The 288358-nt window shown below is 43.5% G+C and overlaps 2 protein-coding genes, 2 long non-coding RNA genes and 1 other non-coding gene across 12 annotated transcripts; 3 read left to right on the top strand and 2 right to left on the bottom strand.

Annotated features, from left to right (window-relative positions):
* Window positions 1–55678: 55678 nt before the first annotated feature.
* LOC140685669 (uncharacterized) lies at window positions 55679–72734 on the bottom strand. Its single transcript, XR_012058934.1, has 4 exons — window positions 72268–72734; window positions 66632–66757; window positions 65709–65820; window positions 55679–56135 (listed from the first exon to the last, which is right to left on the bottom strand). It is a non-coding gene; the product is annotated as an uncharacterized lncRNA (long non-coding RNA).
* Window positions 72735–75094: 2360 nt separating this feature from the next.
* Window positions 75095–204543, top strand: SPRED2 (sprouty related EVH1 domain containing 2). 8 transcript variants are annotated; one of them, XM_072937628.1, is made up of 10 exons: window positions 78463–78705; window positions 83402–84129; window positions 84492–84720; window positions 92935–93015; window positions 93476–93599; window positions 173382–173559; window positions 180619–180787; window positions 182946–183010; window positions 198609–198758; window positions 201248–204543. In XM_072937628.1, the coding sequence occupies exons 5-10, from the start codon at window positions 93574–93576 to the stop codon at window positions 201911–201913; spliced, it is 1254 nt and encodes a 417-aa protein (XP_072793729.1). In that variant the 5' UTR covers window positions 78463–78705; window positions 83402–84129; window positions 84492–84720; window positions 92935–93015; window positions 93476–93573; the 3' UTR covers window positions 201914–204543. The 8 variants fall into 8 exon arrangements, with proteins under 8 accessions (XP_072793726.1, XP_072793729.1, XP_072793724.1 ...); XM_072937623.1 differs by having other exon boundaries at window positions 83402–83750; window positions 83970–84129; window positions 92935–93599; XM_072937624.1 differs by having other exon boundaries at window positions 83402–83750; window positions 84068–84129; window positions 92935–93599.
* LOC140685670 (uncharacterized) lies at window positions 94877–100837 on the top strand. The gene is made up of 3 exons (XR_012058935.1): window positions 94877–94913; window positions 98372–98466; window positions 100823–100837. It is a non-coding gene; the product is annotated as an uncharacterized lncRNA (long non-coding RNA).
* TRNAA-UGC (transfer RNA alanine (anticodon UGC)) lies at window positions 193445–193517 on the top strand. Its single transcript has one exon. It is a non-coding gene; the product is annotated as a tRNA-Ala (tRNA).
* A 35586-nt stretch (window positions 204544–240129) lies between the features above and the next one.
* ACTR2 (actin related protein 2) lies at window positions 240130–273450 on the bottom strand. The gene is made up of 9 exons (XM_006201517.4): window positions 273255–273450; window positions 266406–266516; window positions 260807–261022; window positions 257469–257541; window positions 253906–254042; window positions 252330–252479; window positions 249684–249829; window positions 246138–246270; window positions 240130–242819 (listed from the first exon to the last, which is right to left on the bottom strand). The coding sequence occupies exons 1-9, from the start codon at window positions 273300–273302 to the stop codon at window positions 242649–242651; spliced, it is 1185 nt and encodes a 394-aa protein (XP_006201579.1). The 5' UTR covers window positions 273303–273450; the 3' UTR covers window positions 240130–242648.
* Between the last annotated feature and the right edge of the window lie 14908 nt (window positions 273451–288358).

Consider the following 288358-nt stretch of genomic DNA (forward strand, 5'->3'; position numbering starts at 1 on the left):
GAGGGACTTAGAAATGAAAGGTACGGAATTTTGCTTTTCAGTTTATACATTTGCTATAGCATTTGATTTTTTTCCCACTTATGTGTAATATGTTCATTTAAAATAGCAAACAAATAAATAAAAAGGTAGTGATTTAACCCCTGCCTCTTCTCTAGATAAAGGCCTCCCCGGACCACCCCCACCCTTCCGTCCTGGCGTCCACAGCCGTCTTGGCTCTCTGCCTCCACTTCCCGGCCTCACACTTGTTCCACAAGCCTCCCCGACCATCCCACAGAAACTGCTGGCAAAGGTTCTCATTACGGTCATTGCTAAATCTGCACCGTGGTGCTGAGCCTCCATGATTGCCCTGCTTGGCCCATCCTCCCTCCGTGGTTTCTGTGGCTTGCTGGTTCTCTCCTGTTAGTCTAGATGACCCTGGTCCCTCCCAAGCACCAACCTTCATCTTCCCCCATAAATCCAGGAGATTTCATCCTCTTCTGTGGCTTGAGCTACCAGACACTGAGGACCCTCCCAGGTCAGCCTCCAGGCTTGGCCTCTCCTTATCTACTGGTCACTTCCTCAGTCCCACCTCAACTCAACAAGGCATCTTTCTCTGCATTTGCCCAGCTGCTGGGGCCACCATGCCCCACATCAGGTCTCCCTGGACTCTTCTCCCTCCTTCCTATTCCTACGATTAATTACTATCTAAAGCCTACTGAGTTTATCAGCTAAATACTTATCTTACCTGGCCTCTCCCTCTGCCACATTTCTACTGTCGCTGCCCCAGTTCGTGCTGCACCCTCTCCCCTGGACTGGTATAACAGCTGACCACCCTCTCTGACTCCAGTCCTGCCGCCCTCACAGCTGTCCTCCCCCCAGCTGCCAGAGTGGGTTTATCTGAAAATGCAAAACCGAGTCTAAGAATCTCGATGCCCACCTGCAACCAACACCTCCCTCGTCAACGTCTGAGCCCCCTTGTGGTCTATAAGCCCTCCGCCACCTGGCCCTGCCTATGCTCCAGCCCCATTTCCCACACTCCCCACCACAGATGTTCAACTCCAGGTGCACTAGAAAACTTGACACTGACAAGCTGTTTCACACCTCCATGTCCAGGCTCCTGGGGAACATCTGCAGGGCCCTAGGGCAAGGGAACCAACAGAGGCTGGTGTACCATGTGTCTAAACATTGAAATTTCTAAATCAAGCTAACACACTGTCCAATAAACATTTTCTCCTCCTTAAATTAAGATATAATTCACATCTTATAAAATCCACCATTTTAAAATGTACCATTCAGTGGCTTTTTGTATGTTCTCAGCGTTGTACAACCATAACCACTATCTACTCCCAGAACATTGTCATCACCCCAAACAGAAACCCGTACCCACTAATGGTCACTACCCATTCCCTCCTCCCGCAGCCCCTGGCAACCACGAATCTCTCTGCCCCTGTGGAGCTACCCACTCTGAACTTCGTATGAATGGACTCATCTGCCTATGTGACCTTTTTGTGACCAGTTTCTTCCACTTAGCATAATGTTTCCAAGTTTCGTCAGTGTTGTAGCACATCTAGTGCTTCATTCTTTGCACAGCTGCATAATATTCCACTGTGTGGCTATAGCATGTAATCTACCCATTCATCAGTTGAGGGACATTTCCACTGTTTCTACCTCTTGGCTATTATGAACAACACTGCTGGGGACACTCATGTACAAGTTTTTGTGTGGACACAGGTTTTCGATTCTCTTGGGTATAGTCCTAGGAGTGGAACTGCTGGGTCATATATCAACTTTCCATAGCAGCCACAACCTTTCATATTCAAGCAGTATACAAAGGTCCAATTTCTCCACCTCCTGGTCAGCACTTGTTACTGTCCATCTTTTTCATCACAGCCATCCTAGTGAGTTAAAATATTTTTCCTCCTATCTTGACAAATGCCTTCACAATGACAAAGAAGACCGAGTTTGCATTTACAATCATCTCATCAGACTCCTTGGGGCTTAGCACTGGAACGTGGTATGAGGGGAAGTCAGCCCTGGGTCCTCAGCGTCCAGCCTGCTCCTTCACTATCCACCCCTGGATCTGTCCTTCACCCCACAGGCCGTGAAAGTGTGTGGACAGTCCAGCACCAGCTTCCAGGCTCCATCTGTATGCCCCCAAACAGCTGCCTCTTGGGCCTGGACGTCTGTGCTTCAGCAGCACAGTCTGCCCCTGCGAGGAGGAGCCCAGGCCCTGGAAGCAAGCTCAGGACCATGAGCAGAACCCACTGTCCGGGAGGAGTGGGCTTTGCATGAGCACATCCCCTTGTCCCGTGGTCTTCTCCCGGGAGGGGCTGAAGGACGGCCAGGGGGTCCTCGGAGGTGCACCGCACAGTTCAAGGACCCCTCTCTCCCTCACCTAATGGATGCACTCTCTGTGCCCATGGTGTCACTTCTTTCTAGAATGCTCTGTCTCCTCGGAGGATCCCTTCTCATTCTCGAAGACACAGCCCAGAAGTTATATCGTATGGGAAGCCTTCCCTGACACCCGTCACAGTGCACCAGGCAGGGAACTAGGCCCCGCGGGTGCAAAGGGGAGTAAGACACAGTTAGTTGGTGCCAGAGTCAGGGAGCCTGATGGTAGTGGCAACCAAGTCAACCTGCAAAGTACACAGCAATGCGTGTGACAATCAGTGTGTGCCGGGGGGCTTGGGGGACACATGGGAGAAACACCTCCCCCTGCCTTGGGGGACTTCAAAGAGGGTCTCCTGGAGTAAATGACCCCTAAAACAGACCAGGAAGGCAGGCCAGATTTAGCCAAGCAAAGACGTTTGCCACTAGCAGGGACCTCTCCAATGCTCTACCAGTCAATATGCTCAAATGCTGCTGTCTCCCAGCCACCTAGATCAAGGACCACATGGCGCAGCCGCAGAAGCAGAGCACGCCAAACTCCTGATGCATCTCATGCACGACAGGTTGCATTAGACACAATTACCATGTCCACTCTGTCCCCACCTCTTTCTCAGGGAGGAACCCTTGTCCTCCACACCCCCATTTCTAGAAGGAAGAAGGGGAAGGTATGAGGGCCAACATGCGGACCATCGAGTGACTGGCGGGGCTGAGCGGCCTCAAGGGCTGGTTGACGGCAGTCAGGAGAAACTGCTGGCAGGTAGGGCACCAGAGACGCAGTGTCCTGTGCCGGCCGACGCCCTGGCAGCCCCAGAACCCCGTGGGGCCTGGCCTGACGCACCTGGGTCCGACTCCCTGCCAGGAGCAGTAAGCTTCACCACGGTCCCCCGCTGGATCATTCTGCTCCTCGTCCCACCACAAAAAGAGAAAGAGGGGAGGAGACCTCAGACAGTCTGTTTCTTGTAAACTGCCCTAGTGGAAAGGCAAACACTGAAACCACCGGATAAAATTTGGTATTTCAATTATCCATACTTTCCAGTTGTTTATTCTCCACCCCCTCAGTGGTTTCCAATTTGCTTTGCAATACAGAGCAAAATGCAACTCCTTCTCAGAACATACATTGCAGACCACGTATCGTAGGGCCCTTTCAGTACCTCAGCATTTGCTAAAACACAGAGCAACTTTTCTTCCCGCATGTTTTCTCCCCACTCCCCACCAGAGGGAGCCAGCAGGTCCCGTTTGGACAAGTTCTCTGCCCACACTACGCGTCCAAGCAGAGCAAAGGTGAAATGTTACAGATCTGGAGCCAGTAAATAAAGGCGGCAGTTCCTGGACTTTTTGGTGCACAGCACTCTGTAGAACATTAGAGTTTGGGGCAACTTATTTCCAAGGAATAAGAGATGAACATCTGTTCTTGAAAAAAATTAGACCTAGGGAAAATGAAAAAAGCTTTCTGCTCATCCAGGTTGGTAATTCCATTGCATGCATGTATGCTTATTGAACACTTTTACTCTGAAGGGCATGATAAAATAATAAAACAATACTACACAGCAATTATAAATTGTGGTGTTTTAACGGGAAGCTTAGATCTTATTTTTTCAAATTTTTTAAAATATTAGGGCACGTAAATAATAAGGTGACTCTCGTTCTGTGTTCAAGAGGTGGTTCTTAATGCCACACTGTGAGCATTTTGAATGCCAGGTTGAGACTGGAAGTCCTAAGTATTTTTAGACCCAGGAATTGTATGGACCAGTAGGAAGATGTACTGGTGGCAGCGTGCTCAGTGATCTGGGATAGGGCCTCAGACGAGGTGGGCACCTCTGGTTCATCCTGCAGTGGTGGAGTGATGAAGGCTGGACCTGGGTGACAATGGCGAGGAAGGCAGGACACACAGGTGAGGTTTACAAGGAGTAGCTGACAAGACTTGATTCCTGACTGAAGCGGTAGAAATGGGGAGGGACTGGAGCGAGCTAGGAGACAGACTCAAAGCTGGCCATGTTTTGAGGTAGGTGTGGCAGGGGAGTAACAATTCACTCTGAACTCAGCACCTGGATGAATCCCCATAGTTTAATCACAGCAGCATTTACATACATCTGAAGGACAGCAGCATATCCATGTGTGAAACATTACATATGTGAGCTACAGGCCAAGGCTTGTCGCACCAGTCACGGACCCCCTGCAATAACTCTGCAGCATCCTCCACCCCACCCTGGGCTCTTTGGCACAGAGTATGAAGAATATAAATCTGTGGTGCGAAAGAGCCACATTATGTAAGTCCATCAGCAAAGGAACTGCCCGAGCAATCTTGTTCCCCTGGACCAGAAATGGGGACCCAGGTGGGCTGGGGTGGGGTTGGGCAGGCCCAGGCAGCCTCTGAATCCTGGTCGTGGGTAGAGTTCATATCTTCTGAATTCTCCATCTCCCTCAAGTCCGAATTCCTTCTGGGAAGCAAACCTTCACAGTTCCCTGAGCTCTGGTGGCTCAACGTGTACTCAAGGCAGGTTAGAATGACAGGACTGGGAGCCACCCAGGACCTTCCTCCTTCTCCAAAGCTTTCCTGCCAAGATACCCTGCCCCACCGAGCAGGGCTTTCTGAGGCCCAATGCGGGAGCTTCTCCGCAGAAATCTGCAGTCAGCCATGAACAATCATGGCCAAGCAAGAGGCTGAGCTCCAGGTTCAGTCACATCTGAGTCCATCTCAGTTACTCAGACTGGGAAACTGCACGTGTGAGAAACCAGGAAGCCTTCGGGACAGCACCACAGGGCGACTGAGCTCACCAGGACGAATCACAGCACAGGGCCCATTCCCAAATGGATGTGAGCATTTGTTGAGAACAAAGGCCATGAGGCACCACAGATGGTGCTGTGAGAGTCTGAGGATGCACCCCTCTCTGGGGGAGCTTTCCATCCAGCAGAGGAGAGACAGGATCCTGTCTCCTGAACCGTCTTAGTCATCCTTCAGCCTCCCGCTTGGCCGAGCACTGTGCCTGGCATACCGATGATGCTCCCAAAATGCTTGGTGATTGTTACACATAAAATGTAAGAGGCAGCCCCAGGAGGGAGGGAATGTGTGTGTGTGGTTGCCATGCTCTGGAGTCCATTTCCAACAGGGTCTCTCAACAGTGGTGCTATTGACCTGTTGGGCCAGATCATTCTTTACTGTGGCTGTCCTAGGCACTGGAGGATTCTGAGATCCCATTAGATACCAGAAGCACCTCCCTTCTAAAAGTGTCTCCAGCCAATGCCAAATGTCACCCTCATTGGGAATCACTGGGTTCTAGCCTTTACATCATCCCACTACCTCATTGTTCTTCTGGGACCCTGTGTTCTGCAATTTCTCAAATTTCATAGTTTCTATGAAAACTATGCTTCCTGAAGTCTGTCACCTCCAAACCTTATTCTCTGTTTTTCGAAATGCTGCTCAATTAATACGAGTGAATTCAAGATTCAGCTGTTAATGGAAATAGATGTCAGTGATTCCCTCACCCACATTCACCTCCACCACCCTCCATCTGTCACTGGAACATCTTACTGGGGACCACTTGGGATCAGTCACACGACACACTGAGCATCCTATGACAGAAAGACCCAAGATGGAATGAGGTGGCCCACGACAAGACTGTACAAAAGCTGCTCCAACAAGCCACTGAGCACTTGAGCTTCAGTTCACCCAACCAGCCTGCTCCCACCTGCCACAAACACAGAGCCCAGCAGAATGGCCCGTGCCACCTTGGAGCCATCACCTACTGCTCCCAAGACCTCAAAACCATGACTTCAGATGGTGAGAATTTCAGGCTGCATCCACATCTGGCCCTGAAACCACCTTCCAAATTTCTATGTATCCCCTGCCCCACCTCCTGCTGCAAGGGTCATCCTAGTGAGTGGATGTGGGATATGTGATCTCAAAGCCCAAAACTCTGATTTTTAAGCATTTCCACTGAGATCCACTGGATGACCCAGTGAGGATTACTTCAACATAACCTTATTCTTCCTCTAAAGGGACAGAAAGAATGAGTGGAAAAAAACCGAGTGACCCAGGTCTGCAGAAATGACCCTCAGAAAAAGCCAGCGGGGGGTTTCCCCACAAGCGTTCTCTGCTTTTCTCCTCTCACTGGAGTTAACTGTGACACAGAGACAACTCTCAGACCCTGTCCCAGTTACCAACAGTGAGTCAGCTCAGCCCAATGACTCCAATTCTGTGCTTATTCACAAATTATAATTTTAGTACAATAGGGCACAGCTTTAAATAAGTTATGAGAAACCCACCCACCTGTGACACGCCAGCGGGCTGCTCATCTCCCAACTTCGGGTGGACATTCTGTTAGTCACAGACGAGCATCTGGGCCCAGCTCACTTGCCTCCCCACTTCTTGTATCTCTAGACATTTCACCAAACAGACACTGAGTCAGAATAAGTGGGTTTAGCAATTAAAATCTGTATGGAGGCTGCCTTCCTTGAGAAGCATTTGGTGGATTTGGAAATAAATATTCCTCTACAGAAAATCAAACATTCATTGTAAAAACCTGAATGTAATATGCGTGAAGACAAGCTTGAGCTGTGATCTCACAGCATAATCCTCTTCTCCTTCAGCCAGGAGCATAAAGGACTTCCACTCAGTCGGAGGGAAAACTCAGTAACTTGGAGTAGAACTGTAAGGACAGAAGAAGCATCCATCTGCTTCTGAATAAATGCATTTCCACCGGGAATCCTGTCCAGCCACGGAGCACTCCCAGACAACGTCCCACCCCACTAAACCCAGTGTGTGAAAACGAACAGGGACTCAGGTGGTCTGAGCACGCCTGATTGCCAACGATGCTCACCTTCAGCCTCTGAGGAGAACTCAGGGCTGGGACATTTGTGCCTTCCTAATGCCCCTGCAAGGCCAGAGGCAGGTAGGGGAAACCCTCCGCAGAACCTTCTCCCAGCACAAGATCGGGGGGAAGCACCTCCACCTACAAGCCTGCCATCATGCCTGGACGATGTCCCTCCAGGACAGGTCATCTCTTTTGTGAGAGGCAGTGAGCCTCCAGTAGCTACCAGTTTGCTTTAACAGCAGGTGGTTAGAGCCCTGGCTTAGTAAGACGGGCTTGTCTTCCATCTGCGTGAGAATCACTGGGTATCCCTGATGGAATTCCTGGATTACAGTAGACTGCACCTCCCACCCCCAGCAGCCGGTGCAAACATCTGCCACCCAGGACCCAGGCAGATCCATCCCCACACCCGCCTTCAGGGCCGCCTTCAGGCAATACAGCTCCCATCGGAGTGTGAGAGCTGACGGTCCGCGGTGGAACGGGGCCTGGAAGGAGGGCACCTGCCCCCACAAAGCCACCTCACTCCACACGTCCATCTTGACCAAGGACTCTCCCGCTCTCCCATCCAGACCTGCAGGCTGACCATGAGGCAGGGCTGGGAATGTCCTGTTCTCAGCATGGTTTCCATCAGGCCCTGGGAGATTCAAAGTAATATACATTTGTCCCCAGTTGGTACAACTCCAAGCCAGTGGCTCTTAACGTTGTTTTAGGTCATAGACCCCCCTGAGAAGCTACTAAAAGCTCAGGTCTCTTTCCTCAGAAAAAATACACTTTTGCACAAAATTGACCAATACAATTTTGGTCATCCCCGAACCACTAAAAACTTCTTCCCTGGTCACTGAATTTTCAAGCAAGAAAGCCTTCTCTGCATACGGCTAAGCGCCTGGCGCCGGCCCAAGCCCAGGCAGTCTCAGCTAGGCCGCCTCCCGCACCGGTGCAGAGCCGGCACACAGCCAGCACCGGCCAGGGGCCCGGCCTGCGGGAGCAGGGGCCTCCAGGGCTGCCCGCGTCCAGGCGCACGCAGCAGCCCCGCCTGTGGGAGCTGCCTGCTGGGCAGTGACGATGAATTTCATCCTTCACCCCAGGTGACAACCCCCTCATGCAGGGTCGTCACCTCCATGCTACAGGTGAGGACACCAGGGCTCAGACGTGGGGAGGACCCCTCCCAGCAGCAGCCACTGGCTGCCAGCAGGACGGCCAGCGCCCGCAGCCCCTATCCCACTGCTCCAGGCACCGTCAGCCCAAGCAAATGCCTTCCTAGAAACTAGTGCAAATCGACTAAAATCTCAAAGCACTTGGCAAGGGAGTTGCTCAAATTGTTGGTTCCCTTTGTTTGCTTCGTTTTCATGGGCCTTTTAACTTCCTGTCTGGAAATGAAAATTAAGCCTGTAACTTTCAGGATGTGTGCGGCCTTTAGCATAACTGACACCATCATGGGCCCATTCGGTTTCCCCTGGCCTTCTACTGACCCTACCTAGGGCTGTGCTGTGGAGTAAATCTCTTCCCTGCCATCAAGGGCTTTGTAGTTAACAGATACTGTTTAAGGACCATTAGGTCCAGGTGGCCTCTGTGCTCCGTTAGTCTCCAAACAATGATGAAGACCTTCGCTGACCTAGTCCCGGCGCCCAGGAGGCTAGTAACCCATTCGTAAATCTTGACTTGGAAATACATGTCCTGTTTCCAAGCATGTACCCCTATACCCCAGGTTAACTCTAAAATCGGCCCCATGGTCCCTCAGCAGGGCAGAGTGCAGCTGCGAATGCTTCCAGATCGCCGTCCACTCCATCCCACACCCCATAAGTTAACCTGTGATAAATGGATCCACTGATTATACTGAACAACCTGCCTCGTTTCCCCGTCTCAAGATGCCTTCTCAGTTCAGTGGGCACTTTTTGTTCCCTCCGTCCTCCAACAGGAGACCTAATCTGAACTTGTGATAGAATTACAGAAAACACCAACTTCAGGGAGCACCCCCCACCACCTGATACAGATAAGATGTGGCTCTGATGGACAACAATGAAAATTTACATCCGTGTAGAAGCTGATCACTGATAGGATATTATCTCAGCTACAGTCCCATAAAATTAAGAAAATTAGGAGTATAACATCTGCATTTTAAGATATCTATTACCAAGCAAGCTTGGTGAGATCATTAGAGGAACCAAAATTCGAGGAGTGACTCTTCTGTGCCTGGGCTTGTGCAAAGCCCTGGAGAGACAGAGGTGAGTAAGACACAGTCCAGTCCATGCCGAACTCAGCTGGCAGGGGAGAAGGGGAAGGCACTGGATTAACTGGAGTAACACGTGACAACTGCTTTACCAGCAATAGGACGGGGGTGCCAAGGGCCAGAGATCAGGAAGTGAGTGGTGCTGGGGTTCGCTGGGGCAGGGTCTCCAGGGTTCGGAAGAGGCTAAGTCAGGGCATCCTGGACGGGGGCACAGTTAAACTGAGACCCAGAGGGTGACCCACTGGGAGCAAGGACTGGCTGCCAGGTCGGAAAATGTACGGGATGTGAGCCAGGAAAGGAAGGCAGGGACCAGACTGTGAAGGCTTTTGTCATCCAGGAGAAGTCACTAAGAGATTCTTTCCGTGGAGGAAGAACAAAATCACACTTGCCTTGTAGGAAGATGGCTGCGGCATCTGGCACAAAAGGTAGGATCTGCCTGGGAGAATTAGGAAGCAGGAAACGGGACAGAAAATCGCTGTGATCACTGAAGACAAGGATGAGGAGGCTGCATTTCAGTCCTAGACGCCCTCACAAATGAACATTCATACAGAAAGCCAGCAGGGCCTGGTGACATGTTGGATGTGGACAGGCAAGGCAGTGAGCAAACAAACAAATGCCTCTGAGGTTGTGAAGCTGAGCAATTGTAGATGGTGATTGCGTTCAGAGAGGAAGGAGACATGAGAGGCAGAGGGAAGACGAGCTACGTTTCAGACAGGTCGGTTTGGAAGTGACCAAGGCTTAGAGCAGGCAAATTGTCTGCAGATGATGGTGTTAGAGGGTCTTGAGCATGAAGCATGAACAAAAAGAGACAAGAACTAAGGAGAGATAGAACCTTCGGAATATCAATATTTAAAGGGAGTTCAAGGGAAGAAGGGCCAGCAAACAGTATGAACAGCTGACTGCAGGCTGTGGACAAGAGGCCTTCCAAGAAAGACAGTCAAGTATCAAGATCTGCAAAAAGGAGAAGGACAAGACCCAAAAGGAAGACCCAGGATCAGGGAGTTGGAAATTCCTGACCGACTCCTCCATTTCAGCAGAACCTCATAGGATTGGAAGTGGAGACAGAAAGTTTATACTATTCTCTACAGAATGTCGGCCAAGGACAGAAGGAGAGCAGTCACCCACCCTCACAATAAAGCTTTTGCTTTTCTGCGTTGTGTGATCTGGTCCATGCAAGGTCACATGACCTCACCAGACTCACCACTCAACACTGGCTCTAAGCGAGGTGGGAGAATGGGGCGTGTCTGCGGTGGGGCTAACATCCACGAACTGGCTGATGCTGAGAAGCACTGCCAAGTCTTAGTAGTCAGGGACTTAAGTGCACCTGACATGTAGGGTGAAGAGTGAAGAGGAGATCTGTCTGCTAAGAAAACAGGAAACCAAGAGTTAGAGTGGCAAAGGTACTCTTACTGTAAAATTTAATGACACCGAGTTGGAGGAAGCAGGCATTCCCAGACACTACTGATGAGGGTCTAAATTGGCACAATCCTATCAACCAGTAACAGAAAAAGGGAAAAAAAAAACTTAAAAGCTTGTGTGATATTGGGATTTATAACAAATATATATATATATATATATATATATATATATATATATAAAATTTGGTCTTCTGTCAGTTCCTGTCACAGAGCTGCTAAAATTCTTGGAATTTCCTAAGTGTTGAGACTGATCAAGATGTCTTTTGTTATGTTAATGAGGTGACTTTTGGAAAGCCCCCAGGTTATCTAAGGACAGGGGCTGGTTACCAGGGGAACAAACCTTGAGATTAGAGGATTGGAACTTTCAGTCCTACCTCTGACCTTCAGGAGGGGAGAGGCACTGGAGGCTGAGTTGAATCACCAATGGCCAATGATTTAAGCCATCTTGGCTATGTAATGAGTTCTCCATAAAAACCCAAAAGGACAGGGTTCAGATATTCTGTGCTGGCCCTGACGCGGAGGTGCTGGGAGAGCACGAAAGCTCCACGATCTTGCCCACTGCCTCTCTTCCACCTGACTGTTCCTCAGTTATATCCTTTTACAATAAACTGGTTATCTGGTAAGCAAAACGTTTCTCTGAGTACTGTGAGTCACGTTAGCAGGTTAATCGAACCCAAGGAGAGGTTCGTGGGAACCTTTGATTTACAGCCAGTAGCCAGAAGCACAGGTGACAACCTGGACTTGTGGTTGGCATCTGAAGTGGGCAGCGGATAGTGTCAGAACTGAGATGAATTGTAGGGCACCCAGAATGGCTTGATGTGGGGAAAAAACCCACACATCTGAACCAGACTGGAGTCAGAATCGTAGTGCTTGTACACACTTTGTACAGATGTGTCCCGTGAAAGTCATAACGGATACCCTCAAAGATTTATCTACAAGAAGTTCTTGTATTTTCATTCCTGTAGATAAATCTGATTCAGATAAAGCTAATGTTCACCACAGCTCTGTTTATAAGAGTAAAGAACTGGAAGTAATGTAAATTTCCAACAGTAGGGAATCGGTAGGACACATTTTCATATCCCTCCATAAGGTACAATAATATGCAACCATTTTTTTATGCAACCATTTTAAATGTTGGATAGATGACTATTTAAAACTCAATAAAATTTTTCACAATACAATTAAATTTTTAAAAATAATTTACAAAAGGAAATGAGTACATTAAATGTCTGTGTATATATGTGTGTGTGTGTCTGTATAGACACACACACACATACACACTCACATGCACTCATATAGACTCAGACAAAAGACTAGAAGATTGTAACACATTCAAACAAATGACTGGAGAATATGCACCAAAATCTGAACTGTAATAAAATTTCTGAGTGGTACAATTATGGGTAGTTTAAGTTTACTTTTTGCTTCATTGTATTTTTTAAAATATTTAAAATAAATATATATAGCTTTTGTAATGAAAAATAGTCATTAATGTTTAATATAATGAAAATAATTTAATATAACAAAAATAGTTTAATATAACAAAATAGTCTTTTTAAGAATAAAAGCAATTGAATCAGATTACTAAAATTTCAAAAAGTATTACAGTATATTGAGGAAAACTCCAATTCTCCAGTGCTCCATTTCTCTAATTCCTCCAAATCCTATTTCCCATAGGAAATCACAAATAACTTTGTTGTATCATTGTGGGCTTTTGCAATCTAAGTATATGTATACTTTTAGAAATAATTGAAAACTTTTTTTCTTAATTTTACCCGAAGTGGAAGACTAGGTCAGGGGGTCAGGGTCAGCAAACATTTTCTGTAAAGGGCCAGACAGTAAATATTTTCAGCTTTGTGAACCCTATCTGTTGCAACTATTCAGCTCTCCTGCTGGAGTGTGAAAGCAGCCATAAATAATATGTAAACCAATTAGGGTGGCTGTTTTCCAATAAAACTTTATTTACAAAACAAGCGGTGGGCCAGGCATGGTTCATGGGCCAGAGTCTTCAGATCCCTGGACTTCGGTGAACATATATAAACAAATGCCAACTTCCTGAGCCTGCTGGCCAAAGAATACAGCTCATTTGGTTCCTGTTTCACCAGCTTCATTTCCTATTTCCATGTTTCTGGGATACTACGTAGTACTTCTTCCTGTTCAATATCAGTAATAATCATGCCCTTTTACACACTGACTTACCCACCTTCAACCTGGGCTCCACACAACATCCCAGCCCACCCACCGCTCACACTCTGGCTACCAGGAAAAGGGATCCACACCAACCTACTGGGATCAGCCACCTTGGTAACATTCACTGAGCACCTACGGTGTGCAGGGGCACCGTGCTGCTATTGGAGCCTTGTAATAGCTGAGAAGCAGACTAACCATGTGTAGGAAGCTGACTCCAGTGAGGACAGGCACCCACAGTCCTTGAGACACTCCGTACAGACACAGAATACAAGTTCCAGGTCCACACGTTAGTGGGGAGCTAACACACTGCCATCCCAAGGGTTCCTGGGTTCCAGCCTGGCCTTGGTGAAGCCTGCCGTGGAGAACGAGGGCCGGCAGCCAGTGCAGCTCTGACTGCGGGGACTGACACAGAAGCCATCAGGTAACGCTACGTTGACTCCTCCTAGCCCATCTCAAGATGACCACAAAAAGTTCAAAAGCCCATTTTATCACGAGAAACATCACTGCCAGTTGTGACAGGCAAGCCTTCCACACTCCTCTGCCTGGTGGAAGAAGCTGAACTAGGAACCAGAGGTTGCTGGATGCACAGAGTCCTTGGGATCTGCACGGTCCTAGACGAGGTTGTCCCTAGACCTGTCAAGTCCCCAGAACTCACACCTCAGCCAGGCACGAGCCCCTGGCCCTTGGTTGGCCATCCAGGAAATCCTAACTGTCCCTTTCCTAGCCCAAAGCACACCACATCCCCTCCATTTTCACTGCGACTGACAACCTGGTTCTTCTTTAACTTCCCCATGTTGTCATAGCATGGTGTGCTTTTCCAGCATCTCAGATTAGCATCATTGGTTATGTCTTAAGATGGACAGCCTCTAATTAAGTGCTCTTTGATTCCACCAGTGAACTGCACTGAAAAGAGATTCACATCCAGGAAGGTTCGTGTAAGGATGCCCCCATCTCAGCTATAGTTTGCACGCCCATATCATCATTATTCAGTTAATAAATACTCATTAAACACACATTATTTCTTACATGGTCCTAGGTACAGTCGACACAAATACAGATAAGATATTCATTTTATAAATAGAGGTTCCTGGTCCAGGGAGAGAGACAATATGGAAACAAGCATAGCTAATGTAGATACAATGGGGGGGAATAATGGGGTTTGGTCCAAAGCCTGGAGTTCAGAACTGTGCAAAAGACGGCACTTGGAGAACTGAGTCAGGGAGCGAGTCACCGGGGCTGCGGCAGCGTTGGGGTTGAAGCTGGGAAGACAAATACCGCATTCACCAATCCTACAACCAATTTTTCTTCGCATTTAACATCTCTAAATCAGTATGTGTCATACTATCACGGGTGGCCAGGTAGGTATGGGATCATATCACAACCGTCATTTCCTGACACTGTAGAGCACAATGAGGAAAGGGTCGGCATCAAAACTTGCACAATAGGTGTCAGTAGCTTGATAGAAAATTCCAGAGACAATAGCAGAGCTCTCTTAAGAAATGCAGCATCACGAAGGCACCTGACAGCAGACACGACGATGCTATGTGGAAAACCAGAATGAAAAAGTGACCAGCCAGCCACATACAAATCAATGAAGTTAGAACACACCCTCACACCACACAGGAGAAGTACAGGAGAGAACCGCATTTTAAAAGGCAGTGGATCCCGTAACATGAAATGAGGATTTTATTCAGTAATGAAAAGGGAATTGGAAATTTCTGAGTAGGAGAGTAATGAGTGAAGATAGATGTTTTCAAAGGATGACCAGGTTTCTTTGTGGGCAATGCTCAAATTTGCATGCAGGTTATCACAATGGTCCCAGACTTGAGCCCCAGGTAAAATGAGACAGGAGTCCTGCAACGCGGAGAGAGCAACCCGTTAAATTGCCAGGAACAGGTGGCTGGTTCCAAGCAGGAAGTGAGAGCCAGGCAGTTCTAGATGACAGAGGATTCTCACTAAGGTTAGAAAGTGGGCGTGGCCTTTACCCCACAGGGCATCCTGACCGGAAGGCAGTGCTCCCTCTCTTGTGACTGGGCTTGGTCACCTCTTGTCCTAAGACTTGGGAGCCCACACTTACCTGGGGCCTGTTGGCATCTGTCCACTGATCACACGGGGTTGGGGCCACCATTAAAGACCTCAGTCAACTCTTTGAAGCTTCTTTTACACTCTAGAAATTGTCCAGGTGGAAGGAGGAGTGTGAGCTCCTCGTTTTTGCCCCTCAAACACATTACATTAGGCTTCTGGAAAATCTTTAGGGTAGACTCCCTCAGGCTGGAGTCTGAGTCAAGTATTTTCATGATCACTTGCTGCCTCTTTGCCATTCAGTCCTGAAGACCCTTTTCAGTCGAACTTCCACCACCTCAAGATGAGCACCATCTTTCTTCAGGGCCGCAGCAGGGCTCAGACTCACATGCGATGACTCCAGAAGAAGGACTGCAAGAGAGCAGAGGGTGTCGCTGCTTGCTGACACCCCCATCCCATCCTCCCGGAGAAGAAGGCTCCTCTCACTTCCCAAACAAGCAATGGTGAGTTTAGAAGGTTTGAGAGGGTTAGAGACAGAATGGTCTAACAACGGAGAGTTTGGATTTTGGAGTCGAAGGGACCTAAGTCTCTGTCCTGCCACTGAATACTTGTGTGCCCTTGGGCCATCAATTCCACCTCTGGGCCTCACAGTCTGTCTGTAAAATGAGGACAGGAATAATACCCACTTCACAAGGGTTCTTGTGAAGGTTAAGTAAGATCACACATGTAAACTGCCCAGCACAGCGCCTGACACATTGTAAACACAAGACAGTGTGTAATAAGGTGACGATATCACTGGAGACGAGTTCAAAGTGGGTAGTTTGACAAGCCTCTCCATCTTCCCAACAGCAAGTGCACCAGAAGGATATGGATTAAGCAGTGTTTATTAAACATCTGAGCACAAGCCTCACAAGAAATACTTTCCTACTGCAACCCAGGACACATGAACGGGTATATGACTGAAACGAAGCAAGTTTTACCAAACAATAATCACCCTTACTCCGTACAACACAGCATGCACTCTGAGGCTTTTGATTCTTTGTTAGTCTGTGTTGTTTCATTTATTTACCTTAGAAATTGTTCAAACCTACAGAAAAACTGAAGGAATGAAACAAAACATTCTTCACCTAAAGAAGGGTTTCTCAACCTCGGCAGAACTGACATCTGGGGTCAGATAATTCTTTATTGGAGGGGGGAGCGTTCTGTGCCTTGTGGGATGTTTCAGCAGCATCTCTGGCATCCACCCTCTAGACGCCAAGAGCGTCCCCCACACACACCCAGTTGTAACAACCAAGAATATCTGCAGCCACTGCCAAACGTCCCTGGTGGGCAAAATCACTCCCACTGAGAACCAGCGACACAGACCTACCGACAGTTAACACTCTGCCGTGTGACTTTATCTTTCTCCAAATACACACTCATGCACAGACAGGCATATTTTTTGGCGGAACTCTCTGAAAGTAAATCGCAGGCATCACACCTTAATAGTTCAGCATGCATCTCCTAGGAGTAAAGACATGCTCTCACATGACCACAAGTCCACACTGCCTGCGAAAAATTAACATTCATTCCATTATATCTTCTCTTTTCTCCTTCTTCTATGTTGGTTGTAATCCACCAGGTTGATTTCGGGCTCCACTTATGGATCATGACACCCAGTTTGAAGATTAGAGAAGGAGGATTAGAGAATTAAACATATCTTCTGTTGAAGATCTTTAAGTACAGAAGTTCATCCTTGCCAGCGGGAGAGGCACACACGGAGTCACAGAGCCAAGTACGTATTTACAAGGGTTTTTACAACACACCACTGCTTTTCCCTCTCTGGCTGCTGCCACCTCCCAGAGCACACCCGGTGGCAGCCCTGGGAGCAGAGACCCGGCCAGCACCCCCCGCAGGGGACCCAGGAGCTCTCCCGGCGCCAGCGGTGTGTGCCCTGGCCTGTCAGCGCAGGGCTGGCGGGGCCTGCCAAGCAGGACACACAGCAGCCTGACCACATCACAGGCCCGGGCTCCGGCTCAGGCTCCGGCAGGCCGCCCCCCACCCCTTCCCTGTTTGCTAAGCTCCTTTCCTTTACCTGCACTGGCTCCAGGAAAGTGGTTACAAGTTGGTCCAGAAACTGCCAACAGGCAAGGGCTGAGACACATGAAAGTGTGTGAGTCACTGGCTGTCTTTGATTCTCCTGACCTTATAAATCTGGTCTTTGAATTCAGCATTGGGATCCAAAGGGCAGCGAAACTAGAAAATGAACACTACCAAATGGGGAGGGAGAACTCGCCACGAGAGCCCCCTGCGTAATTCCCCTGGGGGTCTGGAAAGACCGGTGAGGGGCAAGAGGAAGGAGGGCTCCTGACACAGGCCCTGGGCAGCACCTGCCATTATCCCGGAAGGAGGCCCCTCTGTGTCTGCTCTTGCTTTTATTTTCTTGAAGACCTGCAATGTATGGGGACCAGACTTCCTTGAATGTCAACAGTTTCTCCCTCTTGAAGATTAGAAGTAGAAGTGTTAGATCAGCTCTGGTATTGGAGGAGAAAGAAGAACTGACCACAGCCTGAAAAGTCAGGGAGAAACTTTTACAGGAACAAACTGTTAAGTCTAGAAGGCAGTTACTACGGCAACAACTCATCACCCCTAAGAAGACCCCAGAATATGGGTTCTGCATCCCAAGCCAGGAGAGACATGCTACTTGATGGGGAGCAAAATGCAGATGGGAAAGTTCAGTGATGGGGCCACAAAGAAATGAATCAGCCCAGAAACAGAGAAATGCCATGTCTGTGGCACCACCTACGCTGCTCCAGTGAATCAGTACAAAAGTAAAGAAGACATTTCCAAAGCAGGCGACAGAGCAAAGACAATGATCAGGAGCAGCTATGGGTGGGAGTGCCTGTAAGACTCACAGATGGAAAACTGCTTTCACCTACTATTCTGCCTGTAGTGCCTGCAAGGAGGTTATCACAATCCAAAATTATCTCATTTATTTAGTTACTTCTCTGTCTGTCTTCTCCATTGGGTTATAGGGATGTGAGAGCCTTGCCTATTTTGCTCAGCACCATATCCTGGCTTCTGAGAACGATGCCCAGAACATAACAACCAGTGCTCAAAAGATACCGGAACGAGGAGGGAGTGAGCGAGCAAGCAGGTGAGTGAACACGGTCTCTCTCCAAAGACAGCAAGTCAAGTACAACTCACTCCACTTGACAGAGGGAGAAAGTAAAGCACAAAGAAGTCAAGTTCACCCAGCTCATCAGCCTGGGCCTTAAAATCAGAAATCCTGACTCCAGCTCTCACACAGCCTAAAACCCACGGAGACATAAAAATCATCTTCATCACTTACTCCACCTCTCCTCCCTTCGGGTCCTACCAGGCAGGACTCTCAGGACAGCCCCACAGAGGATCTTCTCATCAGCTTGAGACCAACATCAACAGGACACTTTCTCGAACTATGAGGACCTCTCTTTGCACCTCTGTCTTTGCTCGCCCACACTGAGCCCGGGGCCTCCCTAAAGACAAGTCCGTTTTGTCTTCAGCGTCCCACCCAGCCCTACCCCACCCACAGAGACGGCCGCTTAGCGCCCCGTGATACGGAAGAGGCCCACTCAGAAGCCAACATGCAGGTCAGTAACAGTCTTCTACATTCAGAATAGGGGGGCTGGTTGGTGACGGAGGAGATTCATTAGATAAGTACCAAATTTGAAGAGGCCCAGAGGGATAAAGTGACTCAAACAAGGTCACAAGCAAGTTGGCCAGGGTGAACTACCTGGATGTGCAGTTAAAGGAAAGGAAAAAAAAAAAAAAACCCAAAACCAACCAACCAAACCAAAAAACAGGAAAGAAGGAAGAAAGGGAGGGACTAAGGGAGGGAGGGATCCCAGAGAGAAGGAAAAAATATTCCGTGGTGTTTCAGTATTTCAGATTAGTATGTAAGAGAAGAAGAACTTAGGGACCTTTAGGGACATGAGGACCTTCCCAGAGCCTCTCTCACCACTGGCCCAAGTGATCATTCCCCTACCTTCCCCTGTCCAGCCATTACTTCTTGTCAATTAATCCCACTCCATCTCTCCTAAAAGCACTGAGGACTGTGCGGATTTAGCATCACAGAACCCAGCTCTCAGATGTCACAAGGATATTATACCAGAACAACCTAAAAAGAGGACTAAATTCTGCTCCTTCTTGGAAGTCCCTCCATTTTGGCAGACGCACACACAGGCACACCGCACACTTTGTTCCCCCAGCCCCACTCCTGCCGCCACCACCAGCAATTTCCACAGCCCAGCCAACGGGGCTCCCTGAGGATTTAGTACAACCTGAGCTGAGGAGCTGAACCCTGTGCTGCTCTGGGGCAGCCCCAGCAGACAGAGAGGAGAAGAGGGCATGTTCTGTTGCTGTCTTCTGTCCCAGGACCCAGCTAGTGCTTTACAGACAGCACGTAATCTTCCCAACCATCCTGCAGAACGCCCTTTTCACAGATGAGGAAGTTAAGTCTCAGAAAGACAAAGTACTTTACTGAGAAGGCAGCAAAAAGTCTGACTCTGAAACTACTGCTCTTTCCACTAAGCTAAACTCTCAACTCATCATTCTCATTTATTTCAAGCTGAAAATACATAGCTTTCTAGTCTCCAAAATAAAACTGACTATATTTACTGTAGACTAGAAAATTAAAACTTAAAAAAAATTACAAGTAATATTAAAATTGCACATTAGGGTAAAAAGCTAAGGGCAAATGATAAAATTTTTACCTCCATGTAAAGGAGACCCAGAGAGACAAAAGACTGAGTACTTCAGCATACTCTCAGAAAGAGCCGGAAAGCTGGTTATTCTTTACCAAATCTGGCAGCGCCCCTGGCCCTCGGCAGAGAAAGAGCAGGCCAGTGTAGAATTAGCTCCTCCAAAGTTTATAACCACAGCCTCCCCACATGGGTTGTGACTCTCTCAAGACAAAGCGAAAGAAATATGTGCTTTGCAAAGACCGACCTTACCCATTACAAATTAGAGAGGATTCAGGATTTTCCTCTGTGTGGAAAGCATCCTTACCTTCTAATATGCTGTTCTGAGTGGAAGGCCACTGGAAAGCGCCAGCGGGCTAGCGTTGGCTACAACTCAGGGAACACGCATGGAGTGGACTCAGCCATCAAATGCTTCACTCATGAGAAGTAAAAAGTTACTGGCCATCACTTGGCCATACACCTGATACTAGCACAATATTGTAAACCAACTACAGTTCAATTAGAAAAAAAGTTACTGTCCTTTGGTCCAACTGATTTCTAATAAGTAAGGGCTGGGCCACAAAGTGGATTCTTAATCTAATAAAGGGACTCATTGAGGGGTCAGCAGGGCTGAAAGATGGTCTCATTCTACTGAAATGCACCCAAGCCTGAGGCAGACACCAAATGCAAGCACATATAGTTACTCCACATGGGCCCAGGTCACCGTGTCAGCAAGATCTGCATTATCCACTCTCTGTGCCAGCTATGTGGGAAGCCAAATCCTAACCCGCAGCTACTTTTTTTTATTTGCCATGAGCTACCCACATCACAAAGACCAGAAACGCTCCAAATCTCTATGATCAGCAGTTTCATTTCCAGATGTGAAGCCAAACTGCAGGAGAAGATGACATGGTGAACAGGCATCAGAGCAAAGGTGATGTGATGAATCAAAAGTTTCATGGCTCAGCCCGAGAAAAGTCCGATGTGGTCTGCTCACTCAACACTGTCTTGCCATGGGGACTGGCAGTCCCTTTCCCTTCCATTCCTGCAGTGCTGTGAAGACGAGAAGTAATCAAAGAGAGCTTAGTGACATTCTTCTCCCCTGTACAAAGCAAGGATGACACCACTGGCCTTTCTCTTCCATGGCCGATCAATCCTGCTGTGAGGACCACTCTTCCTTCAGATGCATCAGTTCATCTGATCAGGCTACAGTCAAGTCCTGTTGGCCTGGGAGCCCTCTTGTCTCTTTCTAGTAGCATGTTTATCCTACTCTCATTCAACATCTGTAGCTCCCACAGGGACAGACTAACTTCCTAAGTTCAGGGTTCGGTTTAGCCCTCCAAGTACTGATTTTCACAAAGCATAAGAATCTGAAGCACCTTTTGAAATACATGTCTAGGGATTGATCTGTCCAAATAATCAAAGCAAAATTTCTGCAGTTTACCACCTTGGCTAGGAAGTGTCTTTAATGAAACTCTTCAGTGCTACATTAAGTTTGGCTGCTTCAAAAGAAGTCAAAAACAATCACAGTGTAAACAAGATAGAATGTCATTTCCCTTTTACATAGCAGTCTGAATATAAACAATCTAGGGCTAGCATCTGTGGCGGTCAGGTTTGGGACCCCGGCTCTTTCTGTTTGGTCACTCTGCCATCCAGGGGCGTAGTTTCTATCTTCAAGTCTAGGATGTTTCATGGCAATGTCCATACTTCTGTCACTCGTGGCAGGACAGAGGATGGGGGAAGTTCAAGGTAAGCTCCCTCCCCTGAAGAAACACATGACTTCTGCTCATCCCATGGCGAGAACTGAGTCTGCATCCCAGCCTCAGGGCAGACTGTCCTTGCAGTAGTCTTTAGCAGAGCAGCATTATGCTCAGCTGAGAATTCTATTTCTATGTAAAAATGGGAGGACAGACATTGTGTCTGCCCAGCTACCACCATTCCTCCTCTCCCCATTTCCACTGCATTCCTTTTGAAGTCAGGCAGTTCCACAGCTCTTTAATGAGAACAATTATAGCCTAGTGCTTAAAATTAAGTTAGAAATACGCCAACTTATTGAGTCTAGATGCCACATGAATTCAAACATCATATTAACAAATCAAAATGAAACATTTGCACGATACCATTTTAAAGTTCAAGACTAGCAGTATTCCTCAGTTAATAAATAGGTGTGGGAGCATGGTATTGGTACAAAAACAGACATATAGACCAATGGAACAGAATAGAGAGGCCAGAAATGAACACACAAACTTTTGGTCAACTAATCTTCGACAAAGGAGGCAAGAATATACAATGGGATAAAGACAGTGCCTTCAGCAAATGGTGTTGGGAAAACTGGACAGCAGCATGTAAAACAATGAAGCTAGAACACTCCCTTACACCATACACAAAAATCAACTCAAAATGGATCAAAGACTTAAACACAGATACAATAAACAAGATAAAATAAACCTTCTAGAAGAAAATATAGGCAAAACATTATCTGACATAAATCTCAAAAATTTTCTCCTAGAAGAAATGAAAGCAAGAATAAACAAATGGGACTTAATGAAACTTACAAGCCTCTGCACAGCAAAGGAAACCATAAGTAAAACAAAAAGACAACCTATGGAATGGGAAAAAATTTTTGCAAATGAAATCGACATAGGCTTGATCTCCAGAATATATAAGCAGCTTATACGACTCAATAAGAAAAAAATAAACAACCCAATCCAAAAACTGGCAGAAGACTTAAACAAGCAATTCTCCAAGGCAGACATACAAATAATCAATAGACACATGAAAAAATGCTCAATATCATTAATTATCAGAGAAATGCAAATCAAAACTACAATGAGGTATCACCTCACACCAGTCAGAATGGCCATCATTCAAAAATCCACAAATGACAAATGCTGGAGAGGCTGTGGAGAAAAGGGAAGCCTCCTTCACTGCTGGTGGGAATGCAGTTTGGTGCAGCCACTGTGGAAAACAGTATGGAGATTCCTCAAAAGACTAGGAATAGACTTATCAAAAGACGCAGGAATCCCGTTCCTGGGCATATATCCAGAAGGAACCCTACTTCAGGATGACACCTGCACCCCAATGTTCATAGCAGCATTATTTACAATAGCCAAGGCATGGAAACAACCTAAATGTCCATCCACAGATGACTGGATAAAGAAGATGTGGTATATTTATACAATGGAATACTATTCAGCCATAAAAACCAACAACATGACACCATTTGCAGCAACATGGATGCTCCTGAAGAATGTCATTCTAAGTGAAGTAAGCCAGAAAGAGAAAGAAAACTACCATATGAGATCGCTCATATGTGGAATCTAAAAAAACAAAGCATAAATACAAAACAGAGACAGACTCATAGACATAGAATACAAACTTGTGGTTGCCAAGGGGGCGGGGGGTGGGAAGAGATAGACTGGGATTTCAAAATTGTAGAATAGATAAACAAGATTATACTGTATAGCACAGGGAAATATATACAAGATCCTATGGTAGCTCACAGAGAAAAACATGTGACAATGAATATATGTATGTTCATGCATAACTGAAAAATTGTGCTCTACACTGGAATTTGACTCAACATTGTGAAATGATTATAAATCAATAAAAAATGTTAAAAAAAATAAAAAACAAATGGGTGTGGGGAGCAAATTTGCTTGAGAAATGATTTTTATGTGGGAGAAAAGTGGCAAATCGGATTGAAAAAGGAGTTTCAGGCTCCCCTGGGGATGGCCAACAGGGCACGCTAAGGAGAAGATGCTTTTTCTCTCTTTTTTGCCGGTTTTTAATTTTCCTTTACATGTTCAGGTTTATAGAACTTAATCCTGTTTATCTATAAATAACTAGGGATAGTTACTTCAGATAGTCGTAAGGGTCGGTTCTATGCTCAGTTGTTGTGGACCAAAGCCTATATCCTGATTGCCCACTAACAAGGCAACTCCATTCTTCCCCCTATTCTCCCCCTAGTACCAGTGAAATCTCCTGTCCTGTTTTTAGCTGAAAGAGAAATCTCTGAGCTCTTGAAAAATAAAAGAAATGAAAATGAGCTATAATTATGTACGGTTGCACCCATAACCATAGGGTTGGTTGGCATCAATGTTGCAATATTTTATTGGTCAGCTTCTGATCCACTCCATGAAACAATTTTTTTTTAATTTCAAACATTCCTCCCCACCTCCATTGACTACATAATCACTCTAACCATTGTTCCCAATGGACAAGACGATTTGGAACAGACAAGCGTCCAGACAGAAGAGAGGGGTTTAATTAACATATCATTGACTTTTGTTGAAGGCTGCTTTAATAGTAGCTCCAGCTCCTTGTTCTTGCCTAGAACACCTCACTTAATAATTAGCTCAACTCTTTCTGTGGCTTAATATGTGAACAGGCCACCTTTTGAAGTACACAAAATAGGGGTAGTGAAGTGTCTATGCAGTTTGATGAAATTCAATTCCCCAATTTTGTTCCCTGGACCCAACTGGATTCCAGTAGCCTGAGACATTCTTCAAACAAAAAAAAACACTTGTCCCTCTCTAATGTAAAACCCATCCAATAAAAATGTTTAACCAAAGTACAGAGAACACTAGCTCTAAAAGAAAGAGAGAGAAAGAAAGAAAGGGAGAAAGAGGGAAATAAAGAAGGAAAAAGGAAGGAAGAAGACAAATGAGGTTCCCCATAAAAACCCAGACTGAAGGCTCTCCATGCAAGTCCAGAGGTTACCCTGCCTCCCATAGTAGCTTCTGAAAATACGCTCCTCTCTTGGAAGTGGAAACTGCAGCCTTTCTTTCAAAAAATTCTGCTCCATGAAATAACACATGTGCCTGCAGTTGGTCAACAAAAAAGATCATTTCTGGGTTGGTCAGCCCATGTTTGAAGAAGCTGCAGACTGGAAAGACCCTGGAGGCCTGAGGGGGGACTTCTGCCTCCAAGGAAAGACAGAATTCGAGCCAGCGATTCTTGGCCCCGTTTTAATAGCACATAGAAGCCTCAGAGCATTGGGAGGAAAAGAAAACAAACAGCTGAAAAATCAACATTTTCTTTCTCCCTCCTTAGATTTTTTTAAGCTAAAAAAGAAAAAAAAATCTCCAATGTTTGACAAGATCTTTAGACCTCTAAACACACCAACTAATAAATTTATAAGTAAATCAACTTGCTTGTCACAGAGTAACACATCTCTTAAACTAGTAATGACATTTTGGAGCTGTCAAGATAAATTTTTTTATGTTGCACACATTCAGATTTTCCCAAATTTTACACATCTGGCAATGCCTCACATTATTTCTAGAGTTATGTAATATCCATTCAGTAAAAATGCATTATTGAGTTTCTCCCAAGTGCCAGGCACCATGCTACGGCCTGAGGCCGAAAAAGGGATCAAATAAAGACACAGCCTCTGCCCTCATACAGCTTACAAGTCAGAGGAGGGGGCTTTAAGCAATAATTATATTACATAAGCAATAAATATACATTGATCTTGACCCCCAATCACGTCACTGCCATGTGATGCTTTCATCGTGGAAGTGGCGCCTCACACAGGCGTGCGGACAGAGAACGGGGCAATTGGTGTCCTCCAGCAGAAGCTGCCAATGCCACACTGTGTCCCCTCTCCTTTCATTTCAAGGCAGCTACCCAAACTCCAGCCGCCAGCAAAGCTGCACCTCTTTGCTTAAGGGCTTCCCCCGCCTGCCCCTGCTCCACCAGCTCCTTCTCACCCACCACCAACCAGCTAGTGACAGGAGCTGGTGTAGAAATGCCCTAGCTCCCTCACCTCTTACATAGCATATTCAGGAGGTATGTTTTCTACACCGGCCTCCAAAGTTCCTGAATGCAATTTAGCTCCATTTACACAGTCTGCTGACTTGCTTGACAAAGTGCCCTCTCTTAGCCGCCTTCCCTTCCCATTTCACTTCGTCACTTTCCTAGAGTTGTTTCCTACATGATTTACTTGCATTCAAATCTTCCCTTCAGGATCTGCCTCGAACGCATTTTATAGAGGTCGCCCAATGTGTGCTCCTTCATGAAATCAATCATCATTTAGTAGCACCTTCTGTGCCCTGATTGTTTCCTTTTCCTTATCAAATTTATTAATTCTCTGTCTCTTTAAAGGAAGAAAGATGGGAGTGTCTCCTATGCAGCGTGAGTTAAGTTCTCAAGGACACTAAACTACATGGCCTGGTTTCTCTGAGCCACCATGTCATAAAATTTGCCGTCACGGCCAAATAAAATCTCTTCTCTTTCCATTTACACCTATTTTCTGTTATTCTGCCCCTGATGACAGAGGCAAAATGCTCCATATAAGGGGGAGAAGGATGGGAAAGGGGTGAAACAGGCCTTTGGCGTACCCTCTCCACAATAGAAAAGGACAAATAAGTTCAAAAATACCATTTTAGAATGATACAGGAACACACACGTTTTATCAAGACCATGTGGAAATGGTGTTCCTCGTTCCTCTTTGGAATCCACAGGGTCTAACCACACTTCTGTTTGCCTCTATCAAGGGGCATCTACCAAGAAGTCATCAAAACTCTTGGTTGTTTAATTTAGGATGTTTAATTTAGCAAGGGTCAGAAACAATTTAAGTCAAGGACGAGGACTCGGGAAAGGATGCAGGGTCACCTGACAGAACAGCCAACCTGCAGAACAGAGGTAGAGCTGGGCCCTGGGAAGAATGGAAACCAGCACCTTGGCCCCCCTGCAATGGATTCTGCCCCTTTACCTGGTCTCCGTAAACTGACTTTATGCTTCTCTCTCATGAAAGACTGGTTTTCTCCAAGTCAAGGTTCTCAGTTTTAGGCAATGAAATCTCTGTGGCTCAAGGAGAAAGGGACTTTTGAAAGGACACTGGTTGTCCTCGGGCTGGCACGCGGCCAGAACACACCTGCAGTCTTACCTGCTGCTCACAGCCACTTCCTTTCTGACTGGTCGCAGCATCCGCTCAGGTGAGTCAGTGCCCAGCTGTACCACTTGTTAGGTATTTTGAGAAAACCACTCCGGCTGATCTCACAAAATTATTGTGAGAGTGGAGACACAGGCTTTAGGCTGAGCCTCCTAGAGCATCTCCCAGAATCCAACTAAAGAAATGACCTGATACGGGGGAGGGTACAGCTCAGTGGTGGAGTGCATCCCTAGCATGCACAAGGTCCTGGGTTCAATCCCCAGTGCCTCCACTAAATAAATAAATAAACAAACCTAATTACCTCTTCCCAAAAAGAGAACCAAAAAAAAAAAAAAACACTAAAAGCTAAATAAAAAAAATTTTTAAAAAAAGAACTGACCTGATAAGAGTCACATTGCCTCTTCTATCCCCACCCCAACCCTGTGCCAGGAAGATGGTGGCCACCCAGCCAAGGTGATTCTTCACACACATTTGTCAAAAGTAATCAAATTGTGCACTTGAGATCGGTGAATTTTATGGTATGTAAACTATACCTCAAAAAAACTGACCAAAAAATTGAGAAAAAATAAGGAAATAACAAACAAAAAACCCCTTCTCACCCTTTCTGGCCCTTTCTGAAGTGAAGCCCTCCTGTCCTGCTTACACACTGTATGAAGTATGGGGCACCCTTTTTGAGTTGTGAGGCTTCTTTCCCAACTGTTACTCCAATTGCCAATTTTTCTACCTAAAACCACAAATTCTCTGAGAGGACGGAGTTACTGAAAATTGACCTACGCCAATTTGGTTACACGCAACATTGGTTCTTTTTGGTAGTAACCACTGGAGACGCTGGCGGTGGGCGAGGATTCACTGCTTCCCCACACCCTTCCCACCCCGTGGCACTGATGGGAAACCACAAACCAAATTCTGCCACATATATAAACATCTACTAAAAAATAACTTATTAATAAGCAAACACAAAGCCATGTATAAAGCCTGTTCTATAAGCTCCGTGAGGTGTAAGCTCTCTACTCTTTGAAGTGCTTTGACCATCACCTCACAGGAAAGACTTCTCTGAGACTGACAGATCAACAGTCCAGAAACCAGATTCTGTTACCCACACAGGTGACAAGAAGTAACCAGACATTTTCCTAAACGGATGCTGGATATGGGACCATTTGGGACCAAGTATCTGCTGCCTGCCCTAAGAGCGCAGGCTACCGGCCTTGCTAGATTCTTCTACCCTGTTTATGCAAGTGGCTTTGAAACACTTCAGCCCATCCACATGCCTCAAACATATTCACCTTCACCAAACTGGGAGCCCACTTCACGTCGCAGGCACTAGCTACTACTTTCACCAATAAAATCCCTTTCTGACACTCACGATGCTAATGAGCAAAGCATAAGAAACCAGTAGTGCTGGTGCTTGAATTAGCTGCCTGAACCTCCCCACTAGAAGGGAGCCGGCCGCACCCTGGGCTGTGTGTTCCTGGCTGCAGCGGCCACCCGTGGAGATGGAGCTTAAACCAAACAGCACAAACTTCAGTTTCTCTGCCTAGGCTGAACTTTTTGAAAGTAAATTATAGACATCTTTCCAAAAACACATCCTGTCTTCTTTTAAACGCTTCATAAAAATTTTGACTCCTAATAGATGTTTAGTAACTGTTAATAGTATAAACCAAGCAAATTAAGAATGAAAGGTTTTTTAAGAAGGAAAGAGGGTGGAGGGAGGAAGGAAGGAAAGAAGACTGGATGAAAGCTTCTGGTCTCCAGATCCTCCTTGTCTTTGAAGGTGTAGACACTCAGCCCTCGGCTGTGCTCAGCTTCCAGCGCTGCTTTCTGGAAGGCCTGAGGACTGGTGGCTTTTTTAAACAGATCCAAAAATAAGGAAATGATGTAGTCTGTGAAAAGGCTAAGTCACCCTGTGCAAATAAACCTGGGAAATTTCTGGAGTGAAAAATAATTCCAAAAGCTAATTGGCAGCCTAAAATTAGTCAGATTAGCCCACAGAAGCAAGGCTCCTCTAGGTCACTGAGTTTGCCACTTCAAGGATGCCTCAGCCCCCGACCCATCCCAGTTACCCTTCAAGTCCTTTCTTCAACAAGACCAGTTCTAGTGGTCAAGGAGTTGGAGGCTCCGGGCGCTGAGCTCAAAGGCAGGAAGACGTGACGGTGTGATGAGACAGGGGGCCGGGCAAACACCGCCCTGCCACCTGCCGCTCTGAGCAGGCCTAGTTTATCTTTCTATGGCAGCATGGCACAGGCTCCGGAATTCAAATTCTGGACTGCCACACTCTAGGTCTATGGTCTTGGGCAAATTACTTAGTCTCTATGAACCTCAGGTTCCTCATGTGTTAAAAACAAAAGCAACAATAAAAAATAAGCAAGTAGACAAAGCACAGTACCCTCCTATAGTGACCATCCAGCATTTGTCCTTGCCTGATACCCATCCCCCTGCTTGTAAGAGCACTCATTCATCTTTTGTGGGACAGCTCCTCACCACTCCTGGCCCGTGTGGTTCCAGTGAATCCACCAGCATTGAATAGGCAGGCACAAGACCAAGATCTGGCCAGTCAGCATGTACTATCCCAGCACCACTGCTCAGTTCTGAGTCTATTACCCACTGAGACTCAGTCCTGGAACTTGTGTTGCAACCATTGAAGCAGTTCTTTTTTCTTCTGAAATTCAAGTGATGATGTGGGTGGGCCTACTGGTGCTGGGTCACCGTGTAGGGAGCAGCTGCCTGAGAACGAAGCCGGGGCAAGAAGGAAGAACACCAGATCCCGATGGTCTGAGCACGTGGACAGACCTGAGCCAGAATGAAGGCCTCCCCAGGACGCGTCAGTTGCAGGAGGGAGTAGGTTCCACTTTTAGCCCAAACCAGTTTGAGGTGGGCTCTCTGTCACAGAAAAACCAAAATACTGTGGACTCTGAATCATAATGCCTGATCTAAAGTGTGGCTCCGTGACTCATGAGCTGTGGGAACTCGGGCAGTTTACTTAATAGCTCTGTGCCTCAGTTTTCTTACTAATACGTGGGACAATTACATCAACTTCATAAGGCGACTGCGAGGATTCAGTGAGTGAATATACATAAAGCACTTATAACAGTGCCTGGCACATTGGAAATATTATACTGGTGTTAGCTACCTTATATAGTAATAGTAGTAGTAGTAGTAAAAATAATGATAAGTGATTCTGATAATAGTAACGCCATTATTGCTGTTATTTAATAATGGCAACTATTACTACTATTACTGTTATTTTATCTCATAGAGTTACACAGTTTTGGGGAACACAGCCAGTGAATCTGAGTAAGACTAAGAATTGTTCTGATTAATCCTCACAAAGGAAGGAGTCTTAAATTTCATCCAGCCCAACCTGAGGCCCAACTAGTCTTACTGTCTTTTTCGCAAGACTGATTAGGCTGGTAGAGCAAGGTCATGCCAGAGAAGTATCCAGGCTATATCTGTCATAGACGTATTTAGGATATATCTTAATAAAAGACGAATTTTGTCAAGACCCTGACAATGTCTATACGGGTAAGATGAAGAACTCTGGGTCAAGTCAGACAACCATACTTGACTAAGCAAGCCTCCATGGGAAGGTGAGATTTGAGCATGATTTGGAGGAGTGGTGAGCACTCATCTTGAAAATACCTACAGGAAGGGTTTCCCAGGGACAGGGAACAGCCAGTGCAAAGGTCCTGCCAGGCATTTTGGAGGAAAAGGTGGACTGCAGTGAGCCAGGTGGATTATTGTGGGAGATGAGCAGCCTAACTTAGCAGCCTAAAATTAGTCAGCGAGGCAAACAGGGCCAGGTCACATGGGAGCCACGTATGCCATAGAGAAGACTTCAGTTTTCACTCTGTGTGAGACGGGGACCCAAAGCAGAGTTAAGGGCAAAGGAGTGACATCTGCCTTTCATTTTGAAAGATCACCCCAGTTCCTGTATTCCTAGTCGACTGTCGGTGAGCTGGCGTAAAAGCACAGAGGCCAGTCAGAAAGCCGGTCTATAGTGATTTGGGGAGAGATCTTGCTCCTCTTAGCACATTGACCTTATCTTCTCAGACCAGCCTCCTCCCGATGAGGAAACTGTGCCTGCTGACAGCGTCAAAGATCACAGCCTCACGGTTTACCGCCAGACAGCAAAGGCTTCCTTCCCTTTAATTCTCCTAATTTCCCTAAAAACACCCAAGCAAAGTCCAGAGAAAGGCATCCACCGACGCTACACTCCACTGGCCATCCTACCCTGGGCCTGGCACACAGCTGGCACTCACTGAATGCATTTTGGAAAATAAACGAGCGGTACAGAAATATGCGGATCTGCCCCTTGACTGATTTCGTGGGATGGACTGTAAGGCACCATTTACACCCTCTCGCCTTTTCTACCTTATGACCAGCAGTCGTATATGCAAAGCGACCAGATGAATTTCACAGGGGTGGCCAACGGCACCCAGAAAAACTGGAATCCTGGCTCCGTTAACATCTGCTTCTCATGGAGTTAGTTCTTCCTAGACAAGCTGGATCTTAGGCAGTGGTATGACACCAAAGGAAGCAGGAAGCCACTTTCAAATATTTTACCAACATTTTTATTCAAAATAGTAAGTGTAAAGCCATCAAGCAAAGAAAGCATAGAAGAGAGCAAGAAGGACATGGAGAAATGTGGAGCATTTAAATCAGACCCTGAAAACTAGCAGCCCAACAATCTGACCTGTCGATGTGTATTGCTTGACAGTAGTGACTCATTCATTGATTTTAATTTTTTTTTTGAGTTTTTTTTTGTTTTGGGGGGGGTTAGGGGGTGGGGAGTAATTAGGTTTATTTATTTATTTATTTGTTTGTTTTATTTTTAATGGTGGTACTGAGGATTAAATCCAGGACCTCATGCATGCTAGGCATACGCTCTACCACTGAGCTATACCCTCCCGCCCTTAATTTTTAAAATCGGTGGCTGATATGTAAAAACTGAAGTATTTCATATAAACTCAGATCTCCAATTTCTCATTAAAATGCTATACTATGTGGCAATGTTGAGCTGCATTCCCCCAGAGGCCCTGGATTTCCTTTAGCAGGAGTTCCATCACTCCCAACACATGTTGCGCTTCTGAAATTTACAGTATCTCTCTAGCCCCATTAAAAAAAATTGAACTTGCTGCTGGGAAAACTGGATAGCAGAATAAAGTTAGAACACTCTTAAACACCATATACAAAAATAAACTCAAAACGGATTAAAGACCTAAATGTAAAACCAGATTCTATAAAACTCCTAGAGGAAAACATAGGCAGAACACTCTTTGACATAAATCGCAGCAATATTTTTTGGATCTGTCTCCTAGAGCAATGGAAATAAAAGCAAAAATAAACAAACGGGACCTAATTAAACTTAAAAGCTTTTGCCCAGTAAAAGAATCCATAAACAAAACGAAAAGACAATCTATGGAATGGGAGAAAATATCTGCAAACAATGTGACCAACGAGGGATTAATTTCCAAAATATACAAACAGCTTACTCAGCTCAACATCAAATAAAAACAACTCAATCAAAAAATGAGCAGAAGATCTAAATAGACATTTCTCCAAAGAAGACATACAGATGGCGAACAGGCACATGAAAAGATGCTCAGTATCGCTAATTATCAGAGAAATGAAAATCAAAACTACAATGAAGTATCACCTCACACCAGCCCAAATGGCCACCATCAAAAAGTCTACAAATAATAAATGCTATAAAGGGTGTGGAGAAAGGGGAACCCTCCTACACTGTTGGTGGGACAGTAAATTGGTGCACCCACTATGGAAAAAGTTCCTTAAAACCTTAAGGAGTTTCCTTAAAAAACTAAAAATAGAGTTACCATGTGATCTAGCAATCCTACTCCTGGGCATAAATCCAGAAAAGAAAAAAAACTCTATTTCGAAAAGACACATGCACCCCAATGTTCACAGGAGAACTATTTACAATAGCCAAGGCATGGAAGCAACCTAAATGTCCATCAGCAGATGACTGGATAAAGAAGATGTGGTACACACACACACACACACACACACACATATATACACATACACAAACACCCCCCATATATTTAATGGGATCTTACTCAACCATAAAAAAGAATGAAATAATGCCATCTGCAGCAATGTGGAGGCACCTAGAGAGTATCATACTAAGTGAAATAAATCAGAGAAAGACAAATATCATATATCACTTATATGTGGAATCTAAAAAAAAATGGCAAAAGGAACTTATTTACAAAATACAAACAGACTCAAAGACACAGAAAACAAACTTACGGTTACCAAAGGGGAAAGAGGAAGGAGGGCTAAATTGGGAATTTAAGATTAACAGATACACTCAACTATATATAAGATAGATGAACAACAAGGACTTATTGCATAGTACAGGGAACTATATCTTGTAACAACCTATAGTGGAAAAGAATCTGAAAAAGAATATATACATATATATGTATAACTGAATCACTCTGTATATACCTGAAACATTATAAATCAACTGTATTTCAATTTTTTAAAAATTGAACTTCCAACTTCTAATTTTAAGGGTATTTTCTGAGATACCATACAAAGCGAAGTCCAGAATAGTGTCTAGAATTAACACGGTAAAAGAAATCTCAAACCATAGAAATGTAAACTTTATGAGTAAAAGCAGAGTCGTCTTAAATTATAGAGCAAGGATGAAACAGGTTAATGTGTTAATTTGGGCACATCTTTCACAAGTGGGACCTTCAGCCATGCCAAATCACAGAGATAAATTTAGAATCATTCAAAGCCATTAGAATTATTAGTTCCTACATAATAAAAGCAGGATTAATAAACTCCTGCGTTTGTAGAAATCAGTTCTCTGGCCTGTGTCTGCTATTTGAAACCACAACTGCAAAATTCCAAGTGTGGATACATCATAACCAGGAACTGGAGGTGGCCCAAGCTATGAACTAAAAATTAGAAGGGATCACACTAATTTGGTAAACCCAGTACTGAACTGAAACCAAACACTATTTTTTTCTAAACTGTGGACTCACCCAAAAAGATTTCTATGAAAACCAATAAAATCCTACTAAACGTATGTGAACTACAACTGAACCAATGTTGGTTCACTAAAACAACTGAACCAGAACTTTGGAATATCATCAAAACTAAACCAGTATTTTTTTCTGTTTGCATCTCTTCTAATAAGTATCTTTAAAGACTTTCATATTTTTGTTCTGGTTACTGTGCATATCAAAGTACAGGAAACATATTTCAATCAATTATTAACTCTTTTCAATTCTGACAGACACCACTAGCTGCCAACCAAGTACCCATTCCACCCTACTTCTTTAACAAAACCCAGATTTGGTCAAGAAGACAATATATCCAAGTTCCTTTTCCTAGCGTCCCTTGGAACCAAGTGTGGCCACGTGTCTAAGTTTCAAACTATGAGCTTTAAGTAGAAGCTGAGGGGAACTTCCAGGAAACTTTCTTGCCATGGACTCTTTGTATATTCTTCCATCATGGAATTCAAGTACATGGCTCAAGCCCCAGGCCTGTAAGACAAACTTTAAGATGGAAGCTATGCTAAGGATAACAAAAGAGAAATCGGGAGATGGAGTTATTGTTGACATCCTAAAGGTCCATCCCAGCTCCAGATTCCTTTCACACGAGAGCTCAACAAATCTTTTTTGTGTATGAGCCATTGTTTTGAGGATTTTGTTATATATAGCTAAACCTTATCCTAACTTATAACCAAAGTATGCTAACGTTACAGAAAACAAGTCAGTACATCACTTTACTTGACAAATATTCACCGAATACCTTCTCCGCATCAAGCACTGCATTCAGGACACTGATGTATTTCCTGCTCTCACGGAACACAGAAGAAAGAAAACTTGGCTGGCAACTACATCCCAGACCCAGCCCTACTATAAACTAAGTCTTTAAACCTGGAGAAGCCACTTCACTTCTCTGAGCTCCAGGTCCTGCTTATGTAATACGATGAGGTCTGACCAGATCTTTTCTAAGGTCATTTCCAGCTCTTCCATCATATGATTCAGTTGGTTTCCACAGAAAGCTCATCTTTTCCTCACTCTCCATAGAGCACTGCCCCACCTTAAGTCCCCAGAGGCTAGTAATATGACCCTAATTGGCCCTCTCCAATTATAGTTGATAAGGCCAAAGCCAGACAATCAGATTCTCCCTTCTGGGAATCTGAAATTGAAATATTGTGCTATTGAGTCAGTTACATGGTGCTGGGCACTTGAACTGAAAGGTCATGTGGAATGGGGGTAGAGTGAGCGCCATGGCAAACCACACTCATGTGTGAGCCAATGTCTGGAGAACAGAGACACGTGAGGAAGTGGGGAAAGCTGCCTGCATGATGCAGCAAGAACAGACAAAGGAGGAAAATCCAAAGGTACCAAACTGGCAGTCCAACAAGCCTGATACCGTCCTTAGTTAGGTTTTCATTTCAACCATTATATTTTTAAAAATTTGGATTGTTTGTCAAGAATTTTAAAAGAAGAAATCTTGCATAAAGTTTTGAATTTCTAGCCTCTGAATTCATGGAAGATTTGACAGCATTCGACCTTCTTTCCTGCGTGGCCGCAGAGTTGTCTAAACAAGATGAGTTATATCAGTGCCCACCTCTCCCCGTTATCCAGCACCAGTGCTCTGCGTTCAGTTCCCTTCCCTGCAGGGTCCTTGCAGGTATCTGAGTTTGAGGCCCTGCCCCAGGCAATACAGACACACGAGAAAGTGGCAGGCAGGGCCATGATCATCCAATTCCAGTGTCCCCTGTGTAGTCCCAGGTTTGCTTTAATAACGGTCCTGGAATGTTGATTAGATTCCAGGCCAGCAGTGAGGAAAGCCAAGAAGCCACACAACTGACATCTTAGAACCCCCCAAAGGCTCAGGTATTGACAGAACCAGGTACTTCTGCAACTGGAAGGTTAATGTAGGACTAACAGGAATACTGATTAAAAACCAGATTAAAAGCAGTTGGAGGAGACTTCCACTTTGGCCAAGATGGAGCAGCAGGGACCAGTTTTACTCCCCCAGCAGACACAATTTATATAACAGACAAAATACATGACACTATTGTTCTGAAGACATCGGATATTAGTCAACAAAGTACAGCCATCCCTGGGAGACAGGAAATAAAGATGAGCTCTATGATTGCCCCAGATTACTGTCCTGAGACAGTTTTTATTTCCATCCCAAATTGGCAGAACACACATTATTCTTTAATGCACACAGATCATTTACCAAAATAGTCCCTATTCTGGGCCATAAAACAAGTCTAAATAAATTTACAAGGACTCAAGTCAACAGATATCAATAAGGAAAAAATATCTCAAAAATTCCAAATGTTTGAAAACTAAGTAACACACTGAACTCATGGGTCAAGGAAGAAATCAAAAGAAAAATTATAAAGTACTTGAACTGAAGGAAAATAAAACTACAATATATCAAAATTTGTGGCTATAACTAAAGCAGAAAGAAAGAAATTTATGGCACTAAATGCTTAAATTAAAGAAAAATTAAAAAGAAGAAAGTCTCAAATCAATGACCTCAGCTTCCTTCCAATTTAATAAACTAGAAAAAGAAGAACAAATCAAATTCAAAGTAAGGATAAGAAAAGAAATATTAATACCAAAAACCTAAGGAAATAATAATAATTCTACACAAACTCTTTCAGAAAAATCAAAGAGGAAAGAAGGAATCCTATGAGGCCAGTATTCTGATACCAAACCAAAGGCATCGCATGAAAAAAACACTACACAGCAATATTCCTTATAAACATAGATGCAAATTCCTTTTTTTAATTCAGGTATAATTGACATACAATATTATATTAGTTTCAGGTGTGCAACAAAGCGACTGGACATTTGTAGATGCAAATTTCTTAAAACAAAGTTTTAGCAAATTAACATACAAAAAGAATCATATATTATAACCAAGTAAGTTTCATCCCAGGATTACAGGTTGATTTAACATTTGAAAATCCATCAATTTAATTCACTATGTCAACAAATTAAAAAAGAAAAACCAGTGACCATCTCAACGGATAACAAAATCTAACTTTCCTGATAGAAACTTTAAAAGGAGTAAGAATAGATGGGAACTTCTGCAACCTGATAAAGAACATCTAGGAAAAGCTACAGCCAGCATCATACTTAGTGGTGAAAGACTGATTGCCTTCCCCCTAACATCGGAACAAGGAAAGGATGTCTGCTCACATCACATATATTCAACACTGAACTGGAGGTTCTAGCCACTGCAATAGGCAACAAAAAGAAACAAAGCATCCAGGTTGGAAAAGAAGTCAAATTGTCTTTATTCACAGGTGACGTGATTATCTATGTAGAAAATCCTTTGCAATCTACAAAAAAAAGCTACTAGAATTAATAAATGCATTTACTAAAGCTTCAGTATATTATAGCAATATAAAAAATCAAATTATATGACTATATACTAGTAACAAATTATAGGAAATAGAATTTAAAATATAATACCATTTATAATGCTATTTTAAAATATGAAATACTCGGTGATAAATCTGAAAAATAAAGACATGTTAAGTCCTATATAATGAAAACTAAAAAACACTGGAAAGAACTGAAGAATGCTTTAAAAAATAGAGAGATGTACTGTTTTCTTAGGTTGGAATACTCAGTGATACTAAGATGTAAATTTTCCCCAGTTTGATCTACAGATGCAATACAATCCCAGTCAAAATCCCAGTGGGCTTTTTACATTATACATACATTATATTGTTAATTTTCACAATGACAAGGTGATTCTATAATTCTTTTGGAAATGAAAAAGAGCTAAATAGGCCAATTCAACTTTGAAAAAGAAGAATAAATGCAGAGGACTTACACTCCCCAACTTCAAGACTTAGTATAAAGCTACAGTAATCAAGACAGTGTGGTACTGGATTCAAGATAAAGTAGAACAATGGAATAGAATGGAGAATATAGAAATAAGGGGAAAGCATAATCTTTTTGACAAATGGTGCTCAAACAGTTGGATATCCATACATAAAACCCAGAACTTCTATCCATACCTCACATCATATTAAAAAAAAAATCAACTCAAAATGGATCACAGACCTAAATCTAAAATCTCAAAGTATAAAACTTCTAGCAGAAAACAAGAGAAAGTCTTTGTGACCTTAGATTAAGCAAAGATTTCTTAACTACAACACCAGAAGAACAATGAATAAAAGAAAAAAAAATCGATAAATTGGATTTCATCAAAATTAAGAGTATTAACTCTTTGAAAAATATTGTTAAGAGAACAAAAAGACAAGCTACAAACTGGGGGGGGAAGATATATATATATGCAAGTCACATATTTGATAAAGGATTCACAAGTAAACTATGCAAAGAAATCTTAAAACTCAGTAAGAAAACAAAACAAAAATTTTTAAATGGGCAAGATCTTGGAATAGACAATTCACCAAAGAGGATGTACAAATGGCAAAAAAGCATATGCAAAGATGCTCAGCACCGGTAGCCATTCAGAAATGCAAATGAAAACCACAGTGAGATACCACTACACGGTTACTAGAATGTCTAACATTTAAATGACCAAATGATCAAACCATGTGTTGACAGGGATGCTGAGCAACTGGAATTTTCTCATCCATTGCTGGTGGGAATGTAACTGATAGAACCACTTTAGGAAACAGTTGGGCAGTTTCACTAAAAGTTAAATATACACGTATCGTATGGCCCAGCCACTTCACTCCTAAATGTTAACCCAAGAATAATGAAAAACTAGGTCCACTCAACAACTTGCACATAAATGTTCCTAACAGCTTTATCTGTAATAACCAAAACCTGGAAACAATTCAACTGTCCATCAACAAGTAAATAAATTGTGACCTATTAACACAATGAGATACCACTTAGCAATCAAAAGAAATGAGCTACTGATACACTCAACATGGATGCATCTCAAAATAAACATAGAGTGGAAAAAGCCAGAACACCTCCTCTCAAAAGCACACACAATATATGACTACGTTTATTTAAAATTTTAGAAAAGGCAAACTGATCTCTAATGACAGAGAGCAAATCGGTGGTTGCTTAGGGGTCGAGAGGAAACTGGGGTGGCAGTTAATACGTTCATTGTCTTGACCGCGGTGATGACTTCATAGGTGTGTACATTCACATACGCTTATCAAATTGTACACTGTAAACAAGTGCTATTATTTTATGTCAATTATACCTAAATAAAGCTGTCTGAAATATATATAAAAGTTTGATCCTTAGGTTCCTTCCCCAATTCTGTACAACTGGGTAACGGCTCTCCCATAATCCTGCTATTCGCCAGGTCAGTCTTCAGAGGAAGTCAACAGAGAGTCGGTGGAATGGAGGACAGGGGCACAGCTGATGGCAAGGGAATCGTGTCTAAAGCATGAAAGTCCACAGACTGAAATACTGAGACTCACAGCCCTCTAGTCCCGCCTTAACTCCTGGAACCCTGGCACCCAGGTCTGTCTGTCTCTTCGAGGCGGAAGACTGGAAAGCTCTTCTCTGGGCAATTCTATTGGCCCAAGAAGAAAGACTTAAAACTTTCTGATACTGGGGATTCCCTAAAGAAATAGCACGTTAGATAACCCCACGGTGAAGCCCCAAATCAACAAGTCCCACTCATGAGATCAGAGCTTCTCACTGGCTTTATAATATCCCACTCTTTAACCGGAGCAGACAACTAAAATTAGGATTTAACTATTCTGAGAACATAAAGGGACAGAAAAGGTGCTTAAACAGGGGGCTGGGGAGCATTACTGGAAAGAGAGAGAAATGACCATGCCCTTTAGGGAGAAGTCATTCGAAAGTGCCATAAACTTAAATTGCCCAAGAAGTAGCAATTTAAGCCCATTATTAGGATATGCAAAGATAAATATTAAAAAGAACCAGTTGAAAAAATTGTAAGTGGCTGCCTCTTGGGAAGGGAAACGGGGAGGGATGAGGAAATTGCTGCAGCAACCAGTCTAAGAAAATCAGGTCAGTTTTGAAATTTTGTGCCCCTGTAACTTTTATAAAAACTGGAGGGGGAGGGGAGTGTGAAACAAATTCAGTAAGAGCTGAACAAAGCTCCTGAGACGTCAGTGGATAGGCTGGCCACACGGCCCTGTCTGCCAAAGCCATGCCGGTTTTCGGCTGTTAAGAATGCTCTCGAACAGGGCCCGACACAGACCCGCACTGACCTGGAGAAGCTTCCGGAGCGGAGCGGCGACAGGGGAGCAGGAGGAGGCGGCTCGGACCCCAGGCGCCTCGGACCCCGCGGGGCTGACTCGGCCCCGCTGCGCACCGAGCGCCGCGGACACACAGGGCGCTCTTTTCCGAAGACGCCGCGACTGCTCGGCGCCCAAAAGCCCCGCGCAAAAGTCCCCGCGCTGCGCGGAGGGACACGCCGTGCGAGCGCGCAGCCCTCCCGCGCCCGCCCTCGTCCGCCCCTCGCCGCCGCCTTTCCGCGCCTGCCCTCATCAGCAGATCCCTCACCCACCCACCCTCGTGTCACCCCGGCGGGAGGAAGGGCGCGGGAGGATGGGGGGGGGGGGGGTGGTTGTTGTTGTTGTTGTTGTTGTTGTTGTTGTTGTTGTTGTTGTTGTTGTTGTTGTTGTTGTTAAGAGTGCTCTCTTGTACTCTCCAAAAATCTCAGTGTCGCTAACTTGATAACGGGTGTGTCAGGCTGGCACCGCCCCCCCCAGGAGCCCACTGATGGCCATTAGCATCACATTAGCGTCACCTTAGCATGAGACATGGTGCCCTCTCTTGTGATGCCACAGGGAAGTCCACAGCACCACCTATGAAATATCCTTGCCTCCCCACCCCCTTACACCAAAAGGAAAAGAACTTGAACCTCATCAAGCCCCCTGGTCAGTTTCTCAAAATTCGCATTTTGGGACACATAACTCTTTCTTGTGCATATGGGATGTTTAGCAGGTTCTCTGGCCTCTACATACTAGAGGCTAATAACACCACCACTTGGTTGTGACAATCAAATGTATCTCTACACATGGCCAAATGGGGGTAGGGGGCGATCTCCCCCAGGTGAGAGCCGCCGCTCTGCATCTAAGTACCAACTTTCCAGGAAATGGGATGGAGAAATATGTTAAAAGACTCCAGAAGGGTGCAATCTGAATAAGGAATGTGGGAAATTCTAAAGGACAAATGACTCAATTTTTTCAAAAAAAAAAAAAAACATATGGCCTGGGGAAAGTATGGGAGGGGAACTATTACGGTTTAAAAGCCCTTTTAAAAAAAAATCAACAAATGCAATGTGTAGACCTTGTTTGGATCCTGATTTAAACCAGCTGCAAAAAGACCTTTTTGACACAATTGGAGAGAATTGAATATAAGCTAGACATTATGACACTAAGAAATGTTCGTTTTGTTGGTGTAATAACTGTACTGTGGTTATGTTATTTTTTAAAGCTCTCTGTTGCAGATGCATACTGGCTGTATTAACGGATCAAATGCTATGATGTCTGGTTGCAAAGGGAGATCTTGGGGAGCAGATGAAACAAGAATGTAGGAACACTAATGATTACTGCAGCTGAGAGATGGGTACCTGGGCATTCATTACACTTGCCCCTCTACTTTTGTGTATGTTTGAAATTTTCCACAATAAAAACTTAAACAAAATCCAAGAAATGAGTAGCCTGGCTTACTAGAAAGCACATGGACTGGGAGTCCAGAGCTTAGGGTTTTATTCCAGCTCCTCCAGGAACCAGTCTGGTTTTTTAATCAGGGAAGTCATTTCTCTATAGAATCAGGGTCTTGAGTTAACCGATTTCCATGGTCTCTTCCAAGTGAGGTTTTCAGTGATTCCACAGCATGACTTGAAAAGTGAATTGAACACCATCCCGGAGGAACAGCAGTTTCCAAACTCTGAATTTGTGGTGGACATGCTGGTGGTGTTCTGGCCGGCCCAGAGCTCCCAGATCCCGTCCTCGGTCCTTTGACTAGTTTAGAAGTAGCAAGATCAGCTGCGCCAGAACATTCTGAATTAGAAAGTGCCTGCTGAAAAAGGCTTGCGTCAGATCCCTCTTTGAGCGGCTGTGGCTGCAGTTTGAGTAACTTGTCAAGAAAGTGTGAATTACAAGTCAGTATTACAAAAGTGTTTATTTTCAGCCTTTCCAAAAAACAGTGAGAAAGAGGAAAGCACGCATAATAAAGCAGCCGGGCATCTGAGGCCGAAGTTTGCTTTTTCTTATCCTCTCTTTCCCACCCTCCCCACTAAGTCTTCAACTACAGGTATCCCTTTCCTGCGACCCTGAGTGCAGTGAACAGGAAGAGGGCAGGTGGAGAGGGAAGGAAGGAGGTACTGCCACTCACAATGGGGGTGCAGAGCTCAGCGTGACAAAGGAACAACGCAAGTCCTGTTCTCCCATCCCCCTGCCGAGCCCTCCTGCCACGAACGAAATTATTAACATGGGATGGCCTGCCAAAGGCCACAAAGGAAACCCTTAGAGAAAACTCCCTGAAACATCCCTGAAAACAACATCCAAAAGACCTCATCCTTGCTTTGAAGAAGGCGGAAAAGATGCCTTGTCACCATACGTACAGCATCGTCCACAGTGAAAGGAAGAGAGGAACTCACACAGGTTCCCTCCCCTGCACCCCAACCCTGGGCCCCCACTGAAACCCAGCTTCTCTCCCTCAACTTATCACAAGGCCCCGCAACAGAGTTCGGCCTCCAGAGTGACCTTCCACCAGTACAAACCTGCCCAAGCCACTCATCCTCCTCTTTAATATATTTTCACAAGGGCCCATCGCTGTGGGCATGAAATCCAATGAGTAGGACCTCCAGTAGAGGCCGTGAGCGCTAGTGATGTAAAAGCAACCTCAGAAGTTTCAGGAGCTGCAAGACTTCCTTGGATAAACCTAGAAGGAACTTCTTTATAATATTCATTGCCCAGGCCTGGATGCAGAATAAAGGAATGCTGCCCAGATCAGGGCTCTTGGCTTTAGCCCTGGACCTAATGGCCTCTCCCACACTTCACCGCTCCAGTCTCCCCAGACCTCTTTTGTTACCAAATGGCAGTCCCCCCTACCCTGCAGAGAGGGCTGTGGGAAGGGCAGCCCCAGAGAGTGGGTCCCCTAGCCTGAGGGGGTGCAGAGGAGAGGGGAGCTTCAGGAGGGATCAAGGGTTTATTCCAAAACTCTTGTCCACCTGTATCATCAATCAAAGCAGCCCAGAGGCAGAGGCAAACAAGGACTCTGAAGAGGGAGCCAGCAGAAGGTGAACCAGGTCCATTCTGGAGATGAAGCACAAGCGCGTGAGGTCACTTCCCAAACAAATGTTTAATTACACAAGTAGCACAGGAATAAATTCTCTCAAGAAAATACTTCAACTGCGTCAGATTAAGCTACTGCATTGGTGAGCAGGTGTTTAATTGTATCAGAATGCCTGCCTAACAGTGGTTTAAGCAACAGAGACATTTAAATATCTCAGGTAACAACAAGTTTGAAGAAGAATATCTATTTTGGGACAACAAGATGTCAGGGTGCTGGACTGAACTCTACAGTTCTCCTGGCCTTTTCCCTCATGGTCATAAAATGGTTGCCATAGCTCCAAGCATCACATTTTAAAACATCACCCTAAGATAGAAAGGAGATGTAGAGGCAGAACTATACTCTCTCTTTGTTATTAGAGCAAAAAAAAAAAAAATTCCCTAGAAGTCATCAGTGGACTAGGTCATATGTCTCCCCTGAGATAAACCACAGGCAAAGAAAACTGGTTTAGGTGTATGTGGCTTAGATCAGTCATGAATTGATGCCTGGACCCACCTGCCCTGAGCACAGTGTTCTCCTTTGATACTTGATACTCAAATTTTGAATTGTTAGCATGGAAGAATGGGGAAGTGTGGGAAATGGCGGCTATTAGGCAACCAGCGTGTCTCCCACATCTAAAATACCCTTTGACTGTCACCCCAATCTTGAGCCTTCTCCCACCTCCATCGTGCAAACCACTATTGTCATTCCAGAACTTACAGACATGTACATATATTTAAGCACAACGCACCGTAATAGACAATAGACTTGGAGCATTTAATAGACTTTCGGTTGTGTGTGTGTGTGTGTGTGTATGTGTGTGTTATAAACACATCATCCTATTCTAGGCATCTTTCTGCAATTTGCTTCACCATTCACTGATTCTAACTGAGAGAGGTAATTACATTCAATTAAAACAGCAAGAACCGTGAAGATCTGAATCTTCAATCTGAGGCCCCATTGGTCCACCAGTCTGTCTCACTGTTTCTCCCAGCGTCTCCGTTTCCCAGCTTTCATCTCCTCTCTATCACTCAGTCCTTGTGTAAGCTGCAGCCAGGTGACCCACCCCAGCCCTAGATCCACCTGGCCCCTGCACAACTACTCTGGATGCCACTCTTTGAGCACACTGAGTTCTTGTCCTGAGTGGCCTGTCCCTGTGACTGGAACCCATGGGGATCTTTAGTTGGCTGTTGCTAAATGAGAGAAGATATTCTCAGTTCTCACAGATCAGGACCAGGAAACTACATGCGATGCCCAACCATACAGGAACACCCCACCCACCCTCACCACCCCCCATCCCCCGAGCCATGACAAGAGCCCAATGGCTCCCACTCACAGCTCTGGGCTCCCCAATACTTCACTTCATGCCTCCTCTCAAACTCAATTAATAAATTTCCAGAGCTCCAGCACATTAGTTAAGATTAAAGTTGAAATTCTGACTACACTACTCAACAGCTGAGAGGCCTCATGAAAGTTATTCAACTGCTCTGTGCCTTCGTTTCCTCACTGTAAAACTGAAATAACCTGATTGAACTGAACTTACCTCATAGGGTTGTTTTAAAGATCACGTAAGATATATGTAAATATATATCTAGAAGAGCTCAACACAGAGCCTAGCCCAGAGAGAGCCCTCCATACCTGGCAGTAGATGTGACTCACTCAACACTGTATATATTGCTGTGGAAAGAAAAAGAGGCCATGGCCCTACCCTCAGGGAGCCTGCAATGTACTTTGGAAGAGGAGAAGAACATTCTTGCGATAATCGATGACACAGATGACACTGTGTTCTTAAATGGCGAGTTATCTGGTATAAATTTCAGTGCAACAGTCATAGGATGATCCTTTCACATAACTGACTTTATATTGCCTGATAGGTTCTTGAGGTTAAACACCAAGAATTATTGTTCCTTGTATGCCCAGTGTTTGCACACAGTATGCATTCAAACACAATTTGTCTAAATACCCAAGGAATGCTTGGCTAGCACGTGAGAACAAGCACTCCATTCTTTCCGAAGCACTTTGCAGATGAAGAATCATTTCATTTTCTTAAGAACTCCTTGAGACCATCACTATTATGAGCAGCTGCATTTTCCAAAATAAGCAAACTGGGGCTCACAAAAAGCTTAACATCTGCTTCAAGTCACACAGTCAGTTTATGGTGGGGCTGGTCTGAGACCCAACACTTTTGACTATAAATGTGGAACCTCCTCCCACAAGGACCACAGAAGTCTGACAGCCAAAGAAGTCTATCCTCCGTCAAGTGTCTTTTTCTGGCCTCTGGTGTGCTCTCTTTTTTAAAGTTTCTCTTTGTTCTCTCTAGCTGAGACAGCTGGCTCCAGTTTTTCCTTTTAGCCAAAGGGAATCCAATTCATTAGGATTTCTTTTCAAGGAGGCAGAGACTCTCCTGTTTATCCAAGCTTCTATCAGACGTATAAATGTATAATATAGTCATTAAACTCTGAAATACATGACACAGTCATAACCACACACAAGCTATTAAAAAGTTCGTTACCTCCAGTGGGAAATATTCACCATGCTTACTACTCTCTCCTCTTCCCTGGTCCAGGGAAAGTGAACTCTCTGGTTAGGGGAAATCTTTTATTTTATCTAGGAATCCTCCTAAAAGCAGTTGTACTACTGATAAATCCTAGTTTATTGGTAATGCATTGAAAGGTAATATTAAAAAAAAAAACAGAACTTTTTTATCACGAAAAGCACTGCCTGCCGTTTGAGGGAAAATTCAAACAATACTGAAATGTCTAAAGTAAAAAGTGAAAATTCTCAAGAGAATAAGATAAGCCACACACTGAGAGAAAATACTTGCAAAAGACACATCTAATAGAAGGCTGATATCCAAAATATAGGAAGAATATTTACAACTCAACAATAAGAAAATGAACAACCTGATTTAAAAATAGGCAGAAGACCTGAGCAGACACCTCACCAAAGATTTACAGATGGAAAACAAGCATAGGAAAAGATGCTCGGCATCAGATGTCACTAGGGAATTGCAGATTAAGACAACAATGAGATATCACTATCACTACATACTATTAGAACAGCCAAATCCAAAATGCTAACAGCACCAAATGCTGGCAGGGATCTGGAGCAATATGAACTCTCACTCATTGCTGGTGGAAAGCAAAATGGTACAGCCACTTCAGAAGACGGTTTGGCAGTTTCTTACAAAATTATTCTCTTACCGTAAGATCCTGCTATTGCATCCCTTGTTATCTACCTAAATGAGTTAAAAACTTATGTCCACACAAAATCCTATACATGGTATTCATAGCTGCTTTATTCACAATTGTCAAAACTTCCAAGTAATCAAGATGTCCTTCAGTAGGTGAGTGGCAAAATAGACTGTGGTCCATCCAGACAATGGAATATTACTCAGTACTAAAAAGAAATGAGCCATCAAGCCATGAAAAGACCTGGAGGAACCTTAAGCGCATATTACTGAGTGAAAGACGTCAAGCAGAAAAGACTATGTACTGCATGATTCCAACTGTATGACATTCTGGAAAAGGCAAAACTATGGAGACAGTAAAAAGATTAGTGGTTGCCAGAGTTTGTGGAGAGGGAAGAATGAACAGAGAGCACAGAGGAGTCTCAGGACTACTGTATGATATGCTAGTCGGGGAGACATGGCATTATACATTTGCCAAACCCATAGAATGGTCAACACCAAGAGTGAGCCTTAATGTCAACTATGGATGCTGGGTGACAATAATGTGTCAGTGATGGTTCACTGATTATAACAAATGTACCGCTCTGCTGGGGGATGTTGATAGTGAGAGTGGCTGGAGGTGTGGGGGAGGAGATTTATAGGCAGTATCTGCCTCTTCCCATCAGATTTGCTGCTAACTTAAAACTGCTCTAAAATACAAAGTCTGTTTTTTAAAGTAGAAGTTATTTTTCCTGTTCCTCCCATGACCAATCTCATTCCCCCCATGTAACTGTTATTTAACATTTTGTTTATTTTCTTCCAGTCTTTTCCCTTACACACCCATAATGTATGTGCAAGATTTTTTTAATGTATATATAAGATTTTACATAATGTACATGTAAGATTTTTTTAAAGGTCAGCAAAAGCTACGTGTAGGCACATGATTATAGCAATGTCTCTTTATAATAGTGGAAATACTTAAAAATATAGTTATTGAATCGCTTTGCTGTACACCTGAAACTAACATTGTAAATCGACTATACTTCAATAAAAAATAAGAGTTTAAAAAAAGTACACAGTTGCTCCAAATAAGGAATACAGTTGTCCCTCAGTATCCATGGGGGATTGGTTCCAGGATCCCCCACAGACACCAAAATCCAAGGATGCTCAAGTCCTCTATATAAAATGGCATAGTATTTTCATTTAACCTACATGTGTCCTCCCATATACTTTAAATCATCCCTAGATTGCGTATACTACCTAATGCAATGTAAATGCTATGTAAATAGTTGTGAACACAGTGTAAATCTATGTAAATAGTTGCCAATGGGCAGCAGATTCAAGTTTTGCCTTTTGGAACTTCCTGGGATTTTTTAGAAAATATTATTGAGGCATGGTTGGTTGAATCCATGGATGCAGAACCCACAGATACGAAGGGCATTGTATAATGGAGACTTCTTGGAACTCCAAGGTAGTTAGAGTAGAGGAGGAGGAGGCAGGAGGAGTAATAACAGTAGTAATAGTAGTAAACGTTACGGTAGGGTAGGGTAGTCCCGGCACTCGCAGAGCAGAGGAGGAGGAGGAGTCACGGACGAGAAGAAGCAGTACTAAAGTCAAGGGGAGGAGGAGGGGAGTGAGAGCACAGTGGCCATTGCAGTAGACTCAGACAGAACTGGATTTGAATTCCCATTTTGCTATTTAAACAAGTACTGAGCATTCGCCAAACCTTAATTTTTCATCTGTATCATAAAAATATCAGTGCTCACCCAAAGCGTTGTTGTGTCGATCAAATTAACAGTGAGAGTGTACATAAAATCCTCAGCAAAGCACCTGGCACCTGGCTGCTCCGTCAGCCACTGTCCCTCCTCGAGGGTAGACCCTTGTCTTGGGGATCATTGCTCCCCAGCAGTTTAACTCCACGCCTGGCACAAAATAAGTAGTGAAATAAATGCTGGCTGAGTTGAACTGAAGTAGAGTATTATAACTTTTAAAATTCAATGTTTACAGAAGATAAGGTGCAAGGCTTGGGATTTCAAGGAGGACAATATTTAATAGAGAGAGTGAGAGGCTGATGCAATATGAGTGGAGCTCAGGGGAGCCGCCACTGTCCAGCACGGTGTGGAAGGACCATCACAGGTGACCTCAGCTGTCCTGCAGCACCAAAGCGGTGGTTCCCAAGGGCTGCCAGAAGCGGCCAACCAGACTTCCCATCTGCCCTGGCAATGAGCTTTCCTCTGTGCTGCTGTGATGGCTGTCTGTTGACTCAAACCAACGCAAAGAAATTCAGAAAAGTAAGTTGATAGGAGAGGAGTGAGGAAGCTCATTCAACCTGTAGAATACTGCAGGAGCATATTTTTAAACTAAAAACCATTTTAGTTTTACATTACAAACAAATGTGTGCCATTGGAGAGGGGAAGTCATCCATAATTCCACCAGCCAGAGAAAACCCCTGTTATAACCTTGGTCTTATTTCCTCATGAATCTTTTCCTACACGTACGTACATATACCATACATACTTAATACATGTAAAATATTACATGTGTATGCATCTGTTTTCCATATATGACATCCTTTTATCATATCAATAAACAATTATCCATGACATTATTGTTAATGGCTGAATAGAATTCCAGTGTCTTGCTAAACCACGCTTTAATAACCAATTCTCTATTGCCAGACGTTTAGGTCATTTCCAAAATCTTGCTGTTCTAAACGGAGCCACCAGCAACTTCCTTAGGGCAGTGCAGTGAACTTCTGATCCTCTGTCACAGCGGATGGAAGACAACAATGGGCTATTCGCTAAATTGACTTCAACCCCAAACCCCCACTCCCTCTCCTCACCCCCAGTGATACCCGGTCCTCTGGAGTCCGTCCAGCTGGAGGAATCCACGGTCAGGACCTTGGATTCTTGAGGACTTGCCCTGCTCCCAGGAGTGTCTGAGCCTTTTTGAACCCACATAATTAGATGTGAGGGCCCTGAAACCAGGCCAGCTCCCACCAAAATTGGAAAGCAGATGAAGGAAGTCTTGACTCAATTTCTCTCTCTCTCTCTTTTTTTTTTTTTTTTGGTCTTTTGTAGGGGGTTTATTTATTTAGGTTTATTTATTTATTTTTTAACAGAGGTACTGGGGATTGAACCCAGAACCTCGTGCATGCTAAGCATGTGCTCTGCCACTGAGCTATGCCCTCCCCTACTTGGCTCACTCTCAGTTCCCTTCCCTAGGACTGCCCAGTCCTCCCAGGAGGCAACTGCCCAGTGCCCCCTACCCCTGGGCCCTGTCTCAGCATCTGACACCCTAACTTCTGCAGCTGTGACAGCAGCCAGGCTATAAAGAGCCAAGCCTTCCAGGAACATATACCTTTCAAATAGCTCCCTTTACCATCTTAAGTCAACCAACGTGCTTTGAACTAAAGCCTGCAGGGAGGCACAGGTGAGTAAGACTTGATCGTTGCCCTCAGGGGGCTTCTACCCTGTAACAGTTTCCTAAGGCTGCCTTATCGAAGTGCCACAAACTGGGTGCCTGAAAACAACAGAAATTTATTGTCTCACAGTTCTGGAGGTTACAAGTCAGAAATCAAGGTGTCAGGGGTCATGCTCCCTCTGATGGCTCCAGGGGAGGGTCCTTTCTTGCCTCCTCCCTCAGCGCTCCTTGGCTTGGAGTTTCACCACTCCAGTCTCTGCCTCTGCCTGCCCCTGGCCATCGTCCCTGTGTCTCTGCGTCCAAATGTCCTTCTTCTTATGGGACTAGTCATACTGGGTTAGCCCACTCTGATTTTGTATGATCCCATCTTGCCTAATTACATCTGCAAATTCCAAATAAGATGTGATTCTGAAGTTCTGAGTTTTGGGGGGACACAACTCAACCCAGTACACACTCTGAAAGAGGCAATGATAAATATAAAAAATCACAACCACAGGTACCAAACTGCTATTATCCCTTTAAGTGAACTGGAAGGGGTCAGATGTGGGGGTCTGGGGGGCAAGGAATTGTGAACCTGAGGGTGCTCTCCAAGCACCTTTAAGACACCCTGTCTCACAGCTCCCAGTCTGGCTATGCCTATAAATTAGACCTGCTGTGAGCTCCCAATGGGCCCACTAAAACCCCTGTGGAATAAGGAATACTTCTTGAATTCTCTCCATCTCTACTCACAACCGCATTTCCTTTGAACCAGAGGTTCTAGAGAAGATCATGGCAGGGTAAAGACAGACATTAATGAAGAGCATGTAAAAGCAAAACTGCTGTGCTTTCCCCTCATTTGCGTGCTTTCTGCAGATCTTTTCCCTTTTGTACTATCTCGGGGTTTACAAGCTGACAGAGGTGTCGGAAGCAGCAATCTCCTTGAACCAGTGAGCGTGCGCTTTCCTGCCCCGGCGCTGCCTGTGCCTGGCTACCGCGGTAGGGTCCAGGGTCGCAAGCTCTCGCTGAGACAGTGAGGGCTAAGCCCTTCTCTGGAGTTCGGGCAGCTCAGCAGACGCTGAGATGTGAGTGTCACCCCATCATGGCAAATTCTTTGCAGAGGCAGCAGGGTTATTTTCAGAGCTGTGGGCCCCATACCTAAACCTTCCCCTCCGACAACTTCAAGCAGGCTTTTTAACCTTTCCACTAACTCTTACGGATTAGAGGAGCAACTCATAAGAAGTGCTTTCACAGTCAGTGGCCTACACATAGTCCCCGGGCATGTGGTCCAGTGGGGGCTAGGACCCTGAGCCCAGGTACCTTTCACTCCTGGCCTGACAGCTTTCTTTGACCGCCCCCATGGAGCAGTCTGAAAGCATCAGGGAGGTAAGCCATTGGGAGCAACCCTCAAGCAATGAGTAACAGGAGATGGTGAAAAATACTCCAGCTTTCTTGCCCTTGGGAGGAGGTGGGGACAACTCTGGGCTGTGCTCCTTGCCATTTCCCAGAGGCCCCAAAAGGACTGAGTTCCAGTCGCCCACAGTGGTAACCTGCTTATTAAAGTATCCTGTGTCACCTCACTTCCCCAGTTCCTTCTCTGTGCTTCCTGGGGTCACTTCCCATATAAACCAGTTACACTTAAATCCACATCTCCAGGGCAGCCTCTGGGCACCGATACAATAGTGTGAGCGTGCATTTCCCTGTTAGCTAGTGAGCTCCCTAAAGACAGGCCCCTAATCATATTCCTGTGAGCGCTTACCATTTGGTCCCTGCTAAATGTTGTATATGCATTACCTTGTCACATTTGCAAAACAACCCTTAGGGGCCACCACTCCCATTTCACAAATGAGAAAAATGAAACTCAGAGGTCTTAAGTTACTCGTCCAAGGTCACACAGCCTATAAGAAGCAGAGCTGGGATATAAACCGAAGTGGTCTCTCTCTGAAGCCTACATTATTAATGGTTGCTATCAGGAATGGGTTTCAATAAATATTTATGAAAAGAAGGAAAATGCTAACAAGCAAACTCAACAAGCATTGGTACAAAGCGGTCATTATTTCGATGCTGGAGATAGGGCCCAATACCAGCCAATTCCTCTAACATGTTAAATCTTGATCAGTGGAGATAAAGCCATTAGAGTATCGTATCCCAAATTTTTACAAGTCTTCTTTTCTATTCATTTATTGATTCAAGAATCATTTATCGATCCTACTGTGTCTAAGACACTGGACGAGGCCCTGTGGAGGTTACAAATTCAAGGAGCTTGTGATCTACCAGGGTCGGGGAGAGGGCAGAGATTAAAAATAAGGCTGGAAGTAGCTGGAAAGATAAATTACAAGACTAGAGGTGTCTTTGGGCAGAAGTGATGCAACCTCAAGTGAGTTGATTAGAAAAAGGCCATGTTTGCAGAGGAGAAGGTAACCTCTGGGAACTGGAGTGGACAGACCACAGACAACCGGAAGAAGTGGGGTTTAGAGGGTGGGGGCAACTTGACCCCCAGAAGCAGGAACAGGAAGGGAGAATGAAAGGGGACAGACAGGCGAGCAAAGCCAAAGAGCAAAGGAATCCGGGCTATTCTCTTCATCATTCTGCCCTGCCCCTTCCTGGAGGCAAAGCTAATTGGGGAGGAAAAGGAGATATTTCCCAGGAGCAAAACCGAGATTGGAGAGACAATCCCTGAGGATAATAGACCCACGGTAATTCGCACCTGCTTTTCAAGCCAAGACATGCATAAAGGAATGCAGATCACAGCCTAAGGAGGTCACCTTTCCTTCAGGTCTAAGGGATGATTGAGTGTGATGACGCATGTGACTGCCAGAGCTCCCGCTCCAAAAACTTGGCACCAGAGGACACTGGGTAACCGCCAGCTCACACTGTTGTGCTTGGATCACACAGCATGGAACCCAGGAGTCACGAACTTTGGGGGTTGAAGAGATTTCCCTGAAGGCTTGGCAACCGAGACCTCATTTATAGCTCCTGTGCCAGGGGAGGATTTCTCCTTTGCTTGCCCTCACCTTCTCTCCAGTGCAGGAGTGGGCAGACCAGACTGGCATGCTGGATGAGATCGGGAAAGAGCCCAGCCAAACACTCTACACGGATCTGTAAAGAGGTTGGGCATGGGAAGCCTTGAAGACTCTAGAAACCATGGGCAGAACTCGCTCAAAAGGACCTCACCTCAGTGGCTGTGTCCAGAGCCAAGAGCCCCCCACTATCCTTCAGCCACCCCCTAGTAAACATAAAGTCTAGGTAAAAACCATGTCTGCTCTGCAAACACAGCTGTAGGACCTACGCCCAAGTCCCAGCCAGATGGCTGCCCCCAGGTCTCCCTCAGACAGAAATCTCACAGCCAGCTCACGTGGGGCAACCAGAGTCTTATAGCCAGGGCGATAGAAAGACAAAGGCTGGGTCCCAGTCCCAGAAAGTTCCGTATAGCTTTACCATTTACTCAGTAAGAGCCTGAAGCTCGTGGCTTTCGCCAAACTCTGCCACACTCTGCCACAGACCAGGTGAAGGCAACCCTTGCCCACTAGGGCGTGGGAGCAGAAGGCCACAGGCTTCCCACCCCCTCCTCACCCCGCACCCCCCCACCCTGTTCCTGCCTTGCATTTCACAAAGCTTCTCAGAAGGCAGCCAGTTCAATAACTCTTCGCTTTGTTGGCTCTCCCGCCTTCTCTGTTTCACTCTCAAATAGGTAACTCACGTATAAGCGTTCCTAACAGGCTCTGCTTTTGGAAGAATCTAGGCTAAGGCACGGGAACCTCAAAACGTATCACTTGGCTTCTGCAAATGACCCCACAGGGCACAGCAGTGAAGGTCTCCTCCACCCTTGCTTCTGTTTGCTTTGAACATGACCCTTTCTGTTGTAACCAGTAAGGCACTAACTCTGAGAGCGGTTCTCAATACATCCAGCCTAAAGGAGGAGGAGGAAATGATCCCTCTAGCTCCGTGGGGGAGGCATGGCAAGCGAGTTCTCTTCACCAAGTCTCTTTCATGTTGTCAGTTCACTAGAATCCATCTTGTGGGAGGGCCACTGACTCACCATGTGAAAATGGGAAGGACAGTTTCATTAGAAGTGGGATGTTTCACACGCTTCTGACATGCACCATCAGGACACTAAGTGCAGTGACATGGTTTGGCTGATGTTGAAGTGTCCTTGACTCCATATAGCAATTTTAACCAAATAGAGCAAGGAGCCTCCCATTTGAGAATCCAGCTCCCTCTTCCAAAGCAGTTGTTGGGTGAGAATAAGGGAGGGGGCTGGAGAAGTGGGGGAGAATGGGGGTAGAGTTAAAATAAATCTGAGCGGCTAGAGCAGAATTCTCAAGAGAGGAGGGAAGGAAAACCTCATCTACACCTGTTTGATGCCTGGGTCTGATCATAGTGGCTTTCAGAGTGACGTAGGAAATATCCAGAAATGTACATGTCATGGTGGGGGAGGCTGAATTTTGTCTGCGGTGTGAGAACTAAGATAACAAATGGTGGGGGAGAAAAAGTGTAGGGTTGAGTTTTCTCCGCATGTGTCACAGATCAAAAATCACATTTCAATCTTAAAACTTTAACTGTTGTGATCATAACATTATCATTTTTCCATATTAGAAAATGTGAAGACTAGAACAACAATAAAAATTATTTCTGAGTTTTTCGGAAGGGCATGAATCAAAAGAAAATCTTTTCTCCCTGCCTTCACCCCTGCAGTAGGGGCTGTGACACCTCCGGTGCGCTGAATATCCCGTAGCATCTTTTTTTTATGGGAATAGAAAGGAGTTTATTAGGTTATACTGTGAGAGACAGCAGCAGACCACACGGACAAGAGATGCATGTGTGAGCACTGATCCCTTAGCATCTTGGAGCCTGGTTAGAAGCGTGAGCTGTAAATATCTAGAAGCGAAAACTTCCAATCACACAAAAACCTGTACACAAATGTTTATGTATCTTTATTCATAATCTTCCCCCAAATCGGGCACTACCCAAGTATCCTTCAACCAGTGAATAGAAACCAGCTGTGGTACATCCACACAATGTGATGGTACTCATCCAAAAAAAAAAAAAAAGAACAAATAGCAGATGCATGCAGCAGCAGAAGAAGGAATCTCAAATGCATTTTGCTAAGTGAAAAGAGCCAGTCTCAAAGGGCTGTATGATTCCATTTATTCTGGAGAAGGCAAAACAGACAGAAAACAGATTCCTGGATGCAGGGCTATAGGTGAATGGAAGGAGGGGCTTAACAAAGGGGCACCAGGGAATTTTTGAGGGTGACAGAACTGATCTATGTGTTGATTGTGGCAGCGGTTTTATAACCATATGTGTTTGTCAATGTTCATAGAATTGTACACCACTAAAAAGGGTAAGTTTTACTGTATATAAATTACACCTCAACTTAAAAAAAAAAAAGACATAAACTGTGGAGTCCCCAGCCTGGGAAAGAAGCTCAGCTGCACCACTTCCTTTTGTGTGATCTTAGCCAAGTTACTGAAACTTTCTGAGTCTCGGTTTCCTCATCTGTACACGAGGGTCTGACAGCTTCTACTTCACAGGTTTGTTACAAGGATTCAGTAACAGTACCTGACACCCACTCAGCATTAGGTCTCATGGTGACTATCCAGCCAAGAGTCCCAGCATGAAGTCCCTCGCCAGTGGGTCTTCATATTTCATACTGCTCTGCACTCTACCACCATTCTTCCTGCCACCTGCTCTCTGCCCAACCTGGATTTCTGGGGAGAACTTGATATAATCCCTTGAGAACACTGGGAAGCAATCTAGCTGGGCTAGAACCTGGTGTTACTGAAACCTGGCTTTGAGTCCCAACGAATAAGCTGGCATCTCTAGGGGGGTTAAAATCTCTCTCCTACAGCCACTAGCGATGGCCCTCAGCCGAGTCAGTAAGTTCATAAAAGCCACACCAGGTGAAACATGCATGTGCTCTCTCCCCTGCCCCTGTAGGGCTGTGATGTATCCATTCTTTATTTCCTGGCACATCGTAGATGTTTGATAAAGGAATAGGATGTACCATCCCAGGGAAACTAGCTTCTGGGCATTTTTTTTGGACTATGCTAGACATTGTTTAATCGTAGGTTCCAAGACTTTTCTTTCTTTTGTTGTGCATGTGTGTGTGTGTGATTCTCCTAGCTAACACTTTCTGTTGCTTATTAAAGAAAATCCTACTGCCCAACTAAACTCTTTTAAAGATCATAAGCAGACTTTTTTATAGTGAAAAAGTGTAGTGGAACCCTCCATTCATTACATGAAGTAACAAGATGAATCCCCTCCAAAGAGGTGCTCATGGATTAAGATGAAGTTCAGGACCCGGACCATATGCACACTGCAGGCAAGATTTGAGTGCTCATTTCTTCATGAACAGAAATAATCATGCAACAAGTGTGCATGCAGCATCTCTCCTGTGCCAGGGTCTGTGCCAGGGGTGCTGGGGTGCTCGGGAGGGTCAACGCCTCTTTTCCAGCTTCTGACCCTGTGTGTGTGTGCACAGACAGCACACAGACACCTCAGCTCTGGGGGTCTTGGTTTTCTCAGCTTTCATTGTGAAGGCCCATTCCAGACCCGCTCCAGAACCAACAGTCTGTCACTTGAAGACTGTATTGCAATCTACAGCGGATGGGGATGGGTTTTATTGGAACAGATAATAATGGCGCTGGTGAAGAGGACAGTGTTGCTGACCTGAAAGAGAGGAGGAAGTTAAAGGACTGCTTTTAATGCTAGTGACTCATTTACAAGTTGCCATTTCTCTTACCACTTTGGAACTACTTGCGATGGACAAGAAAGACACACAGCCCTTCAGAGGGGGTCAGGAAGTGAGGGGAGAGCACAAGGGGGCTTCCATTGATATTTATAATATTTCATTCCTTAAAAAAAATGAGTAGTGCCAAATGTCACAGTGTTAAAAGTTCAGACTTACGAGTTACAATGTACTCGGCACTTTTTCACATGTTTGAAATATTTCTTGATAATTTTTTTTTTAAGATATACTTCCTTCTTTCTTAAGTAACTGAAACTGTGCTGCGGGGCTTTTTTTTTTTTTAATCATAGAAAGGGTATTTCTGTGTTTACCAAAGTAATCAATCTTTCCTTAGAAATAACACCCTGCTGCCAGTTCTTTGCCTCTCTGTCTTTCTCCTTCTCTCTGTCTCTGTCTCACCATCTGTCTCTCCATCTCTGTCCGCTCTGAATGTTCTTTGGGATACAGCTCAGATGAACCAATTGATTGATGACTTAAATCCTGACAGCCGGAAGCGTGGCTACTTCAGTTCCTTTAAACGTTTCCTCCAGGCAGGTCAGCTGCGCCCCCACCTCCCACTGGACCGTGGCCAACATCCTGCTTGATGGGGCAGCTTTGAGCAATCTTTGCTCAAGGACAGGCTCTGGAGAGAGCGAGAGTGGGGCACCCTGGCTGGGCTGGAATCGAGAAAAGGACTGCATTTCAAAGGAAGGGGTAAGGGGAGGGGTGGATTAGCCTCACCTCAAAGGCTAAAAATAGTCTGGCTTTGCAGACTTCTTCCTCCGGAAAAGAGGAGTGGGGAAGACAGGGTAGGATCTTTGCATCCTATTATGCTTCTGCTGGTCAGAAAAGAGTTAAACTGGGAGCCTCCATCACTGGCTTTCTCCTCAATCAACTTCTTATAACTGGAGCTAATCACTGATCTCTTGGATTATAAATGTGATTAGTAAGAACCAGGTGGTGTTTTATCCCTCTGTCCCGCTGTTAAGAGGGAAGCCCAGGTGGGCTGGGGATGCAAGGCAGCCTCCCCGAGCCTGTATTCTAGTGCACCTGAGCCTGGACACTTGGCACCTCTGGGCACAGAGACTCATCTCTGTAGGGACTGTGGGGGCTGAGGAAAAACCCCTTCTTTCCCTAGAGGTTTCATAACAAAGGAGATAATGGACAGGAAGTGCTTTCAGCCTCCTCAAGGAAATCCAAATGATGTTCCAGGCTTCTTGTGGTCAGACACAAGCTGTCCCTTCAGCCAAGTGTGGATTTTTCTCTTCACTGGGTTTCCTTTATTGTTGGACTGTAAACTCTCTCAGTGAGACAGGGACTCCTCACTGTACAGGATGCTTCTCCTCCCCAACCCAAATCTGGATGTTTGTAAGCCTGTCCGATCTGCTTTCCAGAGCAATGCCTTCCTTTACAAGCAAAGGCTAGGGGCATCCAGGAAGCCCAGTAGCTGCCAGCACCGGGGAACGTCGAAGCTATGGCCTTGACAAAGATTTTGTGTTTGACCAAACTTTAGTCAGGCTCTTGAACTGTGCACGTCCTGGTAAAATCCAGTTTTAACAGGAACCCTGATGAGTCACTTTGGCCTTCACCCTCAATATCTGATCGGGGTTCCTTATCTTCCTCCCCACCCCGCGCTCTCTGCCCCCTTCAGAGTGATGTCTGATCACCCTGGCCTGTCTTCAGCAAGAAACCTGTGAGATCGATTTAGCCAGAAACTCCCTTACCCCTGATGTTTCCTCTTAGTAATTTTTCATCCTCAGACTCCCACCCTGCTCCTTGGCTGTAAATCCCCATTAGCCCAGGCTACATTCCCAGTTGAGCCGTGTTTCTCCCCTACTATGAAATCCCATCACTGTGGTCCCTATAACTATCATGACGGTCCTGAATAAAGTCTGCCTTACTATCTTTAACAGGCATCACTGAGCATTTTTTCCTTTAACAACCTCCTCCCGGTGCCTGGGCTGGGTGTCCTACCCAGGAATGGTAGGTAGGCAAGGAGTGAGGTTCTGCTTCTTGGGACCCACCTAGTAAACGAGCTAGTTCCCTACAAACTAGTTCTTCAGTGAGGTGACCCGTGTGTGGAACCCCACATGGTGACTGTCTCCAGTAACTCATCCTTCAGCGTGGGACTCCCACTCTGTAGGGCTGAAAGCTATCATACAGACAGTGTCCCTTTTCCTGGTGAAAATGACACCTCCCTGGTTCTAAAGGTATATCAAGAACCCCAGCCCCGTATTTCCAGGGACCTCATATACTACAGAAATGTGTCAGCTTTCACACGGGGGTAGTTCTGAATAAGGACTAGTCCGTGCAACTTCTGAATGAGTAAGAAAGCCGTCATTGCCTGGATGTGAACTCAAAAAGCTGGTGGGTTCCTCCCACTTAAATCTCCAAATGCACTTCTTTGAATTGCTTGTAAGGAAGAATACGAACAGCCAACATCTTTTGAGGGCTTCCTCTCTGCCAGGCCCTGTGCTCAGCCTTTGAAGAGATCTCATTTAAGCCCTCCCTTTGCAGCGGTGGGGACCAAGCTTTAGCAGGGTCATGAGATGTCCCACAGCTCCTCATGCTTCACCAGTAAGAGTTGGGGCTGGGACTCCAAAGCCCGTCTGGCTCACTGTGGGTCCAGGTCTCCCGACCCTGATTTCCAGAAGGGCCCTTGTGGAGATGCAATTGGTCTAGCTGGGCAAGTGTGTCAGCATAGATTTTGGAAGATGTGCGCTTTAGCCTCCAGGTCACCTCTGGGTTTTCTGTAGATTGTGAGGAAGAGTACAACCTCTCTGGGCCTCAGAGTTGAAAAAAGGAAATAAAGCTATCAGGTCGGCCTCCTCCACAAGAGTGGTGCATGGGTGTTACTGCAAATCTCTAAAGGGAGACAGAAAGGAGACAGGCAAACTCACGAAAGGAAGCTACCGAGATTCCTCAGGCTTGCCATGCTTCGTACACAGCGCCCCTGGCCCCCCCCGGGGCTCCCTTTCTGGGTGGTACCTGGAAGACAGACCCTCCCCACAGCCTTCCCCGGGTTCAGTAGACACAACAGAGTTTGGGGAAACAACACACCAGAAATGGGCCACTTTAGGGGCCTGGGTCTCTGAGGCTTCGTTTACAGCTCAAGGGAAGTCACATGGCCCCAGCCCTGCCGGTTCTGGGTGCTGGAGGCACTAAACAGGAAAGGACTTTTTAGGGCCTGGCAACTTAGCCACTTTCACTGAAATAGTTCCAAAAGATAGACATCTGAGGCAGACCCTGAAGAGGCCCCATACCTGGCATCACATTCCTTTGACATTTGATTTGTGTATTTTAAAATATATGCAATGTTTTCATTCTACATGTATCCATGCCAATTTATTTTAATAAAAATACTTTTGATTACTTAGTCAAATTACTAATCTTTCCCCCTAAAATCCTGAGTAATCAATAAGAGTTAATTATTGAGCCCAGTGCTAGAAACTTTACAGACGTGATGTTATTCAAGCCTCACAATGGGCCGGTGCCACTGTCCCGCCCCCTGTACCCATGCGGAAACTCGGCTCCACTTCCCTGCGCGGCCAGCACCATGGAGAGATGGTTAGCCTGGTTAGGGATGACGGCCCTCCCTTAATTAAGGTCATGTGAAAGAGTCTAACTGTCATTCATCTTTTAACTATGAAAGAATCTATAGGAAATATTATGGTAAACATGCTGTCCTCAAACTATCCCCTTCTCTGACTCAGAAGCCCCGCCCACTTCTTCAAAAGGCCTGAAACAGAAAATTGCCTTGGGTCTTGCATTATTTCAGGCAAAGATTCAGTTTAAAGTGGTGACTAAGCTGCTTGGGCTCAAAGCACCGGTTTAGGAGTTACAAATCCCCACTAAGCCACTTCTGCCTTGTGTGATCTTGGGCTAATCATTGACTCTCAGCTTCAGTTACTCACCCACAAATGGCGGATAATAATACGGCCTACCGATGGCTTGTTGGGAGGATTCAGTGAGCTAATGGATACACGGCCTAAATCACAGAGTAAGTGACTGATAAATGTCAAATATTTTTCTTATTAAAGGAAGCAACTCCTTTTAGTCAATAATGCCTAAAGCCACACTTCCAAGGTTGGGAAAAATATTGCCATTGATTTCAAATTCATCTTCACAAACCAGACGAGATATAGTGACATTTGGCTATGAAAATGTGACCCCTGAAGCAATGTCTTGAATTATGAGCATGGAAGGGGGTGTGAGGGTAAAGTCTACTGACTCCTGTCACCCAGCTGAGTTTCTTTAGGTGCCTAAAAGCCATCTACAGGGAAGGAATCCATAAGAGGACCAGTCAGCTAACATGGGGTGAGCCCTCTGAGACCACGTCAACACTGAGACTTGACAGCTGCAGATATCATGAGATCATAGCTGCCTTGCCTCAGGGGGCCGCCCTGATCCCCCTCTACCCAGGCTGAGCTGACAGTGTCTGCCTCCATCTCCCCTCCAGGCCCCATATTCTTATCTCTCTGCCGGACTGAGAATTCACAGAGATCGGCTTCAGATCTGCACACCCACCCCTGGCACACAGTACCTGTCCTGTAAATCCTTCCAGGATGAATTCATGGATGGCTGTAAAATTCTCTCCACTTTTCTCTGGGTGTATCTGTGTAACTGGTGCCAGCCCTGTGGCCTGGACAAATGGGTCAGAACAAGGGCCTTCCAGGCCTTGCAACCTTCTTTCCCAGACCTGGTACATATGGCCACCCTTCTAAGTGTAACCTCTGAGAGAGTCAGGTCATTCAGGCACAGTCTTTTTTTATTTTTTAATTTTGTTTTTTATCGAAGTGTAGTTGATTTGCAATGTTAGTTTCAGGTGTACAGTAAATTGATATATATGTATAACTGTATGTGTGTATATGTGTAACTATATAAACAGTATGTAACTATATGAAAGTGTGTATATATATATATATATATATATATATATATATATATACTTCTTTAAGATTCTTTTCCATTATACATTATTACAAGAAATTAAATAGAGTTCCCTGTGCTATACAGTAGGTCCTTGTTGTTTATCTGTTTTATATACAATAATGTGTATCTGTCAGTCCCAATCATAATCCTGAGGACCAGTCTTTATAGTCTTTATTTTTTAATTGCATAAGTGCCTTGGTCTCCCTGGTATCATCTTTCCCAAACATTTCTTAAGCTGCACCATTTAGGCCAATGAAAGAACTAATCGATTCTGTGTTGATTCCATTAGCTTTGGTTTCTTGACCTAGTTTCTGAATAGGAGAAAGATGGGGAAGGAGGCGTGTTTCCATTGCCTTCTAGACCTGCCTAAGGAGAGGACACAGGAGCTGTGGCTTCTCTGCCACATTTTCATTTGGGTGTGTCCTTGTCACCCCATCCCACCCTACATATGAAAATGGCAGAGAAGTAACATACCTGGATAAACCTAATAAGAGCTTCCCCCCCGGGACTCCATGGAGCCTGAATCCCCTACCCATAAATAGATTAGCCTGGTGTCCTGGCAAGGACCCTAGAGTTATAATTATTGGCCCTTGTCTCCTGCTGGCTGTGACATTTTGGATATCCATTTAACCTCCCTAGGCCTTAATTCTTCACTTAGAAAACTGGGAGGAGTCTATGATATTTGTAACATTGTCTGTAACACTGAAGGCTAGAGCCCTCCGCAAATATGAGGAATGATTAGTCTCCCTGGAAAATCCTTCCTCCCCACAGCACGAGCAGGTGGGCGGTTCTGAGAACAGAAGTCCTTAAGGAAAGAGAAAATGTGCCGGCAGTTCCCAGCTCACACTCAGAATGGAAAGGAGGCTGCAGAACTCCCCAGACCTTATCTTATTTAAGCAGAATATCTCCCAAAACCTATACAGAGACACAAGAATCTCTGACAATTAGCTTCCCGGAAATAAATAGAAGTATCAATTGTCCAGTCGTCATATCAATGGAAATCTTTGGCTTGAACTCAAAGTTCCTAACATATTAACTGATGTAGGAACTGGCCCTTTTATAGGGCAGAATACGTCAAGAGTTGCCTAAAAAACTAACAGTGCAACCTGTGCTCTATTGGCCAAGGCTATTTTGAGTCTTAGAAACCATTAGTGCAATTTGAAAAAAAAAATTTTTTTTTAAATCAATGCTCTCAGCAACTGAAAGTCAATTGAGTTACTCAAAATTTCTGTCAACATACATAGCCATCGATTCTCCCAGAGTCTGGCTTCAGCACTGGGGCCTTGGGCAGACACCAAACTACTTAGCCAGCAGACGAAAGTATAGGGAGCTCCAATCATCCAATCAAGAGACTGAAAATTTGGGTCATAAATCTCTGATTCTGCCACGTTCACAGGGACAAATTCTGGCTACTTTCTGGCCTTGCTGACAGGCAGCTTCAGGGAGCTGGGATGGCCGAGGGTCCTGCTCCCCCTCTTCCTTCTCTTAGTTATGTCCTAAGGTTGTGGTGCACAAGTGTCAGGGACCGTTTGCTTTCTTACAAGAAAGGGAGTCTGTTTTCCCCAAAGTTGCCTGGGAAGCTATCACCAGATTAGCACCTGAGCCTCAACCTTAATCCTGAGAACTTTCTATGTCCAGACTCTCTCTGCCTTTGGCCCCAAGCAGGCTCCTGAGGTCACCCCTGTAAACTCTGCCCCAGCCCTCCAGTGCTCTGAGAGTCAGAGGACAGAGGAGCAGTGTCTGTGCCTGAATCTGAGCTCACTGGGGGTCTGTGTGTGGCCAGGGCACCCTGCAGTAGACAGGCAGGGCACGGGGACGGGGCTGTGTTCTCCTCAGGAGGTGACTGGCGGGGTGTTCCAGACACCTCGGGCTCCATCCTTGAGCACACATAACCCGCTCCTGCAAATCGATGGGGAAGCTCTGCTGTAGACCCTCTGCCCTCTAACCCATGGTTTCCTCATCTGCAAAATGGGAGAGTAACACCAACCCCACTGGGTGGTTGACCCCGTGAGATAATTATGGAGGCAAAGTGCCCAGTACAGTGCCTGGCACAGAACAGGCACTCACTCACCGATGGTGACGCTTTTTCCTTGCCTCCGCCTCCATTCTGACGTCTACTGCTGAGGCCCATAAGAACCCACTGATTTTCCAAGTCTAGCGTGGTATGATCTATCAATCTCCAAACCTTACAAGAGAACTCTGATGAAGAGTGCCTTCAGCATTTCTTTTATCGAGAAGAAGCCATCCAATGTCCTTCCAGTGTTGCACAAGAGCATTTCTAACAAGCCCACTTGTGGGTTATCTGATGCTCTACAATAGAGGTTCGCAACGTGTGGCACCTGGACCAGAATCTGCACCTGTTAGAAATGCAGGTTATTGGGCCCCAACCCAGACCTATCAAATCAGAAACTCTGGAGCTGGGGCTCTGCAATCTGTTTTACAAGCTGTCCAGGACTGATGTACTGGTCTAAGGAAACATAACTTTGTGCTTATGAAAGTGCCTGATGCAAAGTAAATTCTATACAAGTGCTGGCTGTCATAAATTAGCAGATGCAAATTAAGACTGTGGTGATGGACATCTGGAGCCAAAGGCACAGCTAGGGGACAGGAGATCTCTGAGTGGAAGCCTCAGGGCCATCACCAAACAGGCAGGCAGAAGCCAGGAAGGCAGAGGGCAGCACTGGCCATGTGTGGTTGAGGGGCAGAGGGGAAGTGGAGGCAGAGCCCGGATGGGACAAACCCAGTTCAGTGAGGCCTTAAGATCATACCTGGGGAGGCCCCAAGCTGCTTGAGACAACTTCAGCCTTTTAGCTCAGAACGCTCTTCGTCTTGGGTGGGAAGAGTGTGAAACAGGTGAAGGGGATTAAGAGGTACAAACCTCCACTTACATGATAAATAAGTCACAGTTACAGTGTAAGGAATATGGCTAATGATACTGTAATAACATTGCATGGGGACAGACGGTCACTAGACTTGTGGTGGTGGTTGTTTCATAATGTATGCAAATATCAGATGTCAAGACAACTCTATTTCACTAAAATACAAAACAAACAAACAAATAAATAAATAACTGAGCTCATAGGAAAAACAAACAAGCCAAAAACCCCAAAGAAAACAACAACAAAGGATGACTGGTCTCCACTGGCTGACACTTTAAAGAATTCAAGTTCCTGTCCTGCTCTGTCTCCCCCAGGTTACTGGTCAGGGCTCATTCCCCACAGCTCTCCAGGCCCCTCGTGCCAGTGGCCTTGTATCTCTGGGGGCAAGGAGCCCAGGGCAATTCCTTCCACCGTCTGGAGCCTAAGAACTGAGTTTTCTGTCAGGACACTGATATTTATGTGAGAGATGACTGATCAGATAATTAGCCCAGACAGTAGAAATACAAGCATGAGGCTAGTTCTATGTCTGATAGTTTTTCCTGTGCTCATATGCCAGACACCTGCCAAAAACAGAGCTGGTTCATGAATGAGCTGATCCATTGACACATTGTTCCGTAAACAGTAAGAGCTGGATTTGGGTCTTAACAACAAAATTAATTTTCTAAATACCTGAATTCCAGTTGAAACATATGTTTGAAGAGGAATCATGTTAACAAAGTCATCCCTTTCTTAATGCTATGAAAGTTTTGTGTTCATTATATTTCAAATCATTGCCAACTAAGGCCATCCTGACATGGGTGTCACTTTTAACTGATTTTGTTGTTTGGTCACCACCGAAAAGTATTTTAAAGTTTTTTATTTATTTATTTATTTTAAAGCACTGACTAGGCCAAGCTGGTAATGTAGAAATGTATTCTACTTGATGAAAGAGAAAGGGGAGGGAAAAAGGGCTGGAGGGAGTGAGCTCATGAGAAAGCTGGGAATTACCAGGCGCTATGGCTGGATATGTCCTGCTCGGGCTGCCGTAGGGAGTGACTGAGGAATAATTGGCAAAGCTCTGTGGGATGGAGGAGTGTCCGTACAAAGTGTGCATGATTTTTTATATATATAAAGAAAGGGAAAGAAGGAAACAGTAGAGATACTGATATAAGTCCTGATTAGCATAGAGCTATGAGTATTTATAAGAATTTGTATTTCCTTATTGATTTTCTGATCATCAGTCTGGATGATCTGTCCATTGATGTAAGTGGGGTGTTAAGGTCCGCCACTCTTATTGTGTTACTGTCAATTTCTCCTTCGTGTTAACAGTTGTCTTATATATTGAGGTGTTCCTAGTTTGGGCGCATATATATTTACAAGGGTTATACCTTCTTCTAACATCTATAGAAAGATCTTAGAGTACTTCATGATTTTCCAAACGCTTCTCCATAGCATTCCAGGAACACTTAGTGAGATTTTACTGTGTGTGAAGTGTTAGGTCTACAGGGGGGACTCAGAAAGGCCCTCAAGCAGCTCACATTCTAGTTATTAGTAGCTAACATCACCCATATCTGTCCTATGGAAGCCAAATGAAATATTTGCTGTATGAAATCATCTTGCAGATATATTTGTAGTGGAGAAGATTGGAAGTTTAGCTTAATTTACCCTTTATAAAGGGGGTAATTGGGGCAGCAATTGAGAGCACAAAGTCTGGAATCAAATTACCTGGGTGCAAATTCCAGTTACATTGTTTACTGGCTGTGTGATCCTGGGCAAGTAGTCTAACCTCTCTGTGCTTCTGTTGTCTCATCCGGAAAGTGGGATAGTATAGTACCACCTGAGAGGGCAATGGTAAGAATTATTTAAGACTATATGTAAGGCACCTTGAAGAGATCTTGGCACATAATAAACACTATACATGTTACCTATCACTCTTTTTAATTTATTTAAATTTGGAGATCAACTTGAGAGGATATTTTATTCACCCCTAGTTAATGGAGAGACAACAGAATGAGAAAATGGAGATGAGAAGGAGGTAGATTCGCAAGGTCATTTAGTCAGTATACTGCCCCAGAAAAATACAGTGGCATCTTAAGGGATCCTAGCACATCATTTCTTGGTGAGTCAGAACTTGGTTGTGGCTGGCACCATTCACAAATCTGTGTCCCGGCATGGTGCCCACACCTTTATCCCTACGTGGTCGAACACCCCAGAGAGAAGTAAATTAACACCATTATCCAGACCAACCAAACCAGTTCGGAGCCATGTTAGGAAAAAAGTTGAGGACGAGGGTGGAAACCTTCATGGGAGAGACCTGCAAATAGAGCTTCTACCCTTGACAGCCATCCAGAGCAAGTGAGTTCCATGGCTGGAAGCCATCACTCCATCTGTCTAATAAGTCATTCAAAAAGTTTTCCCATCTTCAGGTCATTAAAGATGAATGCCTATCAGCCCGAATGGCCCAGTTGTGTTCAGAAGCATAAGGTCACTGACTTCTTGGCTCAGATGTCCCTTCAGGAAAATCATCCAAAGAAGTCACTTAACCACTCAGTTTCCTTATCTAGAAAAAGGATAAACTATTTCAGGGCCTTTTGTTCCTACTTATCTCCTTAGGGAGTTTGTGGTATCTGTGTACCTAAGAATCTTACCTAAAGTGTCCAATGTTACAGAGACCAGCAAAACACTTGGTTAATTCACGTTGAGTTCATTGATGTTTCAGGAATTTGAATAACTGGAGGATGTGGGCGGGCCCTGTCTTTCATGCTTCTGAAAATCTGGTGGTTAAACAAGAGAAAACAGTGAACATGCTCTTTCTAAAAGACACCCTTCTGAAGTTTTGCTACTGTCTTCTGCTTCACGGATCTATATGTGGCATATTCTTGCTCACTTATCTATGGAAATCATTTCTTTCATCTGCTCTACCCACTGTGCCCAGTAAGATGCTGCCACCAAACCCAGTGTTGCTTGGAAACTACCTTATCGTCAACCAAGTCTTCCAAGACTTGAAGCCACAGAGTGTGTCAAGAGGCACCCACCCACGACTTTACCACTTCAATGGAAGGAGGGCTTAGCCAGAGCTGGAGGATTTAAAGCAAACAAAGAAAGTTAAAGTTAAAGAAAGACACAAATGGGAACCCTGAAGGGCTCTATTTACTTCCTGTTGGATCAAACAATGCTCAGTTTGACAGTGATTTGGACTTCATCTGGCATTGGAGTCACCTGGAGAGCTTGTTAAAATTCAGACTGCTGGGCCCACTTCAGTAATTTTGGATTCAATAGGACCAGGGAGGTCCTTAAAATTTGCCTATTTCCTACAGATTCAAAGGAGATGCTAATACAGATAGTCTGGGGATCACATTTGGAGAACCACTGGGTGGAAAGGTACATTCTTACAGGAGGAGTCTTAAGTTCTGCATCTAACTAAGTGACCAGCTGTCCTGGTCTTCTTGCGATTGAAATGTTTCCTAGAATGCTGGACTTTTCAGTGCTAAAGCTGGGATGGTATTGAGCAAACCAGGATGGTTGGTCACCTTAAAAATAAAAAAGATGGTGACATCCTAATCTTTTTAAAGTCTGGATTAATTCAGCAGGCTAACTAGTTAGTTAAGAATTTACTAAGTCCCAGAGGCCACATAAGGGGATATCAGATGAATTAAGACAAATTAAAGAGAACAACTGTAGTTCTTGTCCTCAGAGAAATTCCAAGCTGAGTAGCATATTTTTTGTTGCCTGCCTACATATATGCTAGGCATTAGCGAATAAGACAGACATGGGACCTGCCCTCATGGAGCTGACTGTCTAGCGGGGAAGACATTGAACCTGGATGTACAAAGGTGAAATGGAAGTAATTCTGTCCTTGAAGTGGAGTTATGAGGCCTAATAAACTTAATGGAGGCTACAAAAGAGAGCTGTAAGTTACAATTATTATAATCACATAACTCAGATCTTCTGAAAAGTCTTGATTTATGAGACCACATTTCCCAGTTCTTGCATGAGGTAAAAAAAAAAAACAAAAGGCCATGAAGCTAGAAGCCAGGAGAACTGAGGCTTAGTTCTGGTTTGGCTATTAACATCTGTTTGACCTTAAAAGAGTCATTAATGTCTTTGTTCCTCAATTTCCTCACGATATCACTGTAAGAATCAAACGAAATATTATTATGGAAACACTTTCAACACCAGCATAATTGGTTTATCTGGAAGGCAATTTATTTGGAAGGGTATCACACGAATCCTAATATCACAAATTCCCTGCTGCAACAAAATCAGAACAATTTCCATGACCTGTGGTTCTTTCATAGAAACATTTTGAAAAAACTACAGAGCCTAGGTGAGTATAAGGGTTTCACTTCAAAGGAAGGAGCTTCCATGACTTAGGATGATAGTTTTCTGAGGACAAATGAAAAATTCTTTGAAGACTTGGAACTTAAATTTGCACCACTCTATTTAAATTCAAATTTATAAAGCCAGAGAGTCTAACAAATACTCAGCAGCATTAGGGGGAAAAAATGCACGTCTATTGTTGCCTCTATTTTTTCATCTTTAAAAAAAAAGTCTTTTTTGTAAAGTTGAAAGCTATTTTAATAATTTTCTAAGGCTTCCTTTTTTTCTTTACTGAGTGTATGTATGTACATTCATCCTAGGGACCCAAGATGTATATCTGAATCATGTCCTCCCCTGCTATGAACAATTTAGTAGCTTCCCATGGTCCTTAGATTAAGGATCAAATAATCTTAGGCTAATGATTTTCAGCCCTGGCTGCTTACCTCCTGGAGGACTTAATAGCAACAAGTTATTCCTAGTCTCTTCTCCAACTGAATCAGAATCTTTATGGGTGGGGCCTGGGTACCACATTTTGTAAAAGCCATGTGGTCTGGCACTTGTTGTCTCTCTAGTGCCTTTGCCACTGCCCTCCCTCTCCCGGCTCTGCTCAGCCTTGCTGGCCAAGTCCTTGATCCTGAACACAGTCTGCTGCTCCCTCCCCTCTCTTGGCTTGACCTCCCAGAACTACACCAAATTGCTCCAATGCATACTCTCCTAGCACCAGCCCCTGGCATCCTTGGCCGGTCTCACGGCTGCATTATACATTTCCTTGTACGATCCCACCGGGCTGTGAGTTCCTTGAGATCAGAGGTTGGCGATTTTCTGCTCAGTCTGTCTTCCCCAGCTCCACTGAAGGGCCTGACAATAAAAGGCGCTCAGCAGTTATAGTAAATATAGAAAATGAATGTCAGGGTGGAAGATGAGCCAATATTTTGTGTCACAGGTTTTAAGATATCAAAATATAGAGAGAGAGATATTTTAAAGTCACGTGTAAATCTAAGGAAATATCGTCATAAAACATTGAACTCCATTTAATCTTAGCTACAACTCCCCCAGCCAAGCTTCAAAGACAAGCGTCATTTGGAAAATAAAATTACAGAACTAATATAACGGGCCATATCCTGTTGAGAGTTATTTTGGGAAGTGCCGACAAAAGAGGGTTGTCTGCTGCCTTTTCAGTGCTGGGATGGGGATCCACAGTCGAGGACTCCCTTTCAGAGAGAGATTTTCTGAAACAGGAGTTAGGCCATGTGGTAACTGCACACAACCCCAGGTTCTGCTCTCAACCTCCTTCTCCTGGGGCCTCCCTGTCAGTCAGTCAGTTCGTTCATAAATAATATCTGTTCCTAAATGCAGAAATGCAAATAGACCGTAACTTCGGTTCCTATATTTGTCGCTTGAAACATCAGGGAGCTTGACTCCACCATAGCCACTTCTGTAAGCCTTGGAAATAAGCCACAGCCGGTCGCCTCGAGCAACTCAACTCCATGCACAGTAGATAAAATTAACCCACAAAACAGAGAATCGGGTTCAGATTCTGCTTCCACCCCCAATTACCAGTGAGAGACCTTAGGCAAGTTACTTACCCTGTCTGTACCTAGTATTCCTTGTGCCTCCCCCCCCAAAATGGGTTTGGTATTGAAAGTCCCATATCTCAGAGGGTGGTTGGTAGGCTAAATGAATTAATACACATGACATTCTTCGAACGGTACCTGGCATGTCGTAAGCACTCAATAAATAGTTGTTATTATCAGTGTTGATGGCATTTCAAGAACAGCCCGAGACCAGGTGGGATTCCTGAGCAGTTGCCTTCTTTCCCAAGTCCAAGCCAAGTTCCCGTGGACCAGGTGGCCTCCTCACACTCACAGGGAGGGAAGACAATCTGCCTTGTTTGGAGCCACAGTAGCACAGGTCCAAATGGGATGAGAAGGCCCCCTACCTTTTTCGGGGGGAGGGGGAAATTAGCTTTTATTTATTTAAGTCTTTTTTTTTAATGGAGGCACTGGGAATTGAACCCAGGACCTCGTGCATGCTAGGCATGCATTCTATCCCTTAGTTATACCTTCCCCCTGTCCCCTGCCTTTTAACAAGGGGAAAGAATGTGCCAGAAGAAATTCATTTTTACTTGTATTACTGCCGCCAGATAAAGGGAGGGTGGGATAATATGACCTACAGACAGATGCCTTTATCTTTCAGTCACAATGAATCGGAAGAGGAAGTAAAAGCCGTTTCCTGCAGCACATCACAACGTTGGTATCTAGTGTTTGAACCCCACTTTGTACAGAGAAGTGTACTTTTATAGTCTTCACTTCTTTTTGTTTGGGTGGTGCAGAGGAGAAACAATACCACACAGAGGAAAGGTTGCTAAGGGGAAACGGGAGGCTGGGATTCTAGGCTTAGTGTTATACCTGCCTTCTCCGGGCCTCAGATTCCTCATCTGTTAAGTGTGGAAGATGGACAAAATCCTCCCCAATGTTCCTTCTAGGAGCAAAAACAAAAAACAAAAAACAAAACAAAACAAAACTCAAAAGGACTTGAAAACTTTATAGAAAGGGGAATTAAGCCATCAGAAAAAAAGCAAAGTTTGGTAGGGATGTGGAAAAGATGTTAGGTTGGGGTTGCAGAGAGGTTGCAGGATCTCCTCTTTGGTGGCTTTACCTGTAGAGGTGTCTGTTGACATGTGGGGTGTGGGCGGCATGAGAAAGTTGGGGTTTGGATGGGGGGCTGCAGGGGCATGGTAAAGGTTTGTTGTAATCCCATGGTTTTTTCTTCATCTTGCCCTGATTTGCTACACATGTGTAATTTAGGGAATAAACAGTTCCCTGCTGTTACCCCTGTGAAAACTGAGAACAAGAGCTCTTGGCTAAGAATTTAGTCAAATCCCTTCCAGAAAGTTCAGAAAGTAAGAAAGCATCCATTCATAGGTTCATGGTTCCTTTCTTAGTCCTAGAGGCTCCTAATCCTCTGAGAATTCATGCTTGTCTTTGAGAGGAGAATGTGACATGTGTGTATGTGTCTGTACTGAGTAGACCCCAAAATCACCCCCTGAAATTGTCAGGAGAGTGACTATTTACACTGCAGCTACAGTGATGGGAAAACCCAAAATCAGCTCAGCTTAGGGAGGCCACGTCCACATGAATACACATTCCCTACACCATGGGCCCCAGAAGGAGACACAGGTCACATGCCCCACATAGCCACTGGCCCAAGGAGGATGAGAGAAACATAAAACATAGTTGAATCCAACCTGGCACTTAGGTCCCTGATCCAAGGGCCACCCTAGCTCAGTCAAGCCTACCTGCAGACCTACGAGCATGAGAATAAAGGATTGTTGTTTTAAACAACAGCTTCAGGATAATTTGTTAGACAACATAACTGTGGCAGTGCTGACTGATACATCACTTTATATCAGAGGAAGCCAGCTCTAGAAAGAGGGGAGAAGGGTAGAGGCTGACCCTTTTGAGTTACATAAGCAGTGGGTGTCTATTTTATCTGGTAAGCTATATTGATTCACACATTCATTTATTTATTCATTTATTCAAAAGATATCCAATGAGCCACCTACTACATTTCAGACACTGGGGACAAAACAGTGAATAAAACAGGTTGGAAATCTTTGCTCCATGGAATGTATATTCCAGTCTGTGAGATGCATTTGCTCCAGGCTACCCTGAGCAGAGGAAATGGTTTTAGAGCATCTCCATCTCAGTGCAGCCAGCTCATTTACATTTGTTTAGCTACTACCACACAGGTTTTAGCCATTCTTGTAACCCAATTTAGTTCCCTTCTCTACTTCTCTTTTGAAAGGAATGACTTGCCCCAAGTTCCTACTATTTGACAAGCATTATTTTTAATCATTACAAAAAGAGCGGTTACCAGTACAGGTTTCCCCTACTATCAAAAGGAGACGGTGCCTGTGAAATCTTTCGTAAGCCCAAATGGCTTAAAGCAAACAAGCAATTACCTTAGGACACATCTTGCTAATGGAGGCACAGAATAAATCGAGATAAAGAACGGATGCTCACAGACACAGCCAAAAACCGTGGCGGCTGGAGGCTGAGATGCTGAGTGTGGTTCCCGGGAAGGAGCCGCGCGGTTCCACTGTTGCTGCTCGGGCTCGGGGCGTGCTGCCCCTGGAACGGCTCCTGCAGAACACACACTGAATGCCCTTTTCACTTTTCACTTCTTTCATAAAAGTGAAAATCCTCTTCAGAGTTCTTGCGGTTACAGAAAACAGGTACTAATGTGGGTCTTTCGTAAAAGCAAGGGGGAATAAAGCAAACTTCCGAAAAGTGGGGGATACCCGTATTCTCATTATTTACCATAGGAAATGGAGGTGAGAAAAGTGAAGTAATTTGTCCCTAGTCACAAATTTTTGATGTTTTGATGATCCGTATTACCTCTCATAAGCTTGGCATTGCCGTGGAAGGTTCTAGAGTAAAAGAAAATATTCTCTAGTGTCAGATACCTTCACGGTGTAATGAAAATGGTGGTTTCCGGGGCTACCTCTATGACTTCATCCTTTCTGCTGAGTAAATTAGTTTCTTTTGTTCCTGATTCGTATTTCATGAGCACATGTGTTTTAAGCCAACTAGAAACTTTTCAAATGGCTATACACCTCAGAACATACAATCTTAGTTAGACCTTCAAATAATTTCTGGTCTGAAAACAATGGAGACCCAAAAGACTCAGGAAGAACTTTTTACCTACCCCTTAACTACCTAAAAGAATTTAGATGGGGGACCTGGCTCAGAGAGAGGGGTATGACTAGAAGTAACCTTTTATCTGAATGACTTATCTGTACGGAAGGGCAAACGTCTAATTACCCAGTATCTGCTCTTCTCATTGTCCTGTGAATTACCCTCTTCCCCTTTGAAGCCCCAGGCTCCTATCTCATTCCTTAGCTCAGGACAGCATATAAGGCTTCCTGCCCCACTTGCCTGGGGTCTCATATTCTCTTGGGGACCCCCTGTACATACCTAATTAAATTTGTTTTCCTCCTTTAATCTCTTATGTTAATTTAATTTGTAGACCAGCAGAAGAACCAAGAAGAGTAGAGGAAAATTTTTTCCTCCCCAACAATAGATGATAGATAGATACATACATACATACATACATACATACATAGATATATAGATACATAGATACTTAGGTAGATAATAGATAATCTCCAAAATGAAAGAAAAAAGAAAAGGATGAGAAAAAGAAAGCAAATGTGAAAACCTGTTAATCTAGGTGAAGAATCCATGGATTTTGTTGCCTTTTCTTTCCACTTTATTATGTTCGAAAAAATTCAGAATAAAAATTGGGGGAAGAAAGATGAAGGTGTTGGAATAAATGGTGTCTCCGTTCCTTACCTTGCTGGCCATGTGAAAAACATCAAGACCTGAAATAGATCACCCTGAGAAGATGGGGTCCTGTCTGAAGCTCTGGATCAGGTCAACTGTCCTCACTGCAAACCCACATTGAAGGTCTAGCATTTTTGTTTGTCACACTCAGGCGCTAACCACGTGGGGGGCTGGCTCCCCTGCTCCTTCCCTTAGTCTGAGACATTGTGATGACTGTTTGGAGTTGGCTTTGATAGACAAGAGGATATTCATGCATTTCTGGGAGAGTCTGTGACGGGTGAGTCAGGAAAAGACTGGGAAGGAGATGAGGGGGCAGAGTGTTGGGATGTTTGCAACTGGGAAACAACTCAGGGAATGTGTGGGAAATGTGGAGGAGGGGAGTCTGGGAAAGGGTGAAGGAGCAGGGGCTTATCTAAAAACTCTTTAATACAAACACAGCAGCAGAAGGCTTATTTGTCTTGTTTATTTGCCTGCCACCGGGTCCCACTGTGAAGCAGGCAGGCACCACTTACCTGCACTCCCTCATCCTGCAAGTGAGCACTGATTCCTTCTATATTCTTTCATCCAAGCGCTCCTTTCCTTGCAAACAGCTAGTCTTCTACAAGTTAATGTGCCCAAAGTAAGGAACAAAAATTTTTAGAGCTGGAAAATGTGTGGAGGCAGATTGTAGGAGGGCAAGGGTAAAAACAGGAAGACCATTTTGGAAGCTTTTACAGTCATCCCAGTGCCGGATGATGGTGGCCTAGACCAGGGGTTTAGAGGAGGTGGTGTGAGGCAGTTGAATTTTGAATGTGTCTGCAGGCAGAAGTCAAAAGTGTTACATTGCTGCCTTGCCTACAAGCATCACTGGTCCCTCCAATGTCCCTTCAGCGTTCCCTCTCCTTGTGGTTTATATTCTTCTTTACCTGGAGAGCTTGGTTCTTAGAGCCACAAGGGAAGTCAGAGGCTGGAAGGATGAAGGCAAATCCATCCTTGATCCTGGAAACACTATTCAAAGGGCATGACCTCTTGATAAAGATTGGTCAGCAACAATCAGAGAAAGTCAGGTCCAGCTCAACCTTCCACCTTTTCCTGGAAGCCTTACTCCCCAATGTGATGCCCACCTCCTATGAACTCAAGGGCAGTCTCACCTATAGTAATAATATCCTGTCTGACGTGAGTACAGTACTTTACAATTGTTTTACACCATTCGGAGAGGTCTTTCCTAACCCCTAAACGAGATGATACCCCATGTTTTATATTCCCGTGGTATCTTGTTCTTCCCCTATTATAATTCTCACTATATTCTATTGCAGATATTTAATTATCTGTCTTTCTTGCTAGACTGAAACACTTTATAAGAAGAGAGCAATGTTATACCTCTGGTACCTAACACAGTGCCTGTTTCCTGAAAGGAATTCAGTACATCCCTACAGTCGAATGAATAAATGATCAAGAATTTTCAAAACAATTCTTTCGAGGTAGGTCTCCTTGTCTCCACTTTATTAATGAGGGGAAGGAGCTGTTGAGAGAATGTGGTCACCAAGCTAATTAGTGGAAGAACTAACTGGGAATGGCACCCAGGTCCCAGCTCTCTCTACTACGCTCCACATAGAACCCACAAGAAACATCCATTCATTTAATCAGTCGACACACACTTCTTGATTATTCCCCAGACGTCAGGCTTTGCTTAGGGAACATATGCTCATGGGGGAACATACTGAAAAGAGTAAGCTTTGCGTTCAGATGCTGGAAACCAAAAACAGAGAAATGGACCTGCAAAAACATAATGGATTTATAGTGTGGTTAACTACCATGGGAGCTCCTAGGAGGAACATCTCTGTCTGGGTGAAGGAAGGCTTAAATGGTTCCATTTGATCCCGGTTTTGAAAAATAAATTTTTTTCCCCAGGAACAGAGCGGGAAAGGTTATTAATGGACAGGTTTGATGGCCAGCATCTCCACTGAGGGTAACCTCGTTTCTAGCTTTGTAGCTGACTCTCCCATTCCACTCAAGTCCCAGGAGCTGGCTTCAGGAAATGGAAGAATCGGTCCCAGGACCTTAGGCTTGCTTAACTCAAAAACAGTCAGTGCAACAGGAGGCCCACCATGTGGAGCCAGGTTGGGTTATAAACATCCCTGGAGCTCACCTACCTGGGCCACCATATACAGGTTAAAATATCATCTATGTGAATGACGTTCGTTAGGCTCAGGCAGTGCTCACCTCTCACCATCACACACAGTGGCTGCAACATCTCATTTCAATCAATACATAGAATCTATTTTTGCTACAAATGAAAGAATGGTGTAGGTCCCCTGACATAGAATAAAGCGAGGTACATCTTGCCGTGAGTAATAGAGTATTAGAGCGGGGGAGACCACTGGTTTACTGGAATCTGGGACAAGTTGCCTCCTAAGAATATAACAAACCAGCCAGAGCAGTCAACAGGCCTTCTCTCATAGAGACATCGCACTGAAAGCCAGCCAAACGAGGAAGATTATTCTGTGAGCATTGTCGTAGTGTACTAGGAATTTGGTGAGGGGAGGGGGAGAGCTATCACCATAAGCAGTTAATTGACAGAATTTTTTTACGTAGGAAAGTATGGTGATCAGATTTATATTTTAGAAAGATGATGGGCTGCAGTATGTATTAGGGGAGCAAAGGACTGAGACAGGGAGATTGTTTAGACGGTTAATGAAAAAATGCCAGTGAAAGATGATGAGGCATCTATCCGGATAATGAGAATGAAGAGGAGGAAATGGATTCAGAGACTATTTAGGAAATAGAGTCATCAGGACCTGGATGACTAATTGCATGTAGGGGGTGAGAAAATAGGAAGAGGAGAGGATGACTCCTGAGTTTCTGACTTGGGAAAGTGTGCGGATGGTGGTTGGAAGAAGAGAGAGAAAGGGAATGTGTGTGTGTGTTTTCAAAAGAATTCCGCTTTGTAACTGCTGAAGTGACTGTGGACCATAGGCGTAGGTTCCCAGTAGGTAGCTGGATACGTGGTCTGCAATTTAGAAGACAATACATGGACATAGTAATTTGAGAGTCATCAGAGTTTAAATGCTAAGTAGGAGTGGATGAGGTAATTCAAGGAGGCCACATAGAAAGGGGAGAAGGCTGGAGACCCAAACTGAGGGAACATCAACATTTAAGGAGCAGTTGGAAGCAGTTGCCCATGAAAATGACTGATTTAAACTTTAAACACCACTGCGAGCCTTAGATGTTCTAGCTTCAGTTGGAACTGCATTTGGCTGCATATAACAGAAAACTGACTATTTCTCATCCAGAAGGCAGTCCAGGCAGGGCTTAATGAAGCCACCAAGACTCATGCTCTTTCCAGCTCCTTCTGTCCTTATGGTCCTAAAATGGTTGCTCCACCTCAGGCATCAAGCCTGCGTTCCAAGCAGAAAGAGGGGGAGAGACAAAGGACAAAAAGCATTTGCCAAGTTTCCCCCTTTTTATCAGAAAAACAATAGTTCTCTGAGAAGTCTCACCCATTAGAATAAAACCTTTAACTCGTTGGCCAGGGTTGGAGATACAAATATCTTACCACATGGGTGCCTGGAAGAGATTTCGTTTTTTTAACTCTTTGTTTGGAAATAAGTTCAGGCTGACAGAAAACTTGCAGAAGTAGTATTGAGGAATTCCTATGTATTCTTTATCCCAAATTTCCAAATATTAACATTCACCACATTGACTTTATCATTTTCTCTCTCTCATGCTGATTCACTCCTACATAATTCAGTATGTCCTTCCTTAGAATAAGGACCTTCTCTTACATAATCATAGTGCAATGATCAAAATCAGAATATTAACATTGACACAATGCTCAAATTTAATCTACAGCTTTTGCTAATTGTCTCACTCATATCCTTTATCCTCTTAAAAAAAGTATTTTCTAGTCCAGGAACCAATCCAGGATCATACATTGCATTTTGTTGTCATGATGCTTTAGTTTACTTTAAGGAAATTTCCTCAAACTGCCTTTATCTTTCATGTCATTGACATTTTTGAAGACCACAGGCCACTTACTTAGAGAACATCCCTTATGTGAGCTTGGTGTTTTCTTATGATTCTGGTTACATATTTTTGGCTAGAATACCTTCTCGGGGCATCATATCACAGGGTACATAATTTTGATACTTTGATCACTTGGTTAAAGTGGTGAGGTGGTCTTGATCAGATTTCCCTTACTACACAGTTATGATTTTACCCTTTGAAATTAAATTAATAAGAATCTGTGGGAGATGCTTGGGGACTATATAAATGTCATGTTTCTTGTCAAACTTTCACCTCTCATTTTAGCATTTATTGATGATCTTGCCTGAAACAACAGTATGGTGATTACAAAATGGTGATTTGCTAATTCTGTCATTCATTCTGCAATGTATTATTTTTCCTTTTACCATATAGAAGAACTTTTCTTCCTCCTCATTTATTTGTTTCTGTATGGACTCATGGATTCCTAGTCTAGTCAAATGGGTTATCATCAACTACTGTCATTACTTCTATGCTCAAATTGTTATAGATTGGCCTTTAGAGGCCCCTTTAAGCTGACCTCTGTGTCTTTTTGACGTGTCCCCATCATTCCTTGAACACCTTTCTTATCTGAGATGCACATTACTGCTCTGATCAATCAGGCTTCTGTTCATAGGAACAAGAGGAGAAGTGGACACTGTGTGGGCAACCAGCTGTGTCTACCACTCCTAGCTCCTCAACATTCCAAGAGCTGGTGACTTGAATCCAGGCCTTGCTTTGTTCTAACGAAACAACTTAGTGCCCACATTCCAAAAAGAGCTTTGAGGCCCTGCAATTCCATCCACGCTTTCCTCACTGAAATCCTTTATCACCATCCAAACTGAGTGCTCCTAGGGCCAGGGCCCCTGTGTTGCACAACTCCAGGGGATGCCATTCATACTGTAGACTCTGAATGACCTATTAGAGCAGGGACCGGCCAGCTTTTTCTAGAAAGGGCCAGATAGTAAATACTTTCAGCTGCATGGGCCATTCGGTCTTTATTGCAACTACTCAACTCTGCCACTGAAGTGAGAAAGAGCCACAGACAAAACGTAAGTGAATCGGCATGGCTGTGATCCAATAAGACGTTGTGTACACATATTGACATTGAATTTTATATCGTTTTCATGCATCGTGAAATATTATTCCTCATTTCAATTTAAAAAATGATTAAGAATGTAGAAACCATTCTTAGCTCATGGGCTTTACAAAAATAGGCAGCTGGTTAGATATGACCATAGTTGTCCAACTCCTTGCCCTGCTCAGTCCAGAGCTGTCACAGGCAGTGGCCCTACCTCCAGTCAGTTCTCTTCTCCCTCTCTAACTAACCTCTCCCTCACTAACCTCCATTCCGCCATCCTGCTCTGGGCTTTCTTTCCACCTCCTGACCTTTTCTTTCTCAGGCCTTTTCCTCTGTGCCCCAGAAACTCCATTCAATTGTAAATAAGCTTCTTTTCACCTTTAACCTTCTAGCTCCTTCCTTGACTTAGCAGAGTGAAGGTATTCCCTATGGAACTTTCTTCCTTTGCTGAATTCTGAAAAGGGGACTGCTCATTCTCCCACGTCCATGGGCATGGGAAGTGGCGATAGCACTCTCCATATTCCTCAGTCCCACTTCCAAACCTTTATCCTTCCACCCTCTTGCAGAACCTCCTCCCCCTTTGAAGTTCTTATCGTCTGACCCTTTGAACAATAGCTAACACACATGGAGTGAGAGTCTTGCAACCACTAGGCGACAGGTGCCATTATCACCCCCCACCTTGCAGCAGCAGAGACGTTAAGGTCACACATTCTAATCCCTGCAGCCTGTGCTTACCACCAAGACGTTACGTTGCCCTTTGTCTATGATCACGTACCACGTGGATAACTACCCTCCATCCTAGCCTCAGTATCTGTTCTCAGTGAGGCGCGTGGGCAGACACAGGTGCATTTGGCTTGAGTCATTTGAAGAGGATTTAATAAGGAACTATTTATAAAGGTGGAGGGCAGTCTTCCTCCACCTTTTTTCATTATCATCCACCCAAAGGAGAAACATTAAATTAATTTACTAGTAACTTGACTAAGTAAATTAAATCAATTAATAGACATCCAGTTCACCCCAACTCAATCCATTCTTCCCACTATAGTGAAAGTTGTTTTTATAACGGGACACAGTGGGTACCTCTGGGACAGGGAAATGAATGGCTGGAAGCAGGCAAGAGGAAGACAGTTTCAGTTTTTGAATGTTGTACAAGATGCATGTATCATCTAATTTAAAAAAAAATCTATATTCTTTCTTAAGCCCCTTTACATCCAATGACCCAGATTTTTACACTGGTCTAGTAAGCTGGCAGGTCTGGTCTATCCACAACCATCTCACAGATGAAGGCACTGGGCCTCAGAAACACAAACCTGATCACCCGACTCTGGGCTGGTACTCCCAGATCAGAGGACTGCAGCAAGTCAGTTGCCAGCTTTGGTTTAAAAAAAAAAAAGTGTATCATCTAATTTTAAAATAAAATGTGACTTTAAAAATTGACCTAAAATGCAAACATGGTCATTCTTTCCCATGCTCAAAACACTTCCGTAGCCCATCTGCCTCCAAGTCAGAATCCAAATTCATTCACATGTCACAGGAGTTCCCCCAGCATAGTTCTTTGGCCTCATCTGTACCACTTACCACCTTAAATCCTGTGTCCAGCCATGTGAATTACTGAAAAGTGAATGCATTCCCCAAACAACTTTCTTCCTCCACTGCCAGTCTGGTCATAATGCCATTTTGGATCAGGTGTCAGTTTTTGTACACCTGCAGTGTCTACATCCTAGCATGCAAATCCTCTCCCTTCTCACTTCTCTTTTTTCTGGTGAGTTCTTCATTCTTCAAGATCCAGCTAAAACAACTTCTCCAGACTCCCGTGAGAATCACCGCGGACTTCTCCTCTGTGCCACCGCTGTAGAGGCGGTGATAAGAGCACAGGCTCTGATGCCAGACTTGCGTGGGTTTAGATCCTGGATTTGTCACATACCAGTTGGTGACTTTGGGCAAGTTATTTAACCTCAGAGCTTCAGTTTCCTTATTTGTAAAATTGAGATTAAAACATGTAGTTCCTATCTTAGAAGGAGAGTATTCATTCACCAAATATTTACTATCTATTATATATCAAAACAAAAAAATTCCTACAGCGGCAGAACTTGTGTTAGATTTTAGAGCAGGAGTTAGCAAACTACAGCCCCTGTGCCAAATTGAGCATTTTAAATAAAGTTTCATTGGAACACAGCCACATTCATTCATTTATATATTTTCTGTGGTTACTTCCATGCTATTGTGGTTGAGATGAATGGCAGTCACATAGATTACAGGGTCTGCAGAGCCAAAAATATTTACCTTTAAGAAAATATTTATTTTAAAAAAATTTTAAATATTTATCATTAAGAAAACCCTTGCTCTGGTGAGATTGTCTATACATATAAAGTGCTTAAAATTTAAAAACATTGAGGGGAGGGGATAACTCAGTGGTAGACAGCTTGCTTAGCATGCACAAGGTCCTAGGTTCAATCCCCAGAACCTCCATTAAAACAAACAAACAAACAAATAAATAAACCTAATTACCTCCCCCCACAAAAAAAATTTTTTTTAAATTAGAACATCGCCTGACATTTGGGAGGCACTCAGTAGCCACCAGCTTTATTAGTTCCTGAGTACTTTGCATAATTGCTGCATGCTCGGACACTAACACTTAACAAAACTACTCAGTAAAATTTTTTGCTGAACAAATGAATAAACAGAGAAATAAAGAGGAACCAGAAGTTGGGGTCAAGGAAGCCACTGGAGGAAGAGTTTCAGGAAGGTGGAAGTGGTCAGCTATGTTAGGTGACAAATCAATACTGAAGAAAGACCGTCAGATTTAGCAATCAGATGAGGTGACCTAACCACGGAGCAGCTTGTGTGAAGTGGTGAGGACAGAAGCTAGATGAGGGTGGGTTTAGGAGGGAGTGGAAATGAGGAAGAAGAGATAGGAAACTAGAGATTATACAGCTATGGGACGGCAAGCATTAAAATAAAAATGAACACATTTAGTCTACTAACTGAATTTTTAAAAATCTGCTAACCAGAAATATCAGGTTTGATATATTGGGGTATCTGATGGCTTTTCTACTCAGTTCTAAGTTTGGTGTTGGGTAGAACGTCAATGGTTAAGTTTCAAGTCCAGAACTGGAAGACAGACTTCAGGCAGAACCTTCAAGTCCAGACCATTAAAAGATATAGAATGATGATGATGATAATAAAGTAATGCTTCTTTCTTTTGTGATGTTAATCATTGTGGGATCTTAACCGGTTTGAAATGAGAATTTCAATGCAAACAGCGATGTAAATTTGCCTACACAATATTTATTATCATCACAGAACAAAAACTATACAGGCATTTTGGGATGTTCATTCAATAAACATTTCCTGGGTACTTTGCATACACTACACATTCTAATGGATACAGATATGTGCGTAGAAAACGTAGTTAATTTGGTCATTGCTTTCCCCATCCCCTCCAGGAATTTATGATTTACTTGGTGAAAAAGGCTAATTCAAATAAGTTCAATATTTGTTATAAATGCTAACGTACTAGCTTAGATGGCTTACAGCAGGGGCTCATAAAAATAATTTATATGAAACTATTTTGCCAGCTGTCAACTATTTGCCAACAGCTTTTACATCTATACAAATGTGCATTAAGAATAAGTGAATGATATCAACTCATAGTTGCTTACTAGAAAACACGTATGAGACATTTAGGACCCTAAACACATGCGTATGATTACTGAGGTTTTCTTTAAGAGGCTACAAAAGAGTATATTTAGTATGAACCTATTTTTATTAAAACATACACTATATTTTATTAAAATATATTGTATATAGAAGAAAAGTATATAAAGATAGACATTCGGGGATGGTGGGTATAGCTCATAGGCAGAGTGTGTGCTTAGCATGCTCAAGGTCCCGGGTTCAATCCCTAGTACCTCCATTAAAAAATTAATTAATTTAATTAAATTTAGAAGAAAAGATACACATTCAGGATATTAACAGGGGTTATACCTGGCAGGTGGGATTACTGGGATATCATTTTCCTTGCTATACTTTTTTGCACTTTAACTGTTTGTATAATGAACAGGACTTACTTTTATAATCACTAATAACAATGGAACAAAACCATTGAGTATTAACTACTGCATGTTACAAGCATGAAATCTGTGTGCTTATAAGCTAGAGGTTTTTACATTCTTTAGATCGTCCAATGTTTGCTTGTTACATGAATAGCAACAAAAATTTCTCAGCCTAGAAATTTTAGCAGATGACATAACAAAGACATGTGTCTAGAAGTTAACTCTGTTGGTTAGTCTTCTGCAAGGTGGCAAACCAACAAGACACCTGCTGTGAAACACTGGGATTTACTTAAATCAAGGAGTGCTGTGCATACAACAAATGAATATAGTGTCAGTCACTTAGTTTGACTGCATGTAAGACACTGGTAAAAAGGGGTTAAACAATAAAGATTTACTATTTCACATAACTTAAAGGCCAGAGGTACACGGGTTCCAAGTCTGGTTAACTCAGTAGCTCAGCAATTTCAGGATTGTCGGTCAGCTCTCCTTTGACTGTCCTGGCTCTCCTCTTCCTGGTAGACCTGAACATCACTGTCTCACAAGAGAAATGACGGCAGGAGTGGAGGGAGTGGGGACCATTCCCTTTTACCCTGTATCTCTCTTTTTTTTTAGGAATTCAAATCTTTCCCAGAATTTTCCTAGCAGACATTCCTGCATTTTATTGGCCACTTTGTGACAGTTCAGTATAAAGGAAAACAGGGGAGAAAGTAGCACTCACTCAAAAGGAAAAACCACAGCCACTCCTGAACCAAGAACCCGAGGAAGGGATGACGGTCATTGCCGTAGACCAGCAGCATAAGGTAGAATTTAATGTGAGCCATAACGCAAGATATATGTATGGATATATCTACTCAGCTTCCTGAATAGTTTTTGGAAAGCTAAAAGCAGGTCTTCATATTCTCCTTCATGAATGAGTTTCCACGTTGATAAGCAGCACTGCCGCCCATCACTGCAATGAGAAGTAAGTGCCAAGCATGCATCCGATATTATTTCAACAAAGCCACCTTCGTTACAGAATTTGGACTCTGAGTTCCTCAGATATGGTTCTGGATGTGACCCTGACTGTCTGTGTGGTCTTGATTGAGTCACTTGGCCTATCTGATCCCCAGTTTCCTCATCTTAAAACATGTGGATCTTTAATGTCCTTTGAACTCCATTACTCCATGACTTTATATTACAGTTCAACTGGGGACCTTCTCAGGCTGTATCTGAAACCAGAAAGCTGAGTCAGCAATACACAAGAAGTCATTCAGAAGGGCACTTTCTCTGATTTCACAGGGCAATACGTACTTGTAGAGGGACAGAAAGAAGGCAAGCTATGGTGACTTGTCGTTCACTCAGTAAGTATTATAGTGACTTTCTATTGAATAATGGAGCAAAATATGTGATCCCTGCTCTCAGTGAGCTTACAGTCCAGTGGGAGGCAATCTAGATAAGCAGAGAGCAAATTATGAAACGTGTAAAGAGGGTTAGGACAGAGGGAGACAAGGATGTACATGGGAAGAGCACTAGCCTAGCTAAGGGGAGGTAAGAGACACCTTTCTGGAGCAAATGACACCTGGCTAGAAAGAAGAGTACTTGGTTGTCCCTCTTGGCATCATGGGAAATTGCCTAACCTACAGGGCATCTCATTCTACGCTTTATCTGCTTCTCTCCTTTGACTTACTGTTTTTCTATTTCTTTCTTCATTGCCTTTGCTCAGCCACTTGAATGTCTAGGATCTGGTGAGAGGACCACAGGGAAACTCTAGCAGCAAACTCAAGGTTTCTACTTTGGATCCTTCCACCACCATTATTTCCATAATTGCCATAACCTCCACCACAATCGCCACCACCATCACCACAATTACCTTCATCACCACCACTTAACCGTTCCGTCATCACCTCCCCCGTCAAGAGCACGATCTCTGCCACCATCAAAAAAGCATACAAGTAAGCCTTGCTTTAATCCCAAAATGATGTATAAAATCTGAGTTAATACAATGAACAAATGAAGGGCTGATTATTTGCTTTTCTGAATTGTTCAATCTATAGCAACTGTGAATAGTTATGTTTCCCTAGCATTTTTTATATGTGCTTTGGGTTTTGTTTTTTTTTAAACATTTTAATTGTCTAGATCTCTTTAGGAATATACCTATTTTAAGAAGTAAGGCATATCAGAGACAGCATTTTCATGCTGAGAAAGAAGGGAAAGCATAATAAGTTCATAAGGTCTCTTTCTTCATTCACTAAATTATTGAGAAGAGTTGTATAGCACAAATCTATTAAACATTAATAGCTTTATTTACATGGCCATAAATCAGTGACCATAATAACAGAATTTAATTCTATCAACAGTACTCCTATACATAATAGTATATTTATATATAAAATATAATACTTACATAATATATATGATATGTATTTATATATAGTATATTTGTATATTTGATATTTATCATGTATTTGTATAAATAAATATACAACACATCATAGATATGTGATCAATGTATATTGCTATCATAAATATCCTCTTATTGTGAAATTTGCATTGGAGACTGAAAAGTAGACTGTGAAAATGGTTACAAATTCCTCTCTTCCTGTATGCACATCCCTTGCCATGTGACCTTGCTATCCCTCTCGTTAAGAAGGAGAGTTTATTTCCCTGCTTCTTGACTTTTTTTTAATGTAAAATACATTTTTTTATTGTGGTCAACTTCAAAAAACATTGGAAAACTGCTATTTAATTTTATTTTAAATTTTCATTTTTTTTTTTTAAATTGAAGTATAGTCAGTTACAATGTGTCAATTTCTGGTGTACAGCATAATGTCCCAGCCATACATATACATACATATATTTGTTTCATTAAAAGTTATTACAAGGTACTGAATATAGTTCCCTGTGCTATACAGAAGAAATTTGGTTTTTTAATCTATTTTTATGTATAGTAACTAATGTTTGCAAATCTCAAACTCCCAAATTTATCCCTTCCCATCCCCTTCCCATCTGGGTAACCATGAGATTGTTTACTATGTCTGTGAGTCTGTTTCTGTTTCGTAGATAAGTTCATTCGTGTCTCCTTTTTGACTTTTGATTCTGGGTTGGCCATGTGACTTCTTTGGCTAACGAAATAGTATTAACAAATGGGATATAAGCAGAGACTTGAAAAATGCATGCACTTTGGGGTTTACCCTCTTGCTGATGTGGGAACCCTGCCACCACCACCATGTGATCTAACCTGAGCAGATCTGCTGGAGGATAACTGATCACGTGGAGCAGAGCTGAGCTAATCCAGCTCAGGCCCTACTAAACCAATCAGCCTGCCAGTCACCAGATATATGAGAGACCATCCTAGAGCAGCCATCCCCAGCTGAGTGGGCCGAGGCCAGAGAAGTCACCCAGTCAAAAGACCAGAGACTCGTGAGAAATAATAGTATGTTTTAAGCCACAAAAGTGTTTAGTGGTTTGTTATACAGCAAAAGCTAACTGATACAAGGATCACATCTTACTGAGTTTTGGTTTCCTTTTTTCCCTTTATCCATTCCAAAAAGTTTGGGTAAAACATTTGGTTAACTGGAGCCACAGTTGCCACAAACATATACGCTTTCATTTTCTTCCAATTCTACAAGCTTATATTCTCTTATATTATTAAGCTTCCTTTCTCACTTGTGATCATCATAGAAGAAAGGGGCTAGGGAATAAAGGTAGTATAAAGGAGGCAAGATGTTAAGAGTGAGAAGGGAGCTGGAGGTATGAAATAAGGTGGTGACGATGAGATGCTGAGGCCAGAAAGAGAGGTTGGTACAATTCATAAAATGGTGACTAACTTCTTGGAAGTTTGTTCTATTAAATGAGAATCTCTATGAAACTCCCTGGCACTGACTCCAGATGTCCCTATGTTAAATTGTAAACATACATTCTAAAATTCCCCTGTGTTCTATTCCTTAGTTCCTCTCAATCTTTTTCACTATCCTAAATATGGCTTTCTATTTTGGTAGTTAGATTTTTTTGGCTGTAAGTGACAGAAGCCCAACTTGATCTAAAAAGGCCAGATCAACCTCAAGCTTCAGGCAAGGTTGAATCTTGTTGCTCAAATGATGTCCTCAGGGAACTGACCCTCCATCTCTGTCTCTACGTTCTGCTTTCCTATGTTTTGGACCCCCTGTATCCCTCAATCCCTGACCTATTCTGTGGGTCTCAGAGTTGAGTGGTGGCAACTGTCTAGTCTCTCCACCTTGGGTGACCAAGCCCTCTTCCTGTTACCCTAATCATGTTAAAGGCACTAAGATCCATCCAATTTCCCAAGTCAAAGACTTGGAAGTTATCCCAGACCTTACCATTAGTCTCCATATCTAATAGATCATAAAGCCAAGTCATTTCCATCCCATCTGTGCCTTTGGAATTCCTTTTCCTTCTTTGTGGCCAACGCCACTGTGCTTTGTCATGCATTGTTATTCCTGTACTGGAAGAAGAAAATTTCTCCCTAACCAGTCTTTGTTTTGCCTCCTGCAAACCATCCTCCATGCCTGGAGTAATCGATTAAAAATGTAAATCTGAGTGATTATGTAACTTGTATAAGCTGCTCCATAAATTTGGGGGTACAAACATGATCCCAGTTGGTGATTTTTCCAGTGGATCTCTTGAAGCCCAGCTGCCCTGTTAGCAGAAATCCCACTTATCTTAGGTTGAGTTCCCTAGAAACAGAGCCTGAGCTGGGGATAAGTGTTGTTATTTGCTGTTATTTTAAGGGCCTCCTTGCTTCCTGGCATAGGGCTGTGGCTGAGCCCACTCTAATCCACTTTGTTTGGCCTAGCTATATATTTTTATTTTGTTTTGTTTTAATGGAGGTACTGAGGATTGAACCCAGGGCCTCTTGCATGCTAGGCATGCACTCTACCACTTGAGCTAACCCTACAAACTGCCGTAACTGTAAAACATTCTTGGGGCAGGAGATTGGTCTTTCCTCCCAAGAGGCCAAGGCGCTCCTCATGCAAAGTGCTGTGTACCTGGTGCTCTGCTTCCTTGGGGTCTCAGAGCGGGCCCTTTTTCCAGTCAAAAAGGATAATTTAAAAAAATTGAAATATAGTTGATTTACAATGTTGTAATAAAGGATTCTTGTATGTCAGAGGTGAAAAACTCAAATGCCTACCAGAGCCAGCAGCCTGATGGACAGGACAGCCATCACTTAGCAACAATTAATTGTTACCAAGTGGGAATTTGGCACTCACATTCCCCGCATCTTTGGAGTTTTTTCAGGAAGATTCAAAAATCTTGATTTTTATGTGAATTACTCTGATTTTACACTGTTAGCTTGATTTAAAAAAAAAAAAAAAGCAGGCAAAACAAATTTGTCTGGGGCCTTATCTGACCCAGGGGTGATCAGTTTGTAAATCCCCAAACAATGGAAGCCCACTTACCCCATATTTGCATAACTATGGGGCCACTGCAATGAGTGGGACCCGACAAAGCTCAGCTGTGAAACAGCTACAAAAGAATCCAAGACTTCAAGAGAGTCTAACCTCCTTTGGCATGTCCTGTGCAGCCTCCCTGACCTGGCCTCCTGCTCTGCCTTTCCGTTACCCTGGCTCCCCACGCTGTCACACCTTAGGGGCTGCGAGTTCTCAGGGCTGTCAGTTATCTAAGCCTCTCACCTTCCTTCAAGATCTGGCTCGAACTTCCCTTTCTCTGGTCAGCCTTCCTTTCCCTGATCTCTGCTTTCTCTCCTGCTTCCCCCGTGTTTTAGAGCAGTTATGCCATTGCCTCGATGTTTTCTTTACAGGTCTGTTTCCTCACCTGACCAAATCCCTAGAAGGCATTCATTGATCAATGTACCCCCATAGCCTCATAGGGTACGTGGCACTTTAAACGCAGGTGGAAGGAATGGGCCTCCAGCTTGAAAAATAATGAACAGAACATAGCTTTTCACATGCCAGAAAAACAGTAATTTTATTTTAAGAAAATAAGCTGAAACTTGGTGTTTAAGAGAAGGAGAGAGAAAAACCCCTCTGCATACTGTCATTTTTTAAATGACCACATATTTGTGAAAAACAGTTGAAAAGAATAAGTTTTTATACTTCCTCAGCCTTGGACATAGCAGAGGCTTCTAAGAAGAGTTCTTGAACAGGAGAATGTCTAAACTGATCCGTCGCACTGCTTTTCTCCCAGACCTCAGAGGTTCCCAGGGCTCTTATAGTCGGGGATGTTTGCTGTCTCCGGTGGGGGGAACAGGGAATCAGCTTCTCCGAATGAAACAGCACTTCTTCAGAGGCGGAGGCCTTACTAGGGAGAGCGAGCAGCCACAGCCGAAAAGACCCTTTGCATAACCTACTCTTAAATTGAGGCTGAAACTCTAGAGGCAAACCAAACCCTAAGCGGTTACGTTTTCTCGACAAGGTCGCCCAGCCCTGTCAATCATTTCCTGCTTTCTCTCCCTCCCCAAAGCGCGCGTGCACACACACACGAGTTTCGGTGGACCGCTACCTTGACTTTGAGCTTGTCTCCTACCCGAAGTGGAGCACCTCGGGAAGCAGAGAGGTTGGCGTTTCATTCATAATACATGAACTCAAGACACTAAGGAGGCATGGACAAGAGCCTTTCAGCTCTGCTATTTAAAATCCCAGCGTTGCAGCTGAAAGGGAAAATGACCCGCGAGTGAACGCATTGGGGATGAAGTATTCACGATAGCGGGACTAGAGAGCGCGTCAGCGGCCCGCCCGCCGGCTATTTATACCGCGCCGATTATGCAATCCAGCTCCAGCCATTCATGCCCGGACTGGGACTCCGAGCGCCGGGGGGTGGGGGGGGTGGAGAGGGGCGGAGGGGGAGATCGCTCTCGGGCGCCGGGTCAGTTTCTAAGTTTGCATCATTCCCTTGATTACGAGAGAGCTTGGGTTTCCATTTCGGCCCGCGGGTCTAGGGGAAGGCAGCCGGGCTGCAAACTCGTTTGGCACACCCTGGCACACACGACTGCTTATTTAAACAGAATAATAAAGCCACCCCAGCGCCCCGGGCGCGGCCAAGCGGCGTGCAGGGCTGGGCTCGCGGCAGACCGGAAGGAACTGATAAAGCGGGAGCTAATGATACCCGCTCCCTCCCGGTCGGAAGTGTCCTCCGAGCGCCGGTCATTGAGAAATACCGAAGGGGCAGAATGGGGGTGAGGTGAGGACAGGCGGGGCGCAGCTGCGCGCGCCTCGCGGCGGGGGGGGGGGGGAGCCGCGGCGCCGCTGCAGTGGGAAGCTATTGCCGGCCGCGGCCGGGCGGCACAAACCTTACGGCACAGTGGAGTCCTCCCCTGATCACCCCGCACCCCCGGGACCCCCGCAGGAGAGGGGAATGATTATCACCAGCCCACCCCCGGGAGATCTACACTCTCCACCCTACCAGACCCCTAGGGGCGAGAATTGGGAGGACGCAGAGATGGGGCGAAGGACACGAAAGACAGCGGCTTGCTGAGAAGGAGAAAATGTCCGCTTCTCCCGGCGCCCGTGCGGGGAGGGAAGGGGCGGGGGCCGCGGCCCGCTTCCGAGTGAAACAAGACCTGCGGGTCTACTGAGCATGCCCGTCCCGCCGCCGCCGCCGAGGGTCGCTCCGGTTCCGGGCTCCGGGCTTTCCTGGCGGCCAACGGGGAGAATTCAGGAGGGGGTGCTCCCCCGCCCCGGACTCTAGATTGAGAGGCGGGTAAGTGGGGGTCCTGCTGGGGGCTCCGCTGGGTTAGCGTGAAGTTGTAAGCAGATCGACATTACTTTTGAAGCTGTACTATCACCCTTGATTTGATCGTGTTCAGAGCTGCCTGCTCCCTATTTTGCTGGTTGTGGGGGACAGATGAGGATACGACAATGACATTAAATTTAAGCCCTAAATCCGTGATACTCCCTATTCTCATGACAATCCAGTAGACTTTGATAATACCTTGATACTCAGATCAATAAACATCTGAGTTATTCGCCCAATAACGGCATTTGTCCTTGGAACTGTAGGAGTCACAGTAATTGGCAGGGGAAGGGGGGTGACCTGCTAGGAACATTTTCATCAAAAGATTCTTTTTGGGTAATGAACAAGGCAGAAGAGAACTGGAAGGTTTTCTTTAGAGGAACATAAAGGACCGGGAGTGGTGGGGGAGCATCTGTAATCCACCGGCTAGAGGGAAGAAAGGGTTGCCATTAATCTATTTGCCCTGTGTTTAGCACAGTGCCTTCACTCTATGGCCACTTAATCCTCCCAACAACCCTATGTTGTGGGGATCATCCTGACACTACAGACACCGAACCCGAAGCTCAGAGAACCTAAAGACCTGCTGAAGCCTGGCACCAGGACATCCAAGTGGGGACTTGGTGACTCCTGAACCTTAGAAAGTTTCCCTTTACTCCTCTGGCTGCCCAGTCCCAGGGTTGGGCGAGTCATTCACTGCTATTAGCAGGGAGCTGGATGAATGGAGTTGTGATGACACAGATTCAGCTTGCCAATCTGCAGAAATTAATAATCACCTCACCTGCCACCTTGCCATTTGGGCACTTTGGAACTGGAGGGTGGAGCCAAAGAGATGACTATTGGGTGGATAATTTTGACATGGACAAAATAGCCATGTTCCTGGAAGTTCAGGAATAACTGAGTGGGAACTCTTTCAAACATGTTGAGAAGCAACAATGGCCAAAAGTGGGAACTGGGTAGTTGCCTTATCCTTATGGGGACTTAGACAACAACAAGATCTTGCTTCTTTGTTATCCTTGTTTATAAAGAAGCTAAAGAATTTATAAAAGCCTCACTCGGAGTCTCAGGACTGCTAGGGGAAAACCAGAACCCAGGTGTTCTCCCCTGTCTAATGCACTTTTCACCACCACACACCATCACTCAGCATCAAACGTGGGTGAACCCCAATCCATGTCCACAGAGACTATGGTTGTGATAAGCACGAAGCCTAGGGTAAACCACTAGTTTCTCCCTGACTCAAGGTGAAACTCTTACTATCTTTGGAGTACTTGTGGCTCTCCAAATGCATACGTATACCCTTTAGGTATACGACATTGGAGGCATATATTTAATCTTCTCTTAATTTGTTCAGTGGTTGCTATTAAAAGTCTCTGTCTAGTGTCTTGGCATATTCAGCATAGAAAAGTCTACTGCACTTGGACAGCAGGAAGGGGCAGGGACAGTATCTCTTGCTTCCTAGCAAGCCCCAGAAGAAGCTATCCAATGGCTATGGAATTTATGGGACACACTGCGAAGTAATAATATGGAGCCCCTTGTTCAAACACTGTAATGACTTTCAAGACGGCAACAACAGAGCATCATGCCAAGCAAAGATCCCAGTGCAACTGTGCATGTTGCCTGCCCATTGTCTAGACAGTGCTGCTTTGGAGAGCACCACCTAGGCCCACAGTCCCATGCCAAGGCAGGGGAAAAAAATTAAAGACAAAGGGGAGGAGGGAGTGGGCTTGAGGAGCTCTCCATCTCTGCATCTCACTGGCAGCGGGCAACCTCTCCCCCAGAAACTGTGGCCTTCAAGGGCCTGAGACGAGGGCCATCCTCCACTGAACTCGAGAGAAATTTACTGAATAATTTAAAAAACATTTGGGTTTACCTTTTAACCTGAGAAAGTCCATTATTTCTACTGAAATGCAGATGTTTCTGGGCTGTGTTGGATTTACCCTTTTTTAATGTACAAATAATGACTCCTTAAAAATGCCCGTTCCCTTAACAAGGCAAAAAAGAGCTCAAGATTCACGTGAAACTGAAAAGCCTCTGCCATTCAGAACCTTGGCAAAGGCACCTGTGCCGCCCCCACTCTCCCGCCCCACGGTGGGAGGGTAGTTGGTCTTCAGAGTGCGAGCACCCCTCCGGCCCTCCCCTGAATTCCCCGTATCTCCCCCTTCTTCTCCGCCCTCCGGTTTTTAATCCAGGGGTTTGAAAGGAGGGAGGGAACCAAACGGGAGCCAGATGTGTGCGAGTCCCGAGCTGCCGCCTCCTCCCTCCTCTCGGGCATCTTAAAACCCGGAGCGCTAACTAAGGAGGATCCGGAGTCAGATAGACACAGTGCAAACAACTCTGCTCCGGGGCTCCTCCGGGAGTGGGAGCCGGGAGGGAGGGGGAAAGGAAGCCGGGCATGCTCAGTAGGCGGGACAAAGTTTTTTTTTTTTCTCCTTTTTTTTTTTTTTTTCGGTCGCAAGTAGGAAGCTTTTTGCACTCCACCACCTCTGGCCGCTGGGAAGACGTCATCGCTTCCGCCCTACTTCCTCCTCCTGTTGGCGGCGGTGAGAATCCAATATGGAGTAAATCGGTGGAGTCGAGAGATGGGGCTCGGACGGGGCGCCCTGCACCGCCTCCCAGGCGCACCTCCCCCGGCCGCCGACCGCTCCCCGGAACCGTGATTGGCCCGGCCCCCCCCCGGGGGCGACCCCGGGCAGAGCCCCTACCCGCGGCCGGCCCTCTCCTCCTGCTCTCAGCAGTCCCCGCCGCTTCACGGCGCGCTTGTTTTTCTCCTCCTCTCCCCTACCGCCGTCCCCTGCCCAAATCTCTCCCCTTCGCCGACTCCCGAGCCCCCGGAGTCCCCGCCCGCCTCGCCCCTCGGCGCTGCGGCGCTCACTCCTCCCGAAGCTTGCCTGTGCACCCCTTCCTCAGACCTCACCCCGCACTCCGGTCACCCTGCTTCCCCTTCTGCCTTCTGCGGCGCCCCCTTCATCTCTAGCCGCCCCCCCTCTCCAACCAAATCAGGCGATCTCCGGAGATGTGAAGAAAGGGGGGTGAGCGGACAGGAAGATGAAGGGAGCAAAGCTGCCCGCCGCGGGACAGGCGTCTAGGTGAACAGGAAAATGACCGAAGAAACACACCCGGACGAGTAAGTTTGGCCGCGGGGTGGGACGAGTGTGCCCCGCGGGGGCAGCGTGGGGGCCGGGGCTGAGGACGCGGGCGGGGACATTGGTTGGGTGAATTTGGCGTGGGGTGCCGCGACTCATTGGCCTGTGGGGTTTGGGACTCGAGATTTCCCCCCTTGTTGTTGAATTGAGGAGGGGGCAAAAACTGCTGCGGGCCGGCGGGGGCGCGCCTTGGGTCCTTGGGCTGGTGGCGGCTTCGGGGGCCAAGGGCGCGAGGGTGACCTCGGGGTGGTCCCGGCTCCCTCTCCGGGGACTCACAAATACCCCTCCCCTCGAGATCCTCGGCGGCTGGAGCGGAAGACTTGACACCCCCGCTCTGGTTTCCTGGAGTCGGTGGGTTTTTACATGGTGACTTTGAGACTCTCCCGCCCCGCCGCTCGCCCCGCGGTCCTTTCGGGAGCCCACTGGGGCCCAGGCTCCGCCATTTCGTTTTCTTGAATCGCTCTCATTTGCATACCACATTTTCATTCATAAAAAACACAGCGGAGCGAAGGGAGGACTGGGCACCGGCTGCGCGGGGGTCTGTGTGCGCCGGGGTCCCCGCGCGGGCCGGTGTGCGGAGCCGCCCCAGGTTCCGCGGCGCATATGAGTTTGTGTGCACGCGCTGGCAGGCCCGGGACTGGGGCCCCGCGGGGTCCGGGGTGCTCGCGGGACAGATCGGAGGGTGTGCGGCGGGGGTGGGCGGCAGCGTGCGGGGCAGCGCGCTGCGGGCCTGTTTATGTGTGCATCTGTGTGTGTGTGTGTGTGTGTGTGTGTGTGTGTATCTGTGTGTGTGCGCGTGCACAGGCGTGCGTGCCCAGCCCGCGGGCCCGAGGGGAACAATGCTCCGGGCGCTTCGAGAGGGGCCCCTGGGCGGACCCACTGCCCTCCCGAGGGACCGGTGTCTTTTTCCAGCCCTGAGCCAAGGTGCAGCTCCCTCCGGCCCCGCGGTCGCCGAGTCGGGTTTGGCTTTCTCCCACCCCCGCCCGAGGCGCTTCCGATCGCGGGTGCTACAGAGGCAGGGCTACCGAGCCCGGCGCCTGAGGTTGTCCGCCTCGGGTCCGAGCGGTCACCGCACCGCAGTGGCCGCCGCTGCTCAGCGGCTGTGCCCGCCACCAGCCACTTTTTTTTTTTTTGTGAATAAGACGCTCTCCTTTATTGTCACATGATATCCCTCCCCTCCTCCCCTGCACATTCATAAATCCGGAGCCTGCCTCGGCTCCTTTCATTCAGTGCTGCCATTAGCTAAGGTAGCGGTGGCGCCGGCTGGTGCTCTTTGGCTTGGGCGCGGAGAGCCGGTGGGCAGCCGTGGGGACGTGCCTGGAGGGAGGCCCCGCGCGTGTCTGCAGGGATGTGGGGGCTGCGGGTAGCCAGCGCCAGACACCGTGGGTCTTTTGCCCCCGCGAGCATTGGGACTCAGTGCAGAGAGGGGAAGTGACTCAGGGCTGGCCGGCAGGGAGGGCTTCTCTTGCAGCAGGTGACAGAATGCTGTGCTGTAAGAATCTACTCACTTTTTTTAAAATGCCCCTTTATTCTTTGGTCTCTGCTTTTGCCAGGCTGGGCGGGAGGGGGTGTTGGGAGGACTGGTGTTTGGGAAAGGGAATTTCCTTTCTGTGGGTCCCCAGGGAGCTTTGGTTGCAGTAACCCCTGGTCTGCTGGACACCCATTCCGTACGTAGCTGGAGAGGATACTGCCTGGTGTGTGTGTTGTGGCTGTCCCACCACATCTGCTGGTCTGTGTATTTTAGACCTTTTGCTTTGCCTTCATAAACTGTATCTTTAAATGGTAAAATGAAAAATGTTGACGTTCTAGGGCAGAAATACAGGTTGGGGTGGGGGAGGGATATACTGCTGGGCCTTGCCCCCTTTTGGAGTTGACTAATAAACAGGTATTTTTACGGGTCCTTGTTTGTCCCTGCACACACAAAGAGCAGTAGTAGCAGGGAGGGACGGTTGCCATGCTCTGGGCTGGTTGGAGATTGGTTCACCACCCTCGATTGGGTTCCTTGGCTCCAGCTCTTGGGAATACTGGCCTGGCCTCTCCCTTTTCGGGGAGGCATGTCAGCTTTGCATCCTCCCCTGTCTGCTATCCAAAGCAAAAGGATTTCAGATGGGATCACCAGCAAAAAATAAATAAAAAACTCTCTTCCAGGCTTTCAGAGCAGTTCAGCATGGAACCAGCTGCCCCAACTGCTGTCAAGCCCAGTTGAGACAATGGATATTTGAGGACAGGTTCTGGTTTCAGTTAGAGAATCAGAAAGCTGTGGCACCACAGCCCGCTGCAGAATTCTGGCCTTCTTGGGTTTACTTTTAATGTAATGACCTTGTCATGAGACATGAAATGCCTGGTAAGAAGACAGGCTGTATGTAAACTGCCATTTGTGGACACTGTCCATTATATTGTTCAATGTTCTTAAGTAATGACCCATCTGAAAAATGCCTCTTAAATGCTGGTGCCAGGAAGAAGGTTTCTCTCTGAGTTACAGAGCTTGCTGTGATTGCTTTTGTGTTGTTTTCCTACCACTGTCAGGAAGCTCAGAGCTAAAATTTTTGCTTGATTATGGTGCCATATTAGCCTAGGTTTTTGCTAGGTTTATTTACCCCTCCTCTGTGTGCATTTTGATCGCCTGTTTTCTCATCTAGTGGTTTGAGGTTCCTTTTGGAAGTAGGCAAGGTATGTTACTTATAAGGCGGTAATCAAACTGGAGACTGGCGGATATATTTGTGCCTTAGATAAAACATTTTCCTGATAGTCCACATATATTTAAGGCTTTTATTAAACAATACAGGTACTTAACTATCTTGATCAGAATATAGTAACTCAGAATGGTAAAATCATGCTTAATTTAAAAAAACAAGTTTCATCTTCTATTGTTCTTTTCCATGTCAATTTAAAACTCCTCTAATATATATATATATGCTCATAAATTCAGGAAAGCTTGCCTGCCCTTTTCACCGATGGTCTTAAACAATAGTTTCCACATAGAAAATACCCTGATCCTTTTTTGATCCCACTCCAGGTAAAAATGCATGTTAAGATTTCCAACTCTACAGATTTTTTTTATAATTGAAAAATTGAAGAGCATCAACAAACTATTGAAAGTGGTCTTTTGTACACAGGGAGTGGAAAATTTTTTTTAAATCATGTGTATTTCGTCTGTATCTTTAAAGCATGCAATCATGGCTATGAATGGTTTGGAAATTTGCAGACAAAATGAAGAAACCCTTCTCAAATGAGCTGTAACTCGGGAGACACCGGGCTACCATTCAGCTTTCTGTCTGGTTCATGAACCCTTCTCTGCAACACACATCTTGCTGAGAATGGATTTGTAGCTCAGCCCTCAGTTGTATTTTCCCTAATGTTGAAAGGGTTCCCATTAAAAAAAAAAAAGGCTTAAATATTTTTGCTGAAACTTTTCAAAGAAATTAGCCATTATAACCCTTATATTCCAATTACTTGAGCTTACCTTCCAAAAGATGAGCCTACTCTGCCATGAAACCACAATACCATGATGACACTTAATAAAATGAAGAATAAATTCCCTGATGTCTGTAACTCTTAGTCTCAGTTGACTGAAAAATGTCTTTCTAACTGGTTATTTCAGACAAGGGCCAACAATCCTGCTTTAAATTCATTTGTAATGTGTACTTAAGACTCAATGCTTAGCCGATTGCTCACTTTCTGATGTAAGGCAAGTTACTTTTGTATCTCACCTTGGTTTTATCTGAGTGAATAAAATGGCAATAAATACGACTGATTTCATGGAGTTGCTGTGGGAATTCAATGAGCTAGCCCGTGTAAAGCTTACAGCCGGCACCACGAATAACACAGGTGTCTGGTGTCAGCTCTTTGTTGGGCGCTGGGATAGATTTCTTACAGGCTCACTTTCAAACGTGTGAAGGGGTTGTCACCCCATTTATCTGATATGGAAGCTTAAGTAAAGTCACTTGTCGAAGACAGCTAATATTTTTTATAGCAGTTTATTCATTTAGCCTTCTCAGCAATTCTATGCAGTAGATAGCATTATTACCTCCATTTGTAGATGGCAAAACCAAGGCCCAGAGCAGTTAAGTAACCCCAGCAGCCTTGCTCAGAAAGGATTGTTTTTAACCAGCATGAGGTACTGTCTCAGAAGGGGAGAGGGTGGCAGCCTTAGTCATACTGACTTCAGAGCTCACACCATTTCTGCCAGTCATGCTGTCCCTTATTCTTCTGAATTGGTGATAGTCTGTCACTGCCGTAACTTTTTTCACTTCCCTTATCTTCCCTGAAAATGCTATGACGCACATACTGAATCAAAGTGAATTTGAATAAACTTGGGCTTGAGAATTCTGCCATACACCTTAAGATAATGGGAGTGTGAATTCAGGGTTGGTTATTACTGGAAAGTTAGATCTACATTCATTGAAATAACAGTTGTGGGAATTAGACCCATTACAATAAGTATTGATCCATTCTCTTTGTATTAGCCTTAAAAAAAGGGAGTGTGTTTCCACTCTACTTAAAATCCTTAAATGTTAAAAACATGGAGTTGACTATTCAGAATTGGAATCTTGATTTGTTCATCAGAAAATCTTGAAAGCAAAGCAAAGCAAAACAGAAAACTTGGAAAGATCTTAACAAGCTTATAAGCCAGGACGTTGTCATTGTATAAAGACACTGTTACTGTGTAAAATTAAATTCTTGCTGCAAGGCTGTACGTCTTGTTAGGTGGTGGGCCTGGACTAACCTCCACCTGCTGGGTCTGTTTCCACAGGGATCTTAACAAATGCTGCCTCCTTTCTAGCTGTAGCTGATCCCCTCTGCTCTCCAGTTCCTTTAACCAGTAAAGTGTATTATAAGTGAATCAGTGTGAGTATCGAAACTATTCTGCCTCAACAGTCTGCTTGCTCGTGCTCTTTATTCTGAAATCCTCTTCTTTCTTCCTTTCCTTCAACAAGTGAGATTCTGCTCATTCCCCTCAACCAGCCCTGGGACATTCCTTTTATGAGGTCCTCCTAGACTTTCCCCACCGCGACTAAGTCAAGATCACAGACTCTATGGCATTTCCCCCTCCATCGTCTGGCATATAATCACCATTTAGATTTGGGCTTATACCCAGATTCTGTCCTGGAATAGGAGCTTTTGGGATTCAGGATTATTACCTCTTAACTGCCTAGTTTTCTAGTTGTTGGCCTAACACCACTGGGCACATTGTGGCTGCTTTTAATAAATATCTATTGAACTTAAAAAATGGATTTAATTATTTTAAAATGCAGTTTTGTCCCTGCTGACTAATGCAATCATGACAATTGTTGGATTTGGTTAACTTAGGATGTGTATAAGCCTCCTTTGGAGAAGCTCCGTGTTCACATGAAGCCCTTGACGTGTTTTGTGGAAATTGGGTGCAGAACTACCTGGTGGTGGTGATCCGTGATTGACGACTCAAAACCAGTTTGATTCCAGGCACTGTTGGGGGAACTGAGAAGTGGAAGATTCTCAATGCAATAAGCCAGGGCCTGTGTTTCTGCCTCTGCAGGAGAATCTCTGCAGAAATCACAGTATTAGCAATTTGCTGTAGCTACAGGGTTCTTATGGCGTCTTGACACTTGAAGTTGGAGACAGCTGTGCTGGTGAACTCAAGTATTGGCATAGTCCCTGTGTTACGGGGCTGAACACAAATACACAGTCTAACAGCAAAAATCCTCAGAAACTGAACATGATAATAGAGGCAGAGCAGGAAGTTTTTGTGTTCAGTTTGTTTTGGCTTGTATTCTCTTAAGTAAATGGGGCTGTTTTGGATTTGTTTTTTTTTTTAAAGACCCAGTCATATTGATAAACTTGATAACTGTTCTTGTAAATATTTTAAATCAGTGTGTAACTATTTCTAATCAATGTTTAAGGATAGAACATTGATGATTTTTAAAAGCATTTCCTAGGGCTTTTAGTCCCTGGAGTAGAGGGAATATCTTTTGCACTGGTGCACACCATGCTCTGGGAAGCAAGATGCGTTTTCTGTATGCTTGCCCTGGGTAGGCATGAAACATTGTTCCCACAGCTTGACGTATCACCTGTCACGGAAAGGAAGTCAGGCCAGGATCTCAGTGAAATACTTGATATTAACTGGCAGAGGGGTTGGCTAAATTAAAGAACAGCTGTTTATAGCAGTTCATTTCTCAGGTCATCTTTGTCAGCATTATGTTCACCTGGGGCACACTGCAGCCAAGATAGCAAATCATGCTTCTGTTATATACTCTCTTTCAAAGGGTGGTTGAATATGTATTTAAAAACAACACTTCTGTGTTTACTTGCACCAAGAGCAGAGAGGTGGAGAAGTGGATTTTGACTTCACCCTGGCATTTAGCACTTGGGATTGAAGAGATTAGAACAACACCGGCAGCTTCCAAAGTGTATGGCTTTGGCTCCTCTTTGTACTGAAATAATGATTTGTCAAATCTGGTTGTTTCCATTTTTAGCAATATTCCCTGTGGTCCATTCATGGATGCTTAAAACTTAATTATCAGGCGAAGTTTTTTTTTTAATTGTCTTTCCTAGTTCAACTAATACTGACATCTTTGTCTTTCATTTTCATTATTTATTCCTCGTATTTCTTTTTCTCACTGCATTGCTTTGGCCCTGGCCTCCAGTATTGATTTTTCAGATAAGCACTGTTTATTCTGTATTTGCATCCCACCCTGAGCATGCACAGAGAAGCTTGGCCCGTCTGCCCTTCCAGGTGTGGGAATAATAGATTATTGACCCTAATACCCATAGTCTGGCAGAATGCCGAGATCATAGTAGGCTTTCTGCAAACGTTTATTGATTAGCTAATGTAAATATTCATTAATTGAAAAAGAGTTGTACCTTATGTAAAAAATTAAATGATTATTCATATTGTACCTGCATCCAAAAAGACTCTGACGTTGCTTTCTTCAGAACTACCGAGATGGGCAGGCTGCCATGACGGTAATGGAAGAAATGTGGGCTTTGGGGTCACACCCTGCCTCTGCCCTCTACTGACTCTTACTGTCAGGGTACTTACCTATAGTAGCATTCTTCACTCTCTTGCCAGTCTGTGGTCTAGAAATCTTATTACCAGCAGCATTCAAATTCTGTCTAAAACAAGAATCAATAGGCTAGGTGGGGCCCAGAGTTCTCTTAGGAGTAAGTTGGCTTATGACTTGTTTTTGTCTGCTTGCCTGCCGGTGTTTGCATTTTGTATTTCCAGCCGAGGAGTAAAGCGGATGATGGACCAGAGATTTGATTTAATCATCAACATCCCAGGACTTCTACTCATTTTTACAGACCTTTTAAAGCTATGTAAGTGTGAAGCGAGTCTTGACCTATTCGTTAAATTTCTCTCCTTTGCTTAATAGATTAAATCAAATCTGGGATTTTTCTCAGGCTCAGAATTCCAAAACAGGTCTGCTCTGCCAGGATGGAGTGCCCCGGCTCAGCGTCACTTCCAGCCCTCAAGGCCTAGTGGTTGCCTTCTCCCACTAGGAGGACAGGTGAACAGGTTTTAGACCAGGAGCCTGCTGTTTGCAAACCAGCTTTGAGGCCCTTAGCATCCATTCTTAGATGTCTTTTCTACTACGGAAAGTGGGCAGATACAGGATTACAGGGGTCCATGTTGAGTGTGGTAGACTTTGAATCTAAAGAGCTTGACTTTAGAGCATACTTGGACGCTAACTGCAAAGCCCTGTGTAAATTATCTTGTGGGTAAAATAAATAGCAGTGGGATGAGGCTTGAGGAGAGGGGGTGACTAGCTGTGGAGTGCCATTCACTTACTGTGTGCAGTGTGCCAGATAGGACCCGAGCTGTGACTCAGGGAGCCTCTGCCCTCGGGGAGCTTACTTTCTGGGGTGCTGGGCACTTGCATCTGCCTTGAGGGCTGAGAACAGCACCGCCTGGATGATGGTCTGACTGGCTACCAGAGGTGCTTCCCTTCTTCCCCTTCCCCTGCAGGGTTCCTCCTCGAGCTGCAGGCATTGGGACGCCCAGATCTGGGGTGGAGGGAACTCTTCCTCCAGAGCATTAAAGGAACTGCCTGCCCTTCTCAGAATCCCCCAACAAGTTCTTTGAGTTGTTTTTTGGGTGAGAGTGTGTCTGTGTGTGTGTGTGTGTGTGAGTGCATGTGTTTTGTGTACACACACTTGCACATTCACACATGGATGGAATAAATCCAGCTACAGGTGAGGAAAAGATTCAGCAAAGTTAAGTATCCTTTCTGAGGTCACCGAGCAAGCGCTGTTATTTTTACCCAGGTCCTTTGACTTCAGACCTGACGTCTGTAGAACAGCATTATGTGTCATAACTTCACAGCACCTCGGTTTCTGCGTACAAAGAACTTGTGCTGCGTGGACAGCCTGATTTATATTACCATGGAGTGAATGAAGTTAGAGCTCATTTAGAATCCTGTAAACACGGAAGAACTTCCAGGTGACATCTCTTCCTTGCATTCCTGTGTGGGAGCAGGGAACCAGGGCCCCCTGGGCTGGCCTCTTCTGTACCGACACAAAGAGCAGCTCTCCAGATACCTCCTTTGGAAAGAGAACCAGCCCCCTCACCCTTGATGGAAAGTGTGTGGGAGCAGGATGGCTAACAAATCACCCTTTTCTCCTGGACCTGTGTTTGAGCCTAAGCTGTTTTGAGAGGAGGATTAAACTTGAACGTGCTCAAGAAATCACCTGGGAATCTTGTACAGCGAGGATTCTGATTCAGGAAGGCCTGAGAGTCCGCACTGTTAACAAACTTCCAGGTGCTCCTGGAGCTGCAGATCCAGGGACCACATTTTGAACAGCAAGAGCCTGTCTGTGGCTGTGACGACAGTGAGCTCCCAGCTGCCAGGTTTGTGTCTTCAAAGGCTACCTCACGTACTTGGCATTTGGAATCTATCGAAGAAGCTCATGGGACAAGAAGGAGAGAGATTTTTCAAGGGCCTGCCCGTTACCGTTCTTGGCAGGACTTCCAACTTTGAGGTATAGCTTGATTTTAGAGGGGAAGGTCCTGGAAGAATTTTTTTTTTCTTTTTTTCTTACGGCTTAAAAAAAGTTCTTGGTGAATGTCAGGTGGCCCAAGAGATCCACCCTAAAAAGAAGTAGGAAGCCCCAGCCCTCTGTGTGTGTTCTGTCCGTCGGCAGCTGGCATTCTGCACCTTCCAGACACGTTAGTCTTGCATGGAAAGCCTGCCGCCCTGGACGCAGGCACAGTCAGCCCTAGAAGAAATCACAGGAAGTAATTAAACAGAGAAGGTCAGAGAAAGAGGAAGTGGTTGTGTTGTTCCTGATGCGAATAGCATTGTTGTTCCTGGGGATCGAGATGATGGTGTTTAAGTCTTCTGGAATGTGGCTGCTTGGGGATTTGATTGTGTTTAGATTGCAGCCCTTTTCGTTTATTCTTTTAGACAGCAATCTAGTTAGGAAATGAATTGCTCTTAGGTCTTATCAGGAATCCCCACGTGCCTAAGCAGAAGTCTTGAGCGGGGAGTTGCTTATAGCTTGGCAAATTGCACTTAAATGAAATGAATGTCAAGACTATTAGAGGTTAATTTTAGGTGTCTGGAGTTCTCCCTAATTCTCCTGATTAAACACTTTAACATAATAGTTTCCTTAATTGGAATAATGATAGAATATTAGCATGCATATTAAACCATTTACCCAAATTTGAATAGGGTTAAAATGCAAATTATCCATCACTTGTCAGCACTCACTCTTTAGAGATAATTCCTGGTGAGAGATGGGGAAGAGACTGGAATAAGAGTCGGGAAGTGGCTTTCCACCTGAGGCAGCTTTGCTCAGAAAGCCAAGAACAGCCCAGAGGACTGAAGGAAGGAGAGACCCTTTGTTCCCCCCCCTTAAAAAGAGGTGCTAAAAATACCAACGCCTGTGATGGTAATAACTCCAACAAGAAGTCAGATGGAACAGGAAATCTGAACGAGCTGACTGCAGACCCTCTCCGGTTGTACCTGCATTCGCCTGTCGTATTTTTCTTTCAGAGGAAGGTGATCAGAGACTTAAGGTCCCTTGCCAGCATTTAGATACCTCCCTCTGAAGTCTTGAACTGATGCCACCACCCAGCAGTTGCCCAAAAGTGGCTGGGGACCCATAACCACTCCGAGTGTTGTTCGTGAACCAAATATGCCCATAATGCCGCCCATATGTATGTATTACTCTCTTTCGATGTATGTAGCTACATTTATAGAATAATAAAATGCAACCTCAGTAAAATACTAGTGAATTCACTGTGGATGTTTGTCATGTTTTTCTCAACTCAGTTATTAAAAAATATAGTTGTAATCCCTGGGGAGGGAGACTAGTCCTTGAATTTTCTGCCTTTGAGTACTTTTAGAAAGTTGGAAATCATAGCTGTGACCCTCATTCTGGTGTAAGGACGTAAGTGTGGTCATTCTGTAGGGGATGCATGCTCTCAGGTGGACTGGGTGGAGGGTCTGAAGGAAAGCAGAGGACATTGGTTGGAGGTGGATGGGGTGGGGGGGTTGAAAATGAGTCAGGACGTCCCCCCTGCTGCCCCCACCAGACTTAGCACAAAGTTGGGTCTTCTTATAGGAGGGCCTGGGGGAGTGCATTTTATGTCTTCCAGCTCTCCCCCCTTTCCCCTCCTGCAGTCAGCATTTATCGAACACCTGTGCTGTGTTGTATTGTGGAAAAGAGGATACACCCACCACTAGAAGCTCTTGAATGGATACCAAGTAGCAGAGAAGATGGGTACCCAGCTGCCATGTGCAGTAAGTTCTGGGAGTCAGGACACTTAGATTTCCATCACTTCTTTGCCACTAATGTGCTCTGTGACCTTTGGCAAGATGTCGAGCTGCTTCCCTGGGCTTTGCTTTCTCATCTCTGAAATAAAGGGACTGAATAATATCATAATATTTAAGAACTCATGTTCCAAATTTTGCAAGGAGAGTTCTTATTTAAAAAAAAGAAAGCTTTTATTCTTATTTATAATATTCTATTTTAAAATAGAGAGAAAGAAGAAATTAAAATACCTCTTGGCTGCATTAGCCAGGGGAGATTTCACTTTCAACCAGGTGGGACTTGGGTTTTAGAGGACCCAGATAAAGATGGTGGTGAGGATGGTGGGGAGAGGGGCGGGTGAGGCAAGTTGGAGAGGAGGCATCTTGGGTCCGAAGATTTCTTCCACAGACAAGAAAGCTCCACCTCTGGATTTATGCTGGGAGAGCTCGGAAAAAGAGCTGGTCCAGTCAGGTGAGGCTAAATTTGGGTGGTTATTACATGCCAAGCTAACAAAGTGGGTACTTGGACTTGTTTTTTAGGTAGAATGGAGCTGTTTAAAGTTTTGAAGCAGAGAAATGATAAAGTGATGTATCGGTAAATGCAAACTAGTTAGAGGATGCAGGCTAGGCTGGAGTCAGGGAGGCCACAAGTAATTGTGGTTCCTCCGTATCTGGGCAGGGCTTTCCTTCTGGCTTTAATGAAATGCAGTAGGCACTGCTGTAGGAACCCTTGTCTCAAAAAGGTTGTCCTTAAGTTTATTGGAAGATAGTCAAATGGGGATGTGAAATTCGAAACAAAATGAATCAACTTACTTTGTAGATCAAACTTACAGGCTGGTAACAAACCAAGTGAGGGATTTTGTTTTCGTTTGTTTTTAGCATCCTTACTTCTGCAGGAACACAGCACCGCTCAGCTGAAGTTGCTCTTGTGAAGTGGAGAATTCTTTGCGCTTTCTCACTGAAGTAAAATGGTTGCAACGTGACCATAAAATTATAGAACTGGAGATGATCTTAGGAAAATGCCAACTCCCTTCTTTTCCAGAAAAACTGCAATCCAGAGAGCTCAAGTGACAAACCCAGGGTCACACAGCTAGTTGGTGGCTTGAGATTTGTAAGCAAGCAGATGTCATCTGGCCTTGATTCCACCTGTTTTGGGTGCTCTGTTAAACATTACGACAGTTGCTACCTTGGAGTTGTTCAACCCTCAGGAGACAGGAAAAAGATGGTGGGAACCTATTTGGTTCAGATAAATGTAGCCCATGTTGACAGGGAACCTTCAACACTGAACAGATTGCCAGCCTTGGTCAGCCCCTGCACCAGGTTGAGATAGGTGAGCTGTCAGATGCTGTTCCCATGTAGCTCACCTTTGGGTGACAGACAGGGGTCCTCAGGGACAGCTTCCATGGGTGTTTCAGGAACAGGAGGTAGAGGTGGGCCTCCCTCAGCTCTCCATCCTGGGAGAGAAGATGAGCCCTTAGGTGAAAAGCTGAAACACATGTGACCTTCCAAGGTGTTTGCACCTGGGTGCTAGCTAGCAGAAAAGTCTATGAAACATTATCTACGCTTGTCCCTTCTCCCAGCTCCAGCACCGCCCCCCCCATGTGTACTTTTCATCTTAACTGCCAAGGCGGCATGGTCATAGACAGGAGGAAGTAATATTTGATATGCAGGTTTCAGGGGTGGGGGTGGCGGGCTGGTGGGTGCCGGCATGAGACGGGTGGCGGTTTGGGTGAGAACTGCATGCTTCTAAGCCAGCAGGTGCTGTTACAGCAGAGAGATGGAGGGAAGAGTTGACCAGCCAGCCATAATGAGTATTTTTTATGGTAGCTTTTTTTGCTTAATTGAAATATCGTTGATTTACAATGCTGTGTTAATTTCTGGCAAACAGCATAGTGATTCGGTTACACACACACACACACACACACACACACACACACACACACACACACTCCTTTTCACATTCTTTTTCATTATAGGCCATTACATTTTATGGTAGCTTTTTACTTTAAGGTCTTATAAGGCCGCTGCCCCATAGGTTAACTCCAGTTAAAGCTGAGATGATCCTTCATACTGAATCACACAGCGAGGAAATGTGATGGCCATGCAGAAGCAACCCCCAGACCAAGACACACTCTCCCCCAGGGCTTGCCATCTGGCAGACAGGCTGGGAGGACACACCCCACCTTGACATGGTGGCACTTGGTTCATTTCTTAATCCTGCTTTGAAACTCTCAGTCAGGACTCCTCTTGGGATAATAAGATGAATCATACTGCTCGTGTAGGATAGGAAGCGGGTACTTTAAAAAAATTTCCTTCTCGGCCACAAATGGCAAAATATCCTTCTTTCTTACGGGTGAGTTGTATTCCGTTACATATATATGTTGCTATGTTGCGTCTTCTTTATCCATTCATCTGTTGATGTGCACTTGGGATGCTTCCATATCTTGGCAATTATAAAGAATGTTGCTGTCAGTAGCGGGGTGTATGTGTCTTATTGAATTGTTATTTTGTGGTTGGCTTTATTCCTTTGATAACTGTAAGTTTAAAAAGGTAAAGCTCTAAACGTTCTTAGAAACAATGAACAGTACATATATGTAAATTTTAAAAGTACCTGCAGTATATTGTGTATATGTATTTACATGCAATATACTACATATGCGCAAACTGTAGCCATTCTACCTAACAAAACTGAAAAATAAAAAAAACTTTCCTCCTCTTGGGGTTCTATGTCCCCACTCCACCCCGCTTGTTAATCCTCATCAGCTGGGCATCCTTCTTACTCCTAGAGTGAAGGGTCCCTCGTGAGCCTAAAGATTGCATTGTGAAGTTTCAGGCTCCACATTCCAGCGCTTCTGGATCATTCATCCAAACAGTCAGGGTGGCTTGGTTATAAATGGTTTACCTGCTGATCCCTCCTGCCACATGCCTCTTGTTCCACATGGAGCAATACAACAGTGACCAGGAGAATAGGCCGGTGTGGTCCAGCCTCCACCCCTCCCATGCAGCCTGAGACAGAACCCCCCTCCGCGCCCACCCACCACTGTCCTAACAAAGGTGGTTTATCAGTGTAACAAGAGGCCCAAAGTGGAGCATATCCAGGGTTGGTTTGGGATGCTTTCTGTCTAAGGCACCACACCTGTCCATCTTTCCACTCTTAACCTGTCTCCTCCCTGGACGAACTGCATTAGAATTTCACCCTCACACCCTGGGTCAGTATTTCAAAAGATCCAGGAGATTCTGATGTGTCACAGACTCATCAGGGTTTGAAAGAGGGGAAAACCCGCCAAATCTAGAGGGCTGTGACCAACCAAGACGGCACTGCCCAAGAAACATTACTCGTTAAAAGACTAACGCCCCTGGGTGGTGGGTGTTAACTGGACTTAACTGTGGTCATCATTTTGCAATATATGCAGATAGCAAATCACATACACCTGAAACTAATACAATGTTGTATGTCAGTGGTAGCGCCAAAGGAAAAAAAAGATTCTCTTATCACTACCCGTTAATTTATCCTGAGTCACCTGCCATGTAGAAGGGTGTTCCAAAGGCCACGCACATCCCTGTCAGGGGAGGGGGCTGTTACGCCTTCCCTTCCTGCTCTTTCCTCTTGGTTCCATCTCATTCAAGTTAGGTAGCAAATAATCTCTTAGGGAGGAAGGTACCAAACTGATGTTCCATGTGAAGCGAGATCACACAAGAAAATAAAAAATAAATTCTAATTGTGGACCCAAGAGGTCTTTTATTTAATAAAAAACATTCTAAAGCACACATAAAAAAATCGCCTACAGCTGTCTAAAATTATGAATTTTAAAAAATTAATTTTTAAAAAGGTTTGGCTGAAACTTTAAAAGCCCTAATAATTTTTTTCAGTTTTCCTTAGTGATGTACTACACAAGCCTCTAGGCTACGAATTTAGCTATTTTCATAGTTAAAGTAGTAAATATAGGAGTGTTTTCTTTTAAATTTTGTCCTCTTTTTTGGGGGGGTGAAGTGGGGCCAATTATTTTACAGAAAACAGAAATAGTTCTTGAATTTGATTTTTGACAACACTTTGTTAATGTGGGACCAGAATTTGTATGAATTTAAAGGAAAACAGAGCTATAGAATCATATTCTTTTACCTAGAAACGAAAATTCATTGACTTAAAACAGATGTCTCTAACAAAAACTGGTGCCAGGTTTTAAGATTGTAGCCTGTCACCCAGAAGTGGGGCACCACATGCAGATGTGGGAAAGGCTGGAAAATGTTTCAATATCTTAGGAGAAAACGTGAAGGGCTCACTTGAACACGGGACAGTCTTGCACAACGATGTGAATGTCCTTCATGCCACTGAACCATACACTTGGAAATGGTTAAAATGATAAATTTCATGCTGTGTATATTTTGCTACAGCTGAAAAAAAAATTTTTTTTTAATGGGATCAGCTCAACTAATGACTTAATAAGAACTCAAAGACTTCATTCTGGAAAAATGGCAGTCTGAACTCAACTCCCAAGGCCGGTGGGTCACAGACACCGCATCTCCTATTTCACATCCTCATTTATAGATCTCTGGCTTCCTGTCAATCTGTGCCTAGTCCCCTACGCTCTTGCCCCTCCTTCCAGAAAGGCTCCCCTCACAGAAGTTGGAGGCAGATGGACTTTGAGATTAGGCCTTGTATTTCCTAAAGATTCCTGCATTTGATGAGTGTGTGTGTTTCTTTCTAGACTAGAGCATCTTGACAAGGGGATGGAACCTCTGAGAAAGCTCTGAACAGTTGTGCAGGAACTTGGTGGTGGGTTGGGGGGCTGATGGGCCTTTCCCAGACAGGGGGACCAGGGTTGAGGGGAGGCAGCTTTGGGCAGCACGCCTCATCCAGAGCCTCGGTGCGTTTCAAGGACTGCAGGAGGGCCAGCTTCAGAGGATGATGATGCAGAAAAACCCGTGCTACTCACACGTGTGAAAACCAAACAAGCCAGTCGGCCTGGCCTCCTTTCCTGTTTGGAGATGAGCAAATTTCTAACCTGGCGGGGGAATGAAGAAATCCCTTAATTCAAACAAACGCATGAGAATGAATGTGTGCTGAGGCCATGTCTGTGAGAAAACAGCTTGTCCTTCGAAGATATTAGCCCCTTTTCTTATTGGTAAGACTTGCTGATTTCCTCTTTAAGTCGTTTTACTGGTGGCACGTGGGTGCCCGCTGCACTGTCGGTGTCTCTGAGGTGGCACGCGCCTACAGGGGGGCTAATAGCAACATCCCTAGCTTCCGTGAATTTTTCAGTGAAACTAACTCTTAACCCGCAGGTACTCATCCTTGGTTGTTGATAATCTCTGCTTATTCATAAACTCACTGTAAATATAAACTCATGTTTACAGATTTGACAGTTTCTGGCCTGGGGAATACTCAGGTTTGATACTTAATTCGGCAATCTGTGTGTCCAGCCGGAAAAACATGCTGTAACAGGTTGTCCTGATAAGCTCCGGAAAAAGGATTATTCGTGGTTGAAAGCATGTTTGTTCACGTGAAAGCGCACAGCCCCCCACCCAGGATTGTAACACAGCATCTGAAGATCTTAGCAACTCAGGGAGCTGGGAGGTAGGCGTTGTGCTGCCTCCCTGGATGGCCCTGCAGCTCAGACTCTTCCTAGATAAGGGAGCCTTGTGCCCGGTGACTCGGGTACGCGGCCCTGATCCCAGGCAAGTCCCTCTGTGGAAGCACTGTCCTCAGTGACAGTCGGTTCTCAGCTGTGCTGACCGCTCCGCTGGTACACGTAGGCAGTGCCTCTTCCGCTGCCCAGACACCGTCCGGGTCTCCTTATCAGTGCTCAGGTTTAGCTGTGTCTCGTGTAAAACGGGGGCCCAGAACTGGAGGTGCTTTTCCAGATGCCACAGACTCACAGATGCTGTGGATGCTGGCCTCTCCGTGTAGTCTCGGGTGGGGGGACTGCAGTTAGCGGGGAGGCACGAGACTGTTCGCCTGGAAAATGCGTGCCACCCTACAGAGCCTGCACCCTTGATTTTCCTTTAATAGATGTGCCGATCACCATCAGCTGCTCTGGGCTTTAGAGGAGTAGATCTCTCTCCCTTTCAGAGGCAGAAAGGAGGCTCTCCTGGTGCCAGCCTGAGTACTCACTGGGCGTCAGTTATGGGCTCTTCGTGTGCTGGGCAGGGTGGGGAAGGGAGTTCCCACCTGCTCCAAAGCATCTCTCCACTTCTGAACGAAGGACTTTAGTCTGGGATGTTCTCCGAGTGGTATTGTTTGGCAGGACTGCAGAAGACCAGGTGAGAAGGTGGGTGAGCTGTTATACCACTGAAATCATTGTTTCTTGAAGCTGGTGCCAGGCCACCTACTCAGAGTCGGTAGTTTGCAGGGCTTGTTAAAATACAGATGTCAGTGGCCCCCCCAGACCTTCTGTATCAACCTCTCTGGGCACATGGCCCATAGAATCTGTATTATTGACAGGCTCCCCAAGTGATTCCTCTGCCTGCAAGCCAGAGTTTGAGCTGTTTCCGAAATTGTAATCATATCCTTGATGTTCGTTTTCTTACATGTCCAACTACTGAGTACTCAGGAGCCTTAAAGGCCACCTTTGTGCCTTACCCCAGCCACCCAGTGCTTTTAATAGTTCCTGAGTGTGTGTTTACACAATCTGCATTTTATGAAGTCCATAAAGAAATATTTACCCAACAAGTCACCAGCGCTCCAAAGGTCAGCTTCCCTCGATTTATATGAAAGGCTCTTAACTCAGAGTCAATTAACACCAAGATAGAAGCCAATTAAGGCAAGGAAGTGAGCTGTTCAGGCCGACATTCCATCCCTAACTTTTGTCCCCTGTTGTGGTTTAGTTTTACAAGACCCTCAAACCAGTTAATTTTGCTTAGCCTGCGCATGTGTGGCCCTGTACAGCACACAGGTAAAGTGCCATTTGACAGGTCATCATGTGAGGAGTGCTGTTCAAAAGCAAGTAATTTAAGTAACTATTAAGTGATGCAGTTTTAGCACTTTTGCAACTGACCAAATCACCCTTTCCACTGGTGGCAGCTGGGATATCCCAGGAATGCTGGGAAGAAGGGCAGGGAAACCCAGTCTCCCTTAGTGTTGCTTTCAGAGCCTGCTGGTGGATGAGTCTTGCCTGGGTCCAGAGCTGTGATTTCTCTGTCTGCAGAGAGTAATGCCTGAAAGACTTGCGGGAGGATTAAACGAGATAACCTGGGTTGCATGCTCAGCACAGCGCCTGGTACGTGGAAAGCAGTCAATTGAAAAATGGATGTCAGCTGTAGCTGATGATGATGATGAGAACGTAAAGCCCTGAGAGAGAGCCAACACTTAGGGTTAGCAGTTGCAGTTTCAGCTTCAGCTGGCAGGTTCTCCACAGTGAAGGCACCCAGAGCAAACAGCCTCAGGTCCTGCTGCAGCGGCCAGAACCCCAGCCAGAGGCTAGCCAGCCGGACGCCCTACATGGAAACCCGCTCCCCCAGTGAAAGGTATGGAAAAGCCATAGCTGCAGACTCTGTGCCTGACAGCTTTCAGCCTAGCTTCTCACCTGTAAAAGTCTCTTCCTTAGGAGCAGAAAGCTAGGTCCTCTTTTGGTTTGATTTGGGAACCATTTTTATCTCTCAAGGTCAAGAACTGGGATGGGGAGTACAAGTAGCAAGAGAAAGGAAAGTGCCTGAGAAGAAGGTATGATGAAATGCCATGGCCGTGCTGGAGATTGTGGCATGGCAGGGAAGAGAGACAGCCCGGCTAGGATGCGTGCAAGTTCTTTGGCATCTGCATTTGAAATTATACTTTTTTTGATTAAAAATTCTTTTTAAATAATGGCAAACTTTGTTGGCATAAATCACAGAAATTGAAATGGGGGGAAAGCCAGGTTATAAGTTTACAGAAGAAAAAAAAAATCATATCATCAAATATCCACTGACCCAGAGGCTGGACCTCTGAAACCCATGCCCTCTAGGGGAGGGGCCTGGGGCGGGTCCATGTAAACAGAGCAGTAAGGCCTATGGGTAGGAATGGAGACATCAGACCTGGGGTGGGGGTGGGGGGCGCCTGGCTGACCTTCTCAGACCCCAGCTGCTCCCAGCCCTGCCACCAAGGAGGGACCCTCTTCAGGACCATAGCATACTCAGCTTCTGCTGTATCTGGAACCAGAGCCCTGCCTGTTTAATCCTTGGGGGAGAGCACTCTGGGAGCTTCCTGCTGTCTCAGCAGGATCCTGTCTCTGCCCAGAATCTTATCAGGCCCCCTTGCAACAACCTGGGCTCTTTCCCCCAGGCCTCCAGTCTCCAGGGAGGGCAGGAAACTTGGGGACATAATGCACCCAGTGGAATCAACAAGGCTAATGGTGAAAATCAGATACTAGCTTCCTGAGAAGGCAGAAGAAAGAGCTCCAGTAGAGGCAATGAGGAGGCTGAGAATGTTCTCTTTGTTGCCAGAAAGTTCAAAGGGAAGTGGACACTCCTAATGGCTTACTTGGGAAGCAGTGCCCCCAAAATGTACTTCCCCCTTCTCCTCCCTCAGAAACAGAATGGATGAGGTTCGGAATTCTGGGCCCCAAAGAGCAAGACACCCTTAAGGCCAGTTTCAGTGAAGAGTTTGCGGGCCTGGGCAGTAAGGGTGTTTTTTTTTTTTTTTTTTTTGAAATACAGCAGTTTTTTAAACAGTCCTGGTGAGCTGTGAAGTTAAAGAAGGGGAGTCACACAGCTGCTTCCAATTCACCTGTTTGTGCTAAGAAAAAATAAAATACAGATTGCTCCCCCGCCCCAAGCCCTCAGTACAAGGCAAACCCCATATGCCACAGCCACCGTCACCCACAGGACCAGTGGCGGTGCACACTGGGGAAGAGTACAAAAAGAAACGTCTTTAAAATCTTAAATCATTTTTGTATAGAGAGGTAAAAGCAACTCAGACGATGTGAATTCAAACCTCAGTGTAGGAATCTATCAAAGTCGGTACCGTGTCCAGGCACGGGGTGAAAGTCCCGACTGCACGCCGTCCCCGGGGACGGAGGAAGCGACTATAAAACATTATTGCTGGAGAGGGGCCTTTCTCAGCAGCACCAGAGCAGGTATGGGGGTGGGGGCGGTCGCCCAGGCCTGGCGAGGCTGGAAGGGCAGGAGCACAAGGATCGTTCCGTGGCCCCGGGCCTGCCCACCCGTGGATGGATGGGTGGGTGGGTGGATGGGTGGATGCTGGCATTGTCTGGAGGGAGCTTAGTCCCCCAATATGCTCAGAACAAAGGGAATTAGGTTGAGGGGGGAGGATACAGATGAAAAGGGGCCCCCATCTGACCCTGCCTGCCCTCCCTGCTGGCTCCACTGCCGAAACACGAGGAAGGGATGGCTCCAGTGTGGGGTGCCGTCCTGGCCAGGCAGGTTGGTGGGGACACACGCAGGGTGGGGTGGGGCCCTCCAGCCTCTGCCTCTGGGGAGGGTGAAGAGCTGGCAGCCTGGGGAGAGCAGCAGCAGCAGCAGGAGGAGGAGGGAGGCCCAGAGGCTCTGGCAGTGGGTGAGAAAAACAGGCGGGACCCCTCAGGGTCCTCGTGCCATCCTGCACCAGCCAAGGATGTGGTTCCAGTTTCTGCTGGATTTGCCCCTCCACTCCTAGGCCTCTGGGTCACAGTAGCAGTTGGGAGGCTGGGCCGGGGAGGAGGGTGCAGAGGAAGGGATGAGGGCGCCTAGCAGAAGAGCTTGAGGAAGCAATTCTGACAGTAAGGAATGTCGTTCTGCTCCTTGAAGGTGCCCTTGTTGAGCTGTTGAGGCAGAAGGCACAGATTAAAAATTATCCTTAAAGTCTTCATCAGGAAACAAAATTCTTGTTACTAGAGGTAAGTCTGTCAAAGTGGATTTATTCTTTTGAAAATAGTATATAGCATGTAAATTGCTAAGAGCGATGTTATTGTAGGAAGCAGTAGGGCTTCTTGGTAAAGACTGCAGGATTTAAACACATACAACACGAGCCACATGAGTAATTCTAAATGTTCTGGTAGCAGTGTTTAAAGTAAAGAGAAAACAGGTGAGATTTATGTCAGTAGATTTTATGCAATTCAGCGTATCTAAAAATGATCATTTCAACATGTAATTGTTATTAAAAACTGTTAATGAGTGATTTTGCACTCTTGGTACTAAACCTTCGAAAGGCAGTTAATTTTACACTCGTGGCACCTCTCATTTGGGCCAACTGTGTTTCAGGTGTTCAGTAGCCACAGGTGCCTCCTGTATCAGACAGCAGCACCTCTAGAGTAAGGCAGACGTGGTGTCGACGCCTCTCTGCTGCTTATTGGCCATGTGACTAGGGGTAGATCACCTGAACCGTTCAAAACCTCAATTGTAAAAGAGGGACATAGCATCTACTTTTCTGAGCTGTTGTGATTAGTAAGTCAGATGATGTGTGTACATAAAAAGTCTGGGTCCGTGAAGAGGTGCTCTGTAATTGGCATCCATGATTTTGAGATACCCACTATTAATTGCATAGGGTGTGGATTAAAGGATGCGGGTTATAGTGAAAGCCAGCATTAGAGCAATATTTATGTGCTGAAGGAGAACTCCAGAAAACCTGGCAGATTCCTGGGACTGGAGACTGGGATTTTGTACACAAGCCTTGGAACAGGGCCCTGGGTCTGGCTGAGCAACTTGCCTGGAGCTCTACCACCAGTTCAGAGAAGGTGGTGTTCGGAGGAATCACTGTGGCAGCCTTAAGACTGTCTCTGCCTCAGAGACAGGGCAGCTGGCTTCAGATTTGGACCTTGTCCCTTGTACTGCATATTTATCTTCCCAAACTTTGGCTTTGTCGTCTGTCAAAGGGGACTAATCTTGTGAAGCTTCTGAGGATTCACTTGGACCCAGCACATGAAGGTCCCTGCGGCAGCGTCCATCACGTTTGAGTAGGTGAGTGTTTTCTGGCAAATGAAAAGCAGTTTCAACTTCAGAGTCTTGTTGAGGGGGCTTGAGACGTAGACAGAAGGGATGATTGTGCCCTTCTGGTAAGAGCTTGAAAGATGGAACCAGCCAGAGAGGAGAGGGGCTGGTTCTTTCAACTGAGCTGAAAACAGAAACTGATAAATCCTGTCTTAAGTTATGTAAATGAGTGCAGGGGATCTCGAGCCACTCACCCATTTGGTTCATTGAGTACCAGGGTTCTCTTGGACTCTGCCAAGGATTTCTGACCCTGCAGGGTGCCAGAGGGGAAGCTGGGAAAGAGATAGGAGAGAGGAGGGAAGGGGGCATGGCCTGGGTTGGTGGCTTGTTGGGGAGTACACATCCCCTCCTCGGGCCATGTCACATTTTGATAACATTCCTTTTTTATCTATCCTTTTAGTCCCCTGTCTTCCTTGCCCAACTTTCAATATTTTTATTGTTCTGGAGAGTAAAATTATTACTAGGGCATCACACCTTTGTGTGTTAGTAATAGTATTTTTAAGACACTCTCAAGAGCCAGAGGGACAACTGTCCTCAGGATGGAGTTCTGGGGAGTCACCTGTGCTCCCAAGGTGAAGCTTGAAGCTTGAGCAGGTACCGTGTCTTCACAGGTTGAAGAACAACGCAATCTAGCCGAGAGTAAATAAATACAAGTTGATCTTTTGATTTAAGCAAAGCAGGCACAAATCTAGATTTGCCAAGCACGTGAACTCGGGTGTGTGTGACAGTGCACAAAAAGTGAACTCAGGTGTGTGTGACAGTGCACAAAAAGACGCAGCATAAAATTGCTTGAAATAAACAGCAGCAGCCCCCCGGCCCCCAGCCCCACCTCTAGCAGAGAGAAACTTTGCATGCCGGCACCTACACCTACGTCTTTGATTTACCAGCTTTTCTCCTGCCCCTGTGGCCACACTGGAACAGATTCAAGCCCCCTTGTGCGGACAATTGATGAGGACAATTTAAATGTCTCTAAAGGTTGTCATCTGATGGGTTTTCCTGCATATTATAGCATTTTCCTTGAATTCGGACATAGGTATTAATCATCCTCCTCCCATCTCTCAACACACACACACACACACACACGCACATGCGCACACACACACAGCCATCTCAAGTTCTTGTTAAGAAGTCATTGTGATTTGGGAGTTTTTCATTGTTAGTTCACATTAGCTGTAAGGTCAGAGACTCCTTCGTGGGACGATTAGCCATGAATAAAGGAGCTGAATGCCCCATTTGAGAAAGATGAAACTTTCCAGTGCCCCAGGTGGTGTCCAGTGACTTGGACCAGAAGAAGCTCATGTGAATGGCGGGGGGTGGCTGGGTGGAGGGCCCGGCCTCACTCGTGGCTCTGTGCTCCCGAGACAGGTGGATTTTATCTTTAAGGAAGTGGCAGCTCCCTTTATCAGGCCTTTCTGGTGGAACAGGTTCCCTCCCAGCAAAGGAGAACCGGATGTTAACTCTTCCTGGCCTGTCAGCCCTGCAGCAAGAAGGGCTGATCTGTCAAAGCAGAAGGAAAGTGAAATAATAACACCCCTCCTGAAGTGTGTGTTGCCACCTGCCCCGCCCTCCCCCCCACCAAAAATGAATCCCCTCCCCCGAGATAACAAGTCAGGACACCTCGGGTGTAGTGACCGACTTCCTTTCCACAACCAGTTAGCCCCTTGTCTCTCTAAAAAGCTCCTTGAAATCTTTGGGGCAAACTTGGGTGCACGGAAGCAAGCGGGTAAAACATGGGTCGCATCTTGCAAAACTAGGCTCTTTGATTTGGGGGAAGGTAAGGGGATGGGCACTGGTGTTGCTCTCCGGGTTTTTAACATTTTGATTCATTATTCTTGACTGCTACAAAGAGTGAATTATAAGGACGGGGTTGGAGGATTTGGAAAGTTGCTGGGTGTAGGAAGAGGATTAGGAAACCTGCTTTCTTGGGTTTCCTTTTGGGGCCCAGGCTGCGGGATTTACTGCCTCCGGGATGGTGTCTGTGGCTCTGGATTTTGCCCAGGCTCTGGAGGGCTGGCCACCTCCAACCTCAGGGCAGCATTATCAGCTCCAAAGAGTGGCCATCAACACGATTGAGGCCAGAAGCACCACTGAACAGAGGAGGACCCTGAGGCCTGGGGGGGGTTGAGCCCTAGGTCCCACAGCAGGGTGGTGGGGGAGGCTGCTTGGCTGGGTGGTTTTCTCTCCCCACTGGGATCATCCAAATATGTGCCAGGAAGAAAGGGTGTGTGTCTGGGGTTGGGGGGGGTGCTGCGCATTGCAGGGGGTCAGCTTGGAGAGTTAGTGTTAATTTGCAGAAAGTGCCTGCAGGAAAGTGGGGACAGTCCCTCGGAAGAGAGGCCCCGGGTCTGCAGACCAGAGGGCTCTCAGTAGGAGGAGGAGGGCGGATGAGTCTGAGGGCTGGTGGAGGAGCTCAGATGTAGCTGCTTAAATTAGTTCAAAGTGAGAAATGTAATTACTATCCTTGCTCAGACCAAATGTCTGAACATTGTTATAAAATGAGGTGTAATCACAGAAAAGACCTGCAGCGCTGCACTCCTCCCACAAAATAGCCTTTGTGTGCTGGGGAGCCCCGCAGTGCTGATGCGTCTTCTGGGGGTGCTGAAGGCCCATTAAGTTCAGGTGTGTGTATTGGACTTAATTGGGGGAGCGTACCTCCTGCTCATTTGGACAGCCCGTCCCAGCTACTTGGCATCTGTAACAAATTTGTGATAAAGGGGAAAAAAATCACTGTTGGACATCTCAGCTAGGAATATTTGGCGTCAGAATAAAAGAAGAACTAAGCCAGAGGGAAAACCGAGGGTGATTATGGCCCTGGCCCTTGTTAACTGCTATTTGAATGATAAAAGGAAAGATGAAAAGGATGTTTCAGGAACTCCCTGGAAAACAACTTCCTCTATCAATATTTTTATGTCGATTCTGTACTTTGCTCCACCAAGCGGAAAAGTGCTCTCAGAAGGCAGACCGAGTCCTGATTGTGCCATTTGTTTGTCAGCTGACCTAGGGCAGTTACATAAACTGTAAGCCTTAGTTTTCTCTCCTGGAAAATGGGCTGCTGTAGGTGAATGAGAACACCTGGCACAGAAGAAAGCATGTGGCAAAGCATGTTAGCACGCAGCCGTCATCATCACCATCATTGTTTCTAACCACGTTCATAACATCGTGTACCTACTGCACCAAAGAGCCACCAGACGGGAGGGAAATGAATGAAAGGCCTGTTGGGGAGAGGTGCCTGGGGCTAAGTGAGGTCGGTCCAAGAAAGGTTTCCTGGGCCAGTCGTTGGGGAGGGAGGGTTGCGTTTGGTTGGCCGAAGGGAGAGGGTGATGTCCAGGCCCGGGGACGTGTGCACAGGACGACTGCACTTGTAGGAAACAGACACATGCTTTTTGTAGACCTGCAGCCTGTACCCTTCACTCAGTGGCTTCTCCGGGACCTTGTGGCCCACTCTTGTTGGGGGTGGTCTGCTGACTCCAGCTCCCAGAGACCCCAGGTCTGCTCTGCGCACAGTGGGGTTTAGTTCCAGGAGGGCAGGGCGTTTGTCTGTTTTGTTCACTGCTGTGTTCAGTGCCTGGTAGAAGAGGAGCTCAAGCAGTATCTGCTGAATGAATGAATGGGGTCCAGTAGGAATGAGTATCGATGTTAAATTACATGTGCTCCCCGAGAAAACTCCCTAAGAAAACTGCTACAACTGAGACTGTTTAGCTGTCTAATAAAGAGAAGAGAAACTTTTGAAACAACTTGGTTTGGTTACAGACGAGCAGCTATACTTGTGCTCACCTAGTTCCCACGCAGTTCCTTAATGTATTTAACACATGTGATTAACTTTGAGTATACGTGACTACAGATTTTAACTTTATTTTATACAGCTGCCTGCCTGCACGCAATCCTGAGAACAATCAATGGGAACATTATTAGCATGAACATTCCTTTTTTGAAAACTGATTATGCTGCTGCTTCTGGAACAAAGTAGTTTTTTTTTTTTAATTTTTGTTTTTTGGTGGGGGGGGGGGGTAATTAGGTCTATTTATTTAGTTTTAGAGGAGGTACTGGGGATTGAACCCAGGACCTTGTGCATGCCAAGCATATGCTCTATCACTTGAGCTACACCTTCCCCCTGGAACAAAGTATTTAAATATTATTTTCACCTGATTATCCCTCAGACCTGCACGGTTCAAGCAAGTGCCTTGAGGTCCAAGCCTCCTAGACCAGGTCTTCAATGTGCATGTGAGTCACCCTGGGGAGTCTTGCTGAGCACAAGTTCCCATTCAGAAGGGCTGGCGGAGGGGCTGAGAGCGTGCATTTCTATTATGTTTTCCTGATGCTGCTACTGGCTGCTTTTTGGATCACACTTTGAATAGCACAGCTTTAATCTGTCTTTAGTTAGTTTTTTTTTTTTTTTTGAGGTTTTTCTTTGTATCCTAAAGATGTGTGGTATATCTTATTCTAAACGTTGATTTTTTTTGTACTTAATCCTTCCTGGAAATAGTTGTTTCCCTAGGAGGGCTGTTGTTTGATTTGTACACACCTGACACAGCACTGCCAAGTAGAGCCACGCCTTGAAGCTTGGACATTTTGGGATTCACTGTGGGCCTTGAGTGAAGTCTGATGCTTTATATTTGGCTTTTGGGAATGTCTTTGGGATTTGGGATGTAAATCAAATGTTACCGGGTTCAGTGTTGGCTAAAGTAAGGATTGCACCAATAAATTCTTCGGCAGTAGTGTAAAATGCCCTGAACATGGTAGATTCATTTCTGTTTCTCAGTTTGACCAAATGTGCTCATCAACTCTTTTTTTGATTAATGCTGAAGCAAACCTTCTGCCATCTTGCAAAGTGAAAACCTTAATTATGATTCTTTGCGTGTCTGTACCATGCCTGTTGGTCTTAATAATCTCTGAATTGTCAGAATTTCTTCAGATGCAGCTGCTTTGTGGAATTGCATGGCTCTTATTCAGGCAGTAATACAAGTGTGCACTTAATGTCTACTTTGTCTTAAGATGCTGTGATGGCATAGTGAACACTGATGAGAATTACTGTGTGTTTCCTGAAGCTTCACCTTGTTAAGGGTTAGAGCACTCCAGGGGCTCAAACTGCCCGCTTCTCCTCTCTCTGCAGGCTTGCCTGGGTGGCATCTCATCCCATGGCTTTATGTACTAGTCTGTGTGCAGATGACTCACAGGTTGACTTCTCCAGGCTCACCATTCCCAGAACTCCAGATTGGTATCAGTATTATCACGTGGATGTCTACCATGCATCTGAACTTAAATGTCCAAAACAGAACTTCTGATCCCCTAAAGGTGGGCAGCTCACTCACTCAGCCTTCCCTGTCTTGACAAATGGCACCGCCATTCACTCAGTGGTCCAGTTCCCAAATCTTATGGTACCTTTGATCCTACTTTCCTTCACTGCCTGTCCGTATCTATTCATCAGCAAGATTGTCTGCTTTTTCTCCAGGACAAGAGGAAATTGTCTTCTCTTTGCAGTGACCTCCATTGGCCAGGCTTCCATAGTCTCTCACCTGAAGCATTGCTGTAGCCCTCTGGCACCCTGCCCCACTCTTGCCCCTGTATAATACATTTTCTGCAGAATAGCCAAATAATTTTTACTGAAACTGCATTACTTCATGTCTTTCCTCACCTAAAACCTGTAGCAATTTCCCACTGGGAACTCTTGACCTAGTTTACCCATCCTTAGGCTTCTTGCTTCAGTCTGTATCACACATTTTCCTCATCTGGTACCATTCTCCTGTGAGCCAGGCAAGCTCTTTCTTGCCCCAGGATCTTTGTATTGGCCATTCCCTCTGACTAATATACTGTTCCTCCTCTTCCCATCACTAGCTCCTTCTTGATAATTGTATCTGAGTTTAAATGTCAGCCCTTCTGGGATGCCTTTCCCTACCCTCTTTTACATCACCCAACTTTAAATCTGTGTAGGATGTACCACTGCCTGTTGATTGATATGTTCATGGCCAGTCTCCCTGTATGTGAGCAGGAACCGCATTTATCTTTTCTCTAGTGTATGCTAGTGCCACCTAGAAAGTACCTGAACACAGTAGAATCTTAAGTATTTGTTGAATAAGTGAATGACTTTATCTGGGATGCAAAGAACTTGAGAGTTCTGCTAGCAGGTGGTATTTATTCACAACTGTTTGGGTAAAAAGTGGAATACAAAACAAACATATTATCCCTAAAGTTTTTTTTTTTTTGGCTTTATTTTGTTGTATTGTAAAGAAGCAATTTCCACTGTATATCAGAAGGTGAGGTACTCCTAGTGGTATTCCAGTTCCTATGAAACCCACGTGCCTTTAGAATTACCTACGAAAAATGAACAGATGATTGAGTGTTTTAATATTCTGATTGCTTTACCATTTCTAACCTGTGAGCAGTCTAAATTTAGCATTTATTTAATTAAACTATTGACCCACTATTATTGGCAAATATTTCTTGAGTTCTCACTCCTTACAAGTTTCTATACTTGATGCTAGAAGGAGAAAAATGTTACGAGACATAGTGACTGACCTTGTAATTCTGTTTGTAAACATTCTGTCCTTGACTTCTGGTTAAACATAGTAAACTGAACAAGTATATATCTCGATTTCCTCCCAAAACTCTAATAAAATGACAGTAAGGAATGAAAACAGTATGAACCCAAAAAACTCCAGAGAGAGATCAACCCAATTTTGCAAGATGGAATGCCAGTATGTGAATGCTGACTCAGCAGAGAAAGCCGGAACCCAGCTGTCTGCTGGGTGGGTGGTACAAAGTTGAGGGTGGGATAGACGCCGGTGTTTGCTACAGAATTCTAAAGGCTAGGATTCCAGATGCAGGGCTGAACCAAAAACGGAGTGAAAGAACATTCCATCAGAGCAGGGGAGAAAGAAAGAGAACACCACGAAATCTGGGAATCCAACACAGAACAGAAAGGACGGGAAGAAGCTGCAGCTATGCAGCCACATATTTAGAGCCCGAGAGCAGCCAGTCCAGATGCGGGGGATGCAGGATGGACGGTCCCAGAAGGGATGGCACTCAGAGCAAAACTGCTTTTGGTCCTATTGGGAGCATGTGTTTCAGCTCTGGCCCAGTTTGTAGACGACATAGTAATTGACACACCAAAAAGTAAGCAAACATTTTTAAAAGAAGGCCTTTTTGGGGTAGGATATAGCTCAGTGGCAGAACACATGTTTAGCATACACAAGGTCCTGGGTTCAAACCCCAGTACCTCCATCAAAATAAATAAATAACCTAATTCCCTCCCCCAAAATAGATAAAAAATTTTTAAATGTGAAATTCTTTTTTTTAAACACCCTTTTAAATTTCTTTTTTTTTTTAATGGAGGTACTCGAGATTGAACCCAGGACCTCGTGCATGCTAATAAGCTTGTGCTCTACCACTGAGCTATACCCTCCACACCCCAAAAGAAGGCCATTTTTATGGAGGAATAGAACAGTATGCCATAAGAAAGAAAATATAACCATTGAATTTTACAAGGCCAGCTTTAAATATTTATATACTCATACGAGTGTGTCACCAAATCTTGGTTTAATTAAAATGTCATGTAACTATTTAAGAAAGAGTGAGGTGGGGAATTGTGGAACATATGAGAGCTAAGCCTGGGAACGCCAGTAGATAATCACTAAAACTGATGTCAGAAGGATGTCAGTAGTTTGACTGGGGAAATATTCACACATGTATGTATATCCTCTGCAAGGCTGAGAATAGGCCTGTCGGGTGCTTTGGAGGAAGCGACATGTCTAAAGACATCTGGCTGAGACTCCTGTCTTCAGGAAGTTGGCGATCTAGTTAGAAAGGCTAGAGTCTGTGAGTTATCTTGTATTGTGAGCAAAGGGCCAAAAAAAAAGGTGCCAAAAACATTGTAGAAATTTGATCGGGAGAGGGGAGATTTATCTTGGTTTTAGGTAGTTGAACCTTCACAGAAGAGAGAGAAATTGAGTTTTGCCTCGATAGATTGGGAGGATTTGGGTAGAAAGGAAAAGAAAGATGTCCTAAGCCACAGCCCATTCCAGTTGCCAAGGAGAAGAGTTAATATGGCTTATTTGTTCGAGATGGTGGCAGTGAGGGCTGGGTTTGTTGTTTGTCGCTGTCGTTGGCTGATTTCTGGCAGGCCTGAGTCATCTTCAGGATTTTCGTCAGTGTTGGGATGAGGGTCTCAGAGGCCAGGCCGTGGAGATGATATAAATCTGGTGGCTGGGGGGACCAGGACATGGTGTGCATCTATTTCTCAGCATTTCTCTACTTCAATATTTCATTCAAAACAAAGCCAAGCCAAGTCTTTTTCCTTTTTCCTTTTCTCATGGCCATGACTGAATTTTTCTTGCATGAACGGTTCTTGTGTTCTTATTTAAAAGAAGAATTTGGCATATGGCAGACCTCCTCAAGCTATCTTTAGTTGGTTGTGGGGTGTAAGTGATTAAGAATGCAGCTGTACTTGCTACCAACACATGCTTTTAAGGAGTGGACTGCTAAGCAGACAGGCCTGGTTAGAAGTTTAGAATAGCGTCTTGGGATCAAAGATCTAATTTTTCAAGCACATGTTATACAGGAGTCCCTCCCCTCAGGATTGAAGCCTTGAGGGCTGTTTGTACCCAGAGGCAGTGTGACTTAACTTATTTGTTTTAAATGGTGGCCACTCTTGGCTCTGGAGAGACAGCCATGCTGCCCTTGGAGTAGATGGGAGGAGGCTGACTTCACTGTACTTTGTAGAGCTTGGCTTCAGTGCTCCTTTGGAATAAAACATTCTTTACTTCTCCAGTGTGTCCCAGGACAAATCCATCTCTGTCCTGTTGCTCACTTACACCGAGGTGCTGGGTCCTTAGTCTTCAAAGCTTGGAACTCCCTTTTGCCTCTCCTCCAAAAATTTGTTCTTTCACTGAGCAAATATTTACCAACTTTCTGCCCTGTGCAGGACCGTGTGGCAAACACAGATGAATCAGACAGGCGACCTGTCCATAAATGTTGTCAGTTGAGGACGTCTGGCAGTGGGGCAAGCACATGGGAGTTTTTACCATGAAGTGCCCAGGAATAGGGCCACACGCTGAAGGTGTTCAGAAGGAGGAGAAGGAGATTTAGTTAGATGGGTGGGTTTCAAGTCAACCGTCACGGGGAAGGTGACATTTGAGTTGAGCCTTGAAGGACAGGCTTAGCTATGCGGAGGGGGAGGAGTTTTAGGCAGAAGCATTTAACACATGAGAGGATGGAGAGAGAAGAAAGAGTGATCAGTGCTTGCTGAGTCTCACTGTATGCCAGGCACTTGGCTGAGGCATGTCCCTCATCCCATTTAATCCTCACAGCAACTTTCCCCTTGCCTTTCCCCTTAGTTTCCCTAAGGGCTATTGTCCAAGGAGGCTCATAAGTGGTCAGAGTGGAAATTTGAACCCAAGACCATATAATTCCAAATCTTACACTGTTAGCCTCAAAGAGAGAGCAGGTATTGGCTACAGCAAAAGCTATTTGGGGGGAAAGGAGTGGTGTGAAAGGTACAGTTTAGAAAAAAGTGCTTCGAGGCAGATGGAAGAAAGAACCTTGAATGCAGAGCGAATTTCCCTGTAAGCAGCAGGGAGCCATGGAGGGCTTTTAATGGGGTGTGACGTGACCGTAGCAGGGCTTCCCGCTGGAAGGCTTGAGTTCATCGCTAGGTGCCTGACTCCCGAAATGTCTGAATCCTCACAACAGCCTATGAGATGGTGCTATCCATGCGCTGATTTTACCCACAGGGAGACTTAAGTAAAGGTTTAGAGACTTGTTCAAAGTGGAATTGAGGTCAGAGGCAAAGAGATCAGTCAGGCCGCTGCAGGAGCCCATGAGAGACAGGGTGATGCGCCACCGGGAGGGCAGACAGATGCGCGGATGCGAGAGAATTGGGGTGCAGCTAAAAGGGTGTGAGTCTGGTTGTTGAGGGGTGTAGTGTTGGGGGGAGCCCTGGGGATTGCGCAGGAGAGTGAGCTAGTCGTCATTCTCTCACCCCGCAGACCAGACCGATTTGAAGAGAGGGTTGGGTTGGGGCATTCTGCCTGCCAGTAGGACGGAGGGCTGGGCTCGGTGAGGGGCGACGTCCGCGGAGGGTGCAAGTTGGTAAGAGCAGAGCGTGTGGAGGAGGGGAAAGGGGCCGCAAACAGAGCAAGGCAGAACCCTTCAATCCAAGGCTGGAGGAGAACCTGAGAGGCAATGAGGGAAGTCAAGCAGGGGCACGTCCACTGGGCAGCCAGTGGGCTGGACCCCTCGGGAGGAGCTGGTGATGGAGGGAAATCGTTGGATGTGGCGAGTCCTGGTCATGGGACATCTCTGTACCTTTTACACTTGCGGCTGGACTCAGCCCCAACCTGAGGCAGTCTCATTTTCCTCGTTGAGAAAATGAATAAACATTACTAGGATTGGGCATACATTTACCAAAAATAAAACATGGAAGTAGCATCATGTGAAAATGTAGTGGTTTAACATTTTTTTTTAAATTCATATAAAAAGGGGGAAAAAAACCCCTGCTGGTTAGTCTTGAATATCTATCTTCCACCTTCTTTGAGTCTCACTGTAATCAGAACTGGGCTTGGTGTGCTGGGAAATTGAGCTAATAAAGACAGCTCAGGGCCATTAGCAATCTTAATATCAGAAATGGACAGAACCAAGGAGCCCTGTCCCTGTTCAGTCAGCACCAGGGGCCTGTACTTCTCTCTCCCAAGTTCAAGGGGGTCAGGTGAATGAGTGTCTATGAAACATACAGCGATGATGACTCAGTCTTTGGAGAGTGTGTGTTCCTCAGTCAGATGTGGCTCAGGGGTAATTCTCAGGTTGGGGCTTTATGGAGGCTGCTTTGAAACAAGGGCCACTAAGCCCTGTCTGTGTCCATTCACAGCAGCTTCCTGATAGACCAGAGCCCTGTGCTGGGCGCCAGCCGCCACATCCATCCATGACAGGCCTCTGAAAGCAGCACACTTTGCCAGATGCCTGTGAATTTTAAAAGCAGGGATTCATCTGCGGAATCATCTTTCCGAACCTAATGATCTGTAATTGCTCCGTTGTTGAACTGTGGTTGATCTATTTCTAGCAGATTAGCTACCTGAGAGGAAATGAGAATTTAAGTTGTTTGCTGGACGTTAAAAAAAAAAAAATTTACGTCTGAGGAGACATCTGATCCACAGATGCATAGGACACAGGGAGAGTCCCCCCCACCCCCAGGTAGCAGGCACTGTTGATGGCCATTTTACAGTTTTCTTGCCTGTGTACTTTTCACACATTCGTAGTCGTCCTCACAACAGTCTTTACTTGTGTAGTTTTGAACCTGTTTTAGAAATGAGGAGCCCAAGTTTGGAAGGTAAGTAGGTTATCAAGGTCACCCAGCTGGAAAGTGCCAGACCTGGGATTGGAACCCGGATCCCTCTGGCTGCACCATGGCTCTCTGCTCCCATGATCAGCAGTAGCCTGTCAGTCGGCATTAACAATGAATGAATGAATAAATGACTTCAAAAAGAATAGTCCACGTGCCCCCCCAGTATGAGAGGGTATTTGAGATGGTTGTTGGGAGAAAGGGGCCACAGAACAGGAGACACCAAAAAAGCTTTTATATGTCTGGTAAGTCCCTCTATTATGATTATTGCAAAGGAAAAAAAAAAACTATGATTATTCAACAAATAGGTATTGAGTAAAACTGCACTCTTCAGCTCTGGATTTGGGGCTAGAGACCCAAGTGGAGGGGCAAGCTGGGAGAGGTGTCGTGTTCCCCACACAGTGCACGGCCCAGAGTAGGACTGCATCTCTGCAGACGTCTGAGCCGTAGTTGAATGCTATACTCGGTGTTATTTTGAATAACATGGTGTTGCCTTGTTTTTAATCTCTGTGGCAATAACTTCATATAAGAAAAATCACTTGTTCTATGATCTTTTTTGCCTTTTGAAAAGGAGGCAGAGGAAAGATCTGTTTTAAACTCCTCACAGGCTCCTCACAGTCCCATATTTCCTGTTATTTAGTGGCAGGTAGAATCTCTCATTCATCGAGTTCTGGGGCCGGAAGGGCCTGATGGGCCCCAGCCCCCACTTCTCATTTTGTGCCGCCCTCTCCTTCCGTCCCTCATCCTTTCTCCTCAACTCCCAACAATCCACTAAAACCACACTTAGGAAGGCTAGGGCTGGGGAAGGAGGAGAATTGAGTGTCCCTGGCACGTTCTGATTAATCCTATTCATTGTCAAGTACAGCTTTTTAATGAGCTGATTCATTACTGAGAGTAGGTCTCCTGCAAATCCCAGTTTGTATCCTGCGGATTTAATTTCTTAACAATTTCCTCATTTCAGCATAACTCCATTGTACCCTGGGTTTTATGATTTCCTTCGAATGTAGAGCCTCCCCTCTCATTTTATTTGAAAACTGTGAGGTAAATATTTTAAAGCTGAAAACTTAAAAAAAAAAAAAAAACTAGAAGAACACATAGGTGGATGTTAAACTCATCTCTAAGGGAAGAAGAGTTGTCCACACATAGAAGTATTAGAAGAAATTATAGAGGAAATCACTGATAAGTTTCCAAATTTTGGTTTGTGTGATACCATGGACAGATTTAACAGACAAAACTGCAAAAAAAAAAAAAGTTTGCCTCACTTGTGATATATAGAATTAATATAAAACTGTGAAGAGTTGAGGAAATTACAAAAAGAGACACTAAGAAAACTGGTAGAAAAATAGACAACTTAAAACTTTAAAAAAATGCTGGGGGGTGGGTATAGCTCAGTGGTTGAGCACATACTTAGCATGCACAAGGTCCTGGGTTCAACCCCCAGTACTTTCATTTAAAAAAAAAAAAAAAAGCCAAGCTAGCTGGTTAAAAGAGAAAAATATAGTTGGCTAAACATGAAACAAAATTGTTAACCCCACAAATTATTAAAGTAGTGCAGTGAAAGCAGCAGTTATTCTCAAATTTATGAAGTAGTGCAAATGAAACAATAGTATTTTTTTCAACTGTTATTATCAATAGAAAAATATTTTTAAATGCTGGTTGGCTTTGATGAGGTGGCATTTTTCATACACTGCTGTTGGGAGTAGAATTTAGTGTGCCATTTCTGGAAAGCAATTTGCTGATGTATACCACAATGTTTTTTTTTTTTTTAAGTTCATCTCTATCCAAAAATCCCTTCTCTGGAAATTTAAAGATAGTAATCAGATGAAACCCTATTTATGGGCAACGGTGTTTTGAAGTTATGTGAGTTGAAATGGTTGCTAAGAGAGCCCAAGAGAGTGGGTAAGCCGCGTGGAGCATCTATATGACCAGATAGTATCCAGCCTTGAAAAACAGTACTTTCAAGGACTTGTTAATAATATGGAGAATACAGCATTGGGTGAGAACAGGATACAGAACTCCGTAGCTACATACCGCAATCCAAACTTCGCCTAGAACTGACCGGAAGGAACTATTCCAGACTATTAGTCCTAGTGGGGGTCATCTCTAGCTGTGGTGTTACAGGCGTGACTCTCTTGTTTCCTTACTTATTCTTCGATGTATATATTAAGGTGACCAGCTGTTTCAGTTTGCCTGGCACTGCCATGGTTTTAGCACTGCAAGCCAACCCTGGACAGTTAATCACTCTAGTATATATGCGTACATACTGAGATGAATTTGTGCCATTGGCAGGAAGGGCCATACATAAGGTGACAAGTGACAAGCTGATGCGACCTGGGTAGCAGTGGATTTTCTAGTGATAAAATTAATATGGCTCACTTTTGAAGGCACAGGAAAAAGTAAATATGCAGACACTTAAATAATACTTACATGTGGCCAGTATTTTTCTAAATGCATTTGGTGGCTAACGCTCTTTCATCAACCAGCCCTGTGAAGTTGGTACTGTTATCACATCCCCCTTTATGGAGGCGTAGAGAGATTAACTTGCCTGTGGTCCCACAGCTCTTGGCAGAGTCTGGATATTAACTCAGGCAGTCTGGATCCAGGGTCTGGGCTGTTAACCACCCCCTGCATCTGAGATCCCCCTCTGCAGCCACTCCTGTCACTGCCCTTCTTGGTGTTTATGTCATTACTGCTCACACCAGGCCGCGGAGTTGGCCACATTAGACTCAGTGCTCCTTCACTCCAGCCCCTGCCATGGCCAGGGCTGTCGCTGACCTATGGCCGGGACTGCCTTTGACTTCCAGCAGAGGAAACACCTTCCCCGCATCCGGAGCCTGCCGTGGGGATTTCCATGCAGAGGCGCTGGCCTCTGATGATAGAGTTCTTTCAGTTTTGCCACATGATCTTGTGGCAGAGGGCTGGGTCCAGGTGCTGCCTTGATTATTTCTGGAAACACTTCTCCTTTTCCTTTATTTTGTCAAGTCTGGCTCATCAGTAGTCCTCCTCTCTCAAGGTAATTTTGGCTGTGAGTGTTGGAATCTTCCATGATGGTTCTGGATGCTGTGCAGATTTCCAGATGAGTCTGAGCGTGGGGAGGGGGTGATGTATATCAGGATATCCGCTCTCAGCTTTGCCCAGCCAGGACCCCTGTGATTGCTCTGTTGGCACTGTTGGTCTCTGGGTGGTGTGTCTCAGGTAGTATTTATTCTTCTGGCTTACCTGTTGTAAACACTTCAACAAACTTGCTTTCCAGATGAAGATGAATTTCAATTTTTATTTTATTTAGAAAGCAGTTTTACTCCTGCAGAATTTCCAACTCCTTCAATATTTGTGCATGGCGGAGAGCTGCCTAACCCTCATTCAAGTTAGAGCAACTTCACTTCTGTACCAGGAAGAAATACCTTCAGCTATTGCCTGAACTTGTACCTTGCTCAGAACTCTGCTAGAGTTGCGTGTTGTTTAGTTTGTCACGTTAATTGAACAGTGAGAGGGCCCTGGCATCCTTCACCCCTGAGGTGGAAACACAAAATCTAAATTTCTTTTTAGGTGTTTGGTTAGGAAAGTGGGGGTAGATTTTTTTTTTTTTTTGGCTTTCAAATCTTAGAAATCTGCTTTTTGACAAATAACAAAACAAAGTTTTAGGTACGTAACTTCTTTTGGGGGACTGTGGTGTTTAAGCTAAAATAAAGTTTAAATTTGCATCTTGCGTGTTAATGTTTTCAAAGAATCTGTGTTTCCTTAATCCTCTTCCCTCCAGAAAGTCCAAAAGTATGACTCACCCTCCCTCCCCTTAAACACACTTTTTTGGGGAGTTAAGAGGGAAGTATGTAGCAAAAGTATTCTTTCTCAGTTGTAAAAGTAGTGTGTCTTCAGAATGTTTAATGTTCAAAGAAAAGACTGTGCTTCCCAAGGCAAGATGTTTTCTTTAAAAAAAAAAAAAAAGACCTACTATATCTTTGTATTACTGCCTTTCTGGAAGGGAAATGAGGCATTTGCTGTGGTAAGAACTGGAGAGAATTGCCAGGTGGATTAAAGGGCCTTTTTCATCCTTCAGAGAAAAGAGGGATGGCTCCTGAGACGCTAGAGGGAGGGGACAGGCTGGTCCAGTCAGGATTTCCAGAGGCCTGGTACCCACAGCTCCCCCCACGGGGCCAGCATCCCTGGGGAGTAGCTAGAAGTGCAGAATCCCCTGCTCCCCTCCCCAGCCAGAGACAGCTGCCCCGGTGATTCACCTGTACTGCCTGTGGGTAATGGTTGAATTGGTGGCTCGTGTGGCTGCCCAGGACAGCAGTTTACCTCTAAGCCAAGGAGAATGGGTAAGCCAGGAGCTAGACTGAGAAAGATCATGTAATTAAATTTATAGCATAATAATCTGAATATATAGTATTAAAAATATATGAACTTACATTATTGGACCACATGCTCAGAGTCTGGGCTTTGCTTTGGGTATCTAGGAAATGACCAGGAACCCAGCAGGAGAGTGGGTGAGGTGTGTGTGTGTGGGTGTGTGTGTGTGTTTGGGGGAAGAGTCACTTTTACCACCCCCTCTTCCCCCACTGGTTTTGGTCCCTCTCCTGTGCTGGTAGAGTCTTTGGAGGGAACCGAGGGACTTCTGTCCCACTGATAACAGTCCCTAAGGGCACATAGTAAACCCCCAGGGAGGAGGCCAAGCCCTCCGAGTCGCCCTCACCACGGGTCCTCACTGCACTCTGGGCCTGAGAAATCACCAGAAATGGAGTCACAAGCCCACGGCATGGGCCTGGGCTAGTCAGAGCACAGCCCAGGACTGATGGGAGCAGAGAGCGTAGCTGGGAGGCAGGTGCTGCACGGTTGGGTGGGGCGGCCTGCCCACATGGTGCCCTGGGCTGGCATCACCTTGCCCGTCTCGTTTGTCGGGCACTGATAATGTCTCTGGCCCTGCCCCTGCCCCTAATGGGAGACACGCGATCCTTGCCTTGAGGGCTCAGATTCAGTTTCACAAGCTCTGGATTGACTCCGGTGAATGCCCCCGTATCTCCTCACACATGTGTATTAAAATAAGGGACTGAACACAGCTCATGGGGATGGTGCTGGCCTGGTTCATTCTGGCTGGGTTGTGCACTAAACCTGGCCTTGACAGGAGCTTCAGGGCCAACTCAAGGAGACTTTGAGATATTTGTTCTCCCTAGTTTTTCAGTGTTTGTAAGTTCCCTTTTCACGTAAACTAACATGTTATAGATTACAATTTGCATTTTTAGGTAATAGTCTAGACAGATCTGAATTGGAAACAGCTCTTCATTCTGTGTTGCATAGGACTGATTACTTTAATATTTTTGATTTTATTTAACTAAATGCTTTAGTACCTTCACTCTGGAGTTTACGTGTGCACAATTACCTAACCTTTCCAAGCTAAGTCCTCTTTACTTCAGAAATAACTTGGAAGCATTTACCCAGTATGTTTTGGATTTCTGTATTATTTTTTCACTCATTGGTATCAGAATTGAATATATTTAGCTGCTGCTGTCCGTTTAGTACACTGAGATCTGAATGTGCTTGCCGTTATTTTGTGTGGAAAATAATTGATCAGAGTTACAAATTATTAGATAAGAAATTTAGAAGCCTCTGTTGGAGGGAGTTCTTACTACTTTTTCCGTGGTCACAGCTGGAGAGCAGTATCTATGTTCCTTACACAGAAGGGACAGCCAAGAGCCTGGAGCAGACTCAGGAGGAGATGGTTCTGGTGGCCACTTGGAACTTCTGTCTCCTGTGTTCTGGGATGACTGCTGGGGGAACCAGCACCGACTGAGTCCCGACCACACAACCCACTTTGCATGGGCTTTTAGGATCCTCCCCGCAAAACCACCCTGTTGTAGTGGAAGAGCACCCCAGCCCCCACCTTGGGGTTTTAGATATTCAGGGTATTTGCTGAATACTTCACAAAGTATTTTTTAGAACATTAGAACTAGCTTCAACTTAAAAAAAAAAAGTGTATCTTAAAGAGCTCTACTTGGGAAATGTTTGCTGGGTGAAATGTGGCAGGGAAGGCGGGTCTCTCCAGGGGCCTTTGTAAAGGATGCAGAGCCTGGGGCTCCTGAAACAACCACGTGCTCTAAACACACAGTGACAGCGAGGGGCCCAAACCTGGATCGTGCCTCCTTAGACACCCTGAGCGTATTCCTTGATTTTTTTTCCCTTCCTTTCTAAAATGGGAACCAGGCTGTTAGAATGGAGATAGCTGCTTTCCAAGTCCATGGTGATGTTAAGACCTTGCTAGTTTGGCAACACTGTTCTGATCCTTGGGTGAGCAGAGGTGACATTTACATTCTTAAAAGGGAGCTACACAATTAGCAGGGGAACCAGTAAACAAGGGAAGTATAGATGGTTCCAATGCCAAGAGAGACGTGGTTGAGAACAGCTGGTCCAGCCCTCACCCCGTGATTACCTGGGCTTAATAATGATCGCGGACAATACTATAGAGCTACAGTCATCAAGACAGTATGGTATTGGTACCAAAACAGACATATGGACCAATGGAACAGAATAGAGAGCCCAGAAATGAACCCACAAACCTTTGGTCAACTAATCTTCGACAAAGGAGGCAAGAATATACAATGGAATAAAGACAGTCTCTTCAGCAAATGGTGTTGGGAAAACTGGACAGCAGCATGTGAAACAATGAAGCTAGAACACATCCTTACACCATATACAAAAATCAACTCAAAATGGATCAAAGACTTAAACATAAGACAAGATACAATAAACCTCCTAGAGGAAAACATAGACAAAACATTATCTGACATACATTTCAAAAATTTTCTCCTAGAAGAAATAAAAGCAAGAATAAACAAATGGGACCTAATGAAACTTACAAGCTTCTGCAGAGCAAAGGAAACCAGAAATAAAACAAGAAGAAAACCTACGGAATGGGAGAAAATTTTTGCAAGTGAAACCAACAAAGGCTTGATCTCCAGAATATATAAGCAGCTCATACGACTCAATAAGAAAAAAATAAACAACCCAATCCAAAAATGGGCAGAAGACCTAAACAAGCAATTCTCCAGGGAAGACATACAAATGATCAAAAAGCACATGAAAAAATATTCAATATCACTAATTATCAGAGAAATGCAAATCAAAACTACAATGAGGTATCACCTCACACCAGTCAGAATGGCCGTCATTCAAAAATCCAAAAATGACAAATGCTGGAGAGGCTGTGGAGAAAGGGAGACCCTCCTACACTGCTGGTGGGAATGCAGTTTGGTGCAGCCACTATGGAAAACAGTGTGGAGATTCCTCAAAAGACTAGGAATAGACTTACCATATGACCCAGGTAATCCCACTCCTGGGCTTGTATCCAGAAGGAAATCTACTTCAGGATGACACCTGCACTCCAGTGTTCATAGCAGCACTATTTACAATAGCCAAAACATGGAAACAGCCTAAATGTCCATCAACAGGTGACTGGATAAAGAAGAAGTGGTATATTTATACAATGGAATACTACTCAGCCATAAAAACCGACAACATAACGCCATTTGCAGCAACATGGATGCTCCTAGAGAATGTTATTCTAAGTGAAGTAAGCCAGGAAGAGAAAGAAAAATACCATATGAGATCGCTCATATGTGGAATCTAAAGACTCATGGACAGAGAATACAGACTTGTGGTTACCAAGGGGGTAGAGGGTGGGAAGGGATAGACTGGGATTTCAAAATTGTAGAATAGATAAACAAAATTACACTGTATAGTACAGGGAAATATACACAAAATGTTATGATAAATCACAGAGAAAAAAATGTGACAATGAGTGTGTATATGTCCATGAATGACTGAAAAATTGTGCTGAACACTGGAATTTGACACAACATTGTAAAATGATTATAAATCAATAAAAAATGTTAAAAAAAAATGATGATCGCGGCAGCTGTTACTATGGTTACTGTTACTGAATGGCCTATTGGGGGAGGAAGGTTCCTTGAAGATCTTCTAGTACCAGAGGGCACACAAAGTTAGTAGCTGTACTTTCTGATCCAACATCATCCCTCCTTTCTTGGCCTCACCGTCTCCCACGAGCATGATCAGTTGACAATTGCTGGAAAAATCAACTTTGCCTGAATGTCTAGGAAGCTTTTTGGGATTTCCAATGTTTTTCTTCTTCTGAAAGAATTAGAAAGCGGATCTGTATTTAAGAGGTAGTGGTGATTATTGTTCCTCTCTCCTGCTCCCTACTTCATTCTGCTACTGCTTTGCTCAAAAGGAACTTAAGTGCCCACAAGCATTTTCCCTGAGAATTTCATCATGTCAAGGGAAATGAGACATGCTTTAAAGTTTCTAGGTGAAAACCCAGGGTTCTTGTCTTTAACCTACTTCCCAGTGGCAGTTGGTAGGGCACTGAATTAAACATGCCTCACTGTCTTCTCGGGGATCCACCCACCCCTGTGCCACAGAGGTAGGGTGGAAGGTAATGCTGGCTCTCCTGTTTCCCATCCCTCCACCACGCCCCTCACTGTGCTGGCAGCAGCTGGAAAGGTGGTGAGATTTCCGCCCCTGTGCCAGCTGGGCCACCTGAGAAGCCACTGCCAAAGTCAACATGCGCAGCCTTGGTGTCTGGCCAGTAGGTTTCATAATGGTGTTTGACGGGAGTTCCTGTTCGGACGCCCTCAAACTCATCGTGGGATTCTGTCTCCGGAGGACCTGGGCATCTCTTATGTAAAAGCAAGATCTCCAGGGAAGTTTTTAAAATCATCCCTTTAATGGGTCACTTGGCAAGGTCATAGGAGGCTTTGTAAGTGGCGGTTAGAGGTGGAGTGCAATATTCCTGGTGGCCATTGAGTAGAAATTTATAGCAGACCTAATGTGTACTAAGTTTTGTTCTGGAACAATGGGAGGGGAGGGTACAGAAATGACTAAGCAATGAACCTGGAGCCCTGGGCCTCTTGGTCTCATAAAGGTGTGGTAGAGAGACAGGTAAATAAATAACCATACTATAAACCAGGCCCAGAGAGCTCAGTGGAAGGGGCATCTGAATGGGCCACCTGAGAGGATGGAGGCCCATTGCCTTGTCTTGAAATCTTTGAGGGGAGGGATGAGTTTCAGTGAAGGTGAGGAGAGATGAGAGAGGTTCCTGGTGGTGGTAGCGTTCGCTGCTTCTGGGGTTGCTTTCAGGGAGGTGTACGGTGGGGGCCTGCCTCATGGGCTTGCAGCCTGTGCCATCACACAGGGCCTCAGCCTAGAGGGGCCCCATCATGCCTGGATTCATGCTGTGCTCTCGTCATCCTGAAATTCTTAATTTTGGAACAAAGTGTCCCACAAATTATTTTCCTTTTGCACAGGGCCCTGCAAATCACGTAGCCAGTCCTGCATTATGGGTTTAGGGCTGTAAGGGTGGATTGGACCAGATGGTGTAGAGCTCTGTCTGTCACACTGGAGAAGATTTGGCTTTTCCCCTTGGAGCAGTGGGGAGCCATGGAAGGTGAACTGGAGAGGGAGGCTGGCAGTCTGTGGAGGAAGGCTGATCAAATCATGCAGGAATGGATGTGGCAGAAGCCAAGAGCTACCGTGCACGCACCTGGGGGAGATGGGCCGGCCTCGGGCCCTGGGGACAAAGGCAGAGAGGGCTGGTGGCAATAGCTTAACTTTCTAGCTGGGCTGGAGAGTCCACTCACCGGCAGGAATGCAGGAGGAAGGGGGCCCTGAGCAGTGGCAGTGAGGCAGATGTTTTGCAGGAGCGGGGCGAGGCCTTTCCAGAAAGACCCGGAAATCTCTGGTGGGACAGCTTGTGGAAACACGCACTGCAGCTGCTCCGCTGCTGCAAACGACCTGCAGATCAAGGTTTTTGTCAGGATCGAGAGCTTCACTAGAACAAATATTCATCCAAAAATAAACTTCCCGTTCTTCCTGTTTTTATAACTTGCCTATTTCCTCCGAGTTTGAGGCTGGTCTCCAGTTCCGTGGGTTATTAATCTTCAGAGGATCAGGACCTCTATAGAAGTATTTCCTGTACATGTTTATCTACCCAGCCCTAAATTATTTTCTCCAAATGATAAGAGAACTTTTCCACACTAGTGTGTCAGGCTCTTTCCTTTGAAAGAGGTCAATTTAAGCACCCCAGCGAGTAAAGCTAACGCAGAAAGGCTTATCCCCGCACCCGGGAAGCCCAGGTGAGGCTGGGACCTGCAGTGGGTTTTGAGGAGCGTGCTCAGCCCGCCTCCTCCAGGTTAAAGGTGACTTCTTTCTGGCCAGAGTCCTAGGGGGATTAAGTGACAGCTGCAGAGGGCCCTACTGGAGAAAATTTTAAATGCCCGACTGAATAGCCACAGGGGAATAAGGTCTCCAGAAATGTCTCTGCCCCCTTGTATTCAACATAACCCTCACTGGACCATAATTTGTCCATAATCTTCCTACTATAAACAGGGCCCCCACCCTCCTGCTTCCTTTCACAGACAAGGTGTACATGGTACTGATCGCTGTGCACAAAGAGAAAGAGAAGAGCCATGTTGAAGCTTGGGTCAAGTTCAAACCCGACAGGCAAACGGACCAGCTTAGTTCAGGAGGTGTGGGCACCTTACTCATCGGCCCAGTGAGTCCACCTGCCCCTGGGAACCTTTCTTGGTCTCCTCCTTTCTGTGCTTACGAATCCCAAGCCAGCAGGCCGGCGGCTATATTTTAAACGTGCGCCTTCTTGCATGACTCTTACAGAGAGGCCGTGGGGACCGGGCTGCGTGGGTGGCAGCTTGTGCCGCAGCGGAATTTGGAGGGGAGCCAGCTGCCTCTCACTGAGGCCTTCCGAGGTGGGGCTGGGATGTCGCATTTTGCACCAGGCACCACTCCTCCCCCTGGGCGGTTCAGGTGACCGGATTGGGGATGACCCACTGCTCTAGACCACGCTGCCCGATACCTTAGCCGCTGGCCACCTGGTCTGCCGAGCGCTTGCAGCGAGGCTGGTGCTAACTGACATGGGCCGTAAGCATAAAATACATGTCGGATTTTGAAGCCTTAGTACCCAGAAAAAGAATGTGAAATTTCCCGTGAGCAATTCTTGCATCTTGATTACTTGTTGAAACGAAAATATTTTAGATATACTGGATTATGTCATCTATCTTATTCTAACTAGTTTGGCCTTGCTTTTATTACTTTTTTAATGTGACTACTAGACAAACTTAGCTCACCTATGGGGCTTAGGTTACATTTCTCTGGGACGGTGCTGTGAGGTCAGCTGCCATTCATGGCTTGGAGGCAAATACAAGTCCCGGAGGCCCTGTCCCTGGTGGCCAGGCTGAGGGGTGACCCAGCCTTTACCATAGACTGCAGAGGGCGGTGGGACGGACAGCCGACTTGTAGGCAGAGAGTTAATAACTTAGTAAGCAGCGGAAGGAATTTTTAAAAATCCTTTCAAAAGCCCCCCTCCTGGCTTCTTTTTTTTTTTCTTAGCTTCCTTCACAAAAGCCTTTCTTTTCCCCTCAGATTCTGAACTCTTCTCCTCTGTCAGCATGAGACCTGTAGAGATGGTGGGGTCCAGGGTGCTTATTGTTTTGTTTTGTTCCCTTGTTTAGATTGTTCTGCTGCCCCAAGTCAGGCTCCAGGAGCTGCCAACCCAGGAACTACCCAGATAGGCCTGGGGAGCCGTTGTTTCAGACCAACCCCCAGGTCTGTCACGCCCCCTCCCACCTCCCCCACCCCCCACTGCCTTTGGAGTGGTTACTCAAGTGTGAACTTATCTTGGGAAAACACAAAGTGGATGTGAAGCTTAGGAAGCGCCTGCTTTGAGAAGTACAGAACCACAACCAACCTCCTAATGTCAGGCTGACCTTTCAGGAAAAAAAGCAGGGAAATTCCACTGGTGTTTGAAAACCCCAAATAATTCCCTGTTACAAGGAGGAGTTTCATGTTGACATCAGAGGGCCAGGAAGAACCTGATGGATTGCGTAGGTATCATTTATCAAAGGATATGACACTGTGAAATTTCTCCACTTGGGCACCTATTCCAGGCAGGAGGCCTGGGGGGTTCTGTCATGAGCCACCAGAACAGCACTGCGCCGAGGCACGCTGTCATTTTGACACCTTTGGTCCACACTGCTGTTCTTCTATACTGAAACTTTGCTGGAATAATCAACTAGAGAACCAGCATTTATTAAGTACTTGCTCTGTGCTATGTACTTCAATACACGTGACAGTTCACTGGCATCACAAACTTTGAGATACCCCGAGTAGGTGCCATTGTTTCTCCACTTTGTAGATGGAGAACATGCAGTTTAGAAAGATGAAATATGTTGCCTGAGAACTCAGAGCTAGAAATCGACGGGGTCAGGAGCGCAGCTTGGACTGTGACTCCAGATCTGAGTGTTTAACCATAGGGTGTCACTCAGCGCTGCCCAGACCAGCCCCTGTACATATTGCTCCATTCTGCACGAGCATTTGTTTGTAATCCACATGTTGCCAGTACAGGCTGGGACAGGACACTGGGGGAGGGTTCAGTCCTGGGTTGCTGAACCAGCCGAGCTGAGAATCGAGTCCTGTTGGTGCTTTTGAGCTTTGCAGGGAGGACAGCCTCTCACCTGGCTTTTGAAATGCTATGTGCTGCAGAACCTTCATCCCATGTGTTGTGGTGGTGGAGGGTCCAGGGCCATCTCAAAAGATGTTCCATTAGCCTCTCCAGAGGGCCGTGCAGCTGTGGTGTTGGTGCAGAAAGGGCAGCTCCACAGCTGGCTGGCTTACCTGGTGTGGTTTGGAAATGAGCCTTGGGGTTGAGAACTGTGTGCTCAGGAGTCAAACTGCTCTTTTAATTCTACCACTCGATGGCTTCATGGGTTGGCTTCTGCATTCTCTGGGTGGCAGTTTCCCAAGCTGTAAAATGGGGATATTCGTAGACCCTGTCTCAGATAACGGCTGTGAGATGGAAAGAGCACACATAAAGGCATAGTGTACCTGGCTCATCAGGTCAATGTCTGCTAACATTTTATCACGATTATTACTAATGCCATTTCATGCGGCATGATGGATGTTTGTCACATAACTCTGCACTGCAGGATACGATCACATGGCTTTGAGTTCCTTGTTGTTTCAAGGCAAAGGCATCAGAGCATATACCTTTGTAGCTGAGTAGTATGTACCTTTGTACTTGAGTGTTGTATCTTTCAAAGCTGTGACTTCGCCTTGGGCACCTCCACGCACATTTCCATCTCCCAGGCATTTGCTTGAAACATTTTCAGAAGCCTTTTTGGAACTCTTTAGAAGAAAAAAGAAAAAAAGATGGTGATAGTATTTCTAAAGGTAGATTTTAAGTTTGGAAATGGCTTCAAGTTCACCGGAACTACGTTTGAGAATAAGCTTTGGGGATGGATCCAATCCAAGTTACAAAATAGTGCTTAACTAAAAAGTAAGGATTGACTATGTTTGTTTGTTTGTTTTTAATTTTAATGGCCGTCTCGTTTATTATAAGACTAGCCTTGAAGGCAGTTCCAGAAGAAGGCTTCCAGGCAGCTTTCACTTGGGATAGCATCTTTGGAAAATTAGCCATCTCCTTGGACAAAAACTTTTTAGGCAGGCGTTTGAGGGAAAGTAGGCAGTATTTTTATTTATTTATTTATTTTTACTTTTAAATATTTTCATTCTTTTTTAAAACTCCTTTCATTTATTTTTTATTTTTTAAAAATTATTCATTTATTTATTTATATTGAAGGTTATGTTTGGGGGGGGCAAAACTTAGTCTTACTCACACCGACTCTATTAAAAGTACCTGCTGAGTTGGCCTTGCATTTGGACTTGTGTAGCTGCTGATGGGGCTCGTAGCAGGTGGTTTCCCACATCCAAGGAGCAGAGGCCAGGGGGCGGGTATAGCTCAGTGGTAGACTGCATTCCTACCATGTAGGAGGTCCTGGGTTCAATTCCCAGTACCTCCATTAAAACAAACAAACAAACAAACCTAATTACCCTCCCCCCAAAAAACCCAAAACAAACAAGGAGTTAGAGGCTAAAATCTGGCTTTGGCCCTAGGTTGACTTGCATTCCAGGTCTGTTTACCCCTTGTGATACACAGAATTCAAATCTGGAGGGGTGTGAGAGTGAGTGAGTGAGTGTGTGTGTCTAGGGAAGGGCTCTCGAGTTGGTGTCCTCAGCTAGGACTTTAAAGCTGGGGGTGTGAGGACTCCTCCTTCTGGAGTCCATGGACTGCGAAGTGGCTGGAAAGTGGCCCTCAGCTGGGGCTCACCTGGGGTGGAGGACAAATGCGTGTCCCCGTGGAATGAGGGAAGAAAGTTCAAGGGTTTTGTATCTTCAGGCTCATGATGACTAATAGGGACATCCAGGAAGGGTGGGCCACCAGCAACCTTTGGATTATTTCCTACGGGGGGGAAGTGAGAGGTAGCACGTCCAGCTTATCTTGGAGGACGTGGCTGTGGAAAGAACGTGGGGCTTTGGAACTCGGCCGGTCAAACTCCAGCTCTGCTCTCTATTGTGTTGACTATGGTGTTATAATGAGGCTTGCCTGGGCCTCATTTCTGTCATCTGAAAAATGGGGACACAGTAACACTTTACGGTGGTTGTGAGGGCAGGTTAGAGGGGTTCTCTGTATGAGGAGCCTTCACAGATGCAAGCCTCTCTTACCTCTCGCAGGGCCCTGAGAACGACACCAGAATTAACCCCATTGCCCCAGGAATGTGGGCAGAGGCCCCCGGTTATACATCAGAACATGCCACCTATTGCAGGAAAATGCCCCCAGTCCCTCTCTGAGGTGAGGCTCGCACTCCAAGAGGACAGTTGCCACTTCCTCCCTGCTTTGTGTAAGGCCAGCTCTTAGGACTCCAACACTCAGCAGCTGTAACACATTAAGCTGCCTGAGACCCACCAGCCTCTTCGAACAAGAGCTTTTCTGTGACGGATACAGTCTGGCCTCACAGGACGCACACTGGTACTTAATGCTCAGGTAGATGAGGGCGAACAGTCAGGGAACATTCCATGTGAACTACAGCCCTGATATTGCAAACAGGTCCTTTCTCGTCTGGATTTAAAGTAGGCCAAGCTTCTGGTTTTAATCGTTTGCATCTATTTGCCAAGTCCCTGGTTTTTACTATACTGTTAGTGTCGTCCTTGATTGCATTAGTAATTCAGCGAAGCTTGACCCAGACTTCCGGGCCCTGGAGAGACGACTGATTAGACTGAAGGGGTCACAGGCAGACTCGAGCAGAGAGTGGCCAGCCACCCCATCCTCTCACCCTTAACCCTTGACTTTTCTGTGAACGACCCTGTTAGGTTCCTGAAACCCTGATTCTCAAAGTTTGCTGGACATTAGAATTACCTGGGGAACTATGAAAATTCCATAAACCCAGAACATTCCCTCAAACAATTAAATTAGGCATCAATTTAAAAAAAAAAAAAACCCACAAAACTCCAGGTGATTCCAGTGTGCAGCCAAGTTTGAGAACCAGTGTCTTAACTTGAGAGGAAGAAAAACCTTCTGGTGCAATTACTCACTCACTGAGTTGACTTGCTTTCCTGTGGTCACTAACACTTGTCATCTGGTCATCTGGGGCGAGGTGTCACCCCAAGGGGCTGAGCTGCCGGTTCTAGTCAGTAGTGAGGTCTCAGTGGAATACAGCTACTATAACAAGCTGTTTTCTTATGAATGTTTTATATATTCACACAGGTGAAGAGGACAGTGTAACAGACCCCATGTACTTATCACTCAGCCATCATCCACCACACACACTTTTTTTGGGGGGGTGGAGTATTTTTAAGCAAAGCCCATGTATCATTTATCCATAAATACTTCAGTGTGTATCTCTAAGAAATAATGACTTAAAAAATATAACTACAATACCATTGTCACACCTAAGAAAATTAACAGTAATTATGTAATCTCATCTAATAGCAAATCCATGTTCAGTTTTTTCCAATATGTTTGAAAACTGCTTTTATATACTTGGTCTATCCCAGTTAGGGTTCAGAGACAAGAATAATTCATTTTTCATGCTTGGCTTTAACCTTGGGGTAATTAAGCCATCATTGTGCACAAACACAGGTAATGTGCATGGCGTTTGGTCTCTCCTCCATTCTTTCCTTCGCCTGGTGGGAACTTGACCTGTCACGGAGGAAATGCTCATCGAGGCCCCAGCCGCAGCCACTTCTGTGCTGCTCTGCTTCTGCCTGAAGGCATGTTCCCATCGGTAGACTTAGAATAGAACCTTCAGGATGCTTGTGAAAAGAGAATTATGAGTCAGCTCCGTGGACAGCTTAGAATTTCCTGCTCCTGTGCTGGAGGCCGTGGCCGGGAAGGGCTAGATCTGCTCTTGGGCCCTCGTTGGGCTCGGCTGAGGAGTCCTGTTTTGCTGTTTACTTCTGGGGGTTCACCTGGGACTTGGGCTCTGACGTGGGGAGCAGCCTACAGCTCAGCGCTGCTTCCCTAGGGATGCACATGACTCTGTGTGGTTCACACAGCTGGACCTCTGAGTTTGGGCTCAGATGATGACCAGGGACTGAGAAAGGTTACTTTCTGCCCTCTGATGTAGCACCAGAAGCCTCACAGTCATTGCTTTGACAGTATCTATAAGCCATAATGCTGTAAGAATTTCTTAAAGGGGCAGATGCCTGGATGACCCCTAGGATGAATGGAGGGTGAGGCTCTGGGGGGTGAGCAGAAGACGGGGAGTGGAGAATGGGCAACCTAAATGATTGAACCCTGCCTCATTCCTTCTACAAATATCGATGGAGTGCCTCCTCCACATGTATCACACCAAGTCAAAGTCTCACTTTATATACTTCCACAGTTTATCTTTTTGCTTTAGAGGGGCTCTGTTTTGCTTTCAGATGGATTTTCAGTTGCTGGGTTTTCTTTCTCTGTGTCACGGTCAGGGAGTTACAGAGCAGTAGGTAAGCATCTTAATGTATAAAGGCAACTCTAATATATAAAGTAGTTCATCCCAGGATTGTTTCAATAGCAAAAAGTTCAGAAAAGCCTATATGTTCATTTAATAAGGGACTGGTTAAATCAATCATGGAACATCCTTATAGTTGGATACTGTACAGATGTAAAAAGGGAATGAATTAGTCATCTTTGTTCCCACACACAAAGATCCCCAAGAGATTAAAAGCAACGTCCAGAACATGTGAATGAGGTGCTACCTTTTTTTGAGGAGTGAGGAGAGATATATTTGCATAAACCCTGGAAGGATATACAACTCTTTTTTTTAATTTCAGAGACATTTTATCTTTAAAAAATTATGGAAAATTTCAAATACATGAAAAATAGAGAAAATAGCAAAAACAAAATAAACAAGCGAAAACCATGTACCTAAGACGTATCTTACCATGATTCTGACAGACATGTCATCCATCCTCACTTTTCCTTTGCATGAGCATTTTTAAGGTAATTCTAGACATACCACCTCATGGGATGCACAGCTGCATTTAAAAAGATGCTCACTGCTGGCTTGTTGGGTGGGAGAAGGAACAGGGCAGATGAGATGTGGTAGGAGTGTGCCTTTTTCACATTTTGATTTATGAATGTGTTACCTGCGCAGAACAATGAACTAAATTAAAAGGGATAAATATGTCTTTACTTACAGACAAATTGATTATTTGCTGTGCCCCAGCTAATCCTGTGTTACACTGTTACCCTGCACTTAAACACTCCAGGTCTGCTTTGAAATGGACCAGTGAGGCTATGACCAGCCCACAGAACGTGTGCCACGTTTTTCCCGTGATGCCCTGCTCAGCAGTAGATTATAAATATATTTATAATTCCACTACTCAGCAATAGAGTATAAATACTTATAATCTTAGATTATAAATAAATATATAAATATAAAGCCCCTGGGCTTCCCCTCTTCCTCATCCTAAATTATAAACTGAGCTGACCAGACCCAAAGTGAGCCCTAGGGGACAGGGAAGGCGGGCTGCCTGTGTTCTGCACAGTTAGTTAGCTGCTGTCTTCTGAGGAGGAGGCATGGTGGGAGGAGCTGCAGAGGGTGGGCATGGCTTCCTTTTCCATTCTAGTCCCTCTGTGCAATCTTTTGCTTATCCATTGGCATCCTGTGTACCATATTGTCTCTGTGTTTGTATTTCCAGCTTCTATTGAGTGGTAGCAAAAACCCCTCTGAGCTGCTCTGGTCCCACCCTGGTAGTTTGGAATGTTCTAATGTTTAAGACTTGCTCTTCACATCTGGCATATTCTCAGGATCAAGAGCAGTTCTTCTGGGCTCAGAGGAAACAAACAAGTGAGTTTCTCCTCTTGAGTGGAGAAAGGGGCAGAGAGAATCTTTTTTTTTTTTTTGGTTGGGGGAGGTAATTAGGTCTATTTATTTTTAGAGGAGGTGCTGGGGATTGAACCCTGGACCTTGTGCATCCTAAGCATAGGCTCTACCACTTGAGCTACACCCTCCCCCCAAAGAGAATCTTTGAGGAGAGTTCAAACAAAGGACACACAGGCGCGAGCCTTGTTTAAAAGGATCCTGAAAGATGAAGTTCGAGGACACTCAGGACCTCTTCTTGGCTCTGCCACAAATGTACCTTTATATTTTATTCCAGTTTGTGCATTTGAGTCTTACTTTTTGGTTTTTCATCTATAAAATAGTGGGACCCACATTCATCGTCCATTCCCCTTCACTGGTAGTTTGCAAGCCGTCTGATACTTACTGTAGTAGAACTTGAAGGCTATCCTTTTAGTAAAACTTGAAGGCTGTCCTTTTAAGTGGCAACTAAGTGAAGAGTGTGAGTAAGCCCTCCTGCATGCCTGCTCTTCCTTTGACGAGTACTACAGTGAGTACTGTTCTAGGGGTGGGTACCGGTCAGATTGCGATTCAATCAGGGACATGCTGTGTCTCCCACAGGTCTCTTCCTCTTTTGAATAGAGCTGAATACACAGTGAAAACCATATGTGGTCATAATTACCCTTGATAATTCTATAGGAATCCAGCATACAATTTCTCACCTCCTCCCTCCAGTCTTGGGAAGAAGGGCTATTTCTTTTTATGACGGAGGAAGAAATGAGGTGCTTGGCTAGCATTTAAGAGTTCATGCTGGAAGTTGAGTATGTACTCCATCTTTAAATGCAAGAGTCACAGCAAGGGTGGCAGTGGACCAGGAGAGGCACACGGTCCCTGGGTCCCCAAGTCTCAGCCAGTTCCAGGGGATGCATTCATCCAGAGCAAGAGCTTCCTCCCTCTTTAAATGTACTCAGACCCTTGCTTCTGTTCTCTTGCTGAGTGGATGGCATTGAATTTGAAAGGTTAACTGTGAATATATGAGGCTTCCCTGTAAGGCACTCACCTTAACTATCACCCAGCCCAAGGTTCTTTACTGGTGAGAGACTTTGAAGTCTTTTGTTTTGTCTTCCTTTGAATTCTTTCCTCACCTCTTCCAGCAGGTTTTATTGTGACCACTCTTGGGGGGCTCCTGAGAAAAGGGGCTACTCGAAGCAAGTTGTGTGCTCACCAACTGTGCCCTCCTATGTGGGACGCAGGTGACCGTGGTGAAGCAGCTGGGGCCGGAGATATGTAAGTCTTATCTGGTAGTTTGCAAGGTGTTGACCAGCGAGCCCTAACTCAGGTTCACCAGCCAATTTTTTAAACTTCTGGTAGAACTGAGATGTTGATGGCAAAGTCAGAAACACTTTTCAGAATATTGAGTAACTCTACCTTTCTGACGATTCATTTAACCTAGTGCCTGAGAATTCTAGTGCAGGCAAATATTCTGGACACCATCATCTACTTTTCTTCTTTTGGAATCATCTCTGATTGCTTTTCAGAAGCCAAAAGCTAACAGTGTGGCAGAATTTAGGGATGCTTTTGGTTTTAACTGGGTAGGTAATTCTCAGTAAGGAACAATGGACTTAGAAGTTTCAGGCCCAGTTCTGGCTGCTACAACTAAATTTGAACAAGAAACTTGGCCGCTGGCCTCAGTCTCCTCATCTGTCAAATGCGGTGGATGTAGAACTAGGTATCTCTTAAGGTTCATTTTAGAATTCTAGGCTGCTCTTCTGGTTTTTAGTTAATATCTAAGGCTCATAAGGTGTTCAACCCATAAATTATTTATTTGCCCCTCTGAGGTGCTAAACTAACACAGGGAAGAAAAAATCTGGCTAAGTCCTGCATGCAGTGTCTTTTGTTTTTATCAGAAATGAATAAATAGGAAAATAGGGAAGTATTTCCCAATTATTTTTTAATAGGATTCAGATGCTGGCAAAGCATACATTAGGTTAGCAAACATGTTTCACATAACTATAAACACGCGTAATGCTCATAAATTCTACCAGCTAGATGTTATTTCAGGTGAATGTTTTTCTTTGCATTTCCCGAATGCTCTACAGTGAACCTAACAATTTTGTCATGAAGAAAAAATACACATTACCGGAATTTGCTACCACCTTTCTGTCATTTCTTACCTTCCTAGAATCTTCATCTCCACCTTTATGTAAGCCAGTGAAAATTAATCTGTGTCTGTTGAACGAATGAAAGAAACTCGATCCCTTAAGGGTTTACTATTTGCCAGACGCTGAGCAGCAAAAGTAAAGGAAAAAAAAAAACCTTCTCTTAGAATCTCAAGTCCAATGGCAAAAAGGTAACATGCAAGTCCTAACAAAATGCTGTCATTGTGGTACTGACAGCTGTGAAGATGGAGAACAGGATGGATGGGCCAGACTGTTTGCAAATTTCCCAGTCTTTGTCTGGGATTACAAGTCCTGTGAGGTCGTAAGGCCTCTGATACAGCCGTGGCTAATGTTGACTGATGTTGTTGGTAAGGAAAAGTCAGCTCTAGCTTTGGGGTGAGATTCCTTTCCTTTTAAACTGGTGGATTAGTTTAAGCTGGCTTCTTAGATCCAGGGTCAGCAACATAGCTTTGCCCCCAGTCCCTTGGTCTTGGTCCACCAGCATTGCCCAGCTTCCTTCCCACTCCTCCCTCTCTTCTGCTGGCATTACTAGGCAGTTTTCTCACTTAGCTGTTACTGATCCATTCTTTGTACCATTTTGGAGCTTCAGGGACTGAACTAGTTGAAGCCCTCTGTTTACTAGACAAAGAAATCGAAACACAAAGAAGATACGCAACCCTGCAGCCCATGGTCATATAACTAGTGGCGGAGCCAGGCCCAAGCTGCTGTCTCGCAACAGAATGAATTTGCAGAATTTCTGACTCCTATAACATGTGCTCTATACATAAGTGAATGATTCAAGAGTATTGCTGGAAGTTCTCATAAGAGATTTCCATTTCCACAGCTGAATATCTGTACAGCCGTCTGACAGAGGTGGCTGCCATTGTCTTGGGGTAAGTTTTCTGTGACCGACGTCAATCAAGGTGAATGGTAGATTCCTCTTCCGAAGACCATCCCTGGAATTATACAGCCTTTGAGCAGCTTTGGGTCTAATTCTGGCCTGAAGTTAGAGAAATAAGAGTGGGCTGAACTGGGCTGATGGCAGAACTGCACTCAGTCTGTGCAGTGGTCCTGACGATGTGAGTGGACCGAGAGGAATAAGCCATCCAACCTTCAGCAGATTTCAAGCAACAGACTGCACTGTTCAGCCTGACAGATGTTAATTACACTAAATAGTCACCCCTTAAGCACCCCATATACATATCTGTCTTTACAGAAGACAGATTTAGGTCTTGAGGCAGCCTCATCCCTTGAACTTAAAGTTCCACCACTAGATGTAGGTTTGGTTTCTCTGCAGCCCAGGTGTCTCTGAGGCCAGGCCCTGTTGTCCTGTTTGCTCTGCAGGCTGGAAGGGCAGAGTGATCTTCTGATGGACGCCTGGCCCAAAGCTCAGCCATAGACCCAGAACCCTGAGCACTTTAATCTTTTTCTTGCTAACCTGCCCCATGGCCTCTTCCATAATTTCCCAGGGTGGTGTCCCCATATTTCTGATGTATTTCAGATTCCTTCTATTTCTGATATATTTCAGATTTCCTTCTTCCTCTTTTATCAGTCTTATTTGTGTAACATCCTGTGCTGGAAACATTTAGACTCTCTAGACTAAATCGACCTAGTCATTCATCACCCACCCACCTCCCCCCACACACATACGCCGTTTTCCTCCACACAGGCCAGGAACAAAATTTGTGGATTCATTGATATAACCATACAGAGCACCCCACACCAAATGGACACCGGGTGAACGTGAGTTTCTGTTGCCTTTCCCTAAAGAAACCTGGCTGAATCCATAAGCCCAGCTCTGAAAGGTCCTCACATCATAGGGTGTCTTATTAAAAAAAAAAATCTGCTTAGCATAATAACTTGTATGCATTTAATCATCGCAGGTCTTCTGGCTCTGGCCAAGCGGAACATCCCCAGGTTAACCAGGAGCTTTGGAGAGAGCCTTATTTTACCCCTGTGCTAGACAGTTACACTTTAAGGAACACAGCTGAAAACTGACTTGGGGTCAAGTGAGATGTGTCACCCAGCATGCCGTCTCTGAAATCCTTCTCTCAGTAGGTAGCAACAGAAATCATCTGCCTCCCTCTTCCTGGACCAGCCCGGCCCCGACTCACTTTGGGACTTAACACAGGCGGTTTTCTATTGAATTGACTTTGCAAAGATGTTGATATTTGCCAGGAAGGCAAGTGACCACCAGAAAGACTGTGTGTCTGAGTACACCCCAGATTTCATCTTTGTCCGAACAGCTGGCTAAGGCTTTCTTTTTTTTAAATAAGAGAACTAACTGAAAGGCAGTTAGAATGGTTTCTTTTGTTCAAATTTCCTCTCCCAGAGACCAGTCCCTGGAGTCCCTTCACCTGCATTATCCATTAGTACTGAGGGTTTATCTTCCCCAAATAAACAAGCTTTCCTGCCAAAGAAAATAGGCAGCACTATTGGATGCAGGGATGCGTCTTGGGACCTGCATTTGAGGCGTGTTCTTCATTTTTCTGGCTTGGCCTTCAGTCTCCTGCCTGAGCTCTGGGCTGGCAGGGGCAGTGTGACAGCAGCCCTCATTCCTGAAGGGCCCTCGTGCTGTATGAATCCTGCCCATGGCTGTGCAGCCCTGTTGAAAGCATCCTTCATTTCTGTTCGCTCAGTTTCCTGAATGCCTCTTCCAGATCATCTTTCACCTCTGGCTTGAGGCTCTGGGGACACATGTGGTTTCGACATAATGCACAGATGTGGCTTGGGGGAGGGGAATTACAGCTGTGGACTCACATCAGCTGGGGTCACTGGACTCTGAAATAGGGGAGGTCAGGAAGGAGGGGAGGCGGACCTCGGGCTCCGCCGGTTTCCCCACCAGCCATGAGACGGAGCACTGTGGTGTGTGTCTTGCTTTGTGAGGAAGGCATGAGCTACAGCTCACGTGGACCAAATCACCATAAATAATGCTCCGTGTATCTGATTCTAAATTAAGATGTTAAGCAGAATAAGGGAACAACAACCAACACTTCCGTAGGGAAAAGATCTGGTTCTTTATCCACACAAATGTTGATCACCAGGGGTTAACAAACTTTTTCTGGATAGTAAATGTTTTCCGCTTTGGGGACCATGTGGTTTCTGTCACAACTGCTCAAGTCCACATTCATAGCTGTTAAGCAGCCACAGACGATAGGTAAACAGGCCCATGTGGTAGCCAGCTATGTGTGCCCACCCCGACCGTCTATAAAAACTTGCCAACATCCTCACCGTTATTGTCTGTATAAATTAACGAGTGCTCAGTATGTGGCCAGGCCCTGTGCTAAGTACTTGTTGTGAATGATCACGTTTATCCCATTCAGAACAGTTCTATAAGGTTATTAATAGTATTGTGCCCATTTTACAGACAAAGAAGCAGAGGCTTAGAGAAGGTCCATAACGTAAGTAAGGGCCAGGCTGGATTTTGAACCAAGACAGCTTGACTCCAGGCTCAAGCTTTTTACCACTGCGCTGCACGGCCTACGGTACCTACATCATTGATACCCACATATGCTTATAGATTTTGACATTAACCAGTATTTAAACTTTAACCACGGCCCACCCCTCCCAGTACATACAGATAATTGCCTTAAAACTCTTATGTAAATTAGTACATGGCAAAAATTTTTTTTTCATTTTTCAATTTTATTAGGTAGAATTTACAGTTTGACAGCACATATACGGTACATTGCATGTAGATACATCTACACAATATATTGCACATATTTTTTAAATTTACATACATGTGCTGTTCATTGTTTCTAAGAACATTTAGAGCTTTAGCTTTTTACATAGTTATTAAAGGAATAAAGCCAACCACAAACTAAGAATTAATTCAAAAAGATACATACACCCCGCTATTAACAGCAGCATTATTTACAATTGTACATGGCAAAAAAATTGTTTTTTACAGAATCCATTAGCAAGTTAGAGGAAATCGGAAGCCATGTTCTGCTGTGCTTCCCAGCTGGCTCTGCTTAATATACCCAAGGATCAGTGCTCAGAGATGAGCGTACAAAGGCCTGGGGAGCTCAGAGGCCAAAGGTATGCATCCAGGCTGGTTTTCAGGATCCAAGAGCCAGTCCTCCGAGAGTGGCGAAGGGGACCCAGGCCTCGGCAGCTCCTCGGGCTGGCCTCCCCCAGGGCCTGCCGCCTCTGAACAGAGACCCTGACACCAGTGTGAGCTGTCATCTGCTGTGCCCAGGTGCAGGGTCACTCATGGTGGCCTGGGCCTCTGGAGTGTGGTCAGGGGAGATGCCGGTGGCTATCCGCATGCCAGTCAACCAAATGAAACAGAAATGTCTGTTAAAGATGGCAGAAACCAAGTTTGGATGTCTTCTGTTATAGTAAGTGAAGGGTGTTCTGAAGAAACCTTGAAAGAGGAAAAGGTCAGGAAAAAAAAAAGTGCCCCATATCCCATTCCTTACCACAGTGTGTCCCAGGGTGACTTCTTCAGCTCGAAGGGATGCAGGCGGTTGAGGGAGGAGTTCCTGTGCTCAAATCAATTTGTGAAATGCAAGACTAAACAAACTTAAACAGTATTCTTGAGGATGTAGTATGTTGTTTTCCTGAAGTGTTTATTTGGGATTCTTGTTTTATTTTTGGAGCCTCTTATAAAATTGTTTGCAAGGAACCCTCTTTGAGAAACCCTAACCCAGAGGGATTTCCTAATGTTTACATTTTGGTAAATTTCCTAATGGTCTAAGAATTTTTCTTAAGTGGGTGAGGGTGGCAGCAGCAAAACTATGGTGGTTAATTAAATCTATAAACTTTTTTTTTGATAATGAGGGTGATGTATTTCCTTGTGTGTGTCTGTTTAACTTTATTTTGAAACATTTCATACTTAATAGAAATGTTTCAAACATAGTGTGAAGGACTGCTCTGTACCCAGTTCTCCACTTGTTAACATTTTACTGTATTTGCCTTATTCTCATTCCTTCTGTGTGTGTGTATCATTGCTGTTCGTCTTGTATTTTCAGTTTGTGAAATCTGAGCTATGAAAGTCTTTAATGGGCTCTGGATTTATTTCCTCAGTACTCACAGAAACTCAGATTAGGCTAGAAGTTTAATTCCCCCATTTCTACCTGTTGTGTTAAGGTAAATTACACTTTGCAAGTGTATGAAAGGCTGTTTTTAAACTTTGAGGGGACATTCTGATAAGCCTGTAGCTTGCAGTCTGATCGGGGAAAGAAGCTGTCAAAACCAAGGGAGGCTTCAGTTTCAGCCCACGGGCAGTGGTGTGGGGACCATCACAACTGTTTGCAGCTCTCTTGGGCTGAGTCCTTTGAGGATTGGGTTGGCTGTTGGCTGAGGTGGGAGCCAACTTCCTCCTTTCCTTTGGTTTCAGCCCTAAAGAGAGCAGTCCAGAGGCCGTGGGCTTTCGTAGGACCTCTGTATTTCCAGTGTCCCATCGTGACTTGTCACACTTTGAGAAAATACCAACACAGATGATTTTTTCAACAACATCTAGCTTCAGCAGTGATTCTGTTTAACCTACGTTGGAGCTCCCATCACTGGATATTTTCCTGGCTGTGAAATCAAAGCTCTCTCCCTCCTTCAGATGGTTTAAATAACCCAATTTGAGCAGAAAGTGAGTCGCACAAACACTGTACCACCTTCCAGAGAGGTCTGCGGTGTGAGAGGACTGTGGATGTGACTTACATAATCTCTCATGGAGCCTCTCCCAGACCATATAAGGAAGCTGGAGAGAGTCACCTCTCCCTCGTAATGTCAACACTGGGCTCACAAATGAAGCCGGGGCTTGTGTCCTCAAAGAAATCTCCTACTCTTGGGAGGAAAGGGCACCAGGCCTTCAGGGGGTTCGGCAGGTGGAGGCAGCCCTCACAGCAGCCTCAGGACACATGTATCTCACCTGCTACGGGGCCACTTGGTGGCCCTGTGTGAATGACGCCCCCATTCACACGGATGGTAGATTCATCCCTAACTAGAAAGGTGCTTTGTCGTGAGTACAGTTAGACCATGGAGACTGAAAAAAGATTTTTGAGTTTTTAAAAACATTTTGTTATGAAAATGATCCAAGATACTCAAAAGAAGAGAAAATAACAGAGCCGGTTCCCAAATACCACACAGATGCAACAATTATCAAGATTTTGTCACATTTCTTTACCTTCTCCCTTTTTTGGGCTAACATCTTTCATAACAAATGCCAGATATTATAGCAGTTCATCCCTAACATATTTTTTCTTAAAAGTAGACATTTTAGAAACACAATGCCACTTTCCCACCTAACCGAAGAAATCCAAGGACACTTTTTTTTTTATGTTTTATTTTGTTGAAGTATAGTTGATTTACAGAAGGGACAAAAATTTGATGTGTGTTTTTGTTTGTTTTTACAAAGCTCCTGCAACTTAGATAACCTTACAGCATAAGAATAACATACCTGTGCTAATGTCACTGATGGCTTGAAAGAAGTTGGGGGCGGGGGTCCCTGCTTTCAGCTCTGAACAGAATTATTTGGGGACGGGGGCGGGTAAACAATTTGCACTTGTGGTTCCACAGGCTGTAATCTCGGGTGGAGAGCTGTGCTGTTTGCTCCCTGGGCATTTCACGGCATCATCAATGATTGATCATTGTAACTTACAGGAATCTTTTTCAAACAATATTTTAATTGGAAAAAGCATCTGTCAGCTGTCAGGCTTCCAGCTTCCACTTTTGAGAAGCAGGATGTTGAATGTGAGTAATGACACAACAGGCCTATAAAATGCGGACTAACCCTCGGATGACTCATCCAGTGCGATGCAGTATATTTGTCAAGGAGACTGAATCATATATGGGGGAAACCACTTCTCAGGCAGCCAGCTGGTTCTCAGGCCCGCAGGAGCCGATCCATTTTTATCGGAAGCTCTACAGTAGCAATAATGCTAATACCCAGCAGTTGGGCCCCACAATGTAGAGGAAATGGCATCGCCCGCCAGGTATGTGCTTACTGTTTACTTGAACTTAATTTTCTTGTGGTTCTTCTCTTCTGCCTAGCCTTTCCGGTGTTTGCTTTTAACATTTTTTAAGGGAGGGGATAACATTATTCTAACTGTAAAGAACTGAAGTGTGTGTGTTTGTGTGTGTGTTGGGGGGGTGTGCTCGCACCCATGTGCAAGGGCAGATAGGTAACTACTGGTCTTTTGATGGACACAGAGCTCTTGTCCACTCATCCCCCCTTTCTGAAAACAAATTTCTCCTTAGATATTCAGAGAGAGATGGTGTGAACCCATCCCTTTTCATTAAGCCCAGAGTTTAAAAGATGCTGCCTAGGAAACAGCTTGCAGAGGTGGTATACCTTTTGAGAGGGAGTGGGGTAGCTGAGATCTTTTAAATAAATAAATAAATAAATAAATAAATAAATAAATAAATAAATAAATAAATAAATAAATAAATAAATAAATAAGCAAGCAAGCAAGCAAGCAAGCAAGCAAGCAAGCAAGCAAGCAAGCAAGCAAGCAAGCAGAAATGAACCAAGGAGGTGGTCTGATGATAACTATTGGACTTATTATGTGGGATTTTCCCCCCCAGTGTTGTGCTTTTTCCCACCCCCTCAAGATGGATGGCTTAATGCCAGAAAGCTCTGTTCCCCTACTAAGTGAATATTCTTTTGCAAATCATGATGTACTTCTACTGAATCCATCCATTAACTTTTTCTAGGTGGGAGAAAGGGTGGTGGAGCTTTGGTAACAGCATTTAATTATAGCTTTCACATGATCTGAAGGATTGTTCTGCATAATTGGGAGGCTGTGTTGCCCGTCTGACCCTCTCCGCACTCACTAAATTTAAACAATGCCTGACTAGTTAAGGCACATATCTTGTTTATTTGAGTGTATTCAACATTCCTCTGTGTGTTGACAGTCCATTCAGCGTCTCCTCATATTTTTTTAAAAATACTTTCTGTGTCCTGCTTGTAGGGACAGATGCTATAGTTAGTTTATAGCAGCACTATTTATGCTTTTCTGGTCTGTCTGTCCAGCATGGCTGGGTGAGGACCTGTATCATAACTGCCCACAAATTTGCCTAAGATCGAGCATTGGTGAAGCAGCCCTGCCTGGGTGGTAAATTCTGTTACCACTCGGAGAGCATTAAACAGATCTGGGGTTACCAAGCTGGAGAAGTAGGCGGTCTTTTTTCCTCTTCCCCTTTCTTGTAAAAACCCATCAAAATGACTTGTCTTCCTTGAGGTATGTGTATTTGGAACTCTCAGTAAATATATTCGGTTTACTTATTTCAATACGTTCAGAAATTCGGATGATCTGGTGAGCCAGCATGAAATGAGTTTGTTTGGTTTGCTTCTGTTTGTTTTGTAGATTGAGGGGTACGCTTTTTTTAGAATGGCCAATTTGTTTTTGGAGTCGGGACCATCTCCAAATTTCATTAATTTTGCATTCTATAAATGAAAGCCACCTGTTATGCTGTAACATGCTAATTATGGTAGGGGACAATAATGAGGAAGAACAGTATTTGAAATATGTGGGGGTTTTGCTAAGAATTTTCCTGCCCACATCTGTACTGCTTATTTTTATATGTGTGTGTACACATGCATATATAGTGAATATTTAATAATAGCATTTGGTGATATTAAAAAATGCTTCAGATTCAAAGTGAGAGTTCTTTTCGTGCCTTCTCATTAACATTTTTTTTTAAGTTATGGAAGAAAAGCTCCTTTCAAATGTTAGCTTGAACTCAAGCCTGAATTTTGCCATCTTCCAGTCAACGGGGGTTCTCTCTTGAAGCTTTGGCAGATGCCACAGGGCTCACTTTGTCCAAAGTCATTAGGAAAAGAATGGCCTAGTAATGTGAATTAAAGGGAGAGTAACTAATTGACTCTGGTTTCGCCAAAATCTTAGGTTTTGGTATCTTTTATTTTTGCTTTGAGGCCTACAGAAAATACTATAGGCAGACATGTAAAAACATTTCTTCTAAAGTTCTTGATTGATTGGTGTTTTCTGTGTCTGTGGAAATGTCTTGCTGTCCTGTGATTGCTGGAGTTGAGACTAACTCAGGTCCTGTCCACATTATCTCAGGGCAGCGTAGATGGCTTTGGCTTTGGTTACATTTCACCCTCAGGGCATATTGATTCTTCGAGATGGAGGGTGACAGTCACCCCGAGGGATGTGGCTGCAGCTCCTGGTGGCCCCTTCACCGTTAAACCCCGTGAGCCATCAGTCCAGAGTGACCGTATAGTTTTCAGATTCCTCCTTTCCCCTTTGAGGGAAAGGGAATACGGTTGGTGCCGAGGGTCTCCCATCATCAACTTGGAAGCAATCGGTAGATACTGAGAGACACGCTGCCCTGTTCAGAGCTCTGTGCTGAGTGGTGTTAAATTTAAAACTGCCGTGTTCCGGGCGCAGCCCCGACCTTTCTTTCCTTCCCTCTTCAGTGGGGATCCATCCACCGTTACCGGTGATAGCTTCCTCCCAGTTTTCTTTCATTCCTGGATTAACTGGAGTTTGTAATCCAGAGCTGCTAATTGTTGTTCTGTCTAGAAGCAGCTGTTGGCTATTCCCTTCTGGTTCCTCAGAATCCGACTTTTCTTGGATGGAAATCAAGAAAGAACTGCCCGATGCAGAAATTCATTTGATAGTTTTGGTGGCCATGTTTTCTCAGCCAAGTAGACCGACAGCCTCCAACAAAGGGTCTTTTTTACCCCCTTCTTCCTTGAGGGGGAGTGGCAGTCAGGGAGGGTGTTTGAATCCTCAGAGCTTAGAGCATCCAGGATATTTTAGCGGAACAGATGAGCAGACATCAAGGACAGTCTCCCAGTCTTTGAGTTTTGAAGACCCCTCCCCTCTCTAGCAAGTATTAAAATTATATTCTAATGACTCGAAGCTATGATGAATTCAATAACCATTTAAAATTACTATCAACATTAAAAAAAAAAAACTTACTTCTCTAGAAATAGACTCATGGACATAAAAAACAACCTGTGGTTACCAGGAGGGAAAGCCGGGGAGCAGGGGGGATAGGTTAGGAGTTTGTAACAGATATATGTTACTATACACAAAACAGATAATCAACAAGGACCTACTGTATAGCTCAGGAACTATATTCAGTTCCTTGTAATGAGCCATAATGGAAAAGAAACTGAAAATATACGCATGATATGTGTGCATGCATAACTGAATCACTTTGCTGTACACTTGAAACTAACATTGTAAACTGACTATACTTCAATAAAAAGTAAAAACACTTACTTGTACAACATTGTTAATCAGCTATACTTCAATAAAAAGATAAAATAAACTTACTTACTTTTACTTAGAGAGACCTGCTCAGTGAGTCCGTGGTCTGTTGCTGCTGTACTTGGTGAATAATTTATGGATGCGTGGGGAGAGCTGTAGCCCCGGGGAAGAGCTAGACCTGTTCATTTTTGTCCTTTGCCCACTGTTCTGCTGTGACACTGTCCTCCCCACATCCGGAGTTTATGGCCACTCTGCCTACAGAGTGGGTGGGATTAATAGCACGTGTAGATACATCTTGTATCGTTATCTGGAAATACTGACTTTCCCATGTGGCTCAGAAAAGCTAGAGATAAGAACAGAGCAGCCTTAGGACATCAACCCCACTCTTAAGGACAGGCGAACGGGGTGAATGACCATTTTGTTATCAAACCAGCCTGGACTCTTACTAGCCCTGAGCATTCTTCCAGGTATAAGTTTGCTGGTAGCCTGTGTGCAACTAGGCCCAGACTGTCTTAGGCTGGACGAGGTGGACGAGGGACAGTTATGGAAGCCATGCCCATTCCCAGTTGGATTCTTAATCAGCAGCACTTCTTCACGACAAATGATCACCAAAAAGAAAGGAAATGCCTCAGAGCCGGGATGGGATCTCAGCCCTCTTCGAAGGCTTTTGGCTGGCATGACAGTCTGCCTTCCTGACTGCACACTCTGAGCCCAGCTCGGGGCGTCTGCTGCCTTATCTTCATAGAGCTCTGTGCAAGGAACCACAGCAAGATACTATCTCTTTCCAGATTTCAACCCAAGAGATGACTTTTCATTTTCACTGTTAATTCATAGAGTTGTAAAGATTTTCAGATTGGAGATGTCCAAGTTGGTTTGGCTTTTTTTGTGGTTTTCTTTTAAACACTTATTCCTTGTCCCCAGCCCCTGGAAGAGAGGGGTTGCCTGCCATTGCTTCGGCCCCGTGGGGCCTGCTGTTTGACTGGGCCTCTTGAATTCCATCAAGTGAAGCAGACAGCATGTGTCACAGAGGCTGCTTGGGAAGGGTGAAGAGCAAAATTAGTGTCCGTGGGTGGGCATGTGTTCTCATCACATCGCCAGAGAACTGCAATGTGCAAAATCTGGCAGGAGTTCGTTCCAAAGAAAAATAAAGCAGCCCCTTTTCTCTGCTTTGAAAAATATTAAAAAATCTCGCTAGCCCCCATGTTGAAGAAATGGAACTGTTAGAAAATTGTGTGTGTGTGTGTATTTTTAATAGTCTTAAAAACTGAGGTTGGAACAGAAGAGAGAAAAGGAGATTTTATAATCACAAAAAATATTTTTAGGGATTCTGCCGCTTATATTGTCAACGTGGCAAGGGTTCTAGTAGAACTGGCTAAGGGTTAGGGGAATTTGTTAAGAGCTAACAATTAGGGGTGAGTCTGTTATGCTTAACTTTCTTCTGTTCTTTCATATGATCTTGTAAGAAAAGCTATTTTTGTCTCAGTAAAGCCAATTACAAAGGAAACGTTTGTGTTTTCATATATTTGCCTTCTATCCCAAGAACAGAGCGAAGGCAACGTTTACATTCATATTAGAGACACAAGACCTCCCTTTTATAGTTACCTTGAGGAGATCTTGCAGGTTTTTCATTGTTCCTCAGAGTATAGAAGAATATTTCTCAGATTAAAGCGTGGTTATAATGTATGTAGTTTGCACAGTGGACATATGCTATTTTTATAATTAGGGGAGAGTTTCATGGGCTTTTTAAAATAGTGGCAACGTTTACTTCTTAAAGATAACAGAAGTGTTCTTTTAGCCAAAGCCTCAGATTTGTGAATTTAGAGTCTTTGTTGAGTATACCTATTTCAAGCAGCCCCTTTTTATTTCTCAGATTAATTGACTCGGGCAGGGGAGGCAAAAACACACAACATAAAATTTACTGTCTTAACCATTTTTCAGTGTACAGTGTATTGGTGTTAACTATACATCCATTATTGTACAACAGATCTCTAGAACCTTCTTATCTTGGGAAACTGAAATTCTGTACTCATTAAACAACTATATCCCCTGACCCCAGCTCTTCACAGCCACCATTCTACTTTCTGTTTCTATGAGGTTTGACTACTTTAGATATAATTTAAAAGTGGAATCACGAAGCATTTGTCTTTTTGTAAGTGGCTTATTTCACTTAGCATAATGCCCTCAAAGTTCATCCATGTTGTCGCATATGACAGGGTTTCTTTCATTTTTAAAGCTGAAAAATAATCCGTTGAATGTATTTTCTTTATCCATCGTCCCCTGATGGACCTTTAGGCAGTTTCCACCCCTTTGCTATTCTGATAATGCTTCAGTGAACGTGTGAAGTGAACTGTCTTTTGAAATAGTAGTTGACTTTCGATAAATGTTAGGGTTAATTCATTCATGCAAACGCACCAGAAAAAGTGCCACCATGTCACATCCCCAGTGTCTAGCCTTCCCAGTTTATACAAGAGCTCGGTAAAGTTACTATGGGAAATTGCTGGGTACGTAGTGATTTTCAGTCCAGGATGGTGTATTTATGGTTCCTTCAGGGATCATGACTTTCCTAGAGGTGAGCTTAGTCCTGGAGAGTGGCTGAAACACACTGATGAATGATCTGGGCTGTGGGTAGTTCCTCTCGATCAGACATTAAGACAGGAGCCCTTTTATCCTTTCTTCTGATAGCGGATGGCAGCCTGCAGTGACTGCATGGCTTCATGGTAGTGTAATTGTATCTGTTTGGCCACCAAGACTGCCACCTTGCCGGTAAAGCTCTCTGGTGGGAGAAGCTGGCCCTGGCTGCTTGGTTGACCTGCCTCAGGCAGTGATCTTTAGCCACCACTGATGCGTGACCAGAAGCTTGGTTGGGCTCCTTGGCACGAGCCGGTTGGTGATAGCCAGGAAAGCCCAAATTCGGCAGCTTAGTCTCCAAGGGTCTCAGTTGTTTGTGAAGATCATGAGTCTTGAAATCAAATGGTTAGTAGTCCCCCTAATTAGCTCTAGTGTTCCTTGGAAGTTCAAACTAGAATACTCTTGGGGGTCAGGGGGAGGGTAATAGCTCAGGGGTAGAGTGTGTGCTTAGCATGCATGAGGCCCTGGGTTCAACCCCCAGTACCTCCACTTAAAAAACAAACAAACAAAAACTAGACTACTCTCCTACAAATGAAACAGTACTTTAAGAAGATGGTGTTAAACCGTGAGCCAGCTCGGTAGCTAATTGGCCTCTACATTCTCCCTCCTTCCCAGTTCCTTTATGGCAGGAAATAAACTTAATGGAAGCACGTGTACCCCACGGATGGCTCAGTCTTGTGATAGCGCGGCAGGAAATTGCCGTGTAGGTCAAATCCTGTCCCTCCTTGGAGTCAAGAACTCATCAAGAATCCTGCAATCCTTGCCTTGTCCCTGCCCTTGCTAATTGCTCACCAGCTGTCACTGCCGCCATAAAAGAAAAGAACAGCTTCCCCAATAACACTTGTTTGGAATTCCTGAAGCATCAGTACTGATAACCATTGTCACATCGCATTTAAACCAGTCCTCGTGAGCGTAGGTAACGTAAGTGCTTTCCTTTTGGTTCGTCCTAAAGTGTGATTGTCACACTGGCTCTCTTTTGAGCTATTCAAGATCCAGTAGTGCCAAATTCCAGGGACCCAAAAGGAAACCTAAATCAGGAGGTTAAGAGTTTCTCCTTGATTGATTTCCCTTTTTCTCCCCCATCCCACACCCAGGTAGAAAACTCCTGGCAAAACCCAGCCAGAGCCCATAGGACTAACTGACTGTTCCCAGCAGAGAAGGGAGAGAGGCTTCTGTTTCAGAGACTGTCAGCAGGCAGTACGAACCACTTGGGAATAGATCTGCGATTCGCGTATTTTAGGAATTGATTAGGCTTTCGTGGACTGCAATGAGGTTCCAGCTGCTCACCATTTTATGTTGTTCCTGTGCGGAAAAGACATTGTAGTTTCAAACAACTGATTTACAAGAAAACTGTTAGACCAGAGCTCATTGGTGACATGGAAGACCCAAGGTGTAACCTGACATACCCAGAGCTGCTTTAGCAAAGGTCTACAAGTAAACCTCTCTCCCCGTTTTTAAGTTAAGCAATTGTTTCATTACCTTTCCCTCACATTTACCCTCTTGCTCTCTGAATGTAGTCAAGATCAACACGGGAATGGCTGTCTTGAGTCAAATGATAAAGCAGATTTGGGAGAAAAGAGGTAGATTCCTCTTCTCTCTTCCTGCATTTGCGCCCCAAGTACGTCTTGGTGATTTTCTTTCATGTGGCTAAGGAGAATCTCCCATTTGTGGGTGCATAAACCCAGCTAGATGGCTGGGTTGTCCCTGTTTCGTTCAAAGGATCTTATTCAACTTGTTAAAACTCAATTTTCATCATTTTCTTGCTTTTTCAAAGTCCTCTGATAGGCCAGCTCTGCTCCCGGGAGCTTTATAATTACATAATACCACTTGCATTGAGGGAACATATCTGTTAGTCTGTCGTGGTTTCAGGTCTTTGTGGTTTGAGTTTGTTTTTGGTTTTTTTTTTCTGATTCAGAAGATATTTTCAGTTGCATTTTACTGCTGAAAGTTTTCTGATCTGCTCTGTAGAATATTTGCTAAGCCCTCTGGCATGGCTTGAAGGCCACGTGTTTTTTTTTTTCCACACAAAGTTACAAAGAGACCAAAGTTGAAAAGGGACCTCAGAGGTCACTGGGCCCCTCCCCCTTATTTTAGATGTGAAGACACTGTGGCTCACTGGTAGCGTTGGGGGTGTCTCACCCAGGAGTGAGGAGATGGGCTGCAGAGGTCAAGTCTGCTGACTTAGGGCACCAGTTACAACACCTGATCCAAAAATGAGGACTGCCTCTGCTGGTGTGAAACTTGGCCACCCCCAGCTCTGCCATTTTTGTGTGTGGCTGTGTTATTAGTGATACCTCGTCATCTCTCTTTATGATTTCTTTGTCAACCAGTTTCCCATCCAGTACATTTTGAGGCCAATGAGAATTAACCTCTTGTATCCTCTAGATGACCTACCTGAGATGGGAGACCTTTGCCACAACTCTGGGCCATTTCAAAACAAAGTGGAGGGGACCTGAGGGGGTTGTTTAGACACTGGATTTTAGTCCCTTATCTGTCCCTAATGCCAATGACCTTGAACAAGTCCCTTCTCCAGTCTGGATTTTAATTTTTCCATCTAAGCAAGGGGTCTGCAGTAGATGGTTTCTATGATTCTTTCTAGCTTAAAAAGTGAGTAACTGATTTGTTTGGTGGCTCTTCACCAGTCATAATTGAAAACCTAAGCTCTCTCTGCTGGCCCTCCTCTTTTCCAGTCTCTACCTGGGAAAGGAATAGCCCAGAATTCTTCAGGGATAATGAATGTTTCATGCGTGCATTATTTATTAAGCTTTTCATCACTGATGAAGGAGGTGGCAGAATCCTAGAATGAAGGAACTAAGTGAACTGGTATTCTTGACACTTGAAAGGACATCCATGTCCAGTGGATTTTAAAATCCACTCAGCCTGTTGCTAACAGGACATGCTGACTTGCTTTCCTCCCTGTGGGCTAAGTTATCACCTCCTTTTGTGTGAGAGCAGGTCTTATTAAGGACTGGCTTATAAAAGATTTTGTAGGTTTAGAATTTAGTATTGCTGTCCATTTAGGTTACAGCCCTGCACATTTTCTTTTTCCTTATGAGTCTTCAAGTGTTGAGAAAAGTTGAAAGAAGGATACTGTTGAGACCCACCCGCTCCAGTCTGCACCTAGCATTTAACTCTTCCTGCTTTATCACATACATCATCTATCCATCCATCAATCCCTTGCTCCGTCCGAAGATGCCATGATTTTTTTTAATGCATTTCCGAGTTTGTTGGAGATACAGCATGCTTCTCCCGGAATGGTTCATCATGTGATCGTAAAGCACTCTCTTCCTTTTCGTTTTCTCCGATTCAGTGAGAAAGCAAAGATTTCTGAGAAAGTCAGGTGTAGAAGTTCAAGGGCTGCAATTTTAAGACCTGAATTGGAGATTATTAACTTAAATCAGCTCTCTTTGCCATTTGAGTTTCGAAGTACCAATTTCTCTGTTACGTGTATACTTTAATGTGGTGAAAGTTAATTTTGTTTAGTAATCCACCATTTCCATTAGCAGGCCTTTGGGGGTTTAAATGTGGATCGTAAATTCCATTTTTGGAAGGGTGTGTAAAACAGAGAGCAAGTCAAAAGGAAATTATTGCTTTTGGAGTAAAAAGTAGGAGAAGAAAGGGTTCTTCAGCGGTGGGTTATTTTGTTTGTTTCAAGTTGGTAATCCTTTGATCTTGATTAATTATGAACTCCACTGAACTCTGGGCTCAGCAGAGCAGTAGACAATAAAAGCAAAATCATAAACCTAGATTCAGACTTTGGTCTCTCACCTGCCAGGACTCTCTCGTCCCCACTTGGCACTGTGTGATCACCATGAAACTCACCCTTTAGGATAGAACCACTTCAGTCTATAAAAAGTAGATTCATTCTTTGTTGGTTTGAATAAAATAAATTTCATTTTTTAAAGCGGTTTACTCGTATCAAACTAGTCCGTGTTTTGGTGATTTTTGAGAATAACTCAGAAATCTCCATAGATGCCTTGAATGTTAATGAACTGAGAAAATCATAGTATAATTTCCTAAAACGTTTTAGGTGATCTTAAAATATCCATGTTAACCATGTTAGAGAATCTATGTATACAGCTATACTAGAATTAACATTAAAATTAAACACACATACATGTATATGTTTATCTTACTGTTTCAGTAACAGCAGATACGATCCCCAACTGTACAGGTAAAAGGAAGGAGTGGAGGTGGATTGGGGCCATCTGAGTCTGGCAGCTTTGCTTGGTGTAGGAGATTTGCCTTGAAAAGAAGAGTCTAAATCAGAATTATCCCCCTTTTGCTAATATAATCCTCACCTACAACAGTGCAGAGAATCATTAATGCTGGATTTTTTAAAAGACATCTGCCCCCTCCCCCAAGTTTTTAACTCTGTTGAATTCAATGAAATTGCAAATTTAAAAATAATTAATTGTATTATATTTACTTCCAAATCTAAGGATTTTTGTTGGTGGTGGAGAGTAGTATGAGTTAATTTCCTGGAGCCAATGGTTTAAAACTCAAAATTAATTTAAAATGCATCCCAGAGCCTGCTATTAAGGTAATTACCCACTGTTTAGATCCTTGACAGATAAGAATACAGAGGTCCCAAGTGGTCAACCAGGAAACCCACCTAGGATTTAAGGGGCCCACACATGCCCAGGAATCTCCAGTTCCCTGGACCCCCCCAGGATGGGGAAATTAGGATTTCTGCTATGAGTAGAAATTAGAGCAAATTTCAAGTTTCAAGAAAAAATGATGACTCTCCTCACTGATTGTGCGTTTCCCACAATCAACTAGCACGCCTGCCCTGCCCCATCTCGCTGCCTTTCTAGCTGGGTGCATTACTCGCCTCAAGAGGTACTTGCTCAGGAAAGTTCCATTGACACAGGGAGAGTTGCCAAAGAGCCATTAAAAAAAATACATCTATCTGTCTTAGACACAACTTGTAAAATTGCCTTTCAGGTGCTAAGATTTACTTCATCGAATGCTTCATTGTTCAGGTTTCATACTGCCCCGTGTTACGGTTTTAGGTTGTACGTTAGCACAACAGCCCCAACGCCTTTGTCTTTATTGTGCCCCAGCTGCAAGTGACCCGTCCTTGTGGAGACTATACATTTAGTATTCTTGTGGCTTCTGGATTTCAGTTCTGAATTTAAATGTAGGTAGAAAGGATATTTTTGTTTAAGGAAAAAAATAACTCCATCCTTAAGACGTTGGCCATATTAAGTAAGAAAAGTTCAAAGGTTTTGGTAAAAAGACTTTACAGAAGAAGAGAAAATTGAGAGCAGCACATCTAGCCAAATCACTCTTCTCCTGTGGAGGATTTATGCCTGTTCAGACTACAGGTGATAAAAGCGCAGAGGTTAAATTTAAGGTGTTTTAGAGACAGTACAGTGGAGTGATTCTAATGGAACTCTGTAAACCTTGCTGAGAAGGAAACCCCCAAAGTGTTTTAAAGCAAACTTCCATTGCGCCTGGGCACTGTGGTGGGGGACGGGGGCCACCAGAAGCTCTGACTTGCCCCGGCCAGCTGTGGATTTTTCTAGCTCACCAGAACTGTCGGGGAGTGCTCCCTGGCCAGTGTTCCCAGGCTGCAGGGATGCCGGTGGGGGGGGGGGGCCTGATTACCTCTAGTCTTTCCTCGCAGGCCTCTGAAGCCTCTGTAAAGCTCACAGCTTTGACGTCTAGCCCTGATCTTTGTTCCTTTGTGTCTTTGCTCCATTTCCTTTTCTTGGCCATCACGAGTCACAGGGCACATGACCAGCAGGTACCCTCCACTTGGGACAGCAGGCAGGTGTCCATCCATTCCCATGGACATCTGCCGGGTGTGGGTTTCAGCCCCACGTGCCAGAGAGGGTGCAGGAATGTTCTGTGCGCATGCTGCTCTGGCTCTTGGCAGCCTGAAAGTGTAAGGTAGCACTTGGGAGATGGGAAAAGGTGTCTCCTTACAGCACATTGTAATTTAAAGGAAAATCTTATAGATGCCCATAGCATCCTACATCAGCACTGTATGTTGAACAAGGTATGGACGTTTATTTTGAATCACAGAAGCACTAGCTTATAAAAGCCAGGAGTTCACAGTAGTTACTCTAAAGGGAGTGTTTTGTATTAAAATCTCGGTAGGGAAACAAAAGGACTAGAGGCCCATGTCTAATAAACTTCCAACTTGCTAGGGTCAGTTCTAAAGAATGTTTTATAAATTGTTAAATGTAATCATCATTCCTGTTCCAAATATCAATGGTGCTGGCAGTGTCCTTCATAACAGAGAAAATGCCCCCTTCTAATATGTGCACTAGAAAACGGTGTGTGGGTGAGCAGGTCTATTTATACGCTTCAGGGTAGCTAGGTAGCGTGAACAACAAAGATGCTGGGCTTACACGGGGCGTGTCCCATACCTCCCCCTCTGGGTCCAGGTGGAACCAGGGGCAGGGAGCGCTCTAGTGACCTTGCAGGACAACAGAGCTTACTAGCGATAATGCAAGATTAAAGTGAGGATTGCTAAAACATTTTCTAGTTATTTCCCAGATTCTGAGCCCAGCACATTGTAAAGGAGGAAGATCTATTCACACCCCACAATATCAGCAGGAACCCCTTGCTTTCAGCCTAATTAGTGTCTGGATGAAGGTTCTGTCCCCATTCGTTGCAAGGCAAGCACCCACTACCACCAGCCCCTTCCAGGAACCATGTTTTATATTGGGGATCTGTTCCTGAAAACTCATTACCTACCATTTTTAAAATACCTAAATTGATTATGAAGATGGGACACAGAAAATCCCTGCTGTTATCCTCAGTGGGGATGACTCTGCATGGGCAAGACGGGCTGCAGCATCTCAGAAATGCAGGGACACAGCCTGCCTTCCTCTCCAGGTAGATCTGGTCACAGGCAGTGCCTTGGTGCCCTGTGCTCCCAATTGTGGTATCAGTACCCGTTGGAGTACATGGATTCTGTTACTAGCAGACGCTGGGGTAGGGCGATTTCCAAAACGGCTCTCCATCAAGTGTGCTTTGTGGCTGATTTCGTGGATGTTAAGTAACCATGGGGAAGCCTTTTTCTTAAGTGATCTTAGCTTGCTTTTTAGCTGCCCCAACTCTGATATCATGCAAACCAGCTCTCTTTATGGAGCAAACATTTAATGTTCAGAAAATTTCTTCTCTGCTTTGTAGTGCCCGTTCATCAGCATTTGAGAGGAGAGCTGAGCTGGTGCCAGGTCTCACGTGTCTCGCTGGCTTTTCTCATCACTTGTTGTCTGTTATGGCCTCACCATACAAACAGCACACACTTTGGTCGACAGTAAGCAGTCAGAGCAATTGTTCTACCTGCAGGGGCTTGTACAGAGCTGCACAAAACTACCTCATCTACAACTTCCTTGCCTAGAAAGCTAGGATTATTTCTAAGGCCAGGGCAGTCTACTTTCAAAAAAAATTCTTATAGAGTTGATACTTAATCAAAATCATGAAACCACTACCTGCTTAAATAGAATTTGACTGATATCTTTGGCTTGTCAACATATTTGATTCAGCTGAAATATTTTGTTGATGCTTTTTCAAAAGAGGACAAGACATCTATTTCACACACACGTTTTATATATACGTGTAATACTTGATATATACATAGATAATTTGATGAAATCAAAGAGTTTTTATAAATCTATAGGCACAAGGAAGACTGGGAGTGGGCGGGGGTGGGTGATTACAGTGAAGACTGGCGCTGACTCCCGTGGAGGAGGACGTGATGTTATATTTGGCTCAACTGGCGGGGGTGGGGGGCAGGGGGTAATGCTGGGCAAAGAGGGAGCCTGAGAGGCTGGGATCTTGACTAATCCCTCTCAAGGTCTGGTGAAGTGGAGAAGGGTGGAAAGAGGGCCGGGAGGAAGTGAATGTAATGTTTAGCATAATGGAGAGATAAAGGAGCCATGTAATCAGATAAGGGCTGGCTGAGGAGGGGGCCGGGGAAGGATTTATGGGGGATGTAAAAGTTCCAGGCTCCGTCTCTGAAACCGATGGGGGAGGGGCAGGAGCAGAGGACCAGTCCCCAGACGGCAGATGGAATGATTCTCCTCTACAGGTGTGCCTGAAATGTACGCTCAAACCTGTTCTTTATAAATCTGCCTGGCATTAATAATGGCTGGAGGTCCGTTTGGTATTTTCTCCTGCTGAGGGCCTGACAGCCTCCCTGCCACTCTGCTCTCTGACAGCTGAGAAAGGCAGGCAGGCAGGCAGGAAACCTAGTCCTCAGGAGCCAGGGATGCTGGTCTTGAAAGGACCTGGTTTTTGTAATTAAAGTCAGCCTTTCAGGAAAAAAAAAAAATTATGACGGCTGCCATTTACCAAACTTCTCTCTATCAGGCACTTGACCTCTATTACTGCTTTTGACCCTCAGGACATCCCATCAGGGTATGCTCTTGGGTTTTTTGGCAAATGAGGAAACTGAAGCTCAAAAAGAGGAGTTTCTTCAGCTACTGAAAAGGTCAAGGCCGTGCTGACCTGTCTGGCTCTGAATATCATTTATAGACACAGTGCTGCCTCGTCACCAGTTCCTACAATTCCTTGGTTTACTTCTGTAACGTGGCCTGGACTGGGCCTCCTTTGAATCTGGGAAGAACAGAACATAAAGGCCTGAGATCCAAAACGACTCCTTCCCCCCTTAGAATGGGCACCCCAAAATAAAAGTCTGGCTTTGAAGTTGCTCTTTCTGTCCCTCCCCATCCTGCCATGGGATGTCACCTACCTCTGTTGCCTGATCACAGTGATCACAGAATAGCAAGTCCTGTTACAAATAAGGCCATGGGTGGGGAGTGTAAAGCTTTTTCCTTAAAGGAACCACGTTTGGGCAGATCCCCAGCCCAATTCGGAAAAGCCAGTTTTATTCAAAAGGCACCCAAAGAATATGGTGGTGGTCAAACACCATTTGTAATGACAGTGATTCTTAGGGTCAGTTTAACTCATGTTCAGACATTAAGGCTCCATTCAGTTGGTGTTTGGACCCATGCCTGGAACTTCACCAGGTCCTAATCAGTTACACCGGTTTAACAGTTGAAACTTGCAGAAGCACGCTGTTGTTGTTGTTGACAATGATAGCGTTTTTTGGAAAATTCTTCTCAAGCATACCAGCAGCGTTTTCCTTGTGCAAAATTGAGAAACGAATCTGCTCTTGCCTTTCCGGCTCCATCCTGCCCCCCACCCCCAAACAAACCCCACATCTGGTTTAAACATGTTGTTTAATTCTTTCCAGAAAGAGAGAGGGAAGGTGGGAAGGGAGTTTTCCTTCTTTATACCTTTTTGGTAGTAGAGTTCATTGTCCTTTCTGTTCTGGGCGGGGTGGGTTCCTGAGTAACGTAAATACACCGCAGATAGGAAGCAGTTGGCGTGCAGCCATGCAGCTGGATTATCCAGACATCCTTCGCAGCTTTTAGTGCAACACTCTATCCCCCTGCCTTGTTTTAAATAGCCAGTTGCCTCAGTTAATGCTGGCTGTCGGGGTTGTTGCCAGAGGAGATGGGGGGCTTCTGTCCACCCCTCACCCCAGCTCACACAGCCCATCACAGAGAAGCCTGTGCCCTCAGGAAGGGGGCATAGGAGGAATCAGGGCAGGAAAGAGGATGCTGCGGACCACAAGCCAAGGCCAAAATTTGCAGCCCCTGTAGTCTGGAAGCCAGGGAGTAGGGTATTTTTTTGAATCTCTAATAAATGAAGACTTTTCAGAAATAAGTTTATGGCACTGACATAAGTAATGCAAATTTCCCTTTTTTGTGTGTTAACTTAATCCCTTCAAGGGAAGAGAGAAAAGCAGGCAGCTGCAACAAGAAAAAAAAATAAAAGCATGTTTTAACCAGGGATGTGTAGAGTTTCAGTTATTCACCTTGGCCATTTCCTGTTGGGATGAACCCACAGTCCATTCACAGAAGATTTGCTGTGTTTCATACTGGAGAATTACACATCCTGAGACCCCTTAGTTTTTCTAGAATAAATGGGGAATTGGGGTGGTGGGAGTATATTCTCAAATTGTTTGTATGTAACCAATCTAAACAATTACTATAAAATGTTCTTAACCTCTCTGATCTAAAGGAATATGCATGTTGAATCCTGAGATGAATAGATCAATGATAGAAACCATGTGATTTTTTTAAAAATTCAATTTTCCTATTAATGAAAAGGAAATCTTTACCCTATCCCAGTTAAGCTGTTGTGGCTTATAAGCAAATTAAGTATTGAATACTTAACAAAATCTCAGAGATTTTGTTAGCTATAAATGATTTTTTAAAAAACTTGTTTATAAATATTGTGTATTTAACAGACTCATGGCACGATCTACTGCATATAAGATACCACTCTAGGCTCTGAGGATATAGCAGTAAACTGAAAGGGCAAAGTCCCTGCTCACATGGAGTTTGCATCCTAGTTGGGAAGAGTGGGCAGACAAATAGGGCAGATGTTGATTTAGTAACAGGTAGAGAAAGAAAGCACGGTGAGAGGTTATAAGAGGAGTGGAAGGTGCTACCTTACATGAAGTGGACAGAGACGTCTTCTCTGATGAAATAACCTTGGACAGAGACCTGAATGAAATAGGACATGAGCCTAGTTGGTGTGTGGGGAGAAAAGTGGGAAATGGGGTTTGAGGTGAAAGAAGGAGCAAGTGCAAAGGCCCTGAGGTAGGAGTGTGCTTACTGTGGAGGACCGTCAAGCACAATGGGGCTGAAGTGGAATGAGCAAGGAGGAGAGTAGTAAGATAAGCACTAGATTCTGACTTTTACTCAGAGTAATATACGAAGCTATTGGAGGGTTTGTGTAGAATGTCTTAATCTGACTTACCTTTTGATTTTCTTAGCAAGTTGGGCAGGCGTGGAAGTCAGGAGGCCAGTTGGAGACTGTTAAAATTGTCTGAGAGGTGTTGTGGGTATATTTCAAAGGAAGAACCAGTAGCATCAGAAAGTGTTGGGAATCAAGCGTTCAATCTTGAACATGTTGACTGAGGTGCCTACTGGGTGCCAGAACAGAGAAATCACATAAGCAGTTGGTTTTACTGATCCAAAGCTTGGGGAAGAGGTCTGGGTATGGTAATGTGAACTGGGGCACTGTGAGCACACAGAAAATATTTCAGTGGAGTTGTTGGCCCTGGCTTGGATCATGGGTGGTTTGGCCACGTTCACAGGAGAAAAGGCAGCAAATACTGGGACTGACTAGTAGGCATGCTGGTGGGCACTGGTGCAAGATCTCTTCTGAGTGTGTCTATTTTCTTAGTGAAATTAAAGCAAGCTCATCCATCACCTGAGAGGGAGGGGGCAGGAGGACATGTGGAACAATCTTCTTGGGGATGGATCAGGGAATTGTAGCAGGTTGCTGGGTGGACCCTCTTTGAGTTTAGTGGCAAGGACTTTAAAACTCGACCTGTGAGCATCGTAGGGTGGGTTTTTCCTTCTCCCCATGTACAGCAGCCTGAATAGGGGCATGGAGTTAAGTAGATGATAGAATTTCCCCAAGATTTGGAGTTTGGCCAGGCAACTGCAATGAGGAAAGCGGGGGCAGATGTTAAGATTTTGTACAGTGATGTCATGACAGACCATGGGACTCGAGTTGGGTAGACAATCAAATGAGAATTTGCAGGATGTGGGGAACAGGGAACAACAGAGGGTCGGCCCCAGTTGGGTGAAGAGTCATTGGAGTCTGGAGAGAGTGAGCTGCACCCTTCGGAGGTGGTGGCTGGAGAGCAGGATGCTTAAGACTGACAAGGTCAAGCGTGTGACCTAGGCATAGGTGGCTCAGGTTGGGTGTAAGACAAGGGCACTGGAGGAGAAGAGTTCCAGAAACTGAGAGGTCAGAGAATTGGAAGGATCCTCTGTGTGAATAATGAAATTACAAAGAATCATGCCAGGGCTCATGGTGAAGAGATGGAGGGACAGTGAGCCCACTTACTAATGTCTTCAAGGAATGAGGGGATGTGACCCTGAGGCCTGAGGAAAATTGAAGCAGGGCAGTGGGAGCATGGTCAGACTGTGAACTTCGGGGGAACTGGAGAGAGAGCCAACAGCCTGCTGCAGAGGTGATACCCGACCCCACATCTAGGCTCAGCGGGCAGGATGCGGGAGGGAAAAGGCAGCCATGTGAGTGGCCGCGTGACTCAGCCCAGAGCGCGTTTTCATTTAGGTTAAGAAAATGGAAGGAACTTACACGAGGTACCTGGAGTAGTCAGATTCCTAGAGACCGGAAGCAGAATGGTGGTTGCCAGAGGCTGGGAAGAGGGGAGGATGGGGAGTTAGTGTTTAATGGGTACGGAGTGTCAAGTTGGGAAGATGAAAAAAGTTCTGGACGTGGATGGCTGATGTTCTGGTGATGGTTGTGGAGCAGTGTGAGTGTACTTCATGCCACTAAATGGTACACTTAAAATGGCTAAAATGGTCAGTTTTCTGTCGTGTGTATTTTACCAAAGGAAAGAAACAAGTGAAAGGAAGGGATGAGGAAGTAAGCCAATGTCAGACCTCCAGTCCCCTGGGGTACAGTGGGAGGGGAGCTGGGTCACAGAAGCCCGTGAGCTGCAGGGCGTGGTGGGAGGTCTGGGTGGCGCCTTTGGGGCTGAGTGAGGTGAGGGATGTGGCGCAGAGGGACCCTGGCATCTAAGTGGTCTCCTGCAGATTGCCTGGCCAGACTCTGAGCATTGGGCCTGGGGGGCGGAAAGAAGGGGTTCTGTGTTACTCTGCATCTTTGTTTCCCTAGAATCTGGCACAGCGCCTGGCTCACAGAAAGAAGATGGGAATATACATTTGAATGATTAAAGAAAAGAATGTTATTCAAAGAAAGAAAACAGCAAGTGCGAATTTAATGGCCTAGCCAAAAATCCAATAAATTTCTCGAAAAGTAATGAAGAATGAAAAGAAGCTAGAGTGGGTCTCTGGAGGAGAAAGAGGATTTTTGGCAGATGTGCAAAAGAACTTATTGCGAAATTGAAGTTTAGACTGGAAAAAATAAAATCATAAGCAGAAGGCTACACTTGTGTAAAGGGTATTTGAATCGAAATATTTTTCCACCTCTATAAATGATCGCATGGTGAATCTGTGATGTGAGAGTGGACTGTCCTCTTATGCTAAATCAGAAGCTAAAGCTTATAAAATGTTAAACCTTGGTCATTAATTATACACCAAGTCTTAAGGGTTGAAATCAGAATATCCTCTTAAGTTAATAGATTTGTCTTTCCTAACTTACAGATGCCAAACTGTAGATAGCAGTGCATTTGTTTTATTATTAATACTTACACCTAGAAACTGGAAAATGTTATGCCTGCATACATCCTCAAAGACTCACAAATATTTTTTAATGGGACTGGGCATCTTTTTTTTTTTTCTAATGTTCTTTAAAAAATTTTGGGGGGGTGGTAATTAGGTTTTTACTAATTTATTCAAATGGTGGGTACCTGGGACTGAACCCAGGACCTTGTGCATGCTAAGCACCTACTCTACCACTATACTCTCCCCCTACTAAATGCTCATTTCTATTGAGTTCAGTTCTATTGCTTTTCCCCTGAACAGTGAGATGGGCTACCTTTAAGGTTGCTGCTAGGTGTCGCTTTTCTTTCAATGAGTCCCGAAAATGCTGGCTGTGGTCACCCTACACACTGTGATACATGTCCTCCAGCTCCAGACCATTGTCATGTCCCCTTCTTCTTGTTGTCGTTTTAGTGACAGCTATATTGTGCGCGTCAAGGCTGTGGTTATGACCAGAGATGACTCCAGCGGGGGATGGTTCCCACAGGAAGGAGGCGGGATCAGTCGCGTGGGGGTCTGTAAGGTCATGCACCCCGAAGGCAATGGACGAAGCGGCTTTCTCATCCATGGTGAACGACAGAAAGACAAACTGGTAAATGGCAGGCGTGCAACGCATGGGTTAAAGTGGCAACGACTGATTTCTTGACGTTAAATCATAGCCCTTTTCCTGTAGGTTTCTTTTTTCCCTTCTTTCTCTGACCTCAAACTCTCGCAAAAGCTTCCAAAGTTAGAACTCCCGGAGCTGGTGCCAAATTGCAAACTGGAACCCTGGCTTTCTAGTGGAGTCACTTTTTAACCACACACCATAAAACTCAGATGCTTAGGAGTCGTGCATGTGGCTGTCCTGTTTGCGTCTTTGATTAGTTAAGCTGTCTTTCTGTCACAGTAACGAGATGTTCAAAACAAAAGTCTGTTCTTTATTACGAATCACACTGTAGTGAGCTGTGAAGTCAGAGTCTTTTAAACGGTAGGATTTATTCATGGAACATGCCATCCAGGTTTGGAGGGTGGAAGCTAAAATGTAAAGACGAAGTCATCTAACATTTTGTTACTTCTGAAAAAAAAAAAGGCTTATCTAAAAGGTACTGCAGCTTCTATTTCTTAAGATAATGAATAAAAACATGTTTGGGAAAAGAAAGTAACAAAAAGCAGTGGCCTTAAACACTTCTGTCCTAATCCTGCGTGCTTAAAAATAGGCACTTTGGAGAGTAATCGTTCTCTCACAGCGATGGGGGCGTTGATAGTTTATAACAGAGAGTTTCGTGGAGAAACTTGGATGGACAGTTCTATGTTATGAAGGATTCGATGCTAAGAAGGAAAATTGAGTGTCTGTTTTTAATTGGTGGCCTTGAACCTGGGAGAACATGGTCCTATCTGTATTTGATCCAAGAGCGTATACTCCAAAGCCAACCGTTGATTCAGAACGCACAGGATCTCAACAGGGAAAATACAGACACCACAGGGATACGTCAGTGGTCCATTTGAGACCCTTGACAGTGGCATCTGTTGAGTTTTATGTGCCAAGTATACAAATTTAATCTTCTTTTGCAATCACTTCTTAATGTTTATTAAGGGCACAAAATAGATCTGACAGAACAATTTCTAAATGTTATTTATGGGGGATCAGAAATGATATTTTCACACTTGATTCATTTCTGAAAATGAATGAAAAATGTAAAGGGAGAATGTAGCTCATTTTAAGAAATGTGCCCATTCAAGAAATTCCTTATGTCGCAGCCAAATAAAACACTTGTTTATCAGATAGTCACAGTAAAGGCAACATAAACACTAACAAGAAAAAGTAAAACAACTGCCTTTCATCCAGCGTTTGCCTGAGGGCTAAGGACAGTTGTGGCCTTTCAGTTAAGTTGTGTCTGTCACTGCATCCTTTACGCAGCCTTTATAATTATAACCGAAGAGACTTAAGATTCAGAAAGACTCCTTGTTCTGGGTGACCAACCCCTCTTGGGGGCCGGGAACCAGTAATTGATGCCCTTTCACTCTGACCCAAACAGAGCCAAAGTCCCATGTGCACAACCACCTTTGGCCTTTTGATACAGTTTTTCCCCCTTGTGCCTATTTTTATTTTTACGTAGCTGTAATCAGAGCTCGTAAAAAGTTTTGGATCTCATTTGTTTTGCTCTAACTTTCTCATAAGAAATTTTCCATGTTGCCGGTATCAGATCGGTGTTCCATTGTTTGGTGATCTCCTTAGTGTCAAATACTAATACTCTTTCCCTGCCCACCCCCCACCTCAGTATTATTTATCTGCATTTTCCACAATTATTATTTTCTTGGAATAACTTGGGGGGGGTCAGATTTTTATGACTTTTGATACTTGTACAAGGAACTGCTACCAGCATATTTGAGAATTTCCTTTAATACATTGAAGTCAGATATTTTAAATCTTTATCAATTTGATTAGAGTAATGTAGTATCTTATTGTTGGTTAATAATGAAATCAAATGGTTTTTTGTTGGTTAAACAGTTATAACTGAATTATCTTTTGGTGTCCTTTGCATATTTACCTTTGGGGGGCCTGATTGATATGTCTACCCTCCAAGTTAAATAAAGTTATTAATCTTCATCTGATATATTTGCTGCAAACATTTTTTTTTATAATCTGTTGCTTGCCTTTTTAAATTTTAGTTGGTGTTCTTTTTCTACAAAAATTTGGCTAGAGAAAACTTTTTCCCTTTTTTATTTTTATTGTTACTACTTTTGTGTTCACAAATTAGCTTACGTAAATAGTTACATGTTTTTAGTTCTGTTTTTTCCTGGTATTTCTGTGGTTTGTCATCGATTATGTCAACCTCAGATGGCCTTTAGATTTCTTTTAAATCATGAAGGGCTTTTTCTAATAGAAACAGTGTTGGTAATAGTTTTTCCAGTGTAGTACAGTTCTAGAATTCAGCACATTGGGGTTTTTTTTTGCTGCTTTTATTTGCATTCTCTGTTGATGTCTGTGAACTTAACTGCCATTGTTTCTTCAGGAAAAGTCTCTGTTCCGAATAATCTATTCATAAAGTCATTATTTGGATAATTTTTTGTCGGTTAGAGACAATCAGGTTTTCCTGAGAAAGGATATGTAAATTAAAAATTTCTGAGCTGACTCTTATTGTGAATGGACATGAGGATTTACTTCTTAAATGACTCCTGTGAGAAATCACCTTATGAAAATTAATCACAAAATCTAAACCAAAGGTTGATCATTCCTGTGCAGGTCTGTGAGCACGCTCACACACATTTGGTGGGAGCTCCAGCTGGCAAAGCTCTTCAAAAGGCAAAATTTGGCAGGATATTAATTTTAAATATGTATTACCTTTTACTTGGCCATCTCACATCTAAACTATCCTATGGTAATAGACTTACAAAAATCTATTGACAGCTACAATTTTCAGACATTTTTGGTCTCAGAATCCCTGTCTACTCTAAAAATGTGGTGAGGAAAAGCTTTTGTTTTGTGGGTTCTAGCTACTACTATTTAGTTTATTATAAATTAAAACAAAAACATTTTTTAATTAAACAGTAGTGTTAGCATAAATGACGTTCTTTATGGCAAATAATTATATAACTATTTTCCAGAAGAAAAATAATTAAAAGAGTAGTATTACTTTGCATTTTTGCAATGCCCTTTATTATCTGACTTAATAGAAGCTAGCTGGAGTCTTGCTTTCAGTCTGTTGCAGTATGTTGTTTTGATTGAAGCATGTGGAAAAAAATCCAGTCTCACACAGATACGTAGTTAGAAAACAAAGAAATAGTCTAATAGTCTTTTCAGGAAATCACAAATATACTTCTTTGGTGCAACACGAAAACTCAGAGCTTATAGTGGTTGCTTAAATGTGGACTCTGAAGCCTTATCGATGATCTTTAAATCCTCTGTTACTTTGAGATCCACTGGTTTCTCTTCCTCTTTGCATGGAGCTTTTACTCATCCCTGATTTTGTAACATCATGCATTGGTCATTTGGAAAATAATAGTTTAGTAAATTAAACAGATCTTCTAAATATTGATACATTTAATTCTGTAGTATCAAAAAAAAAAACACATTTCTTAATCTCACCACTGATGTCATTAGAAAAGTCTTTAAGTATTGGGAAGCTGTCCAGAATTCTAATTTTCACTTGAAAGTGCACATTTTTTTGTTGGCAACAAATATCTCCTTGTTTTCCTTGAGGTGATGGGCATACCGTGTTCATCTTCAAGAAACTACTGTCTGCCAGGTACCCAAGTCTGAATAACCACAGCTCATCTGTTCCTTGTTCTTTCATGTAAACCTGGTGATCCATGAGAAAAGCAATTAGTTCAACTCACAGCTGCAACAGTTGCACAAGTTTTTCCATGAGGCAATCATCATCCTTCCACGTGCAGCAGAAATGGAAAGGCTATTAGAAATACCCTTCCCTTTCCCAGCTCCACCTTTGTGCAAAGCCAGAGAGTTTCTTCACATACTTCAACCAAAGCAGCGTATTACAGCAGATCGAATGCAGAAGCAGATGTGAGAATCCAATTATATGTACTTCTCACTTCACGTGAAGTAAAAGATGCATATTCAAAGGTCAGGATTTAATCATTTTTAACTGCTTCATTAAGAACAGTCCTACATGAAAGCCAGCCTTTTCTACTTTGACCATGGGACAGTGGTGAACCCGGTGACTTTGGTACCGTTTGGTGCCACCGCCTTGCCTTGCTTTATGTCTCAGCACAGCAGCGTGACCCACCCTTCCTTTGGCACCATTAGCAGAAACGGCAACACAGTGAAAAGGCAAATATGTCTTACATCTATGAAAATAGTTTTGCCATCCTGGACGCCCACCCCCGCCCCAAAAGGACCTGAGGATGGAGAGGGAAGACTTCCAAGAGCCCAGAGACCAAACTCTGAGAGTATGTACAGGGATATTCATTTCAGCATTGTCTGCAAGAGTGGCCAAGTAGAAATGACCTAAAAGCGCATTACTGTGGACAACGGCTGAATAATTCTAATATAGCCATGCCGAGGAATATTATGCAGCCATTAAGCAGAGCCCTTTATACCTTCCTGTATCTCTAAGACATGTTATTAAGGAAAAGGCAAGTTGCAGAGCAACTTATAGGTGTGGCTACATTTAAACACACACAAACTGGGGGGAGTGCATAGCTCAGTGGCAGAGTGCATGCCTAGTATGCATGAGGTGCTGGGATCAATCCCCAGTACCACCATTAAAAAAAAAATAAATAAATAAACCTAATTACCTCCCCCCTCCAAAAAAAAAAATTAAACACACACACACACACACACACACAAACTTAGGTGAGTATGTAAAGGAGCTGTAGAAAGGAAACTGGGGTTGTGTCTGCCGTGCTGACAGTGGGCAGCTCTGGAGATGGACCGGCGTCAAGGGTAGGGAGGGAGAGATGAGTGAGGATGGAACCTTCATGTACTCACCTAAACTCCTTAAATCTTTCACAATATGAATTTCTTGTGGAGATTTTTTTTAAACCTCCAGTAAGAATCAAAAATCCCTTTTTTTCCTCCCACGCATCTCATTTAAAAAGATCATCTTAAAAGCTTTTCTCAAGTTTTAAGTTAATGCTTAAACTTCATTTCAGAGGATTTATACCTGTGATGCCAAAGCTTCACTAGAGGGGTTATACCTGTTGTGAAGATTAAAGCATTTGAACTTTTTCACTTTTGTCATTCAACTGAGATATGTAATGACGTACTCTTGTTGAAGAGGAGGACAAAGCGATGGCGTCTGACCCCCTCCCCCCTCACATAATTTACGTGGCTGAACTTTACTTTGCTAAGAATTTATTAAACTGCTCCTAAGGAAAATGTACCTTTGGAATAATCTTGAACTCAGAAAATGTCAACCCAAGACTAGTTTCACCCACCCTGAAAATAGGGAGAAACTGGAAGTCTTTGTTTTTACAAAAAAAGTTTATTTTGAGACCTTGAATTGAGACTATTAAATTCTAAAATAGATACCATTTGTTAGTTAAAGCCTTGGTTATTTGGATTTCCCCAATTTGGGACGGGGCTGGGCTGACATTTTATCATTGAGCTATTCTTAGGGGGAAATGGCCATAATAAGCAATTTAATCATAAATAGAACCGTGTGAGGGGTCTGTTGTCTTCTTTCAATACAATGTAACCCAGTTAAGTGCGCAGGACTGCTACTGGATATGCCGGCTTGACTGTTACTCTCATCTGTTTATTAAGTTAAGGAACGTTTATTAGGCAGTACTTAATTTCTGTTTGCATAGATGTGTTCTTGAAACTTGTACTCCTTTAAAAATATTCTCTAATGTGAATTTATACTAATTTAGGCAAGCCTTTACTCTTCCCCTTCACCTAGTCTAAAATTAATAACATCTCATTTTGTTAAATGTAGAACTTTGCCAGAACATGGTCAAAGCTGTTAAAACTTAGCAAAATCGTTTTGGTATATACATCATGAAGCCACAGTAATAAATGTTGTTGTTATTTTGGAGATTCCTGTGAACGAAGAACGAAGTTTACATCCCCATGATCGCAATGCCTCTTTTCTTCTACTATATTAAACTGTGGTGTCTTTACCAACAATAGCCCTGCATTACACATAGAGGGAGTAATTTTATACGACATCTTGATCTTTTACAGTCTAGTTAGGGAAGCAACTAACCGGAAACTCATGTAATGCACATGAAACTATTGGAGAATAATGTGAAATCAAGTACTAAATTGTGAAGGTGACAAAAACTGAAGTAAATAAGAGTAAAACATGATGGGGTATACGGGGAAGTGAGCATGACCCTGATAGGTTTCTCATTGCTGGGTGTTTTCAGAGCATGTTCATGTGTATGTTCTCACCGATAATGTTGGTGTTACTTCCGTTTTAGAGATGAAAAGGTCAAAGGTCTGAGACAATCTGTGCAAAGTTATAGCTCAGTAAAAGGCAGCTCTGAGAGTAGACTGCTAGAAATGTGGAGTCTGTTCTAATACTCCAGATAAAAGGTTAATAGAGACATAGATTAGAGTGACAGTACCTGAAACAGGGCAGATACCGAAGATGTTGTAGGGAAAATGAAATGAACTTGGTGGTTAATAATATAGAGGACAGAGAAAGCAGAAGAGGCAAAAGAAAACCATGGAGATTTGAGCCAGAGAGAATGAATAGAGGGGGATTGGCCTTGCTAGATATGCAGAAGTTGGGAGAAGGAACCAGGGGCAGAAATTTCAGAGCAAATGTGTTAACTTTTTAGTTGGTTGAGTTTGAGGTCACTGGGAAACACCCATTAGGGCTGAGGGAGGAAGACATAGGGCCATGAATACAAAGGCCCTGATGTAGAAGCAGTCAACCTGGAACAGAGCAAAGCCCCACGTCTGGGGCTCAGTGCCCGCCAGTCAGGGGCAGGGGGAAGGAAAATGAGTGCGATGACGAACATGGCTGAGGAGCACAGTGGTACACGGAGGACCCCCAAAGTGATGGGGCAGGAGTGGGTGGTCAACAGAGGGAGGCGAAGGTTCCTCCAAGAAGCCTTCTGCGCAGACTCATGAAGACGGGGGTGGGGGGAGGGTTTTAGTTAGTTGCCACCGAGCAGGGATGGTTCCTAGTTAGATTTTTATAACCAGACACCATCATGACTGTTTTAACAAGTAACCCGCCTGTGTGTTTCAATCCTTCAGGTGGTTTTAGAATGCTACGTAAGAAAGGACTTGGTCTACACCAAAGCCAACCCAACCTTTCATCACTGGAAGGTCGACAATAGGAAGTTTGGACTTACTTTCCAAAGCCCTGCTGATGCTCGAGCCTTTGACAGGGGAGTGAGGAAAGCAATCGAAGACCTCATAGAAGGTATTGGATTTATCGCTGCGTTCTCAGTGGGACTGTAGGAAGTTCCCAGGTTCTTTAAATCCCAGTTGTCTGCCATCATATATTTGTGGTTAATTTGCCAGAGGGTTGGGGGAACAGGTGAGCAGAGGCCAAAGCTTGGGGAACACCCAAGGAGAAGAAACAAAGTGATAGTGCAGGGGAGGAGATGGGGGGCAGAGTAAGGAGGGGTTCCAGTGGATTTTTAGACTCTGCTCTGAAAGGACAAGTTCTGGGCTTCCCTGTGAATGGCTTTTTGATGGATTTCACCTTTCCCTGACTGTTGAAAAACGGCTTTGGTCCAATCTGTCTTGGTTCAGAGGTAGACAGTGGATTCTAATGGGCCCAGAAGCCTCGAGGCCCGCCCACTGTTCTGTAGTGCAAGCCCAGAGTGGACGGCTGCCACCAAAAAAAGGAGAGGGCTCTGTGACTCCTTAGTCCCTGGATCAGCAGCAGGTAGATACTGTGTTGCATTGAATCATGGCCTGGAAGGTCCTCCTCGTGGACTTGTCTGATCCACAGATGCAGAGACACAAACTGTCCACTTCAACACATTGAGTTATCAAATCAGAGGGTTAAAGGTGCCATTGCCAGGGCCCTGTGAAGACAGGAATATCCAGCAAGGCACAGTGAAGCCAAATTCAGAATTTGGGGAGATCAATCACAAAGGAATAAATGTGTCATTTGTATAAGAAATAAATGTATTCTGAAGTCATTTTCTTCATTGTGAATTTGGGGGAAGAGAGAAAAGCAGATCTTAAATGGAAAATCTCTTAGCATCAGTGGTGAGATAATTCTGGCTGGAACATGAATCTGCTCACTGTAGCCATGGGGTAGCCAAAACGAGTAAATCCCAGTCTTCACATCATAGGTCTGACATAAGTGTTTAAAATCGTGTTATTAAACGTAGCTTTGACATGTTTAGAAGAGAAAACAGCTCCTGTATTATTGATAGAAGTTTGCCGTATGTCCATGCACTTAATCACTGAAGCTGCACACAAAATTGGATTCTCTTGTAATTTTTTTCTCTGGATACACTCTTCCTTGCTCTGTTCTGTCAAACTCACCTCAAACATTGATTAAGTAGAGTAATTCAAATAGTAGAGAACAATCCTCCATGATCAGGAGGAACTGCACGCAGGGTATTGTGGGACGTACATTTCCTCCTGTGAATCCCTCACTGGAAATTTAAGTATTTCTCATCCTTTTCTGAGCAAGTCTTTTGGGTTCAATTTTATGTAACAGCAAAATATTTTCTAAATGCACATTTTGTAAGACCTCAGCAAGAAAAGGAGAAGATAGAGACTACATTTGCCTTTTGGTATATCTATCACTTGTGCAAATTTAAATATATTCTTGCTTTTGGCCATTAACAGTGTTGATTAAGTTGAGCCACACGTTACTGGGTGCTGTTAGGAGGAAATGATGAAAGAGATGAACAGGTAAATCAGTTGAACCCTGCCTGAATGACCAGTTCGTTCCCCGATGGAATAAACTGGATTTTCTGACATGAGCTTAAATGTTGGCCTGCAAAAACAGAAAACTCACTGATGCCCTGGTATTGTAAGAGAAAACCTTGCTCAAGCATCAGCTCTGAAGGCGGCTCCCACAGTCTGGGTTTTAGAAGGCAGTATCTGAATTTCAGAACAGGAGGCGACCACATTAGCTACTTAGTCAAACCCCCTCACAGGTAGATGAAAAGCCCAGAGATCGACGTCCAGTTTCACAGTGAGACTGTGGCGGGGCTCACCTGGGGCTCTCCGTTTAGTGCTTTTCCCACTACACGGTGGGGATGTTGTGGGGGCACTGGTGGGGGCTGGTCGTGATGCATGCCCTTCAGAGCAGTGGGCAGGCTCTCCACGCACCCCCTCTGGGGTGCCTCTCTGCTTCTCCAGCGGCCAGTATAGAAGTTTGCGTGATTAATTGGGAACAACAGTAGGCGAAGTTCATTTAGGGAACATCCTGGCTGGAGTCAAGATGAGTAAAATTAAAAGCATTTAATTCCCAGGTTAAGATATTTCTGCTGGTGATTCCCATGTGAAAGGAATAGAATGTGGTTTTATTACAATATACTTTTTAAATGATTGGCTTCGACTTAATCATCTTTGAAAACCCTTTTTTCACGTTTCTTGTGTCGTTTTAGGCTCAACAACATCCTCCTCCACCATCCACAACGAAGCTGAGCTTGGCGATGATGACGTTTTTACAGTAAGTTCCTCTCACATTGTCCTCTGCTTTTGCGATGAGTTGGTGACTAATCAGAGAGAGGTTCTGCTTCGGGGCATAAAAGACACTTTACAGTTTAGCGTTTGCTGTTGCTGCTGGGATGCCGGCAGGGAGATCTCTGGCTTGTCATAATTTTGCTGCCTGGGGTTTGCCCTGGTCACCCGTGTCGCAACGATGCCACGAGGCACATAGTGTCAGCTCTGCTGGAGCTGTCGAACGCTCTCTCACAGTCGTCCTTCACGTTTAGGGTGGCCAGCCGTCCTGGTTTGCCTGGGACTGTCCTAGTTTCAGTGCTGAAAGCCCCAGTCCCACAAAATACATACTTCAGTCCCAGGCATATTGGGACAACTGGTCACCTTACTCTGAGTCTTCCATTAACAACCCCTGCCCCGCAACCTTGCTGGCATTGAGGGGGTTGGGGGGTGGCGGGGAGTAACCATCCTGATGAGTAATTAAACATCTGATAAGAACGTCCTGAAGACCAAGTTGAGGTTAGGACCCAGTGTGCTAAGGCGGGAATGGGCTTGGATATTTTGGCACAGCTTGAGTTAATGGGATGTAACTGGAGACAAAATGGTTTCTCAGCTTGCCTCCTCGCTTAAATTCTGTGCTCCTAGAAGTTAATTAAACAAAGAGTTCAGTGTGCCTGCTGTGGGTTTGACGCAGCGAGGAGCTGTAGGGAGGGCACCATTTTCAAACTCTTGGTCTCGACCCAGAGTAAGAGAGACATTTACATTGTAACCTACGACACACATCCATAGACACCCAAAACCAGATCGTCTATGCTCTGCATTCAGATTTTTTTCTTTTCTTTTTTTGTTTCCTTCTGCTTTTTATTACGAAGCATTTCAAACACACAGAAAAATTTAAAGACAGTACAGTGCACGCCTGTAGACACTACACTCAGAGTCGGCAGTTGTAACATTTTGCCCCATTTGCTTTATCTGTGCACATTTGAGTACTTACACACATACATGCACACACACATTATTTTTTCTACTGATCCAGTTGAAAGTTAAGTCACCTCTAAATACTTGAGCTTGCATCTCTTAAAAATAAGGCATTCTCCTCCACAACCGTAACACCATTACTGCACCAAAGAAAATTAGTAGGAATTTTGTAATATCAGCTCAAAGTTCCCCAATAATTCCTCAGTTGTCCCAAGAGTGTCTTTCATAAGCTAGCTTTTTATTTAATATTTTAAACATTAGTTGCAACCCTTTAAACTTGATTCCTGATGCACTCATCCTGCAACTCGTGATTTGAAAAACACTGCTTTGGGAAGACAGAGGGGTGTGAACCATGACTCCTTGTGGAGGGAACAGGGTGGTTTGGACAGAGATGAGATGAGCCTCTGAGAAGCTTAGAAATTGGCCCAGGATCTTTAACAGGGAGGGGCATGGGGGTCAGAGAAGACCCCGGGTGCTGAGACCGGACTGCACCTCGGTGGCATTGGAACAGGGTTTGGGAAGGCGCTTTGAGGCGGAGGCAGGGATGCACATGGTGTTGCCTGAGCGTTGCACCCTGAAGGGGTGGGGGTCAGGAAATGAACTCAGTCGTGCCTCCGTGGAGTGGCTGGTGTGATGTGGCTCTGAGCAGGCTTCCTACAGCGCTACAGGCAGATCCTCTCAGCAGTTGGCATGTTGCTTACATCTGTTCCTTTGTCACGTTTTGAGAGGCAAACAACAGCAGGCGGGTTAAAAGGTGGCTTCCTGTACTCCAGAGCGAAACTGTCATTTGCAGCTGCTTCCCAGCTACCTGCCAGAAGTGATTTATGGAATCAGGAGAGGGCGAGAGGGAATGGGGTGACGGAAGCCAGCCTCCCTGCTGGTTTTGTCCTTTACTCCACAGGGGATCAACATGACGCTCTAGGGCCACACCAGACGCCTGGAAGGGGGTGCAGACACAGCCCCGCTGCTTCCAGACACCGGGAAACTCACCGCAGCAGGAGTGGGGCTTAACTGCTTTCCTTGTGGGCCCTGGTGCCTGTTGTCTTCCTCCTACTCGCTGACAAACAGGGGCCTATTGATGGCAGTACCTCCCTTCCCCAAGACAGTCCCAGTCCTTAGGCCACTGACTCACAGCATCCCATGTAAGGATGGGAGGGTCGTCAGGGGCCAACGTGTCAGATGTCCTGTTGTTCCCGAGCTCCCTGCGGTTTGTTAGACTTTCAGTCCTAAGAAGTAAGTAAGGTTTCTGAAAGCTGGAGCTAAGGAGGTGAGCGGCTGCGTTCACACCTGTCTAGCCTACAGCTTCCCAAGGTCTTTCGCGTTCTAAGACTTACGTTGGTAAGACAGATGTTTAGAACTTGGAACTCATTTAAGACAGGAGTGTAGATGGTGATATGCCCTCTTACAGCTTGTTCTAAGAGAACAGCGTGTGGACCAGAAAACCTTCAGAGGCACACCTTGAGGAACCAGGAGTATTTCTTTTGTTTCTGCTGCTGGAGTGAGGGGTTTCCCTCTGTTTCAGGGGTTTCCCTCTGTTTCAGGGGCTTCCTCAGGGCCAGGAGGGAAACAGGACACTGTGGACAGCATGTGGTTGCACAGTCTACGTTGGGGAATGAAGTGGAGGAAGGGGCGCCCCCAAACCCCGTGGAGCAGTTGTTTGCTTTGGGTGCTCACCAAGCATGGTCTATCTCTGCTCACACTTTGCCCACTCTCAGCCTCTAAGCCAGCCTGTCTGTCCCCCTGACTTCTCAGGATGGTACAACCACGCTGCAACGCCTCCAAGTGAAATAAGCATCCAGCGTAGCAGGTGTGTGCACACATGTGCAAACACACACACCCTGCCCGTGCATCTTGCCAGTCACCACCACTGTTGCCCCTGCAGTCCCCCCGCGCCTCTCCTGCCACCAGCCTGGCGTGTGTCCACATCGTTCCTGACAGAGCCACCACCAGAGGCTCCTGATTAGCAACTGCTCTGACTCTCTGAGTCTTGGGCTGTTCATCCATCCGTGTGCCTCGTTAGTTCTCCCTCAGCCAATTAGGACTGTTCTCTCTTCTTTCAAATCCTGTAGCACTCTCCTTCGTTTCTCTCTCGCCACTTGAAAGTCTGCCCCTTTTTTCTGGTCTTCATATTTCATTTGCTGAATGAATGATTCTTCATCTGATTAGAAACGGGTTATTCTTCAGAATAGTCTCTGCAACCCTATAACGCTTTGCTGTTCAGGTGCTCAGTAAATGGGTGATCTGAACCCCAGTACAGTGTGGAACAGCCATCGGGTTTCCTGTCTTACTCACTGGCTTTATTGTTATCCTGGGGGACCATCCAAAGGTGGGTAATTTTTAAGGGAGTCTCAGTAGCCTCGTGTCCTATTTTTCCAGCTGTGTTTCCTGCCGGGTCTACAACTAGGAGGTGAGCTCCAAGCATCGCCACTCGCTATGAGCCTTTGGCCGTTCATGCTTCTTGTTGCCTCCCACCGACTTCCTCCCTTGCCGTACAGTCCTCTCTCCTCCACGGGAGACCTCGGTTGCCGTGATCCTCCCAGATGAACACAAACACCTAGGTGGCCAGGGTGTGCCCGGCATTAAACGTGCATGTAGGAGGGAATTCCAGTGCCTGAGCCATTTGGTGCCAATTTATAAGATGAGTAATAGAAAGGATACAAAGCAACGACAACAAAGGCTAGTTCTGTAGCGGGCGTTTCAGGGCATCGCTGAGAGTCAGCAGGCTGTCATCACATCTCCCTCTTCAGAGCTGGGGAGCCTGGAGGGGGACAGAATGGAAGGACCCTCAAGTCGCTTCCTCTGTCGGCTTTTGTCTTGGGCAGGGGTGGGAGGGGGAACGTGCTCTGGCGTGCCTCGTGGAGGAGGCGCATGTGAACTTGAGATATGAACGGTTAAGCTCTGTGAATAGGCTGAGCTGGTTCGCTCCCTGGCTTAGGGCTGATTCCTCTGGGATCCCTGCAGTCAGGACTCTGAGGCCAGAGGGTTTGGAGTCTGCAAGGAAGGGAGTTACCGGGGATGGGGAGAGAATGAGTAAAGGAAATGGATTGTGTAGGACTAGCGAGGCTCCAGGTTTGATGATCATTTGATGAAAAATTTTCCAAATTCCTGTTTTGCAGATTTGGTCCATTAAAATCTGGTGTTTTATTTACCACTACAGAACTCTAAAATCATTTAAAAACGTTATCAGCATCTTCATAGCCAGACAAGGAGAATTTGAATCTGATCTTGGGAGAATGCAGCTGCAGGGTCCATGGACTCGCAGAGCAGGCTCATTTAGAATCTGTGGTCAAGTGTCGTCCATGCTTCAGCTGTCATTCTGCTGAGTGGCTGGATCCTGGCTCTAAAGCAGGGGACTTAGGGAAATATTTGCTTTATAGAAAGATACTTGGGGGTGTATAAAATAGCTGAGACTCCATCTTCCATAAGAAGAAGTCCTTAAATAATATCTAAATCTGCAAATCAGGAGATAGTAGAATAACAAGATGCCATTGAAAAGATGGAGAGAAATACAAGAAGACAGAGCCACAAGAATTGCATGTGTATTTCTCTGGGGAGTGAGAAGCTAAGACGGGGAGAGGCAAGACTGCTATTTGAGATATGAAATGATAAATATATATATATATATATATTTTTTTTTTTTAAGGAAAAACGGGGAGGGAGGCATTCAAGAGAGGAGGAGGAATCAAGCAGTCCTGATCAGTGACAGCAATCCTGATATCCCCCATCTGGGGGTTTAAAGAGATTAGAGAGATGCAACAGGCCGAGTTCCGTGGCTCTCAGTGCTGTGGCTGCTTTTTCCACCTAAGTGTTAGGAAGCAGTGTGTCCACCGTGGAAATAATGGCATATTAAAGGTAGGAGGAATGATGAAGAGTTAGCTGGAAATGTTTGGCTTGCCATCTCCTTAAAATTATTGGTCTTGGAATTGGAAGGGATTTTGAGTTTATATCAGATGAGCCAACCTCCTTCCTTGTGGCAAAGAAGGATCTGCCTCGTTTTATAGACACAGTCATGGATGCAGCTCAGAGTCCGATGAGTGACTCACCAAAGATGACACGGCTGGCTCAGAGTGGAGGAGCGGTGAACGCCAGCTCGTCACCTTTCCTGTTCACCACTGTCATTTTTCTCTTCCTGTACTGAATACCTACATCTATGGTATTTCAGCTATTGTATTTTTTATATAACTTTTATTCAAGAGTTGTGTTTTAGGGTTCTCCTGGACCCAAGTTGGAAAGGGGAGGAGAGGTAAGAGAATAAATTGGTGACTGATGGCACGTGTGGCCTATTCAGGTGATGGCCTTGGAGCCTGAGCCAGTGTCACAGCCTGGAAGTCCCCAGAATGCAACTTGAAGCTTCACCAGAGGAAGGCCTACCCTGCATGTGGTTTGGGTTTTTTTTCCCCCACCTCCTAAGTTTATACTACCACCTATTGTTTTTGGATTTGGGCAGCCTGTCTCATAGGGATTCCCAATGAACCCCTCACACCTTAAGGCATCCATCCTCTGTAACGAGATGACTTCTCTCCTGTGCACCTAGGATACTACCAACCATGTACCGTCCATTGCAGAACTGGTTAGAGTCATTCATAACATTTTGTGTGGGTCTGAATTCTTCCCTAGAACCCATTTGAAAAAGGCTGGTTATGTTTCAGTGTCTCGTTGCACTTTCATCCTTCCGGCAGGCAGTCCTCTCTCACGTAGGAAAATGTCTTTTACAGCATCGTCAGCTGTTAGCCATGTTTCTGCCCGGACTGGAAAACTTGGTTCTTCCTCGTGCCCTATGCGTGAACCCTTGACATCCTGTTTATTACAAGCTGCATTTTATTACTTTCTGGCTGTTCAGAGCAGTTGCCCCGAATGACATCTCGAACCCCTCCCACCCACCCCAGGTGTTTTCTGAAGCATGGCTAGAGCAAGTGGTGGAAACCGAAGTACAAAGCAGCAGTCTGTTTTGTCCTAGATGAGCTTTTGAGTCTTTGCAGGTTGTGCTTATTTTCATTCTTGAGTAAGTAGGAAAAAAGTGAATTCACGGAGCTTTGTAAATATCAAGCTTTCACTTACAGAAGCAGAAGGGTGCAGAATACCACAGAATTTTCCTTTTCTTAAAGAGTGTTTTCCACCTAATCCATCCCCAGGAACACTGAAGGCAAATCTACCAGTTTTATAATAAATGGAGTTCGTTTATTGATGTTCTAAGAAAGAGGATGTTTGGAAAAGGTAAAGTGCTGTGTGACCCCCTTGTGTGCAGAGTTTGGAGGCTGGGGAGAGGCCAGGACTCTAAACTTGATTCTGCCATTATGAGCTGTGACCATCGATCCCTTTGGACTCAAAACCTTCCCAGGATGAAATACTTCCTTTGAGTTTCTATTTGCTGGCCCAAGGGGAGGGGAAGGAAAGGCACCATGGTGTGGAGCTGTCCCTAGCCCTGTGCCCTGCACTTTCTCATACGTTAGTGAATTTGGTCCTCACAGCTGACCATCAGGTACTTACTGACAGTCCCATTTATGCAGATGAAGTCACCAGGGCTCAGAGAGGTGAAGTGACTCATGCCCAGTTCCACACTCTGCTCACCCAGAATGCAAACTCCAAATCTGCCTGCTCCCTTTCAGAAAACTTTAAGAAAAGGAGATGCTTATTCAGTAAGTTTCAGTAAATTTTACATATGAAATATACCAGATATGTACCAGATTTTCAGACTTGCCAAAGAACCACCTAGATGGTGGGCATTTCAACAAGGGCATTGGCTTAAAACCTCGGCTGGCTCTTCAGTGGAGCTATGGGTTCTCCTCTGCCTGCTTGGGAACCCCAGTCTCATTTTAGAAGATCAACTGATCAAAAATGTTTCTGTTGTCTCTACCTGTGGAGTTAAAGGGTTGGGACAGAGTGGGGCCAGGAGAGACTAAGTTAAAGAGAAAATAAGTTGAAAATGTAAATTACTTCTACAAAATTTAACTAGTGAAACTCATCCATGGTGGTTTATTAAGAGAAGCAAAAACGTTTTGGAGGAAGGACAGCTATGCTTTATGGTCAACACCAGGGAGCTGCTGGCTGAGACCCAGCCCGGCATGGGGTGGCAGGAAGTTCTCAGAGGACAGATGGGAGCTGCTTTATCCTCTGAAGGACAGTCATTATCAAGCTCACGTTGCATAGCAAGAGGAGGATCTTTTAATTCAATATGTGATAACTTCAGTGGCTAAATTAAAGCAATTAAATGTCTGAGGCTCACATGAAAGCTTTGACATGGTCTCAATTTCAGGAAGCCCAAAGGCGTTTTGCTAGCCCACCGACTTGTGTCCTTCTTCATTGACACATGTATCATCTCATCTTTTTGAGCTGTGGACAGCAGGATACTCCTATTTCCATTTTATTAATTCATGCAGAGTACATATTCCAGGTTACCTGAAACCTGCTCTTGCTTACTGGCCAGTAAAAGCTAAGCTGTGGGTCTGTCAGAGCCCTTTCATGTCAAAATTTCACCGAATTTCAAATTTTAGAAACATAAAGCTTTCGTCTAACACGTAGGAATTTTTGTTGTTGTTGTTTTCACTGTAAAAGAATGCCCACTGCATCTATCCCCTGGGTCCTGGACGGGATAATGTCTGAGTCTAGGACAAAGTCATCTCCCTTCTCCCACCAGCTGCCTCTTAGACCCTATCTGCCTGCTACCTGGAGCATGTGCCCGGCTGACTTCCTGTCTGCTTGCCTCTTTGAAAGAGGACACCTGAAACCAATGTAGGTCCTTAGGACACAAGAGCCAGTGCTGCCTGTTCCCAAAGACCAGCTGACAAAAGAGGCGACGACTTCCTGTTTACCAAAGGAAAAGGGGTTGGCCATAGACCTGTCAGTCTAATAGCTACTGAGGGGACAGGCTTGCTTTGCTCAAGAGTTAGGCAACAGACCAGCCAAGCCGAGAGCCTTCTGACACACACAACCATCCAGTTTACTGTCTTCTGAAAGGCAGGAGATGCCCAGAGTTCCTTGTGATCAATCTCGTCTCCTAGCCTGAGGTTGAGAGGAACGGTATATATTTATACTTATATATAAGTGCATGTGTGTATACATGCTTTTTTAAAAAATAAATAAAACGGGAAGCCCTTGCGACAGGAAGAATATTGAATCTCGCTTTGGTTGCATCTGCTGCTGAAATCTCTCTTGGTGGTGGGGCGCCATAAAGACAGTATGCACGGTAATCATTACTGCTAGCCAGCCATCTTCAAAACTTCAAAGTATCGGCGTCTACAGACAGGGCAGAAATCTAGTTTATCAACCTGAACTAATCCTGAGGCTTTTTTTTTTTTTTTTTTTTTGCTATGGTGATGACTAATTTTTTTATTGAGGTATAGCTGACATACATCCTGGGGCTCTTGAATCAACTGAGCCACAGTCTTAGTCAGACTCCTCTGTGACAAACATGTTGTGAGGAGGACAGCAGAGGGGTTACACATGAAGTTGTCAGAGCTCACACAGACCCTGCAGATCACCCGGGGCCACTCCTTATCGCACGCATGAGGACACTGAGGCCCACAGAGGTGAGAGAGCTGGCCTGGGACTTGGGCCTGGCCTGGCCTGGCACTGAGGTTTTCCAGCGTCTCTGCTCGGTGCTAGTTTTGCTTAACATCGCTGTATGATTCCTGGAGGATGTGGACAGGCTCCTTACGCAGTGTCTTCACTTTATTTTCTCTGCCTTATTCAAAATCTCTGGGCCTGCTGCCCTCCAGAAATGGCTGCTCAGAGCTGGCTTGGCTGCAGGAGCTGGGTGTTCACATCAGCTTATGTGCTCCTGGGGACACAGGGAAGAAAAGGGGCTCTTCTTGTTTGTTTGCCTCTCTGGAGGGAGGCTTCACCCCATTTGTCTCCATCCCCAAGAGCGAGGAGAAAATTAACTGTTACCAGCCTTCTCATGGTCTCACTGATGTACTTAGGGTGTCTCACTCCAGAAAGATGTCATCCGGGTGCCCCTTAATAGTTCCAAGTGTCCTTGAAGACACAGCCCTGGGCACACCTTTGCTCTCCCATGAGCACTGGTAGCCAGCTGCTGCTGTCTTTGTTCCCCACCCCAACCTCCTTTTGGAAAAACAGATTTAGCAGGAAAACCCAGAGGAGTTGAAGGGATGCACATAGTCCTGAAAAATGCATGTTTCACTTTGAAGTGTGTGACCTGACCCACCCTGGGTGCCCCCAGAAGCCCTTGGTCAGCAGCCGGGATTCCATCCCAGGATGGGTAATTTAGGCAAACTGCCTCCTTAGCTGGTCTGGCCTCTTGGTTCTTACCCTCCTCCTTGGTTCTTTCCCTCCCTCCTTGAGCATCCCTTGGTCAAAGAGGTTGGCCTTCCACATGGAGAGGCCCATCCCCGGACCCACGGCATGTGAACAGATGAATGTGCTTCTTTAAGAACTTCCAGGTGGTAAACTCAGGGTCCCTTCATAGGACAGGGAAGAACAGTCAAGCTTCCAAGAGTAAGAGATCACATTTTACACGTACGCCCATCCAAAAGGAGGGAGCCAGCCACCCAGGTAACATTAGACGTCAATCTTCTGGTCTCCTTTCTCCATTTAGACCAATTCCCACCCAAACGAGGCAGCACTGACCTTGGGGAAACTGGCAGCCTCAGCCCAGTGTCCTGGACTTCAGATTTTAATTTATTGTCAAGGAATCATACCATTGAAGTCAGTTATTCAAAAGAAAAGTCTGTATCACCTTTTGAAGCTCCGTGGTTTCCCTCTTATTTGTTGATAAATACTGGGGAATTACAGGCAAATCTCAGTTCCCAAAGTAAGTACAGCTCGTGTCTGCAGAGTGCAGCCATTGACAGCTTGCCCTTTTTAAAGGAGTTTATCAGATGTTCACTGATACACTTGAGCCTCTTTTTTCCTCCTCCTGAACCTAGGTCTACGTCGTCCACCCACCTAGCATGCCCTCTGCCCATCTCCCGGGCCGCTCCTTAGGGAAGCCCTGGCCTTGACCCTACCCGTGTCCACCCGTATCTGAGCCCACATCCCACAAAGCATCCAGCCCAAACCCAAAAAACCCTCAGGGGAGAGGGGGGTGGGTGTCTTCAGTACCAGTGCGGACTTGGGCAGGCTGATCGTGGCAATATTTTCTTATTTTATGGTTGGCAGTACCTGCTTTTTCAGTTCAGTGCCCTCTGACTCTTGCTTCCACCTCCTTACCCTTTCTTTTCTCAGCCTCCTGGTCTTCCTTATCAAAGTCTGTCTCAACTCACTGCCATCTTAGAGGGCTTTAGACCCAGGCCACACAAAGATTATTACTCAAAACACGTGTTTTTAGATAACTATGGAAAAATCTGAAAATGTTGTCAAAGGCATACCCCTTAAAAAAGACCAAATTTAGGCAGTTAAGAAACAGCTCCCATGCATAAGAGAGATAGGCAATGAGGATTTACTGCATAGCACAAGGAACTATATTCAATATCTTTGTAATAACCTATAATAGAAAATGATCTAGGGAGGAGGGCATAGCTCAGTGGTAGAGCACATGCCTTGCATGCATGAGGTCCTGGGTTCAATCCCCAGTACCTCCATTAAATAAATAAACCTAATTACCCACCCCCCAAAAAAGAAAATGATCTGAAAAAATATATATGTATCTGAATCACTTTGCTGTACACCTGAAACTAATGCAACATTGTAAATCAACTATACTTCAATTTTGAAAAAAAAAAAAAAAGATACTGTTCCAGAGGATAGAAAAAGGTGGAACACTGCCTAGCTCAGTGTACAGGACTCACATAACCTTGCTATAAACTGGGCAAGAATAGCCCAAGTAGAGAAAAACTGCAGCCCAACTCATTGAGTCTAGATGTAAAGTTTTAAAGTAAAATATTAACAAATCACATCAAATATTTGTACAATTTTTAAAATTTTTTTAATTGAAGTACAGTCAGTTACAATGTGTCAATTACTGATACAGCACAATGTCCCAGCCATGCATATACATATGTATATTTGTTTTCATACTTTTTCATTAAAGGTTATTACAGGATACTGAATATAGTTCTCTGTGCTATACAGAAGAAATTTTGGTTTTTTTTAATCTATTTTTATATATAGTGGCTAACATTTGCAAATCTCTAACTCCCAGATCCATCCCTTCCCACCCTCTTTCCCTAACCATAAGATTGTTTACTAAGTCTGCAGGTCTTTGTTTTGTAGATGAGTTCATAGTGTCCTTTTCTTTTTTTTTTTCTTAGATTCCACATATGAGTGATATCATGTGGTATTTTCCTTTCTCTTTCTGTCTTACTTCACTTAGAATGACAATCTCTAGGTCCATCCATGTTGCTGCAAATGGCATTGTTTTATTCTTTTTTATGGCTGAGTAGTATTCCACTGTATAAATATACCACAACTACTTTATCCAGTCATCTATCAATGAACATTTAGTGTACAACAAATTTAATGAAAGATAATTAGAGTAGAAAATATCTCAGGCATGCAAAGATAGTTCATATTCGAAAAGCTTAACTGTTTGATTCAGACATTAATGAAACAAAGCTGAAAGACTAGTCATCTCAATAGATACAAAAAAAAATCTGGTTACATCCAACATCTTTCGCTGTGAAAACCCTTAGCAATCTAGAATACAAGGAAATTTTTGGAACTTTATCATCATTCCAGTTATCTGGAAACCTTGTATTTAATAGAGAATCATTAGACATTGTCCCATTGAAGTCTGGTTCAAGAAAACAGGGCCACTATCACATCATGCTGGAAATCCTGGCAAACACTGACACTGAGACAGTCAAACCCAGAGGTAGGTTTTTTTGGAGGGTACATTTACAAGGGGCAGTGGTTGTGCTCACTGCATCACATTGCACAGGACCTCCCCCAAGTACCGGCGCCCAGGTGGCAACAGCCGTGTCTGGCCTTGTTCATGGTGAGTGGCATCAAAGGCTGGCTCTGACTGCTCTCTGACTCTGGGACACCTGCCGCTGAAGCCACCCCACTAAGGAGCCTGAGGTCCCCAGGCACAGAGGACTTCTGGTTGTGTTCTTGAGCTCAAACCTGCAGCAGTTCCGAGGTGCCCCACCGCCCCCCACCCCAGCAAGGCAAGTTGAAAACGCAGCCAGTCTTTCCAGGTCGAAGATGAGGCTGTCAGATTGGTAGGCTGGTGCGTGTCATTAGCTTGTGCACACAAGTAACACAGCCACGTTCTAGAATCTTGCTTGTTGATGTACGTATGTGCACAGCTTAGTGGGCTGCTTTTCTCACGAGCAGTTAGGGGGCACCAGTTCAGAGGGGCATGTGGTGAAAGGAGGCTTTTCCCCTCGCCTCTCTCGGAGATGCCCTGATAGCACATCCCTTTTGTTGGTAGGTCACTCGCCACTTGGCAGGATTTGTCAGATAACAGAGATCTGAGATGATTCTCGGCTTCTGATGGACTTTCTCCTATGGGCCCTTCATCCCAGGGTCAGGGCAAACCCAGAGCAGTGAGGTGCGGGAGGCTGGGGGCTGGGCTGGGACATCCCAAGGGAGGTGGTGAACTGCGGGCGCACCTCAGTCCTTTGGCCTCCCTGCTCCTCTGTACAGATTTGTCATCCGATCAGGAGATGTCAAAAGGTCTTTCTCAGTCTCACATTCTCTTAATTGTCCAAAAATTGTCCAGGAAGTTTTGCACTTGACTCTGCAGTGGGAAGAGGCTGGTCTGGCTCAGGGAGGAAGGATGGGAGTGTCAGCAGGTGGCATTTGATTGGCTGAGGATTACCAGGAATACCAGGCGTGCCTCATTTCCCAGAATGATGTTCCATACACTGTTAACCTGGACATAGATAGGTCACAGAAAACAGGGTGGATTTGGGTGAACAGATGACTAACACACAGGTGGCCACAATGTGTTAACTCTCTGAGACCCAAATGCACAGTGCATATAACAGTGTCCAATCCCAGGGTAGCTTCTAACCTAAGACGTGACTGTCACTTGGGTGTTGGATAAGAGTTTAATAACCCTTGAGATTTGAATCACACTGAAGAGCCCTTATCTACTCATGTGGAAAGTATTTATTGAGATCTGTAGAAACCTTTGTGTTACGAGATACCATCCCCTCATCTCCAGGGACTGTATACATCAGGGTGCACCTTCTTACTTGGAAAGTTGTACTTGGGTTAATTTCACCGAGATTAACACAGAGCAGGCACGGGCGTGGGCTCTCCCGGGCTTGAGAAGCAGTGGTGTTGTGCATGGAGATCCCACTGGGCTTGGTGGGCAGGGGCCGCCCCCCCACGGTGGGCAGGGTCCTGCATTTCTCGGAGTCTCCGTTTTCCTGTCTGATATGGACGTGATATTTTACCTGCAGTCGTGTTCACATTTAGCCAGGGCCTGGCACATCATAAGCCCTCACATAATATAAGACCGTTAAGGGTTGTTTGCTTTGTTGTGCTGTCGACCTACAACCACACGTGTTAAAAGAGGGAGGCAGTACCTCCAAAGACATAAGGAAAAGGTCGGTGAGAGCTGGAGGACAGGGCAGAGTTTGGAAGAAAGGAAAAAGTCTTGTGTATCTATTTGGTCTTTTTTAGTTACTGGGATTTGAGGGGTAAATAGTGACTCTTTCCTATCTGAGCTCCAAATCAACTGAGAAAAAAATGATGGGAGACCCTTCATTACTGATGATACTAGTCCTGGCTTACATCTGCGGGAAATGGGCATCCCAGGGCTGGACCCCAGGATTGGACAGATCTGCCCCACCAGGCACATGAGCGGTGGGTCTCCACACCCTCCCCACAGTGCGGTGGGCCCTCCACCTCCAGGTGGACCACACTGTCCCAAGAAAGATTGCCGGCACGCGCTATTTGCCGATTGAGTGGCTCCCAAGAAGCAGAGAAGGAATGAAGCAGGCTCTGGATGCCCAACTGCACTCCGCCTGCTGTGGAAAGGAGTAAGCAAGGCAAGAGCAAGGCCAGGGCTGTGATGCTGGTGGAGGTGGAACGGCTGCCACAGAGAAGGAATCGGGAGTGAGGGAAAAGTGCACCCCAGGGACGAACCCAACGCATTCTGGGTTAAGTTACCAAAAGGAATTGGCTTTTATCATTGGGCCATCTTAGGGTGAGTGATGATTCAGGCTTGGCTGGATCCAGAAGCTCAAATGGTGTCTGTGGGGGCCTTCTTCCCTTGGTTTTGCTTTACTTTATCCTCGGGCAGTTTCTTTCCCTGCACCCTCACTAGGATTCCAGGCTTAGGGGGGGCCCTTAGATCTTAACTTCAGAGATAGAGACAGCATCTTTTCTGACCTCTCCATCAAAAATCTCTCTGTATTGCCTCAGATAGGACTGTGTGTGTTCATATCTGAATTAGTCACTACAGATTGTGGGACTGGAAACAGGCTTCAGCCCCACATCACGTGGACCAAACAAAATTAAAGAAAAATCCAGGAGGGGTGGGTTTCCGGAGGCAAACTACACATGTCCACCAAGCTTTAAAAAACCAACAGTGGTTGTGCTGCATAATGGAAATACGGGTATCTTTTCTTTTTCCTGAATGCTTGCAATCCCATTTTTCTGAGCATTTATTACTTTATAAATGGGAAGAGGTAAAAATAACTTTCTTAAGTCTATTTGATCCTTGCTTTGCCCCCAAAAGGATCTGTGAGAGTAACAAAAAACAGTAAAATAAAAGGAGAGAAATCTGCAAATGAGATAAGGGGAATTTAAGAGTGAGGAGCAACAGCCAAGGAGGAGTTTGTAGTTATTTACCACAAATAGGACACCTAGAGTTCAAGGAAACCATTTCATTTATCTGGGGAAAAAAAGAAGAAAAAAGGGTGCATCACTGTAAGGAAATGGGAGTTACAGTGGGGTTTCTGAGGTGCCCTGGTTTTAAAGGTTGGTGCCAGCTGCATCTAACAAAGCTCTTGAATGAGCTTGCGGCTCCTGGACTCACCTGGGAACACGAAGCACCTAGGTGGTAGGTATATTGAAAGGCGATCAGGCCCCTGCTCTGCGCACAGCCACAGTGCATCCTGATATCTGATCACCTTCCAAAGATACCCTCACAGAGGCTCCAAACTGAACTCGTCGCCTCTCCTGGGAAAACAGATCTGTGCTCACCCCCAGAGATGGTGGCCTTCGTCCCTCTCTGCAAGCATCCATCTTACTTCCAGTTTAAAGTGACCCCCCACGCTTGCCTCCAAGCTGAAGATTACAAAATTCCTTCCTAGAAAGCCAGGACCCATAATACCTCTGACGCATCCTTATCTCTGAGACTTTCCCAGGCTGGGATTAGACCCACAGAGAAACATATGGCTTTGATTTCTGCTTGTTTGCCTCTCCTGTGCTCACTCGAGGACCTCGCAGCCAGGGCCACAAACAGGTGACCATTCTTGATCAAACTGGAACGCACCAGCGGGAGGTCTGGTGCGGTGAGCCCTTCCTCAGCGCCGGTCGCTGCTCCCACATTTGAGAAAACAAACCCACCTTTCCAGGGTCTGGTGGCTGGGTTTCTCTGCCCGTCATGTTTATACAATCTGGCCCTTCAGGGGTCCTGTGCCTCCCACAGCCAGGATAAACTCGAGATTTCAGGAAGTCCAGCAAGACGCCACAAGTCAGGGTAGACAGTGTGTTAGGGTTTTTGTTTTTGTTTTTTTAAATTGACTTCTTGGTTACCTCCTCCTATGCAGACAGCTACAGACAGTTCTTCTAATTCGTCTCAGAAGAGGGAACAACCTACTCGGACAATCTCCTCGCCCACATCCTGTGAGCACCGGAGGATTTATACCCTGGGCCACCTCCACGACCCATACCCCACAGACCACTATCACCTCGAACAGGTGAGCGGCAGGCTCATTCGTCGGAGGTCAAGGGGTGGATGGCTCCCGATTCTGCAACGGCCTCCTTCCCCTCCTGTGCGGCCACGTGCCCGAGCCTGGGCTGCTTCTGGGCTCCTGCTTTGCAGTCCACACCGCCACTCTGGAGGGGTGGGGGCGGCTCACCCTTACTCAGTTTTCTGTGCATTTTCAGACACATGGCCAAACCCTTTATGTGCCTTATCTCCTCTTACCCTCACAAATTACCGATAAGGCAGGTCCTCGGCATCCCCAGTTTATAGATGAGGAAGTTGAGGCTGAGAGAGAGAGAGACCCTAGTGAAACAAGATTGAAATACAGGGCTCTGCTCACCTAGGACACTGCTGCCTCCAACATTCCTCTGTCCAAACGGCCTCCTGGCTTTGTGTGAAAGCACAGGGCTGCGTTCAAGACTGCAGAATACTGTACACTTGGGGTAGGGAGAGTGTAGCTCAGTGGTAAAGCGCCTGCTTAGCATGCACAAGCTCCTGGGTTCAATCCCCAGTACCTCCGTTAAAAAATAATTTTAAAAATAATAAGTAAGTAAATAAACCTAATTACTATCCCCCTTCAAAAACAGAATACTGTACACTTGGCTTAAGCCCCCTGGCATTGCCAGCTGCAGACCCAGGCTGGCTCAGGGCGCTTTAGCTATAGCTGGAATTCAGAAATTCAACAAATATTTACCAAGCAGCTGTTTTTTGGAGCAGGTTCCTAAACTGTGGGCGATGTGGCCACCACTCTACTTTGAAGAGAGAAAAAGCATGAGGCACTGGGGTTTTTTTAAACATAAAGCTAGGTTTATATGACTCTTTTTTTCAAAATCATTTTACTGTGTATTTCCTAATATTTTGGCATCAAAATCACATTATGATAGCAGTGGATGGGACTTGACTTTTTGACTCTCCGTACTTTGTAAAATAAATTATTAGCAGAGTCTGTGTCAGCTCCCAAGATTTGTTTGCAAATACTGTAGGACTGTGATTTTCCAAAGTTGGGGAAACTCTGACATCAAGAATCTGACAGGAATTAGGGCAAAGCCTGTGAGACTTGGCCCCTGCCAGCAAGGAGCTCACAGTCTGATGGGAAGTGGTGGGTAAATCTAATTGCCATTTGATAAATTCTGTGACAATATTATAATGACAATCCTGGCAACAGGTATCAAGTGCATTCTGTATGACAGGCCCTGTGCTGACACCAGATGGATTCTCTCTCTTCATTCTCACAATAGCCCTATATGGTTTGATAGTCAGGGAAACCAAGTCTGAGGCTTAGTGACTTGCTAGTAAATTCCATACTCAGAGCCATGCTCCTCACCCCTTAAAAAGCCTTCATACTCAAAGGCTTCAAAGGCAGAAAATCATTGTCTGCCACAACTGGGATGCCCTGTGCAAGGCAGTCTTACCTGTATCCATTCGATAACTATTTATTCAAGCGCCTGCTGCTCTGGACAAGGCACTGATGCCAACTCTAGCAGGACCACCTGCAGAAATGACTGTTTCATCCTAAGGGAGAATACAGGTTGGATTTGGAGGCTACAGGGTATGGCTCTGGGTCGGGCCCTCCCAGGCTCAGATTCCAGCTCTGCCACGTACTACCTATGAAATCCTGGCAGGATTCGAGCCCAGGCAGTCAGCCTCTAGAACCTTTTCATGTCGCAGCATCTTATCCTCCCAACCAGATTATAAGGTACTTGTGAGCCTTATGGTTTCTGGTATCCCCTTTTGCCTTTTTGAACACAACCCATAGAGAGACATGCATTTTATATTATGGCCCAGTGTACATGTTACATACACAACGATAATGAAATGTACTTACCTTGTAACATGCAGTGCAGTCCAGTGTTCCTCTGTTTCACTGGGAAAAAAAAGAAAAAAAGCCAGTTACAAAACAGTGCGTACTGTGCAAAAACAGGTGATACTAATCTGTTAGACATCAGGCTAGCGACCACCATCACCTCAGGGGTGGGAGGTCACTGAAGGGAAGTGAGGGTGTCCTAGGGAGGACTCGAGTTCTGCTTTTTGATCTGGGCATGTTCAGCTTCTGAAAATTCAAACTTTATTCTTAAGAGTGTGTACACGTTCCTGCATATATGGCAGTACGTCAGCAAAAAGAGGGGAAATGCTGGTCTCGACCCATCAAATTGATTTCCTGACCCGGGAAGGGATTGAAACTCATAATTTGAAGTACGTCTTTGACCCACAAGCTATGCAGTAATTACAGGATGGGTTAGTCGTAAAGCCAGTCTTTTGTAATATACAACTATAAATGGAGTCTAACCTTTAAAAATCATGAATCACTGTATTGTACACCTGTAACTTATATTGCACATCAACTATACTTCAAAGAAAAAAAACGGGAAAAAATAAGAAATGGTTTTGTAAAGGTGAAAGATGCATACTGGAGGTTTTGGTTTTTTGGTGGGGAGGGGTTTAGCCACTGCTATAAAATAACATCTCCTTTTCCTGGGGCAGCCGATACCAAGGCCCTACCGCCAGGTGAGCTTCCCGGACGACGACGAGGAGATTGTGCGCATCAACCCCAGGGAGAAGATCTGGATGACGGGCTATGAGGACTACCGGCACGCGCCGGTGAGGGGCAAATACCTGGACCCCTCAGAGGACGCGGACTCCTACGTGCGCTTCGCCAAGGGCGAGGTCCCCAAGCACGACTACAACTACCCCTACGTGGACTCCTCAGACTTTGGCCTCGGCGAGGACCCCAAAGGGCGCGGGGGCAGCGTGATCAAGACGCAGCCCTCCCGGGGCAAGTCCCGGCGGCGGAAGGAGGACGGCGAGCGCTCCCGGTGCGAGTACTGCCGGGACATGTTCAACCACGAGGAGAACCGGAGGGGCCACTGTCAGGACGCGCCCGACTCCGTGAGAACTTGCATCCGCCGGGTGAGCTGTATGTGGTGTGCGGACAGCATGCTCTATCACTGTATGTCGGACCCCGAGGGAGACTATACAGACCCGTGCTCGTGCGATACTAGCGACGAGAAGTTTTGCCTCCGGTGGATGGCTCTTATTGCCTTGTCTTTCTTGGCCCCCTGTATGTGCTGTTACCTGCCCCTGCGGGCCTGCTACCACTGCGGAGTGATGTGCAGGTGCTGCGGGGGGAAGCACAAAGCGGCTGTGTGACTTGGTTTCCCTCCCTCGCCCTCCTCCATCCACAGCCCCAAGGGAACTTGTCTCCTCCATCCTCTCATCTTCTCCCCCGCTCACCGGTACCTGAGGCGCCGCTCCGGCCCGGGGAACCTGCCCGGTGGACTCTGCACCCCCGGCCACCCACGCTCGCACGCACAGTGTTCTAAGGAAGGGAACCTCCGCGCAGACGCTGATGTGTTATTAACGATCTGTAATCAAGCTTACTGTCTCATGCTTTGTGCTGATTTCATATCCTTCCTGCCCACCTCTTCCAGTTCAAAGGTGCCTGCAGTGGGTACTGCTGATTTTTGGTGGGTTTTTGTTGGTTTTTCCAAGAGCACCGAAGGCCATCTTTTCTCTTGGTTCAGCTTGTCTGTTGCTCACGAACTTGCTTCCTCGGGTTCCTGTGGAAATGGGATGTCAGATGATGAAACCCTACCAGACGTATTTTAACCTGCAGTCAGTTATTCTGTACAGGAGGTGAGCTAGTTAACAAACTTCTACCACAAAGCAAGATCGCTTTAACTTTTCGAAACCAAACTTCCCATGTAAGCTGCAGTTTCTATCTTGAGCCCATCCTTCATCTTCTGTCACCACCCCCACCCCCCAGAAAAATCCGTCATTCACTGATGCAAAACATTCACTTGTAAAATGACTGAGAATTGAGCCTTAACTTCAGATTAACTTGTGAGAATCAGGAAAATTCTTTAAACTGCATTGCATCCTCTCGGACCAGGGCTAGAAGGGGGATTTCAGGTTTCTCTGAGCCTCCCCAGTTACCCCTAATGTAGAACTTTTTAAAATTGTGTCGCCACCACTTGTAAAAATTTAGCAATATTAGAAGACAATGCAAATGATGTAAGAAATTTTGCTCATGGTTTTGCAAACCAAATCGTCTATTCAAACACAAACTGGTGTTCTCCAAACCCAGACCAGTTGAGAAACAGTGAGGTTGTGGTAAATAACACTATAGGAACTTTTTCCCCTCAGTGGCTATTTTTCTATTAACTGGGGGAAATTTTAAATGTCATCAATTTGAAGAGTGGTGGGTTGCATTTTGTTCATGGGTTTGTGTTCTTGTCTTCATTTTGGACTCAATCTCACGTCATCAAATTCTTCATTTATACTTGGGAAAAAACAAGGCCATATGTAAAAACCCTTCCAAAGCCTAAGTGTCTTTCTCCTGCAACTCCAAACCCAGACTTACCACTTCGGGTGCACAGATGGTTAGGTCCGCAGGCTGGGTCTACCTGGCGACTTGCCACGTGGGAGGCCTCTAATTAGCTGGAAAATAGTATTTTTCTAATATATTGCAAGGAATAGCCAAATCTTACTGCAGAAAGAAAAGTGGAGCGTGGTTGTTACCTGTATCTAGCATAGTACAATCAGAATGTCGTGGAGACCCTAGGGGACAGGCTTGTCAACGCTGGCGGATCTTCCTGCCATGATCTTCCTGTGGTAATTGCCAGCTCAGGGCACGGCCCGATCCCTCTCTCCCCACCGCCCCCATCCCTTCTCTGTTGCACACAGGACATCAGTCTTCAAGGAAAGGGACTGTTTTCTTTTTCCAGGCTGCCAGTCGTGTTGGGACAGTGCTAGGCACGCTTACCTTCATGGGAATGCTTTCAGCTTGCCTGAGAGCACATCGCATTTCTTTATCAGATCATCCATGTAAATACCCAGTGTGCTTACCAGTTCCGTTGTAGATGTTTTCATTTGTTGGAGTGGCTGGCTTGGGCCTGCCTTCCGGTTTGGGACAGGAGCAGCGAGCTGTCAATCTGGTGATGCAAGAAGAGAGCCGCTTCCCAGCCTGGAGAACATCTAGAAAACCTTCAAGCAGCCTCAAGACATTGTTCAGAGACCATCTTCTCCCCAGACCTGAGGCGTTTCCTCAGGCCCTTTCTCAAGGTCTCCTCTACAAAGCACAACACTAATATATGTTTTGTTCGACCGCAGTTCAAGTGCCCCTATTTATTTCAGTAAGAAGAACACATACCCCGGCCGCTTTTTGTTTGTCACCGCTAGTTAGTCGTTATCTGTTTTTATCTTCCTTTCCCCCTTGTCCTCTTCCACCCCTTTGAAGAGTTAACGCTAGTGAGTCTTACTCCGCGTATCCTTTTTGGTTTGTGAAGAAGGCAGCGGTTAAGGGCACAAGGACAGCCCAGCCATGGGGACATTTATGTAAATACGTCTCTCTAATTGCCACACTGCAGCTGAACAGCGTGCAGTGTTTTCCCAGTCAGCTTTGCCATACTGACGTCAATCATCTGAGAGAAATTATTCAGATTTTATTTTTGTATCTGTGGTAACAAAACATTAACCAAAAGATTTTCTGTTTGGAAGCTTCCCCCACCGACCCCCGTCCCCGCCCCCTCCACCAAGCTGTTTGCTCACATTAACAAATTAAAGTGCCTGAAGCATAATTCATTCTTTACCTGTATACTAAAAACCCCGTTGTATTGATTTTTTTATAATAAGCCTTTTTACCTCTGTGTAAAAAATATATATACAAGTGTATGATGTACATTTTAGTTCTTAACTTTTTTTTATGGTTTCTAATATGTATGACCAATGTAGCCATTGCTTTAAAATGTACCGTGTAAATACAAACACATCCTATCTGAGGGCTGGCTGCGGGCTCTTTGTCCAGCTGGAGACGGGGTGGCGGGTGAGCCCCTGCGGACGTGGGAGTTCTCGCACACAGGATGGGAAGGGGTTTCCTCTGGAGAAGGATGTGTGGACACCGGCCTGTTTTTTGTGAGGCCCTTCCCGCCCGTGGTTATGTCATATTCCCCCGGGGAGGCTGCCGCTCCTCGGGCTCGGATGCCTCAAGTGAAAAGAATGCTGCGTGTCGCCGCCCGGGGAACACCCCCTCTTCCGCGGCCTGGCTTCCCCCACACGTGCTCCTCAGAGGGAACAGCTGTACTTCCTCTCAGTTGTTTTCCACTGGTTCCTGCTGAAGCTTTCGTGTGCGCGCGCGCGCGCGTGTGCGTGGAATTCGGAAGACAGTTTCTCACAGAACATAGTTGTTAAAACCGCAAGATCCTTGGTCTCAGAGCGGTTCGATTGCAGTGGTATTTGGCCCACTTTCAGTTCCTAATGGGCTCTTCGGATGTTCAAAAGTTACAGGGACAATCTCCTGGAGGAAGGAAAGTGTAGGGTCTTGTGGGTCTTCTAAGGGTTCACAGAGAAAGTTCCAGCGCCTTCTCTAGAGAAACAAGTGGGGGTCTTAAAAAGAGACATGTAGAGGGTCCCCTCCAGCCTAGTCTCAACTCTTCCCAAAAGTCCACTTTTCCAAGCCACCAACAAAGGTGAAAAGCAACAGGAGATGCTAGAAATTAGAGCGTCTGAGGAGAGAAACTAACCATGAAGATTGGTAATTAAGAGATTATCAGAAGGAGGGATAGATGAGTTTTGGAATTAGCAGATACACACCACAGTATGCAAAATAAACAAGATCCTACAGTATAGCACAGGGAACTATATTCAATATCTTGTAATAACCTATAATGAAAAAGAATATATGCATAACTAAATCACTATGCTGTCTACCAGACACTAATACCACATTGTAAATCAACTATACTTGAATTAAAAAAAAACATACCCATTGATAGGTCAAAATAAAGATTGTTAGATTCATGAAAGCTCTTTCATTAGAGTAGGAGGGGCACAAGCCAGATTATAGTGGGGTGAAGAGTCACCATGGAAGAAATAAAAACATCAAATGTAAAACACGTTTTCAAGAAGTTTGATGGAATCAAGTGATTGATCTGCGGGAGAATTGGTGAAGTAAAAATTTATCTGCCAAGACAATACATGCATTTATTTATTATGACAATTAATCCTGAATAAATTGCTCTCATTTTTTTTTTTCAAATGAGAGGAGAACTTGAAAGGCACCTCCAGAGCTGCAGGGGGCAGGAGCCCTCAGGTCTTACCTGACCCTCATCCCCCTGCGAGGCGTGTCCCTCCCATCATCCTGCTTAAGTTTGAGGAATTGAGGCTTAGAAAGCATCGGTTACTAAGGTAACCCACAATCACGTGAGGCAAGGACCAAACCAGGAAACTGCGCAGCCCAGGTCCTTTCCCGGACTCACTGGTAGCTCTGCTCACCTGCTCCCTCTTTGTGGGCTTGAAAAGTGGGCACCAAGCAAGAGCCTCACCCAGTCCTCCCTGCTCTCTTGGGCCCATGGGGCTACCTCAGGATGAGCTTGTCATCTGGTCCTCTGCATGCTTAGCCAGGAGCTGGGCTCACTACATCCATCATCTTTAACCCTCTGCAGAGTAGAGGGTTCACTTCCACTTTACAGGTGAGGAAGCAGACGTAGAGCAACCACATTAACTCGGTCGCTGGACAGTCTTCTGCCATTACTACCATCAGTCCTCGGGCAAGTGATGTCACTGTTCTGAGGCTCAGTTTCCCCAGGTAGGACAAATGGGATAACACCCACCCTCAGCATGCCACCAGGTTAAATGATTACAGTTCACGCTACAGTGAGAGTGCAGTGCACGGAATGCTTCTTCCTTCCTCAGTCCCTCCTCTCTTCTGACAAGGCATCGAGAACCAGAGAGGACAACTTTTTCTGAAGCACAGGAGGCTGACGCCATCGTGGGTATTTGTAAGTATCTAGACCTACAACCTGTATGTTGAGATTTCTTTTTCTTCACCTCTCTGCAATTTTAAATTAGGTTTTGATTCCTCGCTGGCTCTCCCAGATACCTCAACAGCCTCTGTGAAGGCTGCAGGGGGGCACTAGGCAGGCTGACTGCTCAGGAGCCAATGCACAGGAGCTGCCGCCCTGAACCCGCAGCCCCTCTCCTGCAGCCTTTGGGGTTAGTCAGCGTCCTTGACTCCCTGTTTCTCCCTGCTGCTCTCCTACTGCTGGTTGCCACCCACCCTTAACAGTGGGCCCCCCACACACACACTCCCCAGGAAATCAGGAGATCCTCCCACAGGAAAGAGTGTTGTTGGAAGACTTCTGCTTTCCAGAGACTCGGGTGGTTTGTTATTTTAGCGTGGCTTTCGAGCAAGCAGTCACAGTGCCATCCATGAGAACGAGGGGCCAAAGTTTATAAAAGCATGCCAGCTGCTTGCAGGCAGTCTTATTACAGGCCTGCTGGGCTTTCTGATTTGTGGGGTGAGATGGTTAGAAACATCACACTTTGTCTGTTTGTTTGGGCCAGAACCAGATGGGTGGAATGAAAGGAGAGGACCCTGGAGACATCTTGCACCACCAGATACCAGTTGTGACCTTGCAAATCAGGGCCCTCCCATCTCCTTAGCTAGAGCAGCCACCAGTGCTCGTGGCTCTTTTGAAGCAAGCTGACCACTTAAAGGGCAGCGCTGGCTGGGGCTGGGGGCGGGTGGGGGTGGGGCTGGGGGGCAGAGAGTAGGAGGCAGCCTCTGCAAATTTATAAAGGCGGAATAAAACCAATTACATGATAGTCATGCCTTGTTCTCTTTTCCTCTCATTCTGTCTCTTTTCTCATTCTTTTTTTTTTCTCCCAAAAGCTTTGGAGGAGGGCTCTGATTATTATAAAAGTAATGTACATAGAAATAAAAATGTCATACACTACAAAGTATAAAAATGAGACTCTCCTTGTACTAGTTTGCTAGGACTGTTCACATCATCTTCCCTCTATGTGACTCTGTGTCCAAACTGCCCTTCTTCATAAGGGTATCAGTCATAGTGGGTTAGGTCCCACTCTGATGGCCTAATTTTAACTGATTACCTTAGTAAAGACCTGTCCTCAAAATCAGCTCACATCCTGAGGAAAGAGATTAGGACTCCGCATGAATTTGGGAGAGACAATTCAACCCATAACACTCCTCTGTTTCATCAAAAGTAAGCGCTGTGTGTCTCCCAGACCTCCTATACATTTATACACAGATGTGTGTACATATGTGTGTGTGTGTGCACATTTGTTTTCTCTTTGGAGAGGAGCTAAAATGCATCCTATCTATACTGCTCTAAAACCTGTTTTTGTTTTGCTTTTACTTAAAAATACATCCTCAGCCACTCTCTGCCTTTTGATTGGAGAATTTAGTTTATTTACATTTAAATTAATTATGCATATGTATGTATGTATCGCCATTTTGTTAATTGCTTTCAACTGTTTTGTAGTTCCTCTGTTCCTTTCTTGCTCGCTTCCTTTGTGATTTGATCATTTTCTTTAGTGGTCTAGTTAGATTACTTTATCTTTTGTGTATCTACTATGGGTTTTTGCTTTGTGGTTACCATGAGGCTTAGCTATAACAACTTATATTTAAAAAGTCTATTTTAAGTTGATTACAACTTAACTTTGAACACATTCTTAAAGTCTATACATTTTTATTCTCCCAACTACGTTTTCTATTTGTGATGTCATATTTTACTCCTTTTTATCTTGTGTATTCCTTAACTAATTATTGTAGTTTTATTTTTACTACTTCTGTCTTTTAACCTTCATACATCATACTTCAGCTTTATAAGTGATTAATCCACCACCTTTACAATATTAGATTATCCTAAATTTTACTATATACTTATGTATACCTTTACCAGTGAGATTATACTTTCATATGTTTTTCTGTTACTAATTAATGCCCTTTCTTTTCAACTTAAAGAAGTCCCTTTAACATTTCTTGTAGTGCTGGTTTAGTGGTGATAAAGTTCTTTAGCTTTTGCTCGTCTGAAAAGCTTTTTCTCTCTCAACTCTGAAGGAAACTTTGCTGGGTGTAGAGAATTCTTGGCTGAAAGTTTTTTCTTTCAGCACTTTGAACATACCATGCTTCTTCCTTCTGGCCTGCAAAGTGTCTGCTGGAAATTAGCTGATAGCCTTAGGGCATTTCCCTTGTAGGTAGCAAGTTGTTTTTCTCTTCCTGCTTATAAGATTCTCTTCTCGTCTTTAACTTTTTAATCTTTTAATTATAATGTACCTCTATAGACCTATCTTATATGCTGCCTACAAGAAACTCACTTCTATGTAAAGACACACAGAGACTGAAAGTGAAATAATGGAAAAAGATATTCCATGAAATGGAAATCAAAAGAAAGCTAGGGTAAGCTATACTTATAGCAAATGAAATAGACTTTGAAACAAAGACTGTAATAAGAAACAAAGAAGGGCATTACATAATGATAAAGGGGTCAATCCTATAAGAGGATATAACATTTGTAAATATTTTGCATTAAACATAGAAGCACCTAAGTACATAAAGCAAATATTAACAGACCTAAAGAGAGAAATAGACAGCAAATCCCACTTTCATCAATGGATAGATCATCCAGACAGAAAATCAGCAAGAAAACAGTGGCCTTACCAACATCTTAGGCCAGTACCTCCTCTAAAAAGAAATAAATGAGTAAACCTAATTACCTCCCTCCTGCTCCACCCCACAAATTAAGTAAAGTAAAATAAAGTAAAGTAAATAAATAAAATAAAATAAAATAAAATAAAATAAAATAAAATAAAATAAAAATAAAAATAAAATCTTGAATATAAGACCTGAAACTATATAACTCCTAGAAGAACACATGAGGAAAAGTTTCTTGACATTGTTCTTGGTGTTAATTTTTTGGATTTGACACCAAAAGCAAAGGCAACAAAAGAAAAAATAAGGAAGTGGTATCACATCAAACTAAAAACTTCAGCACTGCAAAGGAAATCATCAACAGAATAAATAGGAAACCTATGGAATGGGAGAAAATATTTATAAATCCATATATCTGAAAAGTAAATATCCAAAATATATAAAGAACTCATTCAACTCAGTAGCAAGACCACAAACAACCTGATTTAAAAAATGGGCAGAGGCATGACAGTTTTCACAGAACTAGAACAAATAATCCTAAAATGTATATGGAATCACTAAAGACCCAGAATTGTATAAGCAGTACTGAAGAAAAATAACAAAGCTAGGGTAATAACCCTCCCAGACTTCAGACAATACTGCAGAGCTACAGTAATCAAAACAGTGTGGTATTGGCATAAAAACAGACATATGGATCAGTGGAACAGAATAGAGAGCCCAGAAACAAACTCACAGACCTATGGTCAATTAATCTCAACAAAGGCAAGAATATACAATGGAGAAAAGACAGTCTCTTTGGCAAGTGGTGTTGGAAAAACTGGACAGCAGCATGTAAATCAATGAAGTTAGAACACTCCCTCACACCATACACAAAAAGAAACTCAAAATGGCTTAAAGACCTAAATATAAGACAAGACACAATAAACCTCCTAGAAGAAAACATAGGCAAAACATTCTTTGACATAAATCTTAGCAACGTTCTTCTAGGGCAGTCTACTCAGGGAATAGAAATAAAAGCAAAAATAAACGGGACCTAATTAAACTTACAAGCTTTTGCACAGCAAAGGAAACCATAAGCAAAACAAAATTACAACTTGTGAGAAGGGAAAAAATATTTGCAAATGATGAGACTGACAAGGGCTTAATTTCCAGAATATATAAACAGCTCATATAAACTAATAACAAAAAACCAAACAACCCAATCCAAAAATGGGCAGAAGACCTAATCAATCAATTCTCCAATGACCAATAGGCACATGAAAAAAATGCTTAATATAGCTAATTATCAGAGAAACGCAAATCAAAACTACAATGAGGTATAACCTCACACCAGTCAGAACGGCCATCATTCACAAGTCCATGAACGAGAAATGCTGGAGAGGGTGTGGAGAAGAGGGAGCCCTCCTACACTGTTGGTGGTAAACTACTTGATGCAGCCATTATGGAAAACAGTATGGATATTCCTCGAAAACTAAAAATAGACTTACCGTATGATCCAGCAATCCCACACCTGGGCATATACTGGGAGAGAACTCTAATTTGAAAAGATACATGCACCCCACTGTTCCTAGCACCACTATATACAATAGCCAAGACATGGATGCAACCTAAATATTCATGAACGGCTGACTGGATAAATAAGTTCTAGTCTATTTATACAATGGAATATTACTCAGTGATAAAAAGAATAAAATAATGCCATTTGCAGCAACATGGATGGACCTAGAGATTGTCATTCTAAGTGAAGCCAGAAAGAGAAAGAAAAATACCATATGATATCACTTATAAGTGGAATCCAAAAAAAAGATGAAAAGAGAACACTAATGAACTCATCTATAAAACAGAAACAGACTCATAGACATAGTAAATAATCTTATGGTTACTGGGTGAAAGGAGGTGTTGGGAAAGGATAAATTTGGGAGTTTGAGATTTGCAAATGTTAGCCGTTACATATAAAAATAGATTAAAAAACCCAAATTTCTTCTGTATAGCATAGGGAGCTACATTCAATGTCTTGTAATAACCTTTCATGAAAAATAATATGAAAACAAATGCATGTATATATATGCATGACTGGGACATTGTGCTGTACACCAGAAATTGACATATTATAACTGACTACACTTCAATTTTTAAATAGAAATAAAAAAATTTTTAATGAGCAGAGGAAATAAATAGACATTTTTCTGATGAAGACATACAGATGACCAGCATGTATGTGAAAAAGTGCTCAACATCACTAACCATAAGGGAATTGCAAATCAAAACCACAATATCACCTCACATCTCTTAAAATGACTACCAATCAGACAAGAAATAAGTGTTGGCAAGGATGTGGAGAAAAGAGAATCCTCATTGGTGGGTAAAGTAAGTTGATGCCACCACTATGGAAAACAGTATGGAGTTTCCTCAAAAACTTAAATATAGGACATATGATCCAGCAATTTCACTTCTGGGTATTTTCCCAAAGGAAATGAAAACACTAACTCAACAAGATATATGCAGATAGAATCATCATTCTATCATTATTTATGATAACCAAGACACCACATACACTGGAATATTACTTAGCCATAAAAAAGAAGGAAGTTATAAACAGCAACAAGGTCCTACAGTATAGCACAGAGAGCTATATTCAGTACCTTGTAATAACCTATAATGCAAAAGAATAGGAAAAAGAATATGTATATATATGTGTGTAACTGAATCACTATGCTATATGTACACCAGAAACTAACACAACATTGTAAATCAGTTATATTTCAGTTTAAAACAAAAAAGAGGGAAAGCTTGCCTTTTGTGATAACATGGATGGATTTTGAGGGCATTATGCTAAATGAAATGTCAAACAGAGAAAGACAAATACTGTATAATTTCACTTCTATGTGGATTCTGAAAGAAACAAAAAACTCACAGATACAGAGAACAGATTGGTGGTTGCTAGAGGTGAGGAGGGTGGGCTGGGCGAAATAGGTAAAGAGGGTCAAAAGCTACAAACTTCCAATAATAAAATAAGCCCTGGGAATAATGTATAGCAGGGTAACTATAGTTAATAGTGCTACATTGTGTATTTGAAAGTTGCTAAGAGAGAAAATCATAAAAGTTCTCATCACAAGAAAAAAAACTTCAACCATGTGTGGTGGTAAACTTATTGCAGTGATCATTTCACAATATTTACAAATATTGAACCATCATGTTGTACACCTGAAACTAGTGTAATATTATATGTAAATTATATCTCAAGTTTTAAAAAGCTGTGAGAATGCAGTTATCTTCCATTTAGTCAGACATAAAGAGATTTGTAAAATATAAGCCAGTAACTCTCTTCTCATGAAAATACTTTTTATTTGGAAAGCAGCTAGTTTTCATTACAAGCATTACTTGTGTTAACCATGCAAAGAGTTTATTAATTGTTACTTTTAAAGGAATTTTTAATAAATATTTTAAAATTTTCTCGGTTTTTATTTCTAATGCAGTCAGATCAATAGCTCTAACCTACTCAGACTGAAGCTCTCTGGGGTCCTTGATAATTTGGAAGTATAAAGGGGTCCTGAAAACAAAAAGTTAGTGGCCTCTTCCTCTCTTTGGTTAACAGGCTGTTTCTGACTCAGTTCTGCTCCCATTCTCTTCAAATGCAGCTATGACTCTGGCTCTTCACTTTCGGGTCCTTTGTATTATCTTATTTTAGCCAGCTCTCTTTGTATCTTTTCTCATATCTCAGACTGTTTTGTTCCTTTCAGCTCCTCTTCCCCAGCTCCATCGAGACCATATCTTCTTGCATCTTTCAGAAGACACAGGGCGGCCGCTATCTAAGACCAGCATCTGTTTCTTGTAGAACAGTCACATTCATAGAGATCTGTTGTCTCCAGCTCTTGAGGGCAGTTTTCCTCTCCTTCAGGCTCTGCTGTCTTTTCACCAGCCCTCTGTTGGTATTTTTCCATCATATGGAGAGCCCTCTAGCCAGGCTCAGCCTTGGCCATCAGATGAGCTAAGTGCAGTGTCCTTAGCCTCCTACTTGGATGCTGGCAGCTTCCTCTCGGGGACCGAAGCCTGCTTGGCTCAGACACTCATGCTGGTCAGCACTGCCTGGGGTATCTCTGAGCCAGTCTGGGGTTGCTCTTCTGCTCAGCACTTGAGATCTCTGGTTAGGCTGGAGAATCAAATGTAATCTGCAGACCTTTGAGCAGTCCCTCCGGCACCCTTCGCTCTTCCATCACTGATGATGACACTTCCTCCAGCAATCACATCTCTGAAGGTGGTGATGCACGCCTGCAGCCAGCCTGCTCTCACACTGTGTGGTGTGCTGGGAACTGCAGGCTTTGTTGCTTTGGAGAGAGGCAGACAAGGAGGATGAAACTAGGTTCACTCTGACCTGGAAGACAATTCTTGTCCACCTGGGTGGAAGATGATCACCAACAAAGAGACTGAGTAAAACTATTTCCTTCCTTCCTGGGGGGCTGTCTGTCCCATTCTGGCTCAGAGGGGGCAACACAAATCATGCGAAATCCAAGAATGTTATTCTAAATGCATCCCAGTGGACAATGTGGTTACTGCCTGGAGTTTGGCTGCTGGCCTCATCTTGGGTCGGAGGGCTGTTGCCAGGTTTCACGTCTGTGTGAGCCTTTCTGGGGATCTTAGGGGATGCTGCAGGGCATGTCGGGTGTGCCTGGTCTGCTTCTGCACTCACCTGGGTGTCCTCGGGACGGATATTTGTGGCTTGATGTAAAAACCATCTGACCTTTTTTTCTTCTTTTGTCAAGCCTGGGTAACAACGACTCCTGTCTTTTACTCGCCCTGCTCCATTAGTAACTATGGTTGCCTTTTGAGTGTCTTCCAAAAACGTCTTTCCTTGCCAAAAGAGAGAAAATCGATCCCGTCTGCCCAGCCCTGAAAGCTGACATTGTAGGCCGTCACAGGACCACGCCGTGCGGTGTGCAGCAGAGGAGAAACACGGGACCAGGGGCTGTGGTCCCTTTTTGAGTCTACCCTCTGGGGCCAGGAAGTTCTGGTGTGGTGCCTGTGTGCTGCTCTTGAATGAACGTCCTTGCTTCCTTGCTGGCCTGATGCGACAAGCAGAAGCCACTTTGAAGCTGCCTCGCCCCAATGGGGCTCAGATATTTACATAGCAGCCTTTCATTCTCCAAACAGAGTGTGCGCCTCTGCAAATATTTCAGGCCTCCCTGCCTGCTTGTGGGCCCCTAAGTGCCATTCACCAGCTTTTAAGTTGGTTCTGCAGGCAGCGAGCCACTGGGAGGGAGGCCTGACTCAGAGTGCAGGGAGCCCTGTGCCGTCTGCTGCCGCCACCTCCTACCCTGCAGACTTGGCGGGGAAGGAAGCAGTGGGTTTTACAGCTGGTGTTTTGGGTTTGGAAAAAAAAAGAGAGCGAGAGAGGAAAGAATTATAAAAAAAAAAATTTGCACATGTAAAATGACACTAAATGTAAGTATATATGCAGTATTTTGGGACGAGAGAAACTGCGCGTTTTGCATGATTCATCACTCCCCTCGATGACAGCCAAGGAGGTTTGCACTCAGCCTCTGGTATTTTGGAAGTTTGTTCCAAATGCTCCGAAAAGGGAGAAGGCCCTGGTGCCTCGCCCCTTCCTCAGAAGGAGGGTTGAGTCTGGGCTGGATCAGGGCAGCACGGATTTGCTACCTGTCCTGTGGAGATGCCCATTGTTCTATCAAAAACTGAATCCGTGGCTTCACGGGTGCAGGGAGACCAGGGTGTAGGTCAGGAGAAAGCCATGCTTTCCCGAGTCTGACTTGAGCCTGGAAATATGCGTTGACGGCGCTAGATGGGAGCACCCTCCCCAGTGCTGCCTCCCAGCAGGTGCGTCGGGCTCCCTGGAGGAGGGCTGAACATCGCCAAGGTTGGGCGGCCAGCTGCCAGGAACACGCAGTCTTTCTAGGATTCGGCCTTTGCGAGTTACCAAAACATGGTGTGCTGCTCTGAGGCTGACACATACCTTGGCAGGGGTGCTGGGGCTTCTGCCCAGAACTGGGAGTCCCCTAGGTCGGGCTGACCTCCAGGCTGCAGTTTGGCCCGAGGAGGGGCCACACAGTGGGTGTGGCGGCCTCTCTGGACAGATGCACTGCCTGGGAGCACCGGGGCCACAAGGAGCCGGCTGACCCCAGGGCCAAGTGCAGTGAGGGCACCCCGGGAGAGTCTGACAGCTGCTTCCCTGAGCGCCCTGCATCCCTGTCCTCATGTTCCCTGGGAGATGGGAGGACTTCCTCATGGCCTTCGTCACTGGCACTTTACAAGTTCATTGTCGAGATTAGACAGCCCTTGACATAAAAGTGGCACATCTTACCTCTGAAATTCAAAACTTTGCTTTTCCAAAGCTGCGTTAGACTCAACTTGGGTGAAGTAGAGTCCTGAGTCCGAAAATTACAACAATTAATTTTACCATTAAGTTCTGTTTCTGGCCTTGGGAGGCAATTTCAAGAATGTTTGCCTTGCAATAACTTTCGGTGGTTAAGCTCTATGTTTGTTGTGTGGGGGTTTCTGCGCATCTGTTTGATTTGGCAATAAGATGGTTAAGAAAAATAAAAGTCCTCTACAGAAGAACTAGCAATTGAGTAGCACCCAAAAGCTAACATTGGTCCCCAGATTTACTATGATTAACAATAGCAGCAACAAGCCTATTAACGCAGCCCCCGTTCACTTGGCCCCACTGGAGGCTGCTCAGGGTTACCCATGTCCCATGCCCTCACCGGTGCCCAGTTCCCTTGCAATTAGGTGTGGCCACATGCCTGTTTCTGGCCAATGGGCTATGAACGTAAGTGACCCAGAGAGGCATTTAAGAGTCAGTGTGTGACCCTCCTGTGTTCTCCCCACCCCGCCCCTCCCCAGCACTGTCCCCCTCCCCCAGGGCAATCATGGAGGCCACCCACTGAGGCGGAAAGCCACCAGATAAAAGCATATTGGGTCACTGAGTCACTACAGGGTGAACAGCTGACATGGGGAGTAGCCTGAGTCGGGAAGGAATGAGAAAGGGAAAAATAAATCTTGGTATTCAGCCAATACAATTTTGGGTTTGTTTGTTACCACCAAAGACTCCCCTGACCAATACAAAGATAACAGCAGTTTAGATAAGAAACATCAACATGAGACAAAAAGTCTGCTTCCCTCTAGTGAAAGGAAGGCAAGAAGGTAACAAGAAGACAACATCCTCCTACACACAGGGCAGGCATTGCTGAGCAGTCCTGCACCCTCTCCCCTGGGCCCGGGCAAGCCTTCAGCATCTTCTCAAACCTTACAAACTAGAGAAGAGGCAAAGCTCTGCTGAGAAGATCTTCCTGAGATGTGAGGCAACAGTGGAGTGGGCAGTGCTCGAGGAGATGGAAGACCCTGCTCCAGCCCTGCCCCCCAGTCCTCATGTTTACCGTGTGACCTTAGGCAAGCTGCTTCACCTCTCTGAATTTCAGCCCCTGCTTCCTCAGGCGAAGCAGGTGGAACCGATGACCTTTCCTGCCCCAAGGGTTTGGGATGAGATGGTGGCTGGAGAGAGGAACCTCTGCTATCCACATTCCTATTCTCATTCAGAAACGTCCCCAGGCCACTGGGCAGTGCTGAAGTCTGTTACTGTCAAACCTGGAGGGCTGTACGGATGGGTTGACCCAAAGCTAAGAGCCTGCATGGTCCCTGGGTGCCATGCTCAGTGTCCTGGAGATGACAGAAGTGTAATCTCTGAGTCAGTGACCTGGTGAGTGACCCCAACTTCCCTGGATGTCATCTTGCTCTTGTGATCAAAAGTACAATGCTGCTCACACACATGTGGGGGCATTTGCCTGAGGATGAATATTGCAACATTGTTACTGATGGCAAAAATCTAGAAAGGGGAAAAAAAATCTAGAAAGTCCTAAATGTCCCTAAAGAATGGATTGGTTAAGGTTCAGTATATCCATACTACAAATTACTATGCAGCCGTTTACAAGCCAGGCAGAATGGGCACATGAAAAGATGCTCAATATCGCTAATTATCAGAAATGCAAATCAAAACTACAATAAATTTTCACCTGACACTAGTCACAATGGCCATCATTAAAAAGTCCACAAACGAGAAATGCTGGAGAGGGTGTGGAGAAAAGGGAAGCCTCCTACACTGTTGGTGGGAATGTAATTTGGTGCAGCCACTGTGGAGAACAGTATGGAAGTTCCTAAAAAACTAAAAACAAAGTACCATATGATACAGCAATCTCACTCCTGAGCATGCATCTGGAGGGAACGCTAATTCAAAAAGATACTTGCATCCCAATGTTCACAGCAGCACTATTTACAATAGCCAAGACATGGAAGCAACCTAAGTGCTCATCAACAGAAGAATGGATAAAGAAGATGTGGTATATATACACAATGGAATACTACTCAACCATAAAAAGAATGAAATAACGCCATTTGTAGCAACGCGGATGGACCTAGAGATTATCATATTAAGTGATGTAAGTTAGACAGAGAAAGATAAATAACATACATCACCTATATGTGGAATCTAAAAAATTGACACAAATTGACTTATTTACAGAACAGAAGCAGACTCACAGACTTAGAAAACAAACTTATGGTTACCAAAGTTGGTGGGGGGAATAAATTAGGAGTTTGTAATTAGCAGATACACATTACTGTATACAAAATAAATATACAGCAAGGTCCTACTGTATAGCACAGGGAACTATATTCAATATAACCTATAATGAAAAAGAATATATATATATATATATATATGTATATATTTATTTATTTATTTATTTATTTATAACTGAAAAACTATCCTGCACACCAAAAACTAACACAACATAGTAAATCTACTTCAATTAAAAATAAGTTAACTAATTAATTTTTAAAAAGTCAGGCAGCTCTCTTTGTACTGACGCTAAAACCTTCCAAGACATATTAAATGAAGAAAGCAAGGTGCACATCGTGTGGAGAACACACGACCATTTGTACACACACAGACACATCTGTATGCGTATTCCATACAGCCAGAAGGCAACACGAGAAACCAGTCATGGTGGCTGCATCTGGATTGGGTTCTGGTGAGACAGAATTAATTTTCGTTGTAAGCTCTTTGGTACTATCTTTTACCATGTATGGATGTATACTGTTTTCCTTACAATTTTTTGTTTTTAAATCAGAGATGTAAAGAAAGGAAACACTGGCCTTGGATTCCAATCCTAGACCTCAAGCCAAGCTTCATGTCATCATAACTGCAATCTTGGGCAAGCCTCAGTTTCCTCATCTATGAAATGGGGAGAATGGTAGTGCCTCCCACACTGGATGGTTGTAAGGATTCAATGAGATCATGCAGAAGAGTTGAGCCTAGGGCCGGGCACCCATTAAGCGTTCTTGGCATCCATTCATGGCACCCATTAAGCTATTTTTGGTAAAGCCCAAAGCTCACTGTCCATTTGACCACAGCGCCCAGAGATCTGACAGGATCATTAAGACCATTCCTTGAAGAGCAAGTGTTGCTACTGTATTTAATATTTTATCACCTGGCAGCATCTTGTGGAAAACACTCATCTGCCTCTTCCTGTGCCCTGCCCAGACTGCTATTAACAGTCTCCGAAACCTTCTTTAAAAGTGTGCTTCTCCATACGGTTTCCCAAAACTCCTACTCAACAGACAGGGTTGATAGATAGCTGGGCGGACATCCTTTTCTCCTTGAGCTTTTACGGAGGATGTGAGGGAAAACAAGAAGGCTGTTCTTCCCAAACGAGGGAGGAAAGACTCTCACAGCCATTATGTGTCTGACACCAGTTCAATTACCCCATCCATGGCCTTTTCAGCTCAGCACTTCCTAAACCTCATTGGTGCTGTGGCATCGCTACTGGCCGCCGGCGACCCCTCACGCAGAGCATCCCACACGGGAGAGGACAAACCTCCATCACAGCACGTCACGGCGGCACCTCTGCTTCTGGAACAAAGGGTGCTGGGGGTCCCCCTGGGCTGACATGATGGTCCACGTGGGGTTGTGGGGCCCAGTACAAGTCACCCGAGCGTGGCTCCTGTCACCCAGAGTTTCAAGTGATCCTAAAAACAACCTCTGCGCTCCCTGACTGGTGAACACATCCGCATGTGGGGGTGGGGTAGGGACCCCAGTTCCACTGGGGATAGAAGCCCCTGCATTTGGGACCCTTCCAGACTTCGCCCTAGGTACCTCTTCATCTGGCTGTTCATCTGTAGCCTTTATAATAAAGCAGTAAACAAATTAAAAGGAGGTAAAGAAAGCAAAAAGGAGGGTCAAACAGTGAAGAAAAGAGTTGAAGGAGAGAGAAATTTTCCCTGAGGAACTAGGGAATGAAACAAAAGCAGAAGGTACACGAATAGACAAAGGAAATTCTATCCAACTGGTTACTGTTTCTAGTAAAAGACTGATGATGATACATAGTAAATATCCTCTGGAGGGTAAAACCATGAGATGAGGAAACTGAGGCTGGGAGAGGTCAAGTAACTTGACAAGGCTAAGGGACGAACCCAGTTCTATCATCTGATCCAGATGGTCCCTGAAAGTCCTTCTACCTCCAAGAAAAAGAAAACAGCAAACTTCTGTTTCTGTCCTACAGTCCTAAGAAATTCAGCGTCTTTCCCAAGAACAGAAGCAGCCTGTTGTACGCCTTCCCTTGTCGCACAAAACTGGAAATGAATGAATAATTTTTGTATTAGTCACATTAAAAACTGAACATCATTCTTAAAAAAAACCCACTTAAGAACATGGGTTGCAGAACCTACTTGGGCTCACTCTTTGTAAGAAAAATAGCTCCAGAGTCTATCCTGCTGCCCCAACAGAGCCCAGCCACACTCCACTTTACTTGTCTGCTGGACCAAAGGTTGTAAGAGGCACAGGGAAGGGGACAGTGCCTTATGCACGCGTGAAGCATCCATTAATGACCTGATCGCTGAGAGTGGGGAAGGGAATCCCAGGGGGACTGTGTTCTTAAGAGCCGTGATCCTGGGACCAAGGGAAGGATCTTGGAAGCCCTGGTTGGTACAGACGGATGGATTTGCTTGCTTTTGAAAAGACTACTGGGCTTAGACCATGAGCATCTTGGCATCATCCGTGACAGACTGGAGACCAGCGGCCCTCCCTTCCCAGGCACCTGTGAGTTACTGGACTCATGTGCAACCAAAGAGGAAAGAGAGGAATCTGCCTCCTGAAATATGACTGAAATGGAGTTCCTTGCCACCATGGCAGATGGGAGCTTGGAGTCCTGTTTAATTAAGAGGACAAAGCAATTATGATGGTTTTGTATCCATAGTTGGGAACTAAAAGTCATATCAACTACATTTGTATCCCTGGTACCTACCATAGAGCTTGGCACATAGTAGATGCTCAATAACTGTATAACGAATGCATGATCAATCCATGAGGCCTTTCAAGATCTTCAGTCGTCAGATGAAAATTCAATTACTTTTCATAAATTCTATTATTTTCAAAGCCAAGCAGTGGCCTCTGACCATTTAGAAGATTGTCTGCCCCCATTAGAGAGCAGAAATTCTCCCTTGCTATCACCTGTCATTCCCCAGCTCTTTCCCTCCAACGGCTCCCCATCTCACTCTGAAGAAAATCAGAGATCTCCCTGTGACCTTCACAGTTCTACAGGATCAACCCCTACTATCTCTCTGACCTCCTCTCCTAATGAGCTCCCCCTCTTTTACTCCCTTAAGCCATACTGGCCTCCTTGTTGTCCCTCAAACATGCTTCTGCTTCAGGACCTTTGCACCTGCTGTTCCTGCCACCTGAAATGCTGTGCCCTGAGATCTCTGCAGGGTTTCATCCTTGGCTTCTTTCAGGTCTCTGTTCAATGTCACCTCTTTAGAAAAGCCTTCCCAAATCACTTTATCTGTAACATAGCCTCTCCTTCCAGTCTCCCCATCCCACACTCATTGCTTACGCTATTTTATTTATCCTCAAAGCCCTTAGGCGACATATATGGGATACAGTTATTTGTTTGTAATCTGTTTCTCCCATGAAAGCAATAAGGGAAAAGATCTTATCTGATTCAGTCCTGAATCTCCAGTCCTTAGAACAGATCCTGGCACATAGGAGGGACTCAAGAAATATTTGTTGAGAGAGGGGGGTATAGTTCGGTGGTAGAGCACATCCTTAGCATGGCTGATGTCCTGGATTCTATCCCCAGTTCCTCCATTAAGTAAATAAATAAATTAATCTAATTACCTCCTCCCTCCAAAAATTTTTTTTAAAAAAGAAATATTTGTTGAGTAAATGAGTGAATTTAACTGACAAATTTAACTGCCTAGGCCACCACACCCCCTAGGGTTTCTTTCCAAGTGAGATTCGATTGGCATGAATTTCGGAAACAATGTTGGAGCTGGAGGAGACCCTGAGATGGTTGACATCTGCCCTTCCAGGGCCCTGCCGGGGCTGGGTGTGGACACCTGACTCCTGTGAGGCCTGGGGCTTTCCACTGATGGTGAGGGAGCCGCCTTGATGAGGGGAGACTCCCAGCCCAGTGCTCTGTGGTGTCTTCTCCAACATCACTGGCCTCGATGCAAGAGGGAAATCCCATGGACGGTAAGCTCTCTGCTGAGAAAACACATTTGGGAAGCCCTGGGTTAAGCTGATCTCCGCACTTCTCTTCTGTGCATTGTGATTCTCCAAGGTGGGGTGACTGTAGATTGCATTTCTCAAACTTGTTTAACCCCTTTTCTGGAGAACTGTTTTTGTGGGATTTGTGTTGCCTGGGACACATCTTGGAAAACGCCAGTTTCGTGTTTTCTTCCTCCTCAAGCGCTGTCTGAATAGATGTGTGGAAAGCCGCAGGAAAGTCGGTTGCTTTGGTTACCTAACAAACCCAGAGATGGGACTTTTCCTTGCCACCAAACCAGGCTTGCCAGCATCTTCCATCTCTTGGAGGAGTCCTGAAGCACACTTCTTTCTACATTCTGCCTCCTCCGTGGTCCCCTAGACCTGAACTGTCTCCCTTCAGCATCTCTGTGCTCAAATCCTACCACACATCTCACTGGGCTCATCTTTTTCCCTCCAGGTGTCACCTTCACCTCCCTCCCTCCCATCTACCTCTTGAGGTCCTGCTGGGAGGGCTTCCTCCCTCCTAGAGCCCAAGGCTGCCTGCAGGGGAGAAGAACTTCCCGGAGGTGCCCCCTTCCCTGCCCTTGGACAGCCCCCTTGCAGGAAGCTACTTAAATAATAGAGACAAGCAGGTTCCTAAACAGCACGTGTGTTGTCCAATTTTGTAAAATAAGGACACATGCTGCAGACTTGTTCACACCCATCTAGAGAGAAAAAGAAGCTGGGAAGTGTCCTCCACCAGAGTGATGGTACTTATCTCAAGGCAGTAGGATTTGTAGCGGGATCTTTTACTCCTTTTTTGCTTAGCTGTATTTTTAATTTTTATTTTTCCACATGTATTTAAAAAGAAAAAAAAAAGCTCATGTGTCACAGAATCTGCAGCTGTCATTCCGTTCCTCACTCACTGTGTGACCTCAGAGCACACAGCCTCTCTGGTTCCTCATCTCAGAGATGCCCCACCTTGTTCCCTCTCTGAGGTTCTCCGGGAACCATCTCTGGTCCATCACTAGACTGCAGGCAGCTGGAAAGCAGGCGGGCATCCTCTGTGTCACGCCTTCTCTGCGTCCTCCTGCGTGCCCGGGCAGCGCCTTGCGCGTTGCAGCTTTATTTTTTATTACTGCAGGTGCTAAATAAATCCTCAGTGACTGAGCCTGGAGCCAAACACATTAATCCTTGTCATCGCTCCAATTCTGTGTGGCTGGGACAGAGCCCAAGGCCCTGGAGATGCAATAAATCTGCTCTTTGGGCCCCACCTATGTCTCCACCAAGCAGATGTGGTTGCTGGGAGCCAAGATTAGGGTGATGGGCTGAGGCCCTGTGAATTGGGAGTCCCGGAGAAGGGCTGGCCGGCTTCACAAAACTCCCCGCCCAGGAGGTGTGAGAGTTGGCTTTCGGCAGTGATTTCCCCAGAAGGAAGGAATGAGATTCTGACCAGGTGCAAAGGCAGCAGGTAAGAGCCATGCCTGGGCTCAGTCCTGCCTTGTTTGGCCCTTCAGTCCTCACCACTGTGAGCCTGGGCAATTCACATCACTGCTCTGCCTCACTTTCCCCACCCACTAAAAGGGACAATAGTTCCTATATTTTAGATTATCATGAGAATAAAATTACATTATGTACATATAACCCAGCACATGGCAAGCACTTGTCATGATCAAGCGGTACCTCTTGAGATGGTCTGAGGGTCCAAAGACAGTCCTAAATGAGTAAGTAGCCTCTAGGTGGTTCAGAGATCAGGGCTGGCTTAATTAATGCCCAGGACCCTTCCCTGGTGCTATCTGAGCTGCCGTGAACATAACTCATTTAAAGCAAGCTCCAGCTTTGACATGGGTGAAGTCCATCCTGTCCCTATACTCTCCAGCCTTGAGTGGATTTATGAAACAAAAGCAGCACATGGCGCATCTTTCGTGTGCCAGACGTCAGCTAGGTATTCCACATCCCTTTTATAGAGACACATCTGTCGGGTGAATAAGGCTGTGTCCAAGGCCACACAGCATGATAAATGGTGGCGCTGGGGGCCAAATGCTGCTGAGTTAACTGCACCGGAAAAGAGTAAGAATCTCTCCCAAAGTCTGCTCACCCCTGTTTTGTTTTGCAGACTCTGGAATTTTCCACTCCATTTGTTTAACGCCATTTGCAGGGCAGGCTTCCCCACGCATCTTGGGAAGGAATGTGTTCATGATACTATATACAAACTGACTTCTCCCATGTATTAGCCACCCTAAGGGCCACGCCTTTAAATAACTCCGAGACATGTTTCTCGGGATATTTGTGGCACAGGGCGGAAGCCCGTACTGCCTCCTGGCAGCTGTGTTCCTCTAGCAGAGGGACTGCGATAATGACCCGGAGCTGGGTGTTGACTGAAGGGGCAGTGTTTCTACCAAATCACATGGGTGACTTGGACCCTCTTGAGTGTTCCCTAAAAACTCATCATCAACATGGGAGGGGGGAAGACTAGATTCTCCAGGTGCCGAAAAACTGTCTCCTGAGACAAGGATGCTTGGTGACAGTCCCCTGAGGAACACAGCGAGGGGGTGGTGCTCAGCCATTTAGATGCACGGGAGTTTCACATTTGACCTCTGGCTTCCACATGAGATTAGGGGACAGAAGCTTTTTCAAAGTCATCTTCTATTTACATAACGAGTTGAAGGGCTACGATGGAAATGGGGAATCCAAAGTCAACCTAGACAACTTCCTCCTATTTTGATTTATGCCAGTGGTTTATAGCTTGTTTGTATAACAAATGTTTTATAAACGCCTTTGAAAATCCTAAATGAAAGTGATGGGCTGTATAAGCCATCTATGCACATTTTAAAAATATTAATGTAATACCCTAACTCTAACAGAGTCTTTAACATGAGAACTAGTGACACGTGACACTCCTGTGCACTGTAGAGGGGTTAGCAGCACCCTAGGCCTCTACCCCCTGCCAGCAGCACCTCACCCCCAGTCATGACAACCGCTAAGGTCCCCAGACGCTGCCAAGTGTCCCCTGTGGGGCAAAATCCTCCGTCGAGAACCACTTCTCTAACATAAAGGATAAATAAGAAGATGATGATGTATAATAAAGTAACATGTATTTCAAAATATAAATGCTCAAGCACAGCCATCCTGGAATGAAGCAACCGCCTGCCTGCACCCACCGACAGTGAAGGGGTTTGGACCGAAGACAAACTGCCATATAAAATAGATAAACAACAAAGTCCTACGGTATAGCACAGGGAACCATACTCAATATCTTGTAATAACCTATAATGAAAATAATATGCAAAAGAATATGCATATATATATATATATATATATATGACTGAATCACTATGCTGTACACCAGAAACTAACACAACCCTGTAAATCAATTTAAAAAAAAAGAGAGAAGAACAGAAGCTCTTTCCACAAGAACAGAAAAATGTAAGGGCAGCAGGACGGATGGACATTAGAATAAAATGAGTGTTAAGCTAAGTATAACTGAGCATTTACCTATACATAAGTGAAAGGATAAAATAACCATAATTAAAATGGAGATACTCTACTAAGTTCAGCTGCAGATGCAAAATCATAAATGAGCTGGGACTTCTGTAGGCACATTGTCAGGGCGGTTCCCTGTTTTATGATCGGGGTATCACTGTAGTGACAGAATCTCAAGTACTCAACAAGAAACTGGGGCTGTCTCCTATGAGAATGAACTGAAAGAGACCAAGGAGTAGGAAGACTTCCAGGGAAGGCATTAGAATAGTGTTGAAAAAGAACAGACCAATTGAAAAATAAATAATTTGGAAGTGTGATTCTCACAACCTAGATTTCTTATCATCGTGCTTGCGTATGCGCATGTGTGTGTGTGTATGTATATAGATGGCGAAATTATAACAGTATTTTTTAGAACAATGAAATTCAATAAGAAACTTGTATCTTATGAGTCTGCTCATTTCTATCTGGTTCAAGATCTAGTCAAAGAAATCTCAGCTCTCTGTTTCATATTTTCAGTTGGTCTCACTGCACAGTAACTGCCCTGCTGCATTGAAACCCTTTTCAGAAAAATTTGTAGTTAGAAACACTTAATGCATAGAAGCAGCAACCTGCATAGCATGAGTAAATTACACTATCATTGCCAGACAACATCCTTTCTCCATTTAAGTCTCTCTCCATGGAACGGTCTTCTAAATCACCGAGGTTTTTAACTTCTTAGAACTTATTTTCAGAATTATCACGTATTAAGTATTGCTGATTTACAGTTGTAGTGAGTTTAGTCTGGGAGAACATTCAAAAGTCATGTGGGACACGAAACAGTTCTTTGTGGTATGGGAGTCTCCCATACATTGCAGGACATCTAGCATCCTCCCCCTCCCCAAATGCCAATGGGCCTGTCAACCAAGAACAAAACCCACCAATTTCCAAAATGCCCCGTGGGAGGCACCACAGCTCCTGCTGATTACCCCAGGCTTACGTGACCACATCCCAGATTGGGTCACTGCCACCCAAGACCTCACTGACAAGCACCCACTTCAGATGGACACAGATATGCATGTCCCTCCCACCAGCATAAGCATTTCTATTACCGCCACTGCTAATATCTTTACTGCCTGTAACACTTCTGTGCAATTCTTATGAATCATAATTCACTTAATGAAACCATTGATGAATGGTATCAACAAGGGAAAAAGGTAACATTTGTTGAGAGGTCCCTGTGTGTCAGCCCTTGGGTGTGTTAGCTTTGCTACTTCGTTCAAACTTCACAGTAACCCTATGAAGTGGATACTGTCTTTAGCCACATTTTATGCAGGAGAGTTTCAGTAACTGGTTCAAAGTGCCCCAACTAGTGAGTGGCAGAATCAGAATTTGAACCCTAGCTCTTACTCTATTTGCTATGCCATTTCCCCAGAACTATCTCCTCTGTATTCAATTTAAGTAAAAGAAGAAAATGGCAGCAAAGCATACTTTTATAAAAATGTGCATGTGTTTATGCCGCAAAGTTTATGGAGACAGTGTACATTCAGCACCTATTCAATAGTCCTACGCACTTGGAGATGGAGGGAAGGAAAGGGCTATTTGGAATGTTGCCTTTGAAGCCCTGAAAGATACCGCGTTATGAAAGAAATATTGAACTAAGTTCACCAGACCCAGAATGGCAGATGGGTTTCATCTCAAGTGCTGGCTGATTGATTGGCTGTGGCTGCCTAATATTGAGAAGGGCTATTACAGCAAGTCAGAGGTGTCATCATCAATTAGTGATGTCTGCCCTGGCTAGGGAAAGGGCATGCAGTAGCCCCCAGGTTAGAAAGTTGTTATCTGTTTCCCTAGGCAGGAAATTGCACACTTCAGAAAAGTTTCCAAAAACAGGAATAAAAATGAAAAGGAATCTTTGGTGGAATTCTAAATTAACCAGAAAACTCCAGCTCCTCAGAATATCCTTCTCAGTGTAGTCACAGAAATGTCAAGGTAAGAAGGACCTTCATGATTATTTAGACTTACTCACTTTAGAAACATATTCAAAACTAGGAATAGAAACAAGAAGAAATTTTTGGTGGTGAATGCCAAGCTCACCAGAAAACTCAGTTCCTCAGAATATTCCATTCAAGGACTCACAGACCCTGAAGGCTAGGAAGGACATTTGAGATTATTTAGGCCTGTGGTTCTCAAATTTGGCTTACAGTGGAATCACCTGGGGAATTTTTGAAAATTTCTGATGTCTGGGTTCTGATTTCATTGGCCTGGGGATGGGCCAGGAACGGCATTTTCTTAAAATTCCCCTACTGGTTCTAATGCCCAGCCTGGATTGAGAACTGCGGGTTTGGTCAAAGCCCCTCCTTTTACAGATAGGGAAATGGGGGCTGAGAGAAGACTGGCGACCTTCCTGGGGGCACAGAACTGACCCCAGTGTGGGTGTGGGGCAAAGACCTGGGGCTTGCGGTTGCAGAGCTGGGGTCCTGGGGCCCAAGTCAGCCTCCTAATCCGAGTCCCACTTCCCTCACAGCTGACTCTCCAGCCGAGCATAGCCACACATCTCAAGGCAGCTGTTCTGTTGCTACCTCCACCCGCAGCTCCTGGCCATTTCCAAAGAGAACTCCAGACATCTCCCACTGGGCCTCTATTGCATATTTGGTATTTCATGGCTCTTGCCAAAGGCGTTACACTGTATGACTTGCTTTTTCCTGATGTCTCTTCATAGCACTGGAGACAAGAGTAATATCAACAAATGACCACCTTCAAAGTAACTTTAAAGAGGTGGAAGAAGGTGGGCATACATCTGGAGTAAACTCTAATTTGAAAAGGTACATGCACCCTGATATCCACAGCAACACTATTTACAACAGCCAAGACGTGGAAGCAACCTCAATGTCCATCGACAGATAACTGGATAAAGAAGTTGTGGTGCACGTGCACACACACACACACACACACACACACACACACAATGGAATACTACTCAGCCATAAAAAGAATGAAATAATGCCATTTGCAGCAACATGGATGGACCTGGAGAACGTCATTCTAAGTGAAGTAAGCCAGACAGAGAGAGACAAATGTCACATGGTATCACATAAGTGAAATCTTAAAAAATGACACAAATGACCTTATTTACAAAACAGAAACAGACTCACAGTCATAGAAAACAAACTTATGTTTACCAGAGGGAAAAGGGGTTGAGGTGGAGGGATAAATTGGGAGTTTGGGATTAGCAGATACTAATTACTATATATAAAATAGATAAACAACAAGGTCCTACTGTAGAGCACAGGAAATTATATTCAATATCTGTAATAACCTATAATTAAGAATATGAAAAAGAATGTATGTATAACTGAATCACTACGCTGTACCAGAAACTAACACAACATGGTAAATCAAATACACTTCAGTAAAAAATGATTTTTAAAAAAATGTGGAGGAAGGGAATGAGAAGAGCACCAGTGTGCCACACCTCCTGTGCGCCAAACACCTCTCACATTTATCCTCTCAGCAACACTGGAAGGGAAGTATTATTTGTTCTACAGATGAGGAAAGGTAAATCTGAGAGGTTAGGTGCCTTGCCCAAGGTCACACAGCTAGTGAATGGCAGAGTTAGGATTTAAGCCAGTTCTCATCATCGCCCTCTGCTGCCTCTGCCATTAATGCAGTGTGTGTCCCCACCCTTTGGAAGACAAGGTCTATTGCCCAGAGACTGCTTATTCGTGACAAGGAAAAGCGATAATTAGGCAGTGGAGAAGCTTGACCACATATTGACCAGGTGAACAGAAGGAGCGTTAGCAGATGGACATCACCCAACACTTACGTCATCTTCTGGCCAAGGCTACATAACCTGAACCTCATTGTGAGGAAGCCTGCGAGCAACCCAAGTGGAGGAACTTTCTATAAAATAGCTGGCCCCCGTTCTTCAAACATTCCAGCATCATCAAAGACAAAAGCTGAGGAACTGTTCCAGAGTAAAGAAAACAATGTCGCAGGTGGTGGTGGATTTGATTCCACACTGGAGTGGGGGACACGCTTTGCAGCCCTACTGGGCCAACTGACAAACTCGGAATATGGAGTGTAGAACAGAAAAAAGTTATTGTAACAGTATGAAATTTCTTGAATTTGATAACTGCACAGTGGCTCTGTAAAAGAATTTCCTGTTCTTAGGAAATACACACAAAGGTATTAAGTGACAAAGGGCCGTGATGTCTCAAATGGTTTGGAAAAAATAAATGTGGCTGCAGGATTCCTTATAGCAGCCAGCAGAGAGCTAAGCCCACAGCAGATAGTGAATTTCGAATCTTTGTTTCTATTTGATTAAATAATTCCGAAGTTTCCTGGCACCAAGGAAAATACTTTCCAACGTGGCTTTCTTGGTTTCTAACACGTCTGCTTGATTTCAGAGGAGGCACAAATAAAATCCTGATCCTTCACCAACCCCCTCCCCACTCCACTCCCAGCTCCTCAAAGGAAGGGGGAAACCCTACTGTGAATTTGTCTCACTTTATTATTATTTATAAATTCCACCACGTTTCCTGGAAATTTATTTGGGATGTTATTACTCTTACATATTCGTGGGGTGAAGAAAACAAACTCAGCAGGACACAGCTGAGCACATTCTCTGCTCTTCTGACCTCCTATTCCTATGAAACCGTAAGTCAGATGCTCACTCCACCAGATGGAGGGGAACTGAGCAGGGACTCCGGCTTGAAAAAGAAAGTTGTCTTTAATTTGACAAATACTGAGCCAGCCTCTACTCTGCGTGGTTTACAGGGCTCTTGTCCCAGACATGTGAGAGAACAAACACATTATATTTTCCTGAACGAAATGTTTCAGAAATACCTCCAGTGTCCTTGACTGCAAAGTACCAGTTTCATTAAGACAGAATTGCATCCTGACCGTCTTTGGCAGGAAGTACTTATATTAGGGGCTTAGCTGCAATCAACATAGCCTGCCCTGGATGGTGTAAGCAGAAAAGAAAAGTTACTAAGGGACACTTGGGAGCTCACAGAATCCCTATGAGGGTCAGATCCAACTGAAGTTTATCCAGGCAGGAGTAAGACCTTCAGCAGGGACCCCCCCCATCTCCTCTTCTGGGTGCAGCCTCTGCTGCCCACACCTCTGACCCTGGGCACTGGATACCAGGTGCCCTGTGCGACTGCCCCAGAAAATGCCCCAAAGCCCCAGGCCTGTGCTGCCCCCTGGGCAAGAAAGCATTCTTCTAGGTGTCTGCTTCCCAAGTGGAGAGACTGATGGGCAGACCCTCTCTGCAAGAAGGGCTGGGAGGCTGAGTTAGTGACTTCCGTCTCAAGGAAGCAGCACTGACAATGTAGAAAAGCCCCTTTATATGGAAAGAGGCTGCCAAAGATCCACCAGGATCGTGACCAACATCAAGGAATACAGCGTTAACGTGGGAACAGTCAAACCCGAGAGACTCCCAGCTTCTAGGTTTCCTTCGCAGTCACTCGTCCCCTGTACTTGCTTTCTCAGTCTTCCTCTGTTGTCCTGGCATTCCAAGGCTTATTTTGAATATGCAAACCCAAATCTGTAAAATCCTCAAATCTCTGTTCTAAAGTGAACCCGGTGAGGAGGAGACTGGAAGTAATAACTATTCCAAGCACCTTGAAACCTGTTGTTTGCAGATGAGGAAAAGGGGACCCAGAAATGTGGGATTTGGCCACAGCTACTGTCTATGCTACTGGCCAGCACCAGGGTTTTCCAGAATGTGCTCCGCAGTGTATTGATAGATGGGTGGCCAAAGAGAGGAAAAGAAGGAAAGTAGGCAGTGATCACGAGAGAGACTTTGCAGGGAATAAAGAAAGTCCTCTCAATTTTCTTCCTGCAAGACTTCCCTGAGACTTCACTATGCTGCAAGGGAGGTTGATGCAGTTTCCCTAACTCTAGTAGGACCACAGAGAACACTTAGGATGTAAGGTGTCTTGCTGGGGCTTGGATTGCACCGAACACTCTTGGGGAAATTATCCCATGCTGCCTCTCACCTGAGTTAGAGCCCCGCTGAACACTTAACTTCTTCAAATTCAAAACCCAGAGACTTTCATGCAAATACGAGTTTAAATGTCACTGGCTTCAGACCAATTCTGTGGGCTACTTTAAAAAGGGAAGGAGGGATCAGCACCTGCAGACATTTAGTCCCTTTCAAGTTCTCTTGAATGTCGTGGGAAGTTGGTTCCCCTCCCCCACCATTTGATTTAGGAAACGCAGTTTGAGATCATTCAACAATGGGGCCCCTAATCTTACACGCAAGCTTTACCGTTAAATGACTGTAACTCACATAGGATAAAACGTTACCCAGGGAGGAAAAAAAGTTTCCTATGAAGTCAATTCAGTACACAGGAACTCTCACACGTGCTGATTTTGCAACAAACTGAAACGAACAATGTCATGAGTTGATTTGGGGGTTCTTTTTGTTTGTTTTGGTTTCTGGTTCACTGTCAAGTTCAGCTTGACAGATCACCTTCAAATTAATTCAACACATAAACATGAACAAAACTTGCAAAAACTCTGGCTCCCACGCGAGCTGACCCTCCAGCCCCTCACCAGGACAGCTGCATTAGGCTGACACTTCCAACTGCAACATACCGCTTGGCTTAGTAATCCTTGGCGCACTTTATATTGAGATAATTTAGCAACCTGTTAAAGTGCCCACCACTCCTACTTTTTAAAGGTGTTCGTTTGGTTCTATTCAAAGGGCTATTAAGATATTGAAAAACCCCCCCACCTCTGAGGGGTGTCCCAAGCATCAGTCCCAAGGAATCTCTTCTTTGATGATAAAAGCACTGAATTGTGAAGGTCACCAGGCAACAGAAACTCTGAAATAGTTTCTGCTTGAGACTCCTTCATTTGGAACGGGTTTTGATGAACACTCAAGAAATCACTTCATACGTTTCATCAGATATTCACTTCTTTTAAACCACAGTTTTTAAAAAAGTGATGCTTTTCAACCAAATTGTAAAGTGTATTTTATCCATCATGAAAACTTGAAGGCAGACTGGTAATATAAATGGCTTTATGATAAAACCTGCTAAATAGATTTTAAAACAATTTTTGTATAGGACTTGATGTGTGTAAACATCCAAAAACAGAAGAGGAATCTGTTTCCAGGACCTCTTCAAACCAAGCCAGGCGCTCCACCCTCTTGGTCTTCCATCTCATATGAAAACATTTAATCCAGGTCCTAAACCTCAACTGTCCCATGAGTTTGTGAATTACAGATTCTTGCACATCTGAAGTACTTTCTTGCAGCTTTTTTGGTTTTGCTTTGTTTTGTTTATCCTACACAACTTCCTTCCTTCCTTCCTACCCTTGGCTCCCCAGGGCTTTGAGAGATAGGCTAACCACTAATCACGTCCTCCTGCAGCAGTGATGGGGACTCGGATCCAGGCTCCTCCCTCTGCTCCTGGCCATCTTAAACAACACTGCTGTGCAGGGCGCGGCGCAGAGATCTGGGGAACACCCTTGACTTCAGATAGCAAGCGAATTTAGCTGCTGCTTAAGTGGCACACAGCTGCTCTGCATGGGAGCAGAGTTAATGTCTCCCAGAAGGCATCGCCCTTTACACGGTTTAGCCTCTGCAGACGGCCTCCCATTAGGTTGTCCCCACCGACAGTCACTTTGAGAGCTTTCTCATGCACCCACTGCACTAGAACATTCCACCCCGGGGCAAGTTCTTAGCTGATTTAAGTGACTCAAATGTTTCCCCTCCCCAAGTGTTCTTTTCAAGGGCCATTTGGATTCCAGGGGCCACTGCTAACCTTCGTAACTGACACTCTTCCCATCTCTTGCCTTCCTGCTGTGAGTGGAGAGTTTGAAAACTCCACTGACTAATTTGCCAAGTTCTGACAGAAATTCAGGGCCTTGGACTAGAACGAACACCTGCTAGGCAAAAACTAAGCCTACTGCCCCCCTCCCCGTCCCCTACCAAAAGTTTGAATTTGATAAATCCTAAAAGTGTGCCAAGCCCTCTGGATTTACATGCCTGTGCCCAGCAGATAGTCGCTTGTTCACTCCCAGAGCCTCCACTTAATTTTCTTCACGGGAACAGTTTGCAATAAACAGGAGAGCGAGCTCTTACGGGGCACTTCATATCAAAGCACCTTTCTAATGGCCCGTGGGATGTCAGCCACTCCAGCCTGGGGGCACTCTACCCCCCAGCCTGAATTAAATTAAGGCACACAAGAGATGAGTGCTTTTCCCAAGGCCTCTGAGTGACGGTGGGGTCAAGGCGGGGTCCCAAGCTGCTCAAAGATTAGAGAGAGACAGAGAGACTCAGATGCTCATCACTCAGAATCATTGCAGGGCGCTGAAGCGAAGGTTGTGCAGCCGGAGTGACGCTCAGGTTCAACTCTGCCTCTAAGGCTTCCTAGCTCCCAGCCCTTGCTCCAGTTACTTCACCTCTGCAGTCTGTTTCCTCTTCTAAAGTGAAGGTAATACATCTGACCTGAACTCCCAGAGAAAGCGTGTAGAAGTGCTCAAGGGGCAGCAGCTGGCTCTTGGCGGGCACTCGAATGGTGACCATTACAGCATTCGGTCGCGTCATCATTCCTGCCACTAATACTTCCTGTGTGACTCCTTTAGTGAACCTAGGGCCTGAAGACCCCTGTTGGCTCATCTCACGAAAAGTCAAGGAAATTTAAAAGTTCAATGAGCACTTGCTTAAGATGCAGTCTTGTTCTCTAAAAGGCAGTCAACCAAGGCAGGAAAACGTGCTCCTTTTCCAAAAGGGACTTCAAAGGCCCTTTGAAACAGATAAGACTGGCAACACTTTCCTTTGTGAGTAAAATTAAGGTGCGGTAATAAAGGAAGCTGGTTTTTTCAAGGCATAGAGTGGGGGATGGGGGGAGAGATGGGGAGAGGGAGAGAGAGACGGAGACAGGGAGAGAAAGAGAAACCAGGAATCCAAGAGTCGCTGGTAGTAAGTTCTAGGCGGGAGAGATTCTGTCTTCATTCTGTTAGAAAATTCCCTATCTTTTTGGTAAAAATATACTCAGATTTTTATCATTTAGGCTGTAGTTTTATTCTGTACAAAATTCCCCTGGTTTCTGATTCATGCTTTTCCAAGTGCAAAGGAGCCCTTCTAAGAGTGCCACCTCAAGTTCTGGAAGTGCGGCCAGTTATCTGTGCCATAATCAGCTCCCCAAGAGGCACCTCAAAGTTTGAGAACCACTGGCCTAAATGTGGCCGGAAAGGCTAGGACAGGAAGAGGTGAAGGTGTGGAGAGGGAATACCTCAGAGACTCCCCGTTCTCTCTCGGTCTGAATGGAAATAGTTTACACCGACATTGTCAAAAATCCAAGAGATCTGGGGTATAAATAGTTTCCTCATCTCTCCTCCATAAATCAGCCTGGCTGTTCTTGGCCCGCTCTCTCCTTGCAGGGTGGGCAGCTGTGAATCAAGCCAGGGTTTTATCTCCGCCTCTTCTCCGAACCTTGTCCTGCCTTGTCTGCCTCACAGCTAATTACTTTAGCAGACAAGTTCTGAACCTGAAGAAAACAGGATATATTCTTGAAAGTAAAAACTGTTCTGAAATTTAGTGGGGAACAGTCCCAGCTTTGGTATAAAATCAGCCCGTGAGGCAAACTACCACTTAGTTAGTTTGCCAGTTAGCAAAGCTTGAGTTCTAAGAGTTTACGGTGCTCTTTATATTTCATTTGATCCTGTCATTTCAGAGAATGTGGGAACAGCAAAGGCTGTTTTTGTGTCTGTGTGTGTGCTCTGGGTCATATTCAAAAGTTTTCTCGTCTCAGTGGTTCAAGGGCAGAGGTGGGCGGAGGGGGCACGCCATAAATCTAAGCCTCTTTAGACTCTTAAAATGTGGGAATTTCATTACATAAATCTTGCCCCTCACATAGTTGTTCAGAAGACCCACAAATGCAACAACACTAAGAAAACTTTCATTTAGAATGCTCAAGAAAGCCTTTCTTATTGTTTTTAAAGCACCTAGGAGAAGATTTTTGTTGGCTCCCACCAAAAATCTTAGCTTCTTTTGAACAGTATGAACAGGAAAAAAAAGTTTATGGCATAAAAGGGTGCTGCATACATAAAATGTAAAAAAGATAATTATCAGCCAACTCTTTCCTGAGATTGGTAGAATTAACCAAAACTAAAACAAAGAATATACCGTGAAATTCTCACACTATTTTAAAATAGTAGTTTAAAGTCAAAAGATAGTTTTCCTAGAACACCTCCACCTGTGTGTTTGAGAAAAGGCGAAGAGCAAACACAGATACCCCCAAAATCCACATTATGAAGAGCATTCAGCTTTAGGGGACCTTGTGGTTTAAAGGTAGCTTTTATATCATAAGAAATTTATAGCAGTCATTAAAATGATTATCGGTCATAATGAACAAACAATTCCACTTTTGGACAAATTTTGGTCAACACTGAGAACAAACAAGGCTTCTAAACATCTAATGTGCATTTTTAGCTACCATCAGAGGTGGTGCTTTTTAAAAAGCTGCAGGATATTTGCTGTGTGCTCTAGGGTAAAATGAACATTTTAAGAGACACGATCATGGTGAAAACAGTAGGAATGAGATATGTAGGCAAACAAATAGCAAAAAAATACATCCAGCATCAAACACGCTCTCCATCTAGAGAAAATGCTAAAGCTTACTTACATGGGCTTGAGAAGAATTAGATTCAGAAGACAAAAGTCACTTCCTACTCACCCAGAGGATCCAACAAACTCGTTCTCAGAGAGGGTTCCTGCACTGAAAACTAACCACCTCCTTACCTGCAGCTAGTTACTTAATCTTTCTCATTCATGTACTTACCTGCAGCTGTTGACAATTTAAATCTATAGGAGCAGCACGGCCCCCTCCCTCCTCCTCCTCCTCTCCGTTCAAATCTCTGGCTTAAATTATTCTTGCCTAAAAGAGCAAATGCAAGGGTAAGCTTTTGTCTCTCTCTCGTTGCTATTAACTAAAATCATTAAATCCCACAAAATTCCAAATTTTGGAACCAGCTGGGCTTATACTTTAAAATAAATCAAAACTTGAAACAACTAGATATAGGTGGTCTCCACATCGCTTCCAAAAGTTCACTTGTATGTCAGTTGCATGCAACTTGAAACAGACATTTCCTCTCCAGGAATAAAGCTACATCTGGTAGGTGGGTTGCTTGGCCAGAGGACAAATTATTTTCATCCATCAATTTGCTGAATCGTAGCACCAGCTGTAGTAGCTTGAGTTCAGGGAGCTGGGAACCATGCAAGTCAGAAGTGAAGGGAAAACATCTCTAAAACCAACTTCGAAATTAGCAGTTTGCTCTGGTTTTTTCACCACTTCCAGCACCCACTCCTAAAAAGTGACCTTGCCCTCGTGACTTCTTTACATCTCCTCCGGAGTCTGCCTGTTCTCTCCAGTGGACTCGGGCCAAGCTTACAGACCTTCCCTCCACTTAAATCACAAAGAGCTGCTAATCTTCACTGGGTGTCAGTTTGAGTAAACCGGACTTCCTTTTAATTCACACAAATGTGTAAATGACTGATGGTGCTTTAGCCTTCCCAGAAGAATTTGCATTTTGAGTGAAGGACATTATCACCACCTGAGTTTGGGGAGGAGGGGTGGAGGTCAGCACACTGGCCGCCCAGCCCCGCTCAGAGTCCGTTTCCAGGGCTTCTTCACTTCTGAGCCTATTTGCTGGAAGCTGCAGAAGAGTGAGGCAAGGGCACGCAGGTGTGGGCCCAGGGGAGCGGTTTGTACTTTGGGGCCTGCTTGCCCTGTTAACATCCTCCAACAGGGATGTGAGAGCTTTGGCGGGGAACAGAACCGTCAGTGCAGCTGGAAAACTGGCAAATCCTCGGGCCTGAGTCAAGTAGGTCCACGAGTGGGGCCAGGGAACCTGCACTTTTCAAGCACTCCATCTGATTCTGTCTTCATGTTGAGAAAGCCACTGAGTGGCAAACAATTTGACTGTTTTTTGGAAATGCTAATAATAGCTTTATTTATTTATATTTATTTACTTTTTAATGGAGGTACTGGGGATCCAACCCAGTGCATGCTATGTTTGCGCTCTACCACTGAGCTAGCACCCTCTCCCTAATCTGATTGTTTTTAAATTTTAGGCAATTACATTCCAGCTACATCAATTTCTATAGGATACTTAACATGTTAAACTCCACCTAAACCGCATAGTGAAAACAGGTGAAATGGTTTCCCTCATTGATGTAAGTCCTTTGAATTGTACCTAGTCAATAGTTTTAGGTTCCAAACCTACATTCCTTGTCAAGAGTTCTTAAACTCAACTAATGTCAGATGCTTTCACAGGTAAATAGATCTAAGAAAGGACAATGTACAAATACACATGCACACTTGGAGGTACACTGAAGATTTCAAATTAAGGGGTCAAATGTTTATTATCAACTTATTTTCAACATTTGAACTTCAGTTAAGGTCCAGATTTCTTACTCTTCAAACACTAAGTTGGCATGAAATACGGAAACATAAGAAGTTCATAGAAATAATTCTCACTCAGGAAATTCTTAGATTTGATTCCCTAAGATAAGACAGGCCTTGCAATTTTCATGTGCATATGAAAGGTCTAAAAAATAAAAATCCCAGCCCCTGCATATCAAGGTACTCATTTAACAAGAAGATCAAATTAATATTGTGGCAGGTCTTAACTTCAGAATTTCCTGAAGTAATTGCTTAAAAAGTCAACTTCATTTCATAGTAATACCTTTACATTCAAATATTTATGATTACTCTCTTCTATGCATGGAATTCTTAATTCTGAAGAGTTGGGGCCCTTTTTCAAACCCTGCTTCAAGGAAGTACAAAGCAGCTCACTAGTTTTCTTTTTACTCATCTTAAAAGAAAAAAAATAGTACTCAACAGGCAAAAGCTCAACCTGATGTTAATGGCAAAAGGCACTGTTCTGACTCAGGAGTCTACCTTGGACTTCAAAACCATACCTTAGCCTTGTGATTGGCTTCCACGCTTCTGAACCCCAAACCTTTCAACTGGTCCATGCAAATACAGGTAAAATACTTATTCTTCTATTTCAAGGAAATTTGCAGACTCCTTTCCAGGCTTTCCTTTTTCCTCTAGAGGGTAGGAGAGCTGAGAAAGGACAGGAACTCTCTTCTGCCAAAGGAGAGAGATGATTTGGGTTCCCCCTACCCAGTTAGGTATTTCACAACTGCACTTAACACAAAATAAGATATTTATAATAGGTACAACACTTTTTTTTGTCACTACTGTAGTGTAGATGACTTAAACAAAAGCAACTATAGTTTAATAGCTTCTTTCTAACTTTAGATGTTATCTAACCAATGTAGAGAAAGATGCTTTAGGATGCTTTTAAAATGTTAAGCTTAATGTGAAAAATCACTGGAATTTACATACAGTTGGCTCTCCTTATGGCAGGTCCCACACCTGCGAATTCAACCAACAGCAGATTGAAAATAGTCAGGAAAAAAATTTCAGAAAGCTCCAAAAAGCAAAACTCGATTGCAACTATTTGCATAGCATTTACATTGTATTAAATATTGTAAGTAATCTAGGGGTGATTTAAAGTATAGAGGAGGATGGGTGTAGGTTATACATAAATACTATGCCACATTTTATATGAGGACCTGAGCATCCCTGGATTTTGCTATCCTGGTGCACGGATGCAAGGGGCAGGGTAGTGTCCTGAAACCAATTCCCCGTTGATACCAGTTAAAATAGCTGCCTTATTTATATCCCTAACTTTACATTTATTCTATGGCTAAGGTTACTGATACACAGTGGGATTACTAAAGTCAGTGATTTGACCGTTACAAAGTGCAAATATGCTTTCCCAGGTTCTTCCCCCACCTCCTGCACTTACCTCTGATGTAGCATTTTCAATCTTCTAATAGCTCAAGAAATTTGAGTGGGAGGAAAAAAGTGACCTACAAATACCCCAGGTACTGTGGATAGTTGGCCAATTAGTCTAAAGTTAGACAGCATGTTAAGTATTGAAGTAAAATCAACCCTCGAGTTTCTGGTTCACTTTAATTGGATACCCTCTTTTCTAAAATTAATACAGTTTAAAAAAAAAAGTAGTATCCTGCACAGATTGAGTAAGAGTAAACTGTAAAATAAATAAGTAAATAAAAAAATAAAAATAAATAAAATTAGTAGTTAATAACCACACTCAGTTGTACAGCAGTCAAGGTTTGTGGGTGAAAAAATACCAAGAGCACTGAGACATTCACTCCATCAACAGTATCTAGCGCGGGGCCCAGGATTTTCTCCCTCTGTAACACATAAAGACAGCAGCCACATTATTCTTCTAGTGACTCAGAGGCTAAATGAAAGACACGAGAGGCAAACCTCAGAAAGTCCTGGGGGACTTTGCCGTGAAGGGAGCAATGAGGTTCAAGCGCACAAGTTCACGGAGAAGGAAAAACAAAAATACTCACATGTACTCCCCAGCCCCTCATCCTCAAAGGCTAGTAGGAAAGCAAGAAAGGATCAGTTCAATAAATTTTCATCTGCCTTTAGTTATTTTGTTAAAAAATAATATGCCTAAAAGTCTGCAGAGGAGCTAAAACGTTCTTGAAAGAGGCATGTTCCACACAGGTCTCTTGAGCATTCCCAGCACTGCGAGAGCCACCTTAAACCTTCCTGGAAACAAAACAGCCTAGTTGAGGAAAAACATCCGTAACAGAGCTGCAGCTGTAATTTGCTCTTATTTCTAGGATTTTTTTCTTACGTATTTAAAATCACATCAAAAAATAAAGATCACACCAAAAATCAATTATTTTTTAGTCAAATCGAATGACACTGAACTGAATTTGGTCTATCAACTAGCATAAAGTTGTCAATCTATCTTGCGTTAACAAAACTGAAAATATGAATAAAAATAAGAAAATAAAACCAAAGAGAAAAACTACTGAGAGGAAAAACAAAGACAAAATTCAGATTTACTTTGAAAAATCTGATTTTATTTTCTGAATCAAAAAGTGTATTCATGTTAAATTTAGCATGTTTAGCTTTCCATTGATCTCTCAAAATACTTTCCAGATATTGTTAACAGTGCTCAGAACTGTGTGAAAGTTAACATCAACACCATTTCAAAGAAAAAACTTTAAATGTAGGATCTATTTCTAAGAAACCGTCCTCAAAGATCAAGGCATGGGCAATTCTAATTTTAAAAGAAAAGAATTTTAATCATTATTGGAAATTTAAATATTAGTAACGGTTTTCAAGAGCTATAAATCAGATCTCTTTTAAAACAGAAAAAGTTTTTATTTCTGAGGGACTCACACTTGACAACTCCAATTAAACATAATACTTCCCCCACCCCCCCCAAAATTATGCAATGCATTACTTCACCTTGGAATACGAAAATTATAAAATGTAATTTAAAAATTATACTCTTGTTATATATTAATACACCATTTTAACTGTCATGTTTGCTAGCAGAATTATAAAATTAAAACCAAATTCTACATTCAAGGGACAAATGACAAATGCTTTCATTGTTTTATTTAAGAGTCTATCCCAGGCTTTGTTGTCTTCTACCCCCATTATTTTAAAATGACCAAAGGTCAAGCGAGAGTCAATCCATTTACCTGAAATCAACAACTAGTAGGTACCAATCCTACATCTGTGTCCTTTAACAACTGTACTCAAAAACCTGGGGGGATTTATAAGAACATGATTTAGGAACATTTTAGAATTCCAAAGTGACTCCGACACGTCCCTAAAATCTAATAGACGTTATTCACAGGCTATCATGTGTACTGAAGCATGTCCAGCATGCAGGCAAACTTCTTTTATTTGCTCAAATTGAGGTAAAACAGACAAAAAATATGTAATATTAACAGAAACTGCATAATTAAAACCAGCCTTCTTTTGCTGCTTATTTCATGTAAACTGATTTTTAAGTTTTCTCACAAAAGAGATGCTACAAGCCAGTAATTTCTCCAATTTCAGTCACCAAAAAGTAGCTTCTTCTTTCAAAATCATTATTAGTAAAAAATGTTTTGAAATAAAGGAAAACATTTTTTCCCAGAACCTGCATTTTGTACTTCACGTGATACAATTTATTACTTTATTTTTCAAATTTAGAAGGAATTCAAGTCTGAGTACTATTCGGTATTTTTCAGATAGCAATCAATACCCACGGATTCATAAATATGATCTTCTGACAGGTTAGTCTGCTAACTTTTACAAAATACCAACAATTCTTCTTTCCAGCATAAGATGGCTGAGATTTAGAAGTTATGATTCGTTTTTCAGCACAAATACACATTTAAGTCTTGATTTTTTTTTGGCCAACATTTTAAATAGCCCAATTTTACTCACTTCGAAGTTTCAAATCAAACATACCAACAAAAAAACTAGTGAAAACTACTGGCAACAAGCCCCACACTCCCATGTCACTTTCACCCCAACGATTATAACCACTGCCAGTAATTCCTGCTGTGTGTCTGTTGGTTTTTTTTTAATCAAATAAGCACTGGTCAGTTATATAAAAGAGTAATTTGCAAGAACAGTACTTGGCACTGGGTTACCCTAATGCTTCTGGCATAAACAGAAACACTTAGAAAATACCAGCTCTTAAGCACTTTTTTGCCTGTAATCTCAATTTCCAAAAGCATTTTTTCAATGTTACTTTTCCATTGATAGATTGGGAGTCTAGCTCTAAATGACATGGTTGATTTAAAAAAACAAATAAATCCTTAAGCCACATGGTAATGGGACACTACGCTTGCTTTTTACATCAGATGAAAACAGTTTCAGGCAGACCAAAGTAGAAGAAAACCTGCCAGATCAAACTACTGTAAATAAAATTCATCTTACGTACCCCAGAGCAGAAAAGCTCAAAAATCAAAAAATTAAAATCAAAAGACCACCCCTTCCGTCCACGCAAAAACCCACACCAAACACTCTAGTTCTGAGCCTAACACATTTTCCTAAAACCAGAAGCTTTAAGGTACTTAAAGCTGTAGCAGTAACCGCTGAAAGCTCCACACTACAGAGGAAACACCATAAAGGGTTCAGATGCCGCCCACCCAGCCCTGACCACCCCACCCCAATAATATGTAAAAGCTCCTGTTAAGGTTTTTTTTCTTACGCTAATAAAGGCATACCACCTAGTGTGCTAAAGACTAAAACTAGCAGCATTAGAGCAGTAAAGTGAAAATAGGAAGCCTACAGGAGTGATCTAAACACCTACTTAGAAGAAACAGAGCAGCAGACAGGACCCTTGCCCTCTCGTGTTTGTAGGGAAGTGGTGGAATTAAGCAGTTAGATTTGCCCACATTAACAAAAATTTATCAAAGCTTCCCCAGGACATCAGAATAAAACCTGACCTTTCCAGTCAAAAGGCAGAGAGAGGCCTCTTCCATGTCCTGGAGCTGAATGAGTTCAAAGATTGGCAATAAAGGAAAAAAAGAAAGCATTTAGGGGTGTGACCGGAACAAGCTCTGCAGTTTATCGAACAGTCACCCCAAGTTTCTCCAGCACGCGGACACCCTTTTCTTGGTATTCCTGTCGGGTCATCCAGAAGTTGTCCTTGTCTTTCATGATATCTGCTAGAACCGCACCCCCCAGGAATACCATGTGCTTTCTGCGGGGGGGGTCCTCAATGCGGATCTTGAATTTCTAAGGGAGAAAGAGCAGATAATAAAACATCATACGTGCGTGTAGTGCTCCACTTTATGAAAACAACTTTTTCATACATTCTCTTGTTGAATTCTCACAAAGGTCCTGTGATGTAAGCAGGACGGCAGGATTTGGTACCTGTGGTACACAGAGACATTTTGTCATTTGCCCGAAGCTCACAGCCAGATCTCACATCCATCCCAGGGTGCTCAGAATGGTCCCCGTTTACACTTGTGGCCCCATCATTGACAGCACCCCTTGTCACTCTCAGAAGTGTCCTGATTTGAACAATGAATTCCATGGTCACCCTCCGGAGAGCCTAACCACCAGAGCCCTGACTGTGGCAGGGTTCCCACCAGTGGGCAAACCACCTGGCCAGCTGTCAGATGAAGAGTTCATTAAGGGGCTTCCACAGTTTCTTCAAGGCCCAACAGCCCTATGACTGGAATCCTGTGCAGCAGACTAAGACTGAAGTTCTCTTATAAGCAAAGCTCACTTTCTATTGTCTCAAATTCAAACAAAATGTTCTCAAAATAAACAAGGCCAAATATGGCCAAAATAAACCATGGGATGTTGGAAAAAATGAACACAGTAACCAAAACTAAAGACAAGTGGGAAACGTTTTATACTCTGTAGCCACTGTTAACTGTCTAACAAGGACAGGCCTCCATCTATATGGTCAGTCAACACCCAAGAGAGAAACCTTAAAATCAAGTAGTAATTTTATTTACAGAGTCATAAATCCTTTAAAAAAGACTCAAAATAACTATGTCATCTCAGTTGCCTTTACATCACATAAAAGAACCATAGGATCCGTCGTAATACATGACACAGAAAAACATCAGTTTATTTATTAACCAATTCTGAGGCTAACCTAACGGTTTCAACTGTTCTAGTCATTTTTTTACTCTTAGGCAGGGGTCAGCAAACTTCTGCAAGGGACCAGAAAGTAAACACTCGAGGCTCTGAGGGTCTCTCTGGCACTACCTAAAGGCAGCCACAGGCCATATGTGACAATAGGTAACACTGTGTAAAAGAATGGGCCCGACTGTGTTCCAATAAAACTTTATTCATAAAACTGCCAGGTGTGGGCCAGGGCTGTGGTCTGGCCACCCGCACTCACAGGGAAACCTGGCCGGCCCCCAGGACACTGCTGCTCCTGTAGCTTTCTCAGCTGGCTGCAGTTTGTCTCTCACACCCTTCCTAACCCCGGAGGCTAGCTAACAGAGATTCTGGTTCTTCACTGCTGCTTCTCTCTCCCTCCTCCCTGGAACTCCACAGCCCCTCGGAAACCTGTTCGATCAGACTACTCCGTCCACCACTCCTCTTTGCCCAGGGCATCTACAGATCCCCAGGTTATTCCTTCTCATACCCGCTCTGCTGCGCATGTGTGCAAGCTCTCTCCACCGTGTCCTGACGTCATCCTTAGTGACCCTGTCCTCTCCCTCTCATTCAGCAGAACACTAACTCAAGTGATCAATTCTCTGCTCTGCCCCTGCCCTCGGGCAACTAAACACGATTTGAGAGAAACTCAATATTTAGCTTTAACCTCGACTGAGCCCCTCAGTGCTGCTCAGCAATCCCATTACCTCGCTCTCCTCTCTTCCACTCTCCAGACAACCATTGTACACCTCCTCCTCTGTTCTATATACCTCTTCCCTCCTCAGAGCCTCCTAACCCAGCTTTCTACATCCACCTTTCTTCCTTCCTCCTTCAACAATCTATTCACCATGCCAGACTTAATGAGCCTTTGAACAAGTCAGATCCTACTTCTTTGCTCAAGATCCTCCTCCCAAGACTTCCTAGGAGGAAAGTGGAACTCGTTGCCGTGGCTGAACAAGACGTGCATCCTGATTACCCTCTGAGCTCACCCCCAGCCCTCTCCCCTGCTCACTCTGCTCCAGCCCCATCTGCACACTCGGGGCTGTTCCTGTCTGGAAGATTCTCCCCCCAAGAGAGTCAGGCTGCTCACTCCGTCACTCCCTTCAGGTCTTTGCTCCAAAGCTACCTCATGGGAGCCCTTCCCTGATCACACTACACGGAGAAGCACACCGCCTCCCCCCAGTCACTGCCACTTGCCAGCCCCCAGTCCAACTCTTCTTCACAGTGCTTAACACTGCTGATACATTATTCACAGACTGAAAGTGGGGACTTCTGTTTTATCTGTCCCCACACTGAGACAAGTGTTTGGCATCCAGGAATTCAAGAAATATTTGCTGAATAACCACCTGAGGCTGATTTTAAATTATATGTATAACTCAATAAAATGAGACAAGTGAGTAAAGTACTCAGACAACATGGCTCCTTTTTGGTCTTTTAATTTGTTTAATGTATAAGCCCATACGCAATTTCATTTCAGCAATTTAAGTCACAAATGAAAGATGTAACAGTGTCTCCAATACATCCAGCCCTCTGTAGGATGTAATTATCTATAGCAACTGATCAAAGTTGGTGAGATGAGCCTATAGATTAATGCAGAATTAAGTGATTCTTAGTTGAGTGCATAGTATGTATAGTGTACTTCACAGAGTCCAGAGTTTGCAGGAAAAAAAAATCAATGCCAAGTAACCATCAACTATTACATACTAGTTTAAAAATTTCTTCCTACTCCGTGTATCAACAACCACCAGTTAAACCCTGTTTCAAGAGCTATGATAGTTGACAGGGATGCAAAAATAACTGGACACATGGGGCTGTACAATCTGACTGGGAAGATGAGACATATGCAAGAAACATCCAGAAAATAACTTAGAATTAGAAATATGAGACGGGTGAGGGTACAGCTCAAGTGGCAGAGTGTGTGGTTAGCATGCATGCAGTCCTAGGTTCAATCCCCAGTACTTCCATTATAAGTAAATAAATAAATAAACCTAATCAACTTCCCTCCTCTGAAAAACAAGAAAGAAACATGAGACAGTTCAAGAGGAGCACTGAACACTCATCACATATTCAAAAAACAAGTCAGACAACAAAAACCCAAGGAGGGTGGCACATCTCTCTCCACAGTAGAGCAGGTTCTTCCCACACACTCACAGGCACCTCGGTTCCAGGCTGTTAGTTACAGAAGAACCAGAACATTTGGTCTTGGACCTAGTCACTTCATCCACTCAATGTAGAGCTGACCGGGCACCAGGACCATTCTGAGACAGAGCTCATCTTGAACCATTTACTTCCCACCTCTTCAAGGCTGCACTAGACTGCATTAGCAATTTGTTTAGGAAGACCTCTTGCTCCCTCTGGTGGTTGTCGAGATTCACAGCTTTTTACAGGCTTTTAAATCTATGTTAACAGTTGGATTGTTGGTGGATGGATACTTACAGAAAGTTTTTCCACATCTCCCTTCAACACTCGTTCTAAGTAAAGCTGTTTAAGCTCTCGTTCCAACCGTGATGGCAGCCCAGGGTACATAGTAGACCCTCCAGAAAGTACAATGTGCTTATAAAATTCAGATCTAGAAAGATATAATAGGTATTCATTAGGGTTTCAGATTAGGAAAACAGTATCTGAGTTCCTTTTTTAATGCCAATCTCAGGTGGTTGCTGGGAGAATTAAATAAAATTCAACATGTAAACCACAGGGCTCAATGTTTGCTATTACCACTGTTAACAGATAACAAACCCTCTTTACGTATAAAAGAGTTATTGTAATTTTGATGACAATACTTTCAAAGAATGTAACACGTGTTCTTGCGAATGTAACTGAGCCTCTTAATAACGTCCAGTTTCCATTACAAACTTGCAGTACTTGGACTGCGCTATCACAGTGCTTCCCGGGGGCCACCGAGACGTGGCTGTCTACTACAATTAACCATATTCTACCATGATTCTAGTTCTGGCTTTTGAATTTTTCCATTTGCCTTTTGTAGCTTTCCCTTTTGTTCCTTTGCCTTGAGGCTGTCAGCTGTTATTTTCCTTCAGATTGATGGGTTTGCTTCTTAGAGCAGTCCTCTTTTCTTCCCTAAATAGGCTGCCAGTCATGATACTGGATAATCAAATCTAAAATAACCGCATGTGTGGTAAAATAATATAATCTGAGTGAGGGTCTGAGGAACCCTTCTCATAGTAAAGGTCAGGAGCTGAGTCACATCCATCTTGCCCTCATTCAAACTTGCTTCCGGGCTTTTACTTACCTTCAGCGTCTCAAGGGCTGAGGCTATTGTAATTCTAGCTTCCAGAAGAGGTTTTGTATTGTATTTAATTGCAGAAGTATGCACATGAGTGAGGCATAAGCTAAGCAACTGAGGTGTAGCCACATGTGATATGTGCCCATGAGCATTTACAAGGATGCTTTCAACACACAGAACACACCAAACACATTTGAGCTGTGCTACTTTACAATGCCAGCTCTGCGGAGAGGTTACTGAACCTGACCCCAGCACTTCAGGAATGCCAAAACTTTAATCACCACCAACAGGCATGCACTTTTAAATGTAATTTTGCTATTAATGGTCGTTAAATAGAGCGACAAAAGCATCTACCTAACTTCTACTATGAGATTTTACTGTAATTATTAGACTTTGGACCATCTTCCAATAGATTTTTAGCTTGTTGTAAGTCAATTGCTATTTTTATTAATATCCATTATTGTCCTGTTCCCCAGCCATCCCACAAAAATTAGACTGTTATTTAATTTGGGGTTAAACAAACAAGTAAGCAAACACTTGCTTAACAAAATGCTTCTCAATAACTTGGGTGTAGAGAAGAGTTCTTAAACTATGACTCAAACTCTAGATGCAATAAAGTTTATAAATCTTTTCATATGACTAAATAAAAACAAAATTTTGTATGGCCAAAAACACAAGCAAGAGATAAATGAAAAATTATAAAATATCTACAATAGATATCACAGAGCTCATATAAAAAGAACTTTTTTCAAAATTGAGGGGGAAAAAAATTACAAAAATCCTACAGAAGAATAGGCAAAAGCCATGAACAGATAATTCATCAGGAAAAGACAGAAAAATGGCCCTAGAAATAGAAAAATACATTCAACTTCACTCTTAAGAGAAATGCAAATTAAAGCTACACTGAGATATCATTTCTCACTCATTAGACCAGCACGACAGTAGCAAAGCTGACAAACTCTGAACGACCTACGGGGACACAGGTGACCTCATGCACTACTGGTGGGAAAGAAGAAGGGGCAGGAACTGAGCAATAACAAAACTACACGCATTCACCCTTCCACCCAACTACTCCCCCCACCCCAGATATTGTTTCAGAATATACATGCCCAACATTACACAGATACAGCACACACAACATAATTAGCCATGGCATGATTTGTCAGCACAAATACTGGAATCTACCTAAGTAAACAAGATCCACTGAATAATCCATGATATGTGAACAATGGAAAAAAGAATGCAGCTGTAGAAAACGAATAAGCACAACCCTCAGGAAGTGGTATAAGATTGTTTAGGATACATTAAGTCAAAAAACCAAAGTACAAAGGAGTGTTTAAGGTATGCTACGTTTTGTGTAAGAAAATAAGGAACACAGGGAGGAGGACTAGGGTGGAAGACACGGGGCAGGGAGAGAAATACTTCAGAGTACACTTTTTGTATAGTTTTGACTACACTGTTAATGTTCTACCTATTCAAAAACCAAAAACCAAAATTAAAGGTGAGCCAGGAATATCCTGTGCCACAAAATGAAACAGAATGTGCTCAAAAAAAAAGAAAAAAAGATGAGGGCACATCAAAAGACACAGGAGCCGCTTGAAGGGGCTCTCATAGACCTAATCAGGAACAACTTAGTACCAACAAGGCAGTAATAAATTATAATCCACTGAATAAAATTTTGAGTCCATACCGATCATAAACAAACATTAACAAGGGAGAAGGAAAAGGACTGTTACGCTAGAATGCCAACTAACAAATACAGAAGTTATGATGGAATTAGAACAATCACCTTTTCGCCACTAGCACAATAGAAAATGGATTTAGGCAAGAATCATCAATAGATGCTAAAAGGGGTGGGGGGCACAATTTGATGAGGAACAAGATTTACACAGCCTCAAAGTATTTTGCCACAAATTACTTATACATTAGGAAAGCGGAAAAGAAAGGAAATCTACACAGTGGAGCAAACAGGAAACCTCATGAAGAGCCTACTACTAGTATCACCAATTAGGAGTCACCAGACATCCCCCCTGGATGTGATAACGTGAGGACAGATCACTGAAGCAGTGTCCTAGACAAAATGTGTAACCTGAATCTAATCACGAGAAACACTCACATCCAAACTGTACTCTGCAAAGATGTCGATGTCATGAAAACTAAGGAACTGTAACAGATAAAAGGTGACTAAGAAACATGACAGTTAAATAGAAGGTGTGATCTTAGATTTGATCCTTTACTGGAGAAAAGAAAAGTTGTATAAAGGACATTATTGGGACAGTGGATGAAACTGAAATGTGGACGGTAGGTAAAAGTATGGCAGTAATCAATCCCTGGAACTCGGTAACTGCACTGTGACTCTAAGAGAACATCCTCATTCCTAAGAAATACAAGGTGAGCACTGAGGAGTAAGGAGGACTTATGCATTCAACCTACTCTCACATGGCTCAAGAGAAAAGAGTGACAGAGCAAACACACAGAACATTAATATCAGTAAAATGGGAAATTGGATGAAGAGTGTTCAGGTGTTCTCTTTTCTACTCTTACAACTTTTCAATTTTAAATTATTTCAAAATGAGTTTATTTCAAAGAGGCATCTGAGACACAGTGATACATGCTGTCCAATGTCCAGTGCCATCCTATCAAAAACATGAGTGAGACAACAGACAACCTGGTCACTGTAACTATTTATATATTCCATCCAATTTTATTAAACAACTTTGAGACAACCACTTCTAAGGTACCTGGTATCGATGTCAGCTGCCTGGATTGTGTTAAAAAGCAATTCAGCAACACCTACTCCCTCCACATTGATCAAGTGGGGCTGAAATAAAGCTTCTGGTGCTTCAAATCTCTCTCCCCCGACTTTGATAATGCGGCCATCTGGGAGCTAGAAATCAAGAAGAACCAGGTATTGGCAAAAGATTTCAGAAGTTCCAAGTGTTCTCTAGACACTAGCACTTATAAACACACCTGCTCTATAACCAGAATCATTGCCAACAATATATTCCTCCTAAAATACATTTCTAAGAAAAGACCAAAAAAAGGTAAAATAAAATACATTAAAATAACTGTTATTATTATTATCATGCTCTGTTCTGCTTTTAAAATGGTACATCATACTCTTAAGTATCAAGAATTCCTTGGAGAAACCACCGATGCATGAGCGCACGATGTCCCACTGGTGTGAGCAGGTAAGCGCTCAGGCAGTGATGACCCACCACTGCGTCTGGATTCTTACCGGGGTCACTGCGCTTCTCTTACCATTTTAGCCCATTTGTGAGTTTCTGGGTATTTTTTACCATGTAGCATAGACACAGTCAATGAAAAATCTTAATACATTTCTTTCACCAAATAATTACTCTGGGAAACTTTATTATTTTGCCATCAAAACACTTTATATTAGTGTGAAACTCATGTCAAATCATTTAATCCAAAAAATTTTTATGATTAAAAAAGCTTAACCAATAATGACCTAGACCACTTTTGATTAGCAATTCTGTTGTATCCTAGGTCCTATTAAATTTTAAATGACAACGGTAAATACAATTTTAAGAAAAGATTTAAGCAACAGGTCAGATACCATTACAACATGACCTTTCATAGAGAACTCTTAAGTTACATCATGTTTATTTTTAATTAAATGAGAAATGTTAAATAAGAGCTCCCTCATAGCTCACTGGATTGACCTAAGTAACAAGCATGCTTGTGTATGCTGGCATTTGATGCATTTCTGTATGACATACTAGAATAAATTTTACATTAACATTTCTAACAGTATATTTAAGATAATGTAATTACAATAAATATATTAAACTCAAAAACTGAGTTTCCATTATGACAAAGTATCACAAATCAAGTTAAGATATTTACTCCATGTTTGCTTTGTTTACAATTATGTGCAAAGCCAATAACATCTTTCAAAAACTCTAGAATTATATTTTTATAAATTATATCAAATTTCTTAAAAAGAATTTACCCTTAAAAAAAACCCACAGCTGTCCACTGACTTTAAAAACCACATGAAATCACCTAAGATATACGAAAAAACTTCACATGGCAGACAATTGTTTGCAAATCCTCTGTACCTCACCCTTCCAGCCTCTGATAGTGTGGATCCTTTCAAAGCACTGGCCGTGGGCCAGCCTGGGGCCACCTACCCTCAGAACTACTTACTTCTGGGAACTGTTAAAACAGTATGCTTTCTATTTCTCTGCATCAAATCTTATCCTACCCTTTATTTATCCACTCTCATCCCTCTTCATTTACTCATCCATTCACTGTTTATTTGTTGATCATATTTTTGTAACCTACCCCAAATTCCTTGAGAAAGGATGGAAGAAATAAATAAATATGTCTCACATTTCTAGTTGCCTCATCTTTTGCCTTATGCCACTTTCTTCCAAAGTCAGGTAGATGACAAATTATAAATTTAGGGGAACTGTCAAGAAGGCTTCAGGAAAGAATCCCCAAGGCAGGTCATTAAGTTTCAGTGTATTGGCTTATTGACTATTTGGATCAGTATCTTCTAAAATTAAACTTCTAAGAATTTATAATTATTTTCAAAATAACTATTTTGTACATATCTGTGATGTGTTGAGCTTACATGAATCAAATGGTTCAAAAATACTTGCCTTTATTGCCTATTGCTCCATTTCATTTTAGTAACTAGTATTTCAAACACATAATATTAAGTACTTTATACCCAGATGAAAATGACAGACTAAAGATAGCAATCCATTAAAAATTCAGGTAAGATCAACTCCCCTGGTGTAAACTGTAACAAGGTTCTAAGTCTCACTAGTTACAATTTCAAGTTAACATTTGTTCTGAATATCTCATTAAGAAAATACTAAGTCAGGAAGATGGCCATCTACTGAATTGTTAAAGCAATACTATAAGATGACCACTTCCCACTAAGATACTTCAGTCCCATAAGAATCCTGTAGTCATTTACATAACAGCATATCGAAGGCTCTGAGAAGTCCTTCAATAAAGTGTGATCGACTCTCCCAAACTTACCTGACAATGTAACCCCCATTTTAATTTTTGTGAAATACCTACTAACATCTTAGAGAAATAATACTCCGTAAAACCCAGGCTGAAAAATGCTATTCCAGACACTAGATCTCAAAATAACCTCTCACGTCTTAATTGTACCCTAAGGTAGAAAAGCAATATATGATTCCTGCCTTATTTTACATTACACAGTATCCTAAAATAATTAAATCATAAACCATAATGTAGAAAGATATTAAAGGTATACACATACATATTTTAACAACCCAAAACAAAAACACTGGATTCAAGAAAATATCCTTAAGCACACACCAATAATTATGGTTGTCCATTTTAAAATCACAAATATATTACACACGACAAATACTTACTGTGTAAGATTCAACTAATACTGTGGTTTCTAAGGCCAGTTTCTGCTCCTGCTCAATATTATACCCCACATAACACAATTTTTCTTTAATCATGCGAACTGTTTCAAAATCAGCAGAATGGTTGAAGGCATATCCTCGCAACAGCAGCAGCTGGTACAAAAAATAGCATGATTAATCTGAACGAGTTCTACTCTGCAAAAGCTATTAACGCTCTCTAAATATGTCACGTCAGTAACAAACGCGATGGACAACAGAGCCTTAGCTCTTACTGAACATTTCAAAAATGGGAATAGTACTTGCATAAACGATTTATATTTCAGTTTCACAGAAAAGTTTCACACAGAGTAACAGAATTAACATTTCATGAATAATAAATAGGTAAAACGAGCAAGAAAACCAACCTAGTTTTAAAAACGAGTACTGAGTACTAATATTTAGATACTTTTGATAATCATTAAGTCTATTAATAAATATTATTTTAGCACTGAATTCCCATAATCTGTAATTTGCTCAATCAATGCCACATTCATGAGATACCCTTAGGTCTTAGGATGTTGGATTTCTAGTTTCTAGTGTTATGTCTGACACATATAAGATAGGCAATTGCATTTGTTAAATAAACGATAAGAGAATTCAACCTGCTGACAGAAAAAAAAAACATAATATGCATCACAAAGAAACAGGACTTTTCATATAAAAACTTAAAAATAAATCCCCTAACCTTTGTATTTATGTTCAAAAGAAGCCCTTTCAGTATTCCTTGGGTGGTCACTCTCAAGAGAGAATTTTGGTTCTGAATGAGAGTATTATAATTCTCATTAACTTAATCTTATTACTCTAAATGAGACTAAAGGATGGTGAAGACCTAATGCAGTCCAATTTATTGCACAGACTTCACCCTAGAACAGTCTCTCCACCGCAGCACCAATGACATTTTGGATCTTACAATTCTTTGCTGTGGGGGCTGCCCTGTTCATTGTAGGAAGTTTAGCAGCCTTCCTGCAAAGCTGCAACAACCAAAAAGTGTCTCCAGACATTGCAAAATGTCCCTGGGGCAGCATCATTCCTGTCTGAGAGTCACTGACCTGGAGAGAATACACTACAGAATTCTGGTACAAAGTAATCTAAATTATTATTATTTTTTTATATCTTAAAAAATGCACATGCCTCCAAATAGTGGACTTATATACACTTTCCAGCAATCTTTTAAAGAAAATTGTAACTAAGTATATTCAGAAATAAACTTTAACATACACCTGTTCAAAGGAAGGTTTTACGGCAGAAGGGCCACTTAAGTTGTTCAAGGAAGTTTTAGAGCCTCCTTCCATCTTTGAAATACCTCTCTATCCATTCCCTGGGAACAGCAAATACAATTATATAATGATGTATTCTCATTAGTAAACCAGAGATGGTGTGTGTAACTCTTACTTGGATTTTTATATGAATATTGAGGGAACTGGGCCATTTCTCTAGTGATACAGATTCACTAGAATCCTGCAATGGTACATTCAATTTTGTGTTAAGTCAGTAAACACAAACTACAAAATCTAATTCTATGATATTTGCTTTTGCTTACCTTGATAAGGTATCTGGTAATATCTCTCCCAGCGATATCCAGTCTCCTGGTAAGGTGAGGGAGAGAAAAGCCTTCATACACTGGGCAAATGTGAGTCACGCCATCTCCAGAGTCCACCACTACTCCAGTTAATAAACCTGTGTAAGAACCATGAGGTTGTAAATAAAAAGCCTACTCAGAAAAATCAAAGCCAACAAATTTCAAATATTTGTACAGAAGCGAACTAGAAACTTCACCAACCAGAGTGGCCTAAAAGCCAGCATTTCTTTATTATTTGCTTATTTTGCAGCTTATTTCTAATACCCAGACACTAAAGCCAGGGTTCTCTCATATGTCCCTTGTGAGACTTTAAATCTAATCATGCACTACCCTAGGATGTGGCAAGAAACAGACCCTCAGACCTAGGACTATAAAACACAACATGTTCTTTATTTTTCTTTCCAACTTAATCTTGATACCTGAATTCCCTCAAAGTAAAATTTTCTAAAGCATCGTGGATAACATAAATTTATGAAAACCATTGTAAAAGGCAAACATTATATAAGTTGATAGTGAACCTGATAGTGAAAGAAATAATCTAGTTCTTCATTATTCTTTTTATCATACATGAGTATAGTCAAAACTGTTGTTTTGAAAATTCCTGTTGATACTAGATAGCAAGAAATCTGTGAATAACTCATCTTGACTAGCCAAAGGATCAATTATTCACCAGAACCCAAAATGACAACAGTTAAATTTTATAATAAAAGAACAGCAAAGAAGCTGTCTTGTTTCCCATATGCACTACTTAAAAGTATAAATGGCTACAAATTAATGTTTTACCTTTTGTGCCAGGGTTAATTCAGGGAAAGCAAAACAAAATTTTTTTTTAATTGAAGTATATAGTCAGTTTACATTGTTGTATCAATTTTTGATGTACAGCATAATGTTTCAGTCATACATATACATACATATATTCCTTTTCATATTCTTTTTCATTATAGGTTACTACAAGATACTGAATACAGCTTGATATAGTTCTCTGGGCTATACAGTATAACTTGTTTATCTATTTTATATACAATAGTATCTGCAAGTCTCATTAATAGGTTTTAATAGCCTAATAATATTTTCAACAAAAAATTTTTTGGTCAGAACATGCATTATCTATAACTTGCTTAAGCATTATTTTACCATTGTCCCATTCCTGAATAGGCTGTCTCCCTCTTTCTAATACAAACTTGAATATACTAAATATGTAACTGATTTATCTTTCAATACATTTATTCAAACCACTTGAAGTTGAAGCTAATATAATTCATCTTTCCTTGACTGATGCTGTAAGTTTCATAAAAATCAAACGGTGCCTTTTGAGGTTGCATTCTTTTAAACAAGAGACTTTGCATTGCAAAAAGGAGGAATCCACAATATTAATTCAAAAATACTCCCAGCAATATCAACTAAAGCAGAGATTTATGTATTTTATTTTTCAAACAGACCTTCCCATCCAATCTCACCTCATTTCCTTCCATTCCCACCAGGTTACATCCTGGCCCTTTCCTGTACACATCTGATCATTTCCAGTGCCACCCTCTTTTGTCACTGGATTGTCCATTTTTTCCACTTCAATTCCTAAGGATTCTTTAAAGCTCATCTAGTTCTTACCTTTCCATTTATACCCTTCCTGACTACTCTCACCTCCAGCCCAAATGCCATAACTTCAGTTATTCCCCTCAATTCTGTTTGCAAAATGTAGCCAAACATACCTTCCTGAGTCACTGTCACTTCTCTTATTCACAAACTCCCCTGGCTCCAAATGTTGCTTCTTACTTTTTCTGATTTAACTGGCAGCACTAGCCACCTTGTTCAGAAGGAGAATTTTTCCACAGCTTAGAATTCTTTTGATTAATGCTACTGGACTATCATTTCTTAAAATTAAGAATTCAACAGTTAAACAAAAATAGCTAAATATCAGCAATTAAGAGAGGATATCTTCTCCTTGGACAGAAATGAATTTATGAATATTGCTTAAAAAATCTTTTAAGGTCAATTTTACTCAGACATAATTAAAACAAAAATTCATTTCAGCAGAAGGGTCTCATCCTCACCCCCTAAATGGAACTATTATCACCCATTTCAAAGCTTAGATTCAAAAATTTTAATAGCTATTTTTCCAAAGTATTTTCTCAAATAACTTCTAAATTTTATTTTAAAAAGATGGAACAAAATCGTCTAGATGCAGACACGCACTAATTACTCACAGGTGGACTATAATTGCCTTAAGGGCAAGGAGACCACATGAAGCTTACCGACTAATCACTGCCGCACCCTTTCACTGAACAGAACGCGAGGCACGTGCCACACTTAGTGGATGAATAGAAGCGTCTTTAAAAATTTAATTCCTCCAAGTAAGTACATTCCTAGTATCTATCTGTAGTACTAAAGACAGTTTAAAAACCCAGTATGTATTCTGACAAGATGATTTTTACTCATCCATTTGTAGAATCAGATGGATCACCATAATATTAAAGTTTGCTTTCTAAGGACAACTGACCCTTGAACAACTCAGGGATTAATCTGCATTTAACTTATAGTTGGCCCTCCCCCTCCCCAGATTCAACCAACCACGGACCACGTAGTACCGTAGTATTATTCACTGATGAAAAATATCCGTGTATAAGTGGACCCATGCAGTTCAAACCTGTTCAGGGGTCAGCAGCACACAGTCATACGCACTGCTTAAGTACTCGGGCCTGAGACTTAACTCAGCTGTCATCTCCTTCAGAAACTTTTTGATGTGCTGCATCAGTATCTGCATCTTTTTCCAACCAGACTCTGAGTTCTTGAGGGCATTTTTTTCTTTTTTAATGGAGACACTGGGGATTGAGCCCAGCATCCCATGCATGCTTAGCATGTGCTCTACCACTGAGCTATACCCTCCCTCAACCCTTGAGGGCATCTTTACATTTTAAATGCCTAACAGAGTCTGTGGCACATATTTGACGGTTCCTTAAGTTCTCAAGAAGACTATCAGGATATAGAGAGTTCTCCCCAAGTGGCTAATATTTTATTCCAAGTAGACAGGGAGGCAGTCACTAATGGCAAGCAGTACCAAGAAAACATGGTAGGTCTCCTCCATTAAGTCCACCTCAAAAGTTAGGAAGGCACACCCAAATGTCTGCCTTTTCTTTTGTATTTAATCTACTATGTATTTGGCAAGCATGATTTTACAGCAAGCTTACTGGCTATTTTTTTTTTAACTCTGCCAATTCTGAGGGCAGATTCCATGTTTATTCTCCACTTTATAAAATGTTTTCACTTTAAATAGCCTAAAAGAGAGAATCTCCTACTTTTAAAAAAAAATGAGAATTTTTATCTTTTAAGTCCTTCACTGTTTAGTAAAGAAAATAAAAATATTTATCTTTCATTTGACACATTTTAGAAATTGTAAAAATATTTGAATAAAATATATAAATACTATGCTCTTCTGGGATTTACAACTTATTGAAAAATCAAATTTCTCTCACATAAAACACATTTAATAAATGTTGAATGGATGATTCTAAAAGTTAAGCTTTACCTACCTTGAGCATACAAAGTCAGAACTGCCTGGATGGCTACATACACGCCAGAAAACTGGTAAGTTTCAAACATTACCTGAAAATGCAAAAGGAAAGGGAAAAAAAATTGGCATTTAGAAGTTACATAATAAATAGTTATATGCTTTCTTCATGGTCAGAGTGGATTAGTTGCCAAAATAAAAGGACCCCAAAGAGTCCTCCACTCTCTTCAGTTCTTTGTGCCTTTATTAAAGTCTTGCTGCCACAGAGCTCCAATTTTGGGGACAGATTTCTGAACACACACTGAGCCCCCAAGCATTTCAAAAGTGCTACAAAAGCAAAGATTTCTGAGTATTTTAGTTAATAGCTGATTAGAGTATAAGAAAGTTCCTGCTTTTGAACAAGCCTTTCTCAACTGATGTCCCTTAAGGCAAATATCTTTTAATTCAAAGACAAACTACAGAAATTGTTTAACTGCTGACCCTCCCATCCCTCTCCCTCAACCTGGGCAAAGATTGTGGCTCTACTTCCAGCAGTTGAAAAAAAAAAAGTAGTAAAAGGGTACTGCGGAAAATCAAACAGAAAACAAGGCAGTAATTCCTGAATGCTGGCACACATAGAAACTGCTCAGCTGCTGGGCCTGCCCTCCCTACTGAAGCCAAGGCTGCGGCTCCACCCTCAGCTGAAGTACACTGGAGAGAGGGGTTCCCTCACGCCCTCACCGGTCAGTCATGCTCAATCATGCTCGTTCTCTGTAGTGCAGGCTTACTGGGAACATCCTCTAGGATTTAGATCCTGCAGAATACAGATTCTGTCATCTACACTGAGTACTCCTTAACTGGCAGTGCTGACTACCACTATGAATATCTAGATATTTAGAAATTTTACAACTGACCACAATGAGAGTTATATAGAATTCATCTTATTTATACATTTATTTTAAAATGGAGATTCTGGGAATTGAACCCAGGACCTTGTGCATGCTAAGCACATGCTCTACTGCTGAGCTGTACCCTCCCCCCTATATAGAATTTAAATGTTAAATGAAACACATACTCATCAATTAAGCAACTAGATATTCTCGTTAGTATTCTAGTCCATCATCCTTTATTCTCCCCCACAGGGATGAAAATGGAAGAGTGATGCTATACAGCTGACCCCTGAATAACAGAGGTTTGAACTGAGCAGGTCCTCCTAATCAGATTTTTTTCAACAAATACATACTACACCACTGTGCCATCCGAGGTTGGCTGAATCCAGGGATGCAGAACCTCGAAGATGGAGGGCTGACTATAAAGTTGTAGTTTTCACGTGGGCAAATTTTCACCTGAGGGTGGAACACTGGTGCCCCTAATCACCCCTCCACTGTCTGAAGGTCAACTGTATTTGCATTTATCAACTTGAAAGTCTGCTAAAATTTGTTTTTATTTGTAAGAATGTTAAAAAGTATCTGGAGTTCTAAAACAAAGTATTAAACAACGATGAGACCTTAGCATGTAGTAAGACCAATTCTTGTCATTTTGGCAGATTAAAAAGAATGTGTCCTAGTCAAATAGCTAGTTAGTGGAAGAGGCACCCAGGTATATCATCTCCCTAACTTTTCATTTGGAAAAAAAACTTGATTTTCACTCTGGTATTGCATTACTCTCCTAAAGTGGTTTCCTTGTGTAGCAACCTTTTGGTTTAATGCAAAAATATCTCTGCACTCTGATTTTGTAATGTACTGCTAAAAATAAACAGCAATTACAAATGACTACTTATCCATCACAAAGTATTAGTGATTATAAATCACTTAGAAAATGTAAAATGTAATTACAATATGAACTAATACAATAAAGCCCATCTTTCCTAGTTTAAGGGGTGGTTAGGAGGAAAGAAGTAATAGAATATGGATCATAAGAAATGATATGGTTTCTGTAACTAAAACCATGATCTCAAACTTTTAAAACTTAATACAAAAACTGAGCTTCAATCTAGACTTTCAAAATATTGTCTAACAATAATCTCTTCAAAATCTCTTCCAAAATTTCCATCAACATCTAAACACAGTCACAAAGTAATAGAAAACATTTACATTAAGTAGTACCTGGAAAGCTACTACAATACAAAGCAGTTGAAAGTTTCCACCTCATATAGCACAAAATCAAAGACAACCTTAAAAAGTTATCTATCTCAACTATTAAGAACATAGACTTCTTCCTCTCTGTAACTGCCTACCTCATTACCTCTTTCCCTAGCCGTCCTATCCCTGGGTTAGCCTTCTCACCACTGTCTACTCTCTGGTGACCCATATTATCCACATCCTCATGACTCCCAAGTTCATAGCTCCAGCCTCAGAATTTTCTCCTGCACTTGATCTTACACACACACACACACACACACACACCCCTTCTACTTGGCATCTTTGCTTGGATGTCAAAAAAGGTCTACCATGTCCAAAACTGAACTCCTGATCCATTTCCCTCCCAAATCCCGTTCCACCATCTCCAGTTGCTCAAGATAAAACCTTTGTAGCTATCTCTCTATTATCCACATCTAAGGAATCAATATTTTCTGGCCTTACTTTCCAAACAGAGCCACAACGCGGCCACTTCTCACTGCCTTCTCTGTTTTCACCCCTAATCCAACATTATCTGCCTAGATAACTAAAAAAGTTTCCAAACTGGTCTCCCTTCCACCCTTGCCTCCTTATGTTCTACACTCAACACAGCAGTCACAGAAACCCTGTATCAGCATGTCCCTTTCCTGTGTCACTCAGAGTTTAAGTCTAACTCCTTATGAGGGCGTACAAGGACCTAGATGATCTGGTCCCATTACTTTTCCCACCTCATCTCCTGTTGCTCTCCCATACTGGCTTCAGTGCTGACTCTGTAATATGCCAGGCTTTTTCCCATTTTAAGACCTTCGCACTGGCTACTCCCTTTGCCTGGAATGTTCTGTCCCCATATATTCTGGCTAACTCCCCCACTCTGTCTTTGTTTAAACATCACCTTCTCATGGACACGTACTACCACACCCTATGAAAACTGCAATTCTGTCCCCCTTAATCTACGTTCTTTCCCCCCCTTTAGCATCTATTATCTTCTAACAAACCAATTAACTCACTTCTTGGAGGGGGGGGTCAGTTTTCCCCTGCTAGAGGGTAAGCTCCATGGCAGCAGGATTTTGTTTTGTTTACTGACATATTCTATTCATAAATAACAACTAGCATATAGCTAGGTGTTCAATAAATAGGATCTGGGAGAAGATAACAACATTTATTCCCTTTATTCTTAAGAACAATGGTAAGATAAAAGGAAGAACATCAGCTTTAACATCACATCACAGAGACACACATATGCACATCCCATCTGAACACTTACCTCTACTATCTTCTCTCTGTTTTTGGTTGGGTTCATAGGAGGTTCTGTGAGTAAGATTTTACAATTCCTGGTATCTATGTTAAGCTTCTCTGGTCCAAATGTATAGTCCCACAGGTGTTTCATGTCATCCCAATTTCGTACTATGCCATTTTCCATAGGGTAGTTAACTTCTAACATTGAGCGTAATTCACTTGCTTCATCACCAACCATAAGATCCTAGAAAATTATAATATTAAAGCTTTAGACCAAAATTTTGCATAAAATACCTTCAGAAAATTATCCTCCCATGATACTTCGGAAAACTTGGGAATAATTAATTTTAATCTTTCTGGCACTTTCAGATAAAAGCTCTTCATTCCACAAGTTAAAAAGATAATTTTTTTTCATGAACAATGCCTTGTAAAGCTTAATCGTGAATAATAAATTTTTATGTACAACGTGGTTTAAATCAATAAATTGACCTTACCTTTAATACATATGTTTCCAAAAGAAGGGGCATTAGCACAAATAAACCCCATATTTTCATATTTTGAAGGGTTTTGTATGAGGTTTCATCTGTTTCTTTTGCTCAAATGTTCAAAAAATAAGGCCTGTGATATGTGAAATAGCACATCAGGGAAAAAAAACTTGTAGAAAGATGCTCAATGCATGCAGCACACTTCTTTGTACTATTATTTATCAAAATGATAAATGTAAGTACTATAAAGCATAATGAGAAGCAAAAAATAAAATGATTTTTATTATACTATAATAATGGATATTTGCACCACATAAATTGTAAATTTCACAAACTTCTATCTACATATGCCTAAATCAGAACTGAAATGAAGTTTCTATATATGCCTCACCAAGATGAATGAGAAGTTGTAGAGATACAAAAAATTAAGACATAGAGAAGTCATTCTTCTTTAAAATTATCTCATGAGCAACATTTTCAATCTTAAAGTATAATACTGGAAAACTATGCTGTCACACATGAAGCAGAATACTCACAAGTTTTGTCTTCAATGAGAGCATACTTAAGATGGCCCATATTTGAAAAGTCAAATTTATATACATAAGGCTAATGATGTCCCAGAATTTAAACTTATTTTAGAAATCAACTAGTCAAAATATTAAATAATCCTGACTTCTACATATACTGATAAATTCAATTAAAAAAAACCCCTAGTATCAGAAATAGCTACAATTTGCTACAACACCTTAAGATGTTTTAAAACAGAGGTTTAAATATATATATATATGAGTTCAAAACTTTTAAAAATAACAATTAAAAGAAAAAACCTAAGAAGTAAACCAGGGTGAGGACCCTGTTTAAAAAAAAAAAAAAAAAAAAAAAAAACCCACAGATTTCTGGAAAATCTACTAAAAGCCACAACAAAAAGGAAAAACAAAATTAAAGCAGATGCTAGAAATGTTCACTAAAATTTTTCTGTTGGAACTAATTTCTTACAAAGTTTTATAATTCACCATAACTTAATACTCAAATTTCTTAATTATCAACTATTTAGAATCATCTGATAGGAAAATGCAAAACTAAAAATCTGTATTTGTGAACTCTAGTCAATGGCATGCATATGTTGAATTACTTAGGGAGAAGTATACTGATAATTTCAAATACATCAAAAAACAAGATACACTGATGGACTGATGGATGGATAGATGAATAGATAAGTGACATATCAGTACAGCAAATATTAATGTCAGAATCTAGGTGATGGATGTATAGGCTTCACTGTAAAATTCCTTCAGCTTTGCTGTACATTCTAAATACTTCCTAATAAAATGTTAGGGGGAGGATACTATACCTCCAAGTATATCCCTTTTAGCCATGAATATAATTAAATACACAATTTTGTTCATTTCTTCCAGAATATATCTTTGTGCTGTACAAGGTAATAACAGATTGGACAATTAGATGGTTTATATCATCGATATACATTCACAACTATATTTCAACAAATTCAGTATGATTTGTTGATTTACACTGGTCTGATTTCATCAGAATATTTAGTTTTTATTCCATGCAATAGGGGCTTACATATGTCCGATCCAATGCCAATTCAAAATAAAAGCCTCTACTTCTAAGACATACATACTATAAAGAATTAACTTAAAGAAACATCTGGCATTGAGTTCTTACCATCCTTCTGAACAAAGAGGATATTTAAAGTGGAAGAAAACAAGTATTAACTTATCAGATTAGTGCAAATATTCTTGAGTAGATCAAGCTACCTAATTCAAAAATTTATCCCTATCTAAAATTTTAATTTAAAAACTCCTAAAACATACAATTTTCCCTAGAACATTTCAACTTCCAAAACCCTAAAATGCTAAGAGCTTTATGTAACTTGTAACCGTCTCTAAGAAAATTATAAGTGCCCAGATTAGGCCTTAAGTTTTTTTACCACCCACCTTATCACCAGACCTCAAGCCTAAACCATCACCTATTACCTGGAAGAGTGAAAAATTACAGTAACTGTCTGAGATGCTGTTTTAAAGGTATTTACACTTTATGAAAAGCAGGCAGTGTAGATGAGATTTGCCAAGAATCATTCTGAATAATGTCAACTCAAATTGGAAAATAGAGCAAACATACTTTAAAACCACAATTAAATTCCTGAAACAAAATTTCATAAAAAAAATCAAATTAAGCCCACACTGTTCTCTACAAGTACACTTTTTTCTTAATCTCCTTAGGACTTTAAGCCAAATGCAGGATCTTTTATTTAGAATAAATATAGGAATTTCCACTTTTAAGTGTTTTTGTTTATCCAAAAGAAAACTTCACAAAGTTACTGCTACTAGTTAAAATACATATCACTAGAAATGCCTGATATTCATCTTTGTCAAAGATGCTTACAAATAATATTAAAAAGAAACTTGGAAATATCTACTATAGAAGTACTTAGACTGTCAGAAAAATACAGTAAGAGTCAACTGTCTGGCATGAAGTAAGCCTCTAGTTCGAAAGAAAAAGGCGCCACAAAATGGTATTTATTTAGAGGGAAAATTTGTTGTTTATGGAAAAGTCTTAGAAGACTTTCACCTTTTTCTTAACTTATCGTCAGATAATGTAAAATCTACTCATTGATAAGGATTATACAGGAAACGAGTCAATCTCTTTTTCTAACCCTTTACTATCTACAGTTCATTTGCACATTAAAATTTTACTCAGCTTATTAAGTACACATATGATACTGTACTGGATGCAAGTATATATACAGGCTATGACAGGCAATGTTCTAATTTCATGTTGGTCAATACGATTTATCCAAATATAACACCTTCGCCCCAATTTTTTGGATCACACAAATCCTAAATAAAGCCACTTGTTTTCTAATATAATTCACACCACATTCCATTTTAATTGCAACATTCATCTACAAAAACACAAGAAAAACAATTCAAAACTATGTTAGTAATTAGTTCTGGTTTGGTCCATTGTATGCAATCAGGAAAGTATAAGACTTAATTAGTTGCTACCAAATTGAAGCAGTGAAAAAGGTTAAAAAACAAAATAATTAAAATTAAAATTAAAATATGGAATTACCCCCCTCCCCAATACTACAGGGACACAAAACAACAACTACTGTCCCACCAAGCAAAAGTGGAAAACAAACAGAGAGCATGTGTGTAACCTCACTTACCATCTTTTTGTTATTCTACTTCAACAGGTCAAGAAAGGTGAAGAGAGAGAAGGTAGAAGTAAGAGTCAGAAAAGGCCTAATAAAATCCTCACTGAAATTTTTAAACATACAAGCAATAGAGACAAATTAGGTCGAGATCAGATGCAGTACTACTACAGTTTACGGAGTTAATAATTAGGGCCAGCTTAACATGGACAGTTATTATGCCTGAATGAAAATTAACTTATTAAACAATTTAAATTTCCAGTTTTTAGTCTACCACATTTTAGCTAGCAAAACAACACAAAAAGTATAAGTTAATCCACTAGGCATAGTAATTCCAAAAATAAAATTTAATTCATTACTGAATTTAAAAACCTTAATTAAGGAAAATAAATAGCAGAAAAGGCCTAGCTGAATAGGTAAAGGGTATTTAGAGTTGATCTTCCAAGCTCTAGCAATCAAGTTAAATTTGACACAGGTCTCTTTTCTTTCACCATTTTCTACTCAAAGAACAAATTAACTTGAAAGACTTAAAAGATTAAGCAGGTTGAACAGAAGTAAGCCAACTGAACATAGAATGACAAACTGTACAAGCAAATGTTACTGGGGAATTCCTTAGCAAAAATGTCTTTGAGAGTATCACCTGGTTTCATTTCTATCACTTGGCCTTAAAAAGTAAGAAAGTTGGAGTGAAAAAGATAGGTAATTATTTGCGACTATGCTGGACAATAAAAATGGCTGTATGTGATGCATCTTAATACCTCAAAATGTTATTATCCATAAAATGTATTAAAAAGCCATTCTTCTTTAAAAGCCTGATCCTGAATAAAAAACCCTAAAAAAATAAATAAATAAAAACAAAACACAAAAACTCTCATACTGAAAGTCCTTTCTGATTATAATACAACAGAGCCCAGAATCATTCACTCTTTTAGGTCTTTAAAACATTAACACAGAACCTTTCAGTTTGTGTTTTTATTCATTGTGTAACCCAAGTCTCTAGTCCTAACAGCAGAGAGCTACCAAGTAGCAAATCTCTACCCCCTATTACCTTTCTAGATACCTGAAACAAATGTCCCAAAGAGGTACACCCTAACTCATAATCTAACAATTCAATCAAGTCTTGCCAAAGACCGTCCAGATAGGATCAACAATGCTAACTTGTTCACAAATAATTCTGTTAAAGGGCCCCTAAATTCCACTGCCTTTTGTATACCTGATCCCTAGGCCACCTGAGGAATTTAAGTCAACTGGTGACCACTGCTCTTTCGATTGGCTTTTTTTTTTTTGTCTAAAATATTGTAACTCCCACTTGATTTCCAATTGATCTAATAGAAGAGAAAAATCTATTATCCTTACTGTCCGATCTCTCACACTGAGTACAGTGCATAGGCAATAACAACGTTCCCCCAACTCCTGGTGGGAAGAGAAGTAATACAAGGCCAAATAAAGACTTGCACAGCTTCCTCCGCACACTATGGAAATCAGTTATATTGGTGAAAAAAGGAACCAGTAAGATTTACATCCTGTGTCTTCCTGACTAGCTTTATAAAAATGTAGGGGGATCTGGCTATGAGAATATGGAAAGGGAAAGTCTTAGGTCCCAAAGAGACATCAACATAGAATGACAAATATGTGGAACTGAAAGACATAAAAATACCAGGCTGATTTCTTTTAAAAATTATACTACATAATAGGACTTTAAGTCACTAACATAGTATTCACATCAACATAAAAATCTTACTACATATTTTACTCCATTCAGAGAGAAATGGCATCAAGCCATACTTAAAGTCAGATGAAATTAACTTCAGTTTTTGTGCCTTTCTTCAGTGTTGATAAAAATTAAGAGCATAAGAAGTTCTGCCCTCCTCCTTTGCTTTTCAAGGCATCACATTTTAAAACTACTTAATTCAAAGAACATCTCACAGGTTTTGATCCTCATTTATCAATAAATAAATTATTACCTTGATTTCAATGTTTCCCACTTTGGTGGTTGATCTGATAATAGGTCTTCCAACCAAAGCTGGGAAGATGTGTTCTGGAAAGTTAGAGCCTGCATAGCCACACTTCACAAACTGGAAAAAGAAAAGTAAAAGTGGGTTAGTGTCAAGGTGTGTACTATATTTATTTAAAAACAGTATCCAAAAAACACCGCTTTGCATTTATACAATATTTTAAACTTTTGGTGCTTTCAAATTACCCAAAGTAGTCACCCCATCTATCATATCCTTCATTTACTTCCTTTATAGCACTATGACCAGAGCTCCTGTCACTCTATCGGTTAGCTGCTTCTTTAGTATCTTAGGTCTCCCCATCACAGGGAAAGCCTCAAGAGAGTAGCGAGCCAAGGTGAATTCATGCCGAGCCTGCCGCCTTGACACACGGTGGGGAAGGAACAAATTCACTCAACAAATTCTAGTATTTTTAAAAGAGAAATGTTAGAAAATGAACAGAACTAAAGCTTTAACTCCAAAGCAGGCTTTCATTCATTTCTAGCAATTCACTTAAACAACCTCATTTTCCAAAATGGGAAGATCAAATGGCATTGGGACTAGCATCATGTTAAAATAAACATTTATTAGGCTTTTTGGGCTATTTACATTTTTACATTTAGACGCATATATTTAGTAATACCAGGTAACATAATTTCATATTCAGTAGTGTACTTCTCCAATAAGGACAAACCAGTGATTCTGATACTACTTCCATTTTATGGGCAAGAAACTGATATTCTAGGAGATATAACAACTACAGTAAAAATAAAAATAGAACCAAGGGTTTTTCATTCTTATACCAATAATACAGTCTGTTTAGTCGTATTTTTAAGAGCAACCATTACAAGGAAAAGGCAATTAAAAAGTTCAGGGTGGGAGGAAGAAGCTATATAAGGAAATGCAATCTGGAGTCTCTACCCTCTCCCTTAACAAGACTTTTTTCAACGTAAGCTACGTCTTGCAAGGATTTTTGTATCTATTGATGAATCTCAAGCACCTAGAATAGTGTCTGATGCATAGTAAGTGCATATTAAATAACTGATCAATAAATATAAACAGTTTTGCTGTTGATCTGAGAGTACGATACAATGATTATTTTAATATAGAGACTATGTGTAATATTGGCAAAGTCTATTGTTCCATGGCTTCAGGCACCATAGACTGCCTGAGATTTCGCTGAATAATCTTTTAAAAATTTGAAAACCAAATCATTTTAAATATCACATGTTGAGAGAGGAGGAAATAAAGTGACCTTTTACCTCATTCTGGGATTGTAAAATCTGATTATTTTTATCTTCTCCATTAACTTTGTCATCTCTTACTCTGCCTACTTTAGAGATTTCCTCACTTACTCATGCTGACCTGGAAAAGATACCCATCATACTGATCTCTTACAAGAATTAAGGAGAAAAAACAGTATCTGAATGAGACGGATGACAGTAATAACACAAAAATGGACAGAAACCCACCCCTTGACAGAAAGCTATTATGTACAAGGAACTATTTTGATAGCGGTAGAAGTTAGCAACAACCTTAAACTGACTTCTGACTAACCCTTCAATATGCAAAATTTTTATATTTCAAAGACAACCTTGTTGGAAATGTTGAAGAACCAACCACATTTAAATTATAAATAGCCTAGAACATTTTGCCATGCATAATTTCAAGTCTTTTATAAATAGAGCTTTTAAAAATATATTAAAGTCATGTCTTCAGCAGACTAAAGCTACCAGTGTGAAAAACACCTGTCTAAAATTTTAAAATTTCGTATTTCCAATACCACCTATCCTCTCAGCTCATGTTTACATCTTAGAACCTGTATAATGAACCTATAATGAACATACTCTTCAGATGTTGCCTTCCAAATCCACAAAACCTAGTCCTGGTCAGTTTACCACTGAGCCACCAAGGCCAGGGTGTTTTTCAGGTATACCTACCTGTTTCTGAAACTATGATGCAATTCTTACTGTATTATCTTTCAAGACAGAAGTTAGTGTGATATGATGGCATGTGCAACAGACAACCTGCTTGCTCTTACCTAGCTCTCCACTTGAACAGTGGTTGACAGTAAAGAAGTATCACATACTTTCCATCCTAAAAAAGTGTTTAACAGAAATCAGAAGTGCTAGTCCATTTTTCCACAAAGTCTTCCCAAATAATTTACCAGTGTGACCCAGACAGAGCTGGAGAGACAACTGCCATGGAGGAAAAGAATACCTACTATTTTCCAGTCCATTCAAATTAAACAAAACAAAACAAAACAAAAAAACAAACCTCTCATATCCTTCTTTTCAAAAATCAAACTCTTTTGTCCTTAAGTCAAAAGCTAGCTCACTTGATAGGAACTGAAATCATATACATGGGCAAAGAACCTCATTATCCCAACCATACCCAAATTTCTATAAAACTTAAAATTTGTCACGATCACCAGCCTAATATCACATTAGTCACAATATACACATATATTCCAAAAATAGAAAGCAAATACTATATAGACATTAAATCTCAAGTTTATTTTAAAGTAACAAACAGATAAGGACACTGGGTGGGTCAAAAGTGTCCATTTACCAGGCTGAAAATGCTCATGTGGGTATAAATGTTCTTAAAGAAAATGATACAATCAATGAATGAAAAAAGAATCTATCGCTTTGTAAGGGCATTTTCAGCATACTAAACATAAACAAATGATTTAAGTGAGAAGTCATAACAGAAGTTGTAGGTGGGAGGAGCAATATGGCATGGGGCACAAGTCAAGTCCTGGTGCAGGGAGGAGGCAGGGAAGGCTGACATTCCTCCTCCCTCATTCTGAGCCACATTGGGAAACAAGCAACACGGCAAAGCTATTATCACAACACTCAATATTTACTGACTATAACTGTTCAGATGGGTAGTTTGTATCTTAAAATTCTTATTTGAGTATATTTTAAGGGACAAGATACTTGCCAAGGGCCTAAGGTAAGAAGACAAAAATTGAGAACTCCTGAAACTATAAAAATAATTGGAAATTACTATTCCTGTGCTTTACAAAAAATGGAAATTTGGCCTTTAGTTCAAATTAAATATATCAATCACTTATTAATGAAATTATTTATTCTGCTTATGCAGTAGTTCATTGGAAGTAGATGCTGCCATAGTAGTTCAGTGCTGGCATTCCTACAGGGTACTAGATGTTTGGTCAAATGGCAGTAGCTGCACTATTTCACATTATTTTAAATGTAAAAGCATTAATAGCTGTAATGACAAGAATTTAATTACAAGTATCTATTTCTCAATAATACACAACTAACAGACAATCTGGCATTTCCTTTCTTGCAAAAAGTCAGTAATTTTTTAAAAGATCTAAACCATGATGTAATAAAATACAAAGAAAATATTCTAAACTACTCTTTTGGCATCATTTTAATTCTTGAAATCCCTCCCCCACTCGAGTCATTTTAAGACTTGGTCACTTAGTTCTCTCGTTGTGTGTGATAAGGCTGTGTTTAAGAAACAGATTTTACCATATATAGTTTCCTCTTCACAGCACTGTGGTTTACGCTGGCTGCCTTACTTCCCACTGAGTCATCAAATGGTAAGAACATGAACAGTATAATATTCTTTTAAGCAAAAAATGAAGACAAAGTCAATCTACATTTGCTCTAAAAGTAACTTTCTTCCCTCAAAAACTAAACTGGGATTTATAAAGCCTCATTTGGGCTAATTCAATTTGTATTTCTCCTTTATTAATGTAAGATATTAATTTAACTGCACAGTGATTATTCTGATCTTAGACTACCAAAGTATTTATTCTATATATTCCAAAGCATTTTGCAAGGTGAAACCAAATTTGATTCTGACTTGTTTCTACTTCAAACACTCCTAAATTCTACATTTAAGTTTGTATAAGCCTGATAAAGCACCCCATAATCAACTACAAATGTGAATTGTACAAGAATAATTATCCTAACATTATAAGCTACTTTGTATCACTAGATCCTAAAAATTATACCAGTTGCATTCAGCACTCCAGATGTCTTTACTGTTGGTGAACTAACTCAATGCTGATGAAACCACCCAAGTTTGGTAAAAGAATACACACCACCAGGGGCCTGGGCCCAACTCCTGAAAGGCACCTGAACCTAAGCAGATCTTCACATGCTCACCTATCTGGCCACTTTCAGCGGCTACATTTTGGGTTTGAAAGGTTGTGAGGATGAAGCACATAGGACATTGGAATCCATTGAATTTTTGTCCTCTAGGAGGCCCTAATGAGACACTGGTCTGGTTGGGAGCTGGTGAGGAAGAGGAGCAGGACCAGCATGTGATCACAAGAACTCTCCTACTCAGAGCATTCAACTTAAGGCCTGCCAGAGGGGTTTAAAAAATTACCAAGTTCTCAAGTAGCCTATAATTTTAAAACCTGAAATATGTAAGAAGCAAGTTGCTTCAGAGCAGTAACTATTCCAACAAGTTTTTAGAAATCAAATTTTAGTATCTTCTTTTATTTAATCACAGAGGAATTATAAGACCTTTGGGTACCTAAATAAAATCAAGATGACTATGAAGTATACGTGGCAAAAAATACAAAATCTAAGTGGTTACTAATCCTCCAAATTTTCAGAACTATCATAGCATTCCTGACTACATACTATACAAGAGCTATTTCCTTGAAGTCAACTATGTCTATAGAAAACCTGGATAAGATTTTAAACTAACTAGAAACAAACACCAAATATGTTTTTATTTGAATTAACTATGCTTTTCCCATTTGTCATAATAACTGATCTCTTGTCTTAAGGAACAAGATCCTTAAATTATGGATTAGATGGAAGACTAAGCAATAATACACAATCAGTTTTCTAATAAACTAATAAAACAGTAACGTAAAAATGAGCTTCGGGTTAACATTCCTGCTCTAACTGAACACTAAGAAAAAACTCAAATACACTACAAAAACAGGGTTCACTATCCTTCAGAGTGGAGGAACCCATTAAAATATAACTGACTCCAATTTCTACACAGAAAAGCTGACATTCACAGAATAAACTATTTTCTTTTTTTTTTTTTACATTTTTATTGATTCATAATCATTTTACAGTGTTGTGTCAAATTCCAGTGTTCAGAATAAACTATTTTCAATTCAAATTTTAAAGCTTTACATCCATCTAGAGGTCATTCTGAGAGTACAGTGGAAACAGGCTAATAATTTCAAAAACCACATTTAACTGAGTTTAACTGTAAAAGTAATACATGTTTATAGCTAATTTCAGGACTGTTTTTTAACAAAACATGTATTGTTAAACTAAGAACATTCTCCCAATAAGTCAGAAGAGTCATGAAGTCCTTCCCACCTTAGGTCACTTATCCCTAGTCTCACAGCAACCATGATGAACATATATTTCTTATGAATCCCTCCAAAACCTTCACGTACATACACAAACTTGTGGACACACAAATTTACCTTTAATAAAGATATTTTAAAATATCTTGAATAAAGAACAGCCACGTAAATGGAATTTCTGTAAAACCTTTTTAAAACTTAGTAAATCTTAAACATGTTTCCATAGTGGTAGATCTGCCTCCTTTTCTCTAAGGACTATTCCATTGTGTATGGATGTCCCATTATATGATAAACCCCTTCTTACTCTCATCTGTTTTTTAACTTAGTTCAGATAAAGCTAGTGTAACTATTGCTTGTAAAAGTCTGTAACAAATTCAATCAAGACAGTGAATATCAGCTCTTTCCCCCTCACAATCCAGTTTCCAAAGTGCTTTAAAGTTCAAATTAAATCTTTTCTAATTCATACGTTACATTTATGGAAGGAAGAGGATAAAATTCACAAAATATTGCAACTCCAAAATGATTACATTGTTGTAATGTAGCGGGGAGTCATCACCACAGAACTCATCCAAAATAAATAACATTTCTGTCTCCTAACTTGCTGACTTTGCTGGTGAAAAACACTCTTTTTTAAATGGGGAGAGGGCGATTGAAAGAAACAACTTTCAAATAACTTCTAAATCAGTGTTTTACTCAGATTTTTACAATTTGCATTTTAGAATCTTAAATACTCACATTGTCTGTACTATGCAAGTAAGGGGGAAAAGGAGGGGTACCCAATTGATAAACTTCCCCTAAGGTTAATGGAATAAACACTTGGGCCTTGAGGGGTGCTGTATCTCCCAAGATCATCCACTGGAACATGCTGGTCTCTGCAGGGCTGCGCCTGGGCCAAACTTCCAGCATCCATAACTAAAAGTAAATGATGCGTTGCCGATGTGGCCTCCCCTTCCCTCAAAAAAACAAAAACCAAGGGGGAAAAAAAAAACCTCAGACACTGCGAAAGGACTGAGGTTCATTGCATGACAGCACTTCCCTTTTTTCTTTAAACCCGTTTCCTGCCTGCCGTTCCGAATCTTCACTATACAGGAAGAGGAAGGCCTCTGGGTCTTTCTCCTTTTTACACACCGGCGACCCTGGGGAAAGGATCCCTTCTGGAACACACAAACCCAGCCTTTCAGCCCTCTGGTCCTTAAGTCGAATAGCCGCGGCTCCAGCGGGGAGCCAGCCCCGGCCCGCAGCAGGTGGGAACCACATCCAGCTCCGGCCTTGCCCGCCGGCCTGATCCCGAGCTGTGGGGTGGCGGGTTCGGGGAAACCAAGGCCAGGCCCGGCCTACTCGTTCCCTACACCCGCGGAGGCGGGAAGCGCTGACCCGCGCCCCTTGGCCCCGGCGACCGAGGGCCCACGGGTGCAGCCCTGGGCGCCTAGGGCCCGCGTGCCCCGCACACATCCCCGCCCGGAACTGTAGCCGCCGCAGCCTCCCCGCCGAGCGCTTACCCCGGTCCCGTTGTCGCACACCACCACCTTCCTGCCCTGGCTGTCCATCGTCCGCCAGGAAGAGAGCCGGAGCCGCCGGAGCCGCCGCCGCCGCCGCCGAACAACCTAGAGCTGCTGCCGTCCGGCCCGTTCCTCTTCCTCCTCCTCCCTCTTCCCGGCCCCTCCCTCAGCCCAACTTTCTTCCCCCAACCGGAAGTGGCCGCCCGGCCCCGCCCGCCGTCTAATTGAGTGCTGAGCGGAAGAGGTGGAGACATGAGGGAGCAGGCGGAGACTGGCGGCGGTGAGCTCCAATAAGAAACAAAGGAGCTCGAGGCCCCGCCCGCGGAGCCGGAGCAGGCTCACGCTCCAGTTCCGCCTTCGCGGTCGCCGCCCACCCAAGTTCTTCCTGTCGGCTCTGGTTACCGGCTCTTTCCCGGGCGTTGATGGCAGCCTAGCTGGTGGGCGCGGCTTTCTCCCTCCCTAAGGCGTGGCAGGAGTTGAGGGTGCTGTTTTCTTGGCTGCAGAAGGCGCAGGCAGGTGAAGGAACCGGGTCTGTCACGAGATGACAGTAGAATGTGTTCAGAGAAGCCTGCTGGGAGGGCGGGAGCAAACCGAGACACCCGTGCTAACCCCACCATTGAACGTGGCTTGGTGTGTTATTGCTAATAGGCCTGTTCAATGGACAGAGATGGGATGGGTACACAGACATGAACTCATGAATTTATAGTGGTACCTCCAAATCCAGCCCAACCCATCTTTGCCCAGTTTGCCCTTAGTCAAGTGAGCAACATTTCTCACCACTTCCCTTCTGGCAGCACCATGTTGCATCACACCTCTGAACTGTGAAGCTGGCTGGCACTCTCTGAGTCATAAGCCCCTCACTTCTGGGGTCTCTGTGCCTGGAGACATTGATACCTTAACCCCTACTCCCCATTGCAGGGCCACTGCATTTCTGTAGGATTAAAAAACCCATCTCTTGATGTGTGTTTACCCTGAAAAAACTCAGGGCCCGCCCGAAGAGATAGCCCTGCTCACAATACCCTAAGTGGACAGGCCTCACATCCTGCCTTTACCAAAATTGTAAAATCTAGTGTTCAGAGAAGTCCCCGACAGATCTTACAATCGGGTGCCTGTGCACGAGATGATCATTGCAGCCCCTACCCCCAATAAAAGACCCTGAACAGCCACCCCCGGTTCTCACGCAGGCTCCTCTTGCCTGTGTGGCCTGCTGTTGCCTATAGAAGTGTAACTATCAAACTTTCCTAAACTCTTCTTGGTCTCTGGTAACTCTTCTACCAACCTGTGTCACCATCATAATGTTGCGTGCCCACGACATAAAGTATAAGTACCTATTTGAACCCAAAGTCTCTGCTTTCAAATCAGACAACCCTAGTTCCAAATATGGCCTTACTACTCGGGAATTCTGTGACCTGGGCATACTCTTGTCTATATATGCGTGGGGATGATAATTTCTACTTCTATGTGTTGTTGTGAGGATAAAATTCTGTGCACAGAGTAAGCGTCCATTCAGTAGTGGTAGCTACTTATTAATTCCATACTCTTAAACATGCAGTTCTCTCTATAATGCCCCTACCTTTTTTCTTTTTAATCAATTGGGAAACTTCTCATGCTCCAAGACCCAGCTGTTACATCTATGAAGACTGCTGATAACCTTCAAGGTGCTCTTCACTCTCTTTCTTTGCTATTAGTTTACTGTGGATATATGAATTGTGCATATTACACTCAACAAATATTTATTAGAGGAATGATATTAAAATTCATCTAGAAAAAAATGCCGTCATTTTTGAGAGGTGAGAACTAGAATTGTGCCTTTCACATGGCTGTATATGTATAATGACAAGAATAAACTTGGATCATGACCCCCCCCCAGTACAGCATTATAATATGAGGCTGCCTCTCAGTTTTTCACTTTGTTCTTTTATTAGACAGTGGTTTACAAACCTTTATAAAGATATAGAATGCTTTATTCAAATTTAATCTTATATGGAAACCCAACATATAAAATAGCTCAAAATAAAGCTGCCATAGTTGTTGGAAGTTTGAGAAGTTAGGATGGGTAGGAGGCCTCAGGGGAATATGTCTTTCCTGAATCAGCTTCAGTAGTCATTGAGGGACCTCAACCTGCTGAACAGTACATTAGTTCATAAATTACATGTCTTACATTTGTGGCCCCAGTGCCTAGCATTCTGCAATTTTTCTGTAGGTTTATTTAAATGGTCTCAGCAAATTGAACTCAAACATTTCTGTGTCCTTTTACTTTTCCTCTTTATGAAATTAAATGCAGGGGAGGGTATAGCCCAGTAGTAGAATGTGTGCTTAGCATGCACGAGGTCCCGGATTCAATCCCCGGTACCTCCATTAAAAATAAATAAATAAATAAATAAATAAATAAAACCTAATTACCGTCCCCTCCCCGCAAAAGAAGTTAAATGGATTACTAATTTTTACTTTTCAAGTGGTAGCATTTGTTGTTTTCTTCTGATGATAAAATCAGTACAAGCAGATGATACAGAATATCAGCAAACATCTATTCACTACACTAATGAAAATGTAGCAACACTCCTTGATTATGGGCCTTGATTATGCAAATTCAGATATAATGCTAATGGTGACTGGCTCTTGCCTTCTACACCAGACTCATCATGGTCATTTCATTTGCCTTCAAATAACGTGATCTCACATTTTAGGTGATTGATTTTTTTTGTATGTGGGAGAGGGGTTCATTTCTAGTCCTCTGCTGAAATTCTACATGTATTATTCCACACAAAAATCTTGCTAGATAGCCCCTTTTTACATATGAAAAAATGGAAACTTTAAAAGATTAAATAGCTCTCTAGGTAGGCAGACAAATGTCTGAACAGCAGTTTTACCATTTACAGAAATGTGAACCTGACTAGTTAATTTACTGAGCTTTAGTTTCCTCATTTGTAAAAAATGAAACTACCAACACCTGCATTTCCAGCCTGATGTGAGGACCAGAAAAATGCATTCAAGAGATTGAGCAGTTTGCTCAAGGAGAGAGCCTAGGAGCAGGGGGACCAGGTTTTAAATCTAAGTCTTTAGGATGCTGGATTCTTAGCCCTTAACTTCTATGATACACCACCACTAAAAAGGCCACCGGGTCTATCCTTCTCAGTCTTATAGTCCTAATATGTTAGAACATCCCCTTGACTAATTTAGAAAGAATATTAACATCCTTTCATTCATCCATCCATTCAATTTATTTATTTGTACCAGACATCTCAGCTTTATTTGGTGAAGCAAGACTCAGCAGTTAGGACCTGGGCTTTGTGCAGTCACAAAATTAAGAATATTTGATAGGAAGAATAGCTTTTGGGTTAGAAGGAGTAAGATAGAATCAAAGAAATCATGTTCTAGTCCACTATTAACAGTGAAGCAGTTTGCCCCTGAGTAAACTGCTTTCATTTTTATCCTGAAAGTAAAAAAAAAACAAAACAAAACAAAAAAACCCTTTAGTGAGATAAACACATGCCATATAATTCACTTATTTAAAGTATATACAACATCATATGTTATTTATATTTCAATAAAACTGGGAAAAAACCACTATAATTGTAAAGTTCTGCAACCATCACCATAAGGAATATTAGAACATTTCATTATCCCCGAAAGAAATGCCATACCCATTAACAGTGACTCCCCATTTCTCTGCTCCTCACCCACAACCCCTGAACCCAGTCATAAACACTCACTAATATACCTTCTGTCTCTAAAGATTTGCCTATTTTGGACATTTCATTTAAGTGGAATCACACAATATGTGACTTTCTGTGACTGGCTTTACTTAGTGTAATGTTTTCAAAGTTAATCTGTGTCGTAATTAATTAATATTTAAATAAATGGATAGAATTTAAATGTGTATTACACCTCAAATAGAAAAGTGCACAAATTATTCTTTTATGGCTCAAGACATTATCACTAAGTGAACACAGCTATGAACCACATCCAGGTCAAGACTTGTAACATTACAAGCACCCCAGAAGATGCCCCCACATGTCCTCTCCATCACTGCCCCACTTCTCCACCCCAAAGGAAAACATTAACCAACTTCTAGCAACATAGATTAATTTTGCCGATTTTTGACTTAATATAAATGGAATCATTACACTATATATATTCTTTCATTTCTTTCACTCAATATCATGTTTGTGAGATTCATTCATTCACGTTGTTGCCTGAGGCTGCCATTGCTCTCAGAATTTAACTATTAATAGATGACTTCTTAATAAGGATCCAACACCCCTAAATAGTTTTTTAAATAACCAAGTAGGTTTGAGTTTCTCTTTTCACGTGATTTAGAGGGGGAAATGTGCCTGACAACAGTGTCCAAGATCAAACTATAAGCTCCGAGCCTCCAACTAAGCTGTCATCACCAAAAGAAAACTCTCAGCACAGCAGTTTCCATCTAAGAATCATCTGAATTATTTAAGATGTATAACATTTGATTAAATTCAGAATTTATATATCTTTAACCTAAATAAGACATTCCGTTACCTCAGTATTGTGATTAAAATCCGATGTCAGTAACTTGCTATTGAAAAGAGAAGAAACACAAGGCTTGTGGGGGCAGTCCTCAATTTAAATTTCTAACAAAAGATTAAAAAGGAATATGTTCCACGTCCAAAACTCCCAATGGCAGCATGTGGAACAGCATGAGCTTTTGTCACAAGCTGTTTGGGCCTTGAAGCTTGACAAACAGGTCTAAAATAAAAACATGTGAGTTTATGGAAATAAAAATAGAACTCAATAAGATGAAGCACAGGCTCTGTCTCTTCTATTGGCCTGGAGGCCTAAGGTCAGCTTCATCTACCTTCTCAGGATCAGTTTTTATCTGTGTTATGGTCTCTCTGAGTCCAGCTAAGATCTTCACCTACAGATGCCAGAGGAAGTTGTGAATGCTCTTCAAATTCTGACTCATCTCCTGGTGCTGGCTTTCCAAGAAGGTGTAGACAGTGGGAGGAGTGAGCAGGGAGTTACTCTCTTTCTGCCACTGCTAAAGCCACCTAGCATTCTAGCCTAGCGGTTCCCAACCTTTCCAGCACAAGGAGCCCATGGAGTACACTTTGCTGCTTCATTTTGGCTGTTACTCTGAGCCGTTGCCAGGGAGACCCCATCCTTTATATGCTGGGCATGCGCAGGTGACTGTCAGACATGTGCTCCCATAATTGTTACGGCACACCCTGAAATAATCAGTATCACTACTATGAAATAGCAGTATTGCTGTTTTCTTGCAGAATATTGAAAATAGCCCTCAGATGCCGGTGATGACCTTCAGATTTGTTACCACCCCCTTCTTTCAGAAATGAGTAGACTGAGGTGCAGAGAAGTTACATGATAGAATAATGAATATAGTTATACCACGGAACAATGAATCTAGTAGAAGGTATCTGGGACTGTGAATCAGAAGACCTGGGTTCTAGTCTTCACTTTAAGAAAGATTTAGCTTTCTGATCCTAACCAGACTTTTTAAACTTTTCTCACTTTACTCAATTCAGTTTGGTTTTTCGACCAAATAGATGCATTACTCTTTTAATTTATAAAAGGTATTATTATTAGGTATTATTGTGTTACAAATCACAGTTACAACATTGAAATTCATGTTCCCTTTTATTTTTCCATTAGGTGAGCATTAAATGGTCAGAGAGGCTCACCTCACACATTTGTTCCTTATTCATTCACCACGTTCCCCCACCCATGACCTGTATTACCATTTCTAGAAATGTGATCACTTCTTTATGCATGTCCAGGTAAATCTAGATAATTGACACATTACACTTGACTCGAATTCCCACTGTAAATGGGAAAAGCAATATATTGGCGCCTAGAAGAACATTGTCATCGATGAGAGACCAGTCATCTCCTATGGCAGAGAAACTTAAGTGTGCTAAAGTGGACTAACTCCTATTGGAATCTGTCACTTAACTTTGGTGCACCTCCATTTATCACACAGTGCAGAGAGCTTGAGTTTCCTTTTGAATATCTGGATGAGATTTCATCTTGGAACATAACGTTGCCCCAGGGAAACAGACCGTTCAAACCTGTTGGGTTAAGGATAAATGATCGCTCTTTACTCTTTGGTTGAGGTTATGGGACAGGGATACTTTGCATTGTTGATTTGGTCTGACAATTACATTGATGTGGAAAAAAGCTTTGTTAAGCATTATAGATATTTTTGTAAATCTCAGAGACCTCAAGGAAGAGTTTGCCAGGGATTTGCCAGTGTTAAGTTTGTACAACTTTAAAGCATAACCTATTGCTCATTTGGTAAGTATGGAATGAGATCACTAAGCATGTTACAGCATGATACTATGCCTGAAAATGAACACCAGTCCACTTACTAGAGGTTAAGAGGAATTGAAGGCTGAAATAAATCAAACAGTAACATTCTTAGTAGGAACAGCAGCTTACTGCTATTTATTGGTCAAAAATTAACTACCTAAAGTTTTATATCTGCTAGGAATGTAAGAATTCAAACCTAAGTCTTCTGATTTGAAGTTTGATTTCTTTCAGTAGTAAAATATTGCTTCTGCTTTTTATTCTGTGCTTTTTGGTTTTAGTTAATAGTTAATTACACAAATAATACATCAATTCATTCTTCTTTTAAAATATAATGTGTTATGGATACACTGTAAATTTCTTTTAATACCCATCATTAATCCCAGTTCCCTCTCACCTTCCCAGGGGTAATACTGCTTTAAGTTTTAGTGGACCCTTAGAGATTATTTTTAATGTATCCATTAGATTCACAGGAAAAGATATTCAAAATCATTAGCCATCACAGAAATGCAAATTAAAACCACAATTAGATATTGCTAGATACCTATTAGAATATCAAATAACTAAAATAAAAGATAGGGATAACATTAAATGCTAGTAAGGATGCAGAAACTGGATCTCTCATACACTGCTGGTCAGAATGTAAAATGATACACTCAGTCTGTCAATTTTTTATAAAACTATCACTTACCATACAACCCAGCAATGGCACACTTAAGTATTTACCCCAGAGAAATGAAAACATTCACTTACAAAGAAACCTACACAGGAATGGTCATAGCAGTATTATTTGTAATAGCCAAAAACTGGAAAGAACCCAAGTATCCTTTAATGAGTGAATGATTAAACAAAGTGTAATACGTCCATGTTATGGAATATTACACTGCAATAAAGAGAAACTATTGGTACACACAACTTAAATGGATCTCAAGGGGATTATGCCATGTGAAAAAAAAAAGCAATCTTAAAAGTTATATACTGCTTCACTCCATTTATATAACATTCTAGAAATGACAAAATCTTAGCAGTAGAGAATAGATCAGTAGTTGCCAGGTTTGGGGAATGGGGTGGGTGGAGCAGGATGGGCATGACTCTAAAGGCATGGCCCGAGAGATCTTTGTAATGATGGAGCAGTTCTGTATCTGGATTGTGGTGGTGGTAACACAAATCTTTATATGTGATAAAATTGCATAGAAGTACACACATACACACAAATGAGTGCATATAAAACTGGTGATACCCAATTAAGGTTATGGATTGCTATCAATGTTACTTTCCTGGTTTTGATATGGACCTATGCTTATGTAATATGTTATCATTGGTGGAAACTGGATCAAGGGGCCTGGCTATACTATTTTTTACAACTTCCTGTTAATCCATAGCTATTTACAATTTAAAAAGTCAAGTACAAAACATATTCATTACATATATATTCCTGTCTAAAATTTCTAGTGTCGATTTTAGTGTGTATGCATTTTTTTCTCCATAAATACTATTATCCTGAAGGTGTCATTCTGCAAACTTGATTGCTCACTCAATATTCTATTTTTGAGATCCACTCAGATTAATTTATAGAGACCTAGATCTTGTAACTCCTGTGTAGGATTCTGTTATATGAATATGTCACATTTTACTTATTGTTCCCCAATTTATGAATGTTTAGATTTTTTTCCAGTTTTTTCATACTGCAAAGCTTGATGTGATGCATATTCCTGTATGTGACTTGTGCACATGTGTGAGAGTTTTTCTAGTATAGTATTTACCATACTCATAGGTAATAAATATACTAGCTATCAATATTGAGCCCTGGCCATAATATTATTACGATTGGTGAGGAAACTGAGAAGTTAACTAACTTACCAAAAATCATACAGCCAGTAAGTGTCAGAGCTGGAATACAGACCTTCCTGTCCAACTCTGATACCCAAGTTCTTAACCACTGCAGCGTGCTTCTGCCTCCAGTGGTGCTCAGTATAAACATTTTGGTCATCTTCCCTGAATGTTTATCCGGTGTCCTCAACCTGTAACTTGCAATTTAATCTTTCAACCTAAAATGGAGTCTTTTAATTGATTCTGGTTGATTACATTATCTTTTTAAAAAATGTGTCAAATTCTCTCATCCAGATTGGTTAATTACATTATCTTGATTTGAGACTATAATTCCATCATGTTGAGATAAATTTCTATTTCAAACACAAGGGTTTTTAGAGCATTACCTATAAAGTATTCCTGCCCCAAAATCTTGAACTTGAATCTAATCAGGCTTCTAGACTTAACTTCCACTTAGAGGAAATAATAGGAGCGGAGGAATAGTTAGATGATACAGGGCAGCAAACTGACACATCTATAATGTAGAATATTCTGCAGGACGATTAACACAGTTTTTGCAACAAATCAATGTGTGTGCACCAGTCAGAATGGCTATCATCAAAAAGTTTACAAATAGTCAATGCTGGAGAGGGTGTGGAGAAAAGCGAACTCTCATACACTGTTGATGGGAATGTAAATTGGTGCAGCCTCTATGGAGAACAGTATGGAGGTTCCTTAAAAAACTAAAAATAGACTTACCCTGTGATCCAGCAATTCCACTCCTGGCATATATTCTGAGGGAACTCTAATTTGAAAAGATACATTCACCCCAGTGTTCATAACAGCACTATTTACAGTAGTCAAGACATGGAAACAACCTATATGCTCATCTACAGATTAATGGATAATGAAGATGTGGTACCTATACACAATGGAATACTACTCAGCCACAAACAGAATGAAATAATGCCATTTGTAGCAATGTGGATGGACCCAGAGAGTACCACACTAAGTGAAGTAAGTCAGACAAAGATAGACAAATATCTCATGGTATCACTTATATGTGGAATCTAAAGAAAATGATACAAAGGAACTTATTTACAAAACAGAAATAGTCTCACAGACATAGAAAACAAACTTATGGTTACCAAAGAGGAAGGGGGGGAGGGATAAATTAGGAGTTTGGGATTAACATATATGAAATAGATAACCAACAAGGGCCTACTGTATAGCGCAAGGAACTATATTCAACATCTTGTAATAATCTATAATGGAAAAGAATCTGAAAAAGAATAGATATATATACATACATGTATAACCGAATCACTTTGCTGTACACCTAAAACATTGTAAATCAACTATACTTCAGAAAATCAACATGTGTGCCTAAGTATGGAGACTTCTCTAAATTAAAAGAAACTTAACAGACACAACAACCAATTGTAATGTGTAGTTCTTATCTGTATTCAAATTTAAATAAACCAACTTTTTAAAAAGACATTTTTGAGACAATTGAGGAAATGGGATTTTCTGTTACTAGATGGTATAATAGGATACTACGGGATTATTGTTAATTTTGATTAGTGCTATGAAGGCATTGTGGTTATGTAAAAAAAATGTCCCTCTTAAAAAAGAGACTCTTACCAACGTATCTAAAGGTGAAATGATATGATGTTTGGGATTTGCTTTAAAACACTCTGGGGGAAAAATAAAGGACAGATTCAGCAAATGGGAAAAATCTTGGTGATCACTGAATCTGGAAGGTAAATACACAGTTCATTATACTCTTCTATCTACATTTTACTATTTTAATAGATTTTGTAATAAATTTTAGAGTGTTTTTATGATAGAAGTAATAGAAAACATGGCAGGAGGAGGATAAAGCTTAGAAAAGTAAGAGGGAAAAAATAGAGTTTATAACCTCCTAATCAGAGACAACCACTGTTAACATGTAGGTGCATTTTCTTCCATAATTTTCTGGGTGAATTTTGATTAGGTTTTCAAAATAAGGGTGAAAATCTGTATTCAAATCTGTGTCCCACTTTTCCTTTATATATATAAACATTTTTCATATTTTCATGGATTTTCTTAAGCATCATATTTAATGATGACAAAATAGTCCATTAAGTGGTTATCCCGGGGCTGCATTTGCTACCTCACCTCTGGGCTCACAAATCCTTCTGAACTTAAAGTTTCTAATCAGATTAGGCATTTATCCTGTATCATTTTTTTTGTAGAGGGAGGAGCAGTCTCCTTCCATATATCGAACCAAACTCAATGCTTGACACATATTAGATACTTAATAAATATTTATGTAAATTAAATGAGAAAACAGATACTTTGGGGGGGATTATTCAATCAGCTGCACATAACGGCTCCTGTTACTTTACTTCACCAATCAAAATATCATGAAAGACCATGTTGGATTCTTTACTTGAATGGGCATTTTACTGCATTTCAGAATATTACGCCAATCAAAAACTAAAATAACTTTTCTTATAAACTTCTACTGGTTCTTATTACCTACCACCTGACCTTAGGAGAACTTACCAAGTATCCACATGGCAGTCTATTCTACAGTTGTGCTGGGGATCAACACCAAACCTGTCTGTCTGGCAGCAAACTGGCCTTCCATGAATCCTTCACAGGAGTGACACAAAATTTTAACCAATGTGAAAAATTATTATTTTCCATAGCTGAGTATACACATGGTCACGGTGATACCTGTCTGCCATGACGTGGAGCTGAGAAGGTGATGAGATACAGCACAAATCAGTATCTCATTTGTTTTGAAGTAATTCCCTTATAATGTGATGAAAAGCACCAAAGAAAGTTTGCTTGTATCCTAGAATATTAATAAATTAGCTTTGGGAAGAATATGGTTATCAGAAAAACAAAGAACAATTCAGAGAATTAATTATTAGCATGCTTTTCAATTTGTATACAAGAAACATAAACTGACAAATTGATCATATCTAAGAAAACAAGGACAGGATTCATATTAGGAAAATGAGAAAGAGGGGGAAAATAAAACACAGTTTGAGAATAGTGAGATTTGTTTTCCCTTTCTTAGCTAAGTGCCAATTAGAGGCAGCTACCAAGAATTTGAGTTGTTTATGGATTCTCTAGAAAAGCTTCAGAGGTTAGCTATGGAATATTCATGATGGACTGTTACAGAGAAGAACAAATCTGACTCCATATTAGATCTGTTCCTTTAGCTCTAACCTTTGTGCTCTGTTTCCTGTGCTTAGTCATGCTGGCTCTGTACCTTTTATAAAAGAATGTTGCCTGTAGCCTGAAATATGCAGGAGAGCCCATTCTCAGGGCTCTGACCTTAAAATGTTTAACACTTTCCCATTCGTATAGAGATAGTATGTTGCAGAACAGAGAATAACATTTGTCTTGCTGGAGGTCTGCAGGGACACCATCACCAGATCTACATGGATAGCTGCAAGAACAAAGGATTCCAGCACCAAGAAATCTGCAACAACCAGCCACATCCCTTCCCCTTTTAGTATAAAAGAAGCCTGAATTCTAACTCAGGTAAGATGGTTTTTTGGGATACTAGTCCACCGATCTTCTCAGTCTGCTGGCTTTCTGAATAAAGTCGCTATTCTTTGCCCCAACAACTCATCTCTTGATTAATTGGCCTATGGTGCCAGCAGTATGAGTTTGAACTCAGTAACACCATCAGTGTGATGTCTACTTGTGTCCTTTGTTCATCTCAGCCCAGGTCTGCACATCAAAACTTCTCCAGGGTTTACAAGCCCGAAGAATAAACAGTTCTACTCAAATAGGGCATAGTACTGAAGAATGACCAAGTTAAAATTTCAAAAGAGGAGTTTCTCTAACAAATGATTGGCTTAATTAAATTAAGCTGGCTTAATCATAATATGGAATTAGTTGACTCACGTCACTGAAAAGTGTAGGGGTGGACTTCAGGTATGGTGTGATCAGGAACTCAATGACATCAGGACTCAATTTCTCTTTCCCCATCTCTTGTTTACATTTTCATTGTGCTGGCTTTATCTCAGGCAGGCTTTTATCTTGAGGTGGTGGGATGATATCAGCAGTTCTCCATCCTAATTATTCTCGGTTTAAGGTCAGTTGAGAAGAGTCTTCCTATGACTCACTGTGATTAGGCAAATTGGGTCAAATGACCTCCCCTTAACCAGTCCACTATAACCAGGGGAAAGGAATTCCAACACTTGGCTGATCCGGGTTATACGCTCAACTCTTGATGGAGGGAAGGTACCCACTTGCTGCACATGGACTGAGAACCAGAAGAATCCCTAACAGGAAACCAGAGTAAGGTTACCAAAAGAAGGGGGAATGGCTATGTGCTTGACAACCAAAAAGCCTCAGGAGGCCACCACGCTGCAATAATTACATGCATTAATTAGGATTTCTTCTGACACAGTGATGAAGAAAAATCATACATTTTTCTATGGCAGAACAATCAAACTAAGACAGAAAGAAAAAATAAATAACATGCTCTCTTTGTGTCTGGCCTTTCCCAATGTGAAATGTGCATCCGCATTGTATATTAACCAGACCACCTTGAAGCAGGAGGATGTAATCAACCTTTGAGAAAAATGGTCTCTTTCCTCAGACACCAGCATTGTAATTTTAAGGTTAATATTTCTTTTTCATCCCGTACAAGGGGTCACATTGACCAAAGGCTTGCTTTATACTTCCTTAAATGACCAAAAACATCTTTGATGAACCTTGTGTACAATGCTAACCTGTCAGTGATACATAAACTCTTTGCCTCCAGGAATGTGTAAAACTAGATATCTAACTGCTAACCAGTGGAACGGTTCTCAGAGCTTCTGAGAATGTTTCCAGAGTTATAATCCTCAGTGTGGCTAGAATAAAATTCTCCTTTCTTTCTTCTTAGCTTGATTGTTTTTTGATTTTCTGTCAATACTAGTAACAACAACAACAGAAAATCTAACTTGAATTCCCTGTTAAAAATTAAGAAAGAAATTTATAGGCTTTTGTTAAAAAAATGTATTCAGGATTTGCTTTCATCAGGTAAGACATGCCCACGTGGAAATGATTGTCATGAAGGAAGAAGTTTATATTCACAGATCCCTAGAAACAGGAGGTCCAGCATGCCACACAGGGCCACGTGGGGAAGGACCAGGGTTGGTCAGGGAGCAGGGAAGGAGCCAGAGGGCTGAACGTGGCCCAGAGCTGTTATAAGGGTCTTCGTGGGAAGGACTGGGTGAGGCAGGGTAGGTAACTGACTAAGTTTAGGACTGGATAGTTTGATCAATTCCAGGAGGCTCTGGGCTATGGGGTGGTCTCTAGTTGTCTGGTATCTGGTCCTGGGATGATTTAGAGCAGGGGAAATATTGGCTTGCTGTGTGAAAGTTTGATAAGGGAGATAATTGGAGAGGCTGGCTGTGGACTTGTTAGTTTGTATGTTAAAGGCACATTCCGGGGTTGGAGGTGAGAGTGCTGTCATTTGCTATCTCTGAGAACTAGCTAGCCGTGGGAGGGGCGGTCTCTCCAGGATCAAGGCCCCAAAGGCGAGAGCATCAAGAATACAGAAGATAAGAAGGTCTTGTCGACAGAGCTCCCATCACTGAAAAGCCCAGAGAAATAAATTTTCCGGCATAGCTAGGTATGACTCAGACAATGTTATCTCTGCAATGTGCTCGGGCTCCACCTGGTGGCTCCAGGCGATTCCAGATTCCACTGCTTCCTACCCACCACCCTCACCCCTCACCAACTCTGTGATGCCTAAAAACAGCAGCAGCTCTTTTCTACATTCTTTCTGCTTCAAGTCCAGAAGAAAACAAAGAGCTTCTTTCCTCCAAGAGCCAAAAGAAAATCCTGGTCCCCATTCTTACTGGCCAGATTTGGATCAATCACTGCAGTCAAGTGGGTGGGAATTGCTTATTGACTTAGGGAGCACCCCCAGTTCTCCAACCACATGGAGAACAGAAGAGAGGTGGCTCTCCAGGGGTGATCTCGTGTGCTGCTTTCTCAGAAGAATGGGGAATGGATGCTGGGAAACCAAAGCAACAGCTGCCCACTGCACAAGTCATGTCAGGCATGTTTCTCCTGGGGAGCTAGTACCTTGTAATTACTGCTGATTTGGTTAGTGGAACTCTGAGTCTTTCAGTCCAGCCACCTATGCCATCAAGGATTGTGGTGTTTTAAAATGTATCATTTTGTAGTTTGGTGCAGCCATTATGGAAAACAGTATGGAGATTCCTCAAAAAACAAAAAAATAGACTTACCATATGATCCAGTAATCTCACTCCTGGGCATATATCTGGAGGGAACTCTAATTTGAAAAGATACGTGCACCTCAATGTTCACAGAAGCACTATATACAATACCCAAGACGTGGAAACAACATAAATGTCCATCAATAGATCACTGGATAAAGAAGCTGTAGTGTATTTATACAATGGAATACTACTCAGCCATAAAAAGAATGAAATTTTGCCATTTGCAGCAACATGGATGGACCTGGAGATCATCATACTAAGTGAAGTAAGTCAGAAAGAGAAAGAAAAATACTATATCACTTATATGTGGAATCTAAAAAAAGAAAAAAGACATTAATGAACTTATCTACAAAACAGAAACAGACTCACAAATGTAGTAAACAAACTTATGATTACTGGGGGGGGTGTGGGAAGGGATAAATTGGGAGTGTGAGATTTGCAAATATCAACTATTATATATAAAAGATACACAAGTTTATACTGTATAGCACAGGGAACTATATTCAATATCTTGTAGTAACCTATAATGAAAAAGAATATGAAAACAAATATATGTGTATATATATGTATGACTGAAATATGATCCTGTACACCAGAAATTGACACATTATAAATTGACTAAATTCAATTTTTAAAGGGTTAAAAAAATCAATAAGGACATATAAAAACTAAAAATAAAAAGAATTAAAATGTCTCATTGACGCTCAGGAGTTGAGAACCACTGTCTGTAGTTTAAGTTGATACATGAGT

Source organism: Vicugna pacos, chromosome 15 (genome assembly GCF_048564905.1).
Source record: "Vicugna pacos chromosome 15, VicPac4, whole genome shotgun sequence".
Lineage (NCBI taxonomy): Eukaryota > Metazoa > Chordata > Mammalia > Artiodactyla > Camelidae > Vicugna > Vicugna pacos.

What these genes read in the sequence shown, in the direction of transcription:
- ACTR2 (XM_006201517.4), bottom strand. Translation starts at nt 273,302, where the DNA reads ATGGACAGCCAGGGCAGGAAGGTGGTGGTGTGCGACAACGGGACCGGG. An exon ending in TGGGAAACATTGAAATCAAG is followed by an intron (nt 261,023 to 266,405) that starts GTAATAATTTAT and finishes ATAATTTTCTAG; the next exon opens with GATCTTATGGTTGGTGATGA. An exon ending in TTACCAGATACCTTATCAAG is followed by an intron (nt 252,480 to 253,905) that starts GTAAGCAAAAGC and finishes TTTTTGTACCAG; the next exon opens with CTGCTGCTGTTGCGAGGATA.
- SPRED2 (XM_072937625.1), top strand. Translation starts at nt 93,574, where the DNA reads ATGACCGAAGAAACACACCCGGACGA. An exon ending in GAAGAAACACACCCGGACGA is followed by an intron (nt 93,600 to 173,381) that starts GTAAGTTTGGCC and finishes TTGTCGTTTTAG; the next exon opens with TGACAGCTATATTGTGCGCG. An exon ending in GCGATGATGACGTTTTTACA is followed by an intron (nt 183,011 to 198,608) that starts GTAAGTTCCTCT and finishes CCTCCTATGCAG; the next exon opens with ACAGCTACAGACAGTTCTTC.